The 288,358-nt window shown below is 38.7% G+C and overlaps 1 protein-coding gene across 1 annotated transcript; it reads left to right on the plus strand.

Annotated features, from left to right (window-relative positions):
• The first annotated feature begins 196,182 nt into the window (after positions 1 to 196,182).
• Positions 196,183 to 203,159, plus strand: C15H11orf87 (chromosome 15 C11orf87 homolog). The gene is made up of 2 exons (NM_001302937.2): positions 196,183 to 196,327; positions 197,418 to 203,159. Exon 2 carries the CDS (start codon positions 197,677 to 197,679, stop codon positions 198,271 to 198,273), a length of 597 nt encoding a protein of 198 aa, NP_001289866.1. The 5' UTR covers positions 196,183 to 196,327; positions 197,418 to 197,676; the 3' UTR covers positions 198,274 to 203,159.
• Positions 203,160 to 288,358: the final 85,199 nt, after the last annotated feature.

The raw sequence follows: 288,358 nt of genomic DNA on the forward strand, positions 1-288,358 counted from the left end.
TACTTATGTGGTTTAGTATTTTGTGTTGTAGGTTAAAGGATCATTGAATATAGATAATGTTTTTATTAATCTGTCTTGAAATATATCCTTACTATGGATAACCTTAACTGAGGGTTATCTATCTATTCTCAATTGTACACATTTGATGTGGATCCACAAAAATGGTAATAGACCTTTTTGGTAATTAATTTTTTAAATTTAAATACAACTTATTTACAATATTATTTTAGCTTCAGGTATACTATATGATAATTTAACACACAAGTGTTATATATGAAATGATCACTGCAATAATTCTAGTAAATGTACCCATACAGTCTCACAATGTTATTAATGTATATCCCCATGACCTAGTTATTATATGACCAGAGGTTTGTACCTCTTAACCATTTCACCATATTCCCACTCCCCTACTCTTCTACCTTCTGACAATCACCTGCTTATTTCTCTATCTGAGTCAGTTTTCATTTTTTGTTGTTGCTTTGTCTTTTAGATTTCACATATAAACATCTTTGAGAAAATGTTTAGGTCCTTTGCCCACTTTTTAATTAGGTTTTCTTTTTTTTTTTTTTGATATTGATTTGTATGAATTATTTGTTTATTTTTGGTAGTAAACCCTTGTCAGCTGTATTATTTGCAGTATCTTCTGTTCAGGAGGTTGACTTTTTATTTTGTTGATAGTTTCCTTTGATATGCAAAAGCTTTTCAGTATGATTAGATCCCATTTTCTTCTTTTATTTTTACTTTGGTTTCCCTGGCATGAAAGTTAAAGTTAGTTGCTCAATTGTGTCTGACTCTTTAGACCCCATGGACTGTGGCATGCCAGGCTCCTCTGTCCATAGAATTCACCAGGCAAGAGTACTGGAGTGGGTTGCCATTTCCTTCTCTAGGGGATCTTCTTAACCTAGGGGTTGAATCTTGGTCTACTGCATTGCAGGCAGATTCTTTACCATTTGAGTCACCAGGGAAGCCTGAAGAGACAGCCAAAAAAGTTTTGCTGAACTGAAGTTAAAGAGCCTGTTTTCTTCTGAAGTTTTATGGTTTCAGGTTTTTCCTTAAATCTTAATCCATTTTGAATTTATTGTTATGTATGGTGTGAGAAAGTAGTCCAGTTTGATTCTTTTTCATTTAGCTCTCCAGTTTCCCAGAATTATTTATTGAAGGGCTTACTTTCTTAATTGTATATTCTTTCTTCCTTTGTTGTAGATTAATTGACCATAAGTGCATGGATTTATTTCTGGCCACTCTATTCTGTTCCATTTATCTATGTGTCTGTTTTTGTGCCAGCACCATATTGTTTTGATTAGTATAGCTTTACAGTATAGTTTGAAATCAGGGAACATAAAACCTTCAGATTTGTTTCTCTTTACCAAGACTTTTCATTTTGTGGGTTCTTTTGTATTTCAATACAAATTTCAGAAACATTTTTTGTAGTTTTTGGACAAATGTCTTTGAAATTTTGATACGAATTGAATCTGTAGAGTGCTTTGTGTAGTGGGGTCACTTTAACAATGTTTCTTCCAATCCATGAATGCAGAATATTTTTTTTTTGTTTGTTTATGTCATCCTCAATCTATTTTAACAATATCTTACAGTTTTCCAAGTACAGGTCTTTTGCTTAATTGATTAGATTTGTTTATAGTTATTTTATTCTTTTTGACACAATTGTAAATGGGAATATTTAATTTCTAATTGCAATGGTTTGTTAGTGTAAAAAATTGCAATAGATTCTGTATATTAATTTTGTATTCTGCAACTTTACTGCATTCATTTTTTAGTTCTAATAGTTTTTTGGTGTGTTTTTAGGATTTTCTATATATAATATTATGTCATCTATAAATAGTGACATTAAGCCAGATATTCTGGGGGATAGCACTTCTGGTGCAGGATCTTCAGATCAGGGAGTCCAATATGGGTCTCAGGCTTCTTAATCCTTGGGGAGAACCTCTGCAATTGCAATTATCCTCTCATCTATGTGTCTCCTACCCAGGGGTGTCAGTCTTTACTATACTGCATCTCTTCTCCTCTTATTTATCTCTTTGTGGATCCTTTTTTATATCTTTAGTTACAGGAAGTATTTTCTGATAGTCTTCAGATTGTTGTCAAGTAGTTGCTTGGAAAATATTGATAGTATTAATTTTTGTGTGCCCATGGGGGAAGTGAGCTCAGGGTCTTCATTTTGTGCCATCTTGGCCATTCCTCTTGGCAATTAATTTTTAAAAAGATAATAATCACACATATATATCCATATAACTATAGTTCTATTCAATTTTTTTAATTGCTATCATCTGTTGGATTATAGAAAAAGCAAGGGAACTCTAAAAAATATCTACTTCTGCTTCATTACCTATGCTAAAGTCTTTGAGTGGATCATAACAAACTGGAAAATTCTAAATGAGATGGTATTACCAAATCACATTAACTGTCTCCTGAGAAACCTGTATGCAGATCAAGAAGCAACAGTTAGAATGGGACATGGAGCAACTGACTGGTTCAAACTTGGGAAAGGAGTACATCAAGATTGCATACTGTCATCCTGCTTATTTAACCTATATGCAGAGTATATCATGCACAATGATGGACTAGATGACTCACAAGCTGGAATCAAGATTGCCAGAAGAAATATCAACAACCTCAGATATGCAGATAACATCACTCTAATGGCAGAAAGAAAAGGGGGATTAAAGAGCCTTTTGATGAATGTGAAAGAAGAGAGTAAAAAAGTTGACTTACAGCTCAATATCCAAGAAACTAAGATTATGGCATGCTGGCCCCATCACTTCATGGTAAATAGATGAGGAAAATGTTGAAACAGTGACAGAGTTTATTTTCTTGGTTTCTAAAATCACTGTGAGTGGTGACTGAAGCCACAAAATTAAAAGACACTTGCTCCTTAGGAAAAAAAAAGCTATGAGAAACAGCAAATTAAAAATCAGAGATATCACTTCGCTGACAATGGTCCTTATAGTCAAAGTACGTTTTTTCCAGTAGTCATGTATGGATATGAGAGCTGGACCATAAAGAGGCTGAGTGCTGAAGAATTGATGCTTTTGAACTGTTTTTTTTTCTGGAGAAATAAGACTTTTCAGAGTCCCTTGGACAACAAGGAGATAAAACCAATCATGCCTGAAGGAAATCAACCCTGAATATTCACTGGTAAGTTTGATGCTGAAGCTGAAGCTCCATTACTTTGGCCACTTGATATAGAGAGCTGAGTCATTGGAAAAGACCCTGATTATAGGAAAGATTGAGAGATGAAGGAGAAAGGGCAACATAGGATGAGATGGTTTTATGGCATCATTGACTCAATGGACATAAATTTGAGCAAACTCTGGGATATAGTGAAGGACAGAAAACCCTAGTGGGCTGCAGCCCATGGAGTTGCAAAAAGTTGGGCATGACTTAGCAACTGAACAACAATAGAAAAACAGATGGAATTTATGAAGAATTGTTTGAGAGTATGAGGTATAGGTTATGAAGTTAATGAGAGATAAGTTTGAAAAATTGTATTGGTTCCAGTTTATAGTTCTTTTTGCAGAATATTATTTTCATTTTCTTTTTAGTGAAATACTTTTTTATTTTGAATGTTATACTATTTTCAGGTGTATAGCAATGTAATTCAGTATTTTTAAAGATTATGCTCCCTTTATAGTTATTCCAAAATAATGGCTGTATTTTCCTCTGCTGTAAAATATAACCTTATTCCTCATTTATCTTATATGTAGTAGTTTGTATCTCTAGGTTCATACCTTTATCTTGTTCCTGCCTCTTCCCTCTCCCCACAGGTAATCACTAGTTTGTTCTCTGTAAGTTTTCTGTTTTGTTATATGTATTTGTGTGTGTGTGTGTGTGTGTTTAGATTCCATAAATAAGTGATAGCATAGAGTATTTGTCTCCCTTTGCCTGACTTATTTCACTAGGCACAATACCCTTTAGGTCGATCCACATTATTATTAATGACAGAATTTTATTCTTTTTTATGGCTGAGTAATATTCCATTGGGAGTGTGTGTGTGTGTGTGTGTGTGTGTGTGTGTGTGTGTGTGTGTGTAGTGTGTTAGTAGCTCAGTCATGTTTGACTCTGCCAAGCTCCTCTGTCCATGGAATTTTCCAGGCAAGAAGACTGGAGTGGTTAGCAATTCCCTCTCCAGGGGATTTTCCTGACCCAGGGATCAAACACAAGTCTCCAGCATTGCAGGCAGATTCTTTACTGTCTGTACATATATACATATGTGGGATACTTCTTATCCATTCATCTGTTCATGGACAGCACTTGGAATTTCTGGATCAAATGGCAATTTTATTTTTAGTTTTATGGGGAACCTACATGCTGTTTACTACAGTGGCTGTGCCAATTTACATTGACATCAACAATGTGCAAAGGTTTCCTTTTCTCCATGTCCTTGCCAACATTTATTATTTGTAGGCTTTTGATGCTAACCATCTTGAAAGGTATGAGGTGATACCTCATTATGATTTTGATTTTCATTTCTTTAATAATTAGTGACATTGAACATTAATTCATATGTCTGTTAGCCATCTGTATGTCTTCCTTGGAAAAATATCTACCCAGATCTTCTGCCCATTTTTAAATTATTATTTCTTTTTTATAAAATTAAAAAAAATATTTTTAATTGGGGGAAAATTGTTCTAAAATATTGTGTTGGTTTCTGCTGTACAATGCAAATCAACCATAATTATACATATATCACCTCCCTCTTGATCCTCCTTCCCCTCTCCTAATTCCACCCCTCTAGGTCATCACAGAGCACCAGGATGGGCTTCCTATGTTATTGGAATTTCTTACACTTCCAATTTCTTACACTTTATTCATGGTAGTGTATATATGTCAATGCTAGCTTCTCCATTTGTCCCAATCTCTCCTTCCCCTACTGTGTGCACATGCCCATTCTCCAGTCCTTCCCTGCAAACAAGTTCATCAGTATGAATCTTCTAGATTCCATATCTATGCATAATATTTATTTATTTTTTCTCTCTATAAAACAGACTCTAGGTTCATCTACCTCGCTAGAACTGACTCAGATTTGTTCCTCTTATGGCTGAGTAATATTCCATTGTATATATGTACCAAAACTTCATCCATTCACTTGTTGATGGGCATCTATGTAGCTTTCATGTCCTGTGCTTTGTCACTAAGCCGTGTCCGACTCTTTGTGACCCCATGGACTCTACCTGTCAGGGCGATTCTCTAAGCAAGAATACTGGAGTGGGTTTCTATGTCCTCCTCTGGGGGATTTTCCCAACCCAGGGATCGAACCCAGGTCTCCCAAATTGCAGGCAGATTCTTTACTGTCTGAGCCACCAGGGAAGCCCAAGAATACTGGACTGGGGATAGGGGACACCCTATCCCCTCTCCAGGGGAACTTCTCAACCCAGGAATAGAACCAGGGTCTCCTGCTTTGCAGGAGAGCTAAAAGAGCAGCTGAGCTAAAAGAGAAGGCCCATTGTAAATAGTGCAGCTTTGAATATTGAGGTATGTGTCTCTTTACCAACTATGGTTTTCTCAGGGTGTATGCCCAGTAGTGAGATGGCTGGGTCATATTGCAATTTTATTCCTAGGTTTTTAAGGAATCTCTATACTGTACTCCATAATGGTTGTATTAATTTACATTCCCATCAACAATGCAAGAATGTTGCCTTTTCTCCACACCCTCTCTCCAGGATTTATTTTTGTAGACATTTTGATGGTGGCCTTTCTGACTGAAGGCTTCCTTGATAGCTCAGTTGGTAAAGAATATCCCTACAATGCAGGAGACCCCAGGTGGATTCCTGGGTTGGGAAGATCTGCTGGAGAAGGGATAGGCTACCCGCTCCAGTATTCTTGGGCTTTCCTGTGGCTCAGCTGGTAAAAAATTCACCTGCAATGAGGGAGACCTGGGTTTGATCCCTGAGTTGGGAAGATGCCCTGGAGATGGGAAAGGCTACCCACTCCAGTATTCAGGACTACAAAATTCCATGGACTGTATAGTCAGTGGGGTTGTAGAGTCTAACTCGACTGGGCGACTTTCACTTTCTTCTGACTGATGTGAAATGATACCTCATTGTAGTTTTGATTTACATTTCTTGAGATGGCTGGATGGCATCACTGACTCGATGGACGTGAGTCTGAGTGAACTCCGGGAGTTGGTGAGGGACAGGGAGGCCTGGCGTGCTGCGGTTCATGGGGTCACAAAGAGTTGGACACGACTGAGCGACTGAACTGAACTGAATAACCAGCAATGTTGAGTAACTTTTCATGTGTTTCTTGGGCATCAGTATCTCTTCTTTGGAGAAATGTGTGTTTAGGTCTTCTGCCTTTTTTTGATCAGGGTTTTTTTGTTTGTTTACATTGAGCTGTATGATCTGCTTATATATTTTGGAGATTAATCCTTTGTCTGTTGTTTCATTTACAATTATTTTCTCCCATTCTGAGGGTTGTCCTTCAATATTCTTTTTTCTTAATTTTGCTGTGCAAAAGCCTTTAAGTTTAATTAGTCCCATTTGTTTATTTTTGTTTTTATTTCCATTACTCTGGGACCTGGTCAAGGAGGATCTTCCTGACATTTATTTCAGATAGTGTACTGTCTATGCTTTCATCTAAGACCTTTATAATTCCTGGCCTTACACCCCAATCTTTAATCCATTTTGAGTTGATTTTTGTGTATGATATTAGGAAGTTTTCTGGTTTCATTCTTTTACATGTAGTTGCCCAATTTCCCCAGCACCACTTCTGAAGGAGATCAGCCCTGGGATTTCTTTGGAGGAAAGGATGCTGAAGCTGAAACTCCAGTACTTTGGCCACCTCATGCGAAGAGTTGACTCATTGGAAAAGACTCTGATGCTGGGAGGGATTAGGGGCAGGAGGAGAAGGGAACGACAGAGGATGAGATGGCTGGATGGCATCACCGACTCAATGGATGTGAGTCTGAGTGAACTCTGGGAGTTGGTGATGGACAGGGAGGCCTGGCGTGCTGCCATTCATGGGGTCGCAAAGAGTCGGACATGATGGAGTGACTGAACTGAACTGAACTGAACTGAACTTATTGAAGATGCTGTCTTTTCCACATGTATATTCTTGCCACCATTTCAAAGGTAAGATGCCCATAGATGCATGAGTTTATCTCTGGACTTTCTATCTTGTTCCATTGGTGTATATTTCTGTTTTTGTGCCAGTGCAATGTTGTCTTGATGACTGTAGCTTTGTAATATAATCTAAAGTCAGGAAGGTTGATTTGTCCAGCTCTGATTTTCTTTCTCAAGATTGCTGTGGCTATTTGGGGTCTTTTGTGTTTCCATACAAATTGTGAAACATTTTTTTCTAGTTCTCTGAAAAGTACCATTGGCAGTTTGATATGGATTGAAATGAATCTGTAGATTGCTTTTGGAAGCATAGTCGTTTTCACAATATTGATTGTTCAAATCCAAGAACATGGTACATCTTTCCATCTGTTGGCATTGTATTTGATTTCTTTCATCAGTGTCTTAGTTTTCTGTTTATAGGTCTTTTGCCTCTTTAGGTAGGTTTATTCTTAGATATTTCATTCTTTTTGTTGCAAATGTGAATTGGATTGTTTCTTTAATTCCTCTTTCTGATTTTTCTTTGCTATTTTATAGGACTGAAAGGGTTTTCTGTGTATTAACTTTATCTATTGTAACTTTAGTATATTTATTGATTAGCTCTAGTAGTTTTCTAGTGGCATTTTTTGGGTTTTCTGTGTATAGTATCATGTCATCTGCAAACAGAGTTTTACTTCTTTTCCAATCTAGATTCTTCCCCCTGCCCTCCACCCCCCGGCCCTTCTCTGATTGTTGTGGCTAGGACTTTCAAAACTATGTTCAATAATAGTTTATTAGAGGAAATGCTTTCCGTTTTTCACCATTGAGAATAATTTGTTCTGTGGGATTATTATACATGACTTTATTATGTAGAGATATGTTACTTCTATGCCTACTTTCTGGAGAGCTTTTATTATCAATGGGTGTTGAATTTTGTCAAAAGCTTTCTCTGTATCTATTGAGATGATCATATGGATTTTATCTTTCAGTTTATTAATTTTTATTTGCATATATTGAAGAAATCCTGTCACCTATGGGATAAACCCACTTAATCATGATGTATGATCCTTTTAATGTGTTGTTGGAATCTATTTGAAAGAATTTTGTTGAGGATTTTGGATCTTTTCATCAGTGATACTGGCCTGTAAATTTTCTTTTTTTAATGGTGTCTGTCTGGTTTTGGTATCAGGGTGATTACAGCCTCATAGGTTGAGTTTGGGAGTTTTTCTTCCTCTGAAATTTTCTGGAAGACTTTGAGCAGGATATTAGCTCTAATCTTTTGGTAGAATTTGCCCATGAAGGCATGTGGCCCTGGGCTTCTGTTTGTTGGAAGTTTTTTAGTTAGTTTTGATTTCCTTGTTTGTTTATTATCGTTCTTCCTGGTTCATTTTTGGAAGGTTAGAACTGGACATGGAACAACAAACTGGTTCCAAATAGGAAAAGGAGTACATTAAGGCTGTATATTGTCACCTTGCTTATTTAACTTATATGCAGAGTACATCATGAGAAACGCTGGGTTGGAAGAAGCACAAGCTGGAATCAAGATTGCCGGGAGAAATATCAATAACGTCAGATATGCAGATGACACCACCATTATGGCAGAAAGTGAAGAGGAACTAAAAAGCCTCTTGATGAAAATGAAAGAGAAGAATGAAAATAAAGGCTTAAAACTCAACATTCAGAAAACGATGATCATGGCATCTGGTCCCATCACTTTATGGGAAATAGATGGGGAAACAGTGGAAACAGTGGCTGACTTTATTTTTGGGGACTCCAAAATCACTGCAGATGGTGATTGCAGCTGTGAAATGAAAAGACGCTTACTCCTTGGAAGGAAAGTTATGACCAACCTCGATAGCATATCCAAAAGCAGAGACATTACTTTGCCAATGAAGGTCCGTCTAGTCAAGGCTATGGTTTTTCCAGTGGTCATGAATGGATGTGAGAGTTGGACTGTGAAGAAAGCTGAGCACCGAAGAATTGATGCTTTTGAAGTGTGATGTTGGAGAAGACTCTTGAGAGTCTCTTGGACTGCAAGGATATACAACCAGTCCATTCTGAAGGAGATCGGTCCTGGGTGTTTTTTGGAAGGAACGATGCTAAAGCTGAAACTCCAGTACTTTGGCTACCTCATGCAAAGAGTTGACTCATTTGAAAAGACTCTGATGCTGGGAGGGATTGGGGGCAAGAGGAGAAGGGGGCGACAGAGGATGAGATGGCTGGATGGCATCACCGACTTGATGGACATGAGTTTGAGTGAATTCCAGGAGTTGGTGATGGACAGGAAGGCCTGGCGTGCTGTGATTCATGGGGTCGCAAAGAGTCGGACACGACTGAGTGACTGAACTGAACTGAACTTTTCTAAGAATTTGTCCATTTCTTCCAAGTTGTGAATTTTATTGGCATAAGATTGCCCACAGTAGTATCTAATTAAGCTTTTTATTTCTGCATTGTCTGTTCTAATGTCTCCTTTTTCATTTCTAATTTTATTGATTTGAGTCTTCTCCCTTTTTTCTAGATTAGTCTGGCTAATGGTTTGTCAATTTTGTTTATCTTCTCAAAGAACCAGCTTTTAGTTTTAGTGACCTTGTTACTGTCTCCGTTTCTTTTTCATTTATTTCTGCTCTGGTCTTTATGATTTCCTTCCTTCTACTAACTCTGGGTTTTTGTTTTTTGTTTTTCTGGTTGCTTTATGTGTAAAGTTAGGCTATTTAGTTGCTGCTTATCTCATTTCTTGAGGTAAGCTAGTGTTGCTATAAACTTCCCTCTTAGCACTCCTTTTATTTCATGCCATAGGTTTTCAGTTGTTTTGTTTCATTGTCATTTGTTTCTAGATTTTTGTATTTTCTCTTTGATTTCTTCAGTGATCTCTTGGTTATTCAGAAATGTACTGGTTAGCCTCCAAGTGTTTGTGCTATTTACAGTTTCTTCCTATAGCTGCTATCTAATCATATAGTGTGGTCAGGAAAGATGCTTCAAATGATTTCAATTTTTAAAAATTTGTCAGCGCTTGATTTGTGACCCAAGATGTGTTCTATCCTAGAGAATATTCCATATGCACTTGAGAAAAAAGTGAAACATACTGTTTTTGGGAGAAATCCCCTGTAGATATCCATCAGGTCTAATTAGTTTCATGTATTGTTTAAAGATGTGTTTCTTTATTAATTTTCTGTCTGGATTATTTTCCTTATTAATTTTCTTCATTGGTGTGAGTAGGGTGTTAAAGTCCCCCAATATTATAGTGTTACTCTCACTAGAAAACTTCATTGCAGAATTGCTTTCTGCCAGTCCTTTGATATTGGCTGTTTGATAGTTGAAGACCCTGAGCATGACATTCATCTAGAAGCATTTACACAGGCCACAGCAATGCTCTTGGAATTTGTACAACAGAGGTTGAAGAAAACGCATGGTAATATTAAATTCACTTCAAAATGAAGGTGCTTAAAAGATTGTAAGAAAATATTTTTTTTTAAAGTGGGTTTGTCTATAGGTCACACTCTAGATCAGGCCTATATGTTTCCCTAGATCTAAAGTGGAGCTCCGCTTTGGCTTTGGGCTCACCTCTGCTTGTAGGTCACCCTCTAGTGTCTGTTCCCTGCCCAGATCAGAGGGGGAAAAGAGTAATGGCTTATTAGGGGTCACTTTCTCAGTTGGACAGGAGAAACAGAAGGGTATGGAAGCTACAGTTTGTGTGTTTGGGGAGTACTTGCTATGCCCAACGCCTGCTGAAATTTGCTACACACTGACATAGGTCATGAACTCTCCCAGGGAGATTGGCCCAGGTCGTGGGTCCCTAACAGAAGCTGCATAGGCTCTCAGGAAGGTGTGGGTTATAACCTGTGCCTGCTCATGTCTTGGTGGCAGCTGCTACCTCTGGGGTCAGGACTATAGCAGTGGAATTTTGTCCTCTGCCTCAGGCACTTGCCCTAGCTTTGGTAGTGGCCAGTCTACTTGCATTCTTCCCTCTGAAATCATAAACTGCAATTGCTTCTAGTTCCACCTCTGGCACTTGTGCTGGCTTTGGTGGTGGCTTTGCCTGGATATATCTACCTCTGGGGTTGGGAAGTTTGCAACCATTGCTCCTCCCACCTATGGCATTCACAAAGGGGAGTTCCTATGATGTGGAAGCACAGGGAGTTAAAGGGTTCCTGATGCAGTCAACTCTTTCCTCTTTGAGAGGTCCAGACTTTTCCTTGGACTCCCTCAGCTGTGTCATACTAGCCCCCTCAGAGTATCTTCATGGCAGTCAACATTGGTCCTCTCCCTGGGATCTAATCCCCAGAGCTTCAGCAACCAACCCCCACTCACTCTTGCAGGCACACAAGCCACTTCTCACCTGGGAGGTGCTGTTCAGCAATGGTCTCTGTGGTGAATTCTCTCCATTTTGCCTTCCAAGCACCTGCTGCTCACCCCATGAGGGGGTTTCTGAGTGTGCAGAAACTCTCCCTCTTTCATGACTCCTTTCCAGGGGTGGGAGTGGGGTGAGTGTGGGTGAGGTCCCCATCTGGAAATTCTTTGTTTCTTTTTGAATTTTATCTTTTGCCTTACCTCATTCTGATGAGATAGGCTTGCCTTTTCGGATGTCTGGTGTCTTCTGCCAGCATCCAGAAGGTGTTGTGTAGGAGCTGTTCCATATGTGGATATATTTTTGATGTGTTTGTGGGGAGAAAGGTGATCTCTCAATTTACTCCTCCATCATCTTGTGTACCTCCTCCATCTTTTTTTTTTTTAATTTTGTATTAGAGTAAGCTGATCTAAAATGTGATTGGTTCAGGTGATCAGCGAAGGGACTCAGTCATAGATGTATATGTATCTATTCTCTCCCAAACCCCTTCCCCATCCAGGCTGTTGCTTACATATTTTGTATATATTTTCCTTATTGGTCAGGGCATTTTCAAACATTTTCTCCCATCCAATTGTCTTACTTTTTTGGATGGTTTCTTGCAAGTTGAATTCAGTTCAGTTCAGTTCAGTTCAGTCGCTCAGTCGTGTCCGACTCTTTGTGACCCCATGAATCGCAGCACCCCAGGCCTCCCTGTCCATCACCAACTCCCGGAGTTCACTCAAACTCACATCCATCAAGTCGGTGATGCCATCCAGCCATCTCATCCTCTGTCGTCCCCTTTTCTTCCTGCCCCAATCCCTCCCAGCATTAGAGTTTTTTCCAACGAGTCAACTCTTCGCGTGAGGTGGCCAAAGTACTGGAGTTTCAGCTTCAGCATCATTCCTTCCAAAGAACACCCAAGGCTGATCTCCTTTAGAATGGACTTGTTGGATCTCCCCACAGTCCAAGGGAATCTCAGGAGTCTTCTCCAACACCACAGTTCAAAAGCATCAATTCTTTGGCACTCAGCTTTCTTCACAGTCCAACTCTTACATCCATACATGACCACTGGAAAAACCATAGCCTTGACTAGACGGACCTTTGTTGGGCTCAATAAAGGACAGAAATGTTATGGACCTAACAGAAGCAGAAGATATTAAGAAGAGGTGGCAAGAATACACAGAAGAACTGTACAAAAAAGATCTTCATGACCAAGATAATCATGATGGTATGATCATTCACCTAGAGCCAGACATCCTGGAATGTGAAATCAAGTGGGCCCAAAGCACCACCATGAACAAAGCTAGTGGAGGTGATGGAATTCCAGTTGAACTATTTCAAATCCTGAAAGATGATGCTGTGAAAGTGCTGCACTCAATATGCCAGCAAGTTGAATTAGTTTGGTCTTATTTATTATTTATGCTTTTATTTATTTTATTAGGTGACAGATCCAAAAACTATTACTATGACTAATGGCAAAGTGTTTTGTGCCTATATCCTTATTTTCTTCTAGGAATTTTATGGTTTTAGGTCTTATGTTTAGGTTTTAAATTCATTTTGAGTTTACTTTTGTATATGGTGTGAGAAAATGCAGTAATCTCATTATTATACAGGTCATTGTTCAATCTGTTGAAGAGACTGTCTTTTCTCCATTGCATATTCTTGCATCCTTTGCTGTAGCTTAATAAACTATAGGTGCATGGGATTATTTCTGAGCTCTCTATTCTCTTTCAATAATTTATGTTTCTGGTTTTGTGCCAAAATCATGCTGTTTTGACTACTATAGCTTTGTAGTATATCTGCAGTCAGGTAGCCTGATATCTCCATCTTTATTATTTTTTCTCAATATTGCTTAGGCAATTCAGGGCATTTTGGGTTTATATCAATTTTAGGATTTTTCTCAGTCCAGTTCAGTCCAGTCATTCAGTCATGTCCAACTCTTTACGATCCCATGCTTGACTGCAGCATGCCAGGCTTCCCTGTCCATTACCAACTCCTGGAGCTTATTAAAAATCATGTCCATCAAGTCCGTGATGCCATCCAACCACCTCATCCTCTGTCAACCCCTTCTCCTCCCGCCTTCAATCTTTCTCATCATCAGGGTCATTTCCAATGAGTCAGTTCTTCACATCAGGTGGCCAAAGTATTGGAGTTTCAGCTTCAACATCGGTCCTTCCAGTGAATATTCAGGACTGATTTCTTTTAGGATTGATTGGTTGGATCTCCTTGGAGTCCAAGTGACTCTCAAGAGTCTTTTCCAAAACCACAGTTCAAAGGCATCAATTCTCTTTATTCTATCACTCCTAGGATTATTCTAGTTTTGTGTAAATTGTCATAAGTATTTTTGATAAGGATTGTATTAAATATGTAGATGTCTTTAGGTAGTATGACTAGTATGACCATTTTAACAATATTAATTATTCCAAAACATGAACATAAGGTATCTTTCAATTTCTTTGTGTTGTCTTTAATTCTTTTCCTTAATATTTTTCAGTTTTCAGAGTAAATTCTTCCATCTCCTTGGCTGAGTTTTTTTCCAAGTATTTTATCTATGGGTCTGCTGCTGCTGCTGCTGCTAAGTTGCTTCAGTCGTGTCTGACTCTGTGCGACCCCATAGACAGCAGCCCACCAGGCTCTCCTGTCCCTGGGATTCTCCAGGCAAGAACACTGGAGTGGGTTGCTATTTCCTTCTCCAATGCATGAAAGTGAAAAGTGAAAGTGAAGTCATTCAGTCATGTCCAACTCCTAACGACCCCATGGACTGCAGCCCACCAGGCTCCTCCATCCATGGGATTTTCCAGGCAAGAGTACTGGAGTGGAGTGCCATTGTCTATCTATAAATAACATGATTTTTCATGCTTTTTGACTTTCACTTCTGAAGGTTTATTATTATTGTATAGAAAAGTTACAGATTTGTTTATATTAATCTTGTATCCTGCAACTTTAATGAATTCATTTCTTAGTTCTGTATCTTTTCAGTGGAGAATTTGGATTTTCTAAAGAGTCAGACATGACTGAACGACTGAACTGAACTGAACTGAATATATAATGTAAGGTCATCTACAGTGACAGCTTTACTTCTCTTCTAGTTGAGTTCCTTTTCTTTCTTTTTATAGTCTGATTGTTGTGCCTAGGACTTCCAATATTAAGTAAAATAGGAGTGGTGACAGTGGACATTCTTGTCTTGTTCCTGACTTTATAGGAAAGACTTTCAGCATTTCACTAGTAAGTATGATGTCAGTTATGGGTTTCATAAATGGCATTTGTTATGCTGAAGTTTTTCCCTCTATACAAATTTTGATGAGACTTTTTTTTTTTAATCTTGAATGGATATTGAATTTTGTCAAAAGCTTTTTTTTTTTTTTTTTGCATCTTTTGAGATGATTCAGTTCAGTTCAGTTCAGTTCAGTTGCTCAGTTGTGTCTGACTCTTTGCAACCCCATGAATCGCAGCATGCCAGGCCTCCCTGTCCATCACCAACTCCCAGAGTTCACTCAAACTCATGTCCATTGAGTCAGTGATGCCATCCCGCCATCTCATCTTCTGTCATCCCCTTCTCCTCCTGCCCCCAATCCCTCCCAGCATCAGAGTCTTTTCCAATGAGTCAACTCTTTGCATGAGGTGGCCAAAGTATTGGAGTTTCAATTTTAGCATAAGTCCTTCCAATGAATACCCAGGACTGATCTCCTTCAGAATGGACTGGTTGGATCTCCTTGCAGTCCAAGGGACTCTCAAGAGTCTTAGGTAACTTTTATCCCTCTATTTGTTTATGTGGTATATAACATTGATAGATTTGCAAGTGTTGAGCCATCCTTACATCCCTAGAATAAATTCCACTGAGTCAGTAGTGTATGATTGTTTTTATACTGTCACATTTGATTTTCTAATATTTTCTTGTAGGTTTTTGCATCCATATTTATCAAAGATATTGGCCTGTATTTTTTGTAGTATGTTTGTCTGGTTTTGGTATCAGGGTAATAATAGACTTTATAGAATAATAGACTTTATAGAATGAATTTGGAAGTATTCTGTCCTCTTCAACTTATTTTAATAGTTTAAGAAGGAGCGGTATTAGATCCTTTTAGTATATGTGGTAATATTCTCCTGCAAGGCTGTCCAGATGTGGACTTTTATTTATGTGAGGTTTTCTAAGTTACAAATTCAATTTTACTACTAGTAATCAACCTTTTCATATTGTTTCTTCCTGATTAAGTCTTGGCAGACTGTCTGTTTCTAGAAATTTATTCACTTCTAGGTTTCCAATTTGTTGGTATATAACTATTAATAGCATTTTCTTGTGATTTTTCTGTATCCCTGTGGTGTCATATATCATTTCTCCTCCTTCATTTCTTATTTTATTTAGGTCCTCTATCTTTTATTCCTGATGATCCTGGGTAAAACTTATCAATTTTATTTATCATTTCAAAAAAAAAAAAAAAAAAAACAGCTCTTGGTTTCAATGGTTTTCTATTTTACCTATGTTTTCTCTTATCTTTATTATTTCCTTCCTTCCACTGATTTTCAGCTTGTTTTTTCTTCTTTTTGTAATTCATTTAGCCTATAGGTTATGCTAATAACTTCCCTGATGGCTCAGGCAGTAAAGCATCTGCCTACAATGCCTACAATACAGGAGACCTGGGTTCGATCCTTGGGTCAGAAAGATCTCCTGGAGAAGGAAATGGCAACCCACTCCAGTATTCTTGCCTGGACAACCCCATGGATGGTGGAACCTGGTAGGCTTCAGTCCATAGGGTCACAAAGAGTCGGACATGACCGAGCAACTTCACTCACTCACTCACTCACTCATAGGTTATGTTGCTTATTTGATAATCTTTGTTTATTTTTTATTAACAAAGGCCTGTATCACTATGGACTTCCTTATTAGTGCTGCCTTTGTTGCAACCCATAGAGTTTGGAAGGTTGTGTTTCCATTTCCATGTGTCTCAAGATATTTTCTTATTTCCTCTTTGAGTTCTTCACTGAAGCATTGGTTTTTTTAGTACAATGTTTTGTCTCCCTGTGTTTGCACTTTTTATTTTTATTTCTCTAATTGATTTCTAGTGTTATACTGTTGTGGATGGAAAATATGCTTGATTTAATTCTATCAGTTTAAATTTGTTGTGACGTCTTTTGTGGTCTACCATATTGTCTATTCTGGAGAATATTACACATGCACTTAAAAAGAATTTTGATGGGAGCCCTGTAGATAGATGTTAAGTCCAGCTTGTTTATTATGCCATTTAAGATCACTGTTGCCTTGTTAATTTTCTATCTGGATGATATGCCTATTGATATAAGTGGTGTGTTAAAGTTCTCTACTGTTATTGTATTATTGTTAAGTTCTTTTATGTCTGTTTAATGCTCACTTTATTTATTTAGGTGCTACTGTATTGGGTACACTTAGTCAGTGAATGTAGTAATCTTCAGTCTGCTCCCTCTGCCCTGCCTCAAGGGCAAGTTAGCCCTTCACACTCCTCCTGAATAGATACCGGTCTTCCCACAACTCTTGTGTTAATCCCAGAAGCACCCCAACCAGCCAAGGAGCCTTATCTTCCATGCATTGAACTCTAGGACTCTAGTGCCCAATATGTGACTTGAATCACTCACTCCTCAGGGCAATGCTCTGCCCAGGTAATCTCTCTTTTCCTCTGGGAGAACAGGTTCTGACCTTGTCATTTTTCTTCCCTCCCTACTTGATTATGTGTGAATATTTCTTACAGCCTTGGTTGTACAGGAGACTTTCTCCCAGTTTATAGTTGATTTTCAGTAAGGACTGTTCCACATGTAGATATACTTTTTATCTGTTCATGTTGAGAGGTGCCTTCCACATTTTCCTACTCCATCAGCTTGATCCAAAGCTGAGGGGTCTTGAGTTTTATGTAAATGGATTTAGGCATCATTGAATAGTCATAGGGAAAATGCTCAAGGCCTTTGAAGAAAGAGTTGACATAACTGGAGTTGTACTTTGAGAGACTCAACCATACATCCAAATGCAGGCTGTACTGGAGAAAGGCTAGGTGTAGGGATCTTATTACTCTTGACATATTCTGAATTGTTAAACTGAGCACACATGGCTAACAGTCATACTGTTTCAGATCTTTCCAGCTATGCATCCTTGTTATTGCTCTAGGACTGAGCAATAACTCAGTTTGTAGTTGACTGAGTTGTTTCAGTCAAACTGAAACAAAAATCAGTGTTCACAGTTTCAGTTTACTCGTGGAAAATCAGGTAGCTAAAGATGGTGAATTGAGAATAAGGTGCTGATAAGCCAGAGAACATTATAAAGAATTATACTGAACGGTGATTAGGTTTCTATGCTATACACTTGCATGCCTTATTTCTCTCTCTACCTACACTGCCATGTGGCTTAAATATACATTTAACAACTAGGGCTTCACATAACCAAAGATTCACAGATGGGAGAATTCAAAATGGAGAAAGCACTAAAGAATTAACTTTTAATGACATTTGAAAAAATGAAAAAAGGCCCTCCCATCTTTTGAGGGGGAGGTTCTCATTTTTAGAGGCTTGTGAGATTATCTTCAGCTGCTGCAATAGACTGAATAAATAGGACTGGGTAATTGAATATGACAGTGTTGACTTTTACTTTCACCTTGTGCAACATTCAGAAAACAAAGATCATGGCATCTGGTCCCATCACTTCATGGGAAATAGATGGGAAAACAGTGGAAACAGTGTCAGACTTTATTTTTTGGGGCTCCAAAATCACTGCAGATGGTGACTGCAGCCATGAAATTAAAAGATGCTTACTCCTTGGAAGGAAAGTTATGACCAACCTAGATAGCATATTCAAAAGCAGAGACATTACTTTGCCAACAAAGGTTCATCTAATCAAGGCTATGGTTTTTCCAGTGGTCATGTACGGATGTGAGAGTTGGACTGTGAAGAAGGCTGAACACCGAAGAATTGATGCTTTTGGATTGTGGTGTTGGAGAAGACTCTTGAGAGTCCCTTGGACTGCAAGGAGATCCAACCAGTCCATTCTGAAGGAGATCAGCCCTGGGATTTCTTTGGAAGGAAAGATGCTAAAGCTGAAACTGCAGTACTTTGGGCACCTCATGTGAAGAGTTGAGTCATTGGAAAAGACTCTGATGCTGGGAGGGATTGGGAGCAGGAGGAGAAGGGGACGACAGAGGATGAGACGGCTGGATGGCATCACCGACTCAATGGACATGAGTTTGAGTGAACTCCAGGAGTTGGTGATGGATAGGGAGGCCTGGCGTGCTGCGATTCATGGGGTCGCAAAGAGTTAGACACGACTGAGCGACTGAACTGAACTGTGCTTCTATAAAACAGCTATGCATACGAGATTTTTTCCAAGGCAGACCCAAGATGAAGGAGGAATAGGACAGGGAGATCACTTTCTCCCCGCCCCCCCCCCCCCACCCCGGCCAAATGCATCAAAAGTTCATCTGGATGTAGAGCAACTTCCAGAAAATAACTGAACACTAGCAGAGGACCCCTGATGCCCAGAAAGGCAAACCAATCTTTTCAAAATGAGGTAGGACAAAAGATAAAGATAAAAATAATGACAAAGGATTTAAGGTAAGGATGGAGAGCTGTCCTGGGGAGGGAGTTGTGAAAGAGAAGAAGTTTCCATGCAGTAGAAAACCTTCTCACAGTTGGCATCAGTGGGGGCTTTGGAATCACAGAGGCAGCAAAATTGCAAAAAAGAAAAAAAAAAAAATCAGCATAGAATTCATGCTGAATGGCAAGCAGGAGTGAAGTGGTTCACACACTCTCTTGGGCCTGCAGTGATTGCGGGCTGGGTGAGGAGGTACAGACTGCATCATCAGTCCTTAGAATAAGGACCAGGGTTGAATGCCCTGAGGACATTCTGAGGGGACTAATGTGACATAGCAGCTCAAACCATGGGAACGCCAGAGAGACAAAGAAAAACCAAAGGACCTTTCCCTTGGGAAGGCTCTAACACCACACTGTGATCCCTAACACGCTCACAGAACAAAGGATTATGCCCTAGTGGATACCAAAGGTGAGCAAGCCGGCTGCCCTTTCCACCCCTTTCCAGAGGCAGAGAGGCAGGTGTATGACAGCCAGAGGTGGAAGGCAAGGGGCCACTGCAATCTCAGTCCCAGAGACCACATCTCCCATCAAGTTGCGAGCAGGTTGCCAGTCACTAACCACATCATCCTGTGATCCTGGATGGTTCATATCAGCCAGGAGTGTCACAGCCTGAGACCAACCCCCCACTGAGAAGATGCATGGCCCACCTGGGACTGTGCCCTCTCAGTGTACCCACAGTCTGAGCTGCTTGAACCTGGGAAGTACATGAAATGCATGGACTGCCTAGGACTGCCCTCATGGTACACATGATAACCTAAGTGGCTTGGACCTGGAAAGTGCACAAGATGCACAGTCCACCAGGGACTGTACCCTCGCAGAGCACCCGGGAGCCTGAGTAGCTTTGGCCTGGGAAGTGCATGCCACCTCGGGCTGCAGCAACCCCCATGTGGTCCATTCACTGCAAGTGTACCCCACACACGCCAGTGTGTTTGTTTGCAGTGTCTTTCTCTCTCTCCACAGCACAACTGAGCAAGTGAAGCCAAGTAAGTGACCACTTTGGCCCCCTCATTTCAGGGCAGAGATTAGACACTGAAGAGACTTGTAAGCAGAGAAGGCCAGCCTAAGCAAAGGAAAGAAGGGGGAATCACCATGGAAGTGGCAGGTGCAACAGATTAAAATCCTGCAGTTAAATTGAGACTATGCATTTGAGGGGCAACTGTAGACATTGAGAACAAGTGCCAGCCAGAACAAGGATTATCTGACACTGAACTGACCCACAATATATACATATTTTTTTAGTTTTTGTGTTCAATTTTTGGTTTTTATATATTGTATTTTTGAAAGTCTAATCTCTATTCTAGGTTTTTAATTTCTGTGATTTGACATTTGTTTTTAAATTTGCATCTTTAAAAGTCTAATTTTGAGTATCTATTTTCACTTAGGGATTTGATTACTGGCTTGATTGCTCTCTTTCCTTTTGATTCTCCCTTTCCTCCTCTTAGTTACATCTATTTCCTCCTCCCTCTTGTCTTCTCTGTATAACTGTGAAACTCTTTAGGTGTTACTGGCTGTGGAGAGTTATCTTATCATTAACCTAGGGCTTTTATCTTCTGTGTTGGGTGGACAGAAAAGTCTTGAAGCTACTATAAGAGGGAGACTGAAACCAATAGAGAGGAGGCTCAAATCGAGAACTTTGGACCATCATAAAACTCCTGACCCCAGGGAAAATTAATACATGACAGCCCACCCCAAACCCTCCATATTCCACTGAGACCGAGTTCCACCCAAGAGCTAGCAAGGTCCAGTGCAAGACTGCATGCTAATCTTCCAACAAAACAAACATAACACTGAACGTTAAAAGATAGGCTGTCCAAAGCAATACAAAAACCATATACACCCCAAAACTCCCTACTGGACACTGCATTGCCTTCCAGAGAGAAGAGATCCAGTTCCATCCAACAGAACACAGACGTCAATTCACCCAACCAGGAAACCTTCACAAGCCACTGGTCTAAACTGACCCACAGGGAGCAGTCTCCATAACTAAGAGGAACTACAACCACCCAGCCTGCAGAAAGGAGACCCCAAACACAGTACACTAAACAAAATGAAAAGGAAAAGAAAGATTCAGCAGATGAAAGAACATGACAAAAACCCACCAAATCAAAGAGGAGATAGGGAGTCTACTGTAAAAAAATAAAAATTCAGAATAATGATAATAAAGATGATCCCCAAACTGGAAAACAAAATGGAATTACAAATAAATAGACCAGAGACATGGGTTGGAAAGATCCAAGAATCGTTTAACAAGAATCTAGAAGAAATAAAGAATTGTCAATCAGAAATAAGTGAATACCACACAATTGCACTCATCTCACATGCTAGTAAAGTGATGCTTAATATTCTCCAAGCCAGGCTTCAGCAATACGTGAACCATGAACTTAACAGATGTTCATGCTGGTTTTAGAAAAGGCAGAGGAACCAGAGATCAAAATGCCAACATCCTCTGGATTATGGAAAAAGCATGAGAGTTCCAGAAAAACATCTATTTATGCTTTATTGACTATGCCAAAGCCTTTGATTGTGTGAATCACAAGAAACTGTGGAAAATTCTGAAAGAGATGGGAATACCAGACCACCTGACCTGCCTCTTGAGAAACCTGTATGCATGTCAGGAAGCAACAGTTAGAACTGGACATGGAACAACAGACTGTTTCCAAGTAGTAAAAGGAGTATGTATATTGTCACCCTACTTATTTAACTTATATGCTGAGTATATCATGAGAAACCCTGGGCTGGACGAAACACAAGCTGGAATAAAGATTGCCAGGAGAAATATCAATAACCTCAGATATGCAGATGACACCACCCTTATGGCAGAAAGTGAAGAGGAACTAAAGAGCCTCTTGATGACAGTGAAAGAGGAGAGTGAAAAAGTTGGCTTAAAGCTCAACATTCAGAAAACGAAGATCATGGCATCCAGTCCCATCACTTTGTGGGAAATAGATGGGGAAACAATGGAAACAGTGGCTGACTTTATTTTTCTGGGCTTCAAAATCACTGCAGATGGTGACTGTAGCCATGAAATTAAAAGACACTTACTCCTTGGAAGGAAAGTTATGACCAACCTAGATAGCATATTCAAAAGCAGAGACATTACTTTGCCAAAAAACGTCAGTCTAGTCAAGGCTATGGTTTTTCCAGTGGTCATGTATGGATGTGAAAGTTGGACTATAAAGAAAGCTGAGTGCTGAAGAATTGATGCTTTTGAACTGTGGTGTTGGAGAAGACTCTTGAGAGTCCCTTGGACTGCAAGGAGATCCAACAAGTTCATCCTAAAGGAGATCAATTCTGGGTGTTCATTGGTAGGTTTGATGTTGAAGCTGAAACTCCAATACTTTGGCCACCTGATTGGAAGAGTTGACTCATTGGAAAAGATCCTGATGCTGGGAAAGATTGAGGGCAGGAGGAGAATGGGACAACAGAGGATGAGATGGTTGGATGGCATCACTGACTCGATGGACATTGGTTTGGTTGGACTCCGGGAGTTGGTGATGGACAAGGAGGCCTGGCATGTTGTGGTTCATAGGGTGGTGAAGAGTCGGACACGACTGAGCAACTGAACTGAACTGAACTGAACTGAATAAGTGATGTAGTAACTGAGATTAAAAACACTCTGGAGGAAATCAACAGTAGAGGCAGAATAAAGGATAAGTGAGCTGGAAGATAGAATGGTGGAAATAAATAAAGCAGAGCAGAAAAAAGAATAAAAAGAAATGAGGACAGCCTCAGAGAACTCTGGCACAATGTTAAACACACCAACATTAGAATCATAGGTGTCCCAGAAGAAGATGGCAAAAGGAAAGAGCATGAAAAAATATTTGAGGAGATAATGGTCCAAAACTTCCCTAAAATGGGAAAGGAAATGGCCACCCAAGACCAAGAAGCCCATAGAGTCCCAAACAGGATAAACCCAAAGTGAAACACACCAAGACACATATTAATCAAACTAACAAAAATTAAACACAATAAGCAAATATTAAAAGCAGCAAGGGAAAAGCAACAAATAACATACAAGGTGATCCCCATAAAGATAACAACTGATCTCTCAGCCGAAACTCTGTGGACCAGAAGGGAATGTATTTAAAGAGATGAAAGGGAAAGACCTACAACTAAGATTACTTTACCCCGGCAGGGATCTCATTCAGATTTGAAAGAGAAATCAAAAGCTTTACAGACAAGCAAAAGCTGAGAGAATTCAGGACCACCAAACCAGCTCTTCAACAAATGCCAAAGGATATTCTCTAGACAGAAAACACATAAAAGAGTATAAGACTGAACCAAAAACAATAAAGTAAATGGTAATGAAATCATACTTACCAATAATTGCCTTAAACATAAATGGGTTAAATGCTCCAACCAAAAGCAAAGACTGACCAAGTGGATACAAAAACAAGATTCCTATATATGCTGTCTGCAAGAGACCCACCTAAAACCTAGGGACACATACAGACTGAAAGTGAGAGACTTGGAAAAGATATTTCATGCAAATAGAGACCAAAAGTAAGTGGGAGTAGCGATACTCTTATCAGATAAAATAGACTTTAAAATAAAGGCCATTATAAGAGACAATGAAGGACACTACTTAACAATCAAGGGATCAATAGGAGAAGAAAATATAACAATTATAAATATGTATGCACCAAAAATAGGAGCACCTCAATATATAAGGCAAATGCTAACAACTATTAAAAGGGAAATTGATATTAACACAATAATAGTGGAGGACTTAATACCCTAATCACAGCAATGGAAAGGTTATCCAAACAGAAAATTAACAAGGAAACACAAGCTTTAAATAATACATAGGCCTTAATGATATCTAAAATGCATTTCACCCCAAAACAATGGAACTCACCTTTATCTCAAGTGCACATGAAACATTATCCAGGATAGATCACATTGTGGGTCACAAATCTAGCCTTAGTAAATTAAAAAAAAAAAAATGAAATCACTTCAAGCACCTTTCTGATCACAGTGCTATAAGATTAGATATCAACTATAGGAAAAAATATTTAAAATACAAATATATGGAGGATAAAAAATGTGCTTATGAATAATCAACAGATCACTGAAGAAATAAAAAGGAAATGAAAAAATACATATAGAAACAAATGATAATGAAAACACAACAACCCCAAAACAACCCAACCCAAAATGGGATCCAGTATAAGCAGTGCTCAAAGGTAAGTTCATAGCAATAAGAGCCTACCGTAAAAAAAAAAATAATAATAATAATAATAATAAAAAATAAAAAATAATAAATTAAAAATAACTGCTAAGAAAAAAGAGAGAGAGAAACATGAGAAACACAAAATAAACAACCTAAACTTACACCTAAGCAACTAGAAAAAAGAACAACACCACTAAAAAACAAAACAAACAAACAAAAAATACTGCCCCATTCAGCACAGTGGGTGAGAGAGACCAGAAACTGGGGTGAGCACATAATAAAAAGATCAGATAAGATCAGATCAGATCAGTCTCTCAGTCGTGTCCGACTCTTTTTGACCCCATGAATCTCAGCATGCCAGGCCTCCCTGTCCATCACCAACTCCCTGAGTTCATGAGACTCACGTCCATCGAGTCAGTATTGCCATCCAGCCATCTCATCCTCTGTCGTCCCCTTCTCCTCCTGCCCCCAATCCCTCCCAGCATCAGAGTCTTTTCCAATGACTCAACTCTTTGCATGAGGTGCCCAAAGTACTGCAGTTTCAGCTTTAGCATCATTCCTTCCAAAGAAATCCCAGGGCTGATCTCCTTCAGAATGGACTGGTTGGATCTCCTTGCAGTCCAAGGGACTCTCAAGAGTCTTCTCCAACACCACAGTTCAAAAGCGTCAATTCTTCAGTGCTCAGCCTTCTTCACAGTCCAACTCTCACATCCATACATGACCACAGGAAAAACCATAGCCTTGACTAGATGAACCTTTGTTGGCAAAGTAATGTCTCTGCTTTTGAATATGCTATCTAGGTTGGTCATAACTTTCCTTCCAAGGAGTAAGCACTTTTAATTTCATGGCTGCAGTCACCATCTGCAGTGATTTTGGAGCCCCCCAAAATAAAGTCTGACACTGTTTCCAATTTTCCCCCTCTATTTCCCATGAAGTGGTGAGACCGGATGCCATGATCTTCGTTTTCTGAATGTTGAACTTTAAGCCAACTTTTTCACTCTCCACTTTCACTTTCATCAAGAGGCTTTTGAGTTCCTCTTCACTTTCTGCCACAAGGGTGGTGTCATCTGCATATCTGAGGTTATTGATATTTCTCCTGGCAATCTTGATGCCAGCTTGTGTTTCTTCCAGTCCAGCGTTTCTCATGATGTACTCTGCATAGAAGTTAAATAAACAGGGTGACAATATACAGCCTTGACGGACTCCTTTTCCTATTTGGAACCAGTCTGTTGTTCTATGTCCCGTTCTAACTGTTGCTTCCTGACCTGCATACAGATTTCTCAAGAGGCAGATCAGGTGGTCTGGTATTCCCATCTCTTTCAGAATTTTCCACAGTTGATTGTGATCCATACAGTCAAAGGCTTTGGCATAGTCAATAAAGCAGAAATAGATGTGTTTCTGGAACTCTCTTGCTTTTTCTATGATCCAATGGATGTTGGCAATTTGATCTCTGGTTCCTCTGCCTTTTCTAAAACCAGCTTGAACATCAGGAAGTTCATGGTTCACATATTGCTGAAGCCTGGCTTGGAGAATTTTGAGCATTACTTTACTAGCATTTGAGATGAGTGCAATTGTGCGGTAGTTTGAACATTCTTTGGCATTGCCTTTCTTTGGGATTGGAATGAAAACTGATCTTTTCCAGTCCTGTGGCCACTCCTGAGTTTTCCAAATTTGCTGGCATATTGAGTGCAGCACTTTCACAGCATCATCTTTCAGGATTTGAAATAGCTCAACTGGAATTCCCTCACCTCCACTAACTTTGTTTGTAGTGATGCTTTCTAAGGCCCACTTGACTTCACATTCCAGGGTGTTTGGCTCTAGGTGAGTGATCACACCATCGTGATTATCTGGGTCATGAAGATCTTTTTTGTACAGTTCTTCTGTGTATTCTTGCCATCTCTTCTTAATATATTCTGCTTCTGTTAGGTCCATACCATTTCTGTCCTTTATCAAGCTCATCTTTCCATGAAATGTTCCTTTGGTATCTCTGATTTTCTTGAAGAGATCCCTAGTCTTTCCCATTCTGTTGTTTTCCTCTATTTCTTTGCATTGATTCCTGAAGAAGGCTTTCTTATCTCTTCTTGCTATTCTTTGGAACTCTGCATTCAGATGTTTATATCTTTCCTTTTCTCCTTTGCTTTTTGCTTCTCTTCTTTTCACTTCTCTTCTTTTCACAGCTATTTGTAAGGCCTCCCCAGACAGCCATTTTGCTTTTTTGCATTTCTTTTCTATGGGAATGGTCTTGATCCCTGTCTCCTTTACAATGTCACGAACCTCATTCCATAGTTCATCAGGCACTCTATCTATCAGATCTAGGCCCTTAAATCTATTTCTCACCTCCACTGTATAATCATAAAGGATTTGATTTAGGTCATACCTGAATGGTCTAGTGGTTTTCCCTACTTTCTTCAATTTAAGTCTGAATTTGGCAATAAGGAGTTCATGGTCTGAGCACATATAATTTGGCAAGAGGGGGCCAGAGGGCCTTCCTGCTCTCCGTGGCAGGAAGACAAAATGGCTCCTTTCAGCCCACACTTTTATTGGCAAAATTCACATGAGATCATTAGAGAATAGTTATTTTGAGAGTTTGATTAGCGTACAGTAAAGAGGAGAAAATTTAAGGCTCTGCTGTTTATCGAGAACATCTTGTTTTGTTTCCATGGGGATGGATGCAGAGGTAGGCAGTGAAGAAGAGCAGAGTGCACGTTCAGCCCCAAGAATATCCATTTGGCATGCTTACTAGGACAATCATGAGGGTGCGGTTTGCCACACCCTTGAGTCATGGGGTAGGTTCTGATCTCTGCTCCACCAGGCTGCAAAAAAAAAAAAAAAAAAATAGTAGAAGGAAAGAAATAATAAAAATCAGAGCAGAAATAAATGAAAAACAATGAAGGAGACCATAGCAAAGATCAATAAAACTAAAAGCTGGTTCTTTGAGAAGATAAACAAAATAAATCGTTAGCCAGACTCATCAAGGGAAAAAAAAAAAAAAAAAAGCGGGGGGAAGAAAGCTCAGATCAATAAAATTAGAAATGAAAATAGAGAAGTTACAACAGTCAGCACAGAAATAAAAATGATATTGAGATATTATGAGCAATTATATGCCAATAAAATGGACAACTTGGAAGAAATGGACAAATACTTAGGAAACTATAACCTTCCAAAACTGAAGAACAAGAAATAGAAGCACAGAAACCTAAACTGCAATCAAAAATCTTACAAAAACAAAAGGCCAGGACCAAATGGCTTCGCAGGTGAATTCTACCAAAAATTTAGAGAAGAGCTAAAACCTCTCTTACTCAAAATCTTCCAGAAAATTGCAGCATAAAGAAACCTGCCAAACTCATTCTATGAGGTCACCATCACCCTGACACTGAAACCAGATAAAAGAAAGTGAAAGTGAAGTCACTCAGTCATGTCTGACTCTTTGAGACCCCATGTAGTATAGTATACCAGGCTCCTCCATCCATGGGATTTTCCAGGCAAGAATACTGGAGTGGGTTGCCATTTCTGTCTCCAAGAGATCTTCCCAACCCAGGGATTGAACCCTGGTCTCCCGCATTGTAGGCAGATGCTATACCATCAGAGCCACCAAAACCACAGGCCAATTTCAGTGATGAATATAACTGCAAAATTCCGCAACAAAATTCTAACAAACAGAACCCAACAACATATTAAATAGACCATGCATTATTGTCAAGTGGGTTTTATTCCAGGGATGCAAGGATTCTTCAATATTCACAAATCAATCAGTGTGATGCACCATACCAATAAATTGAAAGATAAAAACCATATGACTATGTCAATAGATGCAGAGAAAGCCTTTGAGAAAATTCAAAAATTTATGATAAAAAAAAAACCCTCTCCAGAAAGTAGGCAGAGAAGGAACATATCTCATCATAATAAAAACAATACATTACAAACTCATAGCAAACTTTATCCTTAATTGAAAAATTGAAAGCATTTCCTCTAAAATCAGGAAAAAGACAAGGGTGCCTATTCTCACCATTATTATTAAACTTAATTTTGAAAGTCCTAGCTATAGCAATCAGAGAAGAAAAACAAATAAAAGGAATCCAGATTAAAAAAGAAACAGAACTCTCACTGTTTGCAGATGACATGATTCTCTGCACAGAAAACTCTAAAGATGTCCCCATAAAATTTCTAGAGCTAGTCAACAAATATAGTAAAGTTGCAGGATATAAAATTAATACACAGAAATCCCTGAATTCCTATACACTAACAATGAAAAATCAGAAAAAGAAATCAAGGAAAAAATCCCATTCACCACATCTATATAGAAAAGATGACACAAATAGATATAGAAATATACCTGTTCTTGGATATATCTGTTCTTGGATCAGAAGGATTAATATAGTGAAAATGAGTATACTACCCGAAGCAATGGAGAAGACAATGGCAACCCACTGCAGCACTCTTGCTTGGAAAATCCCATGGACGGAGGAGCCTGGTGGGCTGCAGTCCATGGGGTCGCTAAGAGTAAGACACGACTGAGTGACTTCACTTTCACCCAAAGCAATGTATAGATTTAATGCAATCTCTATCAAACTACCAATGGTATTTTTCACAGAACTATACCAAATAATTTCACAGTTGTATGGAAACACAAAAGACCCTGAATAGCCAAAGCAATCTTGAAATAAAATAATGGAACTGGAGGAATCAATCTTCCTGATTTGAGACTATACTACAAAGCTACAGTCAAAAAGACAGTGTGGTACTGGCATAAAGACAGAAATATAGATGAATGAATTAAATAGAAAGTCCAAAGATAAATCCATGCACCTATAGACACCTTATCTTTGACAAAGGAGGCAAAAATATACAATGGAGAAAAGACAGTCTCTTTGACAAGTGTTGCTGGTAAAACTGGTCAACTACATGTGAAAGAATGAAACTAGAATGTGTTCTAATGCCATACACACAAATAAACTCAAAATGGATTAAAGATCTAAATGTAAGACCAGAAACTATAAAATTCTTACAGGAAAACATAGGCAAAACACTCTCTGACATAAATCACAGCAGGATCCTCTATTATCCATCTTCCAGAGTAATGGAAATAAAAGCAAAAATAAACAAATGGGACCTAATTAAACTTAAAAGCTTTTGCACAATGGAGGAAACTATAAGCAAGGTGAAAAGACAGCCTTCAGAATGGGAGAAAATAATAGCAAATGAAGCAACTGACAGAATTAATCTCAAAAATATATAAGCAGCTCCAGCAGCTCAATTCCAGAAAAATAAATGGCCCAATCAAAAAATGGGCCAAAGAATTAAACAGACATTTCTCCAAAGAAGACATATACAGTTGGCTAACAAACACATGAAAAGATGCTCAACATCACTCCTTATCAGAGAAATGCAAATCAAAACCACAATGAGGTATCATCTCAAGCTGGTCAGAATGGCTGCCATCAAAAAGTCTACAAACAAAAAATGCTGGGGAGTGTGTGGAGAAAAGGGAACCCTCTTACACTGTTGGTGAGAATGCAAACTAGTGCAGTTACTATGGAGAACAGTGTGGAGATTCCTTAAAAAACTGGAAATAGAACTGCCATATGACCCAGCAATCCCACTGCTGGGCATACACCAAGGAAACCAGAATTGAAAGAGACACATGTATCCCAGTGTTCATCACAGCACTGTTTACAATAGCCAGGATATGGAAGCAACCTAGATGTTCATCAGCAGACAAATGGATAAGAAAACTGTGGTACATATACACAATGGAATATTACTCAGTGCCGGGGTCCAGCCCCAGTGGATCCAGGGAAATTTGAAAGGGAGATGGCATTGGCGAACACACTGGCTTTAATTAGATATTAATTAGAGATATAAAGAGTAATAGAATGAGGATAGCTCAGTAGGAAAATTCAGTGGAGAAAAGAGGCTGAGTAGCTTGGTTTACATGGGAAACCAATACAACTTCAAGAAAAGAAGCTTGCACCACTTACTTAGGCCGCAGGCGTCCTTCCATTCTCCCGAAGGAGACGAGACACTGAGGCCTCCCCGGTCGGATCTTAGAAGCCCAGGCAAAATTAGTAAGCATGGCGGGCTCCACACTCCAGATGGAAACCCAACCAGAGTTTGAGAGAGAGAACGACACGGGAAGACCAGTATTTCGAGGAACTGATCCCATTTCTTTATTTTCCAGAGTCTGTTTTTATACACTGAGGTGTTATGCAAAAAGTCATGTCAGGTCAGCAGTCCTGACTTGTATTAAAGGCAGGTGCTTCATACAGATGTATACAGAGGTCTTAGGGGTGTTATATCATCTTCTGGCCAGGGGGCCTGCTGACAATTTATGACCCTCTCCTTGTGACAGTGGTCAGTCAACACTTATTTCTCCAGGGGTGATTATTCTTAAAACAGATGCCACCCAAATAAAGTTACATTCCTATAGGGTGAGGGTATAGTGGGTTTTAATTAAGGAAAGAATTTACTTAGCCTAAGGTCTAATGTGATTAATATCAAAGGTTAATACTTATTTCTTCTATATATTCATTAATGTGTATAAGGGCAGGGAATGTGGAGACTTAGCAGCAAACATTGGCTCAACAAATGAAAAACCCTTCACCAATACAATTCCTAATCAGCCTACTATACTATACTAATAGTTTTCTAACTTCTCTAAAGAACCTGTTTGTAGAAGGTTTAAAGCATCTTGTGCCTCTCACGGTTGGGAGGCTGTGAGCAATCACATGTGGCTGGACAAGCCTGTCAGGCAGGCTAGAGAACCTTCAGAGGAGTTTGTAGGTTAAAACACTCCTGTTACGCCCAGGAATTATTAACTGGAGCTCTAAGTTAACTCCTTCTCCAAAAAAGGTGGTGGGGGACAGCCCTGCGTAAAGTCAGAGGTGTAGGTGAGAGCAAAAAGTAGTAAAGTAGGCAGACTCTGGTTTTGGGGGTAGATGCTCGAGAATTTCCAGGGGGACTCCTGAGGCTCGATCCCACCTTTGCGTATGTTGAGCCTCCTTCCTTATGACCTTTGCCACGGGTGGAGGTCCTCACGCCGGCTCCCCGCAACTCAGTTATTAAAAATGAATTTGAATCAGTTCAAATGAGGTGGATGAAACTGGAACCTATTATACAGAGTGAAGTAAGTCAGAAATAAAAACACCAATATAGTATATTAATGCATATAAATCAAATCTAGAAAGATGGTAATGATGACCCTACGATGCAAGACAGCAAAAGAGACACAGATGTAAAGAACGGATTTTTGGACTCTGTGGGAGAAGGCGAGGGTGGGATGATTTGAGAGAATAGCATTGAAAAATGTATATTATCATATGTGAAATAGATCGCCAGTCCAGGTTTGATGCATGAGACAGGGTGCTCAGGGCTGGTCCACTGGGATGACCCTGAGGGATGGGATGGTGAGAGAGGTGGGAGAGGGGTTCAGGATGGGGAACACATGTACACCCATGGCTGATTCATGTCAATGTATGGCAAAAACCACTGCACTATTGTAGAGTAATTAGCCTCCAATTAAAATAAATAAATAAAAATAAAGGTCCTCTATGACCCACCTCCCTATGTAATGGAAATAAAAACATAAATAAACAAATGGAACGTAATTAAACTTAAAATCTTTTGCACAATGAAGGAAACTGGAAGCAAGGTAAAAAGACAGTCCTTAGAATGGGAGAAAATAATAGCAAATGAAACAACTGACAAAGCAGTAATCTCCAAAATATACAAGCAGCTCAAGTAGTTCAATACCAGAAAAATGGGCAACCCAATTAAAAATGGAAAAAAGACCTAAACAGATATTCTCCAAAAAAGACATACAAATGGCTAATAAACACACACAAAAAAATGCTTAACTTCATTCATGATTAGAGAAATGCAAATCAAATGAGTTATAATGTCACAGTGGACAGAACGGCCATCATCAAAAAGTCTACAAACAATAAATGCTGGAGTGGGTATGGAGAAAAGGGAACCCTCTTACACTGTTGGTGGGAACACAAACTGGTACAACCACTATGAAGAACAGCATGGAGATTCCTTAAAAAATTGGGAATAGAACTGCCATATGACCCAACAATCCCACTGCTGGGCATACACCCCAAGGAAATCAGAATTTAAAGATACACATGCCCCAGTGTTCATTGCAGCACTGTTTACAATAGCTAGGACATGGAAGCAACCTAGATACACATTGGGAGAGGAATGGATAAGGAAGTTGTGGTACCTATACACAATGGAATATTCATTTCAGTGTAGTCCCTCAGTCGTGTCTGACTCTTTGCGACCTCATGGACAGCAACATGACAGGCTTCCCTGGCCCTGTCACCAACTCTTGGAGTTTACTCAAACTCATGCCCATTGAATCAATGATGCCATCCAACCATCTCATCCTCTTTTTTCCCCTTCTCCTCCCATCTTCAATCTTTCCCAGCATCAGGGTCTTTTCCAATGAGTCGATTCTTCACATCGGGTGGCCAGAGTATTGGAGTTTCAGCTTCAGCATCAATCCTTCCAATGAATATTCAGGACTGATTTCCTTTACAATTGACAGGTTGGAATGGAATATTATTCAAATAAAAAGCAATGCATTTTTCAGTTCTAGTGAGGTGGATTAATGTGGGGCCTATTATACAGAGTGAAGTAAGTCAGAAAAAGAAATACATATGATATAAATACATATATCAATGATCCTACATGCAGGGCAGCAAAAGAGACACAGATATAAAGAACAGACTTTTGGACTTAGTGGGAGAAGGCAAGGGTGTGATGATTTGAGAGAATAGCATCGAAACATGTACATTACCATATACATATTTAATGCATGAAGCAGGGCAGCCAAAGCCAGTGCTCTGGGACAACCCAGAGGGATTGGGTGAGGAGAGAGGTGGGAGGTGTGTTCAGGATAGAGATGCACATATACATCTGTGGCCGATTCATGTTGATGTGTGGCAAAAACCATCACAATATTGTGAAGTAATTATCCTCCAATTAAAATTAAAAAAATAAGAGATTCTTCCATCATTTTATGCCAATGGAAATAATTTTTCTGTAAAGAATTTCTCTTTGACATACAGCTTAGGTAAGACAGTGACTGAATGTATACACAGATAAGACACATGGAAGTCTCTCCTGATTACTTATTGTCAGATCAGATGTGGACCTTCCAAATTACCATTCTTTGACTCAGAAATGATTATCTGAACTGTTTGTACCCACTGGCCAAACTAATGATAAAAGCATTTTTGGGGCTAGATATATCTGGATCCAAGTGTTAATAAATGTTGATCTTGGGAAAATAAGATATCCCCTTTAGTTATCAAGTTTATTCAGCTATAAAATGAGCATAATAGTAACTACCTCACTACTTTTGGAAGATTGGGGAGAATAAAATATATGTACCACAGTGCCTGCAAGATGATAGGTGCTCAATAAATGGTGGCTACTGTTACCTGAAGCAAAGAGCTGACTCATTGGAAATACTCTGATGCTGGGCAAGATTGACTTGGCATGCCAAAGTCCATGGGATCGCAAAGAGTTGGACACAACTTAGCGATGAAGAAACAACAAATCATTACTAATAATGAAGAACCAGTATTATTCAAAGCTCTGATGGATTTGTAGAAGTAATTTCCATTATTCCAGGATTTGCTAAAACAAACAAACAAAAAGCAATCTTCTGTCTTGACTGAACTTTAGTTAAGATTCTTTTCTTCCCTCACACCCTTGAACTTTGACCTATCATCAGACTGAGCCAAGACAGAAGCCCATCTTTAATGTCATGAGCATTAACTGACCACAAAGAAAGCATTTACTGATCCCTTTAGTTCACTCCTTTATCTCACTTTTCCATATCCAGTTCTTTCTAGCCCTATTTACTCTTCCTTATAAAATAAAGCCTTTTTTTTTGGCATGGATTTTGAAACATGTACATATCTCATAGAGACTTCTTCCTACTGAAAAAGTCCTCTGCAATAGTCTCCCGATTGTAATAGCCTTTAAACTTATTTTTCTGATACTTCTTTCAAGTAAAGTCTCTCTTTACCAAAGTCCAGGCTTACTTTTTTATTTGGCAAGCAGGATATGAAAGAAATTACTGACAGGAGTCTGGAAAGAGGATACTGTCAGCCTTGTTCCACTCTTTCTGGAAATTCCAATCAAATAAGAGTAGAAGTTAGCACAATGACAACTCAGTTGTACAATGTGGGTTTGATCCCTGTGTCTTTTGCATTGGTGAGTGGATCCTTTACCCCTGAGCCACCTCAGAAGCACTTGCTATACAATAAAACACTCAAAAATTGTTAACAAAAGACAACAAACATTTATTTAGTTCAATATTTTGCTGGTTGACAAGTTAGGCTGGCTCTATGTTTTCAGCCCTTTGAGACTGGCCTGGGATCACTTTTGGGTCTGTGGTCAGCTTCCAGGTCAACTAGTGACTGGCTGGTTTAGGTGGGTCTCAGCCTCAATAGCTCAGCTCTGCTCCATATGGTTTCTCATCCCCAACAGGAAATCCTGGACTTGCTCACATGGTGGCTGTGCAGAGTTCTAAGAAACTGAGTGGAAATGTATAAAGCCTCTTGAACCCTAGATTCAGAACTTGCATCATATTACATCCAATGACCAACTGACCAAATGACTATTGACCAAATTAAGTCACAAGGCTCAGCCCATATTCTGAAGATGGAGAACTAGATTTTGTGGCTTGATGGGAGGCACTGCATGAAATTATGGCAATTTTTAAAATCTATAAAATTCCATGAGGTGAAATAATTTACCCAAATTTGGTTTACCTTGTCAGTGCTAAAACTGAAGCTTAAAGAAAGGATAGGTGTTTTAGTTCAATATATTTTGCTGGTCACAGCTTTGTAGTCTCAGGATGACACTATTCTGTTAGGGACTCTTGAGTTAGAAGAAAGAGGACTATTCCTTTTCAAAAGATTTACCATGGAAAGCCCATGGGAGGGATAGGACAGACAGGGCATGATGGCTCAGGTTGTGCCCTGAACAAAGGTGATAAGCTGTAAAGGGGAGTAGAAGCTGAATTTCCATTTGTGCTCTGTCCACAGGGTTTTATTTGCTTGGAGAAAATATTTCTTTTTACTAATTTGTAAAAATTTACTGTTTCTCAACACACCATGCACCTGTCTGAGGGGATGCCTATTTCTAATCCTCTCCAAGCTTCCTGTGAACTAGCTTTGTCTAGACCACACAGCTCCCAACACTGCTAAGAAGCTGAATATGCAGGCAACAGTATGAAGCTCTTCTCCCAAATCTGCCATTCTGATGGACAGCCCAGAGATGTCAGCATTTGGAAAACAGTTGATGGAAACTAATGTAGATAATGCGATACAACTAATGATAATAGGCAAATCCAATTTTGAAAACATTGAAAGGAATTTCAGGAACAGGAAAGGTCCTCCTTAGTGTTTTTGCTTCATCCTACACTTGGCTTCCTGTTCCTCTTACCACTTTCCTCCATCTCTTATACTTTTCTAGAAATAGCAGTTCTGTAGGTGTTGTCGACCACATTGATGGTGTGCTTTGTCTCAGTCTCCTCCCTAGCGACTCATTCCTTATGTTCACTGATTTCTGTGGGATGTTTTACTCGAATTTGCTCTCTGCACATGGTTTATTACTGTATAAAATCTGATCTCTTTACCTTCAAGACGCTAAAGAAAAATGATATTTTTGCAAGAAAGTTATAAGAATAAAGTATATAATGTCCCCTCAGATGGAAAGATCTTTTCTAAAACAATTCCATAAGTATTTTCAGACAATTGGTTCTATGTTACCAAATTGTGTTCTATGCAACAACTCACCACATGAGGTGGTCCCTGACAACAGCAGCCTGCAGTCAAGTGGATTTGGGAGACATTCCTTATTTATATTCCCCTCTCAGAGAATCACATGTACATTCATATGTTAGAAGAAGGTGCTTTAGGAATGAACTCTATTTAACATTTCAAAAAGTGTTCCTAATTGTCTTAGCTTATGAAGACCTTTTATACAGTTCATGAGGTTTTCATGGCAAGTATACTGGGGTACTTTGCCATTCCCTCCTCCAGTGGATCACGTTTTGTCAGAACTGCTATGACCCATCCATCTTGGGTGACTCTGCATGGCATGGCTCATAGCTTCACTGAGTTACACAAGCTCCTTCACCATGACAAAGCAGTGATCCTTGGAGGGGATCACGACAAAGGTCTGTATATGCAAGGCTATGATCTTCCCAGGGTCATGTACAGTTCTGAGAGCTGGACTATAAAGAAGGCAGAATGCCAAAGAATTGATGTCTTCGAACTGTGGTGCTGGAGAAGACTCCTGAAAGTTTCTTGGACAGCAAAGAGAACAAATCAGTCTATCTGAAGGGAAATCAACCCTGACTATTCACTGGAAGGACTGACGCTGAAGCTGTGGCTCCAGTATTTTGGTCATCTGATGTAAACAAACAACTCATTGAAAAAGCCCTGATGCTGGGAAAGTTTGAGGGCAGAAGGAGAAGAGGGCATCAGAGGATGAGATGGCTGGATGGTATCACTGATGCAATGAACATGAACTTCGGCAAACTCTGGGAGATGGTGAGGGACAGGGAAGCCTGGTGTGCTGCAGTCCATGGGGTCGCAAAGAGTCAGACATGACTGGGTGACTGAACAACAATAAAAATGAAGACTTTTACTCTCTTAAAACTACAAATATCTTGTTGATTTTGTAGTACAACTTAGATCAAATTAAGAACTATGTAGCTGGAGTTCTGACCCCATTTTACTGCTAACCGTCTCTGTGGCTTAGAGGGGCCCAGTTCCTCAACCCCTTCAACTCAGTCTCATCTTTTTCATGAAGGTTTCCCTGATCACCCTAGGCTTTTGTGCCTTCTCACATTCCTGAAATTCTCTTGAATTCACTGTGCTACTAATCTTGCCTTTAGCCTTCTCTTTGAGGTTTGTTGTACACTGGCTTTAATCCTGGCCCCTCTCTCTCCTAAAGACATTTGCAAAATTCTCAAAATGGCACCCTATCTCTGATGTGAAATTTTGACCCCCACTCCACTTTTTGTCCCATCTTTACTATGGCACTGATTTTTTTTTTTTAAACTGGATCTTTGTTGCCTAAAAATAAAACTCAATTGTCTTATTTGGCCTATACAGCATACACCAAATTTTCACAGTTCAACTTACTTGCCTCATTCCTAATTACTTGTGCCCAAATATCTGATAATCTATCTACACTGGAATCCTTGTTGTTTCCTAAACATAAGCACTTTGCACATGTACTCATATTCCTTCTACTTTTCTGCTTGGAATCTCCTTAAAGGTCCCTCAAAGTTAATTTGAATATGAGAACTTTGAATAGCATGCTCTCTTTTTTAACATCCATGTAGCCTTTTGTATATACCTTTATAATAGAACTCAATCACATTGCATTACTTTGGATTGCCCAAAAAGATTCATTCACTTTCCTCCATAAAATACTCTAGTAGCACTTAGTTGTCTTTAACTCCATTTGAAACAATTTTGTTAGATTGTATTTTGACAGCTGTCATATCAGTATGCATTAAAAGTACTCATTAAAGTTGGTGAATTTTTGTGTAGCCATTTTAATACTGAAGATGGAGGAAGAACCATTTTCAGCATATTACTTTATTATTTCAGGAAAGTTAAAAATTCAATGTAAAAAAAATGCTTTGTGCAGTGTATGGAGAAGGTGCTGTGACTGGTTGAACATGTCAAAGGTGGTTTATGAAGTTTCATGATGGAGATTTCTTGCTGGACCATGATTATCAAGTGATGACTGAGCAAGATCAGTGATGACTGAGCTTGCTGCATGATTGAGTAGACCAGTTGAAATTAATAGCAATCAAACTGAGACATCAGTTGAGAACAATCAATGTTATTATACCTTGGGGGAGAAAGATGACATTCTCAAAATATCCAAATTAGGCATTGAAAATTATCTGCACCAGTTTGGTTATGATAATCACTTTGATGCTTGGATTTCAAATAAGTAAAGCAAAAGAAAACAAAAAAGCACTTCTTGACCATATTCTGCATGTGATTCTCCACTTAAACATAAATGAAAATGCTCTGTTTAAAAAAAGCACTGTCTTGTATGTAAGCAGCTGCTGTAGGAAAAAGAAAATCTATCATTGATTTGAAACACATACACACAAGATTATAAAGATTTTTTGGTCTGTTTAAAAGTGTGTTCACAAGTCCCATATGGGGAAAGGAAGAATGGGTGTGCTTGATGTACAGCATGATTTACAAATCTGTTTTATTTTCTACCCCTGCTGTGACGATGAAGGTGTTACAACAGCCTGCCTACTTTGGGGTGGGGGTCTTGGAAAGTCATGGTCTTGGAAAGTGGATACTATACAACAACATGGAATGGAAATGCTCATGGGGCCAATGAAATGAACCACCATCAACCACATCAAAATCCAGTCTTCATTCAAAGAAGGTGATGCTGTGTATATGGTAGGATCAGAAGGGAGTCTTCTTTTATGAGATCCTTCCAGAAAACCAAATGATTAATTTCAAGAAGTACTGCTCCCAATTAGACCAACTGAAAGCAACACTGATGTCCAAAATTAGTCAACAGAAAACATATAATATTCCATCAGGATAATGCAAGACTGCATGTTTCTTTGATAACCAGGCAAAAACTGTTACAGCGTGGCTGGGAAATTCTGATTCATTTGTCATACTTATCAGGAATTGCACCTTCAGAAATCCCTTTATTGCAGTCTTTCAGAATTATCTTAATGGAAAAAAATATTCAATTCCCTGGAAGACTATAAAAAGTACCTGGAACAGGTTTTTTTTTTTTTTTTTTTTTTTGCTCAAAAAGGTAAAAGTTTCGGGAAGATAGAAGTATGATGTTGCTTGAAAAATGTCAGAAGGTAGTGGAATAAATGGTGAATATGCTGTTCAACAAAGTTCTTGGTAAAAATAAAAATGTGTCTTTTATTATATTTAAAAAACAAAGGAGTTTTGGCCAACATAATAGATGATCATAGGTCTGTATTTATAGTATATTATGAGCTCTCTGATTGCAAAGTTTGCATCACGGGTTCATGGTATCTCAATGCATAGCACAGCATCAACCATACAGAAGACATTCTATAAATAAATATGTGTTAGTAGATTGAATATGATCCAACCCTTCCCAACTTTAGCTGGAAGATATCTCTGCAATGATCTATTTAAGAGTATGGCATATTTATGGCTCTCTCCCTCCAAAACTCCCTTTTTAAACTCATGATGATCATTGCTAATCAAAAATAGCACCTTTCCCACTGAGCCCATGTATATTTTAGAATCAATATCATTATATTGCTCCACGAAGTCAATATTGATTAGTGAGAGTTAGCACTTAATTTGAAATTTATTTTCCATCCTTGATACATTTGAACTCTCTTATAGATGTGAGAGACTTAATGAGTTGTCTAAGAGTTCACATAGCAAATGAATATCAGACCCAGGTTCTGATATTCAAGAATCCAGGCTTCTTGATTACTCCTCTAGTGCTCTTCCCACTCTACTGAGATACCCACCTTTGTAAATTTGTATTTTGTTCCCGTATTTTCTGGGCTCCTAAGTAAGTTTGAAATTCTCAGAACTAAGGTTTATGCATTTTAGTGCCTCTTGTTGTCTTGTACATTGTAGGAACTCTACATATACTTGCATGGATTCAGAATGGAGAGATGATCTTTTACTGTGCCTCTCAGTTCTGCCACTCTACTTTGCAGCATTAGCTTCAGCATCACACGACTCTTCACTTATGAAAATGCCAGATTTTTGTGAACACTGCATTTGCAGTCACGGTTTCTCCAAGTACCCCCACCCCAAAATAGGCAGGCTGTTGTAACACCTTCATCACCACAGCAGGGGTAGAAAATAAAACAGATTTGTAAATCATGCAGCACATCAAGCACACCCATTCTTCCCTTCCCCATATGGGGCTTGTGAACACACTTTTAAACAGACCAAAAAATCTTTATAATCTTGTGTGTGTGTGTTTCAGATCAATGATAGATTTTTTTACCTACAGCAGCTGCTTACATATAACTGTGAATCAGGAGAGTACTGGAAAGTATGAATCTCTGAGGGGCACCAATGTGGCTCTCTGTTTCAAATTACCCATTTCCCCCCCTCTGCCCTGAATTTGACATACCAACATGCTGGAAACGCCCACCATTGGAGTGATTCCTTTAGGCCAATGAATATTTTCAGAAGGTAACTGCTAAACTATCCAAATTCCTATGAGTATTTCATTGGAAATGGTCAACATTTTATAGAAGGGTAAGAGTATAATTGCATAGGTAGACAAGTTGTTCAAAGTTTTAAAGAATTTTTGTTCAAGAATTAAAGAGCAGGGAAGTCTGGGTGTTCCCTGGGTATGGAGGCTCCAAATACCCAAAAAAGAGCTCATGGGCACAGGGTATCTTGAATGGGGTGTTGAATGAGGGACCCCTAACAAAAATGCAGAGATGCAGAAAACCATAACCCATTGATAATTAAATGGCTAATAATCTGAAGTTATAGCCATTCTTTGGGTGATATGATTCATTTTCCATTTTTGTTTGGATTTATATGGCATCTTCTACTGCTGACCTAACTTAGCCCCTTTATCTCTCACCTAAATAATTACAGGTGCTATGAACCAGTCTAGTTTCTTCCAGAATCCCCCAGTTCAGTTCACTCTTCACTCAAAGGTTCAGTTCAGATCAGTTCAGTCGCTAGGTCATATCTGATTCTTTGTGACCCCATGAACCACAGCACATCAGGCTTCCCTGTCCATCACCAACTTCCGGAGTCCAACCAAACCCATGTGCATCGAGTCGGTGATGCCATCCAACCATCTCATCCTCTGTCATCCCCTACTCTTCCCGCCCTTAATCTTTCCCAGCATCAGGGTCTTTTTAAATGTGTCAGTTCTTCACATCAGGTAGCCAAAGTGCTGGAGTTTCAGCTTCAACATCAGTCCTTCCAATGAACATCCAGGACTGATCTCTTTAGGATGGACTAGATGGATCTTCTGGCAGTCGAAGGGACTCTCAAGAGTCTTCTCCAACACCACAGTTCAAAAGCATCAATTCTTCGGCACTCAGCTTTCTTCACAGTCCAACACTCACATCCATACATGACTATGGACCTTTGTTGGCAAAGTAGTCTCTGCTTTTGAATATGCTATCTAGGTTGGTCATAACTTTTCTTCCAAAGAGTAAGCATCTTTTAATTTCATGGCTGCAGTCACCATCTGCAGTAATTTTGGAGCCCCCCAAAATAAAGTCAGACACTGTTTACACTGTTTCCCCATCTATTTGCCATGAAGTGATGGGACCAGATGCCATGATCTTCGTTTTCTGAATGTTGAGCTTTAAGCCAACTTTTTCATTCTCCACTTTCACTTTCCTCAAGAGGCTATTTAGTTCTTTTTCACTTTCTGCCATAAGGGTGGTGTCATCTGCATATCTGAGGTTATTGATATTTCTCCGGGCAATCTTGATTCCAGCTTGTGCTTTTTTCAGCCCAGCATTTCTCATGATGTACTCTGCATACAAGTTAAATAAGCAAGGTGACAATATACAGCCTTGACGTACTCCTTTTCCTATTTGGAACTAGTCTGTTGTTCGATGCCCAGTTCTAACTGTTGCTTCCTGACCTTCATACAGGTTCCTCAAGAGGCAGGTCAGGTGGTCTGGTATTCCCATCTCTTTCAGAATTTTCCACAGTTTACTGTGATCCACACAGTCAAAGGCTTTAGCACAGTCAATAAAGCAGAAATAGACATTTTTCTAGAACTCTTTTGCTTTTTTGATGATCCATTGGATGTTGGCAATTTGGTCTCTGGTTCCTCTGCCTTTTCTTGAACAGCTTGAACATCTGGAGTTCATTGTTCATGTATTGCTTAAAGCCTGGCTTGGAGAATTTTGAGCTTTACTAGCGTGTGAGATGAGTGCAATTGTGCGGTAGTTTGAGCATTCTTTGGCATTGTCTTTCCTTGGGATTAGAATGAAAACTGACCTTTTCCAGTCCTGTGGCCACTACTGAGTTTTCCAAATATGTTGGCATATTGAGTGCAACACTTTCACAGCATCATCTTTCAGGATTTGAAATAGCTCAACTGGAATGCCATCACCTCCACTAACTTTGTAGTGATGCTTCCTAAGGCCCACTTGACTTCACATTCCAGGATGTCTGGCTCTAGGTCAGTGATCACACCATCACGATTATCTGGGTTGTGAAGATCTCTTTTTTTGTAGTTCTTCTGTGTATTCTTGCCACCTCTTCTTCATATCTTCTGCTTCTGTTAGGTCCATACCATTTCTGTCCTTTATTGAGCCCATCTTTGCAGGAAATGTTCCCTCGGTATCTCTAATTTTCCTGAAGATCTCTAGTCTTTCCCATTCTATTGTTTTCCTCTATTTCTTTGCATTGATCACTGAGGAAAGCTTTCTTATTTCTCCTTGCTATTCTTTGTAACTCTGCATTCAAGTGGGTATATCTTTCCTTTTTTCCTTTGCTTTTCACTTCCCCTCTTTTTACAGCTATTTGTTAGGCCTCCTCAGACAGCCATTTTGCTTTTTTGCATTTATTTTTCTTGGGGATGGTCTTGATCCCTGTCTCCTGTACAATGTCATGAACCTCCATCCATAGTTGATCAGGCACTGTATCAGATCTAGTCCCTTAAATCTATTTCTCACTTTCACTGTATAGTCATAAGGGATTTGATTTAGGTCATACCTGAATGGTCCAGTAGTTTTCTCCACTTTCTTCAATTTCAGTCTGTATTTGGCAATAAGGAATTCATTATTTGGGCCACAGTCAGCTCCCGGTCTTGTTTTTACTGACTGTATAGAGCTTCTTTGTCTTTGGCTGCAAAGACTGTAATCAATCTGAGTTTGGTGTTGACCATCTGGTGATGTCCATGTGTAGAGTCTTTTCTTATGTTATTTTTCTCAAATACATATCTGATCAGCATCCACATTGTTGCCTTGATCATTCTTTTCTTTCTGCATGGTGGACTTCCCTCTCTTTTCTGTGTTGCCTGATGCTGCTGCTGCTGTTGTTAAGTCTCTTCAGTTGTGTCCGACTCTGTGTGACCCCATAGATGGTAGGTCACCAGGCTCCCCTGTCCCTCGGATTCTCCGGGCAAGAACACTGGAATGGGTTGCCATTTCCTTCTCCAATGCATGAAAGTGAAAAGTGAAAGTGAAGTCATGTCCGACTCTTAGCGACCCCATGGACTGCAGCCTACCAGGCTCCTCTGTCCATGGGATTTTCCAGGCAAGAGTACTGGAGTGGGTTGCCATTGCCTTCTCCATGTCGGATGCTAGTCAGTCAGCATTCCAAGCCCAATGCAAACACTACACTTTCAGTGAAAAGTCCTGTCTTTACCAGACAGTTAAATGCTATCTTACTTGTGTATATCATATTTCCTAGTAGTGACTTTGTGGCAACAACACTTGGCAGTCTTTCCAGTGGCCTATCAATCTCTTTTTCCTTGTCCAAATCACAGACTCCTTTGCCTGTATTTACTTTTGGATGCCTAGAACTTAGTACAGAAACTAACCCTTAGTGTGACCTCCTTAGTGTTTCTAGAATTCCCAGGACACTTGATAATCAGTAAAATAGAGCATACTTGACATAACAAATGAAAACTCTACATCTGAGGTCATACTCAAGAGGTAGAAACATTATCTTTCAAAGTATAATGCATTCAGTGGTCTCATTTGGATATCTAAAAAAAAAAAGTTGTATTACCTAGAATAAAATAAAATTTAAAAGGAGCCTCTATTTGCACTGAATTCTATCTTGCCCTTTCTCTTTATGTGATTTTGAATTTTTAAAAAGTTAATAGCAATTTCTACTTCCCCTTTTTCTAAAATGTCAGATTTTGTGGTTATATTTTCCTTTCCCTCTCTTTTCACCTTCTCTCCCTTTTCCCTTTCATCAATGTTGTTGTTGTCATAAGTTATTACTATTATTTCCCCCCACTGCCCTTACTTTAGGACTTCCCTGTAGCTCAAATGGTAAAGAATCTGGCTGCAATACAGGAAACCCAGGTTAAATCCCTGGGTTGGAAAGATCCCTGGAGAAGGGAATGGCAGTCCACTCCAGTATTCTTGACTTCAGAATCCCATGGACAAAGAAGCCTGGCGGGCTACAATCTGTGAGGTTGCAAAGAGTCAGACATGACTGAGCGTTATATGCCAGATGCTTTATAAATATCATCTCACACTTAATGCTCACAATGTTTTTCAGCAAAGGTCTTATTTTACTTGTTAAAGATGAAAAAGCTAGGATTCAAGGAGGTTGAGGGACTTATTCAGTGTCATAGAGCTGGGATTTAATGCTAAGAAAGTCTGTCTCTCCTCTCCCTCTCTTTTCCCTCTCTCTTCTCTTCTCTTTTTTCTTCCTTTCATTCCCCTTTTTTCCTCTCTCTCTTCCTCTATTAGTATAAAATAAGAAAGCCAAGCTTATAATTCTGCTCTTTTTTTCTGGAAGTGAATTTCTTTGATTTGTTAACATATGTGCATATTTTGGGCACTTTTTCTACCTACTTAAATGAGCCCCCTTCAAACTCAAATGGAAGTGGAGATGCTGGATTAATTTGAGATTAACCATTGCAGAGAGATGCTTGTGAAGGTGTGTATAACTGCACATTTCTGCTACTTATTAGCTTAGATCCACATCCAAGGCCTATTCAGTGTTCACTGTGTGGGTGGCTCTTTCAGAGACAGATTTTTCTCTTCCCTTCACCAGTTTGTTCTTCCTGATCCCTTAATTTAGATCCAAATATTTTCTTCTGGAAAATATTACATTCCACTGTGGTCTAGTTTCCCCAGTACAATAGCAAATCAAATGTTTGTGTATTTATGGACAATTAGATTTTTCACAAAACTTTTGTATCCTTAAGGAAGTTAATTCTTAAACTTGAATAGATCACTAGAGACCTTTATTGATGATTTGTATACACAAAGTGTAGGAAGATTACAGACGATTCTCTAATAGAAAAGAGTTGGGGTGGGGTGGGGGAGGACATTCCAAATCAAGCTAGGCAATTTTCCTTCTAATTTGTTCAATTCTTTCTTTTTTTTTTTTTTTTTATTTTTAACTTTACAATATTGTATCGGTTTTGCCATATATCAATATGAATCCACCACACTGTTGGTGGGAATGCAAACTAGTACAGCCACTATGGAGAACAGTGTGGAGATTCTTTAAAAAACTGGAAATAGAACTGCCTTATTACCCAGCAATCCCATTGCTGGGCATATACACTGAGGAAACCAGAATTGAAAGAGACACGTGTACCCCAATGTTCAATTCTTAGGTATCACTGACCCAGATAAATGGCAACAGATGGGCTGAGAGCTAACTTGAGCTGGGATATGGCCATCTTTGCAACTTTAAGTTTGTAGAGACTCTTGAACACAGGTGCTAATACTGAGAAATAAGCTGTTGTCTCCATGAGGATCTTGTATAAATGGTGTGATGATTGAAACATCTTCTCTGCTTAATGTCCTTCATGGCCTCGTTGCTCCTAGACTTCAAATGTTCCACCAATGGAACTACAAGTCAGTTTTACTGCAGTATTTTTTCTGGAGTGAGTGCTGCCTGTTTCAAGAGACCTCTCTGGTACCAGCATTCTTTTCTTCAGACCTGGTGTCTCCTCTTGTAAATAGTTCAACCAACCACCTTCTCTGTGCTTTGCTTCATTATGTCTCAACGTTTCTTACACAGTTCGTGATACTTATGGAGTTGGCATTTCTTGGGGAGGAAAGCAGAAAGGAAGAAGGGGGGTTCATAAAAATGAGACTGAGCTATGCTTAAAACTGTTCCAAATTACTGACTTATAAATTGACTGTTTGGAGAAGCAGCTTTCAAAATTGGCTGTGTAGCTAAAAGGAAGAGAAGTAAAAATAATTCAAGCTCAGCAGATATATATTTAGATAACAAATTCAAAGAGAAGCAGATGAAGAAACCTGGATAAACAACCAAACCAGCAAATGAGAATAACAGATTGCAATTGGGCCACACAGCTGACACATGAATAGTGAATTCTGATGAGGAAAATTGCAGATCAGGCAGCCTAGGAAAGCAGAGATTATCTGGGAAACTTGGGTCTATCTGACCCAAAGTTCCAGGGGCCCTGCTTGAGAAAGGCTCTGGAGCCTAGACAGTGTGAAATGTCCTCTTTGCCCAGCATCAGAGAAAGACAAATACACCATTCTGTGTTTCAACATCATTGTTCTCAACATGGCCCTAACCTTCCGAGAGGTCATACACCTCCCCCAAGGCCTGTTTCTGGGACAACTGTCATTTGCCCCAAGAACAGACACTTGGAGGCCACATAAAAAGCTTGTGTGCACCAGGACCCAGGAGAAAGGAGCAGTGACCCCGCAAAAGACTGACCCAGACTTGCCCGTGAGTGTCCAGGAGTCTCTGGCAGAGGAGTGGGTCCATGGTGGCCTGTTGTAGGGTCGGGGGTTACTGAGCGCAGCAGTACATGCATAGGACCTTTTGAAGGAGGTCACCATTATCTTCATTATGGCCACCATAGTTTGGCCTCAGGCCAAACAACAGGGAGGGAACACAGCCTGCCCATCAACAGAAAATTGGATTAAAGATTGACTGAGCATGGCCCTGCCCATCAGAACAAGACCCAGTTTTCCCATCTGTCAGTCTCTCCCATCAGGAAGCTTCCATAAACCTCTTATACTTATCCATCAGAGAGCAGACTGAATGAAAATCACAACCACAGAAAACTAACCAAACTGATCACATGGACCATAGCTATGTCTAACTCAATGAAACTATGAGCCATGCAATATAGGGCCACCCAAGACAGACTGGTCATGGTGGACAATCCTGACAAAATATGGTCCACTGGAGAAGGGAATGGTAAACCACTTCAGTATTCTTGCCTTGAAAACCCCATGAACATTATAAAAAGGCAAAAAGATAGGACGCTGAAAGATGAACTTCTGAGGTCAGTAGGTGCCCAGTATGTTACTGGAGATTGGTAGAGAAATAACACCAGAAAGAATGAAGAGAGAGAGACAAAGCAAAAACAACATCCAGTTGTGGATCTGAATGGCGGTGGAAGCAAAGTTTGATGCTATAAAGAGCAATATCGCATAGGAGCCTGGAATGTTAGGTCCATGAATCAAGGTAAATTGGAAATGGACAAACAAGAGATGGCAAGAGTGAATGTTGAAATTTTAGGAATTAGTGAACTAAAATGGACTGGAATCGGTGGATTTGATTCAGATGACCATTGTATCTACTACTGTGGGCAAAAATCCTTTAGAAGAAATGGAGTAGCATTCATAGTCAATAAAAAAGTCTGAAATGTAGTACTTGGTTGCAATCTCAAAAACAGAATGATCTCTGTTCATTTTCAAGGCAAACCATTCAATATCACAGTAATCCAAGTCTATGCCCGACCAGTTATGCCAAAGAAGCTGAAGTTGAATGGTTCTATGAAGACCTACAGGATCTTCTAGAACTAACACCCACAAAAGATGTCCTTTTAATTTTAGGAGACTGGAATGCAAAATAGGTAGTCAAGAGATACCTGAAGTAACAAGCAACTTTGGCCTTTGAGCACAAAATGAAACAGAGAAAAGGTTAACAGAGTTTTGCCAAGAGAACACACTGGTTATACAAAACACCCTCTTTCAACAACACAAGAGAAGACTCTACACATGGACATCACCAGATGGCAAACATAGAAATCAGATTGATTATATTCTTTGTAGCCAAAGATGGAGAAGCTCTATACAGCCAGCAAGAACAAGACTGGGAGCGACTGTGGCTCAGATCATGAACCCCTATTGCAAAGCTCAGACATAAATTGAATAAAGTGGGGAAAACGAGTAGACCATTCAGGTATGACCAAAACCAAATCCCTTACGATTATACAGTGGAAGTGACAAACAGACTCAAGGGATTAGATCTGATAGAATGAGTGCCTGAAGAATTATGGAAGGAGGTTCATAACTCTCTATAGGAGGCAGTAATCAAGACCATCTCCAAGAAAAATAAATGCAAACAGGCAAAATGGTTGTCTGAAGAGGCCTTACAAATAGCTGAGAAAAGAAGAGAAGCTAAAGGCAAAGGAGGAAAGGAACGATATACCCATCTGAATGTGGAGTTCCAGAGAATAGAAGGAGAGATAAGAAAGCCTTCCTCAGCGATCAGTGCAAAGAAATAGAGGAAAACAACAGAATGGGAAATAGTAGAGATCTCTTCAAGAAAATTAGAGATATCAAGGGAATATTTCATGCAAAGATGGGTACAATAAAGGATAGAAATGGTATGGCTCTAACAGAAGCAGAAGATACTACAAAGAGGTGGCAAGAATACACAGAAGAACTGTACAAAAAAGAACTTCATGACCCAGATAACCATGAAGGTGTGATCACTCACATCCAGAGCCAGACATCCGGGAATGCAAAGTCAAGTGGGCCTTAGGAAGCATTACTATGAACAAAGCTAGTGGAGGTGATGGAATTCCAATTGAGCTATTTCAAATCCTAAAAGATGATGCTGTGAAAGTGCTGTACTCAGTATACAAGCAAATTTGGAAAACTCAGCAGTGGTCACAGGACTGGAAAAGGTCAGTTTTCATTCCAATCCCAAAGAAGCCACTGTCAAAGAATGTTCAAAAAGCCACAAAATTCATTGAAACTGGACTGGTGACTTGTTTCTATGGCAGATTTATGTTTATATATGGCAAAAACAATACAATATTGTAAAGTTAAAAAGTAAAATAAAATAAAATAATAAAACCCACAAAATTGGACTCAACTCACACAGTAGCAAAGTAATGCTCAAAATTCTCCAAGACAGGCTTCAGCAGTACATGAACCACGAAATTCCAGATGTTCAAGCTGGATTTAGAAAAAGCAGAACTGGAGATCAAATTGCCAACATCCAGTCAGTTCATTTCAGTTCAGTCGCTCAGTCTTGTCTGACTCTTTGCGACCCCGTGAATCGCAGCATGCCAGGCCTCCCTATCCATCACCATCTCCTGGAGTTCAAACTCACGTCCATTGAGTCAGTGATGCCATCCAGCCATCTCATTCTTTGTCATCCCCTTTTCCTCCTGCGTCCAATCCCTCCCAGCATCAGAGTCTTTTCCAATGAGTCAACTCCTCGCATGGGGTGGCCAAAGTATTGGAGTTTCAGCTTTAGCATCATTCCTTCCAAAGAACACCCAGGGCTGATCTCCTTTAGAATGGACTAGTTGGATCCCCTTGCAGTCCAAGGGACTCTGAAGAGTCTTCTCCAACACCACAGTTCAAAAGCATCAATTCTTCGGTACTCAGCTTTCTTCACAGTCCAACTCTCACATTCATACATGTCCACTGGAAAAACCGTAGCCTTGCCTAGACGGACTTTTGTTGGCAAAGTAATATCTCTGCTTTTTACTATGCTATCTAGGTTGGTCAAAACTTTTCTTCCAAGGAGTAAGCGTCTTTTAATTTCAAGGCTGCAATCACCATCTGCAGTGATTTTGGAACCCAAAAAGATAAAGTCTGACACTGTTTCCACTGTTTCCCCATCATTTGCCATGAAGTGATGGGACCAGATGCCATGATCTTCGTTTTCTGAATGTTGAGCTTTAAGCCAACTTTTTCACTCTCCACTTTCACTTTCATCAAGAGGCTTTTGAGTTCCTCTTCACTTTCTGCCATAAGGGTGGTGTCATCTACATATCTGAGGTTACTGATATTTCTCCTGGCAATCTTGATTCCAGCTTGTGCTTCTTCCAACCCAGCGTTTCTCATGATGTACTCTGCATATAAGTTAAATAAGCAGGGTGACAATATACAGCCTTGATGTACTCCTTTTCCTATTTGGAACCAGTCTGCTGTTCCATGTCCAGTTCTAACTGTGCTTCCTGACCTGCATATACGTTTCTCAAGAGGCAGGTCAGGTGATCCGGTATTCCCATCTCTTGAAGAATTTTCCACAGTTTATTGTGATCCACACAGTCAAAGGCTTTTGCGTAGTCAATAAAGCAGAAATACATAATTTTCTGGAACTCTCTTGCTTTTATGATGATCCAGTGGATGTTGGCAATTTGATTTCTGGTTCCTCTGCCTTTCCTAAAACCAGCTTGAACATCTGGAAGTTCATGGTTCACGTATTGCTGAAGCCTGGCTTGGAGAATTTTGAGCATTACTTTACTAGAGTGTGAGATGAGTGCAATTCTCCCATAGTTTGAGCATTCTTTGGCATTGCCTTTCTTTGGGATTGGAATGAAAACTCACTTTTTCCAGTCCTGTGGCCACTGCTGAGTTTTCCCAATTTGCTGCCATATTGAGTGCAGCACTTTCACAGTATCATCTTTCAGGATTTGAAATAGCTCCACTGGAATTCCATCACCTCCACTAGCTTTGTTCATAGTGATATTTTCTAAGGCCCACTTGACTTCACATTCCAGGGTGTCTGGCTCTAGGTGAGTGATCACACCATGGTGATTATATGGGTCATGAAGATCTCTTTTGTACAGTTCTTCTGTGTATTCTTGCCACCTCTTAATATCTTCTGCTTCTGTTAGGTCCATACCATTTCTGTCCTTTATTGAGCCCATCTTTGCATGAAATGTTCACTTGGTATCTCTAATTTTCTTGAAGAGATCTCTAGTCTTTCCCATTCTGTTGTTTTCCTCTATTTCTTTGCATTGATTGCTGAAGAAGGCTTTCTTATCTCTTCTTGTTATTCTTTGGAACTCTGCATTCAGATGCTTATATCTTTCCTTTTCTCCTTTGTTTTTCACTTCTCTTCTTTTCACAGCAATTTGTAAGGCCTCCTCAGACAGCCATTTTGCTTTTTTGCATTTCTTTTCCATGGGGATGGTCTTGATCCCTGTCTCCTGTACAATGTCATGAACCTCTGTCCATAGTTCATCAGACATTCTATCAGATCTAGTCCCTTAAATCTATTTCTCACTTCCACTGTATAATCATAAGGGGTTTGATTTAGGTCATACCTGAATGGTCTAGTGGTTTTCCCCACTTTCTTCAATTTCAGTCTGAATTTGGCAATAAGGAGTTCATGATCTGAGCCACAGTCAGCTCCTGGTCTTGTTTTTGTTGACTTTATAGAGCTTCTCCATCTTTGGCTGCAAAGAATATAATCAATCTGATTTCAGTGTTGACCATCTGGTGATGTCCATGTGTAGAGTCTTCTCTTGTGTTGTTGGAAGCGGGTGTTTGGTATGACCAGTGCGTTCTTTGGCAAAACTCTATTAACCTTTGCCATGCTTCTTTCTGTATTCCAAGGCTAAGTTTCCCTGTCACCCCAGGTATCTCTTGACTTCCTACTACTGCATTCCAGTCCCCTATTATGAAAAGGACATCTTTTTTGGGTGTTAGTTCTGGAAGATCTTGTACGTCTTCATAGAACCATTCAACTTCAGCTTCTTCAGCGTTACTGGTTGGAGCATAGACTTGGATTACTGTGCTATTGAATGGTTTGCCTCAGAAATGAACAGAAATTATTCTGTCCTTTTTGAGATTGCATCCAAGTGCTGCATTTCAGACTCTTTTGTTGACCATGATGGCCACTCCATTTCTTCTAAGGAATTCCTGCCCACAGTAGTAGATATAATTGTCATCTGAGTTAAATTCACCCATTCCAGTCCATTGTAGTCCGCTGATTCCTAGAATGTCGATGTTCACTCTTGCCATCTCCTGTTTGACCACTTCCAATTTGCCTTGACTCATGGACCTAACATTCCAGGTTCCTATACAATATAGCTCTTTACAGCATTGGACCTTGCTTCTATCACCAGTCACATCCACAACTGGGTATTATTTTTGCTTTGTCTCTATTCCTCATTCTTTCTGGAGTTATTTCTCCACTGATCTCCAGTAGCATATTGGGCACCTACCAACCTCATGAGTTCCTCTTTCAGTATCCTATCATTTTACCTTTTCATACTGTTCATGGGGTTCTCAAGGCAAGAATACTGTAGTGGTTTGCCATTCCCTTCTCCAGTGGACAACATTCTGTCAGACCTCTCCACCATGACCCTCCCATCTTGGGTGGCCCCACAGGGCATGGCTTAGTTTCACTGGATTAGACTGACTAGTTTTCTGTGATTATGGTTTCAATGTGTCTGCCCTCTGATCCCCTATCGCAACACCTACCATCTTACTTGGGTTTCTCTTACCTTGGGCGTGGGGTATCTCTGCACAGCTGCTCTAGCAAAGTGCAGCTGATACTCCTTACCTTGGACGAGGGGTATCTCCTCACCCCTGCCCCTCCTGACCTTGAACGTGTAGGTGAAAAGGAGCGCTCAGTCAGTGCATAGTCCTGCACTATTGCCTCTTCTGGGGTCCCGGGTCCTTGGCAAATCTTGCAGCAACAGGCATTGATGTTGATAATTATACAAAAATTTAAAGTCTTTAAAGAGGATCTTGTCAAGCCTTTGGATTATATTGAAACACAATTAAGATGGCCAAATATGGAGAACATGAGGCCAGAGCTGATGATGGACAGAGTGAGTTCAGTGACTTCATTAAGTCCAGATCTGAGTAGTGCTCAGTTTTCTGTCAACCTCAACCCAGCTACACATGGTTAAGAATAAGAGATAAGAAAAAAAAAAAAAAAAAAGCCAAAAATAAATGATTCAGAGAATACTTATGGAGACCTGCTGTTTACTGAGTCCTGTTGTAATTGCTGAGTGCTTTTGTTTGCCCAGAAGAACTATGTTAGTTGAATGCAAATATTGGTTTATATTTGCACAGTGACTTACAGGTTAGCAGGGACGTTCTTTTACAAGTTTATTAACAACTTGGGAAGTAGATTATAATAATTTCATTTCATAGATAGGTGAGAGACAGAGAAACTCAAGAGACTAAATGACTTTGTCTAAGATTTTACAGCTGTGGAATAGAAAATTTGGCATGAACACCTGCTGTGCATTATATGGGGCACAGTATAGCAGTTGTGACCCCAAAATGAGTAAGACATGATCTCTATCCTGGAGATTAGAAACCAAAAGGGAGAGCAGAGAAGAACAAATACTGCCATATGGATAATGCATGAAAGTAACTAGATGTGATAAGAAAGGTGATGATAAGAGAGGCATAATTGAGTGAGACTGATAACGATCTGAGGATCTTTCCTTCCAAGGATATTTGAATTTTAGTTAAGAACAGCTGAAACCAGAAATGGTCTCTAAGATCTGATGGATGCATTGTAAATGAGGGCTTTTCAGGTAGTAAATAGCAGGTGGGAAAAATGTGTTTGGGCAGGGAATCCTGCTGGCTGATTCCTAATTTGTACAATGTAGGCAGTTTTGTATTCTTAAATCTGACCTGTTAGCCTATTTTGGCAAGTGGCTAAGGACAGACTCCTCAGTGAGTGGAATCGAACTCTTTTCATTAGAGCTCAGACTGTGAAAGTGGTTTCTTCCTTATACTCTACTCTGAAATTGTGTTGGTCCTAGCCTGTACTTGACTGTGTATGTTAGAAAACTCAGTCAATTGTTTACAAATCCATACCTATGTAGTACCTTCTACAACTGTACTCTAAACCCCACTGTTTCTGCCCCAACAAGGCCTCAGTTTTCACCCATACTAAGCTATTATAATAACTTTCTACAGCTTCTTTTTAGCCTGTGACCTACAGTGCTACACAGTGAGAAATCTAACTTACAGCCATGATCCACACTACTGGGTTCAAAAATATTGGATGTCTTGCTTGGTTAACAGAAAAATATCCATGCTATGTTACTAAAGGCTAGGATAGCCATTAATCTCAGTTTGCTCAGAAAGAAAGATGATTTACACCTGTGGTTTCAGCATCATCCTTCTTCCCTCAAATGTGCCCTGGTTTAGATATCACCCTATCCTAGGTCCTTGACTATCTGGTCTTTACTTATCCTTCCAGATCCATAATCCACTAACCACTCTCTGTCCTAGTACCCAATACTGCAGGTATCAGTTCAGTCACTCAGTCATGTCCAACTCTTTGTGATCCCATGGACTGCAGCATGCCAGGCTTCCCTGTCCATCAACAACTCCTGGAGCTTGCTTAAACTCATGTCCATCAAGTTGGTAATGGCATCCAACCATGTCATCCTCTGTCATCCCCTTTTGTTCCAGCCTTCAATCTTTCCCAGCATCAGAGTCTTTTTCAATGAGTCAGTTCTTTGCATCAGGTGGCCAAACTATTGGAGCTTCAGCTTCAGCATCAGTCCTTCCAATGAATATTCAGAACTGATTTTCTTTAGGATTGACTGGTTGGATCTCCTTGCAGTCCAAGGGACTTTCAAGAGTCTTCTCCAATGCCACAATTCAAAAGCATCAATTCTTCAGTGCTCAGCTTTCTTTATAGTCCAACTCCCACATCCATACATGACTATTGGAAAAACCATAGCTATGACTAAATGGACTTTTGTTGGCAAAGTAAAAAGTAAAAGTCTCTGTTTTTTAATATGCTCTCTTGGTTAGTCATAGCTTTTCTTCCAAGGAGCAAGTGTCTTTTAATTTTATGGCTACCGTCACCATCTGCAGTGATTTTGGAGTCCCCCAAAATAAAGTCTCTCACTGTTTAAATTGTTTCCAGATCTATTTGCCATGAAATGATTGTACTGGATGCCATGATCTTAGTTTTCTGAATGTTGAGTTTTAAGGCAACTTCTTCACCCTCCTCTTTCATTTTCATCAAAAGGCTCTTTACTTCCTCTTCACTTTCTGCCATAAGGGTGATGTTATCTGCATATCTGAGGTGAGTCCAGCTTGTGTTTCATCCAGCCCAGGATTTCGCATGATGTACTCTTCATATAAGTTAAATAAGCAGGTTGACAATATACTGCCTTGATGTACCCCTTTCCCAATTTGGAACCAGGTATAGCCCTGTTAGTCACTCCCAGTCAGAACCTACACTTGTACAATTTGGCCTTTTGGCACTGAAGTGTCTTTTTTTTTTTTTGTCTTTGCCTATCACACTCTTTCTCATCTTTTAAAGCTCAGATGACACCTTTTCCTTCTAACCAATTCAATCCACTCCAGAATTCATTGCTTTCTCCTTCTGAACCTAGAATACTTCACTGATGTCTATTATAGATACTGCATCCTTTTGTCATGTATTATAATTGTTGTCTAAACATCAAACTCCCTCACTTGAGTGTGAGTTCCTTAAGGGCAAGAACTGTGTCAGTTGCCTGTCTTTCCATTAGTGGTTTCCTGGCCCAGTATTGTGTACACAGGAGAGGCTCAACAATGTTAACCTGACTTAGTTGTTCAATGGTTCAGTAAATTGAGAGTTAGCTCATGGCTGTCCCCTTCCGATAGGATTATTTTCTTCTAACAATAGCACCTCCTCGGGCCCTTGCAACCCACTACACTTTGCCAGAGGAATCTCATTTGACTTCTTGTGTAACTGAGCCATAGGTTTCAACCACAGATACATTATCCTTCATCAGATATTCCTTGCATCATTAATGGCCACTATCCCTTTTCGTTTCTTAGGTTTACTGAATACTTGTGTCTTGTTTCAACTGAAGGACTAGTACTTTCACTTCTGTCCTATTTTGAGTAAACCAGTATAAGTCAACCAGGGTTTATGAAATACATACGGAATAACTGTATGGATTTATGTTTTATGTAAGGATTCTCCATAGGATAGGTTTTGGTAGTCAATTCTGTTTTTTTTTTTTTTTTTTTATAATTTCATCTTTAAATTAGTTTTTAAGACCCCCGTGTTTTAAAGACCATGACTGTTTTTGTGTCTTGATGTTGATTATCCCTTCTTGGTTTCTTCATTCTTCTGAGATAAGTCCACTTACCTTTGACCATTCTGAGTTTCTGTCCCTGTCAATCCTTTGCTTTTATGAAGATGAATGAAGACTTCAGCCCTAATTATTCCTGTATCACCTCACCAGGCAAACAATTGTCATTGTTTTTGGCCATCCAGCACCTTTGAACAGTCTTCTACATTTGAAGAATTTACTATAATGGAAGCCATTGCCCACCAGTATAGAAGACCAAAAAAAAAAAAGTTTTCTCCTTCCTTTCTAGCCAGGATTTATGTAGGTGACTTTGCTGTTTGCCAGCAGGAATATTCTCACCAAACTTCAAATTAGAAGCTAGTGCTGCAAAACAAAAGGTACATTGGAAAAAAACACTGTAGCAAGCATGATGGCAGTTATGTTTGATTTACTGAAGCAACAGGGCCTATATCCAGCCTTGGCCATGTGGGAGTTCAGTTGTGGGGTCTAACACTAGTCATAGGAGCAGTGATATTTCCAATAAAGCAGTATTATGGTTTGATTTTGCCGTGATTCATGGCTACAGAGCCTTTTGTCCTGCTTCCCTGACCCTCCAGGAGATTGTCTGGGTGACCCAATATTCTAAATTATTTTCTGTTTCTCATATGGTTTCAAGACTTCAGTGCCATAGCTCTGTTTACATTTCACACCCAACACTTCGATTCTCCTTGTTCCTCCTGCTTCATATTCCAAATATATTGAGATCTTTACCAGTTTCTTGCATGTCATCCTAACCCCTCATTCACTCTGTTCTTTCTGCTTAGAACACTGTTCTTCTCTCTGCATTCAGCCTCTTTTGTCTGACTCTCTCTTTGCAATATGCAAGGTATTGCTAGGTGCTATAAATGGAAAATCCAGAATAATGAGACTTCACACAATGAGAATATATTTCTCATTTGCTTCAGAGTCCAGTGATAGCATTTCTCATTGGAAGGCCTTCTTCATATCCATCCTGGAACCCAGGCTCTTTCTGTTTTGATGTACTTTGTGATTATCTAGAGAGGTGAGAAGTGGGGAAAGGAGGGAAGCTAAAGAGGGAGCTGTAAAAAGAGTTATTTCTTTCTCTTGTACTATTGGTCTTTGGAGAATCCCCACTTTTGTGAAGCAGTGGGGAAGAGATAATGAGGGATCTCTGAACCAGGCCTGAACAAGAACTGTCCCTCTCACATATGCACACCTCAATCACATAGTAACACTTAATTATGAGGGAGAAAGGAGGTGGTAGTCTATTCTTGTACCCTATAGGAAGCATAGTGGAAGTCTCCATCACAGAACTCATTAATTTTCAAGGCTTTAACTATGACAACCTTTTAGATCATGTCTTTGATTCTCTGGTCCCAAGTCTATTCAGTACCCTTTTTGGTGCTCTTAAAGGAGTATGTTTTCTAAGAGAGACAGTGGGGAATAGAAGCTAAAAGTGCAGGTTATAGACCCAGACTAATAGGTTTGCATCTCACTTCACTATTTACTAGCTACTGGATTTCAACAAGTTACTTAATTATGTTTTAGACCTAATTACCTTGTCTGTAAAACATAAGCACTAGCAAAGTGCTTACTTTGAAATTGATGAAGATTAAATGAGATGATGCATGTAGAACAATTAGAACCCTGCTATTTATATAGTGTTGATAGGTTGAAATAAGACTTTGTATGAGTATTTATACCATCAAAACAGTCAAATGCTACAAAACATCAGTATTACTTTTTTTTTTTTTGGCTGCATACTACTGTTTCAGCTTCTCTATGTGTTCTTCACCTTGCTGTGTGGGTGAGGTTTTGTGATATAAAAGCCCAGCATAATACCATATATATAGTAAGTGTTCATTGACTATATTTTGAAATACTGTTTGGAAGTATTAGAGGAACATACACTGGAGAACTGTAGAAAGGGTGAGCAAATGGTATATGTCTCAAAGGTCTGAATGACAGAAGACTGAAGTTGCCTAGTCTCCAAATCTTACCTTCAGTATGACTTGACTGAGCTGGTTAGGAAACCATGAGTAGGCGCAGTGAGGTCAGAACAGATGAATGATTCATGTTTGTGTTCTCTGGTGTCACTGAGAAGTGGAGCGTGGTAAAAAGGTGAAGCTTCTTAAGCAAAAAAATGAGCTGGTAATTCCCAGAGAAAGATGATACAAGTAATGCAATGGAGAAAAAAGACCATAAGTGACCTCATGCAGAGTTTCATCCTCCATACTTTTGAGCCGGATTCACTAGTTTTATCTTTCAGGAATTATTTTCTATGTTTGCACTTGGTGCCAAGGTCAGCGTGGGTCATGCCTATTATTTTATATATTACTTATTAATTTTGAATAGAAGTTCATTCAATCTTGTATTAATTCAGTCCTTTTTGGGAAGTATCACAGTGTTCCAAGGCAGGAGGAAATGTTATCTATTTGGGTTCTCCGCCAATTGTCAGGTTTACCCCTATTTTCCAAACAACATCTGGCTTATTTTCAATAAATACTTAGAAGAACAGCATTGACTAATTATATTAGAATTCTCTCATCTAAGAAGACAATTTAATCTATTTTCAAAGATGTTCAGAGAGGTTTTCCTATATTCACCTAGTTATATGAGGGGTTTTCATTTTTTTCCCCAACCCTCTCTTCCTTCCACCCTGTCTTTCTTTCATTTTAAAATTCTCAAAATTTTAAATTGAAAATTTTTAAATTTTAAATTTCACATCTGTCACTTCACAGTTATGACTGTGAAGTGAATATAGTAAGTGGTGGTTAGAATTTACCCTTTATTTATCACCTTGGATGGAATACTTTATGCACACAAAGACTATCTATCAGCAGTTCAACTTCAAAACTATCTTCTCTGAACTTTAAAAATTCAGTTCCCCACCCATAGATTTTACATTACAAATTCTGCAACACTCCAAATCTCTATTATGTAAGAGGAGATTCCCCATATGCATTGTTTCTTTGTGTTGAAATTTCTTCTGGACCTACCTCAGTCTAGGTTTTGTGAATTACTTTAGAACAGGGTCTTTGTTTTATTCCTCAAGTTTTTTTTGTTTTTGTTTTTTTTTTTAATACAGAACATAGTATCTGACACATAGGAGAAGTTCTAGAACTATCTCTTGAATTCTGTTATATTTTTAAATGATTGAAAATGTCAAGGCTTATAGTATTTCTATTTGCCTTATAGTACAGAGGATATAGCATCCTTTAACACTGAAGGGAATTTAGAATTCTTTCCATATTCTCCAAGTTTTGTTTCATGGACAAAATACCTGACGTGCAGATAATTGAAAGTAAAATCAATATCAAAGTGATTTTCCTGACGTCACACACATAGTAAGTGGCAGGGCTGAGACTTGAACCCAAGTCTCCCAGCCTGAAACCAAACCCTTTAGATAACATTAAAACTGCACTTCTGCTGGTAGGGTTGTCCTGAGCAGACTATAGTGATGAATAGGAACTAAGCAAGTCCTTCTGGGGGGCAAGTGCATTTTTTAAAGGTTCATTTAGCAGAAGAATGGCCATAAATTGCTACTCAGGAGTTATAAAGTTGTACCCATTTCTGCAGGAAAGACAGTACACATCCAAATAAAGACTAATTTATGCTAGTCCCTGCTCCTTCTGATCTATTACTTTAATTAAGGAGACTAAGGAGTAGTTATTATTTAGAAAAGTTAATCCAATCTGAAGCTGTGAAAAAGCCAGTCTCATTCTTACTGAGGGGGAAAATATCCATTTACTAAGAGATTAAAGTAGTGGCAATTTCCATTTTTTTGAAATAGACTTTAAAAATCTATGATGGAATAATACTCAACCACATGAAAGAAATGCCTGTCCAATCACAAGTAGCTAACAAAAAGAAGCCAGGAACTAGAACATGATGAGAGGAGAATTATCTAACCCTTTGACTGATGTGTTTGGGATCTCCTTTATTGAACTGAACGACCACTGTGCTCTTTTGACTTTTCTGATACAGGGCTTGCTGACTACACGGTTACTATTGTTGTTGTTTTAGCACAGCAATTTCCCAGGAGACAGGGGCTCTACCTGATACCTACTGCCTGATCAGCAACAAAAAGGATGATTCTGAAATACACCATTGTTTTTAAGAGTCTTCTATAATTGAAATGAAGGGAAGGGAAAGCACACAACATTTTTGCTGATGCATTTCATTTCCCCAAATCCAGTGTCTGTAGCTGCTGCTTGCTGGCAATATGTACATGGCAAGGTCATCCCTGGAAACGGAAGTTGTTAACATAGCTCTCTCCTCTAGCTGTCCCTTCATCTTTTGACAATGTCTACATATCCACTGTAGGTGCCAAAATCATTTCAGACCCACCAATATACATGGATGATGGGGCATGCTGTACATATATTTTTTTATTCTTCCACCAAGTATAACACACAGCTCAGTAATTAATAAATGCTCAGTAAATATTTACTAAATGAATCTGCTCTTATTTTGTCTTTAAAGTGCTTTGATTAGCATTAGTCTATTTGATCTTCAACCTTGAGGTGTGCGATCTATTAATGACAAGTTGCAACTGAAGAAGCTGAGCTTTTACTTGTCTAAAAAGATATGAAGTAACAATTCACAAAAGAAGCATAACATTATCAACATATTTATATAATTTCAATTTCATTGTAACAAAAACACACTCAATAGAACATACCATTTTTATTCAACATATTAACAAAAAGTAGAAAGAGAATTAATTATTGATTGTTGACAAAACTGGAACTCATATCCTTTTTGCTTTATTTTGTTATTTTTTTAATTGGAGGAAAATTGCTTTGCTATGTTGTATTGGCCCCTGCAGTATAACAACGTGAATCAGCCACAATTACACATATAACCCCTATCTCTTTAGCTTCCCTCCTTTCCCCACTTCTCACCTCTCTAGGTCATCACAGAGTACCAGGTTGAGCTTCCTGTATTATACCAACTTCTCATCAGCTATCTATTTTACACAAGACAGTGTATATATATCAAAGATAATTTCTTCAATCATGCCACTCTCTCCTTCAGTCAGAAAGATAAAAACAAATATTGTATATTAATGCATGTATATGGAATCTAGAAAAATGTTATTGATGAAACCATATAATTTTAATAACAGTATATAAAATACAGCCATTTTGGAGGCCAATTTTTGATATATAAAAATTCTTGAGAATTTATAAAACTTTTGATCTAGCAATTCTGTTTAAGACATTTATTTTATTAATTTATTCTTAATATATTTAATTAATTAATTTAATGAATTTATTGCATCCAAGTATTGCATTTAATCACAGCTGGATATTGTGATATTGAATGGTTTGCCTTGGAAACGAACAGAGATCATTCTGTCATTTTTGATATTGCATCTCAAAAAAAAAAACAAAAAAACAAAAAAACTGGAGCTCAGTGGAGAAATAACTCCAGGAAGAATGAAGGGATACAGCCAAGGAAAAAACAATACCCAGCTGTGGATGTGACTGGTGATAGAAGCAAGGTCCGATGCTATAAAGAGCAATATTGCATTGGAACCTGGAATGTCAGGTCCATGAATCAAGGCAAAATGGCAGTGGTCAAACAGGAGATGGCAAGAATGAACGTCAACATTCAAGGAATCAGCGAACTATAATGGAGTGGAATGGGTGAATTTAACTCAGATGACCATTATATCTACTACTGTGGGCAGGAATCCCTTAGAAGAAATGGAGTAGCCATAATGGTCAACAAAAGAGTCTGAAATGCAGTATTTGGATGCAATCTCAAAAACGACAGAGTGATCTCTGTTTGTTTCCAAGGCAAACCATTCAGTATCACAGTAATTCAAGTCTATGCCCCACCAATAATGCTGAAGTTGTAGTTGAAGTTGAACGGTTCTATGAAGACCTACAAGACCTTCTAGAACTAACACCCAAAAAAGATGTCCTTTTCATTATAGGGGACTGGAATGCAAAAGTAGGAAGTCAAGAAACACCTGGAGTAACAGGCAAATTTGGCCTTGGAATATGGAATGAAGCAGGGCAAAGACTAACAGAATTTTGCCAAGAAATTGTACTGGTCATAGCAAACACTCTCTTCCAACCACACAAGAGAAGACTCTACACATGGACATCACCAGATGGTCAACACCGAAATCAGATTGATTATATTCTTTGCAGCCAAAGATGGAGAAGCTCTATACAGTCAACAAAAACAAGATCAGGAGCTGACTGTGGCTCAGACCATGAACTCCTTATTGCCAAATTCAGACTGAAATTGAAGAAAGTAGGGAAAACCACTAGACCATTCAGATATGACCTAAATCAAATCCCTTATGATTATACAGTGAAAGTGAGAAATTGATTTAAGGGACTAGATCTGATAGACAGAGTACCTGATGAACTATTGGCGGAGGTTCACGACATTGTACGGGAGACAGGGATCAAGAACATATCCATGGAAAAGAAAGGCAAAAAAGCAAAATGGCTGTCTGAGGAGGCCTTACAAATAGCTGTGAAAAGAAGAGGAGCAAAAAGCAAAGGAGAAAGGGAAAGATATAAGCATCTGAATGCAGAGTTCCAAAGACTAGCAAGAAGAGATAAGAAAGCTTTCCTCAGCGACCAATGCAAAGAAATAGAGGAAAACAACAGAAATAGAGATCTCTTCAAGAAAATTAGAGATACCAAGGGAACATTTCCTGCAAAGATGGGCTCGATAAAGGACAGAAATGGTATGGACCTAACAGAACCAGAAAATATTAAGAAGAGATGGCAAGAATACACAGAAGAACTGTGCAAAAAAGATCTTCATGACCAAGATGAATCACGATGGTGTGATCACTGACCTAGAGCCAGACATCCTGGAATGTGAAGTCAAGTGGGCCTTAGAAAGCATCACTATGAAAAAAGCTAGTGGAGGTGATGGAATTCCAGTGGAGCTATTCCAAATCCTGAAAGATGATGCTGTGAAAGTGTTGCACTCAATATGCCAGCAAATTTGGAAAACTCAGCAGCGGCCACAGGACTGGAAAAGGTCAGTTTTCATTCTAATCCCAAAGAAAGGCAGTGTCAAAGAATGCTCAAACTACCACACAATTGCACTCATCTCACATGCCAGTAAAGAAATGCTCAAAATTCTCCAAGGCAGGCTTCAGCAATACGTGAACCGTGAACTTCCAGATGTTCAAGCTTGTTTTAGAAAAGGCAGAGGAACCAGAGATCAAATTGCCAACATCCACTAGATCATCATAAAAGCAAGAGAGTTCCAGAAAAACATCTATTTCTGCTTTATTGACTATGCCAAACCCTTTGACTGTGTGGATCACAATAAACTGGAAAATTCTGAAAGAGATGGGAATACCAGACCACCTGACCTGCCTCTTGAGAAACCTGTATGCAGATCAGGAAGCAACAGTTAGAACTGGACATACATAGAACAACAGACTGGTTTCAAATAGGAAAAGGAGTACGTTAACGCTGTATATTGTCACCCTGCTTATTTAACTTATATGCAGAGTACATCATGAGAAAGGCTGGGCTGCAAGAAGCACAAGCTGGAATCAAGATTGCCAGGAGAAATATCAATAACCTCAGATATGCAGATGACACCATCTTTATGGCAGAAAGTGAAGAGGAACTAAAAAGCTTCTTGATGAAAGTGAAAGAGGAGAGTGAAAAAGTTGGCTTAAAGCTCAACATTCAGAAAACGAAGATCATGGCATCCAGTCCCATCACTTCATGGGAAATAGATGGGCAAACAGTGGAAACCGTGTCAGACTTTATTTTGGGGGGCCCCAAAATCCTGCAGATGGTGACTGTAGCCATGAAATTAAAAGATACTTACCCCTTGGAAGGAAAGTTATGACCAACCTAGATAGCATATTGAAAAGCAGAGGCATTACTTTGCCAACAAAGAGTCCGTCTAGTCAAGGCTATGGTTTTTCCAGTGGTCATGCATGGATGTGAGAGTTGGATTGTGAAGAAAGCTGAGCGCCAAAGAATTGATGCTTTTGAACTGTGGTGTTGCAGAAGACTCTTGAGAGTCCCTTGGACTGCAAGGATATCCAACCAGTCCATTCTGAAGGAGATCAGCCCTGGGATTTCTTTGGAAGGAATGATGCTAAAGCTGAAACTCCAATACTTTGGCTACCTCATGCGAGGAGTTGACTCACTGGAAAAGACTCATGCTGGGAGGGATTGGGGGCAGGAGGAGAAGGGGATGACAGAGGATGAGATGGCTGGATGGCATCACTGACTCGATGGATGTGAGTCTGAGTGAACTCTGGGAGTTGGTGATGGACAGGGAGGCCTGGCATGCTGCGATTCATTGGGTCGCAAAGAGTCAGACACGACTGAGCGACTGAACTGAACTGAACTGAGCTGAACTGAACTGAATAAATTTATTTATCTTTGGTTAAGCTGGGTCTATTTCTATTTCTGGTGGAATACCAGACCACCTGACCTGCCTTTTGAGAAATTTGTATGCAGATCAGGAAAGAACAGTTAGAACTGGACATGGAACAACAGACTGGTTCCAAATAGGAAAAGGAGTACACTAACGCTGTATATTGTCACCCTGCTTATTTAATTTATATGCAGAGTACATCATGAGAAACGCTGGACTGGAAGAAACACAAGCTGGAATCAAGATTGCCGGGAGAAATATCAATAACCTCAGATATGCAGATGACACCACCCTTATGACAGAAAGTGAAGAGGAACTCAAAAGCCTCTTGATGAAAGTGAAAGAAGAGAGTGAAAAAGTTGGCTTAAAGCTCAACATTCAGAAAACGAAGATCGTGGCATCCAGTCCCATCACTTCATGGCAAATAGATGGGGAAACAGTGGAAACAGTGTCAGATTTTATTTTGGGGGGCTCCAAAATCACTGCAGATGGTGACTGCAGCCATGAAATTAAAAGACGCTTACTCCTCGGAAGGAAAGTTATGACCAACCTAGATAGCATATTCAAAAGCAGAGACATTACTTCACCAACAAAGGTTTGTCTAGTCAAGGCTATGGTTTTTCCACTGGTCATGTATGGATGTGAGAGTTGGACTGTGAAGAAGGCTGAGCACCGAGGAATTGATGCCTTTGAACTGTGGTGTTGGATTAGACTCTTGAGAGTCCCTTGAACTGCAAGGAGATCCAACCAGTCCATTCTGAAGGAGATCAGCCCTGGGATTTCTTTGGAAAGAATGATGCTAAAGCTGAAACTCCAGTACTTTGGCCACCTCATGTGAAGAGTTGACTCACTGGAAAAGACTCTGATGCTGGGAGGGATTTGGGGCAGGAGGAGAAGGGGATGACAGAGGATGAGATGGCTGGATGGCATCACTGACACGATGGACCTGAGTCTGAGTGGGAGTTGGTGTTGGACAGGGAGGCCTGGCGTGCTGCGATTCATTTGGGTTGCAAAGAGTCGGACACGACTGAGCGACTGATCTGATCTGATCTGATCTGATGCTGGGTCTTCATCGCTTTGCATAGGATTTCATCGATTTGCACAGGTGAGTGAGGAGTTACATTTTGTCGCAGTGCATGGGCCTCTCATTGCAGTGGCTTCTCTTGTTGTGGAACAGGGGCTCTAGGTGCCCAGGCTTCAGTAGTTGCAGTATGTGGGCTTAGTAGTTGCAGCAGACAGGCTCTAAGGCACAGGTTCAGTAGTTGTGGCTCATGGGCTTAGTTTTTCCATGACATGTGGAATCTTCCCAGACCAGGGATCGAACCTGTGTACCGTGATTTGCTAGGCAGATTCTTATCCACTGCACCACCAGGGAAGTCCTAAATACATTTGTTTTAAGAAAATGATTACACAAGAAAGTTATATGGCTGTTCATAGAGGCATTATTTATACTAAAGAAAATAAAAGTAAACTAGAAATCCACCAATAAAGGACAGCTTAACTGATAAATGTATTGGTTAATGTAAGAATATCCATGTATTAGACTACTATTTGGAAATTAAATTGGAATAGTTTGATAACATTTATTTGGATGGAAGAGGTTCCATGACTTATTGAGTCAAGAAAGTAGTTTATGAAGTTGTTTGGATAGTGTGAATACATTTTGTTTAAAAAATATTTATGTCTGTGTTCTTGTGGGCATGTATAGATCCTCATATGCTTCTGTGAATGTGTTCACATATTTGGAAGGATACACTACCTTTAAGAAAAGTCTTTTGGTGTATTAAACATGTTTTTTATTTTCTGTGTCTTATGATATTTTGACTTCTTAAAGGGACTTACAGACCTGGGGAGAGATACTCCTCCCAAAGCTATTTGACTAAAGACAATAAACAATTTAGGAGCACACATCTCATTTGCAAGCCAACTATCCCCTTTATCTTATTCTCAGGCACCACAATCCAGGCTGGCAGAGAGATTCTTGGAGCAGGCAGGCCTCTGGTACATCCCTGATCACATCGTGACAGTTAGCTATGTTGACAGATGGCCTAGAGGGACCCTGAATAGACAGCTCAAGCTGAGTTTCTTTTTAGGAGAGCTATCTGACCAGCATTGACAATAACTACTTTTTTTTTTTTTTTTAGGAGGGATAGCTTTGTGTCCAGGTAGGGAAAGCTTTCTTCCATGAAATACTATTTGTGTTGTAACATATACCCTTGAAATGGTCTTGGAACAGGATCACATTTCAGTATCAAGTGTAGAATCAGTTTTGTTGTGACCTTTTAAAATGGCTTGAGATGTCTCACTCTTTTAGTTCTGAGTTTATCAAAGTTATAGGCCTCAGTAAATTTGTCCTACTGAGGAATCTGCTCAAGGGAAATAAATCAGGGGTTGGTAGAGAGTGTGAGGGTGGTAGAAAGAGGGCGACTAATCCTAGAATAGGTTAAAAAAGCAAAGCTCCAAAAGTAGAAATATTAAAAATAGAGAAGCCTCCGGGACCAGATGGTCTGAATTGTGAATAAGCCTGGGGAGAAAATTAAATAAGCCCTCAGGGAAATATTTTGTCATCTTTTGGAAGCCTTGATGGGCACTTAGAACTGCTAAAAAGCTCCCTGTGCCCCTTTCTCCCATGGAGTGAGAGCTGAAATCTGACCTACTTTCCATGAAACATTTTTGGTTAGAAAGAAAAGAGAAATACACACACACACACACACACACACACATGAAATGATATGGAGGCAGTGGGGAGCACAGATCAGTGTTAGATTTACTATCAAGAAATTTGAACAACAGTGCTAACTCTGTTGATAATAAGGTAACAACATTTATTGAGTGTCAAGGGCACTACATATGTTACCTCATCTAATGTTTACGAAGTCCAGTTACACTGGGCTACTGTCCTCATCTTACCAGTGTAGAAACAATGAAAGAGAGAAACAATTCCTTCTACTCTTCTAGGTTCTGTAGGTGGTGTAAGAATTGAACCGTAATCAGGCAGTTCAGCAGGAAAAAAAAAAAATACAAATTTACTTAATGTTTACATGTGTATGCAGGAATCTTCAGAGGGAAAACAAAGAACTGAAAGCCTATATACCTTTTTACATAAAGGATGATAAATTGTGGGGCTATAGTAAGACAAAGGGGTTGGCTTAGGGTCAGTAAATTATGAGACAGAAACAAGAGAATAAGTGAAGAAATTTAATGGAAGAAAAGTTACTTTAGTAGGTTTGCTTGTACAGATTCATTCATGCACTGACTTTTAGTCTCTGGTGATAAGAATGTCCTTCTCTTCCTTGTACAGGGAGAGTCTTTCTCTCGGGGAATTTCATGACCTGCTTTTAGGCAGAAAGGGGTAAGTCAAAGAGCCGTTGCACCTGCTAATTCTGAAGTGCCTCCAGCTCAAAATAATCAGCATGTCAAAGTGGCACATTTTGTGGTGGCATGTTCTGAACCCCTTCAGGGGTTAAGTACCATGCCTGACATTCTGAAGCTATTAAGGAGCAAAGCAAAGACTTCAACTTGGGTCACATTTTACTCCAAAGGATATGCTTATAAGCATATGCTGTACTGATGCATCCACCTGGCTCACCTTGGGAAAGTCACTTTCTTTCTCAGCCTCATTTTTCTTTTTTTCTTTTTTTTTTTCACTTTTACGTGATCCAGCTAGACTTGTCCTACCTGTTGATAAGTAAGTGCATAATCATTGGTTTAATGTTCATGTCTTTCTCAAATTGTCATAAGGACAGCTGCTTTGTTGGAACTGCCACATTTCTAGCATCAGGCATAGAGTCTGACATATGGTGGATGCCCAGGAAATATTCCCTGAATGGAGAGATGAACCGTGCTGGTCTCTTTCACCTGTCAATCCCAAGATCCTACTGCCACAAAATCAGATGAGCCTTTTCATCACTGTCCCTTGCTTCCTGAGGACCTTGCCCAGAGGACAAGGACTTGCTTGTTTAGTTTCTCTGTGATTTTCCTCTTGGAGAAATGAGAGTTGTCTCATTTCTTCAGCGTGTCCAAGACATAGCAACCAACACTGTCATATATTAAAATCTCTTTATGCAGTTTAAGAAACAATGTCATAGTCATCTATGAGAACTTAACAGAGCACACTTAATAAGTGGTGGAACCAACATTTAAACCTGAAAATCTGCACCGCAAGGTATGTTCACAGGTGAAGGGAGTTCCACATGGATTTGTGGTGAGGAATTTCTCAGCTTCCAGAATGGCCCTGTTCCAGGAGAGGATGCTCCTCCCACAGCCTGGCCTCTGTGCCTTCTCATGCTCTTCTGATCTTAAGGCCCTTATGTGTAGGAAATACAGGGAAGATAAAAATCATACACCAGATGGACTCTTAGTATGCAAATCAGAATTGTAGAAACCCTCAAACCTCAACTAGAATGGCTAAATTGAAGTGCAGTTTAGACGTGCCTAACCTCATCAAGATAAATTTGGAAGCAGTGAAGATAAGAAGAATTGATGAACTACATGTTTGCAGCAGTGCAGAAGCCAGTCCCTAATGTTAACCAGAAAGGAGATTCATTTTGCCACCACTGTTTCATCCCCATAGACGGAGGTGTGTTTCTTGTAGGATCTAGAAACCTAGAAAAGGCTGTGTAGAGAGACCTGTGCTTCTGGTGAAGGTCAGCATCATCTGGGATAGGTTATCATTTCTTCCCAGAGAAGGTGCTGAACACATGATTTATAATGGTCTCCAGAGTGAAGAGAAAGTGATCTGACTGTTCATGAAGCTGAGGAAAGGGATGAAATGTCTCTGTCTACATCCCAGCTTTGTGTCTTCCTTGGAGGGCTGGAGCATGGCTAAGTGACCTTGCTAATAATGGATTTCCTGTAACTGTATTGTGAAGTCATCACAGTTTATGGCTTCTGTTTTTCATATTGACTGTGAATCAGTCATTGAGATAACAGAAATATTTTCACATGTGAAAATATGTGTGTCCTTAATTTTGTATGTTTCTGAATAGTAGATCCTGTAACTTTTATATTCATTGTAGTTAGTGTTAATGATTTTCAGAGTCTCTTAGAGTGCTAAGATTCTAAGATTCATTTGCTTATATTAAAAATTTTAAAGGGCCATCAGGCTGGTGTGAGAGTAGGGAAAGCTAGGGAAACCATGCTGACTTAGCAGCAAGTCAGGTATATATTGATATAGCAGGATCTCTTTCATTAATTATTAATAATATAGATGGATGATGAGAAATTTATTTTTTACTCTCCAGAGGATTGAAACTTGTCTCTCTCTCTCTTTTTTTCTAAAATTTTATGTTGAGCTTGCTGTCTAGCAAGTCTCAGGACAGTTTGAAATAGATTTTCAGGGACATTTTATAGAATTTTCTTTGTGAGTTTTTCTTCAGTGTGGAAAGCTCAATTTAGAAACAGCTAATAGAGAAAACATATTCCTTTTTGACATGTGAATTAAAAGCTCTGTTGTTTAAAAGTTTTCAGATACAATAAATATTTACAGTCACTTTCTTCATGATTGAAGAAAATATTTCACCAATATCCTATTAAGGAAGGAGCTTGCTCACTGAGGTAGGGCAGAGGCTCAAAGAGTTGCAAGAAGTGCGGGAGGGGAGCAGACTTCATAATGACAAGCATCACAAGGATAACATTTATATTGAATACTTAGGTGCCCTGCCCTTGGTTTTGGTTTGACCTGTCCCCACTGCTATTTGTAAGGCCTTCCCAGACAGCCATTTTGATTTTTTGCATTTCTTTTCCATGGGGATGGTCTTGATCCCTGTCTCCTGTACAATGTCATGAACCTCATTCCATAGTTCATCAGGCACTCTATCAGATCTAGGCCCTTAAATCTATTTCTCACTACCACTGTATAATCATAAGGGATTTGATTTAGGTCATACCTGAATGGTCTAGTGGTTTTTCCTACTTTCTTCAATTTCAATCTGAATTTGGCAATAAGGAGTTCATGGTCTGGGCCACAGTCAGCTCCTGGTCTTGTTTTTGCTGACTGTATAGAGCTTCTCCATCTTTGGCTGCAAAGAATATAATCAATCTGATTTCACTGTTGACCATCTGGTGATGTCCACGTGTAGAGTCTTCTCTTGTGTTGTTGGAAGAGGGTGTTTGCTATGACCAGTGCATTTTCTTGGCAAAATTCTGTTAGTCTTTGCCCTGCTTCATTCCATATTCCAAGGCCAAATTTGCCTGTTACTCCAGGTGTTTCTTGACTTCCTACTTTTGCATTCCAGTCCCCTATAATGAAAAGGACATCTTTTTTGGGTATTAGTTCTAGAAGGTCTTGTAGGTCTTCATAGAACCATTCAACTTCAGATTCTGTGAAGAGGAACTAAAAAGCCTCTTGATGAAAGTGAAAGTGGAGAGTGAAAAAGTTGGCTTAAAGCTCAATATTCAGAAAATGAAGATCATGGCATCTGGTCCCATCACTTCATGGGAAATAGATGGGGAAACAATGGAAACAGTGTCAGACTTTATTTTTTGGGGCTCCAAAATCACTGCAGATGGTGACTGCAGCCATGAAATTAAAAGACACTTACTCCTTGGAAGAAAAGTTATGACCAACCTAGATAGCATATTGAAAAGCAGAGATATTACTTTGCCAACAAAGGTCCGTCTAGTCAAAGCTATGGTTTTTCCAGTGGTCATGTATGGATGTGAGTGTTGGACTGTGAAGAAGGCTGAGTACTGAAGAATTGATGCTTTTGAACTGTGGTGTTGGAGAAGACTCTTGAGAGTCCCTTGGACTGCAAGGAGATCCAACCAGTCCATTCTGAAGGAGATCAGCCCTGGGATTTCTTTGGAAGGAAGGATGCTAAAGCTGAAACTGCAGTACTTTGGGCACCTCATGTGGAGAGTTGAGTCATTGGAAAAGACTCTGATGCTGGGAGGGATTGGGGGCAGGAGGAGAAGGGGACGACAGAGGATGAGATGGCTGGATGGCATCACCGACTCGATGGACATGAGTCTGGGTGAACTCCGGGGGTTGGTGATGGACAGGGAGACCTGGCGTGCTGCCATTCATGGGGTCGCAAAGAGTCGGACACAACTGAGCAACTGAACTGAACTGAACTGTCCCCACTGCTGACAAAATTATAATAAAAGATGGTGCACTGATTCTTCAGACTTCATATTCATGCTGTTTGCTTTTTTATCTTTCATATCTGTCATTTCTAGAATGCTTTCCCCATAGCTAACTTGATCCATCTAATAAAAGGATATTTTTATCTGAGAAACATCATGATTTTTCTTGCTTTTTTAAAAAACTGGCTTGGCTTTTAAAATTTTTACTGAAGTATAGCTGATTTACAATGTTGTGTTTATTTCAGATATACAGCAAAGTGAATCAGTTATACATATACATATATCCACTTACTTTTTTTAAAAAAGGATTCGAACCTAATGTATAGCACAGGGAACTCTACTCAATACTCTGTAATGGTCTGTATGGGAAAAGAGTGTTTTTAAAAAGTAAGTGGATATATGTATATGTATAACTGATTCTCTTTGCTGTACATCTGAAATAAACACAACATTGTAAATCAGCTATACTTCAATAAAAATTTTAAAAGACAAGCCAGTTTTTTAAAAAAGCAAGAAAAACCATGAAGTTTCTCAGATATATAGTAGTGTGTATATGTCAGTCCCAATCTTCCAATTTATTCCCCCTCTTAGCCCTTGGTAACCATAATTTTGTTTTCTATATCCATGACTCTGTTTTGTAAATAAATTCATTTGCACCCCTCCCTTTTTTTAAAATTCCACATATAAGCAATATCAGATGGCATTTATCTGTCTCTCTCTGACTTCACTCTGTATGACAATTTCTAGGTATATATTGCTAGACACTAGAAAAAAATGGCATTATTTTGTTCTTTTAATTCTGAAAAATATTCCAGGTATATATGTACCATGTTGTTTTATCTTTCCTTTGCTGATAGACATTTAGGTTTATTATAGATAGTGCTACAATGGGGTGTATGTGTCTTTTTGAATTATGGTTTTCTTCAGACATATTCTCAGGAGTAGGATTGCTGGGTCATGTGGTATTTTTATTAAAAAGGCTCCATTCTGGGCAATATGGTAGATTTTAAAGGATGCTCCATGCTGTTCTCCATGGTGGATGTACCAATTTATGTTCGTACCAACACAGTAGAAGTCTTCCTTTTCTCTACACTCTCTGCAGTGTTTATTCTTGTAGATTTCTTTTGATAATGGCCATTCTGACCAGTATGAGGTGATACTTCATTGTATTTTGATTTGTATTTCTTTATTAACTAGTGATGTTGAGCATTTTTCTGTGTGCTTGTTGGCCATGTGTGGGTCTTTTTTGGAGAAATGTCTATTTAGATCTGCCCAGTTTTTGATTGGGTTATTTGTATTTTTGATGTTGAACTGCAAGAGCTGTTTGTGCATTTTGGAGATTAATCCTGTGTCATTTGCATAGTTTGCAAATATTTTCTCCTATTCTGAGGGTGGTCTTTTTGTTTCATTTGTGGTTTCTTTTGGTGTGCAAAAGCTTCCAAGTTTAATTAGCTCCCATTTGTTTATTTTAATTTTTATTTTCTTTACATTAGGAGGTGGATCAAGAAAGATCTTATTGTGATTTACATCAAAGAGTGTTCTATGTTTTTCTCTGAGAGTTTTATAGTGCCCAAATTTACATTTAGGTCTTTAACCCATTTTAATTTTATTTTGTATATAGAGTTAGGGAGTATTCTAATTTCTTTCATTTATATGTAGCTGTCTAGTTTTCTCAGCACCACTTATTGAAGAGACTGTCTTTTCTCCATCATATAATATTGCCTCCTTTGTCATAGATTAAGGTGCCCATAGATGCTTGGGTTTATCTCTGGGCTTTCTATTTTGTTCCTTTGATCTGTATTTCTATTTTTGTGCCAGTACCATACTGTTTTGATGACAGTAGCTTTGTAGTGTAAGCAGAAGTCAAGAAAGATGATTCCTCCTTCCCCATTTTTCTTTCTCATGATTACTTTGGCTCTTTGAGGTCTTTTGTGCTTCCATACTATTTGTAAAGCTTTCTGTTCTAAATCTATGAGAAATGCCATTGGAAATTTTATAGGGACTGCACTGAATCATTAGATTGCTTTGGGTAGTATAGTCATTTTCACAATATTGAGTCTTCCAATCCAGGAGCATGGTATATCTCTCAATCTATTTATGTCATGTTTGATTTCTTTCATCAGAATTTTATAGTTTTCTGAATACAGGTCTTTTGTCTCCTTAGGTAGGTTTATTCTTAAGTATTTCATTCTTTTTGATGCAATGGTAAATGAGATACTTCTCTTAATTTCTGTTTCTGATCTTTCATTGTTAGTAAGTAGGACTGCGAGGGATTTCTGTGTCTTAATTTTGTATCCTGCAACTTTACCAAATTCATTGATTAACTCTAGTAGTTTTCTGGTTGGATTTTTAGGGTTTTCTATGAATAACATCATGTCATCTGCAAACAGTGACAGTTTTACTTCTTCTTTTGCAATCTGAATTCCTTTTATTTCTTTTTCTTTTGTTAAGGCCTTGGCTAGGACTTCCAAACTATGTTGATTAATAGTGGTAAGAGTGGACATCCTTGTCTTGTTCCTAATCTTAAAGGAAATGCTTTCAGATTTTCACCTTTGAGAATGATGTTTGTGTGGGTTTGTTGTATATGCTGAGGTATATGCCCAGTTTTTCAAGGGTTTTTATCATAAATATTTGTTGAATTTTATCAAAAGCCTTTTCTGCATCTATTGTGATGATCATTATCTTTATTTTTCAATTTGTGTTAGTATCACTTTGATTTGTGTGTCGTGAAGAATCTTTGCATTCTTCGGATAAATCCCACTTGATCATGGTGTGTAATCCTCATAATATGTTGGATTCTGTCTACTAGTAGTTTTATGAGAATTCTTACATCTATGTTTATAAGTGATATAGGCCTGTAATTTTCATTTGTGTGTGTGTGTGTGTGTGTGTGTAATATCTTTTTCTGGTTTTGGTATTCAGGTGATGGTGAGCATAGGAGTATTCCTTTCCCTGTAGTTTTTTGAAAGAGTTTCAGAAAAGTTGGTGTTAATTCTTTTCTAAGTGTTTGATAGAGCTCACCTGTGAAGCCATCTGGTCCTGGACTTTTGTTTGTTGGAGGATTTTTAATCACAGTTTCAATTTCAGTTCTGGTGATTGCTCACTTCATATTTTCTATTTCTTCCTGGTTCAGTCTTAGAAGGCTGTATCTTTCTAAGGATTTTTCCAATTTTTTCCAGGTTGTCCATTTTATTGGCATAGTGGCTTTTAGTAGTCTTGTGTGATCCTTTGTATTTCTGCAATATCAATTATAACTTCTTTTTCATTTATAATTTTATTTATTTACATCCTTTCCCTATTTTTCTTGATGAGTCTGGGTAAAAATTTATCAATATTGTTTTATGCTCAAAGAATCAGCTTTTAGTTTTAATGATATTTGCTATTGTTTCCTTTGTTTGCTTTTCATTTATTTCTGCTCCTATCTTTATAATTTCTTTCATTCTACTAAATTTGAGTTTCGCTTGCTCTACTCTCATTAGTTGCTGGTGTTTTAAGTTTGTTTATTTGAGATTTTTCTTCTCTCTTGAGGTAAGATTGTAGAGTAAGTCCCCTATACATGAATATGTTCCATTTTAAAAGTACATTCATAAATATAATTTGTTCATAAATCCAACAAAGTTAACCTATGTACCTAATTAACACAATCAACTACATAGTACTATGCTGTAATAGGTTTAAAATACTTTTTACATAAATAATACATTAAAAAGAGATGAGCACACAAAAAGTAAACCATTGTCATCTTACAGTACAGTACCTTGAAAAGTACAGTACAACAGCTGGCGTACAGGGGTTGTTGACACTGAGTGAAGAGGCTGGAACAGTTACTGACTAGAGGAAGGAGAGCAGGTTGGAGACAGTAGAGCTAAAGAATCTTCAGTGATAGGAGACATAAAACAAACAGCAATTTTTCTCATGCCTGAAGCTGGTAAAACGCACATTCTCATCTTTGAATGTAGGCAACTTGAAGGTTCATATGTAGGAGAATTGCTTCTCTCTTATAACTACTTTTAGTGCATCCCATAGATTTTAGGTCATTGGGCTTTTCCTTGTCATATTTTTCTAGGTATTTTTTAAAAATTTTCTCTTTGATTTCTTCAGTTATCCACTGGTTATTTAGCAGCATATTGTTTAGCCTGCATGTGTTTGTGTTTTTAGTTTCTTTTCTGTAATTGATTTCTAATTGCAAAGCACTGTGGTTGGGAAAGGTGATTTCAATTAATTTTATTAAATTTATCAAGGTTTGTTTTGTGACCCAAGATGTGATCTGTCCTGGAGAATGTTCCATGTGGACTTGAGAAGAATGTGTATTCTGCTGCATTTGGATGGAATGTCCTATAAATGTCAGTTAATTATATCTGGTCTAATATGTCATTTAAAACTTGTGATTCCTTGTTAAATTTCTGTCTGGATGTTCTGTTCATTGGTGTTAAAGGGGTGTTATATTCCCGACTATTTTTGTGTTACTGTTGATTTCCTCTTTTATGGCTCTTAGCATTTGTCTTATATACTGAGGTGCTGCTATGTTGGGAGCATAAATACTCACAAATATTATATTTTCTTTTTGGATTGATCTCTTGATCGTTATGTAATATCCTTCCTCGTCTCTGGTAGCAGACTTTATTTTAAAGTGTATTTTGTCTGATATGAGTATTGCTATTGCAGTGCTCTTTTGATTTCCAATTACATGGAAAATATTTTTCCATTCCCTCATTTTCAATCTGTATGTGTCCCTAGGTCTAAAGTGGATCTCTTGATACAGGCCTTGTGCTTGTATCCATTCAGCCAGTCTGTGTCTTTTGATTGGAGCAGTTAATCCATTTATATTCAAGATAATCATCAATATACCTGGTGGCTCAGATGGTAAAGGATCTGACTGCAATATGGGAGAGCTGGGTTAGGTCTCTGAGTCAGGAAGATCCCCCAGAAAAGGGAATGACTACCCACTCTAGATCTCTTGTCTGGAGAATTTGTGGAAAGAGCAGTCTGATGAGCTACACAGTCCATGGGTGACAAAAAGTCAGCCCCTACTGTGTGACTTAAGGGTAGAGTTGCTGGGTTTTATGGTAATTACATGTTTAGTGTTACAACAGATTTCCAAGCTGTTTTCCAAAGTAGCTGTGCTATTTTACATTTCAAGCAACAATGTATGAGTTTTTAAACATGCTTGCCATCATTTGGTGTCATTATTATTTTTAAATTTTTGCCATTTTGTTGGTGTGTAGGAGTGATGCAGAGTACATCATGAGAAACGCTGGACTGGGAAAAACACAAGTTGGAATCAAGATTGCCAGGAGAAATATCAATAACCTCAGATATGCAGATGACACCACCCTTTATGGCAGAAAGTGAAGAGGAACTCAAAAGCCTCTTGATGAAAGTGAAAGTGGAGAGTGAAAAAGTTGGCTTAAAGCTCAACATTCAGAAAACGAAGATCATGGCATCCGGTCCCACCACTTCATGGGAAAAGATGGGGAAACAGTGGAAACAGTGTCAGACTTTATTTTTTTGGCTCCAAAATCACTGCAGATAGTGACTGCAGCCATGAAATTCAAAGACGCTTACTCCTTGGAAGGAAAGTTATGACCAACCTAGATAGCATATTCAAAAGCAGAGACATTACTTTGCCAACAAAGGTTCGTCTAGTCAAGGCTATGGTTTTTCCTGTGGTCGTGTATGGATGTGAGAGTTGGACTGTGAAGAAGGCTGAGTGCCGAAGAATTGATGCTTTTGAACTGTGGTGTTGGAGAAGACTCTTGAGAGTCCCTTGGACTGCAAGGAGATCCAACCAGTCCATTCTGAAGGAGATCAGCCCTGGGATTTCTTTGGAAGGAATGATGCTAAAGCTGAAACTCCAGTATTTTGGCCACCTCATGCAAAGAGTTGATTCATTGGAAAAGACTCTGATGCTGGGAGGGATTGGGGGCAAGAGGAGAAGGGGACGACAGAGGATAAGATGGCTGTATGGCATCACTGACTCGATGGACGTGAGTCTGAGTGAACTCTGGGAGTTGGTGATGGGCAGGGAGGCCTGGCATTCTGCAATTCATGGAGTCGCAGAGTCGGACCCTACTGAGCGACTAATCTGATCTGAGGAGTGATTTCTTATTTTAGTTTTAACTTGCATTTCCTAAATGGCTAGTGATGCTGAATATCTTTTCATATACTTATTTGCCACATATATACATATATTTTATTAGGTTAATTGTTATTTATTTCCCTTTTTATTTTATATTGGAGTATAGTTGATTAACAATATTCTGTTTCATGTGTACAGCAAAGTGATTCACTTATACATATTAACGTACTTGTTATACATATACATGTTTCTATGTTTCTTTTGTAAATTGACCTTTTGAATATATTCTTTGTTAATTATCTGTTTAATTTGTTCCCTATTTTTCTATGAGATTTTCAATATTATTTTTATTTTTGATTTACAGGAGCTTTTCATGTATTCTGAATTTGAGTCCTTTTTTGATATATGTATTGCAGACTTTAATTTTGTCTTATATAGGAAATCTTAACTTTTATGAAGTCTGATTTATCTAATTTTTCTTCTATAATTAGCATTTTGTGATCCTGCTTAAGAAATCTCTGACTACCTCAAGATTATAAAAATTATTTTCTATGATTTTCAAAAAATTTATGTTGTCATTTTTTAGTTTTCTTGAAGATTATTTCTATAACTGATGCTATTGCTTCTTAAAATTGTTGGAGAATTCACCAGAGAAGCCATTTGAGAAACCTATGGTTTTCTTTGTGTATAGGCTTTAAATCAAGGGCCAAATTTCTTAAATAGTATAAAATTATTAATAATTTTATTTTTTCTCTTAAGTTTGGCAATTTCTATGTTTTAGGGAGTTACTATTTTATTTAAATTTTGCCTAATTTTTAGTGTAACACTGTTCATAACATTTCCTTTTATTTTTGATGTCTAATAGGTCTGAAGTGATGTTCCTTTCTCATATCCATTAATAGAAACTTTCACTTCATGGGTAATAGATGGGGAAACAGTCAGACTTTATTTTTCTTGGCTCCAAAATCACTACAGATGGTGACTGCAGCCATGAAATTAAAAGACACTTACTCCTTGGAAGGAAAGTTATGACCAACTTAGACAGCATGTTCAAAAGCAGAGACATTACTTCACCAACAAAGGTCCGTCTAGTCAAGGCTATGGTTTTTCCTGTGGTCATGTATGGATGTGAGAGTTGGACTGTGAAGAAGGCTGAGCACCGAAGAATTGATGCTTTTGAACTGTGGTGTTGGAGAAGACTCTTGAGAGTCCCTTGGACTGCAAGGAGATCCAACCAGTCCATTCTGAAGGAGATCAGCCCTGGGATTTCTTTGGAAGGAATGATTTAAAGCTGAAACTCCAATACTTTGGCCACCTCATGCGAAGAGTTGACTCATTGGAAAAGACTCTGATGCTGGGAGGGATTGGGGGCAGGAGGAGAAGGGGACGACAGAGGATAAGATGGCTGGATGGCATCACTGACTCGATGGACGTGAGTCTGAGTGAACTCCGGGGGTTGGTGATGGACAGGGAGGCCTGGTGTGCTGCGATTCATAGGGTTGCAAAGAGTCAGACACAACTGAGTGACTGAACTGAACTGAATAGAATTTATATTTCTCTCTTTTTCAGAATGGATATTTTATCAATTTTGTTTATCCTATAAGGAAACATTTGAGTCTATTGTTTTCTGTTGTGTTCAAATTCATTAATTTATCTAATATTTATTTATTTATCTTATCTTTATTATTTGCTTCCTTTTACTTTGCGTAGATTGATGTGCTGTTCTTTTTCAGATTAGTGTGGTGGTTAATCACTAAGTCGTGTCCAACTCTTGTGACCCCATGAACCGCAGCCTGCCAGGCTCCTCTCCCCATGGGATTTTCCAGGCAAGAATACTGGGGTGGGTTGCCATTTCCTTCTCCAGAAGATCTTCCCAACCCAGGGATCAAACCTGGATCTCCTGCATCAAAGGCAGATTCTTTACTGATAGTGTGTATAGAGCTTAAGACACTGACTTTCTTCCTGTTCAAAAAACTATAAGCACACAAAGCTAATAATTTCCCTCAAAGCACTGCTCTCAGTGTATTTGACATGTATTTAAATATTATATATTTTATATATAGCTTCATAATTCAGTTCAAAATATTTAATTTTTTTCAATTTTAAGGTTATTTCAATTGGAAGTTAATTACTTTATAATATTGTTGTGGCTTTTGCCATAAATCAACATGATTTTTAAAAATATTCCTTGAGGGAGAGGGTGGGAAGATTTGGGAGAATGGCATTTAAACATGTATAATATCATGTATGAAACGAGTTGCCAGTCCAGGTTCGATGCACGATACTGGATGCTTGGGGCTGGTGCACTGGGATGACCCAGAGGGATTGTATGGGGAGGGAAGAGGGAGGAGGGCTCAGGATGGGGAACACATGTATACCTGTGGCAGATTCATTTCAATATTTGGCAAAACTAATACAATTTTGTAAAGTTTAAAAATAAAATTAAAAAAAATTAAAAAAATATTCCTTGAATTGTAATTTATTTCTAAGTATATTGTTTAATTTTCACATAACTGGATTTGGGGAGGGCAAATTTTTTTTTTTTTAATTTAGTATAGTTTAATTCCATGTGGCTAGAAAATATATTCTAAATAATATCAATATTTTGAAATATGTTGAGATTTTCATAATGGCTAAGTAATGCCTATGGTATATAAATAAAACATCTAAAATTTAAAAATATATTTCTTTTATAATACATAGAAATGTGATAAAGCTGTATAATAAGGGACATAAAAAAATGGAAAACACGGGATTCTTTTATGGGAGGAGGAAGTGTCTGTAAGGAATGGATCATATTTTTGTGATTATATTCTGATCATATAGTTAGATGCAGATTGATGTAATACTCTTATATTCCAGTTTGAATTATGGATTGTCAGTGATTATTATGTATTTATTATAACCAATCATTAAGTTTACAAAAATCTATGTTTTTGCTATTCAGAACTGTTTCAAACATACACAAAAGGGCTGAAAATCATATAACAGCCCTAAGTACACAGGTTTAGATTATATTAGCACTCTGCTTTGTTCTTCAGATAAAAGTTTTCTTTATACATTTTTGAAAGAAATAATTTTTTACAGGTACTGCTAAAGACTTTTAACACATTCTTTTCTCTTTACTGCCCTAGATAGATTCACCAACCCAAAATGAAGGTTGTATACTTTCAATACATTTGCAGCAATCTTCTATTGTTTTATGTCCTTAGATTTTGGGGGGAAAAAGCGTTATATTTTAAAATATATTGAAGAAGACATATTTTAAATTTCTGTGTACCAATCCATTACATTTAAAAATCATAGTTTGTTTATCAATTCAGCAAATTTTTCATTACTGTTAATAGTAAATATTTCTTTCATATGTCCTTTCGGGTACATATTTATATCTCTGAAGATGTATCTAGTAGTGGAATTTTACTAGAACATTGTAAGAGTGACCTTTAAGGAAATTTTAACAAGTTGCATGGTTAACAGCAATGAATGATTAGTATAATTTCTTACATCCCTACCAACACTTGATGTTCATTGCTTTTTAAAAAACACTTACATTTCCCAGAAATCCAAATAAAAGTTTTTACAATGTTGTTTTTTCCTGTAAATAGATTGCCTATATTTTTTGCATTTTTTCTATGAGTTTATTTGTATTTTATTATTTATTTGTGGTGGTGTGTAAATACACATACATTTGAACAACCTGTTCACAAATGCTTTGTAGGTTTTATGTATTATAAATATATTCTTCTAGGCTGAATCTTATCTTATACTTTGATGAAGCCTTGTGTCATTCAAAAGTTTTTAGATGTAATGTAGGTGGTTTTATCACTTTATATTTTGTCTTTTAATGTCTTATTTAAGAAATCTTTTCATAACTACATGTCATAGATATCTTTTTATGTATCTTCAAAATTCAAAAAAATTCAAGTTTGTTCTCATATATGATTTTAAAATCTACTTGGGATTTATTTCCGTATGTCATTTTAGGCAGGTTTTTTTTTCCCCTTCTTATTGATAAACTGGTTTTTTTGGTCACGATTTCTATGAATAGTCTATTATTTCTCTGCTGTTTTGTAGTTCTGGCTCTGCAATATACCATAGTTTCATATACATATATTTCTGTTTCTGAGTTTGTTTCGGTGTAATTATATTTATATACAAATAATACTATAAAAATTCACATAGTTTTACAGTAATTTATATAGGCACACAAAATCCCATATTTCTCTGCTTCTCTAAATTTATCTTTACTTTTTACTTGTCTGAATTAATTTGGTATCAACTTGTCAAAAATTTTTCTTGGAAATGAAATAAATTAGAGGAGGAATTATCTTAATAATAGAATTTTCTCATCAATGAACACAGTGTGCATTTCCAATTATTTAGGTTATCTTTAATGTAGTTTAATAATGTTTTATAATTTTGTCCATAAAAATATAAAATAACTTTTGCTAGGATTACTTCTAATTATAATGTTGCTTTTGTTTCTGTTGTAAAAAAGACATTAAGAGATAAAACTGTTATTGGTTTGAAGAAATGCTACTGATATTTTTCCTTGCTCTGTTATCCATCAGCTCTCTATTCTTTTCTACTGATATCTTTGTCTTATCTCTTACCAATATGACACTCTTGATTACAATTGATTTATAGTAAGTCTTGTAGTCAAGTAGTATCAATCCTCCAAATTTGTTCTTCAGTGTTGACTTGGTTTTTCTGGGGCTTTTGTTTCTCTGCATAAATTTAGAATCAGTTTGTCGATTGTACAAAATAAGTTGCAAGATTTTGATTGGAATGGTGTTCAACCTATAGATCATGTTTGGTTTTCTTGATGATATCAAGTACTGGTTTCCATGAAAAATGTCTCCATTTATTGAATTCTTCTATGATTTCTCTCATCAGAGTTTTGTAGTTTTCTTCAAATAGACCTTCTACATATTTTATTAGCTTTCTAACTAAATGTTTCCCTTTTAAGGGTGCTAAGGTAAATGATGGGCTTCCCTGATAGCTCAGTTGTTAAAGAATCTGCCTGCAATACAGGAGACCCCAGTTTGATTCCTGGGTTGGGAAGATTCCCTGGAGAAAGGATAGGCTACCCACTCCAGTATTCTGGCCTGGAGAATTTCATGGACCGTATAGTTCATGGGGTTGCAAAGAGCTGGACACAACTGAGTGACTTTCACTTTCTTTCAAAGTAAATGGTAATGCATTTTAAATTTCAAATTCCACTAGTTCATTACTAGTATCCAGGAAAACGTTAACTTATGTATATTAACCTTTTAAACCCTGCAACCATACTATCATTGCTTACTAGTTCTAGCAGTTTCTAAAAGTCTCTTCAGATTTTCTATGCAAGGGATTAAGTCCCCTGAAAACCAAGACAGTTTCCTTTTTACTTCTCAATATACTTATCTTTTACTTACTTTTCTGGCCTTATTGCATTAGCTAGGTCTTCCAGTGCAATATTAAAGAGAAGTAATGAGGGGAAGCAAGATGGTGGAGGAGTGGGTGGGTGTGAAGTGCATCTCTCTCCATGACTACATCAGAAATACATCTACGGACACAATAATCTTCACAGAACGCAGGCTGATTACTAGCAGGAATCCTTGACCTCTGGAAAGGAATATGTGGATCCATGCATGACTGAATAGGATGAAAGAAAGGAGATGGAGGAGGAGAGTAAGTAGGACTGGAGGGTAAGGGAGCTGAAGCAAGAGTGAGACTCACACACCCAGGGAAATCAGTTTGGACAGAAGGGAAGCATTTAAGGCTGTCAAAGGAGAGTGAGGCAGCTGAGCTGTCAGTCTGAATAGAGTGAGAACCACACAATCAGTGCTGTGACCCTACATACCTCAGACTGAGATGAGTGTCCACAGTTGCCCACTGGAGCTGGGATCTGGAGTGTGGGGATTGGAGAGCAATCCCAGGGAAAAGACTGCTGTTGACTTCAGAGAGACAGCTGAGGGAATGAGAGGGAGGAAATATACAATAAGGAATGCCTTTGGAAAAAAAAAAAAAACAAGTGGCCATGGAAGCAGGACACTACTTCTAAGTCACATGCAGGGGTGAAGTGACCACTGTAGCCCCTCTCACACCACTTGCCACTGCTGGCAGCTGTGCGATAGTGAAGGACCAGCCAGGGAGGCCATTTGAGTGACTGCTGCTAGAGTCTAGAAAAGCCTCCTAATAGAGCCGTATCTTTCTCACATGTGGCCACTGGCTTCTCTGTGCACCAGGCACTGTTGGAATTCCTGTGATCCAAACAACTGCACCACTTCCACACTCTTCCTCACTGAAGCAGACCAATATTATTCAGGGAAGCCTTGGAAACAGACTCCTGTGATGGCCCACATACAGAGGTGGGGATAAGAACAACAATTCAGTTCAAGGGGTAGAATGACTAAGGAAGAGGATCAAAAATCTTTCTATCAGTTACACAAGTTTCAGAATAAATTGACATTATCAGTTAGGTAAACTCTGTCTATGGGATATATAAAAGGACATGAGTGTTCACACATACGGAAACACTAGCTCTGGCAACTGTTGACATTGAAAGCAAGCACACAGGGGAGTCTACACTGTCCCCACACAGGTACAGAGACCAGACATGTTCAGCATCAGAGGGCCTCTTAGGGAGGCAGAGATGGGCTGTGGCTCATAACAGGGTAAAGGACACTGACAACTAAGATCCTAGGAAAACATTTATCATTATTTCTATGCTTTGATTTGTTCTCTTGTTGGTTCTGTTTTCTGCTCTGTTCTTGTGGATGTTTAATATTGTTATTTCTGTATTTTTTTAAAATTTTATTTTATTTTTAAACTTTACATAATTGTTTTAGTTTTGCCAAATATCAAAATGAATCCACCACAGGTATACATGTGTTCCCCATCCTGAACCCTCCTCCCTCCTCCCTCCCCATACCATCCCTCTGGGTCGTCCCAGTGCACTAGCCCCAAGCATCCAGTATCGCGCATCGAACCTGGACTGGCAACTCATTTCTTACATGACATTTTACATGTTTCAATGCCATTCTCCAAAATCTTCCCACCCTCTCCCTCTCCCACAGAGTCCATAAGACTGTTCTATTCTATTTAGGATTTTGGGGTCTTTAAAACTACACTTTTAATTTTGTTTGTATATCCATACTGCAGCAATCCAAGTCTGTGCCCCGAGCAGTAACACTGAAGAAGCTTAAGTTAAATGGTTCTATGAAGACCTATAAGACCTTTTAGAAATAACACCCCAAAAGATGTCCTTTTCATTATAGGGGACTGGAATGCAAAAGCAAGAAGTCAAGAAACACCTGGATTAACAGACAAATTTGGCCTTGGAGTACAGAATGAAGCAGGACAAAGGCTAATAGAGTTTTCCCAAGAGAATGGATGGATCATAGCAAACACCCTCTTCCAATACTACAAGGGAAGGCTCTACACATGGACATCACCAGATAGTCAACATGGAAATTGGATTGATTATATTCTTTGCAGCCAAACGTAGAAAAGCTCTATACAGTCAGCAAAAACAAGACTGGGAGCTGACTGTGGCTCAGATCATGAATTCCTAATTGCCAAGTTCAGACATAAATTGAAGAAAGTACAGAAAAACAGTAGACCATTCAGGTATGACCTAAATCAAATCCCTTATGATTATACAGTGGAAGTGAGAAATAGATTTAAGGGACTAGATCTGATAGACAGAGTGCATGATGAAGTACGGACAGAGGTTCATTACACTGTACAGGAGACAGGAATCAAGACCATCCCCAAGAAAAAGAAATGCAGAAAAGCAAAATGGCTGTCTGAATAGCTGTGAAAAGAAGAGAAGCGAAAAGCAAAGGAGAAAAGGAAAGATATAAGCATCTGAATGCAGAGTTCCAAAGAATAGCAAGGAGAGATAAGAAAGCCTTTCTCAGTGATCAGCGCAAAGAAATAGAGGAGACTAAAGAATGGGAAAGACTAAAGATCTCTTCAAGAAAATCAGAGACACCAAAGGAATATTTCATGCAAAGATGGGCTCAATACAGGACAGAAATGGTAGGGACCTAACAGAAGCAGAAGATATGAAAAAGAGGTGGCAAGAATACACAGAAGAACTGTACAAAAAAGATCTTCATGACCCAGATAATTACCATGGTGTGATCACTCACTTAGGGCTAGAAATCCTGGAATGTGAAGTCAAGTGGGCCTTAGGAAGCATCACTTTGTTCATAGCAGAGGTGAACAAACCTAGCAGAGGTGATGGAATTAGAGTTGAGCTATTTTAAATCCTGAAAGATTATGCTGTGAAAGTGCTGCACTCAGTATGCCAGCAAACTTGGAAAACTCAGCAATGGCTACAGGACTGGAAAAGGGCAGTTTTCATTCCAATCCCAAAGAAAGGCAATGCCAAAGAATGCTCAAACTACCACACAATTGTACTCATCTCATATCTTAGTAAAGTAATGCTCAAGTCAGGCTTCAACAATATATGAACCATGAACTTCAAGCTGGTTTTAGAAAAGGCAGAGGAACCAGAGATCAAATTGCCAACATTCACTGGATCATCAAAAAACTAAGAGAGTTCCAGAAAAACATCTACTTCTGCTTTACTGACTAAGCCAAAGTCAGACTGTGTGGATCACCACAAACTGTGGGAAAATCTGAAAGATATGGGAATACTAGACCACCTGACCTGCCTCTTGAGAAACCTGTATGCAGGTCAGAAAGCAACAGTTAGAACTGGTTGTGGAAAAACAAACTGGTTCCAAATAGAGAAAGGAGCATGTCAAGGCTGTATATTGTCACCCTGCTTATTTAACTTATATGCAGAGCACATCAAGAGAAATTCTGGGCTGAAGGAAGCACAAGCTGGAATCAAGATTGCCAGGAGAAATATCAATAATCTCAGATGACACCACCTTTATGGCAGAAAGTGAAGAAGAACTAAAGAGCCTCTTGATTAAAATGAAAGAGAAGAGTGAAAAAGTTGGCTGAAAGCTCAACATTCAGAAAACTAAGATCATGGCATCTGGTCCCATCACTTCAAGGTGAAATAGATGGAGAAACAGTGGAAACAATGAGAAACTTTATTTTTGGAGAGCACCCAAATCACTGCAGATGGTGAATGAAGCCATGGAATTAAAAGACGTTTGCTCCTTGGAAGAAAAGGTATGACCAATCTAAACAACATGTCCATCTATTCAAGGCTATGGTTTTTCCAGTGGTCATGCATGGATGTGAGTTGGACTATAAAGAAGAATTGATGCTTTTGAACTGTGGTATTGGAGAAGACTCTTGAGTCCCTTGGACTGCATGGAGATCCAAGTAGTCCATCCTAAAGGAAATCAGTCCTGAATATTCATTGGAAGGACTGATGCTGAAGCTGAAATTTTTTGCCACCTGATGTGAAATACTGACTCATTTGAGAAGACCCTGATGCTGGGAAAGATTGAAGGCAGGAGGAGAAGGGGATTAAAGAGGATGAGGTGAATGGCATCACCGACTCAATGGACATGAGTTTGAGTAAACTCCGGGAGTTGGTGATGGACACAGAGGCCTGGCATACTGCAGTCCATGGGCTTTCAAAGAGTTGGATATGACTGAGCGACTGAATTGACTGACTGACTGACTACTTTGGCTTTCTGATAATATGTGTTTTTTTGTTCTTTTGTTGTTGTTGTGTTAACAAATGGTGTTATTATTGTTTTTCAGTTGCTAAGTTGTGTCTAACTCTTTGGAACCCCATGGATTGCCGCACATCAGGCTTCCCTGTCCTTTACCATCTCCCAGAGTTTTCTCAAACTCATGTCCATTGAGTAGGTGACGCCATCCAAACATCTCATCCTTTGTCATCCCCTTTTCTTGCCCTCAATCTTTCCCTGGATCAGGGTCTTTTCTAGTGAGTTGGCTCTTTGCATCAAGTGGCCAAAGTATTGGTGCTTCAGCTTCAGCATCAGTCTTGCTAATGAATATTCAGAGTTGATTTCCTTTAGGATGGACTGGTTTGATCTTGTTGTCCAAAGGACTCTCAAGAGTCTTCTCAAACATCACAGTTCAAAAGCATCAATTTTTCGGTGCTCTGCCTTCTTTATGGTCCAAATCTTACATCTGAACATGATTACTGGAAAAACCATAGCTTTGACTATATAAGTCTTTGTTGGAAAAATGATGTATCTACTTTTTATTTTGTTTTTTAACTTAACAATAATGTATTGGTTTGCCATATTTCAAGATGAATCCACCATAGGTACACTTGTGTTCCCTGCCCTGAACCCTCCTCCCTCCTACCTCCCCATACCATCCCTCTGGGTCGTCCCAGTACACTGAACCTGGACTGGTGACTCCTTTCATATATGATATTATACACGTTTCAATGCCATTCTCCCAAAACATCCCACCCTCTCCCTCTCCCACAGAGTCCAAAAGACTGTCAATATATCAGTGTCTCTTTTGCTGTCTTGTATACAGGGTTATTGTTAACATCTTTCTAAATTCCATATATATGCATTAGTATACTGTATTGGTGTTTTTCTTTCTGGTTTACTTCACTCTGTATAATAGGATCCAGTTTCATCCACCTCATTAGAACTGATTCAAATGTATTCTTTTTAATGGCTGAGTAATACTCCATTGTGTATATACACCACAGCTTTCTTATCCATTCATCTGCTGATGGACATCTAGGTTGCTTCCATGTCCTGGCTATTATAAACAGTGCTGCGATAAACATTGGGGTACACATGTCTCTTTGAATTCTGGTTTCCTCAGTGTGTATGCCCAGCAGTGGGATTGCTGGATCATAAGGCAGTCCTATTTCCAGTTTTTTAAGGAATCTCCACACTGTTCTCCATAGTGGTTGTACTAGTTTGCAACCCACCAAAAGTGTAAGAGGGTTCCCTTTTCTCCACACCTTCTCCAGCATTTATTGCTTGTAGACTTTTGGGTGGCAGCCATTCTGACTGGCGTGAAATGGTACCTCATAGTGGTTTTGATTTGCATTTCTCTGATAATGAGTGATGTATCTACTTTTTAGTAGTTTTGTCACAGCTTTTCTTCCAAGGAGCAACTGTCTTTTAATTTCATGGCTGCAGTCACCATCTGTAGTGTTTTGGGGCACTAGAAAAGAATATCTGCACTGTGTCCATTTTCCCCCCCATCTTTTCCCCCATCTTTTTGTCATTAGGGTGGTTTTAGCTGTATATCTGAGGTTGTTGATATTTCTCCAAGCAATCTTAATTCCAGCTTGTGATTTATCCAGTCAGGCATTTTGCATGCTGTATTCTGCATGTAAATTAAATAAGCAAGATGATAATATACAGCACAAGCTGGAATCAAAATTGCTGGGAGAAGCATCCATAACCTCAGATATGCAGATGACACCACCCTTACGGCAGCAAGTGAAGAAGAACTGAAGAGCCTCTTGATGAAAGTGAAAGAGGAGAGTGAAAAAGTTGGCTTAAAGCTCAACATTCAGAAAACGAAGATCATGGCATCCGGTTCCATCACTTCATGGCAAATAGATGGGGAAACAGTGGAAACATGAAAGACTCTATGGTTTTGGGGCTCAAAAATCACTGCAGATGATGATTGCAGCCATGAGATTAAAAGATGCTTACTCCTTGGAAGGAAAGTTATGACCAACCTAGAGAGCATATTAAAAAGCAAAGACATTACTTTGCCAACAAAAGTATGTCTAGTCAAGGCTATGGTTTTCCAGTAGTCATGTATGGATGTGAGTTCAGTTCAGTTCAGTCACTCAGTCATGTCTGACTTTTTGCGACCCCATGAACTGCAGCACACTAGGAATCCCTGTCCATAACCAACTCCTGGGGTCCACCCAAACCCATGTCAATCGAGTCAGTGATGCCATCCAACCATCTCATCCTCTGTCGTCCCCTTCTCCTGCCCTCAATCTTTCCCAGCATCAGGGTCTTTTCAAATGAGTCAGCTTCTCCCATCAGGTGGACAAAGTACTGGAGTTTCAGCTTCAATATCAGTCCTTCCAATGAACATCCAAGACTGATCTCCTTTAGGATGGATTGGATGGATCTCCTTGCAGTCCAAGGGACTCTCAAGAGTTTTCTCCAATACCACAGTTCAAAAGCATCAGTTCTTCAGTGCTCAGCTTTCTTTATAGTCCAACTCTCACATTCATACATGACTACTGGAAAAACCATAGCCTTGACTAGACGGACCTTTGTTGGCAAAGTAATGTCTCTGCTTTTTAATATGCTGTCTAGGTTGGTCATAACTTTCCTTCCAAGGAGTAAGTGTCTTTTAATTTCATGGTTGCAATCACCAGCTGCAGTGATTTTGGAGCCCAGAAAAATAAAGTCAGCCACTGTTTCCACTGTTTTCCCATCTATTTGCCATGAAGTGATGGGACCAGATGCCATGATCTTAGTTTTATGGATGCTGAGCTTTGGGCCAACTTTTTTTTTTTTTTTTTTCAGGTTCTAAGAATTTGTTTTTTTTTTAAATTTAATTTTATTTTTTTAAGATTATATTTATTTTTTTTCTAGATTCTCAAGTTTTATTTATGTATTATCTTAGTGCTTTTGAGTTTTCCCCCTTTATTTATTTATTTATTTTTAAATTTTATTTTATTTTTAAACTTTACAATATTGTATTAGTTTTGCCAAATATCGAAATGAATCTGCCACAGGTATACCTGCGTTCCCCATCCTGAACCCTCCTCCCTCCTCCCTCCCCATACCATCCCTCTGGGTCGTCCCAGTGCACCAGCCCCAAGCATCCAGTATCGAGCATCGAACCTGGACTGGCATCTCGTTTCATACATGCTATTTTACATGTTTCAATGCCATTCTCCCAAATCTTCCCACCCTCTCCCTCTCCCACAGAGTCCATAAGACTGATCTATAAATCAGTGTCTCTTTTGCTGTCTCGTACACAGGGTTATTGTTACCATCTTTTTAAATTCCATATATATGCGTTAATATACTGTATTGGTGTTTTTCCTTCTGGCTTACTTCACGCTGTATAATAGGCTCCGGTTTCATCCACCTCATTAGAACTGATTCAAATGTATTCTTTTTAATGGCTGAGTAATACTCCATTGTGTATATATAGCACAGCTTTCTTATCCATTTATCTGCTGATGGACATCTAGGTTGCTTCAATGTCCTGGCTATTATAAACAGTGCTGTGATGAAAATTGGGGTACACGTGTCTCTTTCCCTTCTGGTTTCCTCAGTGTGTATGCCCAGCAGTAGGATTGCTGGATCATAAGGCAGTTCTATTTCCAGTTTTTTAAGGAATCTCCACACTGTTCTCCATAGTGGCTGTACTAGTTTGCATTCCCACCAACAGTGTAATAGGGTTCCCTTTTCTCCACACCCTCTCCAGCATTTATTATTTGTAGACGTTTGGATCGCAGCCATTTTGACTGGTGTGAAATGGTACCTGACTTCAGGCTCTACTACAAAGCCACAGTCATCAAGACAGTATGGTACTGACACAAAGACAGAAATATAGATCAGTGGAACAAAATAGAAAGCCCAGAGATAAATCCATGCACATATGGACACCTTATCTTTGACAAAGGAAGCAAGAATATACAATGGATTAAAGACAATCTCTTTAACAAGTGGTGCTGGGAAATCTGGTCAACCACTTGTAAAAGCATGAAACTAGAACACTTTCCAACACCATACACAAAAATAAACTCAAAATGGATTAAAGATCTAAATGTAAGCCCAGAAACTATACAACTCCTAGAGGAGAACATAGGCAAAACACTCTCTGACATACATCACAGCAGGATCCTCTATGACCCACCTCCCAGAATATTGGAAATAAAAGCAAAAATAAACAAATGGGACCTAATTAACCTTAAAAGCTTCTGCACATCAAAGGAAACTATCAGCAAGGTGAAAAGACAGCCTTCAGAATGGGAGAAAATAATAGCAAATGAAGCAACTGACAAACAACTAATCTCAAAAATATACAAGCAACTCCTACAGCTCAACTCCAGAAAAATAAATGACCCAATCAAAAAATGGGCCAAAGAACTAGATAGACATTTCTCCAAAGCCAACTTTTTCACTCTTCTCTTTCACTTTCATCAAGAGGCTCTTCAGTTCTTCTTCACTTTCTGCCATAAGGGTGGTGTCATCTGCATATCTGAGGTTATTTATATTTCTCCCAGCAATCTTGAATCTAGCTTGTGCTTCATCAAGCCCACCGTTTCTCATGATGTACTCTGCATATAAGTTAAATAAGCAGGGTGACAATATACAGCCTTAACGTACTCCTTTTCCTACTTGGAACCAGTCTGTTGTTCCATGTCCAGTTCTAACTGTTGCTTCCTTACCTGCATACAGGTTTCTCAAAAGGCAGGTTAGGTGGTGTGGTATTCCCATCTCTTTCAGAATTTTCTACAGTTTATTGTGATCCACATAGTCAAAGGCTTTGGCATAGTCAATAAAGCAGAAATAGGTGTTTTTCTGGAACTCTCATGCTTTTTTTGATGATCCAGCAGATGTTAGCATTTGATCTCTGGTTCCCCTGCCTTTTCTAAAACCAGCTTGAACATCTGGGATGTGAGAGTTGGACTGTAAAGAAAGTTGAGTGTCAAAGAATTGATGCTTTTGAACTGTGGTGTTGGAGAAGACTCCTGAGAGTCCCTTGGGCTGCAAAGAGTGCCAACCAATCCATCCTAAAGGAGATAAGTCCTGAATGTTAATTGGAAGGACTGATGTTGAAGCTGAAACTCCAATACTTTGGCCATCTGATGCAAAGAACTGACTCATTTGAAAAGGCTCTGATGCTGGGAAAGATTGAGTACAGGAGGAGAAGGCGATGACAAAGGATGAGGTGGTTGGATGGAATCACCGACTCAATGGAAATGAGTTTAGGTAGGCTCCAGGAGTTGATGACGGACATGGAGGCCTGGTGTGCTGCAGTTCATGGTTTTGCAAAGAGTTGGACATGACTGAGTGACTGAACTGAACTGAATTGAACTGATAGCTGATTTACATTGTTGTACACAAAACTGTAGAGCATTGTAAAGCAATTATCCTCCTATTAAAAATAATTTTAAAAAGCAGTGATGAGAGGGGACATCTTTACCTAATCCTAATATCAGTGAGGAAGTTTCTAGTTCACTATTACATATGATGTTAGATGTAGGTTTTTTGTTTGTTTGTTTGTTTTGTAGATGTAGGTTTTCTTGTGGATGTTTTTATCAAACTGAGGAATCCTCCCTCCATTATTAGTTTGCTGAGAGTTTTATCATCTGTTGGTGTTGGATTTTGTAAAAGTGCCTTTTTCTGCATCTGTTAATATGATCATAAGACTTTTCTTCTTTATCCTGTTGATGTGAAAGAATATATTAATTTTTTTTTTAATGCTGAACCATACTTGCATCAGTTCAGTTCAGTTCAGTCGTTCAGTCATGTCCGACTCTTTGTGACCCCATGAATCGCAGCACGCCAGGCCTCCTTGTCCATCACCAACTCCCAGAGTTCACCCAGACTCACGTCCATCGAGTCAGTGATGCCATCCAGACATCTCATCCTCTCTTGTCCCCTTCTCCTCCCACCCCCAATCCCTCCCAGCATCAGAGTCTTTTCCAATGAGTCACCAAGGATAAATTGTACTTGGTCGTGGTATGTAATTCTTTTTCCTCATTGTTGGATTTGACTTACTAGTATTTTATTGAACAATTTTGCATTTATAGTGTTGGTCTGTGGTTTTCTTTTCTTATAATGTCTTTGTCTGCTTGTGGTTAGGGTGATGTTTTCCTCATAGAATAAGTTAGAAAGTATTATTTTTGCTTCTTTCTTCTTGAAGAGATTGTAGAAACTTGCTATATGATTCTTAAATGTTTGCTAGAACTCACCGTGAACACTTATGACTACTTCTTCTCTTGGTATTTAAATCTGTTTTCTCTTCCTGAAATGCATGTCTTCATCTATTATGTCTAGAAAACCATGACTTCACCTTAAAAGTTTTCTCTGGGAGAAATTTACCATATTTTTGTTTCTCTCCTCAAAGTCCTTGGGTCTGTTTTACATTTTTTACCACCTTTCACTTTGCCCTCCCTTTCTTTTTATGAGCCTGTGTGCTCTATGGGGCACAATATCCAACTCCTCCTTTTCTCTGCCACTTCACCAGAAGGAAGTCCAGATAATATGAGTAGCCCCATTTTATAGATGAGATGAATAAATCATCAAAGATTTAGAAACTTTCCCCAAATTCCCATAGTTGGTATGTCAAAGAGTTAGGATTCTACTTTGAGCAATCTGACTCAACTACAAAAATAGTACAGCTTCTGTTTTTCAGTTTATTAACCATGTTATTCAATATGCCAGTTTCATTTTATCTTATTTTAATTCCATTGTCTAGATTAGTATGTGAGGTATATATTTGAATGACCATCCTGAGTCAGTGACAAACTTCGCTATTTTTTTCTCCTTACTCTCATTTGAGAGTATTATGTTTTTTTATATTATATTATATTATATATATAATATATTATATTATGTTTTTGTCTAGTTTTAGGTGTTTTTGAACCATTTGATAGTCTTGTTGTTGTTGTTTCATTGCTAAGTTGTGTCCAACTCTTTTGCAACCCCATGGACTGTAGCCCACCAGGCTACTCTCTCCATGGGATTTCCCAGGCAAGAATACTGGAATGGGTTGCCATTTCCTTCTCCATGGGATCTTCCCAACTCGGGGCTCAAACCCAGGTCTACTGGTTGGCAGACAGATTCTTTACTGCTGAGCCACCAGGGAAAGTCTTAGCTACATTGAACTAATGGTGCAGATAAAATGTATGGGCCATGACATTGCCTTTCCACTAATAGCCTAAAGCATGTATCTGTTTTATATCCCATTTATCAGTCATGGTCCAGTCAGAAAAAGAATCCCTTTAGGCATTTCATACAGAGGGAATTTATTAAAAGAAGTGGTTAGATGTGAAAGAGGAAAAGAATCAAATAGGGAATAGTGAGGCAATCCAGAGACTAGAAACAGCACTAAGATATTTCTGTCCCTTGGTCTGGAAAGACAGTAGGATGAAGTTTATTCCCAGAATCCAGAGGGCATTTAATAAGAATCCATTTAGTAACAGTTAGACTATGATGGGGAGCTGGTAGAGGAACTGGGACCACAGAAGGAAGAGATTCTAGTGGTGTCTTGAGTCAAAGGGAAAGTGCTATTGATGACAAGAGAGGGAAAAAAAAGTCCTGGCTTGCTCCCATCTCCTCTTGGATATTATACCAGTTCCTCACTTGGTCAAAAATTTCCAGGTGCCAGTTGCCAAAGCAGCCTAAAAAATGGAGTACCTTCTAATCCAGAGGAGACTGGGGAAGGACAGGTAATGTATTTGAGAACAAATGAATAAATAATTGGCACACTGACCATATTTGTAATTCCCTATGAAAGAAAGGGATTAATTTAGTATCTCTCAGTCACCACCATCTAAAAATTATCTCTTAAATTTGTCTCTTAGGTATGTCATGTGATACAATCAGTTTGAAAGAATTTTTCACTTTTAAAATGAAATGTTCAAAATCATATGGACACAGTCCAGTGACTGTTCTGACATAATACGAACATAGTCATACTCATTAAGTTTTACTAATTATTTAGGGGTTATAATTTCACATGGCAGGCAAAATTTAATCATTTATGGCCTAAAATATATGTTTATATCGTCCTTTTTAGACCTCTTCTCATTCAAGTTGCCTGAAATTGCAATATTACAGGTTTACTTACTGTGTTCTCCAGTGAAGTTTCCAATTGACATGTGGGCTTATGATCCCTGTGGGGAAAGCAAAGATCTACAACTATGTCTACATAACATAAATTTATCTTGTTGATGAGGAAAAACAAAATCTACTAAACTGTCTATGGTGAGTCATATAGAAGAGCACTGTGTTTTGGATACAAACCATGCAAGATATAGAGCTCTATGGAAGATAAACTATAGTAAAATAAATTTGAGATTTTACATTTTATCCCCCTCCAGTAAAGTCACAGTGATTAATAAGGAGTTGATGACAAAAAATTGCTTAACCTAGCATTCTAAAACTAGTGTTTTAAAAGAATCAGGCTGCTACCATCATCCAGTTAGAAATAGCAGATGCATGAATTAGGGCTCTGATCACAGCACAGATATGATACATGAAAGGGACAATGTGGACATTAATCGATAAGTATGGTGTTAAAATTGGACTAAGAGTGGTATTCAGTTTTAAGAAGTCATAAGAAGCCAGTATTTTCCAATATTCAAAAGAATAGTTGTGTCAATAAACATGGATGTATAAGGATATTTGTTGAATCACCATTTATAGTAGTGAAATTCTGAAAACAAAGATGCTTATCTCTGATAATTGCTAGATAATATATATTTAATATTATATTGCATGCATTAACATAGAATATATGAATGTATATTTAAATACAGATATATGTATGTCTACACATACATGCATTTAAGATTACATCCCTATTAACAAAAATGAGTATAGACTTGGAATGAGTATAGACTGGTGGTAGATGGGGAAAGATGACAAAGATCACCTGTGGAAACATGATGTGCTTCTTTTTATGAATCAGGCCTGGCAGGATGCACATTACTTTCACAAAAAATTCTTTGGTCACATCCAACTGTAAGGGGGCTGGAAAAGGAAATCCAAGTACAGGCCCAGGAGGGAGAGGGGAACACATATGTTGGTAAGCATTGGCAGGCTCTTCTTCAAAGAATTATCATTAATGACTGCCTTCCACTGGGGTGGATTGAAAGACAAGGAGAATAAATAATTATAAAAGACACTGAAGTCAAGCTGACATATTGAGTAAGGAGATGGAAAATTATAATGTGTTTAACTTGTAGAATAATCAGGGGTGCTAGAAAGATACCTTAAAGAGATACCAAGTAAGCAGTGGGGAATGCAAATAGGTCCTGGAAGAGAAGTAGGAACTAGAGTAAAGTTCCTATCAATTCATTTACCTGAAATAAAACACATGCAAATCAAACAATCTGCTATGGGCCAAAAACAATATATTCATTGTGTTATATAAAAGGAAGTGGGAGATGAAAGTCAAGGAAAATGGGCAAACTAGGCAACGAAGTCACTCAGTTGTGTCCAACTCTTTGTGATCTCATGGACGGGGGCCTGCCAGTATCGTCTGTCCATGGAATTCTCCAGGCAAGAATACTGGAGTGGGTTGTCATTTCCTTCTCCAAGAGATTTTCCCCATCCAGGGATCGAACCCAGGACCTCTGCATTGCAGGCAGATTCTTTATCATCTGAGTCACCAGAGAAGTAGGAAGAGAACCAGAGTATCACAGTGCCATGGTTGCTGAACTTGGTAAACTCAGGTTCTGAGAAACAGTGGTTGAAAAAGGTGATGTGTTATTATAAAAATTTGGGAATGAGAGCTAATTGAAGAACTCATCTTGCAGGTAAGAAAAAAAATCTTAAGAAGACTTAGAATAGTTTCTTGATGATGCAGTTAATTTTCTATTGACTCAGCACTTCTCTCTTCAAGCTTCTTTTCCCCTGCTTTAACTCCACTGATTGACTGACTCTCTTTCTATGTGTAGCTCACATTTATACCTCCCAAGATGTCATGGTCTTCATAGACTGGGACCTGGGGACTGGAGTCGATGAGAAGAAGGATGCAGGGGACCCAAGTTGCTAGTGAAACAAGGGTAATTTATTTGCAGAAATACATGCTTATATATCTTCAATAAAATGATTACTCAGCTATTAAAAAGAATTAAATTCCACCAGTTGCAACAAAATGGATAGTCCTAAAAGGTCACTGAAAGGAGTCATTGAAGGGAATCCAAGCAGGTGCTCTTTCCCATGATCTCAGTCCTGAGAACTGCATGCAGCTCTGTTTGTTCCTGTTTTCCAGGAACTGATAAGGAACAGAGAGTCCTTGAGAAACAGCACACAAAGGAAGAAAACAACATACTGGATCCCTTAAAGTTGAACATCCCCTGACACCAAAATAGGAATTGATTGATGGGGGTAGCTGTTATTTGATACAGAGGCTCTTGTGACAAAGGTCTAGGAATGGGTTTCCTCAAGAGCTGTTGGCAGAACTTCTGGTATGAACATGGTAGGTTAGCTCAGAATCTACTCTTCTTCCTCAGGGAATAGAATAGAACAAGGAGATACACATGCACACAATCAATCTTCATTTTCAGTGACACCAGGAGGCACACAAAATATGGGAACTCCAAGCGTTGTGTAATGCTGGCCAGACGTGTCTGAGAAGCAGAGCTATCTGGGAAGTGATGTTGGTAGGGCTGGGTTGAAAGAGCTCGAGTACTCAGGATGCTGAGTGGCAGCAGACTTCAGGAAGAACTCACAATACAGTCACTAAACCTGAAAGCATAAGTGTTGAAACTTAAGCTAATGCTGCTATGAGAAGATCTAATCTCAAACAGGGCTAATGTCAGGTCATAGTAAACCTGCAAAGGGCAGGTGAAGAACAACAGGGCAGAAAGTATCACAGAAGAGACTATTAGATTTCAGATTATAGTGATGCCATGTAAATAGTGTTGGAAGAACTCAAGAGATAGAACAGAAGATACTGTTTCTTCCTAAATAGTTTTGGAAGAACTCACGAGACTCAGTTGATCCTCGAACAACATGGGTTTCAATTACAGGGATACATTTATATGCTGATTTCTTTTGATAACTATGTACTGCAGTACTGAATGGTCTGTAGTTGGATAAATCTATGGATGTAGAACCTCAGGTTTGGAGGGCTAGCTGTAAAGTTCAGTTCAGTCAGTCAGTAGTGTCCAACTCTTTGTGACCCCATGGACTGCAGCATACCAGGCTTCCCAGTCCATCACCACCTCCCAGAATTTGCTCAAACTCATGTCCACTGAGTCAGTGATGCCATCCAAACATCTCATCCTCTCTTGTCCCTTTCTCCCCCTGCCTTCAATCTTTCCCAGCATCAGGGTCTTTTTCAGTGAGTCAGTTCTTCAATCAGGTGGCCAAAATATTGGAGATTCAGCCTCAGCATCAGTCCTTCCAATGAATATTCAGGACTGATTTCCTTTAGGACTGACTGGTTGGATCTCCTTGCAGTCCAAGGGACTCTCAAGAGTCTTCTCCAACACGACAGTTCAAAAGCATCAATTCCTTGGTGCTCAGCTTTCTTTAAAGTCCAACTCTTACATTCATACATGACTACTAGCAAAACCATAGCTTTGTCGGCAAAGTAATGTTTCTGCTTTTTAATATGCTGTCTAGGTTGTTCATAGCTTTTCTTCCAAGAAGCAAGCGTCTTTTAATTTCTTGGCTGCAGTCACCATCTGCAGTGATCTTGGAGCCAAAGAAAATTAAGTCTCTCACTGTTTCTATTGTTTCCCCATCTATTTGCTATGAAGTGATGGGACTGGATGCCATGATCTTAGTTTTTTGAATGTTGAGTTTTAAGACAGCTTTTTCACTCTCCTCTTTCACTTTCATCAAGAGGCTCTTAGTTCCTCTTCACTTTCTGCCATAAGGGTGGTATTATCTGCATATCTGAGGTAATTGATATTGCTTCTGGCAATCTTGACTCCAGCTTGTGCTTCATCCAGCCTGGCATTTTGCATGATGTACTCTGCCTAAAAGTTAAATAAGCAAGATGACAATATACAGCCTTGAAATGGTGGTATGGACCTAACAGAAGATATTAAGAAGATCTTAAGATTAAGAAGATATTAAGAAGAGGTGGCAAGAATACACAGAAGAACTGTACATAAAAGATTTTCATGACCCAGATAACCATGATGATGTGATCAATCGCCTAGAGCCAAACATCCTGGAATGTGAAGTCAAGTTGGCCTTAGGAAGCATCACTACAAATAAAGCTACTGGAGGTGATCAAATTCCAGTTGAGCTATTTCAAATCCTAAAAGATGATGGTGAAAATGCTGCACTCAATATGCCAGCAAGTTTGGAAAACTTAGCAGTGGCCACAGAACAGGAAAAGGTCAGTTTTCATTCCAATTCCAAAGAAGGGCAATGCCAAAAATGTTGCAACTACCACACAATTGCACTCATCTCACACACTAGCAAAGTAATGCTCAAAATTCTCCAAGCCAGGCTTTAACAGTACATGGATGATGAACTTCCAGATGTTCAAGCTGGACTTAGAAAAGGCAGAAGAAGCAGAGATCAAGTTGCCAACATCTGATGGATCATCAAAAAAGCAAGAGAGTTTCTGAAAAACATCTATTTCTGCTTTATTGACTATGCCAAAGCCATTGACTGTGTGGATCACAATAAACTGTGGAAAATTCTGAAAGAGATGGGAATACCAGACCACCTGATGTGTCTCCTGAGAAATCTGTATGCAGGTTAAGAGGCAACAGTTAGAACCAGACATGGAACAAAGGACTGGTTCCAAATTGAGAAAAGAGCACATTAAGGCCATATATTGACTGTAAAATTACATGCATATTTTCCACTACATGGAGGTCAGTGCCTTTAACCTTCCCCCAACTCAGTCCATATAGTTCAAGGGTCAACTGTAATTGTTTTGTGAGTTCTTCTTAAGAAACCTACTTAATCACCCAAAAACATGAGATGATTGGAAAAGAAAATGGTAAAAGATTGGTGGTAACCTTGAATATACATAAAGTTAGAATTATGGGGAAAAAAGAAAAATCAATTTTGGAATAAGGAAATGAGAGGTATAATACACTTGTTGATTGCTTTATTTTTATTCCAAGTACAATAAAGCTGCACATGTATTGGTTATAATTATTATTCCAGGAAGACAAAATAACTTAATGTGGAAAATAAATGGGCATTCTGAAGCAAGGTGATTCACAAGAGTCTCTCTCAGACTAATATTCTTGAGATGTATATTTTGCAGGCAAAGTGGCTTCCTCACCTTAATTGGACTTGTGGTAACTTGTGCTTGTCCTTTAAGAGATGACTGAGGGTAAATGGAACTGATCCTAGGAACCCATGGTCCTAGGAAGATGTGCCCCAAAGACTGGCCTCACAAGGGTTGCTTGGGCATGCACTCTACTCGAGACTGAAATCTTGGGCATTTACAACCCTGCAGACTTGCTTTCCTTGTTCACACTCAGGTGAGATTTGGTTGACTTTAGTACAATTATTTGTGAGGCTGATAAATATTTGTCCCTTTTCTTTCTCCCCCATCCCTGCTGAGACAATTCTCCTCAATCATCCCCTGGGTCTCTTGCCTTTTGGAACCCTTGCTGAGCACAGCTTCATGGAGATTTGAGGATGGGATTGGTGAGGGCTGCTTGAAACACCTGTCCCTCTATACCCTGAGAAAACCTTTGCCCTGTTATATTATTTGCTGATGATTTTTTATGAGCTAATTTTAATTAAACCTTATAGTGAGTGCTGAATAGGCTGTACAGAAGTCACTGTGGAAAATAAAAGGAAGAAGAAAAATGGTGAGTCCATTTCTTTTCCAAAAGCCCCCAAATAAACTAAGGAATGTAGTCAAATCAGTCTGACTTTATTTCCATGAAGTGAATTCCTCCATTGGCATGCTTGACTCAGTTGACTGCCTAGTAATGATCACATGAAGGAGGATGGAAGAATTAGCTGACCTATTTCCTCTGCATGAATGATAGGAAGAGGGGAGGTCTGGCTCACTGTTCAGACTGGCTGGAGTTTGTGTTCAGTCATGAGTGATGGGAACTTTCTCATCAGTGTGATTTACATAATGAAGAAAATTTACCTTGCCCACAAACGTCCCTTCTGTGTGTCATGAAATCCCAACACTGTCTCTACATTCTTGGATCCTGAAGATTTATGTAAAAATATGTGATATATAAATGCAAAATACAAATTCCCTATGGCAGAAATAACACATAATAATCACTATGATACAGTCATACCATAGGTCAAATTCGTGTGTAAAAATAGTCTTCTTATAACTTACCAGGGGCCTAGTACACAGGGTGGAAGGAGGAAGATTTTCCTGGGCAAAAGGGAGGCGGGAGAGTGCAGAGTGCATGAAGGCCACCTGAATAAGCACTAACATAGTATGCATGGGAACCTTGGAACAGGCTAGAAAAGAGTCCTTAATGGGGAGCTTGGGTCCAGGAATTAGGTTATTTTCTAATTCTACATAGGGAGGACCTGCTGCTGCTAGAAGTGGAAATTTCACATACACTGCACTGGCCTCCTTTCCTAATGTTTGCTGAAAAGCCTCTTTTATTTGGGCTAAGAGGTGAAAATAAGGAGGACAAAAGGGCAAAGAAGGGCCAGTTATTTAGGGCAGTCAGAGGGAGAACATAGGAGGCATTTTGGTTAAAATTAGACAGAAAGAAGCAGCAGTTAAAAGTCAGTCTGTAGGAAATTAGACCACAGGGATGACTTCAAAGCTCCAGTTTTGCCTCTGTGAGTGACATCTTTTTGATCCTTCTCAAGCAAAAAGGAGAACAGTAAGTTTTCTCCCAGGGATGGCCAGGAATCAGGAGTGGATTTGTAGCATGTGATACAATTTCATATTCAAGATAAAGCCCTGTGCCTTGGCCAAGCCAAGTGATGGATAGGGATAGGAAAGAACTGCCTTCAGATATGTAGAAATGTGCTTCCAATTGTTTTTTGTGTTTTTTGTTTTGTTTTGTTTTTCCCATTGGGAATTAACTGGGATTCAATTCTTTGCTTGGAAGAATCACTGTGTGCTGAGTATTTTGGTTAGGGGACTTAGCTGCTGAGTCAGTGTTTTGGAACTCCAGGTCGAGGGTGTTGATGAGGGATAGGGCTGAGTGGAAGAGTCCCACAAGTGCAGCCCTTGAGGATGAAAATACCACCAAACATGTGACAATGAGCACCTGAGAACAGGAACTGTGCCTTGTGAGTTGTAGTGGGGTACCCTGGGAAGTAGGCTCTGAGATGGAGATCAGCATGCAGGGTGTTTCTCAATGGGTGCTTTTGAGATCAACATCTGTGGAAGGGAAGGGAAAGACAGGAAGGGGCAGAGGGAGAAATTGAGTGAGCCCCACAGGGAATTCTGGAGCTGGCATGGCCCTTTGATTGACATGAGCTGGAGGAAATTAAGAAATTTTGGGGTTTAGTCTGTCTGAGTAAAAAGGTGTGATCTTGGATAAGGCAGGTTTCTCTTGCCAATGAAGCCTTCAGAGAGGGACAATAGCTCAAAGTTGTCTCCCAGGAATACTTTCAGGAGCTGGGGAAATGAGTCCTTAAAATCTGACATCCTCAGCCCAACATAATAGATTATAGACAGTCAATGCTAAGACATATTTTTTGACCAGATGGTCAACTGATTTTCTAAGAAGTAATAGAAACATCACTTCTGCAAGAATCCCATCTCTGTTAGTGCTGTGACATCCCTCTGCACTTATCCTGGACAGAATGGAACAGGTTAAGGAGGATTTAGAGAAAACCCCTGCCCAGACATTGTTCAAATTAATGTACACAGAACCGGTTACATTCTCCCAAGATGAGAGTCGACACTTTTGATAATCATAAATGAAGAGGGCAGTGCTACTGGCATCGGTGGGTTGATGTCAAGGATGCTGTTAAACATCCTACAGTACACAAGGCAATGCCCATAGCAAAGAACCATCCAGCCAAAATGACAGCAGAGCTGAACTTGAGAAACCATGTCTTGAGCCATAGAGTTAACCATGAGAGTGCCTGATGCTCTCTCTCTCTCCCCTTGATGTTCACCCCTTCAATCCCAAAGCATGTATTTTGTGGGTACCTCTCCTATTGCACTTAGCTTATGTCTCAATTAAAATATTGTTAAAAACTTGTCTCATTCCCTTAGGAGACTATGAATGCCTGGAAGGTATGAATAGTCTTATTTACTCTAAATCTCTTGTAACACCTAGCACATGGTAGGAATTAAGTTGTACTGAAAATACATTGGAAGAGCACTGATTTTTCAGGACGATATCTCTGTGCCAGACCATACTGGTGCTCCTCTCATCATCACAAGTACTCACTACGAGGTTGGGTCCTGTGTAAAGTCATCAGGTGAGTCATCAGGACAGAAGACAGTTTATATTTCAGGGTAACTCAGGACACAGAAATCCCAATCTGAAGATGATGTGTAGTTGTTCCTTATTTCCTCAGGGTCTCAGAGGTGGAGACTGGCCAAAAATGGCCTCTGAAGCTGAGGACAGGAAGAAGCATCCAAGGAAGAGAGGGTGGTCTCTCATTTATGCCTTGTTCCTTTCATCCTCCAGTGCTCTGGGCTCACTCATATTCCTTTCTTCTCCTCCTGCACATAATTGCAGAGGAGTAGATGGTCCTGTCTCTTATTTCTCTGGGTCTCTTGGAATCAAGATCATCTTGATTGCATCCATGTAAGAATGTGGATGGAGCCATATTCAAGGCTCTGATCTTGACTGAGGAAAGAGGAGGTGTAAGACCTTCCTCTTTTCTCTACCTTTCCTTGTCTGAGAATATATGGCAGAATTACTCATCAACTTTCAAATATTAATTTATAGATAGGCTGAATCTCAGTCCCCACTGACAATAAGTCTATGCCCACCCACTCAATACCTATTTTAATGTCATTTTAATCTGCAAGTTTATTAGACCATGCAATACAATCACATGAATGTATCAAAAGTCCCCAGGATTGAAACTGCTTTATTGTACAGTATGCATTTCTGTTCATGAAGCAATTTATTTTTCTAATTTTTCTGGAAGGAAACTCTAAATATTTCTTGCTTGTGGTGGAGCATTAGTGACTAAAATTTTTGGTCATAAGTTTCTCAGTATTTATCCTAAGTGGAATTGTAGAGTTCCTTCCTCTGTAGTCCCTGAAGATCTCTTTTCTGGCATTCAGCCCTGAAGAAGTCATTAGAGGTGAGGTTTTTCCAACAGCAATAGAATTCATATCCCCCCGTCCTGCAGAAGACTATGTCATTTACATAACACATTCAACCCAGTTGGCACTGTTGTCACCTGTCATTCAATTAGGTATTTAGGCTATGTCCTACTCTAGTCATAATGAAATCACTATGAAAATTAATAGAGAAATGCATTCTACTTGGGCAGACATTGTCTTTTAAGTTATAACATCTCCATTGTTATTATTAATTGTTTTTGTGTGAAAATATCATGTGATTGGACCAAATTATGAATCAGTCCTCTGTCAAATTAAATTCTTAAAATCACCATCACTATTGGGTTATGCTAATGTGAAACAGAAGCAATCAAACCTAGCAAACATTAGAACATGCCTAACCAGTAGAGAAACAGAATGATTTTTTTTAATTTAAATTTATTTATTTTAATTAGAGGCTAATTACTTTACAATATTGTATTGGTTTTGCCATACATCAACATGAATCCGCCACGAGTGTACACGTGTTCCCAATCCTGAACCCACCTCCCACCTCCCTCCCCATACCATCCCTCTGGGTCATCCCAGTTCACCAGCCCCAAGCATCCTGTATCCTGCATCAAACCACCACTCCTTTATCATCCCCTCGATAAGTGCTTTGGTATGTGCATGCATACATATATATGTGCACACACACATAAGAAAATCCCTAAGACAACCTTGCAGTAGGTCAAAGTAATTAAAGCCCTAAATCCATAAGTCTAGTCACATTTTGAAAAAGGATTTGATAATCTTACTTGTGATTAATGATTCCAATTGGTTCACCATGCTGTGAATATCTATTCTGAAATTTGATATTTGGTCTCATACTTGGGGAAATACACAGAGTTTTAAAGTAATTTTCCTAAGAAAAATAAATGTTTTTTATTTGTATTAATAATAAATGTATTAATAACAAGAAAAGCTACAGGATATTATTTATTATTTATTTATGACAGGAAATTCAGCATGTTTAATATAAAATTTAAGCAAATTTGTATTTCTGCAACCTCCTGAAAACTTATTTTATTGAGATATAATTGACATAAAGCATTCTGTAAATGTTAAGATATACAATGTAATGAGTTGATACATGTATATATTGTGAAATGTTCACACATTCATTACTCATATAATTACAGTTATTTTTTGTGTGTGGTGAGAACTTATCTACTTTCTTAGAAACTTTCAAATATACATTACTGTTAACCGTAGACTCAATGCTATACATTACTTGTCAAATATATTATCTTACAACTGGAAATTTGTCCCCTTTGATCACCTTCATCCACCTCCCCATTCCCTTGCCCACTTCCTCTGGGAAACAACAATCTACTCATTTTGCCTATGAGCTAGTTTTTATTTTTTGTCATTTTACAATAAGATGAGATCATACAGTATGTCTATGTCAGTATGCCTTTGAATTTATTAAATTAATTCATTGAATTAGATTTGCCAATTTATTAAACTTATTGTTTAGAAAGTGAGGCAAAAGTCAACTCTTAAGTTCATAATTTGTCAGTTATGTGCAAAATAAAAGAAGAAAATGATTAAACACCAACTGGAATAACCAGAAAATATACACTTAGGTGATAAGAGTTTCCAAGAAAGTGTAGCAAAAAGAGGATGAAGTTTGGAGTAAAAGGTTAGGGATTTAATGTTTTTGAGTCTCAATTGTAAAGTCAAATATACCTCCTAGGATCAAGTAGAAATCAAGGAGATGCTATATATGAAGGGATTTTAGAAACTCAGTACCATAATAAACATTATTTTTCATCAACATCATTTCATTTTTGAGTACTTGTACAGTTGACCCTTAAACGATTCAGGAATTAGGGATGCTAACCTCCTTGCTGTTGAAAATGCAGTGTAACTTTTGATTCCCCCCAAACTTAACTAGGAATAGACTACTGTTGACTGGAAGGAAGCCTTAGTGAGTTAGCACATATTTTGTATGTTCATTTATTATATTTTATATTCTTAACAATAAAGTAAGCTAGATAAAAGAGAATATTATTAAGAAAACCATAAAATAGTGAAAATACAAATTATTGCACTGCATTTATTGCTACTCTAAGATTAGTCTTCTGTTTACAAGATGAATTGTCTGTTAGTACCTGCATCAATATTTCACCTACATCAATATTGTCTTAAAAGATACAAAACATTATATATATATTATATGTATTACATGCTCAGTTGCTTCAGTAGTGTCTGCCTTTTTGCGACCCCATGGATAGTAGCCCACCAGGCTCCTCTGTCCATGAGATTTTCCTGGCAAGAATACTGAGTGGGTTGCCATGCCCTCCTCCAGGGGATGTTCCTGGTGCATAGATGGAACCCACATCTCCTGCAATGCAGGCCAATTCTTTACTGCTGAGCCACCAGGGAAGCCCAATATATATTACACTAGCCCTCAAAACAAAAAATATAACAAAATAAATTTATGTTTATTTACAAACATAATGATTCATGCATTGATAATGGAGAAGCATAATATGATTGCTCTGTGCCTAATCAATGCAAATGCTTCATGGTAGCTTATCCTATACACTAATGAATGTTTATAAAATTTTTATGGCATACAGTATTACAGTCATATTCCTAATATAGTATTGGAAACTGTTACATTTCTTGAAAAGCCATTTACCTGTGATGATAATCTGATATGCAGTTTTCTACTATTGCTGTTCAGTCGCTAAGTCATGTGCAACTATTTGTGACTTACTGTACCACAATGTAATTTTTTGAAAGCAAAGTTATAAAACAGTAAGCAAACTAACACACTGTTAGTTTTTCATTAAATATAATTCACCTTGCGTTTATGTAAGGACAAGCTATCCATTTCAATACAAGCCTTGCACACAATGTTCTATGTCTTCTTCCTTATAATCTAGTAGTTCCGAAGCACGTATCTCCAACAGATGGTCTTCTGTTAATTCTTCTGGTGCAGTGTCTATTAGCCCTTGAATATCTCCAAGATTTGTGTCTTGCAACCCTTCAATCCCTACCTTTGCCATATCCACAATCCCATTTCATGATTTCCTTGATCGCCCCTGTAATAAATCCTGCGAAGTCACAGACAACGTCCAGACATGATTTGCTCAAGCAGGAATTTATTGTTTCAGGCTTGATGGCTTTTATGACTTTTTCTGTAACAACAATAGTATCTTCAATGGTGCAATCCTTTCGGGTTTGTATGATGTTGTCTCTAGCGGGGTTCTCTGCTAGAGTGTTGACAATCCTTTCTATTCTGTACCATGTGTAATGAGCCTTAAAGGCCTTATTGGCACCTGAATCTAAAGTCTGAATTAGAGACATTGTGTTTTGGGGTCAAGCAGACCACTTTGAAGTGGTTTTGGGTGACCAGGGGCATTGTCCAATATCAGAATAACTTGAAAGGCAGTCCCTTACTGGCAAGTTACTTCCTGACTTCAGGGACAAAGCACTGATGGAACCAATCCAGAAAAGCAGTTCTCATTATCTCGGCCTTCTTGTTGCACAACCGAAGACTGGCACCTGGTATTTACATTTTCCCTTAAAGGCTCAGGGGTTAACAGCTCGATAGAAAAGGGCATTTCTGATCATAAACCAAACTGCATTTGCACAAAACAGTAGAGTTAGCCTATCTCTTCCTGTCTGAAAAACTGGTACTCACTTCTCTTTCTTACTAATACGTGTCTTTTGTGGCACCGTTTTTTTTTTTTAAACTAGAATAGGGCACGTCCATCTGTGTTAAAAACCAGTTCAGGCTTTTATTCCTTCTTCTCAATGATTTTCCTAATAATGCCTGGGAACCCATCCACTGCCTCTTAGTTGGCAGAAGCTGCTACTCTAAGATTAGTCTGTTATCTTGCCATTTATTTTAAGCCAAATCTCTTTCTAAAATTATCGTACTATCCTTTCCTGGAATTACATTCCAATGAGAAAGGTGAGCTTTAGATCCTCACCTTCCTCTTGATTTAAGTTATCATATAATGACTTCATTTTTTTCTCAAATCATATTAGAGTGTGTAGGTATGACTTTCCTATCTATACCAATCTTGCACACACATAAAAACTGCATTTTCAATATAAGATAAAAAGATATTTCACAAAAAGTGCAAGGGTTTCATGCCTCCTAGTATAGCTGTGGCGATGGCTTCAGAGATTTCCTTTTCTTTTTTCTTTTTTGGTTTTACAATGTTTTTATTTTATTTTTTTTATTTATTTTAATTGGAGGTTAATTACTTTATAATATTACAGTGATTCTTTGGCTGGATTCATTTATCTTAAAAGAGTGGACAACTGCAGCTGCAGATCTCAATCTATGGTACATATAAAGTCATTCAACTGTTTCTTATACTGTCATGACTTCTCTTTGCTTCTTGGAAGCAAATGCAGTATCACTAGTGGCACTTAGTATGGGTTCCATGATGTGACTCAGGGTTTACAGTATCACACTAAACATGATGAAAAATATGCAAGAACCACCAGTGTTCACTTTTCACTGTGATACGCAATTTCCTGGGAAGACAAGCTGATCACATGGAGATGATTAGTGTCACACAACATTTTAAGTGAATACTCACTGGGATAATGAGTGAGCTCACTGGGATAACAACAGGAGGTGGCTGTGAAATTATTACAGTGGTACCAACTAACTTTATGCTTATATGTTTAATATTGCCACTTTACATTTTTATTGATTATGAATGGCACTGTATACGGTATAAGTGTGTGGGCATGTTTTGATAAATTTTAACTTTTTATAATAAATTTATGGTAGTATTGAAGATAAACTACCTATATTTTATGCATTCATATGTGTTTTATTGTATATATAACTTTTCCTTAGTATTTTCGGTATTTTTGGGCTACATAGTTCATCTGCAAGTCTTTTGCAAATTGTTGCAAATATCCAAAAAGTTGCCAGTATGTTTATTGAAAACCATCTGCATGTAAATGGACCCACACATTTCAAACCCATGTTATTCAAGGGTCAGCTGTAATTAATCTGATTTTTCTTAGAAAAGAGTACCATATTTTAGTTTCTAGAGAATAGCAATCACAGTTTTTTCAAAGACAGACATAATTCTCAAATCTAACTCATTAGGAATATCATTTTCAACAATCTATGATTTTCTTTTCTGAGGTGTTTCCCACAACTTAAATAAAAGGGGCACTTATGGAGTAATTTGTCTAGGGCTAGGTGGTTTACCTAATTTCTCAATCATCACACATTTCCCTGAAGAAGGGTCCTGTCTCAAGAGTGGGACACAGGGGCAGTCCATTTGATAAGGGAAATGTGGCAGTGGTGGCATGAACCTGCTGGGTCTCAAGGCATTTGGCTGCAGGCATCTGAAGTGGCACAGAGATAGGGAGAGCGGGGGCCCTGCCAACTAAGGTGCAGGACAATGTACAGGAAGAAAAGAGCCCCAAGCCTGCTTCATAATGTCAGAGGCCAGCTCTGCTCATGAAAGATTCATCATTACAAATCTTCAGTATTTCCCACCAAGAAACACCTAGGTGAATACTGATTTTATATGTTTGGCTCTCTCTAGTGTCTTATATGGGCTTCCCTGGTGGCTTAGATGGTAAAGCGTCTGCCTGCAATGTGGGAGACCCGCGTTTGATCTCTAGGTTGGGAAGATCTCCTGGAGAAGGAAATGGCAACCCACTCCAGTACTTTTGCCTGGAAAAGTCCATGGACTGAGGAGCCTGGTAGGCTACAGTCCATGAGGTTGCAGAGTCAGACATGATTTTGCAACTTCACTTTCTTTCTTTTAGTGCCTTATATGTAGTTATTCCTTTTATTTTCTTCTTTGGCAAAAAAAAAAAAGAAAAAAAGTGGTTGTAAAATACCAACACTGACCAGACTACAGATGGTGTTCTGATTCCTGGTTGCCCTAGGCTTCTGGTCCTGGAGGAGATAGGCTGAGTATTAGACAGACAACAGATAAGCACTAAGTATGGAGAAGTTTTGCCCTGCCTATCGGGTTGACAGATGTAGGCTAGAATGGAAGGGAATAATTCTTTGGTGCAGTCATCAAAAATGCACAGGTACTAGCCTGGGGAGATCTGATGGAAATGAGTAGCTGTGACTGCATCACCTGTTCAAAAGCATGACCCAAGTCAAGTCAGGGCCAGTGGAAGATGCAGGCTACTGATATGTGGTTAGACTCAGAGAGGATTGACTAGATCACAGCAGGAAGATGGCAGTAGGGGATGTTAGGATATTAGGATAGGTCCTCATTTGGCAACAGCCTAGGCAGTGGCTTGATAAGCAGCCTCTAAATTGGATAGGATAACCTCAGGGCCCAGGTCTCCTTTGAATGCTGGTAGCTCCATCCCTGTATGGGTTCTGCTTGCCTCAGGCAGCTGTTCTTTCTTGATTAGTTTCTGCTTGGCTACTTGACCTCTGACACATTGCTTTTCCCTGCTCCTCAGTTTGAGAGCGTGCCTAGATTTCTGTCATGGGTGTATGAATTATTCATCTAGTCCTTTCCTGTCTTCACAGACACTCTCCATGCCTTTTGTTGCTGCTTGTAATCTCAGGACTCCTGGGGCCCTAGTAGGAGAAGGAATATTCTAGAACATAAATGTATACAACAGGTAAACCAATTTTATTTCTGAAAGATGCTACTGAATTCAGCTAAGTAACTACTTAATTTGGCTGGAGGTGAGGGAGAACATGAGTGGAAGTAAATCAATCAAACCAGTTGGATTAAACTGACTGGTCGTTTCCGCCCAAATGCTTGATCACTTTGCATTAGATAGACACAGTCTTTGAGAGCTTCTGGAATACCGTTCCCATAGCAACTATACAAAGAGGAAGTGGCAATAAGAAACAGTGCATGTGAAATTTATTTTATCTTCTTTTGGCTGACTTCCTTTAGACCTATCTTATATTCCCTTATGTGCTGGTCATCTTTTTTTCCAGGCGGTTTCCCCCAGGAAAGAACTCTGCTTAAAATGCCCTTTCTTACCTTCCTCTGACTGACAGATTGAGATTCTTTTGCAATTGCAAACTTTAGTCCTTTGTGTCTCTACTGAAATCCTGCCTCAAACTGTCCCTGAACTTCACTGATTTTTTCGCTGTAAGATTAGGGAGTTTATTGCAAAAGGAATTAAGATTTTAATACCAGGACCTGTTGGAGATTATTTCTTTCAGTTAGGCAGCACATTGTTTTGTACACAGTGGTTCTTATAGCTCTGATAGCATCAGAGGAAAATCCAGCCTCAAGGTATCTCACTCTACTACCACTCCTGGCCCCTCTTTTTATCACTAACAAGTGAGTGATTCAGAACATTTCTTGTTTTGGCCTTTTACAGACTGATGTTTAATTCAGCCTCCATTATAGATCTATGTCTTTCAGTGTTCATCTTCTTAACCTTGAAAGTGTCTTCATTAGAATTACACTGTGTCTCCCTCTTTAAATAAATACAACACAGCAGGTCAGGCTGTCTTACCCAAACTTATTTCATTATGTATAAAAGACTTTATTTCCTCTCCTTTTGGAAATCACTCTCGATAAGAGTTTCTTGCAACTCCTGTTTCTAATACCTGGATGTGGGGAGAGAGCAAATTAGCCAAGATGGACTGTTCAGACTTTATCACCCCACGTTTTATAAATAATGACTATGTAAGAGCTGAGATCATTTATAGCACTGTGCACGCACCTCACAAGGTGCTCGCTTGGTCACGAGCTACTTTGTGCTGTGGGGATATATGAGCACTACCTAGAAATCGAGGGCATTTACTGCCACATCATGGCTGTAATCCATTGGATCAGCCATGAGAGGAAATAATACAGTATGTCTACTCCTATGGTTGCTGTGTCAGCCAGGAAATAATAAACCTGTCTACAGTTCCTATGCGTCCTGGTGTCTTCTTCCAGCCTCTTAGCTCATGCCTTGCCTACCATTGGTTCAGTGTGAACAGCAATACAATTGGCGCAGTGAGCAGGATCAGCAGGACAATAGGTAAAGATCTGCTTGAAGTTGCCTGCTCAATCTCACATCACAAAAACAGCTTCAGTCTTTCTTAATAATCTTTCCTACGATGTCAAATTTCCTCAGGTTGACATTCAAAGTCTTCCACAAGTTTATCCCAAAATACCCTTGCTGTTTATGTCAAAATGAGGAAAACATGAAAATCTGCTGCTGCAGCCAAAATGGTGTATTTATTGGACCCACAAAACACCTTGCCATTTCTAGTCACATGCCTTTGCTCATGTGATTCCTTTCATCCACAATGACCTTTGTCTTCCTATATGCAAAATCTTTCCACTTCACTTCAATTTCTATCTTTCTTTAAAGCTAACTACAATCATGTAAATATATATATGTATATACCTATATAAAACTATATATATGTACTTATAATTAGGTGCTGCTTTTTTGATGTTTGTGTTAGTGTGTGATTTTTGTGTAATAAACCACTGCAAAAAAAAAAAAAATCAGTGGCTTAAAACTTTAAGCTCGTATGCTTATGCTCAAGGGTATGCTTGAGCATAATGGTTCAACTGACGTAGGGTGGACTTAGCTGGGCAGGCCTACTTCATGTTGAGGGTTAATGAGGACTGGCTACAGATGACAAATTGGGCTCAAGTCTACACCATGCACCAAACTGAAAGAACAGCGGTGACCTGGGGCGTGGTCTCATGGCAGATCACTGGATGCAAAAGAAACCCGACACACAGACGCTTTTAAGGTCTTTGTTCAAATCACATCCACATCATATTTCATAGCCTAATCAAGTTAGGTAATCAAGCCCCTGATCAATTGGTTAGGGAAGTCCACTCTACCCATAGTGGGAAGGGGAGGAGAGTGAATATTTGCTGAACAAAAACTATCACAGTATTTTTTACATGTTTCAATACCTCTCTCTTATGTAAACATTGCTGCCTCTACCCAAATGAGTGATGGGCATCTTCTTAAAAGGCAGAACTATATTTTGTTCATCATGTGACCTCATAACATCTATCCCAATGACTGAAATATAACTGGACCCAAATTAATATTTGTTTATGTGTTCTCATTGTATTCAATAGACTTTATTTTTTAGAGAAGTTTTAGATTCACAGCAAAATTGAACATAAGATTCAGATATTTCCCATAGAGCACCACTCTGTCTCCTAGCCACATGCATAGCCTCTTCTATTATTGACATCCTTCACCAGAGTGGTACATTTGTTACAATTGATGAACTTGCATTGGTGATGAACCCAAGGTCCATAGTTTACATAAGGTGGTGTACATTCCATAGGTTTGGACTAATTTATAATTTCAAAATTATAATTTTATAATTATAAATTTATAATTTAAATTTATAAATGATCATTATAGTATTATATAGAGTATTTGCACTACCCTAAAAATCTGTGCTCTTATTAGTCATCCCTCTTTCTCTCTTAATCTCTGGAAATCATTGATTTTTTTTTTAACTGTCTCCATCACTTTGCATTTTCTGGAAAATGTCATATAGTTGGGATCATACAACCTCTTCAGATGGGTTTCTTTCATTTATTAATATGTATTTAACCTTCCTCCATGTCTTTCCATGACTTAATAGCTCATTTCTTTTTATTAGCTGAATACTATTCCATGTCCAGATGTACCGCACATTTTTTAATTAATTTATTTAGTTTTATTGGAGGATAATTACTTAACATATTGTGATGAATTTTGCCATACATCAACATGAATCAGTCACAGCTATACATGTGTTCTCCCCCATCATGAAACCCCTCCCTCCTTCCTTCCCACCCTGTCCCTCTGGGTTGTCCCAGAGCACCAGCTTTGGGTCCCTGGTTCATGCATCAAACTTATACTGGTAATCTATTTTACCTAAGGTAATGTACATGCTTCAGTGTTGTTCTCTCAAATCACCCAACCCTCGCCTTCTACCATATTCCAAAAGTCTATTCTTTGTCTGTGTCTCTTTTGCTACCCTGCATGTAGGACTGTCAGTACTGTCTGTCTAAATTCTATATATATGCATTAATATAGAGTATTTTTCCTCCTTTTTCTGACTTACTTCACTCTATATAATAGATTCCGGGTTCATCCATTTCATTAGAACTGACTCAAATAGATTCCTTTTTATAGCCGAATAATATTCATTGTGTATATGTACCACAACTTCTTTACCCATTCATATGCTGATGGACTTCTAGGTTGCTTTCATGCCCTAGCTATTGTAAATAGTGCTGCATTGAGCATCAGGGTACATGTGTCTCTTGCAATTATGGTTTCCTTGAAGTTTATGCCCTGCAGCAGGATTGCTGTTTTATGGCAACTCTATTCCCGGCTTCTTAAGGAATCTCCACACTGATCACCATAGTGATTGTACCAGTTTGCACTCCCACTGACAGTGTAAGATGGTTTCCTTTCCTCCACACCCTCTCCAACATTTATTGTTTGCAGACTTTTTGATGATGGCCATTCTGACTGGTATGAGATGATACCTCATTGTGGTTTTGATTTGCATTTCTCTAATAATGAGAGAAGTTGAGCCTTATTTTTATATTGTTATTATCCATCTGTATGTCTTCTTTGGAGAAATAGTTTAGGTCTTTTGTCCACTTTTATTTTCTGTTACTGAACTGCATGAGTTGCTTCTATATTTTGGAGATTAATTCTTTGTCAGTTGTTTTGTTTGCTATATTTTCTCCCATTCTGAGGGCTATCTTTTCACCTTGCTTATACTTTCCTTCATTGTGCAAAAGCATTTCAGTCTAATTAGGTCCCATTTGTTTATCTTTGTTTTATTTTCATTACTCAGGGAAGTGGGTCATGGAGGATCTTGCTGTGATTTATGTCAGAGAGTGTTCTGTCTATATTTTCTTCTAGGAGTTTTATAGTTTCTAGTCTCACATTTAAATATTTAATCCATTTTTAGTTGATTTTTGTGTATTGTGTTAGAAAGTATTCTAGCTTCATTCTTTTACATGAAGTTGACCAGTTTTCCCAGCACCACTTGTTGAAGAGACTGTCTTTTCTCCATTGTATATTTTTGCCTCCTTTGTCAAAGGTAAGATGTCCATAGGTGTGTGGATTTATCTCTGGACTTTCTATTTTTCTATTTTGTTCCATCAATCTATATTTCTGTCTCTCTGCCAGTACCATATTATCTTTATGACTGTAGCTTTGTAGTATAGTCTAAAGTCAGAAAGGATGATCCCTCCAGTTTCATTCATCTATCTCAAGATTGCTTTGGCTATTTGAGGTCTTTTGTGATTCCATGCAAATTGTGAAATTATTTGTTCCAGTTCTGTGAAAAATACCATTGGCAGTTTGATAGGGATTGCATTGAATCTATAGATTGCTTTGTGTACTATACTCATTTTCACTATATTGATTCTTCCAATCCAAGAACATGGTATATTTCTCCATATATTTGTGCCATCTCTGATTTATTCCATTAAAGATTTATAGTTTTCTGTATACAAGTCTGGATTCTTTTTATTTCTTTTTCTTCTCTATAATTACTATGGCTAGGACTTCCAAAACTATGTTGAATAATAGTGGTGAGAGTGAGCAACCTTGTCTTAGAAGAAATGCTTTCAAATTTTCACCAATTATGACAATATTTGCTGTGGGTTTTTCATATATGACTTTTATTATGTTGAAATATGTCCCAACTATGCCTACTTTGGGGATAGTTTTTATCATAAATGGGTGTTGAATTGTGTCAGAGGCTTTCTCTGCATGTATTGAGATAACCATACGGTTTTCATCTTTTAGTTTGCTAATATGGTGTATCACACTCATTAATTTGCAAATATTAAAGAATCCTTGTGTCTCTAGAATAAAGCCCACTTGATCATACTGTATGATATTTTTAATATGTTGTTGGATTCTGTTTGCGAAAGTTTTGTGGAGGATTTTTGCATCTATGTTCTTCAATGATATTGGCCTGTATTTTCTTTTTTCTGGCATCTTTGTCTGGTTTTGGTTAACTGGGTGATGGGTGGCCTTGTAGACTGAGTTTGGGAGTTTTCCTTTCTCTGAAATTTTCTGGAAGAGTTTGAGTAGGATAGATGTTGCTGCTGCTGCTGCTAAGTCACTTCAGTCATGTCCGACTCCGTGCAACCCCATAGACGGCATCCCACAAGCTCTTCTCTAAATTTTTGGTAGAATTCACTTGTGAAGCCACATGCGTTGGGCTTTTGTTTGTTAAAGATTTTTTATTGCAATTTTTATTTCCATGCTTGTGATTGGTCTATTCAAAGTTTCTATTTCTTCCTGGTTCAGTTTTGGCAAGTTATACTTTTCTAAGAATTTGTCCATTTCTTACAAGTTGTCCATCTTATTAACATATAGTTGCTCATAGTAATCTCTTATGGTCTGCATTGTCTGTTGTAATTTCTCTATTTTAATTTCTAATTTTATTGATTTGCATCTTCTCCTCCCCCCACCTTTTTTTCTCTTGATGAGTTTGGTTAATGGTTTGTCTATTTTGTTTATCTTCTCAAAGAACAAGCTTTTAATTTTATTGAGCTTTGCTATAGTCTCCTTCATTTCTTTTTCAGTTATTTCTGATCTGATTTTTATGATTTATTTCCTTCTACTTTTTTTTTTCTTTTTGTTCTTCTTTTTCTAGTTGTTTAGGTGTAAGGTTAGATTGTTTATTTTGATGTTTCTCTTGTTTCTTGAGGTAGGCTAGATTTGTGGCCCAGGATGTGATCTATCCTGAAGAATGTTCCATGTGCAGTTCAGGAAAAGGTGAAATTCATTGTTCTGGGATGAAATGCCCCATAAATATAAATTAAGTCTACTAGTCCAATGTATCATTTAAACTTTGTATTTCCTTGTTAATTTTCTGTCTGCATAATTTCTTGTTTGGTGTGAGTGGGGTATAAAGTCCCCCAGTCTTATTGTGTTATTGTCAGTTTTCCCTTTAAGAGTTGTTAGCATTTGCCTTATGTATTGAGATGCTCCTATGTTGGGTGCATATATGCTTATAATTGTTATGTCTTCTTCTTGGATTGATTCTTTGATCATTATGTAGTGTCATTCTTTGTCTCTTGTAACTGCTTTTATTTTAAAGTTGATTTTATCTGATATGAGTATTGCTACTCCCACTTTCTTTTGATCTCCATTTGCATGAAATATCTTTTTTCCAGCCCCTCACTTTCAGTCTGTTTGTGTCCCTAGGTTTGAAGTGGGTCTCTTGTAGACAGCATATATAGGAATCTTGTTTTTGTATCCATTCAGCCAATCTATGTCTTTTGGTTGAAACATTTAACCCATTTATGTTTAAGGTAATTATTGATAAGTATTGATAATTATTGATATGAACCTGTTACCATTTACTTTATTATTTTGGGTTCATTTTTATAAACCTTTATGTTTCCTGTCTAGAGAAGATCTTTAGCATATTTTGAAGAGCTGGTTTGATGCTGAATTATCTCAGCTTTTGGTTATCTGTAAAGCTTTTGATTTCTCCTTCTAATCTGAATTAGATCCATGCTAGATAGAGTAATATTGGTTGTAAGTTTTTCCCCTTTCATCATTTGAAGTATATCCTACAATTCCCTTCTGGCCTGTAGAGTTTCTGCTGAAAGATTAACTGTTAGCCTTATGGGGATCCTCTTGTATGTTATTTGTTGCTTTTCTAATGTGCTTTTAAAATTTGTTCTTTGTGTTTAATTTTTTTAGTTTGATTAATTTTTGTGTTGGCACATTTATCCTTGGGTTTATCCTGTATGGAACTCTCTGGGCTTCCTGGATTTGGGTGGCTATTTCCTTCCTTATTTTAGGAAGTTTTTGAATACTATCTCCTCAGATATTTTCTCATGCTCTTTCCTTTTGTCTTCTTCTTCTGGGACACCTATGATTTGAATGTTGGGGTGCTTAGCATTGTCCCAGAAGCCTCTGAGACTGGAGGGTCATCGTTTCTCTTAATTGTGGAGTCTGCTCCCTCTGGGTGAGATTTGAGCAGTGGCTGTGATACTTTCCTGGTTGGTAGAATTTCTGTGTTCTCATGGATCGAGCTGAATTTTGTCTCTTTTGAGGGCAGTGCGGTGTCCAATAGTGAGTTTGGGGGTGCCAATGGCTTTGGTATGGTTTGGGCAGCCTGTCTTTTAATGTTCACAGTTGTGTTCCTGTTTGCTGGAAGATTAGAGTGGGGTGTCTTGCACTGGAGCTTGATGCTCTTGGGTGGCCATCAGTGTAGGTATGTTGTTTTTTGGGTAGGCTCTCATCTATTAATGTCCCTTAGGGTCAGGATTTCTATGGTGATTCAAAGTTCTGGAATTGAGCCTTCTATCTCTAAGTTTTGGTCTCAAACTCTTGTAGTAGCATCAAGGCCTAAGGAAATCCTACTGGAAATTGGACTGTGCTTTCTGATATTCTAGAAAGTACTTTGCACCTCAGTAAAAAATGTTTAATTATATTCTGGTCTCACGTTCTCTTTCTTAACACCTTTACTAGAATCCCATTCTTTGGCTCCAGTGACAGGCACTGCCACCCACAGCTCCTGGATGTGCTACAATTTATATATTCACCTACTAATGGACATCTTGGTTGCTTCCACGTTTTGGCATACGAATAAAGCTAATATGAACATGTATGTGCACATTTTTGTTTGAATAAGTTTTCAACTTTGGATAAATACCAAGGAGTGCAGCTGTGGTATCACTTGGTAAGAGTATGTTTAATTTTGTAAGAAACTGAAAAACTGTCTCCCAGACTAGCTGTACCATTTTGCCTTCCCACCAGCAATGAATGAGAGTTTCTGTGGCTTCACATCCTTGCCAGCATTTGGTGTTGTCAGTGTTCTGAATTTTGGTCATTCTAGTAGATGTGAGACAGGAATATAATTAAACATTTTTAATTTGCATTTCCCTATTAACATATGATGAAGAGTGCTTTTTGATGTTTATGTATCTCTCGCTGTATATTTTCATCTTAACAAGAAATCACCTGGTAATAAGTCTGAAAGCTGTGAAAATAGTTCCAAGCATAGTCTAGATGAGAGTAGTTCCAAGAAGAGCTGTAAGTTTGGAGTAGGAGTCGGTGACAATTTCCAAATTCCCCGGCATTTTAAGTAAGGACCATGTAGCTGTACTGTAGTTAATAAAAATGATGATTGTACTTTATTTGGGTACATTACTGGGTCCATTTGGAAAACAAAAGCACTGAAAGATCAGACCCTGATCAAAAATTTCCTTGGGAGTCCTTTGAATCTATTCAAGGGAAAAAACTTGTTCTTTATTTTCATCTTTATAGAAATAAGTGTGGTATATTTGGTCATAGCCTCCGTTTACTCTTGGCAGCAATAATTCTTTTCTTTTTTCTTTCTGTCTTCTCTATGACATAAGCTCCAAGTATCTCCTTGAGAGAAATCTTGAGTGGCACAGTGCAAGTTTTCAGTGTCTTTAATGAGCCTTGATTCACTTAGGGCTTCCTTGTGTAGTTTCATTGTTGGTTAACATGTAAAATCCTTCCCAAGATGACTTTTGTTCACACTGAGAAGGTAATGGGGACTACAAAGGACTTCACAACTAGAGCATATTGTAGAAAGTGTATGGGTTCAAGGTAACACAAACCTGAGTAAAGAATCACAGCTCTGCCATTTCCTGTCTCTCTAAACTTGGAAAGATTACTTGACCATTATGAGCCTCAATTCCTTTATATGAAAAATGGGAATGTTATCTCCAGTCATTGATATTACTGTGATTGATAAAATATATTGATTATTTACAAAGTACTTGGAAAAGTGGCTATAAGGATCAAGTGAAACCATGCATACTTCTATGTAAAATGTAATGAATGGTGAATAAGTATTTATAATGCACATCAGGTCTTATTTCTGACTCCTTATGAGTGTCTATTATTACTTCCTACACTGCACTACCCTTCCTCTAATGATCATTCATGGACATATTTACGTTCTTTAAAATTATTAAAAACTTTAAACAAATAATTAATCAACCAATTAATAAATCAATCTACAGGTATTTATGTGTTCTGAGTATATGTATTAGCCTGGGGTCCATAATAAGTACTTATTTTTGTTATAGGCTAGGAAACTTCACATCTTTGGAATTTCTTTTTTATGGAAAAAATAAAGTTGGGCCTCTCTTCTTTAAGTGGTTTTCAGGTGGGAACAATTTGCTCCCCCAGCAGATACTTGGGAATGTCTGGGTATATTTTTATTGCCACAACTGGAGGGATGGGATACTACTGGAAAGTCTGGGATGCTGCTATATATACTATACTACATAGAAAATGTCCCTCCCTACAACAAAGCATTATCTGGCCCCAAATGTCAGCAGTGTCATGCCAGGAGCCAGCGTGAGGAACTCTGCCCATGGCAAATGTCATGAGGAAGGAGGCTCAACATACACAAAGGCGGGATCAAGCCTCAGGAGTCCCCCTGGAAATTTTTGAGCATCTACCCCCCAAACCAGAGTCTGCCTACTTTACTGCTTTGTGCTCTCACCTACACCTCTGACTTTATGGGGGGCTGTCTCCCACCACCCTCTCTCTCTCTGAAAAAGAGTTAACTTACAGCTCCAGTTAATAAAGTTCCTGGGCGTGACAAGAGTGTTTTAGTTCACAAACCCCTCAGATGACTCTCTAACTTGCCTGACAGGTTTACCTGGACTCCTACAGCTATGCATAGGATTGTTTACAGTCTTCCAACCGCGAGAGGCATGGGGAACTTAAAATATTCAAATAGTATAGAGCCTCTCGGAGAGTTAGAAACTGTCAAAATAGAACTAATAGAAGATTTCATTGTTGGGGCCAATGTTTGCTGCCAAGTTTCCACAACCCCTGTACTGTATCCTTGGAAGTGTATTAATTAATATAGTTAGTATGTAAAAAAAATAAGTAGTGGCCTTGGTGTTAACAACTTTAGACCCTTAAGGTAATAAATTCTTTCCTTTGTTGTAAACCCACTGCACCTTTGCCCTATAAGAATGCAACTTTATCTAACACCTTCGGAGGATGGCGCCAAACTTTAAAATAATTACTCTTAGAAAAAAATAAGTCTTATGGTTAACAAACCTTTATCAGAGGCTGGATGGCATCACTGACTCGATGGACATGAATCTGAGTGAACTTCGGGAGTTGGTGATGGACAGGGAAGCCTGGCATGCTGCGATTCATGGGGTCGCAAAGAGTCGGACACGACTGAGCGACTGATCTGATCTGATAAAATGTTAACAGGCCTTCTGGCCAAGAGATGATGTAAATCACCTAAACCATTTGTATACGATAAGTTTGCAGGGAAAAAAAAAAAAAACCCTGGTTTCGACAAGGATCAAAGACTGCTGACTTTGCATGATTTCACACCCCCTATTATCCTCTATGTGCAACTTAGGGTATAAAAGCCCCTGTTGAAAATAAAGCTATGGGCCTTGCTCACTGAAGCTTGGTCTGCCTGTGTTGTTCTTTCTTGTTTCCTTTTCCTCCTTTTCTGTTTTGTTCTTCCTTCACGCCAAAATAATTGGAGCGCGGGGGTCCTCTGGGACCACTTATTTGTCTGGGCTTTTAAGACCCACTCGAGAAAATGCCTAAGGTGGGGCAACTTCTGCTATTCGAGAGGGCGCCTGTGGCCTCCGTGGTCAGAGCAAGTTTGGTGTCATGAACTTCATTGATTTCCCGCATAAACCAATTATTGAACATCTAATACATCTCTGTTTTGCTATTCTAATCGCCAATGCCGTCCTCCTGAGGGAATCCCTAGATCCAACCGGGGCTAGACCCCGGAAGTGTCACTACTGACAAATCCTACAGTCCAACGGGGAGAACAGGAACTTCAAGTTCTGGGAGAACTTAAAGTTAAGTGAAGAATGGATTTTGGAAAATCTCACTCTTAAGAAGGATGCTGAATTTGGACATAGGCCAAGAGGTATCTGGAGAAGGTAATGGCAACTCACTCCAGTATTCTTACCAGGGAAATCCCACAGACAAAGGAGCCTGGTGGGCTAGAGTCAATGGGGATCACAGAGTCAGACATGACTTAGAGACTAAACAACAAGAGGTATCTAACAGTGCCAAACTGGGTAATTCACATTAAGAATATCTCTGCCAAAATCCATGTGGCCCTGGTTGATTTAATAAGTGGAAAGAACAGAGTTTCCAGCCTCTTATTGCTGACAGATCAAGGTAAATTCCTTGGCAGAAATTACTGACAATGATCTTGTTTCAAACTGCTCCAGAAGCTACGATTTGGAAGCACAAACACAGGGTGACAACCCAAACACAGACTCTGAGTTATCCTGTTGCTCACACTTTACTTTAGCTTTCTTTATGTTTGAGACCTTGGATGCTCAGGAAATGATGCACCCATTTCTCTGGAGCTGTACTCTGAAGAGTTGAAGTATTTGCGTAGTTCTCTTAGACAGGTTGTCATGTGAGGATCCCAGGATAAATCTCTCCACCACACACTCTGCTTCCTCTTTTCCTCTTACCTCTTGCCATGTGGAATCTAGGACGTTCCACTGTTTACACTGCATGTGACAGTTGACAAAGATGAGTCCAGGAATTGAATTGAGAATTTAGGATTGGGCTTAATATGTCAAAAGTTGTTTCAAATAACAAGATTTTGCTGAATTACACCAAGAAGGGGTGAGAAATTAAAAATCAAAGGATAAGCTAAAATCTAGAGGGAGTAGGGTGGCAGAGTATGACTAATTATTTATCAAATCCTTTTCCTTTTTTTCTCCCAAGTTCACAGTTGGATTTTCCCAGATTCCTTACTAGTAAGTTACAGCCATGTGACTGACGTCTGGAACATGTGAATGTAGTGTCTGCCGCTAGGCCCATAGAAACATTCCACTTAACTTTCCACTCCTCCCATAAGTAATACAATAGTCAAGGTATGAGAAGCAAGAGCTTATCCAGAGCTTTGAACGAAAGACTTCTGAGGAACAGAAAAGTCAGCTGACAACTAGCAGGAAGAAGTAGAGGCAATAATGCAGTGATGATTACAAAAGAAGGGGTCCATTTGATTTTTTCCCAACCAAACATTACTTATTGGAGAACTTTCACTCTGGCTACATTTTGCTGGTACAATTCAGCTCTGGCCAATGATTTTGGACAGTGAAAGAGGAATCTGATCAACTTATGAGATTAAAGAATAATTATGTTTCAATTATTGTGATGAAAAGCACAACCTTCACTCTGACAGTCTTCACTCTAGAGACGCAGAAGTAAGAGATTGACAGGTTCACTCTAGAAAACATTGTTAACGTCCCTTTTTTTTTTTTTTTAATCAACAACTTAGATGTATCTTGGCCAAATATTTTTCCTTTACTATACTCTTTAGGGTAAAAACAAGTTTTCTTTTTCTTTTTTTTTTAACAAATAAAAGGTATATAAATGAAGAAAACAATTCTTTCCTGAATGTCCTATTAAAGCAACTTCAGGTTTTAGTGTAAAAAGTCCTTATCCCCACCTCAAGCCTGGCCTTCCTGAGCAGCACAGGTGCCCACAGAAATCTCTTGGAAATGGCATAGGAGCTTGTATAATGTCAGCTGTCTAATCACTTTGCTAAATGTCACTGCTTCAGAGCATGCATTTTTATCTTAAGTTTCTCCTCTGCTCGTCTTCCTTCTCAGGTAGGGACCCTCAATGCACCTACAAGGAAGAACAAAACTTTCTCCTGCTTGATTTAATTCCCCCCTCTTTCTTTTGAGGACTTTGGAAGAGATTCTAGGTATTCATTGGAAGGACTGATGCTGAAGCTGAAGCTTGAACATTTTGTCCACCTGATGAGAAGTCTCAAGTCATTGGAAAAGACCCTGATGATGGGAAACATTGAGGGCAGGAAGAGAAGGGGGCAACAGGAGATGAGATAGATGGCATCGACTCAATGGACACGAATCTGCCTCAGAGATAGTGATGAACAGGGAAGTCTGATGTGCTGCAGTCCATGGGGTCACAAGAGTAGGACATGACTGAGCAACTGAGCAACAACAACTAGGTAGGGGATATTATACAAATGACCAAATAGTGTTTATGTTTCAATAAACAATTTTATAATTTATGATAAGTGAGATTCCCTTTGCCATGGGGGTGGTCTTGATCCCTGTCTCCTGTACAACGTCACAAACCTCCATCCATAGTTCATCAGACACTCTATCAGATCTAGTCCCTTAAAACTATTTCTCACTTTCAATGTATAATCATAAGGGATTTGACTTTGGTCATACCTGAATGGTCTAGTGGTTTCCCTACTCTCTTCAATGTAATTCTGAATTTGGCAATAAGGAGTTCATGGTCTGAGCCACAGTCAGATCCCGGTCTTGTTTTTGATGATTGTATAGAGTTTCTCCATCTTTGGCTGCAATGAATATAATCATTCTGATTTCGGTGTTGACCATCTGCTAATGTCCATGTGTAGAGCCCTCTCTTGTGTGGCTGGAAGAGGGTGTTTTCTATGACCAGTGCGTTCTCTTGGCAAAACTCTGTTAACCTCTGCCCTACTTCATTCCATATTCCAAGGCCAAATTTGCCTGTTACTCCAGGTGTTTCCTGACTTCCTACTTTTGCATTCCAGTCCCCTAAAATGAAAAGGACATCTTTTTTGGGTATTAGTTCTAAAAGGTCTTGTAGGTCTTCATAGAACTCTTCAACTTAAGTTTCTTCAGAGTTACTGGTTAGGGCATAGGCTTGGATTACTGTGATATTGAATGGTTTGCCTTGGAAACGAACAGAGATCATTCTGTCATTCTTGAGATTGCATCCAAGTACTGCATTTCAGACTCTTTTGTTGACCATGATGGCTACTGCATTTCTTCTTAGGGACTCCTGCCCACAGTAGTAGATATAATGGTCACCTGAGTTAAGTTCACCCATTCCAGTCCATTTTAGTTCACTGATTCCTAGAACGTCGATGTTCAGTCTTGCCATCTCCTGTTTGACCACTTCCAATTTGCCTTGATTCGTGGACCTAACATTCCAGGTTCCTATGCAATATTGCTCTTTACAGCATCAGGCCTTGCTTCTATCACCAGTCACATCCACAACTGGGTATTGTTTTTGCTTTGGCTCCATCCCTTCATTCTTTCTGGAGTATTTCTGTACTGATCTCCAGTAGCATATTGGGCACTTACCGACCTGGGGAGTTTCTCTTTCAGTATCCTATCATTTTGCCTTTTCATATTGTTCATGGGGTTCTCAAGGCAAGAATACTGAAGTGGTTTGCCATTCCCTTCTTCAGTGGACCACATTCTGTCAGACCTCTTCGCCATGACCTGCCCAATTTGAGTGGCCCCACATGGCATGGCTTAGTTTCACTGAGTTAGACAAGGCTGTGAAAAGAAGAGAAGTGAAAAGCATAGGAGAAAAGGAGAGATATAAGCATCTGAATGCAGAGTTCCAGAGAATAGCAAGAAGAGATAAGAAAGCCTTCCTCAGCGATCAATGCAAAGAAATAGAGGAAAATAACAGAATGGGAAAGACTAGAGATCTCTTCAAGAAAATTAGAGATACCGAGGGAACATTTCATGCAAAAATGGGCTCTATAAAGGGGAGAAATGGTATGGACCTAACAGAAGCAGAAGATATTAAGAAGAGGTGGCAAGAATACACAGAAGAACTGTACAAAAAATGATCTTCACAACCCAGATAATAACGATGGTGTGACCCCTCACCTAGAGCCAGACATCCTGGAATGTAAAGTCAAGTTGGACTTAGAAAGCATCACTATTAACAAAGCTAGTGGAGGTGATGGAATTCCAGTTGAGCTATTTCATACCCTGGAAGATGATGCTGTGAAAGTGCTGCACTCAATATGCCAGCAAATTTGGAAAACTCAGCAGTGGCCACATGACTGGAAAAAGTCAGTTTTCATTCCGATCCCAAAGAAAGGCAATGCCAAAGAATGCTCAAACTACCGCACAATTGCACTCATCTCACATGCTAGTAAAGTAATGCTCAAAATTCTCCAACCAGGCTTCACCAATACATGAACCGTGAACTTCCAGTTATTCAAGCTGGTTTTAGAAAAAGCAGAGGACCCAGAGATCAAATTACCAACATCTGCTGGATCATGGAAAAAGCAAGAGGATTCCAGAAAAACATCTATTTCTGCTTTATTGACTATGCTAAAGCCTTTGACTGTGTGGATCACAATAAACTGTGGAAAATTCTTAAAGAGATGGGAATACCAGACCACCTGACTTGCCTCTTGAGAAACCTATATGCAGGTCAGGAAGCAACAGTTAGAACTGGACATGGAACAACAGACTGGTTCCAAATAGGAAAAGGAGTACGTCAAGGCTGCATATTGTCACCTTGCTTATTTAACTTATATGCAGAGTACATCATGAGAAACTCTGGGCTGGAGGAAGCACAAGCTGGAATCAAGATTTCCAGGAGAAATATCAATAACCTCAGATATGCAGATGACACCACACATGGCAGAAAGTGAAGAGGAACTCAAAAGCCTCTTGATGAAAGTGAAAGTGGAGAGTGAAAAAGTTGGCTTAAAGCTCAACATTCAGAAAATGAGGATCATGGAATCTGGTCCCATCATTTCATGGGAAAAAGATGGGGAAACAGTGGAAACAGTGGCAGACTTTATTTTGGGGGGCTCCAAATCACTGCAGATGGTGACTGCAGCCATGAAATTAAAAGACACTTACTCCTTGGAAGAAAAGTTATGACCAACCTAGATAGCATATTCAAAAGCAGAGACATTACTTTGCCAACAAAGGTCTGTCTAGTCTAGGCTATGTTTTTTCCAGTGGTCATGTATGAATGTGAGAGTTGGACTGTGAAGAAAGCTGAGTGCCAAAGAATTGATGCTTTTGAACTGTGGTGTTGGAGAAGACTCTTGAGAGTCCCTTGGACTGCAAGGAGATCCAACCAGTCCATTCTAAAGGAGGTCAGCCCTGGGTGTTCTTTGGACGGAATGATGCTAAAGCTGAAACTCCCATACTTTGGCCACTTCATGCAAAGAATTGACTCATTGGAAAAGACTCTACAGACATAGCTTAAATATTTTGTTTTAACCTAAACATAAATGTACACTCCTGCAATCGTTTCATAAAGGGCCAAGATTAAAGTTAAAAAAAAAAAAAGAAAGAAAAGACTCTGATGCTGGGAGGGACTGGGGGCAAGAGGAGAAAGGGACGACAGAGGAGGAGATGGCTGGATGGCATCACTGACTTATGGACATGAGTTTGAGTGAATTCCGGGAGTTGGTGTTGGATAGGGAGGGCTGGTGTGCTGTGATTCATGGAGTCTCAAAGAGTTGGACATGACTGAGCGACTGAACTGAACCGAAATTCCCTTTAATGCATAGAATTAGGGTTTTACGTATCTTTATTATTCTTCCAAGCTCCTGAAATTTTGGCAATTTCTTCTACTACACTGACCCCCTACCTCAGACCTCTAAAGATACACAAGGGGTCAAGCAGTGTCTCTCAGTTTTCTCTAAATATTTTATTGTCATACACAATTCCTTTGTTTTTCCAACATCAGTCCTTGCCCCAGACTTTTACACCATTCTCATTTAAAACATATTTTAAATAAACCATAAGAGAAAAACACAACATAGGTCATTTTGGTGGCCTAACATGATGGAATAGTGCAGATGAAGGTGATGGATGGAGATGTATGTGGAGCAAAGTATATTGGAGACTTGGTCTGGCTTCTTCATATTAGAATCTCAGAACTTCACCAGGTTAAATATTTTTCCTCTTTTTCTTCATTTTCCTCTCCTTTAGAAACTATTAGTTAATATGGTCCAACTTCCTCTCTTTTTCTTTTTATTAAAGTGAGTTTTTTAATTTAATAGTTGACTAGTAATAGCAAATCTCATGAAGAATAGGGAAATGAGGGTTGCCTTAAATGGTGGGAAACACCACTGGTTACTTAGCAAACAGCAATTGCTTCCACTTCAGAGATGGAAATAAGAAGTTCCTTTTCCCAAGAGTTCCTGGTTCAGTGGTAAGAAAGGAGGTATTAGAACATTATTACAACAAGTATAAATGCCTTTAGGAAGGTGAGCAGACACCATAGGAGTCAAAGAAGGAAATCCTTTAACCCAAGAAAAACTAAGGAAAATTTTTGAGAAGAGGAAGTACTTATTTGACTTGATTTGTAAATGATGAACAGTGATATTAACCTGCTTATTTAAATTATATGCAGAGTATATCATAAGAAACGCTGGGCTGGATGAAGTACAAACTGGAATCAAGATTGCCAGGAGATATATCAATAACCTCAGATATGCAGATGACACCACTCTTATGGCAGAAAGTAAAGAACTAAAGAGCCTCTTGATGAAAGTGAAAGAGGAGAGTGAAAAAGTTGGCTTAAAGCTCAACATTCAGAAAACTAAGATCATGGCATCTGGTCCCATTGCTTCATGGAAAATAGATGGGGAAACAGTGGAAAGACTATGAGAGAGTGAGCAACAGTGAGAGACTTTATTTTGGGGGGGGTTCCAAAATCACTTAAGATTGTGACTGCAGCCATGAAATTAAAAGACTCTTACTCCTCAGAAGGAAAGTTATGACCAACCTAGACAGCATATTAAAATGCAGAAACATTACTTTTCCAACAAAGGTCCAGCTAGTCAAAGCTATGGTTTTTCCAGTGGTCATGTATGGATGTGAGAGTTGGACTATATAGAAAGCTGAGAGCCAAAGAATTGATGCTTTCAAACTGTAATGCTAGATAAGACTCTTGAGAGTCCCTTGGACTGCAAGGAGATCCAAGCTGTCCATCAAGGAAATCAGTCCTGAATATTCATTGGAAAGACTGATGCTGAAGCTGAAACTCCAATATTTTGGCCACCTGATGTGAAGAACCGACTCATTTCAAAAGACCCTGATCCTGGAAAAGATTGAAGGCAAGAGGAGAAGGGGATGACGGAGGATGAGATGGTTGGATGACATCACCGACTCAATGGGCATGAGTTTGAGTAAACTCCAGGAGTTGGTGATGGACATGGATGCCTGGCATGCTGCAGTCCATGGGGTCACAAAGAGTCAGACACGACTGAGTGACTGAACTGAACAGAACTAATACAAACCCAATAAAGGAGAATGTGAAAGAGGCAGTTTTAGGTGAAGATGATTTTAAACCGACTTTAGAATATCACCATGGAGATATTATTCTTGTATCCAACATGTATAATAGCAAATCTGGAAAAGACAAGGTTACAGTAGATCTGGGTATCTATGGCAGATACTAGTTGTGGTAAGAGAAATGAATTTTCCCAGGAAGAGTGTATAAAATTCTAGAGAATGAGTATAAAGGCAAGGTGCATAGTGGAAGAAGGAATACGGTACACAAGTGGTCCTCAGGAAATATCTGTTGAGTGAGTGAATAAGTGAGTAAAAGACTAAACCTAGGAAGGCTTTGAGAAAACTAGCCTAAAAGATAGGCAGAATGCCAACAGAGAATAATATGAAATATACATTTCAAGAAGGATGACAGTGCAAAATACTGAACAGGGGATAAGTAAGTTTGACATATTCATTGGGCTAGACTAAAAGCTATGTGTTTAATTCATCTATCAGTAGATTATCCACAAAATCTATGTTTTATATTATGGGAAATGTTAGGTGCATTTCCTGTTCAATAAAATCCTGGAGGTTCTAACAATGCAATAAAATAAGCATAATCATTGCAAAGGCAGAGTCAAAATTATTATTGTTTCATATTATTTCAATAAAAATCTAGGAAAGTCAGCAAACTATGATACTAATAAGAGATTTCAGCAAAGTTTCTGTATTAAAGAGTAGCAGAAGCATTTTCTACATCAATTAACAATAGCCAATTAGAAAATGTTATAGCAAATACATATCCAACGTAGGGAAATCAAGATGTCAGAGTAGGAGAACGTGGAGCTTACCTTCCCCAACAAACATACAAATTGTATTTATGTGTGGAATCCTCATTGAAAACTAACTAAAAACAGCCAAGGTTTTAGGAAAGATACACACATCCTTGGGTAGGACAGGGAGAAAAGCATCAGGCCAGGACTTGTGTTCCTGGGAAGAGACTAAGAGGAAACGAGAGATTCCATGGGCAGACATATGTGAGGAAAGGGAATGGACTGAGCCACAGACTGGGCATCCCATTCTTGAGATTCTGTGTGTAGGAAACAAGCTACTTAAAAAACCACTGGGTAGGGGGTAGGGGGATTCCCTGGTGGCTTAGTGGTAAAGCAGCCATCTACCAATGCAGGAGAGATAAATTCAATTCTTGATCTGGGAAGATCCCACATGCTGCAGAGCAACTAAGCCTGGGGAACACAACTATTGAACCTATGCTCTAGAGTCTAGGAGCTGAAACTACTGAGCCCGAGTACCACAACTATGGAATCCCCAGCACCCTAGAGACTATGCTCCACAACAAAAGAAACCACCACAATGATAAACTTGCGTAGCCCAACTAGAGAGTAGTCCCCATTTGTTACAACTAGAGAAAATCTTGTGCTACAACTGAGACCCAGCACACACAAAAATAAATTAAAAATAATATTGTAAAGTAATTAGCCTCCAATTAAAATAAATAAATTTAGATTAAAAAAAGACTCAGCACAGCCAAAAATAATCAAATAAATATCTTTTTAAAATAAATAAATAAAAATAAAACCACTGGGACAGATAGAAAGGCCAGAGAAACCTGGACTTCACTTGTGAGGACTGTGACTATGCTAACTTGTCCCAAGATAGAGTGCAGAGATGCCTGCCCTTGTGGTTGCTGCTTTGTCATATTCCCCAGTTCAACCCAAATGAACACCCTGGCCTGCTCACTCCAAGACAAAGCTTGGCATTAGGTCTAGCATGGCCAAATCCTTGATAAAGACTCCACCTAGGACTGGAGAAGTGACCAAGGACCCCAGAATGTAGTCCAGCTGGGGTAGTGGTGGCCATTGTCAGTGATTACTCAAACAGCACCCCAGAGGCAGTCCAGACTTCTGATAGCAACATAGCTGCCTGGGCTCCTGCAACCACCTGGACTGAGCTCACCAGTCTTAGCTAAATTAGTGCTCTGTTTCCACCACTCTGCACCACAGCCAAGCACTAGATCTGGGACAACAACAAAAGGGAAAAGATGCAACCATGGCTTATATCTGAGTGGAGCTGCAGATGCCTAAACAGGCAGTGCCTCAGACTTCTGTAAGTGCACAAACCCCACTTGCTTCAGTACTCCCCTCCTTTGTAGCAAAGGCTTCAGTATAGGGAGAAGAAAAAAACACACACTTAAAGAGAACAGAGCCAGCTGAGTCTGACTCTCAGGGCTTCCACTCAAGCAACTTGGGAGCAAATTCAGCCCCTGACAAGGTGGTGATAGCCACTGAGTGGAGAATCCCTCTGCATACCCTGCACAGACCCTAGCTCCTCCATTACCAGTCACAATCTCTACCAATGTGATGGTGGCCAACTCATCCTAAGGAAAGATGTGACTGGCATCCACATAAAATTCTGCCCCCCTCCCCCACGAAAGACACTGTGCACTAACAATCTACACAGGGATGCTCCCTCATAAGAACACCACTTTAATACCACAATATCTGTTTCAGCTAAATTTAAAAAGACAGTAAAAGTTAAGTAAAATGAAAAGGCAGAAGAACAGCTCTCAATTGGAAAAGTAAGAGAAAATCCCTGAAAAAAGAAATAATGAAAGAGATAAAATGCCTATCAGACAATGAATTAAAAACATTAATAATAAAAATGCTAATTGAATTAGAAAATAAAATTAATATAAGCACAGATCATTTTAACAGAGAACTAGGAAATATAAAGAAGACCCAGTCAAAAATACATCATTCAATATCTGAGTTAAAAAACACTCTGAAGGCAGTAAATAACAGATTAAATGACACAGATTAACACATAAGTGATCTGGAAGATAGAAAAATGGGAATCACCCAATCAAAAAACAAACAGAAAGAAAAAAAAAGAAAGAAACACCTGAGATCAATAGAATAACACTAACGTTTGCATTATTGGAATTCCAGAAAGAGAAGAGAGAACATTATATCCAAAAAATGCAAATACACATTCTTTTCAAGTACAGACATGATGTTCTACAGGACAGATTAAAAAAAAATAAGTCTCAACAAATTTAAGAGCATAGAAGTTATATCAAGCACTTTGTCTGAACACAACAGTGTGAGACTAGAAATCAACTACAGGAAAAAAAAATGGTAAAAAGACAAACACTTGGAGATTAAATAGCATGCCACTAGAAGACTAGTGTATCAATATAGAATTGATACTTCTTTGATTTTGCAAAAAAGAAACCAAGAAATACCTCAAAACAAGTGAAAGTGGAAAAACAAATTTCCAAAATCTATGGAATGAAGCAAAGACATTTCTGAGAGAGAAGTTCATAGCAATAAGCCATCTCAAGAAATAAGAAAACATCTCAAATAAGCAGCCTAAACTATCAGCTAGAGATCATAAATAAAAGAAGAAACAAAGCCCAAGGTCAGCAAAAGGAAGGAAGTAATAAAGATAAGAGAGGAAATAAATAATATAGAGATCAAAAATAACAGAGAAGATCAATGAAACTAAGAACTCATATTTTGAAAAGATAAACAAAATTGATAGATCTTTAACCATGATCACCAAGAAGAAAAGAGAGAGGAAATGATAGAGGAGAAATAGTAACTAATATCTCAGAGACAAACACACACAAGAAAATCATGAGAACACTATTAACAGTTATAAGCCAAAAATTTGGACAATTTAATACAATATTGTAAAGTTAAAAAATAAAATAAAATTTTAAAAAATAGAAGAAATAGACAAATTTCTAGAAGCATATGACCTCCCAAGACTGAATCAAAAGGAAAGTACAATTTGAACAGATTGATCACTAGAAGTGAAATTATATTTGTTCTTTTAAAAACCTCCCAGCAAACAGAAGTCCAGGGCTGGACATCTTCAAAGTGGAGTTCTATCAGACATATAATGAAGAATACCTAGAATTTTCAAAGCATTTAAAAAATTGAGGCTGATGGACCACTTTCAAACTCATTCTATGAGGCCAACATTACTCTGATACCTAAACAAGAAAAATATATTATAAGAATAGAAAGTTACAGGCCAGTATCTTAAAAAAATATAGATGCCAAAATCTTCATCAAAATGTTAGCAAATGGAATACAACAATACATAGAATCATAAGCCACACTCACACTGGATTTATTCTAGGTCACAAGGATGGTTCAAAATACACAAATCAAGCAAAGTGATATAAAACATTAACAAAAGGAAAGGTAAAATTTTACAATCATCCAAACAGACAAAACATTTAACAAAAATCTATTCATGATAAACAGTATCTTCAATATGTGCCTAGAAGGTACATATCTAAATATGATAAATGTCATTTATGACAAACCAACACTAAACAGAGTACTCTATTATGAAAAGTTGAAAGCCTTCCCATTAACATCAGGAACAAGCCAAGGATGCCCACTCTTGCCACTTCTATTGAACAGAGTATCAGAAATCCTAGTCATAGAAGTAAGACAAGAAAGAGAAATAAAATGTGTCCAAATAAGGAGGGATATGCAGATGACACCACCCTTATGGCATAAAGCATAGAGGAGCTAAGAGCCTCTTGAAAGTGAAAGAGGAGAGTGAAAAATCTGGCTTAAAACTCAACATTCAGAAAACAAAGATCAGGGCATCTGGTCTCATCACTTCTTGGCAAATAGATGGGGAAACAGTGAGAGACTTTATTTTCTTAGGCTCCAAAATCATTGTAGATAGTGACTGAAGCCATGAAATTAAAAGATGCTTGCTCCTTGGAAGAAAAGCTATGGCCAACCTAGACAACATATTAAAAAGCAGAGACATTACTTTGCAGACAAAGGTCCGTCTAGTCAAAGCTATGGTTTTTCCAGTAGTCATGTATGGATGTGAGAGTTGGACCATAAAGAAACTTGAATGCTGAAGAACTGATGCTTTCAAACTGTAATGCTGAAGAAGACTCTTGAGAGTCTCTTGGGCCACAAGGAGATCAAACCAGTCAATCCTAAAGGAAATCAGTCCTGAATAGTAATTGGAAGGACTAATGCTGAAGATGAAGCTCCAATACTTTGGCCACCAGATGCAAAGACCCAACTCATTGGAAAAAACACTGATGCTAGGAAAGACTGAAGGCAGGAAGAGAAGGAGACCACAGAGGATGGGATTGTTGGATGGCATCACCGACTCAATAGACATGAGTTTGAGCAAACTCTGGGAGTTGGTGATGGATAGGGAAGCCTGGCATGTTGCAATCCATGGGGTCACAAAGATTCGGACATGACTGAGTTAGTAAACAACAACAATGACCTATGTTCAACTAACTGTGACAAAGGAAACAAGAATGCTATGCTATGCTAAGTCACTTCAATCGTGTCCAACTCTATGTGACCCCATAGACGGCAGCCCACCAGGCTTCCCCGTCCCTGGGATTCTCCAGACAAGAACACTGGAGTGGGTTGCCATTTCCTTCTCCAGTGCATGAAAGTGAAAAGAGAAAGTGAAGTCGCTTAGTTGTGTCCGATTCTTAGCGACCCCATGGACTGCAGCCTAACAGGCTCCTCCATCCATGGGATTTTCCAGGCAAGAGTACTGGAGTGGGGTGCCATTGCCTTCTCCAGGAAACAAGAATATGCAATGGTAAAAAAGACAGTCTTTTCAATAAGTGGTCCTGGAAAATGGGAAAACCACATTAATCAATCACATCATAAACAAAAATAAACTCAAAATGGTTTAAAGACATAAATATAATACCTGAAACCATAAAACTAGAAGAGAACATAGGCAGAACAATATTTGACATAAATTGTAAAAAATATTTTCTTGCATCAGTCTTCAAAGAGAAATGAAATACAAACAAAAATAAACACAGGGGACCTAATTAAACTTAAAAGCATTTTTAAGGAAATGCAAAGGAAACCATTGTCAAAAGAAAAATAACCTACAAATGAGGTTTGCAACCAACCAAAGGAAAAATGTCTGCAATGATATAATCCACAAAGGATTAATATCCAAAACACAAGTAGCTCATACAACTCATTATTAAAAAAAAAAAAAAAAAACAACACCCCAATCAAAAATAGTTAAAAGACTTGAATATACATTTCTTCAAAGAATGCATACATACAGATGGCCAAGTGCACATGAAAACGTGCTCAACATTTCTAATTAATAGAGAAATGAATATTAAAACCACAATGCAGTGTCACCTTACACTAGTCAGAATGGCTATTATCAAAAAGTCTATAAATAATAGATGTTGGAGAGGATGTGCAGAAAAGGGAATCCTTGTACAGTGTTGGTGGGAATGTAAATTGATGCAGCCAAATAGAACCACCACTTGACCCAGGAATTCCACTCCTGGGTATACATCCAGGAAAAATAAAATACTAATATGAAAAGATTCATACACTGCAATATTTATAGCAGCACTTTTACAATAGCCAAGGCATTGAAGCAACCCATGTACTCATTAACACATGACTGAAATAAGAATATATAAATAGGTAGGTAGATAGATATACACACAATGGAATATGATCATCCATAAAAAGAATAAAATGCTGCCATTTATCACAACATGGATGGACATAGAGTTTATGCTTAGTGAAATGTCAGATAGAGAAAAGCAAGTACTGCATGATATTTATACACATGAATCCAAAAAATAATACAAATGAATGTATATGCAAAACAGAAATAGATTTATATGGCCAAAGGGGAAAGAGTGTAGGGAAGAAACAAAATAGTGGTATGGGACTAACAGATATAAATGATGAGATATGAAATTGATAAGTAAGAATATAATCTATAGTTGAGGGAATAATACTCATTACATTGTAAGAAACTATAATGGAATATAATGTGCAAAAGTACTGGATCAATATACTCTACATTTGAAATAGACACAATAATTTAAATCATTATGCTTCAATGAAAATACAAAAATAGACAATCATACTATTTAAAATAGACAAGAATATATTAAAATATTTAGAAATTAACAAATTATTCACAAAATTTGATAATTAAAAAGGAAAAAAATATTCTTTTTAAATAGAATATGAGAAGCTGATTCACAAATTTGAGTGATCAGACCATCGTGATTATCTGGGTCGTGAAGATGTTTTGTGTATTCTTGCCACCTCTTCTTAATATCATCTGCTTCTGTTAGGCCTATACCATTTCTGTCCTTTATTGAGCCCATCTTTGCAGGAAATATTCCCTTGGTATCTCTAATTTTCTTGAAGAGATCTCTAGTCTTTCCCATTCTACTGTTTTCCTCTATTTCTTTGCATTGATCACTGAGGAAGGATTTCTTATCTCTCCTTTATTCTTGTCTTTATTCTTATTTTTATTTTAATCTCCTTTATTCTTATCTCTGCTATTCTTTGGAACTCTGCATTCAAATGGGTATATCTTTAGTCTTCTCCTTTGCTTTTCTCTTCTCTTCTTTTCACAGCAATTTGTAAGGCCTCCTCAAAAAGCCATTTTGCTTTTTTGCATTTCTTTTTCTTGGGGATGTTCTTGATCCCTGTCTCCTTTACAATGTCACGAACCTCCATCCAGAGTTCTTCAGGCCCTCTGTCTATCAGATCTAGTCCCTTAAATCTATTTCTCAATTCCACTGCATAATTATGAAGGATTTTAGTTAGGTCATACCTGAGTGGTCTAATGGTTTCCCCCACTTTCTTCAATTTAAGTCTGAATTTGGCAATAAGGAGTTTACAATCTGAGCCACAGTCAGCTCCTGGTCTTATTTTTGCTGACTATATACAGCTTCTCTATCTTTGGCTGCAAAGAATATAATCAATCTGATTTCAGTGTTGACCATCTAGTGATGGCCACGTGTAGAGTCTTCTCTTGTGTTATTGGAAGAAGGTGTTTGCTATGACCAGTGTGTTTTTTTGGTAAAACTCAATTAGCCTTTCCCCTACTTCATTCTGTACTCTGAGGCCAAATTTGCCTGTTATTTCAGGTGTTTCTTGACTTCTTACTTTTGCACCCCAGTCCCCTGTAATGAAAAGGACATATTTTTTGGGTGTTAGTTCTAAAAGGTCTTGTAGGTCTTCATAGAACCATTCAACTTCAGCTTCTTCAGCGTTACTGGTCGGGGCATAAACTTGAATTGAATGGTTTGCCTTGGAAACGAACAGAGATCATTCTGTCCTTTTTGAGATTGCATCCAAGTACTGCATTTCAGACTTTTTTGTTGACTATGATGGCTACTCCATCATAGTCATCATTTTTTCTAGGGATTCCTGCCCACAGTAGTAGATATAATGGTCATATGAGTTAAATTCACCCTTTCCAGTCCATCTTAGATTGCTGATTCCTAGAATGTTGACATTCACTCTTGCCATCTCCTGTTTGATCACTTCCAATTTGCCTTGATTCATGGACCTAACATTCCAGGTTCCTATGTAATATTGTTCTCTATGGGGAAACAGTGGAAACAGTGGCTGATATTAAGAAAACTCAACTATGTGCTATCTACAAAAACTCACTTCAGATGTAAGGATATGTATATCCTGAAATTAAAGGCATGATAAAAGATGTTGTATATAAATGATAAACAGACAAGAACATGAGAAAATAGACTTCAAGTCAAAAACCCGTTAGAGAAAAAGATGGAAATTATATGATGATTAAAGGATTAATTATTCTGGAAGATACATGTGTGTGTGTGTTTGTGTGTACCCAATGTTAGAGCACTTAAAAATATAAAGCAAAAATTGACAGAACTAAAGCATGAAACATACAGTGCAACAATAATAGTAAGAGAATTCAATATCCCTCTTTCAACAATGAAATTATAATATATAGATTAAAACAACAAGATGCACTACTAATAAAGTAGTAGTGGAGTGGATAGCACTGTAAACAAATGAAGCCAGTAGACATATACAGAAGATTCCACCCAATAGTAATAGAATCCATATTCTTCTCAAGTGTGCATTGAAGATTCTCTAGGAATCTTGAGCTAGAGCTTATTAGGCTACTAAAAAAGTCTTTAAAAATTTTAAGATAATTGAAATAATATCTTCTGAGAAAAATAGAATGAAACAAAATATCATTAATAGAAGAAACTTAGAAAACTCGCAAATTTGTGGAAATTTAACAATACAGTCCTGAACAACCAGTCAAAGAAGAAATCAAAAGGGAAAACAGAAAATACCTTGAGACAATTACAATAGAAACACAACATATCATAACTTATACAGCAAAAACAGTGCTAAGCGGAAAGTTTAGAGTGAAAGATGCAAGCATTTAAAAAGAGGAAAGACCCCAAATATACAACCACATTTACATCTCAACTAAAAAAAAAAGAAAGAATAGAGCAGAAATAAATGAAATAGACTAGAAAAACAATTTAAAAAATCAAAACTAGATTTTTTTTAATTGAAGAGCATCTAGCTAGACCAAGAAAAATGAGAGAATATGCAATAAATTCTGAAAAAGGAGACATTAAAATTGATGCCACCGAAATAAAAAATGGTCATAAGAGACTACTTTGAATAGAAAGTTGGATAACTTCTAAGAAACATACAACATCCAAAGAATGAATCATGAAGTAATAGAAAACCTGATCAGATCAATAATGATTAAGAACATTGAGTCAATACTCAAAACCACCCAACAAAGAAATGCCTGAACCAGATAACTTCATAGGCGAATTCTTCCAAATATTTAAAGAAGGATTAATGCCAATCATTCTCAAATTTTGAAAAAAAAAAAAAATAAATAGGAAAAAAAACACCTCCAAACTAATTTTATGAGAATAGCATTATCATGATATGAAAGCCAGGCCAAAAAAAAAAAAACTACAAAAAAAGGGAAACCACAAGCCAATATTCATGATAAAAAGTGATGTAAAAATCCTCAACAAAATATTAGCAAACTGAAATTAGCAGTACATCAAGAAAATCACATATTATGACCAAATAAACTTTGTCCCTGAGATACAAGGTTGGTTTAACATAACATAAATCAATAAATATGGTACCTCAATTTAACAGAATGAAGGGTAAAAATTGTATGATCAACTCAATAGATGCAGGAGCATTTTTGACTAAATTCAACACACTTTCATAATAGAAAATCTCAACACACTAGGCATAAAGGAATTTACCTCAACATAATAAAGGCCATATATGCAAGCCCACATCTAAAATCATACTTAACAATGAAAAACTGAAGTTTTCCTTTAAGATCAAGAATGAGATAAAGATGTGCACTTTCACCACTCCTGTTCAAAATTTTACTAGAAATTCTAGTAAGGGCAATTAAGCAAGAATAGAAAAACATCCAAAGTAGATAGGAAAATATAAAGTTTTTGTTTGAATATGACATACTGTTATATGTAGAAAAGCCTAAAGAATACCAAAATTTTAAAAACAAATAAATTACTCAGTATAGCTGGAGGATACACAATCAATATACAAAAAAAAAAAAAAAAAATCAGTAGCATTTTTATTCACTAACAACAAGTAATATAAAAATGAAATTAAGAAAATAATCACATTTAGAATATCATCAAAAGGAATAAAGTAATTTTTAATAAATTTAACCCAAGATTAAAAACTTGTACACTGGAAACTACAAAAATTGAAGAAAGAAATAAAGAAGATACAAATGAATGGAAAGATATTCAGTTTTCATGGATTAGAAAACTTGATATTATTAAAATGCTATGCCACTCAAAGTGATCCGTATATTCAATTAAATCCCTATCAAAATACCAATGACATTTTTAACACAAACAGAAAAAAATATTCTAAAGTTCATATGAAATTACAAAAGTCTTTGAATAGAACCAAGGTCAGAGACAAGATGGTGGAGTAGAAGGATGTGACTTCATCACTTCTTACAAAAAACACTGAATAACCACTGACAATAAAACACCAGAACTTAGCAAAAGGCCCTATATTCAAAGAATAATCCACAAAGAAATGATGGGAAGGGCAAAATCATGTCAGGAAGGGCGAATTCCATATCTGACATATTTATGAACCACAAATTTGAAAATAATTGTAGCACAGAATTTCCCCCACAGAAGTGAAAGTTCTGAGCCCCACATGAGTCTCCCCGGCCTGGGGGTCTGACAATGGGAGTAGGAACTTGAAGAGAATCTGGCTTTGAAAGCCAACAGGGTTTGATTGCTGTAATTCCATAGGACTGGGGAACACAGAAACTCTACACTTTGAGGGCGCACAAGGTCTCACGTTCACTAGGGCCCAGATAAAAGAGCAGTAAACTTATAAGGAACTGGGCCAGACTTACTTGCTAGTATTGAAAAGTCTCTTACAGAAGTAAGAGGTTGCTCTGCCTCACTGTGGGGACAAAGACACTGGCAGCAGCAATTCAAGAAAGTAGTCATTGGTGTGAGCCCTCTAGGAGGCCACCATTTTCTTACCAAAACTTGGCCCAACCAGTAGCCTGCAGGCTACAGTTCTAATGCCTCAGGCCAAACAACCAACAGGCAGGAACACAGTCTCCACCCATCAGCATACAAGCTACTTAAAGTCTTCCTGAGCCAATAGTCCTCTAGACAAGTTCCCTGGACTAGCCCTTCCCACAAAAGGGACAAGATCTATCTTCACCCACCAGTGGTCAGGAACCAGTCCCTCCCACCAGAAAGGCTGTATGAGCCTCTTAGACAGCACCATCCAACAGAAGTCAGATAGCAGAAGCAAGAAACACTATACCCCTACAGCCTGAAGAACAAAAACTGCAATCACAGAAAATTACACAAAATGAGTTGGTAGAGGAATATGTCCCAGATGAAGGAACAAGATAAAAACCCATAAGGACAACTAGGTGATCAACAATCTACCAGGAAGAGAATTCAGAGTAATGATAGTAAAGATAATCTAAGGTCTCAGAAAAAGAATGGAGACACATTTTGAGAAGACACAAGAAATGTTTAACAAAGACCTAGAAGAACTAATGAACAAACATATATATGAACAACACAATAACTGAAATGAAAAATATGCTAGAAGGAATCAGTAGCAGGATAAGTGAGGCAGAAGAATGGATAAATGATCTGGAAGATGGAATGGTGGAAATCACTACCGTGGATAAAAATAACAATAAAAAGAATGAAAAAAAAAATGAAGACAATATAGGGGCTCTTTGGGACAATTTTAAATGTACCAACATTCACATTATAGGGGGTCCAAGAAAGAGAACAGAGAAAGAAAATTCCCCCAAAATATTTGAAGAAATTAGTAGCAGAAAACTTCCTTAGTATGGGAAAGAAAGCAATCACCCAAGTCCAAGAAGTGAAGATATTCCTGGGAAGAATACACCCAAAGACAAACATACCAAGACACATAGAAATCAAATTGACAAATATTAAAGATGAAGGAAAAATATTAAAAACAACAAGGGAAAAATGACAAATACCTGATAAGGAAATTCCCATAAGGATATCAGCTGACTACTCAGCAGAAACTCTGCAGGCCAGAAGGGAGTGACATGATATATTTAAAGTGATTAAGGGAAAGACCTTCAACCAAGAATACTTTATTCAGCAAAGCCCTCATCCAGATTTGATACAGAAGTAAAAGTCTTCACAGACAAGACAAACACTAACAGAGTTCAGCACTAACAGATGAGCTTTGCAACAGGTGCTAAAGAAACTTTTCTAGGCAAAGGAGACCAGCAACTCAAAACAACCTTGTACATATATAGACTACTATATCAAAACCTCATGGAGTGACTTATCTGGTTGTCTAGTGTTTAGACTTTGCCTTCCTTCAGGGTGTGCAGGTTCAGTCCCTGATTGGGGAGCTAAGTTCCCACCTGCCTAATGGCAAAGAAATCAAAACATAAAACAGAAGCAATATTATAACAAATTCAATAGATATTTTAAAAAGTTGAACACATTAAAAAACAAATTAATCACGTTAAAAAAAAAAATCCTCATGGGAACTGTAAGCCCCCAAACTACAATAGATATAAACACAAACACAAAAAGTAACACAAACAAATACTAAAGATTGTCATAAAATTGCAAGAGGACAAAAGAGGAAGGGGAAAACAACAACAAAAACAAACCCAAACAATTTAGAAAATGGCCAGGTCGCTCAATGGATAAAGAATCTGCCTGCAATAGGGACACACACATCAATAAATACCTTAAACATAAATGGGTTAAATGTTCCAACCAAGACATAGACTGGTTGAATTGATACAAAAATAAGAAATATATTTATGCCATCAACAAGAAATCAAGTTCAGATTGAGGACACAGATGATAAGTGAAAGGATTAAAAAATAAAGTATTCCATGCAAAAGGAAATCAAAAGAAAGCTGGAGTAGTAATACTATAACATACAAAATATACTTTAAAATAAATAATTTTATAGGAAACAAAGAAAGATTATAGATTGATTCAAAGTATCAGGGATTGATCCAAGAAGAAGATTAGCAATTATTAATATACATGCACCCAACATAGGAGCACCTCAGTACATAAGGCAAATATTAACTGTCAAGAAAGGAGAAATTGAGAGTAACACAATAATGGTGGAGGACTTTAGCAACCCACTTCTATCAATGGCTAGATAATCCAGATAGAAAAGCCATAAGAAAACACAGGTCTTAAATGACACATTACACCCAGATGGACTTAAGTGATATATTCAAATAGATGTGGAAAAAATGGAAACTGTGACAGACTTTATTTTCTGGGGTTCCAAATCACTGTGGATGATGACCGTAGTCATGAAATTTAAAGAACTTGCTCTTTGGAAGAAAGGATATGTCGAACCTGGACAGCATATTAAAAAGCAGAATATAGTCAAAGCTCTAGTCAAAACTAGGGCTAGTCATATATGGATGAGATAAAATCAAGAAATACCTAGAGAAATATGCAAATGAAATCATGATGATTGAAAACCTATGGGATTCAGCAAAAGAGGTTCTAGGGTAGTGATACCAAGATGGTGGAGAAATAGGATGAGGGGACCTCTTTTTCCCCAACAAATACATCAAATGATAATCTGTGTGCAGAGCAACTCCCACAGAACAACTTCTGAATGCTGGTGGAGGACCCAGATGCCCAGAAAGGCAAACCAGTCTCCTCAGAATGAGGTGTGGTGTGTGTTAGTCACTCAGTCATGTCTGACTCTGCATCCCCATGGACTGTAGCCCACTGGGTTCCTCTGTCCATGGGATTTCCCAGGCAAGAATACTGGGTGGGTAGCCATTTCCTTCTCCAGGGAATCTTCCTGACCCAGAGATTGAATCCAGGTCTCCCACATTGCAGGAAGATTCTTTATCATCTGAGCCACTTAGGAAGCCTTAGAATGAGGTAGGGCAAATGATAAAGATGTAAAGAGAGACAAAGGATTTGGGGCTGGGAAACTGTCTTAAGGAGGGAGTCATGATGGAGTAGAATTTTTCACACAATAGGAAACCCTCTCACAGGGTGGGTCAGTGGGGAGCTTAGGAACCTCAGAGGGAAGTGTAACTAAGAAAATTCACAGTTTTTGTGTAAGAAATTCACCACAGAAATTATGCCAATGGCAACTACCAGCCGAGAAGTGGCTCACAGGCTTACATCTGCCCACAGTGAGTGGGGGCTGGATGTGGAGGCACAGGCTGCATTGTCAGTCCTCAGAGAAAAGACCAGGATTGAATGCCATGAGGACACGCTGAGAGGGCTAATGTGACATAGCACAGACAGAACGGGGAAACCTTGGGAACACCAGAGAAACAAAGGACCATTTCCACAGGAAGGACCTAATGCTTCACTATGACCCCTGATGTGCTCACAAAATAAAGGATTGTGCCATAGGCAATAACAAAGGGGGACAAGCTGGCTGCCATTTATAGCCCTTCAGGCAGAGAGGCAGGTGCATGACAGCCAGAGGTGGAAGGCAAGGGGTTGCTTCAATCCTGGCCCTAGAGACGGCATCTGTAGCCAAGCTGTGAGCAGACTTCCAGTTGCTACCCATGTCTTCCTGGGATTCTGGGTAGCTCAGATCTGCCAGGAGTATCATAGCCTGAGACCAATTCCTCTGAATAGATGCATGGCCCACCTGGGACTGTGCCCCAGTGGCACAGATGACAGCCTGAGTGCTTTGGTCCTGGGAGGTGCACGCCCATCTTGCATGATCACATTATGAACCCCCCCCCCCATGTAGTCCAGCGACTGGGAGCACTCCTCACACATGCCAGCAGCATTTTCAGTGTTCCTCCCTCTCCACAAAATAACTGAGCAAGTGAGCAATAACTGAGCAACTGAATAATGAGCCACTTTAACCTCCTCATATCAGGGTGCAGATAAGACACTGAAGAGAGACTTGCAAGCAGAGACGGCCAATATGAGCAGAGTAAAGGAACACAACACTGAACATTAATAGACAGGCTGTACAAAGCCATACCAAAATCATAGATAACCAAAAACTCACTATTGGACAATGCACTGCCTTCCAGAGAGATGAGATCCAGATCCATCAATGAGAACACAGACTCGAGTTCCATCAATCAGGAAAACTACACAAGCCATTAGTCCAAACCCACTCACAGGGAACAGAGACCACAATTAAGAATAACTATGACCCTCCAGCCTGCAGAAAGGAGACCCCAAATGCAGCAAACTAAACAAAATATAAAGGCAAAGACATATCTAGGAGGTGAAGGAACAAGATAAAAAGACCACCAAGACAAACAAAAGAGAAGGAGATAGGGAATGTACCTGGAAAAGAATTCAAAATAATGATAGTAAAGATGACCCCAAATCTTTAAAACAAAATGGAAGTACAGATAAATAAACTAGAGACACGAATTGATAAAATGCATAAAATGGTCAACAAGGACCTAGAAGAGATAAAGAACAGTCAATCAGTAATGAACAGTGGAATAACTGAGATTAAAAACACTCTGAAGAGAACCAATAGTAGAGAAACTGAGGCAGAAAAAAAGGATAAGTGAGTTGGAAGATAGAATGATGAAAATATTATGCAGAGCAGAATAAAGAAAATAAATGATAAAAGAAAATAAAGAAAAAAGAAGATGAAAATATTCTGCAGAGCAGAATAAAGAAAAGGGAAGAAAAATAAATGAGTGAAGCATCAGTGACCTCTCAGACAATTTGAGGTATCGAAACTGGTTAAGCACCCCAACATTTGTGTCATAAACATCCCAGAAGAAGAAGACAAAAGGAAAGGGTGTGAGAAAATATTTGAGGGGATAATATTCAAAAACTTCCTAATATGGGAAAAGAAATAGTCTCCTAAGTTCAAGAAACCCAGAGAGTCCCATACAGGAAGAAACATACAAAGACACATATTAATCAAACTAACAAAAATTAAACACAAAGAGCAAATATTAAAAGCAGCAAGGGAAAAGCAACAAATAACACACAAGAGAATCCCAATAAGGCTAACAGTTGATCTTTCAACAGAAACCCCATAGGCCATAAGGGAAAAGTAGGATATACTTAAAGTGATGAAAGAGAAAAATATACAACTAAGATTACTCTACTGAGCAAGGATTTCATTCAGACTCAAAGGAGAAATTGAACGTTTTACAGAAAAGCAAAAGCTGAGAGAACTTAGCACCACCAAACCAACATTTCAACAAATGCTAAAGGATCTTTTCTAGGCAGGAAACACAGACAAGCCTATACAAATTAATCATAAAACAATTAAGTAAATGGTCATGGGGTTATCAGTTCAGTTCAGTCGTGTCCTACTCTTTGTGACCCCATGCACTGTAGCACACCAGGCCTCCCTGTCCATCACTAACTCCCGGAGTTTACTCAAACTCATGTCCATCGAGTCGGTGATGCCATCCAGCCATCTCATCCACTGTCGTCCCCTTCTCCTCCTGCCCCCAATCCCTCCCAGCATCAGAGTCTTTTCCAATGAGTCAACTCTTCGCATAAGGTGGCCAAAGTATTGGAGTTTCAGCTTTAGCATCAGTCCTTCCAATGAACATTCATGACTGATCTTCTTTAGAAAGGACTGGTTGGATCTCCTTGCAGTCCAAGGGACTCTCAAGAGTCTTCTCCAACACCACAGTTCAAAAGCATCAATTCTTCAGCGCTCAGCTTTCTTCACAGTCCAACTTTCACATCCATACATGACCACTGGAAAAACCATAGCCTTGACTAGACGGGCCTTTGTTGGCAAACTAATGTCTCTGCTTTTGAATATGCTATCTAGGTTGCTCATAACTTTCCTTCCAAGGAGTAAGTGTCTTTTAATTTCATGGCTGCAATCATCATCTGCAGTGATTTTGGAGCCCCCAAAAATAAAGTTTTACACTGTTTCCACTGTTTCCCCATCTATTTCCCATGAAGTAATTGGACCAGATGCCATGGTCTTATACTCATTAATAATTAGCTTAAACATAAGTGGGTTAAGTGCTCCAATCAAAAGACTTTGGCTGAACGGATACAAAAATAAGACCCCTGTATATGCTGCCTACAAGGGACCCACTTCAAACCTAAGAACACAAATAAACTAAAAATGAGAGTCTGGAAAAAGATATTTTATGCAAATGGAGACCAAAAGAAAGCAGGGGAAGCAATATTCATATCAGATAAAATAGAATTTAAAATAAAGACCATTGTAAGAGACAAAGAAGGACACTACATAAGGCTCAATCCAAGAAGAAGACATAATAATTATTGGTATACCTGGACCTAGCATAGGAGCACCTCAATACATAAGGCAAATGTTAACAACTATTAAACGGGAAATTGATGATAACACAATAATAATGAGGGAGCTTAATACTGCACTCAAAACCAGTGGACAGAACATATAGACAGAAAATTAATATGGAAACACAAGCTTTAAATGATATGTTGGACCAGTTAGACCTAACTGATATCAACAGGCATTTCACCCGAAAAAAATGGAGTTTGCCTTTTTCTCAAGTGCATGTAATATACTCTCCAGGATAGACCACATCCTGGGCCACAAATCAAGCATTGGTAAATTTAAAAAAAGATTAAAATGTTTCCAAGCTGCATTTTTTATCACATTGCTATAAGATTAGATGTCAACTACAGGGGGAAAAAACTATAAAAACACAAACAAAAGTGGCATCCCACTCCAGTACTCTTGCCTGGAAAATCCCATAGACTAAGGAGCCTGATAGGCTACAGTCCATGGGGTCGCAAAGAGTTGGACATGACTGAGCGACTTCACTTCTTCACTTCACTTCATGGAGGCTAAACAACATGCTTCTAAATAACCAAGAGATGAGTGAATAAATAAAAAATGAAGTGAAAATATTCATAGAAACAAATGATAATGAAAGCACTACAATCCAAAATTTATGGGATTCAGTAAAAGCAGTGCTAAGAGAGAAGTTCATAGCAATATAAGCCTACCTCAGAAAACAAGAGAAACATCAAATAAAGAACCTAAGATTACATCTAAAGCAACTAGAAAAAAGAAGAAAGCACCCCAAAGTTAGTAGAAGTAAATAAAGCATAAAGATCAGAGCAGAAATAAATTGAAAAGAAATGAAAGATAAATGAAACTAAGAGCTGGTTATTTGAAAAAATAAAATAGATGAACCATTGGCCACACTCATCAAGAAAAATAAAGTGGGAACATGCAAATCAATAAAATTAGAAATAAAAAAGAAGCTACAACAGATGACAGAGAAATACAAAGGATCATAAAAGACTACTATGAGCAACTAAATGCCAATAGAATGGACAGGTTCTAAGAAATGGAAAAATTCTTAGAAAAGTATGAACTTCCAAACCAGCAATAAATAGAAAATATGAACAGACCACTCACAAGCATGGAAATTTAAACTGTATTAAAAATCTTCAAATAAACAAAAGTACTTGACCTGATGACTCCACAGGTGAATTCTACCAAAAATTTAGAGAAGAACTAGCACCTATTCTGCTCCAATTCTTTCAGAAACTTGCAGACGAAGGAAAACTCCCAAACTCATTCTCTGAGGGTGCCATTATCCTGACACCAAAACCAGACAAAAATGCCACAAAAAAGAAAATTACAGGCCAATATCACTGATGAACATAGATGCAGAAATTCTCAACAAAATTCTATCAAACAAAATTCAACAACATATTGCAAATATCATACACCATTATCAAGTGGACTTTATCCCAGAGATGAAGGATTATTCAATGTACTCAAATCAATCAGTGTGATACACCTTATTAACAAACTGAAAGATAAAATCAATATGTTATCTCAATAGATGCATGGAAAGCCTTTGACAAAATTCAACACCCATTTATGATAAAACTCTCCAGAAAGCAGGCATAGAAGGCGCATTGTTGTCGCTGTTGTTCAGTCACCCAGTCATGTCCGACTCTTTGTGACCCCATGGACTGCAGCATTCCAGGCCTCCCTGTCTCTTACCATCTCCTGGTGTTTGCCCAAGTTCATGTTCATTGCATCAGTGATGCCATCCAGCCATCTCATCCTCTGATGCTCTCTTCTCCTTCTGCCCTTAATCTTTCCCAGCTACAGGGACTTTTCCAAAGAGTCATCTGTTCACATCAGATGACCAAAATACTGAAGCTTCATCTTCAGCATCAGTTCTTCCAGTAAATATTCAGGGTTGATCTCCCTTAAGATTGACTGATTTGATCTCCTTGCCATCCAAGGGCCTTTCAGGAGTCTTCTCTAGCACCACAGTTCAAAGGCATTGATTCTCTGGTGTTCTGCCTTCTTTATGGTCCAGTTCTCACAGCTGTGCATGACGACTGGGAAGACCTTAATCTTGACTATATGGATTTTTTTTTTTTTTTGGCAGGGTAATGTCTCTGCTTTTCAACACACTGTCCAGGTTTTTCATCACTTTCCTGCCAAGAAGCAATCATCTTCTGATTTCATGGCTTCAGTCACAGTCCACATTGATTATGCAGTCCAAGAAGAGGAAATCTGTCACTAATTACTTTTTGCCTTCTATTTTCCATGTAGTAATTGAGCTGGATGCCATGACCTTAGTTTTTAAATATTTAGTCTTAAGCCAACTCTTTCACTCTCCTCCTACATCATCATCAAGAGGCTTTTAGTTCCTCTTCACTTTCTGCCACTAGAGTAGTATCATCTGCATATCTGCAGTTGTCGTTATTTCTTCCACCTTTCTGGATTCCTGGTTGTAACTCATTCATCCTGGCATTCCTCATGATGTGCTCAACATATGGTTTAAACAAACAGGGTGACAGCAGACAGCCTTAACTTATTCATTCCTTGATCTTGAACCAATCAGTTGTTCCATACAGGGTTCTAATTCTTGCTTGTGACCTGCATACAGGTTTCTCAGAAGACAGGGAATATGGTCTGGTATTCCCTTATCTTTAAGAGTTTTCCACAGTTAGTCATGGTACACTTAGTCAAAGGCTGTAGAGTAGTTGATGAAACAGAGATAGATATTTTTTCTGAAACTTCCTTGCTTTCTCTATAATCCAGCAAACGTTGGCAATTTGATCTCTAGTTACTCTTCCTTTTTTAAACCCAGATTTGACATCTGGAAGTTCTTGGCTCACATAAGACTGAAGCCCAGCATGTAAGAATTAAAAAAAAAAAAAAGTTTTAAAATTTATTTACTTTTTAATTGAAAGGTAATTGCTTTACAGAATTTTGTTGCTTTCTGTCAAACTTCAACATGAATCAGCCATAGATATACATATATCCCCTCCATCTTAAACCTCCCTCCTATCTTCCTCTCCATCCCAACCTTCTAGATTGATGCAGAGCCCCTGTTTGAGTTTTCTGAGAATACAACAAATTCCCACTGGCTATTTGTTTTACATGTGGTAATGTAAGTTTCCATGTTACTTTCTCCATACATATCATCCTCTCCTCCTCTCTTTGCATGTCCATAAGTCTGTTCTCTGTGTCCATTTCTCCACTGTTGCCCTGCAAATAAGTTCTTCAGTACCATTTTTCTAGATTCCGTATATATCCGTTAGAATACAATATTTACCTCCTCTTTCTGACTTACTTCACTCTGTATATAGTTTCTAGGTTCATCCACCTCATCCGAACTGACTCAAATGGATTCCTTTTTATGACTGAGTAACATTCCATTGTGTATATGTACCACTGTGTATATGTAACTTCTTTATTTATTCATCTGTTGATGGACATCTAGATTGCTTCCATGTTTTAGCTATTGTAAATAGTGCTGCAATGAACAATGGGATACATATATCTTTTTCAATTTTGGTTTCCTCAGGGTATATGGCTCAGAGTGGGATAGCTGGCTCATATGGTGCTTTTATTCTTAGTTGTTTTTTTGTTTTTTTTTTTTTGTTTTTTTTTTTAAAGGAATCTCCATACCATCTTCCATAGTGGCTGTATCAATTTATATTCCCACCAACAGTGCAAGAGCATTCCCTTTTCTCCACACCCTCTCCAGCATGTACTGTTTGTAGACTTTTTAATGATGGCCATTCTGACTGGTGTGAAGTGATATTTCATTGTAGTTTTGATTTGCATTTCTCTAATAATGAATGATGATGAGCATTTTTTCACATGTTTGTTAGCCATCTGTATGTCTTCTTTGGAGAAAAATCTGTTCAAGTCTTTTCCCGACTTTTTAATTGGGTTCTTTGTTTATCTGGTATTGAGTTGTATGAGCTGCTTGTATATTTTGCAAATTAATCTTTTGTCAGTTGTTTCATTTGCTATTATTTTCTCATATTCTGAGGGTTGTCTTTTCACATTACTTATAATTTCATTTACTGTGCAAAAGCTTTTAAGTTTAGTTAGGTCCCACCTGCTTACTTTTGTTTTTATTTCTGTTACTCTAGGAGGTGGGTCATATAGGATCTTGCTTTGATTTATGTCATCAAGTGCTCTGCCTATGTTTTCGGAAAACATATAGGTCTTTAATCAACATTTAGGTTTCTGGTCTTACATTTAGGTCATTAATCAACATTGAGCTTATCTTTGTGTATGGTGTTAGGAAGTGTTCTAATTTTATTATTTTACATGTCATTGTCCAGTTTTCCCAGCAACACTTATTTAAGAGGCTCTCTTTGCCCCATTGGATATTCTTGCCTCCTTTTTCAAAAATAAGGTGCCCATAGGTGCATGGGTTTGTTTCTGGGCTTTCTATCTTGTTCTATTCATCTATATTTCTGTTTTTGTGCCAGTACCATACTGTCTTGATGACTATAGCTTTGCAGCATTATCTGAAGTCAGGAAAGTTGATTCCTCCAGCCCCATTCTTGTTTCTCAAGACTGCTTTGGCTGCTTGGGGCCTTTTGGGTTTCCATGTGAATTGTGAATTTTTTTGTTCTAGCTCTGTGAAAAATGCCATTGGCAATTTGATAGGGATCATATTGAATCTGTAGATTACATTTGGTGTATAGTCATTTTCACAATATTGATTCTTCCTACCCAGGAACATGGACTATCTCTCCATCTGTTTAGGTCATCTTTGATGCTGATGAAATAAGATGCCATGTTATCAGCATCTTATAATTTTCTGTATACAGTTATTTTGTCTCCTTAGGTAAGTTTATTCCTAGATGTTTTATTCTGTTTGTTGTCATGGTTAATGGGATGGATTCTTTAATTCCTCTTTCCTTTTTTTAATTGTTAGTATCTAAGAATACAAGTGATTTCTGTGTATTGATTTTGTAACCTGTGACATTGTTAAATTCACTGATCAGTTCTAGTAATTTTCTGACAGTATCTTTAGGGTTTTCTATGTATAGTATCATGTCATCTGCAAACAGTGAGAGCTTTACTTCTTCTTTTCCAATTTTGGTTCCTTTTATTTTTTTGTTCTCTGATTTCTTTAGCTAGGACTTCCATGAGTATGATGAATAACAGTGATGAGATCTTAGAGGGAATGCTCTCATTTTTTCACTATTGAGAATAATGTTTGCTGTAGGTTTATCATATATGACCCTTACTATGTTGAGGTAGGTTCCTCCTATGCCCATTTTTTGAGAAGTTTTAATAAAAAATGGGAGCTGAATTTTGTCAAAGGCTTTTTATGCATCTATTGAGATTATCATATGGTTTTTATACTTCAATGTGTTAATATGGTGTATCACATTGATTGATTTCCATATATCAAAGAATTCATGCATCCCTGGAAGAAACCCAACCTAAAAAAGCAAAGTGGCTATCTTAGGAGGCCTTACAAATAGCTGTGGAAAGAAGAGAAGCCAAAAGCAAAGGAGAAAAGTAAAGATATAAGTATCTGAATGCAGAGTTCCAAAGAAGAGCAAGGAGAGATAAGAAAGCCTCCTCAGAAATCAATGAAAATAAAGAGGAAAACAACAAAATTGGGAAAGACCAGAGATCTCTAAAGGAAATTAGAGATACTGAGGGAACATTTCAAGCAAAGATGGGCTTGATAAAGGACAGAAATGCTATGGTCCTAACAGAAGCAGAATATATTAAGAAGAAGTGGCAAAATACACAGAACTGTACAAAAAATATCTTCATGACCCAGATAATCACGATGGTGTGATCACTGACCTAGAGCCAGACATCCTGTAATGTGAAGTCAAGTGGGCCTTAGAAAGCATCACTACGAACAAAGCTAGTGGAGGTGATGGAATCCCAGTTGAACTATTTCCAATCCTGAATGATGATGCTGTGAAAGTGCTGCACTCAATATGCCAGCAAATTTGGAAAACCCAGCAGTGGCCACAGGACTGGAAAAGGTCAGTTTTCATTCATTCTCATTTCAAAATGAGATCATAAGGGCGGTGTCATCTGCATATCTGAGGTTATTTATATTTCTCCCAGCAATCTTGATTCCAGCTTCTGTTTCTTCCAGCCTAGTGTTTTTCATGATGTACTCTGCATATAAGTTAAATAAGCAGGGTGACAATATACGTCCTTGACGTACTCCTTTTCCTATTCGGAACAAGTCTGCGGTTCCATGTCCAGTTCTAAGTGTTGCTTCCTGACTTGCATATAGGTTTCTCAAGAGGCAGGTCAGGTGGTGTGGTATCCCATCTCTTTCAGAATTTTCCACAGTTTATTGTGATCCACACAGTCAAAGGCTTTGGTATAGTCAATAAAGCAAAAATAGATGTTTTTCTGGAACTCTCCTGCTTTTTCCATGATCCAGCAGATGTTGGCAATTTGATCTCTGGTACCTCTGCTTTTTCTAAAACCAGCTTGAATAACTGGAAGTTCACGGTTCACGTACTGGTGAAGCCTGGCTTGGAAAATTTTAAGCATCACTTTACCAGCGTGTGAGATGAGTGCAACTGTGCAGTAGTTTGAGCATTCTTGGTCATTGCCTTTCTTTGGGATTGGAATGAAAACTGACCTTTTCCAGTCCTGTGGCCACTGCTGAATTTTCCAAATTTGCTGGCATATTGAGTGCAGCACTTTCACAGCATCATCATTCAGGATTTGAAATAGTTCAACTGGAATTCCATCACCTCCACTAGCTTTGGTCATAGTGATGCTTCCTAAGGCCCACTTGACTTCACATTCCAGGATGTCTGGCTCTAGGTGAGGGATCACACCATCATGATTATCTGGGTCAGGAAGATATTTTTTGTACAATTCTGTGTATTCTTGCCACCTCTTCTTAATATCTTCTGCTTCTTTTAGGACCATAACATTTCTGTCCTTTATAGAGCCCCTCTTTGCATGATATGTTCCCTCAGTATCTCTAAAATCCTAAGAGATGATGCTGTGAAAGTGTTGCACTCAATATGCCAGCAAATTGGGAAAACTCAGCAGTGGCCACAGGACTGGAAATGGTCAGTTTTCATTCCAATCCCAAAGAAAGGCAATGCCAAAGAATGCTCAAACTACTGCACAGTTGCACTCATCTCACATGCTAGTAAAGTAATGCTCAAAATTCTCCAAGCCAGGCTTCAGCAATATGTGAACCATAAAATTCCAGATATTCAAGCTGATTTTAGAAAAAGCAGAGGTACCAGAGATCAAATTGCCAACATCCGCTGGATGATAGAAAAAGCAAGAGAGTTCCAGATAAACATCTATTTCTGCTTTATGGACTATGCCAAAGCCTTTGACTGTGTGGATCACAGTAAACTGGGAAAATTATTCAAGAAATGGGAATACCAGACCACTTGACCTGCCTCTTGAGAAACCTATATGCAAGTCAGGAAGCAACAGTTAGAACTGGACATGGAACAGCAGACTGGTTCCAAATAGGAAAAGGAGTACATCAAGGCTGTATATTGTCACCCTGCTTATTTAACTTTTGTGCAGAGTACATCATGAGACACGCTGGGCTGGAAGAAGCACAAGCTGGAATCAAGATTGCAGGGAGAAATATAAATAACCTCAGATATGCAGATGACATCATCCTTATGGCAGAAAGTGAAGAGGAACTAAAAAGCCCCTTGATGAAGGTGAAAGAGGAGAGTGAAAAAGTTGGCTTAAAGCTCAACATTCAGAAGACTAAGATCATGGCATCTGGTCCCATTACTTCATGGGAAATAGATGGGGAAACAGTGGAAATAGTGTGAGACTTTATTTTTCTGGGCTTCAAAATCATTGCAGATGGTGATTACAGTCATGAAATTAAAAGACACTCCTTGGAAAGTTATGACCAACCTAGATAGCATATTGGAAAGAAGAGACATTACTTTGCCAACAAACGTCCGTCTAGTCGAGGCTATGGTTTTTTCAGTGGTCATGTATGAATGTGAGAGTTGGACTGTGAAGAAAGCTGAGCGCCAAAGAATTGATGCCTTTGAACTGTGGTATTGGAGAAGACTCTTGAGAGTCCCTTGGACTGCAAGGAGATCCAACCTGTCCATTCTAAAGGAGATCAGTCCTGGGTGTTCATTGGAAGGACTGATGCTGAAGCTGGAACTCCAATACTTTGGCCACCTCATGTGAAGAGTTGACTCACTGGAAAAGACTCTGATGCTGGGAGGGATTGGGGGCAGGAGGAGAAGGAGACGACAGAGGATGAGATGGCTGGATGGCATCACTGACTGAATGGACATGAGTTTGAGTGAACTCCAGGAGTTGGTGATGGACAGGGAGGCCTGGCGTGCTGCGATTCATGGGGTTGCAAAAGTTGGACATACTGAGCGACTGAACTGTACTGAACTGAATCATGGTATATGAGTTTTTTAATGTGTTGTTGAATTCTGTTTGCTAAAGTTTTGTTGAGAAATTTTCCTCTATGTTAAACATTGATACAGGCCAATAGTTTTCATTTTTGTACTGTCTTTGTCTGGTTTTGGTATCAAGGTGATGGTGGCCTCATAGAATGAGTTCGGTAGTGTTCCTTCCTCTAAAATTTATTCAAAGAGTTTTAGAAGGATAGGCATTAGCTCTTCTCTAAATATTGGATAGAATTCACCTGTGAAACCATATGGTCCCAGGCTTTTGTTTTTGGGGAGATTTTTGACCGCAGCTTCAATTTCAGTGCTTTTAATTGGGTTGTCCATAATTTCTATCTCTTCCTGATTCAGTCTTGGAAGATTGACATTTTCTAAGAATATGTCCATTTCTTCCAGACTATCCATTTTGTTTCCATATAACTGTTCATAGTAATCTTTTATAGTCCTTTGTATTTCTGAGTTTTCTGTTGTAACCTCTCCGTTTTCATTTCTAATTTTGTTGATTTAATTCTTTTCTCTTTTTTTCTTGATGATTCTGTCTAAAGGTTTGTCAATTTTGTTTATCTTATCTATGAACCAGCTACTAGTTTTATTCATCTTCACTGTTGTTTCTTTCACTTCTTTTTCATTTATTTCTGCTCTTATCTTTATGATTTCTTTCCTTTTACTAATTTTGGGGTTTATTTGTTCTTCTTTTTCCGGGTATTTTAGGTGTAAAGTTAGGTGGTCTGTTCCATGTTTTCCTTGGTCTTTGAGGTAGGATTGTATTGCTATAAACTTCCTTCTTAGAACTGCTTTTGTTGCATCCTGTAGGTTTTGAGTTGTCGTGTTTTCATTGTCATTTGTTTCTAGGAATTTCTTTTATTTCCTTTTTGATTTCTTCAGTAACCTGTTTGTTATTTGGAAACATTGTTTAATCTCCAAGTGTTTGTGTTTTTTACAGTTTTTTTCTTGTAAATATCTAGTCTCATAGCGTTGTGGTTAGAAAAGTTGCTTGATATGATTTCAATTTTCTTCAATTTGCTGAAGTTTGATTTGTGACCCTAGATGTGGTCTATCCTGGAGAACGTTCCATGCGTATTTGAGAATAAGGTGTATTCTTCTGCATTAGATGGAATGTCCTGAAGATATCAATGAAATCCATTTTGTCTAATGTATCATTTAAGACCTGTGTCCTTATTAATTTTCTGTTTTGATGATCTACTGGTGTAAGTGGAATGTTAAAGTCTCCTACTATTATTGTGTTACTGTCAATTTCTCCTTTTATGTCTGTTAGTGTTTGTCTTATGTATTGATGTGCTCCTGTGTTGGGTGCATATATGTTTACAATTATTATGTCTTCCTCTTGGATTGATCCCTAGATAATTATGTAGTGTCCTTCCTTGACTCTTGTAATATCCTTTATACTAAGATATACTTTTTCTGATATGAGGATTGCTACTCCAGCTTTCTTTTGCTTCCTATTTGTATGGAATATATTTTTCCATCCTCTCACTTTCAGTCTATATGTCTTTATGTCTGAAGTGGGTTTCTTGCAGACAGCATATATATGGGTCTTGTTTTTGTATCCATTCAGCTTGTCTATGTCTTATGATTAGAGCATTTAATCCATTTACATTCAAATTAATTATTGATATATATGTTCCTATTGCCATTTTATTAATTGTTTGGAGCTTGTTTTTGTAAATATTTTTCTTCTCATATTTTCTGACTATATAAGTCCCTTTAACACTTGTTATAAAGCTGTTTTTGTGGTACTGAGTTCTCTTAACTTTTGCTTGTCTGAAAAGCTTTTTATTTCTCCACCAATTTTTAATGAGATCCTTTCTGGGTAGAGGAATCTTGGTTGTAGATTTTTCCCTTTCAGTACTTTAAATATACCTGCCATTCCCTCCTGCCTGCAGTTTCTGCTGAAAGATCATCTGTTAAGCATATGGGGTTTCCCTTGTATGTTACTTGGTGCTTTTCCCTTGCTGCTTTTAATATTCTTTCTTTGTGTTTAGTCTTTATTAGTTTGATTAGTATGTGTCTTGTGTTTCTCTTTGGGTTCATCCTATATGGTACTCTTTGCACCTCTTGAACTTGATTGACTATTTCCTTTTCCATGTTGGGGAAATTTTCAACCATAATCTCTTCAAAAATTTTCTCTTTACCCTTTCTTTTCCTCTTCTTCTTCTGGTACCCCTATAATTCAAACTTTGGTGCATTTAATATTTTCCCAGTGGTCACTGAGACTATCCTCAGTTCTTTTCATTCTTTTTACTTTATTCTGCTCTTCAGAATAGTTTTTTTCTTCCAGCTCACTGATTCATTCTTCTGCTTTAGATATTCTGCTATGGATTCGTTCTAGAGTATTTTTAACTTCAGTAATTGTGTTGTTTGTTTCTGTATGTTTATTCTTTAATTCGTCTAGGTCTTTGTTAATTGATTCTTGCCTTTTATCCATTTTGTTTTCAAGGTTTTGGTTCATCTTTACTATCATTATTCTGAATTATTTTTCAGGTAGTTTGCCTAGTTCCTCTTAATTTATTTGGACTTCTGTGTTTCTAGTTTATCCTTCATTTATACAGTATTTCTCTGCCTTTTCATTTTTTTTTAACTTATTATGTTTGAGATCTCCTTTTCCCAGACTTTAAGGTTGAATTCTTTCTTCCTTTTGGTTTCTGCCCTCCTAAGATTGGTCCAGTTTGTGTAAGCTTCATATAGAGTGAGATTTCTACTGAGTTCTTTTTTTTTCCCCTCTAATGGGCAAGGCTGAGTGAGGTGGTAATCCTGTTCACTGATTACTGGGTTTGCATTTTTGTCTTGTTTGTTGTTTGGATGAGGCGTCCTGCACAGGGTGCTACTGGTGGTTATGTGATCCTGGGTCTTGTATTCAAGTGGTTTTCTTTGTGGGAGTTCTCACAACTCCCAGGGTTTAATACTTCCTAGGTTAAGAGTTCTCTGGTAGTCCAGGGTCTTAGAGTCAGTGTTCCCATTCCAAAGGCTCAGAACTTGATCTCTGTGCATTTATGGGAAGATAGGGAAGGCTGACAGAGAAGGCAATGGCACCCCACTTCAGCTCTTGCCTGGAAAATCCCATGGATGGAGGAGCCTGGTAGGCTGCAGTCCATGGGGTCGCTAAGAGTCAGGCACGACTGAGCGACTTCACTTTCACTTTTCACTTTCATGCATTGGAGAAGGAAATGGCAACTTACTCCAGTGTTCTTGCCTGGAGAATCCCAGGGACAGCACAGCCTGGTGGGCTGCCATCTATGGGGTCACAAAAAGTCGGACATGACTGAAGTGACTTAGCAGGGAAGGCTGAATCACAAAAGAAGCTATTCATCTGATGGAAGATGAGGAAAACCTGAAGTGACTTAGACACTCTTGGAAGCCATCTGTGTGGCAGCCATTTGGTACCAGGACTAGAAGGAAAACAGAAGCAGCCACTTTGCAACCTCTAGTCGACAGTGGCATGCAAGAATTTAAGCATGACCTTACTACCATGGGAGATGAATGTGATTGTCTGACGGTTAGCACATTCTTTGGTACTACCCTTCTTGGGAATTGGTGTGAGGATTCACCTTTTCCAGTGCTGTGGCTGGCTTCCCTGATAGCTCAACTGGTAAAGAACCGGCTTTCTATGCTGGAGACCCCAGTTCAGTTCCTGTGTCAGGGAGATCCACTGGAGAAGGGATATGCTACCTACTTCAGTATTCTTGGGCTTCCCTTGTGGCTCAGCTGGTAAAGAATCATCCTGCAATGTAGAAGACCTGGGTTCAATCTCTGGATTGGGAAGATCCCCTGGAGAAGGGAAAGGCTACCACTTCAGTATTATGGCCTGGAGAATTTCATGCACTGTATAGTCCATAGGCTCGCAAAGAGTAGGACATGACTGAACGACTTTCACTTTCAGTCCTCTGGCCACTGCTGGATCTTCCAAACTTGTTGACATAATGAATGCAAAACCTTGATGGCATCATTTTTTAGGGATCTGAATACTTCTGCTGGAATTTTATTGCATTCACTAGCTTTATTAACAGCAGTGACTCTTAAGGTGCACTTGACTTCACACTCCAGAATGTCTGGCTCTTGATGACTAAACACATTGTAGTAATCTGGTCCATTAAGATTTTTTTTAATACCATTCTTCCCTGTATTCTTTCCATCTCTTCTTGATCTCTGCAGCATGTACTAGGTCTCTTGTTTTTATCATTTATAGTGCCCATCTTTGAATGGGATACTACATTGATGTTTCCATTTTTCCTGAATAAATCCCTAGTCTTTCCCCTTTTGCTGTTTTCTTCTATTATTAAGCACTGTTCATATTATTAAGAGACAAGAGACTTCTTGTCTCTCCTAGCTATTCTTTGGAACTCTGCATTTAATTGGATGTATCTTTCCCTCTCTCCCTTGCTTTTCACTTTTCTTCATTCTTCCACTATTTGTAAAGCCTCAGATAAGCACTTTGTTTTCTTGCTTTTCTTTTTTCCTTGGGATGGTTTTGTTTGCCACCTGCTGTACAATATTATGGACCTCTGTTCATAGTTCTTCAAGCATACTGAAGGAACATACCTTAATATAATAAAATCTACATGTGACAAACCCACAGCAAGGATTATCTTCAATGGTGAAAAATTGAAAGCATTTCCTGAAAAATCAGTAACAAGAGAAGGGTTACCACTCTCACCACTAATATTTAACATAGTTTTGGAAGTCCTAGCCACAGCAATGAGAGGAAAAAGAAATAAAAAGAATACAAATTGGAAAAGAAGTAAAAGTCTCAGTTTGCAGATGACATGCTGCTCTACATAGAAAATCCTAAAGATGCCACCAGAAAATTACTAGAGCTAATTAATGAATATAGTAAAGTCAAAGGATATAAAATTAAAACGCAGAAATGCCTTTAATTCTTATATACTAACAACATAAATCAGAAAGAAAAATTAAGGAAACAATTTCATTCACCATTGCAACAAAAAGAATAAAATACTTGGCAATAAATTTGCCTAGAGTCAAAAGACCTGTATATAGAAAACTATAAAACACTAAATACCATGCTCTTGGATTGGAAGAATCACTATAGTGAAAATGACTATATTACCCCCCAAAATCTATAGATTCAATGCAATCCCTATCAAACAACCAATGGCACTTCTCACAGAACTAGAACAAAAAATTTCATAATCTCTATGGAAATAGCAAAGACCCTGATTTGCCAAAGCAATATGGATAAATTAGCATGGAACTGGGGGAATCAAGCTTCCAGACTTTAGACTATACCACAAAGCTATAGTCAACAAGACAGTATGGTCCTGGCACAAAAACAGAAATATAAGCCTATGGAACAAAATAGAAAGCCCAGAAATAAGTCGACACACCTATGGACACGTTATCATTGACAAAGGAGGCAAAGATATACAATAGAGAAAAGACAGTCTCTTCAACAAGTAGTGCTCAGAAAACTGGTCTACTATGTGAAAAAGAAGGAAACTAGAACAGTTTCTAACACCCTACACAAAAATAAACTCAAAGTGGATTAAAAATCTAAAGGTAAGAACAGAAACTATAAAAATCTTATAGGAAAATGTAGGCAGAACAGCTTCTGACATAAATCAGCAAGATCCTCTATGACCCACCTCCCAGAGCAAAGGTGACAAAACCAAAAATAAAAAAGTGAGACCTAATTAAGCTTGTTCAGGATGGAGAACACATGTATACCCCTGGCCAATTCATGTCAATGTACGGTGAAACACACAACAATATTGTAAAGTAATTAACCTCCAAGAAAAATAAATAAATTAAAAAATCTTTTGGACTCTGTGGGAGAGGGAGAGGGTGGGATGATTTAGGAGAATGACATTGAAATATGTATAATATGTTATATGAAACTAGTTGCCAGTCCAGATTCGATGCACGATACTGGATGCTTGGGGCTGGTGCACTGGGATGACCCAGAGGGATGGTGTGGGGAGGGAGGAGGGAGGAGGGTTCAGGATGGGGAACACATATATGCCTGTGGCGGATTCATTTCGATATATGGCAGAACCAATACAATATTGTAAAGTTTAAAAATAAAATAAAATTTAAAAAAATAAAATAAAATGATGAAATGGAATAACAACGAAAAAAAAAAAAAAAAAAGCTTTGCACAACAAAGGAGACTATAAGCCAGGTAAAAAACCAGCCATAAAAATGGGGGAAAATAATAGCAAATGAAACTACTGACAAAGAATATACACAAGCAGCATATACAGCTCAATACCAGAAAAATGAACAACCCAATCATAAAGTGAGCAGAAGACCTAAACAGAAATTTCAAAGAATATATGCAAATATCTAATAAACACATGTAAATATACTCAACATCACTCATTATTCAGTTCACTTCAGTGGCTCAGTCGTGTATGACTCTTCGCGACCCCATGAACCGCAGCACGCCAGGCCTCCCTGTCCATCACCAATTCCCTAAGTCCACCCAAATCCATATCCATCAAGTCGGTAATGCCATCCAGCCATCTCATCCTCTGCCATCCCCTTTTCCTCCTGCCCTCAATCTTTTCCAGCATCCGGGTCTTTTCAAATGAGTCAGCTCTTCGCATCATGTAGCCAAAGTACTGGAGTTTCAACTTCAACATCAGTCTTTCCAATGAACACCCAGGACCGATCTCCTTTAGGATGGAATGGTTGGATCTCCTTGCAGTCCAAGGGACTCTCAAGAGTCTTCTCCAACACCACAGTCCAAAAGCATCAATTCTTTGGCACTCAGCTTTTTTTATACTCCAACACTCACATCCATACATGACCACTGGAAAACCATAGACTTGACTAGATGGACCTTTGTTGGCAAAGTAATGTCTCTACTTTTTATTTTTATTTATTTATTTATTTTTTGTCTCTACTTTTTAATATGCTGTCTAGGTGGGTCATAACTTTCCTTCCAAGAAGCAAGAGTCATTTAATTTCATGGCTGCAATCACCATCTGCAGTGATTCTGGAGCTCCCCAAAATAAAGTCAGCCACTGTTTCCACTGTTTCCCCATCTATTTGCCATGAAGTGATGGGACCAGATGCCATGATCTTCGTTTTCTGAATGTTGAGCTTTAAGCCAAATTTTTCACTCTTCACTTTCACTTTCATCAAGAGGCTTTTGAGTTCCTCTTCACTTTCTGCCATAAGGGTGGTGTCATCTGCATATCTGAGGTTATTGATATTTCTCCTGGAAATCTTGATTCCAGCTTGTGTTTCTTCCAGTCCAGCATTTCTCATGATGTTCTCTGCTTAGAGGTTAAATAAGCAGGGTGACAATATACAGCCTTGACATACTCCTTTTCCTATTTGGAACCAGTCTGTTGTTCCATGTCCAGTTCTAACTGTTGCTTCCTGACCTGCATACAAATTTCTCAAGAGGCAGGCCAGGTGGTCTGGTATTCCCATCTCGTTCAGAATTTTCCACAGTTTACTGTGATCCACACAGTCAAAGGCTTTGGCACAGTCAATAAAGCAGAAATAGATGTTTTTCTGAAACTCTTTTTCTTTTTCCATGATCCAGCAGATGTTGGCAATTTGATCTCTGGTTCCTCTGCCTTTCCTAAAACCAGCTTGAACATCTGGAAGTTCACGGTTCACATATTGCTGAAGCCTGGCTTGGAGAATTTAATCATCACTTTACTAGCGTATGAGATGAGTGCAATTGTGTGATAGTTTGAGCATTCTTTGGTATTGCCTTTTTTGGGGATTGGAATGAAAATTGACCTTTTCTGGTCCTGTGGCCACTGCTGAGTTTTCCCAATTTGCTGGCATATTGAGTGCAGCACTTTCACAGCATCATCTTTCAGGATTTGAAATAGCTCAACTGGGATTCCATCACCTCCGCTAGCTTTGTTCATAGTGATACTTTCTAAGGCCCACTTGACTTCACATTCCAGGATGTCTGGCTCTAGGTGAGTGATCATACCATCGTGATTATCTGGGTTATTAAGATCTTTTTTGTACAGTTCTTCTGTGTATTCTTGCCACGTCTTCTTAATATCTTCTGCCTCTGTTAGGACCATACCATTTCTGTCTTTTATTGAGCCCATCTTTGCATGAAATGTTCCCTCAGTATCTCTAATTTTCTTGAAGAGATCTCTAGTCTTTCCCATTCTGTTGTTTTCCTCTATTTCTTTTCATTGATTACTGAGGAAGGCTTTCTTATCTCTCCTTGTTCTTCTTTGGAACTCTGCATTCAGATGCTTATATCTTTCCTTTCCTGCTTTGTTTTTCAATTCCCTTGTTTACACAGCTATTTGTAAGGCCTCCTCAGATAGCCACTTTGCTTTTTTAGGTTGGGTTTCTTCCAGGGATGCATGAATTCTTTGATATATGGAAATCAATCAATGTAATACACCATATTAACACATTGAAGGATAAAAACCATATGATAATCCCAATAGATGCATAAAAAGCCTTTGACAAAATTCAGCTCCCATTTTTTATTAAAACTCCTCAAAAAATGGGCATAGGAGGAATCTACCTCAACACAGTAATGGCCGTATGTGATAAACCTACAGCAAACATTATTCACAATAGTGAAAAAATGAGAGCATTCCCCCTAAGATCTTTTTGCCTTTTTACATTTCTATTTTGTGGAGATGGTCTTGATTCCTGTCTCCTGTACAATGTCATCTACTTCAATCCATAGTTCACCAGGCACTCTGTCTATCAGATCTAGTCCCTTAAATATATTTCTCCCTTCCACTGTGTAGTCATAAGGTATTTGATTTAGGCCATACCTGAATGGTCTAGTGGTTCTCCCCACTTTCTTCAATTTCAGTCTGAATTTGGCAATAAGGAGTTCATGATCCGAGCCACAGTCAGCTCCCAGGCTTGTTTTTGCTGACTGTATAGAGCTTCTCCATCTTTGGCTGCAAAGAATATAATCAATCTGATTTCAGTGTTGACTATCTGGTGATGTCCACGTGTAGAGTCTTCTCTTGCATTGTTGGAAGAGAGTGTTTGCTATGATCAGTGCGTTCTCTTGGCAGAACTTTATTACCATTTGCCCCGCTTCATTCTGTACTCCAAGGCCAAATTTACCTATTACTCCAGGTGTTTCTTGACTTCCTACTTTTGCATTCCAGTCCCCTATAATGAAAAGGACATCTTTTTTGGGTGTTAGTTCTAGAAGGTCTTGTAGGTCTTCATAGAACTGTTCAACTTCAGCTTCTTCAGTGTTATTGGTCGGGGCATAGACTTGGATTACCATAATATTGAATGGTTTGCCTTGGAAAGGAACAGAGATCATTCTGTCATTTTTGAGATTGCATCCAAGTACTGCATTTCAGACTCTTGTTGACAATGATGGCTACTCCATTTCTTCTAAGGGATTCCTGCCCACAGTAGTAGATATAATGGTCAACTGAGTTAAATTCACCCATTCTAGTCCATCTTACTTCACTGATTCCTAGAATGTCGACGTTCACTCTTGACATCTGTTTGGCCACGTCCAATTTGCCTTGATTCATGGACCTAACATTCCAGGTTCCTATGTAATATTGCTCTTTACAGCATCGAACCCTGCTTCCATCACTGGTCCCATTCACAAGTGGGTGTTGTTTTTGTTTTGGCTCTATCCCTTTATTCTTTCTGGAGTTATTTCTCTACTGATCTCCAGTAGCATATTGGGCACTTACCAACCTGGGGAGTTCATCTTTCAGTGTCCTATCTTTTTGCCTTTTCATACTGTTCACGGGGTTCTCAAGGCAAGAATACTGAAGTGGTTTGCCATTCCCTTCTCCCGTGGGCCACATTCTGTAGGACCTCTTCACCATGTCCTGGCCATCTTGGGTGGCCCCACACAGCATGGCTTAGTTTCATTGAGTTAGACAAGGCTGTGGTCCATGTGATCAGATTGGCTATTTGTCTGTGATTGTATTTTCAGTCTGTCTGCCCTCTGATCCCCTCTCTCAGTGCCTACTGTCTTACTTTGGTTTCTTTTTCCTTGGACGTGGGGGTCTCTCTTCACAGCTGATCCAGGAAAGCACAGCCGCTCCTCCTTACCTCTGATGCAGGATAGCTCCTCTCAGCCACTGCCCCTGCTCTCGGGAGTGGGGTAGCTCCTCTCAGCTGTGCTCGTGCACCATCGCAGCTTCTGTGAATTATTAGAGAAACAAATCAAAACCACAATGAGGCATCATCTGCCAGCAGTAAGAATGGCCATCATCAAAAAGTCTACTAGCAATAAATGCTGGAGAGGGTGTGGAGGAAAGGGACTCCTCTTACATTGTTGGTGAGAATGCAAACTGTTACAACCACTATGGAGAAAACTATGGAGATTTCTTAGAAAACTAGGACTAAAGCTACCATACAACTCAGCAATCTCACTACTGGGCATAAATCTTGAGTAAACCAGAATTTAAAAAGAAACGCATTCACCAATGTTCATTGAAGAACTATTTATAATAGTTAGGACATGAAACCTAGAAGTCCATCAGCAGATGAAATGAAAAAGATAAGGGAGTTGTAATACATATACACAATGGAATACTACTCAGCTATAAAAAGGGATGCATTTGAGTCCGTTCTAATGAGGTGGGTAAACCTGGAGCCTATTATACATAGCGAAGTAAGTCAGAAAGAGAAAAATAAACACCATATATTAATGCATATATGTGGAATCTAAAAAGATGGTACTGATGATCCTATGTGCTTGGCAGCAAAAGAGATGTAGACATAAAGAGCAGACTTTTGAAACGTATACATTACCATATGTAAACTAGATAACCAGAGCAAGTTAGATGTATGAGCAGGGCACCAAAAACCAGTGCTCTGTGACAACTTGGAAGGATATGATGGGAGAGAGGTGGAAGGGTTGTTCAGGTTGGAGGGGACACGTATATATGTATGGCCTATTCACACTGATGTATGGCAAAAACCATCACAGTATTCTGAAGTAATTATCCTTCAACTGAAATAAATAAATAAAAATTTAAAAAGAGGTTCTAAGGGAACAGTCTATAGCAATAAAATCTCACCTTATAAAATAAGAAAAATCTCAAATACACAATTTAAACTTATACCTAATGCAACTCGAGAAACTGAAAAAGAAATAAGGCTATCACTGTTTGAAGATGATGTACTGTACATAGAAAATCCTAAAGATGCTACCATAAACCTCCTAGAGCTCATCAATGAATTCAGCAATGTTGTAGGATCCAAAATTAATACATAGAAATCTTTTGCATTTCTTTATACTAACAATGAACGATCAGGAAAAAGAAATTAAATAAATAATCTTATTTACCATCACCTTAATAAGAATAAACTGTCTAGGAATAAACCTACCTAAGGAGGTAAAAGTTGTATTCAGAATACTGCAATAGATATTGATGAAAGAAATCAAAGATGATATTAACAGAGTGAAGTAAGCCAGAAAGAAAAACACCAATACAGTATATTAATGCATATATATTGAATTTAGAAAGATGGTAATGATAACCCTGTATGAAAGTGAAGTTGCTCAGTCGTGTCCAACTCTTTGTGACCCCGTGGACTGTAGCCCACCAGGCTCCTCCGTCCATGGGATTCTCTAGGCAAGAATACTGGAGTGGGTTGCCATTTCCTTCTCCAGGGGATCTTCCCGACCCAGGGATTGAACCCAGGTCTCCTGCATTTCAGGCAGATGCTTTAACCTCCGAGCCACCAGGGAAGCCCTGTATTGGAGACAGCAAAAGAGACACAGATGTATAGAACAGTCTTTTGGACTGTGCGGGGGGGCAGGGGACGACTTGGGAGAATGGCATTGAAACATGTATAGTATCATATAAGAAACGAATTGCCAGTCCAAGTTTGATGCAGGATACAGGAAGCTTGGGGCTGGTGCACTGGGATGACCCAGAGGGATGGTATGGGGAGGGAGGTGGGAGGGGGATTCAGGATTGGAAACACGTGTACACCCATGGAGGATTCATGTTGATGTATGGCAAAACCAATACAATATTGTAAAGTAATTAGCCTCTAATTAAAATAAATAAATTTAATTAAAAAAAGAAAGATATATTATGTTCTTACTTGGAAGAATCACTATTATCAAAATTACTATTCTGACCTAGGCAATCTTCAGATTCAAAGCAACTCATATCAAACTGCAAGACATTGCTGAAATAAATCAAAGATGACACAAACAGATGGAGATATATACCATGTTCTTGGATTAGAAGACTCAACATGGTGAAAAGGATTATATTATCTGAACGAATCCACAGTTTTAATGCAATCCCTATCAAATTACCAATGGTATTTTTCATAGAATTAAAAAAAAAAATTATGATTTGTATGGAAACACAAGATATCATGAATAGCCAAAGGAATCTTGAAAAGAAAGATGGAGCAGCTGGAATCAGGCTCCCTGACTTCAGACTATACTACAAAGATACTTTAATCAAAACAGTATGTACTGGCATGAAAACAGAAATATATATCAGTGGAACAGAATAGAAATCCTGGAAACAAACCCATGTATTTATGGTCAGTTAATCTATGACAAAGGAGAGAAGACTATACAGTGCAGAAAAGACATAAACAAAGGTGCTGGGAAAACTGGAAAGCAATATGTAAAAGATAAAATTAGAACATTCTTTAACATCATACAAAAACAAACAAACTCAAAATAAAGACCTTAACTAAGAAGAGATACTATAAAACTCTTAGAGGGAAATATGAGCAAAACACTCTTTGACATAAATTGCAGCAAGATCTGTTCTGATCTGTCTCTTATTGCAATGCAAATAAAAATAAACAGGACCCAATAAACTCATGAGCTTTCACATGACAAAGGAAATTAGAGGCAAAACAAAATCACAACAGAATGGGAGAAATTATTTACTAATGGTGCAACCAACATGGATTAATCTCTAAAAGTACAAACAGCTCATGCAATTCAATATCAAAAGCAGACAAACAACACAAGATAAAAATGGGCAAAAGAGCTAGACATTTTTCCTAAGAAGATATACAGATGGCCAAGAGTCACATGAAAAGAGCTCAATATCACTAATTCTTAGAGAAATGCAAACCAATGAGAGACTTAGTGGGAAGTCTCGTAATCTCTTGAGTTCCTACCCAGAGGTTGCAATTAGGGGGAGTCAATCCCAAACTCCCAATCTATCTCTTCCCCTAACCTTAACCTCATGGTAAAAATAACTTTGTTCTCTAAGTCTGTGAGTCTGTTTCTGTTTTGCAAATAACTTCATTTATATCATCTTTAAAAGTAAGGTTCTATATATGAGTGATATCATATGACATTTCTGTTTCTCTATCTGACTTATTTCACTTAATATGATTATCTCTAGGTCCACCCATGTTGCAGCAAATGGCATTATTTCATGCTTTATAATGGCTGAAGAATAGCATTGTACATATGTAACACGTCTTCTTTATCTATTCCTCTGTCAATTGACAGTTTGGTTGATTTCATGTCTTGGCATCCATGTATACATTTCTATATTTAAAATAGATAGCCAATAAATATTTTTAGTAATCATACTCAGACAAAGACTGAATAGCCAAAACAATCTTTAAAAAGAAGAAACAAAGCCAGAGGCATCACACTTCTTGATTTCAAAATATATTACAAAGTTATAGTAATTAAAACCATATGGTAGAAACATTGTTGTTTAGTCACTAAGTCGTGTCCAATTCTTTTGCACCCCCATGGACTGTAGTATGCCAGGCTCCTCTGTCCATGGTATTTCCAAGCCAAGAATACTGGAGTAGGTTGTCATTTCCTTCTGCAGTGGATCTTCCTGATCCAGAAATTGAAACTGCATCCCCTGCATTGGCAGGCATATTATTTACTACTGAGCCACCTGGGAAGCCCAGAGAGACACATAGACTACTGTAACTGAATAGAGTCCAGAAATAAACTTACACATATATGGTCAATTGATCTTTGACAAGGATGCCAAGAATATCCAGTGTGGAAGGATAATTTTTTCAACAAATTTTGTTGAGAAAACTAGACATCAAGGAAAAAAAAAAAAACCTGAATGAAACTGGACTTCTATTTTGCATGATACAAAAAAATCAACTCAGAATGGGTTAAAGATTTAAATGTTAGTGCTGAAGCTGTAAACATCATAGCTGAAAATATAGGGGAATTACTTCTTGGCAATAATCTTTTGCTATGATTTTTTGTATATGACAGCAAAAGCGTAGGCAACAAAAGGAAAAATAGAAAAGTGGAACTACATTAAACTAAAAAGCTTCTGCACAGAAAAAGAAACAAAATTAAAATACAACCTGTTGAATGGGAGAAAATATTTATAAATCATTTATTTGATAAAGCTTGATATCTAATACCTGATGTGTAGAACCGACTCATTAGAAAAGAGCCTGATGCTGGGAAAGACTGAAGGCAAGAGGAGAAGGGAATGGCAGAGGATAAGATGGTTGAACAGCATCACCAACTCAATGGACATGAGTTTGAGCAAACTCCAGGAATTGGTGGTGGACAGGAAAGCCTTGTGTGCTGTAGTCCAAGGGGTTGCAAAGAGGCAGACACAACTGAGTGACTAAACTGGACTTCCAAAATATATAAGGAACTTCTACAAGTCATTGGGAAAAAAAGCAACAAATATCCAGGTTTAAATATGGGCAAAGGACTTGATTAGGCATTTCTTCAAACAAGATGCACAAATGGTCAACAGCTATATAAAAATATGCTCCACTTCACTACTCCCCAAGGAAATGCAAATCAAAATCCCCGTGAGATGCCACTTCATACCTAGTAGTTTTGTCTATTATAAAAATAATAATAACAAATGTTGGTGAAGATATGAAGAAAAGGAAACACTTGTCTCCTGGTGGTGGGGTTGTAAATTGGTGCAGCCACAGAGTTTCTTTTAAAACTTGAAAATAGAAGTACCATAATTTCCATCAATTCCACTTCTGTGTATCTAAAAGAATTTAAAATATTTATAAATAGAGATAATCAAAAGGCACATCATTAGTCTATGAATAAGTAAGTTGTGATCTATGTATAGAATAGAATACAGTTACAAAGTCAAGAGAAATTACATACATATATAAAATATATATAATACATTGAGCAAAGGAGAAAAAAAATTATTCTTATACCACAGCAACATTTGTGTAAATTATGCATAGAAACAATGGTTCTATGCATTTTAGGTGACATAAGTTCAGCTCAGTTCAGTCACTCAGTCATGCTTGACTCTGCGACAACATGGACTGCAGCATGCCAGGCCTCCCTGTCCATCACCAACTCCTGGAGTTTACTTAAACTCATGTCCACTGAGTCGGTGATGCCATCCAACCATCTCATCCTCTGTCATCCCCTTCTCCCACTTTCAATATTTCCCAGCATCAGGGTCTTTTCAAATGAGCTTAGGTAACATGTATGCATATAAAAATACATATAAAGTTAATTGGGTACCTGAACAAGTAAGAAGAGTAGAAGTGGGATATCACAAAGATGGAATTCCGCACCCTCCCAGAAAAAAAGAGTCATTTCATAGAGCATTGGTTATAGCTTGCTATGAATATAGAGGGTCATAAAGTCAATTCTGTGCACCAGGTCAAAAACAAGAAAAAACAGTTCTTAGTGATAGACTTTATAAGAACATTTTTTCTGTGACTTTGTTGTGTGGAAATCAGAATGCATTAGATTAAAGAGACTAATGTGAAGTGAGACTTCTTTCCTACATAGTTATCAATATAAAGAAAGTGAGCTATCAAAGAAGTTCAAGAGATAAGGGGTAAGGAGAAAAGTCTAGAGAGGGTATATTAAGTGAGATTCTTGAAGTAGTTGATACATGAAGATAATTGGTTGAAGAGATGCAATTGAGCTGAAAGAACTAAGAGACTGATGTGGAAAACTCAACCTCTGTACAATGGTGTTGGGTTGAATCTTGGCAATAGAGTTGCAAAGAATAGTTTTTAGCTTTGCCAGGCAAAGGAGGCTCATGGCTCAAAAAACTGTGAGTCTCAACCTAGGGGAATTTGATGAGGAGTTTTACAGCAATGGTTCAGGGCAAGGTTGCTGGTAAGGATCAAGGTGTGTCCAGGGCCTGAACTCTTTTAATTTGGTCTCATGTAGTCTCCTCCCTTGTCTACATCTTCTCCCTTGCCTGATTAGCAACTCTTTGAAACTGCCCTTTGGAACTCTGGGAAGGTCATGGATTCTGGAATCTATTCCCTACAAGCAAGAATCAAGGGACACAGAAAGGCTTTCATGCTCAGGAGCTTCATGGGGTCCTGCTCAGTTACATGAGCAGCTGGTCCTTAAAAAGAGGCTCCCAAAGAGACAGGAAGGTATGGGAATCCAGATGCTGTTGGGAATTCAGAAAAATGGTTCCCAAATGCTATTGGGAATCCCCCAAAAAATGGTCCCCAAAAGAGCTTGGTTGGTTTCATTGGATCTCCTGGAATATACATTGCTTATATGGCCTCTCTCCACCTTTTAAATGTATATGTGAAGCATTTTATCTCAAAGAAATGGATTATCAAGGAGCTTGTTAAATTTCATATTCTTGACTCTTAACCCTTGGGAGTTTAGATTCAGCTGAGTGCATCTTGGGAATCTATATTTTTATCAAGGTCTCTGAGTGATTCCTATGCTTCTCTAATTTAGCAACACTCATTTAGGACACAAGTGAAGAGACTATTCTTGGGCAGAAGAAAGAACACTTATTTTGAGACACAAAAAGATACAAGGGTGGATGTAGATTCAGAGACATTTAATGGCTAAGCAAGGTTAGTCTCTGGACATGTCATCTAAGAGAAGTGGGGAAAACATGTGCAGTATTTAGAAGCATGGCTTCAGAGCCTAGAAAGAATGTTCTAATGTAACAGTGATTGACACCATTTTAAAAAGGCCTCTCTCCCCAGATCAAGGAAGTTCTTAAACTCAAAGAGTAAGGTGGCTACAACTTTGATATGAATTGACCCATAATGCTATAGAAGCTGAATCTCCAAGATCCATCCAGAGCAGCAGAGTGGAAACAATTAGGATTAAGCAGTTGTCATAGAGCTGGTCACAACAGGAAAGCAATAAGAAATACGGCAGGAAATACAGCAAAGAGAGGAGAATGAGTCAGGACTTCTCACTGGGTGAAACTCTATGAGGAGAACTATGAGGGTGAAGTGAAGAGATTTCACCAAGGGGGAGACTGATAGACAATCTACCAGCTAGAAATAAACCTTCATTCTGTGTTTCCTTTCTGTGACTTTCTGTGCTTTATTTCTGTTTAATCCTGTTCTCTACACTGTCATCCATACAATTCCACTTTACACATGAGCTCATTCTTCAAGAATTATTTGAAGCATTATCTTCTGTGAGGCTTCCTGACTCCCAGAGGTAGGTGCTTTCTTTCTCTGCATTCCAAAGGATCATGTTTACTCTTACTATTGTAGTGTATGCCACATTGCCTCATTTCCTGCCAATAGTGCAAAAGACACATTATCATTTTGCAATAAGTAACCACCAATTAGTTAATAAAGTAATAAGTAATGGTGGGAATCAATATTTCTACACCAAGAATTAAGACAGGTCTACAGATGTTCACAGCCAATTAGCCAGGAAACATGAAAGTCAACAAATATAATTTTACCCCAGGTAATTTAAAAGTACTTAAAATGTTCCTAAAATCTAGTGGGATAGGCTTGCTTGTCCTGGGTGAAATTATTTAAGGAAACTGAATTTCAAGATAATTCTACTGCTTGTTTTTTAGATGTCAATAAACTGCAAAATCCTGAGTGGGAAATGGGCTAATTTTAAAGATAGAAAGCAGATGATTTGAGTCTAGCTAAGCATCATCTTCCTGGAATGTCCCATCATGTCATCTAGCCTTATTCTCCCAGAATATTTAGCACATGTGCATATTTCTATACAATTATAATTGACTTACATATGATATATACTTTCCAGTACAATCACCATGATTATATGTTGTACTTATGGGTAACCTCCCCAAGGGTATCTAGGTCATGTTTTTACACAAGAGATGTAAAATCACAGAATGTTAAGAAACATGTAACACAAAAGTCTTATTTTGCAAAAGAGAAAACTGAGCCTCGGAGACATAAACTTGCTTCATATTACATATTTGTTTAAACAATGAGTCATTAAATAATCATTTATCATCAAGTATTACTGTGACTTAATGTTCAAAAGCATAGAGATGTAGGATATAAAGATGAATAACACAATCCCTGACATCAAGAATTTCACAATTTTCTTGGGAACAGACACACACATAGCAGTATACTTCCAGTGAAGTGTTGGTTTAAACCTTTGGAGAAAAGTTTTACAATATATAAGCTTTTTAAAAATGACTTTGATTCTTCAATTCTACTCCTAAGAATTAATCTTGTGAAAAATAAGCTTGGATGTAAGCAAACGATTAGCTGTAAAGTGTTCTTTTTTTTTTTTCTTTTTTTAAATAATAGCATTGCTATGAGAATGTCACTAGTTTTCAGAATAAGCTATGGTTTATGATGTGTGGAATTCCTTGCTATCATTAAAATATATGTTGAGGAAGAATATTAACATAGTTCACAAAATATTGTTGAGAAGGCAAAGGATTAGATACCACTGCAGTTTATATTTCATGAACCTATTTTTAAAAAGTTCTGCCTGAGTTAATTTATGCTTTGGAAAAAAAAAAAAAAACTCTCAGAATACTAGTACCGGGTATCTCCAAATGGTAAATTAAGGATACTGCTCTTTTTTTCTTTTTTTCCTTTTGGTTCCTCTTGGATGTATTTTCTAAACATTTTACATTTTAAATTCTCTTTAAAAGACTAAAGAAGAAGTTACTTCTAAAGAAATAAGCTATCTGGATATCAAGGCAGTATACTTTAGTTCCTGAATATCTGGATCTCTTTACATGGAACCAAGGATGGGAAGGTGTGGCCTGTACTGAACAATTAATCAAAGTGTTACACCTTGTGGGAGAAACCTAGCTTCTTAAAGGACATAGTATAGTCTACAGTGGCACTGTAGAAAGAGGGAAGAGTCAGAGAATGAACACTTCCTGAATCACTGAACCACTGGACATAAGCAGTTTTTTTCACTGAACTGTCAAATTGAGCGTTTTGTGTAAATACTTTTTAAATCTTATGGAGGGAAGTCTAGAACAAATATCTTTTCTAAGTTTTAATAAGGAAGAAACAAGAAACAAGGAAATATAGAATCAAAGGTGCTGTCAAAGCATTTCCAGAACATGTGAGTACACAACTTGACTCATTCTCTTCTGCGAGCCTGAGCTGTTGCTCCTCCTCCCCATGGTCTCCCTGTTCTGTAGCCTCTAAGGAGGTCCCAAATGGCCAAGTCTGGTAAGACTGGTTGTGTGTTGTTATAGGTCCTATCTTTAAAATTGGCAGTTCAGAATTAGGTGCCTACTCTTTATTCTGCAGAACAGCAACTTCTACAGAACATTCCAATCTCCAGTCATCCAGGGTAGACAGGTATTTACTGGTTATTAGATCTTGCTAATCTCTCTTCTCAACACAGAGCTTTCAATCTATTATGGAGGCATCAGCATGACATCAAAGGGCCAACTGAGACACATTAAATGGGAATGCTACACCAAGGTCAAAGTGAAAACAATATTTACCTCACAAAGACCTTCAGGCACTCAGGCAGATTAAATTAGAACAGGAATAAGTACATGTCTCTTCTCTATTTATTTAGTTGGCAGAACATGCTTTATTTTATATGGATCACATAGCCATCATTGAAAATGTGATCTATTGTCAAAGTGTCACAACTTGTGGGAGAAATCTGGCTTCTTAAAGGACATAGTGTAGTCTACAGGGGCACAGAAAGAGGGGAGAGGCAGAGAATGAACATTTCCTGAGCATCTCCATGATCCCATACAACTCTTCACTTGGAATTCTCCGTTATCTCAATTCTGAACCCTTTTTGGAAGTTATTATCATTCCCATTTTGTAGATGAACAAATTTAAGGTTGAGTTTCTGAGGGTTTAAAAAAATAAATCCGTGTTTGCACAGTTGGTTAAGTGACAGTGACATATTTCAGACCCAAGTTTATCAGACACCAAAGCCTATGCCTTTTCTAAAGCCTTCTGTTATTTCTGAAGGTCAGAAAGAATGAATGTCACAGTGTCATGTTAAATCAAAAATGAGGCAGAGAGATCAAGTGACAAAGATAGTAGACTTGACATTTAGACATTGAAAAACCTACAAAGTTGTCACATACCTTCCTATCTTGATATCAGCAGATATCTCTGGAAGATGCTAACTTCAAAACAGGAGGAGATTATAATCAAGTTACAGCACCTTTGTAGGCAGCTACTCAGTGGGACTGAAACTCAGCAAAGTCAAGGTGCAGGTGGTCATTGCCTCGGGTATTGAGTGGGCCTGTTACTTCAAGATGGGCAGAGCACTGTTGGTTGTACTGGAAATCCAGTGCCCAGGAGATTCAGCCTAGACCAGGCTTGCTCCATACCTTCTCCATGTGACTGGCCCACTCCTAACTTCCCCTAACTTTTTTCTACAAGCTTCTGATTTTGAGTCTGCCTCAGCTCTGGCTTTAGTGATTTATAGCCCCTGAGTCTACCAACAAAGATTTGTTTCTTTTGCAGGGAGTGGTGATGGGATGGGTTTGTCTCTTTCTAATTTAGAGACTGAAGTTCTTTAGTGAACTTTAGTGAACTTCACTAAACCAGTTCTTTAGTGACCTCCAACATGTAGCTCCTTCTTTCATAAGTTGTTCTCCTTGAAGCCCATTTGGGTTCTGACCCTCTGCAAATCTTTTTTTTTTTTTTTTTCCAGGCACTCAGGATCGCACTGTACTTTACAGGACTCTGTATCAGAGAACCACTAAGAGAACCACAGGAGAACCACTAAGTCGCAGCCCTTTAGGATTGAACATCTCACTGAGACTTCCCTTTTCTAGGTCCCCTTCCTTTAGGCCCTACAATACTACTGGTTATAGTTAAAAATTGTAAATCATGGAATTTAAACTTTGACCTTAGAAATTAATATAGATCAATCTCAAACCCTCTGCCAATTCAACTATTTCCCCATTCAACAATAATTATTTGAAAGCTAGGTCTTCTGTTGAATCAAAATTGGCCTCTCAGTGGTCCCAATTCTGCCTTCTGAGATTCTGCAGCCCACAGAAAGGTAATGTTAAGGAATACTTAAAAGAACTGGTGCCCTTAATGAGATTGTTAAGAGTGGTTTCTTGTAGGAGGAAGTATAGCATAAGAGCAAGATCCAGGCAAGCCTCAGCCAGGAGTCACCTTTGAATTCCCTGGGATCCCTTTTCCTCTGTTGGGTGATATTTGGAGTCTCTGTTCTTCACATGAAATGAGCCAGGAATAGGCAGGTCTCCAGCTCCAGGCTGCAAATCCTCCGAGGACAGCTTCCATTGCCAAATCTTTAGAGAGGATGGACTGCATAAGAAGAAAATCTCACACTTCAGAATGGTCCCACTCAAGCTGTCAGAGGTAAAGCCCTGGCTGGAAGAAAGAAGTAGAAGTAAATTCTTTATGAGTTTTGTTTTTAACAACTGGATTTCAAATAAACAGATGTAAATTATATAAGGCTTTGTAGAACATTTAATACATTTTATCAATGCAGAAACAAATAATAGGGGCACTGTGCATTAAATAAAACTGACTACAGCTCCGCATCTGTTGGGTGCTGGATCATTGAAAATACAGTGCCCATAGGCTCAGCAAGGGCTTCCCTGGTGACTCAGACAGTAAAGAATCTACCTGCAATGCAGGAGACCTGAGTTCAATCCCCAGGTTGGGAAGATCCCCCGGAGGAGGACATGGCAACCCACTCCAGTATTCTTTCCTAGAGATTCCCCATGGATAGAGCAGCATGGTCAGACAGGACTGAGTGATGAACCATAACATAGGTTCAACAAAGAGCAGGTTAACCCTTTGGGTCCTAGTGACTAAATGCTACAGGTATATCAGATCTACATTTTCTGATACCTAAATCTCCTGGCTCTTGGGACTTAAGCCTGCTTTTTCTATTAACTCAAGTGGATACATCCTCTACTGGCCAGGAACCAAATGTAGCCACTCCTGGGATCAGGAGCCTGGCCAGTAGAGGATGTATTCACTTGCGGTAATACAGCAGGCTTTGTAGACAGGCAGACTTGAGTTTGAATCCTGATTTTATCACGTATTAGTTGTGTGCCCTTGGTAAAATTACTTAACCTCTTATTTTCTCCCATCTGGAAGAGATAATTGCAAAAATGGAGATAATTCTTGAACCCATGGAAGTGTTGCCAAGGATAAAATGGGATCATGTTTGCAAATACTGTATATTATAGTAGTTATTCAGTGACTTTTTGTCCCCTTTCCCTTTATTGCTTATATTTTTCTTGCTTTCAGCTGTTTCTCTAGAGCTCTTCCTCTAGGGTGTAGAATAAGGACATATCAGAAAGTGCTTTTGTAAAGCACTTTTTCCACCCCCTGCTTTTTGGGAACTCTGTTTCTGCTTCATGCTATTGCTTTCTCTTTCGATGATTTTGATCTTCATCATCAAAATGAACCAGGGGACATGGAAGAAGCAAAACTCAAATCCATCTGCTCAGTTCTTTGTATGCATAACTTTTGGAAGGAAGCTAAAAGATATTAATGGAAATGAGTATGTTTGTGGCTTTTATTTATGATGCATCTATTCCAGACAGCACAGAAGAGGAATCAAACATGATGCTTTCCTTCCAGGGCCCTGCTGTCCAAAGAAGGAGTTGTACATATTGGTGAGTAATTTTAGGAACGTGATAAATGTTATAAACGAGGAGTGCCAGGTCATCAGGTCATTAGAATCCAAAGACTCTGCTTCTCTCTCTTTCTCTCTCCCTGTCTCTCTTTATTGTAGATTCAGAGGGTTCCTGTTTAAATAATACTGTCACTGTTTAAATAATAACTTACTATGAGTCTGAGAAGGACATCATAACTTACTATGAGTCTGGGAAGGACATCAGCCTTAAGTTCTCTTTAAATTTTGCTACTAGTGAATTACAGTGTGGTTGAGAACTTAATGGCAATTTGCTATTGTTAGAAAGAATGACAGATGTGGAGATAATTTTGAATTATGTTAATGTTCTGAGGAACAAATGAGCTCCTGTTGACATAATATCTGGTTTAAATAATGGATTACAATGTATTAAGCTTCAGTGCTCTGGTGGAAAACTCAAATCTTAAGAGCAAGAGCTGTTCTTGTGAGATCTGAGACCATTATAATCCCAAGAGTTCTCTTTTTTTTTTTCATTAAAGAAGGAGAAACATAAGTTTCTTTGGATTATCTAATCAAATTCCTAATAAAAGTATTGCACTTGAAAGATCTTTATAAATCAACATAACAATGACAAAATGTATCCTGTGATGCAAAAATTGTATAAATTATGACTTCTTTTTAGAATATCTGCCTTTTTTTGATATTTGGCTTCTTGATGTTAATAATGATCATGAATTTATCTGAAAGAAAATATGCCTATGTTTCGAATAATATGAATCAAATAGCCCCCATTTTCTTTAACCTATCAAACCTGAGTGTGCAGTGGCCATCTCTCTTTTTCCTGTGGCAATCCTCTGATCTTTTAACACTGATGTCAGGTGAAGATTGATTTTACATCACCTATCTTGACATCTTGCCTTCATAATATCAAATAATCCATGAGGTCTGTGTATATTCTTTAAGTGCTTCGGATGTTCAAATCATCTACTTCCCTTTTCTGTGATATAAAATCATTAAAAATACAGAGGGAAGTTTGGAGAAAGGAAAGGTAGGCTGGATTAGAATCCCACTCTACATTGGAGATGTATGAGAATTTCCATTTGACAAGTGCCTTCTGTGTGCTGGGAAGTTTCCAGATATGTTTAAAAAAGACCATATACTATAAAGCAGGAGTTTGTTCTCAAGTTATGAGGGCAGAAACTGAGGCTTACAGAGATTAAAAGATTCATAAAAGTTTTCAGTATTAGTGGTGGCTAGATGGGGATATGGGCTTCACAGGTGGTTCAGTGGTTAAAGAATCTGCATGTGGTGCAGGAGACCTGGCTTTGATTCCTGGGTCAAGAACATCCCCTGCAGGAGGGCATGGCAACCCACTCTAGTATTCTTGCTGGGGAATCTCATAGACAGAGAAGCCTGGTGGGCTACAGTCCAAAGGGTCACAAAGAGTCAAATCTGCTACTGAAGTTGGACATGAGTTTGAGCAAATTATGGGAGATACTGAAGGACAGGTAAGCCTGGCATGCTGCAGTTCATGGGGTCTCAAAAAGTTGGACATGACTTAGCGACTGAACAACAAAAGCTGAAGTTGGTCTGAATCAGCAAAGAGGGATTCATTATCAAGCTGGTTTTAGGAAAGGCAGAGGAACCAGAGATCAAATTATCAATATCCGCTAGATCATCGAAAAAGCAAGAGTTTCAGAAAAAAATATCTATTTCTGCTTTATTGACTATGCCAAAGCCTTTGACTATGTGGGTCACAATAAACTGTGGAAAATTCTGAAGGAGATGGGAATAGCAGACCACCTGAACTGCCTCTTGAGAAACCTATATGCAGGTCAGGAAGCAACAGTTAGAACTGGCCATGGAACAACAGACTGATTCCAAATAGAAAAAGGAGTACATCAAGGCTGTATATTGTCACCCTGCTTATTTAGCTTCTATGCAGAGTACATCATGAGAAATGCTGGGCTGGAGGAAGCACAAGCTGGAATCAAGATTGCCGGGAGAAACATCAATAACCTCAGATATGCAGATGATACCACCCTTATGGCAGAAAGTGAAGAGGAACTAAAAAGCCTCTTGATGAAAGTGAAAGTGGAGAGTGATAAAGTTGGCTTAAAGCTCAACGTTCAGAAAACTAAGATCATGGCATCTGGTCCCATAACTTCATGGCAAATAGATGGGGAAACAGTGGAAACAGTGGCTGATTTTATTTTTGGGGGCTCCAAAATCAATGCAGATGCTGACTGCAGCCATGAAATTAAAAGGCACTTACTCCTTGGAAGGAAAGTTATGACCCACCTAGAGAGCATATTAAAAAGCAGAGACATTACTTTGCCAAAAAAGGTCCGTCTGGTCAAAGCTATTTTTTTTCCAGTAGTCATATATGGATGTGAGAGTTGGACTATAAAGAAAGCAGAGTGCCAAAGAATTGATGCTTTTGAACTGTGGTATTGGAGAAGATTCTTGAGAGTCCCTTGGACTTCAAGGAGATCCAACCAGTCCATCCTAAGGGAGATCGGTCCTGGGTGTTCATTGGAAGAACTGATGTTGAAGCTGAAACTCCAATACTTTGGCCACCTGATGCGAAGAGCTGACTCATTTGAAGAGACCCTGATGCTGGGAAAGATTGAGGGCAGGAGGAGAAGGGGATGACAGAGGATGAGATGGTTGGATGGAATCACCGACTTGATGAACATGGGTTTGGGTGGACTCTGGGAGTTGGTGATGGACAGGGAGGCCTGGCGTGCTGTGGTTCATGGGTCTGTAAACAGTCAGACATGACTGAGCGACTGAACTGGACTGAACTGAGGGGCTCGTCTGTATGATCCAGCTGGTGATGTTTGTTTTGTTTTGTCTGGTCATCACGTGGATATGCTTTCTCTGGTTAACCCTTCTAACTCTCTTTTGAACTGTGGTGTTGGAGAAGACTCTTGAGAGTCCCTTGGACTGAAAAGGAGATCCAACCAGTCCATTCTAAAGGAGATCAGCCCTGGGTGTTCTTTGGAAGGAATGATACTAAAGCTGAAACTCCAGTACTTTGGCCGCCTCATGTGGAGAGTTGACTCATCGGAAAAGACTCTGATGCTGGGAGGGATTGGGGGCAGGAGGAAAAGGGGGCAACAGAGGATGAGATGGCTGGATGGCATCACTGACTTGATGGACGTGAGTTTGAGTGTGCTCTGGGAGTTGGTGATGGACAGGGAGGCCTGGCGTGCTGTGATTCATGGGGTCAAAAAGAGTCGGACACGACTGAGAGACTGAACTGAACTGAACTGAACTCTCTTATATCCTGATGCACACACACACATACACACTCTGTATATATAAATAAAGATTTATATATAACTCATATTTATTTTCTATCCTTGGTTTCTAGAAACATTTAGAGTTTGTGATCTCTCTCCCTGGTATAATGAATGATTGTGGGTTTTGGAGCAAGACAAGTGGAGCATTTTAGTCTATGCCTAAGCAATTACTAACAATATATGTGCTTTGGGCAAGACTTTAGCCCAATTCCACCACACAAGTGGAAATAGCCAACCCTAGGTTGCAGAGCTGTTGTAAAGATGAAAACACATGTACAGTGCCTGGTATTTGGTAAATATTAGTGCCCTCCATGATCCCTTCCCACCCTCATCAGCATCTTTTGTGAAATCACTTTGAAAATTCTCCACTGTTAGCTCTAATACTGACTATTCTGAGAAACGTGTTGGTTCAGGCTATAATATCAATTGCTAGAGTAAGGAAATATTAGACTAGAATTCTTCCTGCCTCCATGTCTACTGAGTCATAGAGTTAGAAGATACTAAGTACAAAAGAGAATGTGAGAATAACCTTGATATTAATGTGCCATAATTTATAATAGAAATATTCAGTATTTCATTCATGATCCTTGGTCCCTTACCATACCAAAGATGTAAAAATGGGTCATAATAAGGAGAGGTGGGAAGATAGGTGAAAAGATTTCTTAGGAGTTGGCTATCGCTTTGTTTAATGTCTTTACTTCTTTCCCTTACTTCAACCCAATGGGGATGGTGGTCTGTGTGGCCCTTTGGAGAGCTAGATGTATATGTTACTGCAGAAGTTGGTGGGAAGGGCAGCCCTGTTTCCTTGGGTCTGATTTTCAGGCAGGATATCTAGAAGACAAGTCTGACAGACTGCTTTGGTGATAGAAGTAGAAGATGGTTACTCAAATCTCATTAATCTGTGTTCCTTGATCTCATCTGGAGAAGGTACGTGAATGATTCTGATGGAGTAGACTGGGCCACATAGAGGAACTTATAGCAGATGCTGCCAGTGCTTCACATATGTCACTCAGGCCCTTCCATCTCAGTGTCCTCCTAGTAACTCCAGTCCTAAAGACTTTTCTAGAACTGGAGGGGGCCACTCTGCCTGGGATAGACCAGAAGTGTCAGGGAATTAATTCCTCCTTGGAGCAGTCCTAGAACAAGTTGAAGTGTGAGCACAAAGTGTATTTGTATACATACTAATACCACAGTTCTCTTGCTTCTAAGCTGGGATATTCCTGAGGCACGTGTTTGACACTCTCTGCCTTGTTCCCTGTGGACATAAATGTAATTCTAATGGCAGCTGGTTTTGTGTTGTGCTCTTCACTGATGGTTTACTCCTCCCTCATTACCCTGCTGCTATTTCTCTGAAAGTCCCCAAAACTATTTGCATTCAAATCCTCACCTAAGGGTCTACTTTTGGAGGAATTCAAACTAAGACAATGAGCACTAAAGAAGATCAAAGGAAGAACACCCTTATGAAAGGATTCTGGAACTCGCCAACCAAGTCACAAAAAGGGACCTATTACTGGTGGTGATAAGAGAGGTGATGATGATCCTTGGCAGGTTGAGCATCACAATTATAAGTATTCTTATCTATGGTGAATTGGAATGTAGTTTAAGCTTATACAGTATCTCAGCATTTTTTTGATATAGTGGCAATGGTAATTATGAGGACTGTGGAATTGGTTATTGTTAATTTTTAAGGGGAAAAAAAAGACAGGCTCAATTCATCAACCACCAAATTATTCTCAGTATGAATCTCAGAAGACTTCAGATACGGCATTTGAACAGACCATATTTCCTATAGCCAGAGGCAGATCTAGCTAAAAATTGGATGCAGACCTGAGTGGAAAAGGTAGAATTGTAAAGACAATTCTCAGCCATGCCAAATCTCTTATGCTAAAATTGGGGCCTTGATAGCAAAGAACTGTGGCTCTGACATCTGAGGTGGGGATATTTGTGGCAGATAAACTTGAAAACATTGAATTTGTAGATTCTCTTGAACACCTAGGCCTATAGAAATGGTTCACTTCTTGTTGTTATAGGCTTATAGATTTTCTCATTGCAGACAAATCATGAGATGTCATAAGACATCTCTTCATGAGATGATGCTTATCTTCTTCAAAGTTTACCTCTATCCCACTTATAGATTCTAGGATAATAACTAGGATAGAAACTCAGCTTGCACTCTTGGAAAAATAATTTCCATGCTCCAGGAAAAAAGGAATTATCTCAAAAGAGTTATAAGACTTGGAAAATATGTCCTGGTAGAATCAGGAAAACATACTTGAAAGTGGACTTTGAGGGTTCCACCCAGCAGGGAGGACTGTAAGACTGAAAACAAAGAATTTCAATATGCAGGGATTACCTACTCTTCCCCATGACATCGGTTTTAATATACTGGGAAGGACTCCTGTAGTCCATGCTAATATGCTGCTGGCATAGTTATCTGAAGCTTGGAAACTGATGGCCTGCATCAAATGAAATGCAATTGCTATATAAATACTCAGCTCTTTTGCTCTTCAGATGGGAGATTTCTTGGATCAGTGTTGAACACTCTTTCCTAAGTTTTCTTTTAGAATTAAGCAGCAAAACCCTGAATAGATTCCTGGGGTGGGGAGGGGTGAAGAAATGTCACTGATGACAACTGAGCTAAGGGCTGAATGTCAGCATGTCAGGGAGGAGGTTCTCCATCTTGAGTCAACCTGGAGACCTATCAGGACTCAAGAGTGTAAAGGTATCTTGGGACAGAATCAATCAGGGTAAAATTTTCCTATCCTGTTACCATTTTTCCTCCCCTTTGCTTTGATTCCAGAGATAAAAGAAACTATTTAACAATCTAGGGATGAGGAGGGAGGAAAAAAGAGGAGAAATACAAGCCAAATATACAGAAATCAAGTCAAATACTAATTTTTATGACTCTAGGCTTTCATTTTAAAATAAGTACCTGAACTGAGAACTTCCACATGTACGAACTGGGTTTAGAAAAGACAGAGGAACCAAGATCAAATTGCCAACATTTCTTGGATCATACAGAAAGCAAGGGAATTCCAGAAAAACATCTACTTCTGCTTCATTGACTACACTAAAGCCTTTGACTGTGTGTATCACGACAAACTGTGGACAATTTTTGAAGACATGGGAATACTAGATCACCTTATCTTTTTCCTAAAAAACCTGATTCAGGTAAAGAAACACCAGCTAGAACCAGACATGGAACAACTGACTGGTTCCAAATTGAGAAAGGAATATGTCAAGGTTGTATATTGTAATCCTACTTATTTAACTTTTTTTTTTTTTTTTTATGCAGAGTACATCATGCAAAATGCCAAGCTGCATGAGTCATAAACTGGAATCAAGATTTCTAGGAGAAATATCAACAACTTCAGACAGGCAAATGATATCATTTCACTCTAATGGCAGAAAGTGAAGAGGAGCTAAAGAGCTTCTTAATGAGAGTAAAAGAGAAGAAAAAAATGCTGGCTTAAATCTCAGCTTGAAAACAAACAAACAAACCAAAAGCTAAGATCATGGCATTCGGTCCCATCACTTCAGGCAAGTTGATGGGGAAAAAGTGGAAACATGACAAGTTTTATTTTCTTGGACTCCAAAATCACTGTGGAAATTGACAGCATCCATGAAATTAAAAGACACTTGCTCCTTGGAAGAAAAGCTATGACAAACCTAGACAGCATATTAAAAAGCAGACACCTTACTTTGCCAACAAAGGTCCTTATAGTCAAAGCTATGGTTTTTCCAGTAGTCATGTATGGATGTGAGAGTTGGACCATCAAGAAGGTTGAGCACTGAAGAACTGATGCTTTTGAATTGTGGTGCTGAAGCAGACTTTTGAGAGTCCCTTGAACAGAAAGGTGATCCAACCAGTCAATCCTAAAGGAAATCAACCCTAGATATTCTTTGGAAGGGCTGATGCTGAAGCTGAAGCTCCAATACTTTGGCCATCTGATACAAAGAGCTGACCCATTGGAAAAGACCCTGACGCTGGGAAAGTTTGAAGGCAAGAGGAGAAAGGGTGACAGAGGATAAGATGGCTAGATAGCACCACCGACTCAATGAGCATGAATTTGAGCAAACTCTGGGAGATAATGAAGGGCAGGGAAACCTGGTGTGCTGTTGTCCATGGGGTCACAGAGCTGGACACGACTTAGTGACTGAACAACAACAGCAACAAGGTTTTCATTTTAAAATAAATCCAAGCTGTGAGGAAAGAGAAAATATACAATTAATCAGTTTTTAAATTTTTATATCGTAGACTATATAGTCTAATTACTGAATTGACATTATGTTCTGATTTAAAGGGATGTAGGAGTGTCTTTTAACTAAAAGTGATTCAAAACATCATGATTTTTCATTCAGTGGCATAAAAGATATTTCTGGAGAATATCTAAGTTCCAATGAAACAAATAAACATACAAACATATTCATTTGCTTATATCGTGTGCCTCTTCAACATACTCCTTCTGCTACTTCATTATTGCTTTTGTCTGCTCCCAATATCTTCTGTTATAGTAATAAAAACATAGCTGATAGCAACTGATGTAGAGGAAAATTAACTTAGAGTACAGGAAGAAATCTAAGCTGTCTCATATATTCTTTTCTAGTCAGTCATACTTCAGGGTTGGTAACTCCCAGGCTCCTTTAAAGCCATATTCACATTGCTTCCTTTGTTTTCTTTTCAAGCATAAAATGATATATAAACAATGAAAAAAAGAAAGTATAAAAGATGAGTTTGAAAACCATGAAGCCATTTGGCTTTCTTTCTTGATTCGCAAAACAAATACAAAAATCTTTGCTTCATAACGAAGAAAGAAACAGGAGTTGAGATGGACACCCACAATGTGGAATAAGTCATTTACTATTACGTGTTCCACTGGAATCTTCCAGAGCATTGAACATCATGTGCCCACCAACAGATATGTGACCCAAGCCAAGTGTTTCTCTCTTGCTGTGAGCTTTTTGTGTTACAGAAAACAAAATACAAAGCTATACTCAAATCCTGCAAGATTACTTCCCCTTTCTTTGCATGAACCTTCATTTACCATGAAAGGTAACAATTTTGTTGGCACTACTTATTCTCTTCCAAACACTCTTGATTGATCCTTGGGTCCTAATGTTTTTAAAATTTGTTGCAGATTGATTAACTAGAGAATTCCTCACTCTACATCAGATTCTCTCTTGGCCAAATTCAATAATTCAGAGAAAACAGTAATTGGAATGGTCATAAAATATGCGTAGGGCTCAAGATGCCCACCTCTTTCTTTGAATTATTGTCTCTGTAACTGTACAGAGAGAGGTTATATGTATAGGCCAGAGGTTCTCAACCAAAGTAATTTCACACCCTCACCTCCATGACATTGAGTAATGTATAGAGATAAATTTGATTGTCACATTGGGGAGGGGTACTGAGAGTATCTAGTGGAACGAGACCTGGAATGCTGCTAAACATATGTGTTAGCCTCCTATTGTTGTGTAACACAGCAGCTCTAAGCAGCACTCAGGTATTGTCTCAGAGCTCCATAGGTCAGAAATCTGGGAGAATTGGGAGGGGTGAGCAAGCAGGTTCTCTATTTAGAGTCTCACAGGGCTGAAATCAAGGTGTTGGCCAAGCCGGGCTCTTATATGGAATCTCTGTGCAAGAATCCTTTTTCTAAGATCATTCAGGTTGTTGGCAGAATTCAGCTCCTTGCTGTTGTAAGACTGATGTCCTCATTTCCCTGCTGGATGTCAGACATTGTTAGAGCCTAATGGGCATCCGTATTAGTTAGCTTCTGTCCCCTGCCATCCATAATAAATGCCATAATAGCATGTTTTTGTGAATTTGTGCTTTGAATTTCTGTTTTCCTCTTCTGTTACCAGCTAGAGAAAACTCTTTTTTAAAAGTGTTTACTTAACCAGATCAGGCCTATGTAAATAATCTTTATATTTTAAGGTCAACTTTATGGGAATTAATTAATCTCCAAAAAATCACTTCATAGTATTTAGATTAGTTTTTGATTGAACAATGAGAGGGGCGTAGCCAAGGGGGACCATCCTTAGAATTCTGCTTACCTCATGCTTAAGACAACTAAGAATTATCTGGCTCCAAATGCTAATATTGCCAAGATCAAAAAACTCTGGTTTAGGCATATCTTTTTGTGCATGGTGGAAATATTTTGTTTATCTTTCTTGTGAAAGACAGATTCACAGCCTACAGCACTTGAAAGAAGCATATGCCAGTGGGTTTCTGATCATGATCCAAAACTCTCATTTTGTCAGAGCTGTTGATCACAAAGATCTTAAGGGTTGCTTGATATCTGCTGGCCTTAACCCATCAACCTCTTAGCTTCACATCCATCCATCTACTTAGTTTACATTCCATTTTTTGACATGCATGGTATTTCATTTAAAGCTGTTAGAAAAAAGAAGAGGATCAAACATTCTTTATATTTGGCTAAATGACAAAAATGTGGACATATGTGTAATTAGAATACAGGTTCCTAATTACAGGGGCTTTTTTTTTTTTTTTTTTTTGGTCACTGATGTACTAAGCACCTAGCACAATTTGAGGCACATGTTAGGCACACAGTGAATATTCACTGGATGAATGAATTTCCCAGTCAAGGATAATGTAGCAAAGGGAATCTTGGCTTTCTGTACAAATAACTCAGATTTAAATGGGTCTGAGACTTGAATGGAGAATGCTCTATTATGACATATAAAAGGATGAAGCATATACTTACACAGCTTGAGATCAGAAATGCCCTGATGGGTACATAAAGATATGTGGACTTGCAACCTTTCTTAAAGTCAGAGAAGCCACCTGATTTAAATTCCTACTCTAGGAAGAAATCTCCTATATGAAGAAATCTGATTTAAATTCCTACTCTAGGAAGAAATCTCCTATATGAAGAGATCTCCTATATCAGAAATCTCCCTGATGCGTCTAGTTTCTGTTTGAGTCCTAGACTGTGTCATGGGTCTTTCGGGATGGCTCAGTGAGTAGACAATCCACCTGCAATTCAGGAGACACAGGAGATGCAGGTTCAATCCCTGGGTGGGGAAGATCCCCTGGAGGAGGAAATGGCAACCCATTCCAATATTCTTGCCTAAAAAATTCCTTGAACAGAGGAGCCTCACAAGCTATTCATTCCATGGAGTCACAAAGAGTCAGACAGGACTGGGCACGCATGAACAGATGGTGTCATGGGAACTGGACACTTTGGAATAGAAATGTTCAAAGAGCTTTTTTCTGCTGAATACTCCCTAAAATAATTTTGGTGAATCATAGACCCCTTTGCACATTTTAATTTGACATTGAAAACTTTTAAATTATAAGTTAACAGTTATAAAGAATGTAATTTCTGGTATATACCATATCATGCAAGTATTTTAAATATATTTTGTTAAAACGTTTATCCAGATTGATAGATTTAGTCCATTCAATTTGTAAATATGTCTTCCATAATATCTATCATAAAAATGCAGTTCAAATTGTCTATTCAAATAGACGAATCAGGCTTACTTTCTGTGAGAAAAATAATCCAAATTCATTTTTCAATTTAAATAAACCAGACTATTTGTATCCCTGTGACAACCATTTCATTTCTAAATTCTAATTCTAAGATGAATCAATATATTGATAGATATAGAGCCTTAAAATGAGTCTGTTACCTGGATGAAATAAGGCACTATCCAATCAATATTTCTTACAGATGAACTTTCTGCTTTGCTGTCACTTCCTCAGGAGTTATACATCCTCAAAGTATTCCTTTGTTGGTTCCTCAAAGGACTGTACACCCTGAGCAATGCATGACAGTAAGGCTGAGGAAGAGGTTTGAATGTAGATTTTTCCTTAAGACAATAAAGTAAGAGAAATACAAAGAGAGGTGACATAGGATAAGTTTTAATCTCAGATAGACACATTTTGGGAAAAATTACACATAGAGGTTGAGGATATGGGAAATGATTCTTCCAATACTATACATCCCCATCAGATCAGATCAGATCAGATCAGTCGCTCAGTCGTGTCTGACTCTGTGCGACCCCATGAATCGCAGCATGCCAGGCCTCCCTGTCCATCACCATCTCCCAGAGTTCACTGAGACTCACGTCCATCAAGTCAGTGATGCCATCCAGCCATCTCATCCTCTGTCGTCCCCTTCTCCTTCTGCCCCAATCCCTCCGAGCATCAGAGTCTTTTCCAATGACTCAACTCTTCGCATGAGGAGGCCAAAGTACTGGAGTTTCAGCTTTAGCATCCTTCGTTCCAAAGAAATCCCAGGGCTGATCTCCTTCAGAACAGACTGGTTGGATCTCCCTGCAGTCCAAGGGACTCTCAAGAGTCTTCTCCAACACCACAGTTCAAAAGCATCAATTCAGCTTTCTTCACAGTCCAACTCTCACATCCATACATGACCACAGGAAAAACCATAGCCTTGACTAGATGAACCTTTGTTGGCAAAGCAGTGTCTCTGCTTTTGAACATGCTTTCTAGGTTGGTCATAACTTTCCTTCCAAGGAGTAAACGTCTTTTAATTTCATGTCTGCAGTCACCATCTGCAGTGATTTTGGAGCCCCCAAAAATAAAGTCTGACACTGTTTCCACTGTTTCCCCATCTATTTCCCATGAAGTGGTGGGACCGGATGCCATGATCTTCGTTTTCTGAATGTTGAGCTTTAAGCCAACTTTTTCACTCTCCACTTTCACTTTCATCAAGAGGCTTTTGAGTTCCTCTTCACTTTCTGCCATAAGGGTGGTGTCATCTGCATATCTGAGGCTACTGATATTTCCCCTGGCAATCTTGATTCCAGTTTGTGTTTCTTCCAGTCCAGCATTTCTCATGATGTACTCTGCATATAAGTTAAATAAACAGGGTGACAATATACAGCCTTGACGAACTCCTTTTTCTATTTGGAACCAGTCTGTTGTTCCATGTCCAGTTCTAACTGTTGCTTCCTGACCTGCATACAAATTTCTCAAGAGGCAGGTCAGGTAGTCTGGTATTCCCATCTCTTTCAGAATTTTCCACAGTTTATTGTGAGCCACACAGTCAAAGGCTTTGGCATAGTCAATAAAGCAGAAATAGATGTTTTTCTGGAACTCTCCTGCTTTTTCCATGATCCAGCAGATGTTGGCAATTTGATCTCTGGTTCCTCTGCCTTTTCTAAAACCAGCTTGAACATCAGGAAGTTCACGGTTCACATATTGCTGAAGCCTGGCTTGGAGAATTCTGAGCATTACTTTACTAGCGTGTGAGATGAGTGCAATTGTGTGGTAGTTTGAGCATTCTTTGGCATTGCCTTTCTTTGGGATTGGATTGAAAACTGACCTTTTCCAGTCCTGTGGCCACTGCTGAGTTTTCCAAATTTGTTGGCATATTGAGTGCAACACTTTCACAGCATCATCTTTCAGGTTTTGGAATAGCTCAACTGGAATGCCATCACCTCCACTAGCTTTGTTCCTAGTGATGCTTTCTAAGGCCCACTTGACTTCACATTCCAGGATGTCTGGCTCTAGGTGAGTGATCACACCATTGTGATTATCTGGGTCATGAAGATCTTTTTTGTACAGTTCTTCTGTGTATTCTTGCTATCTCTTCTTAATATCTTCTGCTTCTGTTAGGTCCGTACCATTTCTGTCCTTTATCAAGCTCATCTTTGCATGAAATGTTCCTTTGGTACCTTTGATTTCCTTGAAGAGATCCCTAGTCTTTCCCATTCTATTGTTTTCCTCTCTTTCTTTGCATTGATCGCTGAAGAAGGCTATCTCTTCTTGCTATTCTTTGGAACTCTGCATTCAGATGTTTCTGTCTTTCCTTTTCTCCTTTGCTTTTTGCTTCTCTTCTTTTCCCAGCTGTTTGTAAGGCCTCCCCAGACAGCCATTTTGCTTTTCTTTTCTATGGGAATGGTCTTGATCCCTGTCTCCTGTACAATGTCATGAACCTCATTCCATAGTTCATCAGGCACTCTATCTATCAGATCTAGGCCCTTAAATCTATTTCTCACTACCACTGTATAATCATAAGGGATTTGATTTAGGTCATACCTGAATGGTCTAGTGGTCTTCCCTACTTTCTTCAATTTAAGTCTGAATTTGGCAATAAGGAGTTTTGGTCTGAGCCATAGTCAGCTCCTGGTCTTGTTTTTGCTGTCTGTATAGAGCTTCTCCATCTTTGGCTACAAAGAATATAATCAACCTGATTTCAGTGTTGACCATCTGGTGATGTCCATGTATAGAGTCTTCTCTTATGTTGTTGGAAGAGGGTGTTTTTTATGACCAGTGCATTTTCTTGGCAAAACTCTGTCTTTGCCCTGCTTCATTCCATATTCCAAGGCCAAATTTGCCTGTTACTCCAGGTGTTTCTTGACTTCCTACTTTTGCATTCCAGTCCCCTATAATGAAAAGGACATCTTTTTTGGGTGTTAGTTCTAAAACTAAAACTAAAACTTTTCTGGGTGTTAATTAGGTCTACATCCCCATAGACCCCTAGAAAAATCTCAATGTACTTCCAGGGACATAAGCCCCTCAGTTTGAAGACTGGTTTACATGATAATCTATTACATAGTTAGAAAAAACTCTTTTAAATTATGAAATAGTGAACTGAAATATACTTCCTACCATATATCTTGGACTTCCCTGGTGGCTCAGATGGTAAAGCCTCTGCTTACAATGAGGGAGACCCAGGTTCGATTCCTGGGTCGGGAAGATCTCCTGGAGAAGGAAATGGCAACCCACTCCAGTATTCTCGCCTGGAAAATTTCATGGATGGAGGAACCTGGTAGGCTACAGTCCATGATGTCGCAAAGAGTCAGACACAACTGAGCAACTTCACTTTCACCGTTTATCTATTCTATGTTTCAGTTCTCTTTGAGTACCTAGAGCAGGACAAATTCATCTTCCATTGATGAAGCTCTAAACATTTGAAGATTCTATGATGTATTCTTGATGTCTCACCATCTCTAGGATTCATAGCCCCAGTTTCTTGAGTTACTCATTGTCTATCCTTACTTTCATTCCCTTCACCCTTATATTTATCATCCCATAAAAATACTCAAGCTTATAAAAATTTTCCTGAATTTTTATGTCCAAAACAGTATAATGCTTCTACTATAAGGGTTAAAATATTAATCTTTGTGATAAATTTACAATGTGAAGAGCTACCATTTATTGAATGCTTAGTATATGCTTAGTGCTCAAAAGAAACACTGCAATGAAGATGCTATTCTCATTTTACACATGAGAAGAATGAATCAGGGGGGAAAAAAACTAGATAATTTGAATAAAGTCAAAAGGTTCATTCAGAACCTTGTTTATTAATCAGTTGCTTACTGGGCCAGTAGTTGATTTAATAGCAATATGGCAACACGTGGAACATATTTTTGTATATATGCAGGGACCCCGAGTAGTTGAGATACATGATTAAGCAAAATGTTAGGATCACCTAAACAAACTCTGAAAAAGTCCTTCTAAATCTAAGATGACCTGGAATGTACTGTGGTCTTGAATAACCTGCTTAGGTGACCTAGTGAAGTACTAGGGTTTCCAAACGACTCTGCTCAGTACAAGGGATTGCTTGGAGCATCTTGTGAACTGGTGCTGGGGAAAAGGGGAGGCCCCAGTGAAGGGACTTCCCAGCTCCCTTCCACTGCTTCAACAAAACAGCTCTGCTCTTCTCCAGTTTTATTTGCTTACCCTCCTCCAATAAGAAGTAGATAGAGATAAAATTGTGATAGGGTTAAAATAGATATATGTGTATGCCAATGTGAGTGTAAGAGGGAAAGAGAGAGAAACCACTAGTCATGAAAAGAATGCTAATTTTGCAGCCAGCTTGTTTGGGTTTGATCCTAGTATTATACATACTATTAGGCAACTTGGGCATGGTTTTTAGCTACTTTGAGCTTTTATTTCCTCACCTGACATATGGCAGGTACTCAAAGATCTTTATTGAGCAAATAAGTGAATAAATAAATAAATAAATTTGTATTTTGGCAAAAATAAACTTGCAGGGTTATGTTGAGGCTTTATTATAGAGTCTTTAGCATGCTTGGTATATAGCAGGCATTTTGCAAATAATAATAATAGCCACGTATTATTGTTGGTGGTAGTGTAATTATTATGGATTCATTGCTTTTGGGGGATTGATGTGCCAGGTGCTCATGTAGCACTGTTCTCTAAGCTAGAGATTCCTCTTAAAACTTGAGAACAAATATCATATGTTGCTGAATGTTGGGAATGCACCTGAGTCCAAAGGGGCTTTCCCATCTTAACAGGAGATCATGGGAGTCTCCGAGGCTTCTTGGTCTTCCACTCTTGCAAGTGTTACCTGAAAAGTTTGGTCGTAAAAACACTGGCAACATATTGTCTGGAAGAAGTCTTGCCATTGTGCCAGGTGTGCCAAAATCATACAGCGACTCAACGGGATCAGTTCTTGCAGCCCAAGAGGTATGCGTGTTTTCTGTCACTGGTATTCTTGGGGCTTGAATCATACTACCCAGTGACACCCACTTCTATCTATTGAGCGCTTTCATTTTCTGGGTTAGAACAAATTATAAACCTGCAGACTCTTCTTCTTGAGAGAGGAAGGAGAAAAAAAGTGACCTGAAAATTGATGTCTTTAATCTACCTAAATCATTTCCAGTTAAATACCATTGTCTTGTGGATCACATTCATCTGCTGCAGATTGTAAATTCTCCAAGGCAAGACCTTGTCTTTTCATAGATTGTGGAAAATGGTGCAGACACTTTTAGCACTTGTGTTATAACAGATGGTTATCATTTATAACAAAAGAATAAGAACAATGGCAGCCTAATCACATGCCCTAGAAGCTTGGTATGGAAAAGAAATCCCATTATATATATATTGCAATCCCAGTACTGTGTATTATAAAAAGTATGCACGTTTTGCACTAGGAAAATCTGACAACTTATTTTTTTTTCAATTTTAGAAAACAGACCAGTGGGAGTTAATTCTTACTATGTAAAAATTCTTTGCTTTACAAGACACTTTTTCTAAAGAGTCTCTTTAAATAGCCAGATCTCTTTTTGGAGTATTTAAAATTGAATTTGCTTTACAAAATGCTGATTAGATTCAACTTTTCAGGAGCAAGAAAAGTGTACCCAAATGGGGCATTGCATGTTAAGAGTTAATGGTGAAGTCTCAGGGATCATAGTGAAAACAAGGCCCACCCTTCTAGAACTTGAGCCCATCAAAGTCAGCATAGCTAAATGTGGCAGGTGGCTTTTACAAGGCATTAGGTGTCCCCACTCCAGGAAAGAAACCTAAACCAGCACTGGGGTCATTGACCATCATTAACTCTGTGACTCTGGAGGCCAAAGGCATCAATCCATGCTCTCAAGAAACCATGCATTATTCAACATGTACTGCCCTATTAGCTTCAGTAGAGATATGTTTTGTTTTTTTTTCTAATGGAAACTATTATGGAAAAATGTTGATGACTTTTATTCAAATGAATGAAAGAATCTAGGGGAGAAAATATGTATTTTTCTCATATATGTGTCATGGGTAAGAAGAGAGAAAGGAAAAGTTAGAGTAGGACTAGATAGGAACACAGGTTCAGAAGAAGGGACCCCCAGATTACAGACAACTGTTTACCACAAACATGAAACCATCTTTCTTACAAAGCCTTCTGCTTGCAAATACAAGGTGCTTACCATTTATTGCTTTTCTTCCTCAATTCTAAGGCACAGCAGGAAAAAGCAGCAGTGAATACTGCAGCACTCAATTTAGCAACAGAGAATTGTACAGGCACTGTATTGGACTCAAAGATGGGAAGGCAACAAAACTGTAAGGGAAGAAGGAAATGTACACTTAATAAGACACCTGAATGCCTTCAAAGACCAATACATTATATTTGAAATTGCTGTTTTCTATAGTAAAAATATGAGAATACTTTGTTTTGAAGTTGGCTACTGTAGTCAAATGTGCTATTCATATTTTCCCAAGGGTTCCAAACCAATAGTTCATTAGTCTTTGCCCAGATTTAGGCAGAATCTTTCAGGAAGTCCTATCCATTGTGCTGAAAGACTACTGTTAATACTACCGAAAGGCAAGGGACACCTTTGCAAGTGTTAGGGCCAATAAATGGGGTACTCTGTAAGAAGCACAATGCTTGCAATTTTCATAGGGTTTCATTTCTGCACTTTTCTGAATGATTTTCATCTCTCTGCCTTATAAGCTTTTTGCGTGCTGTGTGTGCTCATGAGCGTCTAGATTGTCAGCATACAAGGAGTATTTAATACACTGAGTGTTATTTTGGGCCTGGAGTTGAGTGCGTGAGGGAAGAGAGGAGGATCCTGAGTTGGGTAGAGGGAAAGATAAGTGGGAGATTCTGACCTTATAGGAGAGGAAAATGGTTCATTTGCATTGTTTGATATTAAATAAATGTTCACGTTTGTATTTCAGGTTCTGCCACATCTGTGTTCAGAAATGCGCCTCTCACGGACGCAGTTTCTGTTCAGAGCCAGGCCAGCACAGACAGGATTGGAGAAAGGGACGATCCTCGTCAGCAGAGAGAGGAAATCTATTGTGTGCCCTGAGGGGAGAGGGATCTCTAGAGTGTAAAAATGTGTGCTTGGGACCACGTGGGCAAGAGGTGAGGGTGAAGAATCGGGCAGCCAGAGAACGAAGCTTCAACCCTTCCCAAGCAGAGCGCTGCGGAAGGTGGGTTGCTTACAGGGTGGAGCTGGGGATTACTCCCCAGCGCCTGGGCAGGGAAACAGCAGGGAACTGAGAACCTGTGTGGCAGAGCCTGGCTTTGCCAGGACGAGGTGTTGGGGTATGAGGGTGGGGTGGGGGCCTGAAGGGTGGCTTGGAGCCCTGGCGGTGGCTGCCTGACGTCACCGGCCTCTCTGGCAATAGGCTGCGAGCTGAGCTCCCCAAAGCGGCAGCGGCGGCGGCAGCGCGGCTCGGTTTCTGGCCCCTTCACTCCGCGCCTTCTGCAGCCGACACTGCAGCCGCGCGGCGGGGCTCCCTCCTTGCAGCCAGCTGGCGGCCCCAGGTAAGGGACGCAGGGCGACTGAAACTCGGGGCGGCCGGGTGGCCAGGCGCGAGCGGGTAGGACAGCCCTGGCGGCCTGAGCAGGCACCTCTGGCCGTGGCTTCGGCCCCCGCCCCTGCCCCGGCCCGGGCTTGCGCGCCGCCTCGCTGCTCCGCAGTGCAACAGTTTGCAGCGGCCTCTCGAGAGCGGCAAGGGGGCTCTGCTGCACGCTAAGGGTCTTCCTGGCTCTGGTCCCCGGGAAGAGCCTCAGGGCCCTCAGGCTGAGTCTGGAAAGGCCCGAGAGAAGGTCCGTTCCCCAAACTTTGCAGGCGGGAACCCTCCCCCTTTCATTTCCAGCACCATTAGAAGCAGGATACTGTCAAGTGGGGGTGGAGACACAGAGAGATGGGGAAAAGAGGGCGTTTGTAGGGATGTGCTTTAGCTAAGAAAGGTGCTTCAGCCTGTGCTTTTTTTTTTTTTTGATTGGGGGGTGGGGAGGTACCAAGGAAGAAAGCTGGAGCAAGGGTGGAGCGCAGTCCTGCGTGTCAGCCGTGGCCGCGGACAGGGGTGGAGTGGGATGTGGCTCCAGGGTTACCCCCATGGGAATGATACCTAAGGGATCTGACATCGTTCAGGGAGGGTCTGGAGGGCGGGGGACCCAAGGGAGGATTGCGTTCCCGGAGCCGGCTCGGCGGCCCAGGGTGGGTGCTGGGAAGGGTAAGATTCAGGAGAAGACATCCATTGAGAGGGCGCAGAAAAGAGGCGAACCGGCGCTCTGAGAAGCGAGGACCGCGTTCCGAAGTGGCTGCGTGTCTGTTGCAATTAGAAAGTTGTGGAGGGCGCAGGGAGGCTGCTTTATCTGCTGAGTAATCGGCATCTCCGCGGTGTCGGCGCAGACCCTCTTCTCCGCAAAGTGGCGAGAGAGCGGAACTGAAGGCTTTGGTGCGCGGCCAGGGGCGGGCGGGCGGACTGGGGTCTGTGGGCTGTGAAGACTGGCAGCGCCCAGCTGAAGCAGTGCGCTCAGAGGGCCGCTTTGCAGTGGCGCTGATCATTCCGGTTCTCTGCTCCCCGGGCAGCGGCCGGGATCCTAACCAAGCCTGTTCTCTTTGCAGCCTGGTGCTTTGGCAAAGGAAAAGGGCGCGCGGACACGCGTTCGAGGCGGGGCCGGAGAGGATCTCCTGGGCACCGCTCGCTCCCTGGCCAGTTTGCTTGCCCACAGTTGCTCCCTTAGTCCTTCGCTCGCGTGCGCATCCCCTCCCACGCCAGGGAGTAGTTTTGGGTGCTGCGGGCTCCGTCCTTTTCTTGGCTGGTGAGAACCGTGTGCTCAAAAGAGGAAGTCTTGAGGGCCCAGCCCCTCCCAGCCCAGCGCCGATGAGTGCCAGGGCGCCCAAGGAGCTGAGGCTGGCGCTGCCGCCGTGTCTCCTCAACCGGACCTTCGCTTCCCCCAACGCCAGCGGCAGCGGCAACGCGAGCGCCCGTGGCCAAGGCGCAGGAGGCGGTAGCAGTGGCACCTGCATCACGCAGGTGGGACAGCAGCTTTTCCAGTCCTTCTCCTCCACGCTGGTGCTGATTGTCCTGGTCACCCTCATCTTCTGCCTCATCGTGCTGTCCCTCTCCACTTTCCATATCCACAAGCGTAGGATGAAGAAGAGGAAGATGCAGAGGGCTCAGGAGGAATACGAGCGGGATCACTGCGGCGGCAACCGCGGCGGGAGGGGGCTGCCCCAACCCGAGGGAGGCCAGGCTTCCACCCAAGGAAAAGAAGCCCGGCTGGAGAGGCAGGCCCGGGACTCTGCCTTCTGCGCCCCATCCAGCGCTTCTTCTTCGTCTTCTCCTCCTGGCCTCCCATGCCAGGCTCCCTGTGCTCCGCCTCCACCGCCGGCCCCCAGTCCGCAAGGAGCACACACAGCCTCCTCCTGTTTGGACCCAGTTGGCGAGGGCCTTTTGCAAGCGGTGGTACTATCCTGATTGTCTAGCCCCTCTCCTCTTCCCTTCCTCCTTTCCAGCATTTTTGCCGTCCTTGCTTTTTTTTTTTTTTTTTCTCCCTTCCGGTCTTTCTCTTCCACTTTCCTGTGGCCTCCCTTTCCTCTTCCCTTTTTCCTTATCTGTCCTCCCTCTCCTCTCTGTTTCTCCTCCGCCGAGGCACTGTGCGGTATTTGTAAATATTGGGCGAGGGAAGTCTCGGAAGAAGAAATAACGCTGATAATACTTTATTATTAATATTTATAGTAATTATTATAATATTAATTACACGATCCAAGCGCATGACAAATCACATAATTTCTCATTGTCAATGAAAGACGCGTCTTCCCTTCGCACCCTGCGCCCCCCACAATACGGAGGAGAAACCGCACAAGCTACCAAATATGTAAAAGGCATTGACCCCTGGAGCAAAGGGAGTGGAGGGGCCTGGTGTGTTGTACATAGCTGTCAAGTTAAGGTTCATTACCTTTCTTCTCCTTAACCCCCAAAGCTTTTCACTTTTCCTTCAGCTTCCCTCCTTTCCCCATTCCTATCTTCAGCTGGGCTCAGGCAATAGTACACTATAAAGAAAACGTAAACTTAAGCACCAGGACTACAAGAGGCCACAGAGACATGTCCTGAAAAACGTTTATGACAGGTACCGCTCTCCAGCCAGCCCTCTTCTTACCTTCAGTTTCTCTTTTCTAGGACCAGGGATTTTAATTTACTTTTAGAAATGCCCCTTGCTGGTCGAGCATAAGTTTATTGAAAATCTTTTAAATGAGTTTAAATGACAGAATCTAGTCCTTTATCTTTGCCCCACCCCCACCTGTACACCTTTGACTTGTGGCATTTCAGGATTCATGGAGGATCCGGGAGCTGTCCAGCTAGATCTGGTGCTGAAATTGTCTCAGAACTGGTTACATTTTTGGTTGTGCAGGTGCAAAAGGGGCTATTTTGGGAAGTGAATATGCTAGTTTTTTGTTGGTTTATTTCCTCTTTTTCTATAGTCGGGTTTATATGTACTATTGGTTTTCTTCTTATTAAACATTGCATACATTACCTTTTTTTTTTTTTTTTTTTGTAAAAAATAAATTAGGCAATGTGCAGTACTGAAAGTGCAGTGTTTAACCAATCAGAATGTTTCTGTTTAATTTTTAGAACACGTGCGCCTTTGTTATATATTTATTATATTGGTACCAAATACAAAAGCAAACTATAATTCTGTACTATGTTCTCCAAACTGTATATTCGTGTTCTTCTTTAGCTGTTGATATAATGGTTACCACTGGATGAGGATTTCAGTGGTCAGGCCTGGCTTCTGCTGTTTCCAGAAGTGTTCTTTTGTACCTTACCCTGTAGTAGACTGTTATAAAAAGATGATACTTATGTTTTCTTATTTCTTTTGCAAATGACAGAGACAACCACAACAGAAAACAAACAAATAATGGATGTGCAGGAATGCCATCTATTAAAACATGGTTGATATTTAAACAGTGGCTGTAGTCCTCCCTGCATGCAGTTACCACCTGGAGGCAGTGGTGTGTGTGTGTGCTTGCTTGTACTGTATGTGTTGGGGGTGAGACTGGTGGGGATGTTGGGCAATTTGGATGACAGGACATGCAAATTTTAAAAGAAGTTAATCCAGTAACTGCTTGTAGAATAAAAATTCTGCAACTTGTTAGTTAGAAATCTGTTCCTGTATCTGGGGTGCAGTTAAAGAGTGTCTCTCTTTCTCAGTCTGGCTTACCTAACTTCATTGGATGTATGAAAAAAGACTATGAAAAAGGAAAGTGAGAGACAAAATTAAATATTTTTGTTCTCTCTCCTAATTCCAGACAAGGCCATCTGTGTTACAAATGGAATCCACCTATGGTTATTTACCACTTTGTTTCCCTTGGGCTGATGATAGAAGGGTCCAGAAGCATATTATAACTTAACTGTATGCAGAGGCATCCTTTCTTGGGAACAAATTTGGAAAATGTATGAATGAGAATGTTCCACAAAAAGCTCAACTAAAAGGGACCTTACTAACCTGCAGGATGTAAGGCAACAGTGCCCCTAAGTGCATCCCTCTCCCAAGTAACAAGTAGTTCTAGAATCTCTGTCTTGGTTCCAGGTGTATGTGCTCTTAGAGGAAACATTACCTCTGAGATTTTAGGCCATCTATTAAATTGCCCAAACTCAATTTACATCTTTTCTAAATTGAGGTAATAAGCTAAATTTTAATCACCGATTAGATACCACTCAAGACCTTTTCTGAAGCACAGAGGATCATCATTTAAGCATGTAGTGTTGTAATACTAGGAAGACTAGGTGTAATCTTTGGATACAATATATTAAACAATGAACCAGATTCTCTCCAGTGCCTTAGTCACTTCCTAGTAATAGATAAAAGAGAGCATTAACTCCCTCAGTCCACTTGGGAATCCTTTAGTATATCAGAGCTCTACATTGTACATTAGAATGACTAAGGCACTGTGAAGAAGAAAGTCCATTAATTTTTGTAGCTCACCCTCATCTAGCTATAGCTATTTAATACCCTATTACAGAATGACTTTGGGGCTTGAAATTTGAATAGAATTAGGGATTCAGAAGGGAGCTTCCTCATTTCCAGTGAGCTCCACTAAGTGCATGGATATTACTTTCTCCCCTTCATTTGGTGCACTTTTTACAGCGAATAATTTCCCATTTTATTAAAGCAATAAGATGTTCTGTTGTGAGCAGTGCTGGATGATGATTCCATTTCCTTGGTGCTGAAGCTACTCATACGTTTTTGCCTTATGAATCATAGTGCATTCAAGGCATGCAATAATAATCCAGTTTCAAGAAGCAACCTGTACACTCTAGGGGGTAATTATGAAATTGTCTTGTATAATATTTCCCCAAAGGAGTAGAGGGAACAGGAGAAATAAAAACATTATGTATATTGTCTTAAAAAGATCTTGATACCTCTAAACATAGCCACACATCCATAATATGCTATAATTGTGCACCTTTTAATATGTACACCTTTCTCCATTAATTGACTATGGTTTAATATTTTTAATAGTGCTCTGTGTAAAGAGGATGTGGTTTGTGAGTCAAATTTCATGCTGAGTTAATATTCTCAGAACTCCATAAGCTTCTGGTGGTGTCACTTGAGGTTTTTTTCTGAGATAGAGAATCACATGAAATTTTAGTAATGCCAGTTCCCACACCAAATTATTGCAATAAGCACATATCCAAGCAATTTGCACAGACCCTGTTTAAAGCATTGCTTCTTATAGAGCTCAGTTGACAGTCTCAGGAGTTTGGGATGCTACCAACAGGGCATTTTGGATTTCATTTTATATGAAACAAAAGGGAATCTGGAAATAGACAAATTTTCTACTTTATTCACTGATGTCCCGTCAAACTAATTGCTTCAAATCCCTATAGCTACAGCTCAACTTATGCACTTGCTATTCAGTATTCATAAGGTGGCATGCTTGATTCTCATTGTTTTTAAAGATAAGAAAATTGGAGAGAGAATACCATTATGTCAACTGTATAGGACTCTGAATCTTAAAGATGTAGATGGATATAATCTTCTTTAGAATTTATATACACCCATAGATATGTATTTATATATGCATACATTTTGTACAAATTTACAATGGACTTTTTGTATTCTCTTTTCTGTCATTACAAGAATGAGATGGAAACCAAATAGTTGTTCCATCCTCTTATCCAGAGAGGATACTGAGAAGTTGGGTATATGCATGCACTTATTTCTCTGGAGTTAAATCTGAATGACTTTCTCTTTATTTAATGAAAGGGGAGAGTTCTGTTTGACTCGGGGGAATTGGTAATTAGATAAGCTTCCTTTCCTTGTTAGTGACTCAAATGTAGCAATGATACTGAATTTATGACCATATCTATGTGGTCTGAATATCTAGATGGAAAACAAAAATACCTAGAAGAGATTTAGGGCCATCTAGACCACAAACCTGGATTGTGGCTCAATTTTTAATTTTCAGCCTATATGTGGTGTGGAGATACAATTTATATCTGCATAGCTAAAGGTAAAGTGAAAATATGACCATTATCTGTTTAGTTTGATAAGTAGTATTTGGAAAATATGGATAAAGTAGCTTTAAAAAACTTTGGCATCTGACTTTTTCCACTGTTTCTATCTATATCAATTTAATTAATTAGATAATGGTTAAAATTCCATTTTCCATTGTGCAGGCATGCTTTAAATGCTTTTCTGTGGGTGACAGTTGAGCAATTGCTAGCTGATATTATGTGGATGTTGTAGGTTAAATTAGAACCAGAAGCTTAATCTGGTCAGGCTCCTCAGGTCCATTCCCATGTGAATCTGGACTTTGAGTCTAAATCTGAAAAGCCACTCATCTGGGCTATTCTTTTTTGGAACTAGTGTTTGTGGCTCATAGATGTTTTAGTTTACATTAGGATAAATTGACCTATCTACTGAAGGATACTTAATCATTGAATTGAACGTAAATCTTATTCTGATTTGTTTTTTATTTATTTGATAACATTTGAGAAACAGTTTCAATGGCTTGAAATCAATACTTATTAATGTCACCAACCTAATAATACAATTGGTGCCATGTAGGAATGCTTAGCTTAGGATAGAATTTAATTAGCTTTAATTAGGGACATGTCTTATTAAGATGGTCCTATCTGTGTGAGGGAGGGGCATGTGATTTCACTGGATTTTTTTTTTTTTTCTATTGAGAGGTTAACAACAACAATAATGATGACAACAAGACCAGCAACAGAAAAAAAAAAAAAAACAACTGATTTTGGAACTTGAGTATATCCAACAGACAGAATAAAACAGATACCAGAATTCATGAAAATTTTGTTCTGTTTTTCTATCAATAAAAGAGTTTTCTTGTTAATTGGCTTTTTGGACACTATTTCCTTATTAACTTAATCTGTGAAATAGCAGGATTACAAAATTATTCATTCTATTACCCCCAGATGCTCCAAGAAAAAAATTTTAAAATCCCATTACCCATCTGATTTTCCTTACAAACCAACTGCATGTGAGAAGTGGGAAGTGTATACATTTTGAAAGTGAAAAGTGAAAGTGTTAGTCACTCAGTCATGTCCGATTCTTTGTGACCCCATAGACTATAGCCTGCCCAGTTCTTCTGTCCATGGAATTCTCCAGGCAATAATACTGGAGTGGGTTGTCATTTCCTACTCCAGAGGATCTTCCTGACCCAAGGATAGAACATGCGTCTCTTAACATCTCCTGCAATGGCAGGTGGGTTCTTTACCACTAGCACCACCTAGGAAGTCCAATTTAGAATAACCCAACAAACTGAGTCCAGTACAATAATTCACAATCGTTTTAAGAAGATGCTCAGTCTCTTTAGATCACATGCTCAGTCTCTCAGATTTCCTCTCTCCCAGCCTATATTTCTCTAACATAACCAGATGTATGGGGAAAGGATACAGTTGACATGATTTTGTGGCAGTAGGGGAAACTGGAGCCTCAGATTCATTTAAATTTCTATGGATTCTACTTGAACCCTGTTGAAAAGCAGCTGATTGGAACTGCTCTCTAGTCTGAGGTGCTATTTCCCTATCCAGCCTTTGTGCTGACATTCACCACTGTAGTCTTAGACCCCAGACCTTTGTCCCCAGGCTCAAAGTCATCTCTGCAGGGATCTATACATCCTGTCCCCTGCCATCCCTAGGTCCAGCAGTGCTCTACAGTTTGTCCCCTTTTTTAAATATAGGGACTTCTGGGTGTCCTGCATGCCATGGACCTTCTATTGAAGAGCACGGGTGCTAAGACTTAGTCTCCAACCATGGTCCTCTTTACTCCTGGGAAGTAAATATTCTTCAGCCTCAGCTGTTTGACTCAAAAGGTGGACAGGTATTCATTTAGCTAGGCCTCATGAGACTTTGATCACTTGATGTGATGGACTGATTCATTGGAAAAGACTCTGATGCTGGGAAAGATTGAGGGCAAAAGGAGAAGGAGGCAACAGAGGATGAGATGGTTAGATAGCATCACTGAGTCAATGGATATGAATCTGAGCAAACTCCGGAAGATAATGGAGGACAGAAGAACCTGGTGTACTCAGTCCATGGTATCACAAAGAGTCAGACATGACTTAGCGACTACACAACAACAGAAGACTGACAATGAATGTATTTGCTGACTCCTTGGATATCCCTATGAGGACTTAATTAATTAAATGGTAGCTGGATATTCTTTCTCTGATTAGTTATTGAAATCTAATCTCTTTTTCTAAAAGTACTTCTCCAAATATGTCCCAGTCTTGCTGATATCACTGGGCTTCCCTTTCTGAAAAGTTGACTCTATTTTTCAAAACTTTACAGAACTTTTACTAATGCCTCTTTTCTACCTTATACTGACCATCCTCTGTCCGCATCTGCAAATCCTCTCTCCTTGGGTCATGGCCCCAAAATAGGATTTTTAATTTTAGCCTGGAAGATTATATATCACTGAATGATACAAAAATTTGCTCTGCAGATTTTCAAAAATCTTGGGGAAACCCCTCAAATACACGGAGATGACAAAAAAAATACTTTTCACATACAGATGTGGCTACTCTATTTTCCTATAATTAATCTAATCTATGTCATAGGAACTAAGCTCTTTTAAGAAAATTCTCAAACTCTCAAATTTTTTCTTTCTGCCTTGTTTCTTTCCAAGTTAGTGTCTGGGAATGAATTACATGATCTTATGGTTACAGATGATGAAGATGCCTCTGAACTGTGCAGTGTTAAATATATTTGGGGCTGTAGAGTGTCCATTCAGTCTACCCTCTGGGAAGCAAGTTCCAGCTAGTACCTACCACTGTATCCTGTGGTCCTGGACATTTTATATATCTCAAAATCTGAGTCTACAGAAGCTTTTTTATTCTAAATGCAAGATTTTGCTGTTTTACTTTGTGATAAGCATCTCTAAATCTCCTCAACTGGGACAAATGAAAATCTCTGGGTACCTTAGTACATCCCATTCAGGCAATGGGTAATAAGAAGATCTCTAATTGCCTATTGTTACCACCATTGACCCACTGCCACTACCTTCCTATAGAAGAAAGAATAATAGTCACTTTCCCTAGTAATGGTTCCTCCTAGTATAGCCAGGGAGATACTCTAAACTCTCTGGTCTAAAATCCTCAGACTCTTTGATCCTTTTAGAATGCTCATCATTTGACCCCTCTCTATTGTCTGTTCCTAAATTAAGGGGCTTAGGCAGCAAGAACAGAACCTACCTCATCTCAATAAATATTTTACTCCCTTCTTCCCTCCAAATTAACTGAAAGGGATAGACTTTTTCTATATAGCCTCCTTAAGGACTTCCTCTGGTACAGTCAAACATAAAGGGGTAGATTGGGGCTTTTTGCTTTCTAAATGCCATGTCTCCAACCTCACAGGTAAGTCTTAAAATGGAAGAGAGAGTGTGGAAGAGTGATTGGTTTATTGGTAAACAGGCCTACATTGGGAGTTGCTTCGGAAATACTTTATTAGTTACACTTGTTTATACAGACATGGCTATTTTTAGTTGAACAGCAAAAATTCAGGGATACCAGAAAGACATTCTCTCTCCCCTTTACTTGCCAGTGTGTGAAGTCCCTAAGTTAACAGCTGGTTCCAGTGGTTTAAAACACCCTTGAGAGAGATCATATGTGCCACCAGGCACATATTTTGTGCCTCAATATGTATCACCCTTTCCTAGAGATCCTGCAAAAGAAAGGAGAAGAAGAAGTGTAGGTCCCTAAGTTCCAAAAGGGGCAGATATCATCAGAGAAAAACAAAGAAGGAAAAGCCGGAAGATACACTTCTCTAGCTTTGCCCTTGTGGGGTGGACACCATTCACCTGTCACAGTGAGGAGATGCATAAAGGATCATAATTATGCCCTGCATATGAGAACGTGGCCATGCTATGTCAGGTTTATTTGCAGGATTCACCCAGGTTAGCAGTCCTATTCTTAGACTCATGGGTAGCTTCATTCCTTTGCTACACTTCTACTTCCCTGTTTCTGACAGCTGTCAATCTACCTGCAGTCCCCACAATCCTGTGGCTTGGTCACTGATTAGGTCATTGACAATTTTTGTTTTGAATCTTATTGATGAGATGATCCTTTTGAATCTTTCACCTCTGGCATTTGGGAGTTCATTCAATCAACTGATATTCACTGAGAACAAACTACATGCCAGGCATCATTTTTGGTGCCAGAAATACAGCAGTGAACAAAATAGGCAAAATGTCCCATCTTCACAGAGATTTCATTCTAGTGGAGGAAGACAATAAACAAAAGTCATAAGTAAATTATGAAGTATCTATTGGGATAGAAGTGCCATAGAGATAATAAACTACAGAAGGGGGATATGGAGTGTTCTGGGAGAGAGTGGATTAGGATGGTCAGAGAAGGTTTCACTGAGAAAATATCTGAGCAAAGACTTGAAGAAGTTTCACAAATATATGAATGAGTTAACTGATTAAAGATTGTTTGGCTAGAAGGACTTGTAAAACCCAGTTCAACAAAGGTCCTAGTTTTGTTGTTATTCAGTCACTCAGTTGTGTCTGACTCTTTGCAACGGCATAGAGTGCCACATGCCAGGCTTCCCTGTCCTTCACCTAGTTTTGTAAATGATCAAATAAAAATTTTGGTTTAGAAAGAAGGCAAGAAATGGATGTGTACTGAACAATCTATCGAACTGTCACTCCCCAAGTAGGGAAGAGGGGTAAAATCTATTCCTAACCTTGAGGAGCTCATAGTCTAATTAGCCAATAAATTTCAACTCAGGTCAATCCTGGTAACAAATACATGTTTTTAGAAAAAGTACCTCAGAAACACAAAGCAAGTGTAGCAGAAAAGTCTGTAGGGAAGGGTTAGAAAAGTTTCCCAGAGGAGGTAATACTTTAGTTAGCTTTCAAAGGATAAGTAGGTATTCACCAAGAGAAGGAAATACATTCTAGGCAAAAATAAAAACAAAAAACATGTCTGAAAGCACAGAGGTAAGAGTGCTATGCATATTTTGGGGAATGTTACAAAGTTCATACTGGAAGTGACATACAAGAAGTCTGAAAAATGAAGTAAGCCAGACCATTAAGGCTCCTTCAAGAGTCTCTTCTCAGAATACGCTTTTCTGTTGTCAGTGGGGAGTCAGTGAGGAATTTTGAATATAGAGCAGCATCAGTGTATAGAATAGAATCAAATGTGTTCATAGAACTAGATGTAGAGGCACCAGATAGAAAGCAACTGTCACAATCCTGCAACAAATGAAGAGGGTTTGAACCAATGGGGATGAAGTTGAAGGAAAAGGGTATATTCAAGAAAATGTTAGGCTACTGAATTGGTGGAGTTGGTGATTAATAGATGCATGGGGTGAGGGAGTGGAAGCAAAATGAAGAGAAAAAGGCAGAGAGTAAATTTATCCTTTCTATTTTGTAGATTAGAACAAATGGTCTGGGTGCTGCTTAAGCATGAGTTGGGAAGAATGAATTGGGAACAAAGTTAATCATGAACCACTGGGGGCTCAAATGGAGTTATGGTATTTGCTTGGAATAGCATAAATGAGTTTGCTTCTAGGTCACACTCAGACTGATAAAATCTTGCTCTGTGAAATATCCTAAAATCTGGCATTTGAACTTCAACACATAGCATTGTCACTGTCATGTAGTTTCTGGATGACTGCTCATTGTCATCAACTTGCAGGAGTTCTCCATATGTCTGGAAGTGTGTGTGTTCTGATATTAGCTTCTAGGCCATTTGTTGCAATTCTGAGACATGCCTGCAGAGAACTGTGAAGTTATACAGGATCTACCATAAACCTCTTGGTTCTCTTGGAATAGAGAAATGATCAGATACGACACCATTGACTGTGATAAGAACTGATACTGCTGCGAAGGAATTGCAGGGTGTTGTTGAATTTGTTGAAGATCCAATATAACCAGGATTATGGGGAAAAGGCCTGAGTTCAAATATTGGCTCTGCCATTTGGTACCCCTGAGACCTTGGGTAAGTTCTTTAACTTTTCATGCTTCAGTTTTATGAAAGTTTGTTGTATGAATCCAGTGAGAATGTATATGCAAAGGTCTACCAACAGTGGACAATGATTGCATGGTAGTTCTTATTTCTGCTTCCTTTTTGGGGATTGCATAACAAAGGGAGGGTGTAGTTTTCTGTTAGATGATTAGTAGAAAGCTTATTTCTTTATGCTCTAAAATCACATTCTAATCTCTAGCAAAGTGCCTGGCATATGGTACTTATTCAATAAAAAATGTTGTTAATAAATAAGTGACTGAATGAGTTGAAATTTTGCAAACACATTCCTGATAATGTCCTTTGATTCTACTACAGGGTTGTAGCCAAAAACACCAACAGAAGAAAAGTAAAAGTCAACAGGATATTTGTAATGATCATCAATTTCACTTGACTTCTGGATGGCAATAAGAATGTCATCAATGGAATCTTTGGTATTATCTTCGAAGAAATGTTTTGCAGATATAATGTTCCACCACCATATTCTAGCCCTACTCTATGGTTGTCTAAATAGCCCAGCAAAACTTGCTTGTAGGATCTGAATCTTAATGCTTCTCATGACTGGTACAAAAGTAGTAAGTCAATCATATTAACTGAGGCCAAATGAACACTTGTGGAAGAGGATCAGGTAAATAATTGGTTACCTGGTATTGTCTCACTGTCCATGAAATCTTCCACACTTGGAAGAGATGCTAAAGAAGAAAGTAGGACCCAATCTTCTCAAAGAGATTATGACTCAAAGAGTTAGGGAGAGAAGACTTCCAGAATGTAATAATGAAAGAGAAAACAAATTGAAGTGGCAGTTATGAATAAATAATAAGCCAACTTGAATGAATACAAACTGATTATGGATTATAAAATCTTCTTTCACTCTCACATCCACTAAGGAAGCCATAAGATTCCACTGATTACTGTAGACAGAGAAATTTGAGTCTAACAGCAAGATATGGAGTTGAGGAAATGAGAGACCTAGGCTCTGTCTACACTAGAAAGTGTGCTGCTGTCCCTAGTGGTTATGAAAACTATAGACCTTTGGCAGACTTTCCACAACCCATAATTTCTCTTTTTTCACCTACCTTAGAAGCGACTCACCAGCAGCAGCAGCAGAATGTCCTTATGTTCTCTGAACAGCCCAATGTTTCCCAATGTTTCACTCTGTGTCCAAATACTACTTGAAGGTCAGTCTTCCTCTTTTATGACTGCTATACCCAATTTCAACATGTGGAGATTGTGTTTCTCACACCACCAACAGGCAATTCTTAGACACCGGTTGGGTATCTTACAATTTAACTAAAATTTGACACCATCTATCAAGAGACAGCATCAGAACCCACAGATAAGGGGCTCAATCTCACTACACTGCCCCTACTCTTACTTCAAACATTGGTCACAATTCCAGGTTGTTACTTTTGGTCCATTGGCTACAAATCGGAGGTTCCCACAACTTCCTCCACAGCTTCAACTAACTTCCTAGAGTGGCTCACAGAACTCATAGACACATTTTACTTACTAGGTCTCCAGTTTATTAGACAAAAGAATGTAACTCACAAGCAGCCAGATGCAAGAGATGCACAGGGCAAGCTATTTGTAAAGAACACAGAGCTTCCATGCCTACTCAAGTGCACCACTCTCCCCAATTCTCCATGTGTTCACCAACCCAGAAGCAATATGAATTCCATTTTAATTTTTTTTTTTAAGGGAGGCTTCATTACACAGGTGTGATTGATTAAATCACTGACCATTGATGATTGAACTCCATCTCCAGGCTCTTTCCCCTTCCTGGAGGTCTGAGAGTGGTCTAAGTTCAATCACATGGTTGGTTCTGCAGACAGTCGGCCCCCATCCTTAGGTGATTTCTTGGTTGCTTTCAATTTTTAGGAAATTCTAAGAGTTTGGGGAGCTGCGAAGTAGGAAACTTGGAGGAAGATCAAATATATATGACAAATATGTTTTTGTCATCTGAATGACAACATATACATTTTTCTTACCAGTCACAATTTTATACCTTTAAAAGTCACACTTTGTCTTGGGACCATTGTCTCTCTTTGAAAATTCAAAATGAAAGTATGTCCCTCTCTTAATTTCATCTGTGGCTTACTCCTTTCCTTATCAGATCGCTACTGTTTGCAACGTTGAGCATGGGTATTTGGTATTTTGATGGTTTAAGATACCATTCTCATTTAATGGAAGCCTACAATGCCTTGGGTAGGGATAGGTATTTCAGAGAGAGCTCTGGGTGCCCAAGTGTTGATCTTGCTACCTTTCTGATCATATCAAGAGAATAACCATCTACTTTGTCTTCAACAGGTAAGACCCAGAACAGATTAACAACCATAGAGGCCTCAGGCCTTGAAAAAAATATGACCTCCCAATCTATCCCCGTCATGTGATTTAATACAAAAATAAAACTCATATATAAATCAGGAAGTCAATTAGTAAAGTTCTGCTTTTTCCCATGACAGCTATTTTAATGTTTTGTTAAAATAACACTTTTTATTTTTTCAGGTTCAGTTTGCCCAGTGGAAAATCTAGTCAGCATTAAGTATACTTAATGAAATAACAATGTGAACTGTGCAAGGGCCAACATCTTGGATCTACAGAAAGTTCATCACCCAACCCTCTAAACCTGCTGGGCTTCATCATCAAGGAAGGGGCACCTTAGACCTCACAGACATATAAGGAGGGGGTACACTGGGGCCATGGGTATTGTCAGGCCTGGCTAATACTGATTTCTATACTCACCTTACAGTTTGAGGAGGTCAGTTGGTGAAGTGGAATATGAGAGAAAGCATGCTCACTTTTGCACCTTCTAATTGGAAGGCTCTTTGCCTCTTCAGATGCCAAAATGTCCTTAGGGGCTAGTCCAGGACTATCAATCATCATGACTTATGCTCCCTCTGGCTTATTCCACCTATAGTTTTCAGCAGAGTTGCCCAGGTGTCATTCACTTTCCTGAACTGCAAAAGGAAAAAAAAAAATTATCAGGGATAAAATCTTCAAAAAGATCTTGTTTCAACCCAGTAAAACATCATTGCCCTCTGTTCTTTTTCTTTGTAGAAATGCTCATCAAAATTATTTAAAGAAGATAACGATAACCCTGTATGAGAGACAGCAAAAGAGACACAGATGTATTGAACAGTCTTCTGGTGGGAGAGGGCGAGGGCGGGATGATATGGGAGAATGACATTGAAACATGTATATTATCATATGTGAAACAAATCGCCAGTCCAGGTTTGATGCATGATACAGGATGCTCAGGGCTGGTGCACTAGGATGATCTGAAGGGATAGGATGGGGAGGCAGATGGGAGGGGGTTCAGGATAGGGAACACATGGACACTCATGGCAGATTCAAGTCAATGTATGCAAAACCAATACAATATTGTAAAGTAAAATAAATAAATTAATTAAACTAAATTAAATTAAAATAAAAAAAAGACACTAAAAAAAATCATTTAAAGAAAGAGAAACTTTAGCACCACATAGAAAGTATCCTATCCAAACTCAAAGTAGGTGCCTTTGTTTACACCTGTTTTATATTTAACCAAGGTATCTCAGTTAACTTTCAGGATAAAATTTCCAAAGTAATTATTTCTATTTTGTAGACTAAAAACTGAGGCTCTGGATGATTAAGCAATTTCCCTCAAGATCACTCATTTAGTAACTGAGTCTGGTTTTGAATTAAAATTTGCTCCTAACTATCAATACACAGAGCATATGCTCATTAACTGTTTACTGTGCTGGTGGACAAGAGATGCTATTTCTCTGTGCACTAGCACATAGGACTGGAATCAAATGGAATGACCCACCTTTTTGAGCTCTGTTCTGTTCTCTCACGAGAACCTCATGGCCTTCAGACCTTGCTGTAAGAGTCAGTGGATATGGCAGTTCTCCCCTTCCAAAGACAAGTAAATAGAATTATGCAAATCAAATTGGTAAAGTCACTGCCTCTGAAACACACCCAAAAGCCACAACCACCCACCAAATTGCATAAAACAGAGCTGTGGCTCTGAGAATACACAGTAGCTCCAAATGCACTGAAATAGAATGCACCAGTATAGCTGTTAGGATGTCCTACTGGGGAGGAAACAAGCAGTTACTCCCTCAAGGCTGAAGAAGGTCATGTGCTATAGTAGAAGTATTATCATAGCTTTCCACAGAGCCAGACAAAAAGTGAAAGAATTCAAATTGGGCCTAGGTAGAAGGGAAGAATGAGGAAAGGGGCTTCTAAAAGGAAAGTGGGACTGTAGCTCTTAAGGGTTTGAAATACAGATTTGATTTTGTTTCTTTATAAATATTGTAAATGGGGTGATTGGAAATGTTTCACTATAGCTTACTCAATAACAGTAAGCTGCATAAGTGAAGCTAAGAATTTTACTTTTATCTTACTCATTCTTGACAAAACTCTGTGAAGCAGAGGTTGTCCTCACTCATAACTTACTGATAAGGAAACTGGGGCTTAGCTCGTGACTTGCTTATGGCCACAGGGTGAGTTGCAGAGCCAATGTGGCCCTGGAGCTCTGTGTCCCTCTAATCTGGCAGAGTCACTCTATTCCTATATTTTCTCTGTGTTCCCATCCAGATTCTTTGCTAGACAACTGGCTACGCTTGATCCAACATGACAATTTTTTTTTACTTTTCCATGAATGTTAACTCTAACCAACCTCTGTTGCTACTATTTTGGCCTGTAGCAAAAGGTTCAAAATCTCTCCCAGCTTATTTCCCCCACTTATCCGTACTTTCTGATTGAGAAACATCAGGCAAAGTACAGACAGCTGACTATAGGCCATGGATTAGGCTTTGAGAAATTTGGGTCTCAGGTTTCAAGACCTTACTCTGACTGTGTAAAAATCCCCCTTCACAACATGGACAATGAGAGAGAACAGCAGTGTACACAGCCACCCACTGATGGGCACCAAGCAATGCCCCTGGCAACCACACAGAAAACATCCTTTTGCAATGTTTAAACCTAGTTAAATGCCCAGAGTATGTGGGTGAGCTCCTTTGCAGGACACAGGAAGAAGCAACTCATGGAGGAAAGAGCATAGACTCTGGCCTGAATTCCTGCTATTACCTCACCTGTCATGGGACCTGGAAAAGTTTGCTCAGATCCCCTGAGCCTTTATTTTCTTCAACCTTAAAACGAAGATAGAGATACCTACTTATAAAATAACTGAGATTTTTAGTATAAGAATTCATATCATGTATCTAAAATAGCAATGAAACCCAGATTGTTGTTCCCTTTCAACAGTGGTGATCATGCATCGTGCACTTGCTAAGTACACAGGCACTTAGTGTTCACTGTATCTCCACATAGTTCTATGAGATACATTCTATTAACTCTTTTTTTTTTTTTTGCATAGGTAAGAAAACTTAGAGTTAGTAAGGTTATAGAACTTGCCCAGAGTCACATGGCCAGGATTGTGGGAGACTTGATTTGATCCCAGTTTTGTCTGAGTCTAAACTTGTGCATTTTATACTACCTTTCATGCTATCTTCTTTTCTCCATCTCCTCTACTTCACCACAATTCTTTTATTTCACACTTCATTCAAAGGTGACAACTCAATATTAGAGCAAATAGATGGAATACAATATTAGTTATCCATAAACTTAGCCCAGGGTACTTGTTTATGGCCAGGACTTTGGTAAAGGGGAAGGCAGCTGCAGGGGAGCAGAGCAGAACCAAGCAGCAGAGTTGATTGATCCTGTTGAATACAATTTATCTTCAGAAGGAAAATGCATTTGGGTACCTGATCTTCAGCTCTTCCTATCTTGTAATTCTGAAATAACCTGATCCAGAAGGTTTACTGTTCCACAACTGGTTTGGAGGTATCACTCTGGCTTAACCTGAGGCCTCTGATTAAAACTCTAGCACATGATCATCAATGATATTTTCACTCATTTTTCCTTGAATGAGGCTTGTAAATACCTTCCAAGAGCACCTCTTTGACTTGTATATAGCTACTTCTGTTAGTAAATCCAAGGAAGGCTAATGGGCTTCCAACTTTGGAAATTATTGTACCTAGACATTCAGCGCAGTGTTGATTTTACAGTTTTATAAGAACAGCTTATTCAAGAAGGGAATCTTCCTAAGTTATGGATTTCACTTACCCTAGCTTAGGAATGAGATAAACAAATTAAATAGCAACAGTCCCACAGCACAGACAGTGTTCTTTGGTGAACATCAGGATCCAAGACATTCTTCTTAAACTTGAAACCAGAATGAAATTGACATGCACAACTTATCCACTGGTACATATTAGACGTATCTACCCTTGGACATTGTGGTTTTTGTTTTTGATTTTCTGATTATGGATACCCTTGTGCAAAGATGAGACAACTTTCTTCCAAAAGGATTGGAAATATTTTTTCTCCTACTCTGGAGGGAGGGAAGTATTATGTATTATCCCTTTTACAGAGATAGTCTGAGGAATGGCCAGTATACTACTAAATATGAATCACAACTCAGTATACCAATCTGTCTCCATGAAATGGATTCAACACAGAAATACAAGCTGGGTAAGTATCTCTTAGCAGCCACCAGAAATCCTCTTCAAAATTGCTTCCGGCCACCCCCATTTACTTGCTCTGCTACTTCTATCTTTGCTCTCTCTCTCTCTTGTATTTTTTTTTTTTTTTATATAACATGCTCTATGTTGGCTACATACTTTGGTTCCTGTTCTCCCTTCTAACCATTGGATGCATGACCCAGTTTCAGTCTTTTTGTGTACGGCAGAAACTGTCAGTGCTTCTCCCGCATTCCTTTGACATTAGTGAACATCATAAGGATTCCCTTACATGTGAATAGCTTCTTAGTGCAAATATCACATCTCAGTTTAGTTCAGTCACTCAGTCATGTCCAACTCTTTGTGACCCCATGGACTGCAGCATGCCAAGCTTCCCTGTCCATCACCAACTCCTGGAGCTTGCTCAAATTCATGTCCATTAAGTTGATGATGCCATCCAACAATCCCATCCTTTGTTATCCCCTTCTCCTCCTGCCTTCAATATTTCCCACCATCAAGGTCTTTTCCAGTAAGTCAATTCTATGCATCAGGTGGCCAAAGTATTGGAGTTTCAGCTTCAGCATCAGTCCTTCCAATGAATATTCAGGACTGATTTCCTTTAGGATGGACTGGTTGGATCTCCTTGCAGTCCAAGGGACTCTCAAGAGTCTTCTCCAACACCACAATTCAAAAACATCTATTCTGTGCTCAGCTTTCTTTATAGTCCAACTCTCATATCCATACTTGACTACTGGAGAAACCATAGCTTTTACTAGACAAACCTTTGTTGGCATAGTAATGTGTTTGCTTTCTAATATGCTGTCTAGGTTGGTCATAGCTTTTCTTCCAAGGAGCAGGCATCTTTTAATTTCATGGCTGCAGCCACCATCTTCAGTGATTTTGGAGCCCAAGAATATGAAGTCTGTCACTGTTTCCATTGTTTCCCCATCTATTTGCCATGAAGTGATGGAATCAGATCCTTTTGTGATCAGATCTGTGATCACAAAGATCTGTGATCTGTGATCTGATCTGTTATCAGAGCTTAGCTTTGTGAATGCTGAGTTTTATGCCAGCTTTTTCTAACTCTCTCCCTCTCCACAACTTTTTACCTGAATGTTTTTTCAGGCTGTAGGAACACACCACACCTCCTCCCATGTAAGACAGAAGTCCTACGAAGTAAAATTCCCCACAGGAGACTGCTATCATTTTCCCTAGTGAGATATGTGCTGTATAGTCGCCTAAAGACTCCTTGACTAATTTCCCCCTCCCCTATGGTGCTCTTTCAATTCACCTCCCAAATAAATGAAAAGTTAAAGTCGCTCAGTTGTGTCCAACTCTTTGCAACCCCATGGGCTATAGAGTCCATGGAATTATCCAAGCCAGAATTCTGGAGCTGGTAGCCTTTCCCTTCTCCAGGGCATCTTCCCAACCTAGGGATTGAACCCAGGTCTCCCACATTGCAGGCGGATTCTTTATCACCTGAGCCACAAGAGAAACCCTTGTGGAGTGGGTAGCCTATCCCTTCTCCAAGGGATCTTCCTGACCCAGGAATCAAACTGGAGTCTCCTGTATTGCAGGAGGATTCTTTACCAACCTGAACTATCAGGGAAGCCCCCAAATAAATGAATCCTATTTAAATCTTTGTCTCAAGCTCTGCCTCTTGGAGTAGCCAACCCACAGTACTACCCCAGTTTTAGGCATGAGCATTCTCTGGTACATAAACCTATATGTCTTCTGAGACCTAAAGGAAAAGATCCATAGGCTTAAGTCCTGCCATAGACTCCTGATAAATGCTGCAGTCAAACTTGTTCTTCACCTAGGTTGTTCTAGGTAGGAGAAGTTTGAGACATTACCAGTAACTAAACTGATGCAAAATTTCATGATTTATGCAAGTGAATAGACCAAATAAGATACTTTCTGAAAAACTGTCCCCAAATTACTTCAAAAATAATTTTGTATGAACTTGACTTGACCTGAGGCAATATAATATGGTGGTAGAAGCTTGGGCTCTGGAGTCAACCTTCTTGTACCTCTCTTAGCCAATGCCTGTGTGCTATACATTCAAGTGGAAGGCACAACCTCCTAGGTATTTCCAGAGCAGGTGACTTTCATTTGATGAGGACAATTCTTAGCAGAAGTGTGTAGTTGTGAACTGTTAGCTGAGGGTTAGGTACACTGCTTAATAAAAAGGATCTTAGTGGGACTTCAACAGCCATTATTAATATCCTCTACTTCCTAAAATGCGTATTATGTTGTTAATAATAGAATTCTATAGTTATTTCTGCTATAGTGATTAGAAAAAAAAATCCACCAATGCTTATTCTGTTTCTTAATCAATTGGTAACACAAAGTATTCAAATAGTTTGCTTCCTTTCTCCCCAGACACCAAGCATGCCATCTGTTGTTGGGCATAGTGAAGGTAAAAATGTTAGTTGCTCAGTTGCATCTGACTGTTTGTGACCCCATGAACATAGCCCTCCAGGCTCTTCTGTCCATGGGGTTTTCCAGGCAAGAATACTGGAATGTGTTGTCATTTCCTTCTCCAGGGCATCTTCCTAACCCAGGGATTGAATCTGGGTCTTGTGCATTGCAGGCATATTCTTTACCATTTGAGTCACCAGGGACATAGTGGTCATAGGCTATCATCAAGGAAGAATTGTAGAAGCATCTCTTCCTCTGGTACCTCATAAATTTCTTGCTAATTGTAGGGATTCTGAATTTGCTTTTAGATCTCACTTGTCAGCATACTTGCCCTCTATACAAATCTTGGGATGGGAAGGCAATTACACTATCTTGTGGGTTTATGAGAAACTACCAACCTGTATTTGGACGGACTGTCTACATTGCCACAACATGCTTTGGGCCCAGGGACTAAATCTTCGACCAATCCCATCTGCTTTCTGAAAAGTTATTTTCCATTAATCCTTTCCTTCACATTCATAGTTACTCTATTTCAGTTCAGTTGAGTTCAGTTCAGTCGCTCAGTCGTGTCCGACTCTTTGCGACCCCATGAATCTCAGCACGCCAGGCCTCCCTGTCCATCACCAACTCCCGGAGTTCACTCAGACTCACATCCATCGAGTACTGATGCCATCCAGCCATCTCATCCTCTGTCGTCCCCTTCTCCTCCTGCCTCCAATCCCTCCTAGCATCAGAGTCTTTTCCAATGAGTCAACTCTTCGCATGAGGTGGCCAAAGTACTGGAGTTTCAGCTTTAGCATCATTCCTTCCAAAGAAATCCCAGGGCTGATCTCCTTCACAATGGACTGGTTGGATCTCCTTGCAGTCCAAGGGACTCTCAAGAGTCTTCTCCAACACCACAGTTCAAACGCATCAATTCTTTGGTGCTCAGCTTTCTTCACAGTCCAACTCTCACATTCATACATGACCACTGGAAAAACTATAGCCTTGACTAAACGGACCTTTGTTGGCAATTTGTCTCTGCTTTTGAATACGCTATCTAGGTTGGTCATAACTTTCCTTCCAAGGAGAAAGCGTCTTTTAATTTCATGGCTGCAGTCACCATCTGCAGTGATTTGGAACCCAAAAAAATAAAGTCTGACACTGTTTCCACTGTGTCTCCATCTATTTCCATGAAGTGATGAGACCAGATGCCATGATCTTTGTTTTCTGAATGCTGAGCTTTAAGCCAACTTTTTCACTCTCCACTTTCACTTTCATCAAGAGGCTTTTTAGTTCCTCTTCACTTTCTGCCATAAGAGTAGTGTCATCTGCATATCTGAGGTTATTGATATTTCTCCCAGCAATCTTGATTCCAGCTTGTGCTTCTTCCAGCCCAGCGTTTCTCATGATGTGCTCTGCATAGAAGTTAAATAAGCAAGGTGACAATATACAGCCTTGACACACTCCTTTTCCTCTTTGGAACCAGTCTGTTGTTCCATGTCCAGTTTTAACTGTTGCTTCCTGACCTGCATACAAATTTCTCAATAGGCAGGTCAGGTGGTCTGGTATTCCCATCTCTTTCAGAATTTCCCACAGTTTATTGTGATCCACACAGTCAAAGGCTTTGGCATAGTCAATAACGCAGAAATAGATGTTTTTCTGGAACTCTCCTGCTTTTTCCATGATCCAGCAGATGTTGGCAATTTGATTTCTGGTTCCTCTGCCTTTTCTAAAACCAGCTTGAACATCTGGAAGTTCACGGTTCACATATTGCTGAAGCCTGGCTTGCAGAATTTTGAGCATTACTTTACTAGCATGTGAGATGAGTGCAATTGTGCAGTAGTTTGAGCATTCTTTGGCATTGCCTTTCTTTGGGATTGGAACGAAAACTGACCTTTTCCAGTCCTGTGGCCACTGGTGAGTTTTTCAAATTTGCTGGCATATTGAGTGCAGCACTTTCACAGCATCATCTTTTAGGATTTGAAAGAGCTCAACTGGAATTCCATCACCTCCACTAGCTTTGTTGTAGTAATGTTTTCTAAGGCCCACTTGACTTCACATTCCAGGATGTCTGGCTCTAGGTGAGGGATCACACCATTGTGATTATCTGGGTCGTGAAGATCTTTTTTGTACAGTTCTTCTGTGTATTCTGTGTATTTACTAACAGCTAATAGAGCTTTTCAGCAAAATAGAGTGGTGGGAAAACAATGAATTAAGAATCCAGAGGCCTGAATGTGAATCCCGGTTTTACCAGCTCCCCATTGTGGAAACCTCAGCAAGTCACTCTTCTGCCAAGCATCCTTTTCCTTCTTTATAAAACTGATTCTAAAGATCTGCCCTAAGTCCTTCACAGGATCATTGTGTGATCAAGTGAGAAAACACACAATTGATATATAAAATGCTGTCCCAAGGCAAATTATTAATGTTATTGACATTGCAATGCTTAGTATATTTACCTTTGAATGTCTGTAGCCTTATTACTTTGGCTAATGAGTGGTATAGATCCAAATAGAACCCCTGTAAAAGCCTCACCAATGGCTCCACTTTACCCTGAGCATCCTCCCTTAGCTCTTCAGTGATCTAAGCCTTCCTTTTGTGGTAAGTTATTCAACTTTTATCCAAGATTAACTTTCCAGAGAAATAGAATTATATTGTTATACCAAGGAAAATAATTTCAAAATCCATTAAAATGACTAATTTAACATTAATACATTTGTCTATTATATCACTTTTAATACAAAAACAAGCTTCTCTTTCATAGTTGTACCAACATACTGGTGATACATGGAGCATAGAGTTTGGATTAAATCTTGGTTCTGATTTATGCTGTCTGCGTGGCCTGAAGCAGAGCATCTAACCTCTCCCAGTCACTGTTCCTTTAATATGTAAAATGGAAATATTAATAACATAAACTATCTTCAAGAGTTGTTGTGAGTTTTAAATACCATAACACTAAAGCCCTTTTCATTGATCCTGAAACATTATACCAAATAAGTATTGTCTATTGTTAACATGGGCTTCCCTGATGGCTCAGACAATGACTCTGCCTGCAATGCAGAGACCCAGGTTCAATCCCTGGGTTATGAAGATCCCCTGGAGAAGGGAATGAAAACCCACTACAGCATTTTCCCCTGGAGAATTCCATGAACAGAGGAGCCTGGTGTGCTATAGTTCATGGAGTCTCAAAGAACTGGATAAAGTTGAATGAATAACACTTTCACTTTCACATCATTAACATGCCATGATATGGCCCAAGGCCTAAAATAACTTTATGCTCTATTTTAAGGAAGAGAGAAGTATACCTGGATAAACACAGAAATCTGTAGATTCCATCTTTCTGTTACATATCTCCTGGTCTTAGGACTTGTTCCTTATCAGGCAGATTCTGATATGGACATTCTTATACAAGTGATTTATTGTGGAAGAACTTTCAGGTAAGACCTGTGAAGAAGAGAAGAAAGCAGGATAGGGTCGATAAATGCTAGAAAGTAGCTATGCATGCATGTGTGCTAAGTCACTTCAACTCTTTTCAGTCATGTTCAACTCTTTTCGACCCCATGGACTGTGTAACCTCCCAAGCTCCTCTGTCCATGGATTCCCCAAGCAAAAATACTGGAGTGGGCTGCCATTTCCTTTTCCAGAGGATCTTCCCAACCCAAGAATCCAACCCATGTCTCTTATGTCTCCTGCATTCTTTACCACAGTCAGCTGAGTCTAAAATCATTTACTCCTTAATCCCAGGGAGCTTTGGGGTTTGAATAACTCTATAGTTAGTCACCACGGAGGCAAGAAGGGCAACATTTTCCAATATTATTGTTAACCTCTTTGTTTTTCTTTAGGTCTGTTAGGATAAATAGGTTTGCAAAGAAAAAAATGTAGATATCCCTAAGTATATTCAGTTTCAAACAAGCTTCTATAGCTAAGTGTTTCTCTAATCCCTAAAGATCCTTGTTAATAGCATTAAAATTCTAATGGAATATATTAATCTAAAAGCATGCAAAATCTTTTCCAAATGTGATTTATTTAACAATATAAAATCAGTTTCCCAATGATAATATCCAGGTCTTCATATTTTTTTAATCTTGCAAATAATTCTACATGGAAAATTGGTATCCAGGCTGCCTAACATTGCCATCTAGCCTATATAAATGCATAAAAGTTAAGATCCTATTATGAAGTTTAAGGTTTTGCCCCCAAGTACTTAGCATTTAAATTTCTGGAATAAGTGGTTTGCTCTTATTACCTTTTCACAAAAGGCTTCCTATGGAAGTGGATTCTGTTATATGTTTGATCAAACATTCATTATTTTTATCTGTTTCTTGAGGGGCATTAACTTACCATGAAGAGGACACATTAAAATGATGTATAAATCAATGGCATGTTTATTAATGGTATAGTAACGGGATGTCAGGCTCTAGCAGTCTGACAACCACCTAATATGGAAGTTAACAGCAGGAGAGCCATGAAATCTGATGTCTGCTGCTTATTTTGAGGGGGGGGGGGGGAAGAAAAGAAAAACAGCATGTATGGCTACAGCTTCAAAGGGTTAAAATTACATCATTTTCACTTTGAGGTGAAACATTTCTTTTTTGAAATCATCTTTAAAGTAGCAGGACATTATATCATAGACTTTGGTTATTGATGGTGAAATACGTGCTTTTTAGTGCAGTGAGAAACTTGCTTAATTCCAGGTTGTTTATTTTAACAATGTTTATTTAGTGACTTCCTTTTTTTGAACACTAGGGAAATAAAGCAAAAGGAAAGACATTTATCTTCTTTTTCAGCTAATAGTCAAGGGCAGTAGAGAAATGAGTGAATATTTCCAATTACAAGTAGAGGTAATCATTTGCAGAGGTACCCAATCTTTTCTTTAGAATTGGGCAAGGATTCCAGGGAAGAAAGCACTGTTCTAAGTTTCCAAATAGATGGGAGTATTGATGAAAGGTATTGCAAGAACCCTAAAGCTCCACAGTGTTAGAATCTATGCCTGTACAACTTCTATCACATCTCTTAACACAGCACCAGTACACTGCAGATTATCAATAAATACATGTTGAAGGAAGGAAGTGAAAGATAGTGAAGTGATAGTCACTCACTCATGTCCAACTCTTTTCAACCCTATGGACTGTAGCCCACCAGGCTCCTCTGTCCATGGAATTCTCCAGGAAAGAATACTGATGTCCATCGACAGATGAATGGATAAAGAAGTTGTGGTATGTATACACAATGGAATATTACTCAGCCATAAAAAGGAACACATTTGAGTCAGTTCTAATGAGGTGGATGAACCTAGAACCTATTATACAGAGTGAAGTGAGTCAGAAAGAGAAAGATAATGTATTCTAACACATATATATGGAATCTAGAAAAATGGCACTGAAGAATTTCTTTCCAGAGCAACAGTGGAGAAACAGACATAGAGAATAGACTTATGGACATGGGGAGAGGGGAGGAGAGGTCGAGATGTATGGAAAGAGTAACATGGAAACTTACATTACCATATGTAAAATAGATAGCCAATGGGAATTTTCTGTATGGCTCAGGAAACTTAAAAAAAAAAAAAAAAAAGAGGGGTTATATGTATACTTATGGCTGATTCATGTTGAGGTTTGACAGAAAACAGCAAAATTCTGTAAAGCAATTATGTTTCAATAAAAAATAAATTAATAAAAAAAAGAAGAATACTGGAGTGGGTTGCTATTTCCTGCTCTAAGGGATCTTGCCAACACAGGGATTGAACCCAGGTCTCCTGCATTGCAGGCAGAGTCTTTACCAGCTAAGCCACCAGGGAAGCTCCAAAGGAAGGAAGAGTATGTGACAAAATAGATGTTCAACATAATTACAAATGAATTTATGTGTGTCTGAAGCTACTGATGCCAATTGACATCACCCACGTCAGCCGTAGAGTTGTTTTCTCAATGGCAGAGCTGATTAATGCTTTTTACACAGTTGTTTGCTAAGCAATGGCTTTTAGAGTAATTGCTTTATCCATTCCTCTATTGATAGACATTTAGTTTGCTTTCATGTCTTGGCTATTGCAAATAGTTCTGCCAAGAACATTGGGATGCATGCATCCTTTCGAATTATGGCTTTCTCTGGGGTATATGTCCAAGAGTGAGATTTCTGGTTAATACGGTAGTTCTATATTTAGGTTTTTAAAGAACCTCTGTACTGTTTCCCATGGTGTCTGTACCAAGTTACATTCCCACAAATGGTGTAGGAATGAAGTAAGTCAAATGTAGAAAGACAAATATCATATGATACCACTTAAATGAGGACTCTAAGAAAAAAGGTGGTACAAATGAACTTATTTACAAAACAAGAGTCATGGATGTAGAAAACAAAATTTTGCTTACCAGGGGATAAGGTGGGGAGGGATAAATTGGGAGATTGGGATTGACATATACATACTAATATATATATATAATAGACAACTAATAAGAACCTACTCTATAGCACAGGGAACTTTAATCAATACTCTGTTATGGCCTAAATGGAAAAGAACCTAAAAAAAGAATGGAGATATATATATATATATATATATATATATATATATATATATACACACACACACACACACAACTGATTCACTTTTCTGTACATCAGAAACCAACATGACATTGTAGTCAACTGTACTCCAATAAAATTTTGGAAAAAAAAAAGTGATTGCTAATTCTTCAGTTGGATAAGATAGAAGATTGGTTTTATTTTTAAGATCACTAAATATGGCTTTTGATCCCTCTGTTGTACATTATTCATACAGCAGAGTAATGTTTTTAAAGAATAGGTTAAGATTCAGCTAAAATGTAGAAACTTATTAAATTACTCATTCATCAAATACCCATTGAAATTCTATTATGTGACAGGGTATGTAAAAAGTCTCAGACATAGGAAAATGAAAAAATGCAGTCTCTATACTCAAGCTGTTTGCAGTCTTTGATGGAGAAAAATGCTGAATCAGACATTTACAATATGCTATATGCATTGTCATTAAGGTGTATATAAGATGCTATGAGACTGCAGGTGAGGGGAAATGATTAGAATGCATGGTTTGAGGTAGAATTTGTTATCAGGGAAGATTTATTAGAAAAAGTGATATCTTGCCTGAACATTAGAAGTACAGATTAGGTTCAGTTCAGTTCAGTTGCTCAGTCGTGACCCCATGAATCGCAGCACGCCAGGCCTCCCTGTCCATCACCAACTCCTGGAGTTCACCCAAACTCATGTCCATCGAGTCGGTGATGCCATCCAGCTATCTTATCCTCTGTCATCCCCTTCTCCTCCTGCCCCCAATCCCTCCCAGTATCAGAGTCTTTTCCAATGAGTCAACTCTTCGCATGAGGTGGCCAAAGTATTGGAGTTTCAGCTTTAGCATCATTCCTTCCAAAGAACACCCAGGACTGATCTCCTTTAGAATGGACTGGCTGGATCTCCTTGCAGTCCAAGGGTCTCTCAAGAATCTTCTCCAACACCACAGTTCAAAAGCATCAATGGCTATGTAGGTGTTAATGGAGAGGAAAGACTTTTTTTTTTTTTTTTTTTACAAACATTGGAATACAATGAATTATGATGTATATGTGTAATGAAAAGTTGGCTAAGCATGCAAGAAAGGGTAAGGGGAGGAGATAAAAAAGTAGTGGGAAATGTTTATTGCAGCACTATATGTGTCCCATCAGCAAATAAACAGTTAAGGAAATATGGTATATACATAGAGTATTATTCAGCCTTAGAAAAGAAGGGAATCACACTATCTGCAAAAACATGACGAACCTGGAGGACATTAGGCTGAGTAGAGTAAACTGGTCACAGAAGAACAAATATTGCATGATTTCACCTGTATGAAGGATCTAAAATAGTCACATTCATAGAAATGGAGACTATGACAGTGGTTGCAAGAGACAGAGGAAGTGGGGAAAATGGGATGCTATTATTCAATGGGCATTAAGCCTTAGCTATGCAAGATGAATAAGTTCTAAAGATCCACTGTATAACATAGGTCCTACAATATGGTACTGGGGACATTAAAATTTTTATAAGAATAAAATTCATGTCAAGTATAGGTAGAACTCATGTTAAGTGTTCCTATCACACAAACAATAGAAGGATACAGGGAAACTCTGGACGGTGTTAGATATGTATACTTCCTTGATAGTGGTGTTGGCATCATGGATGTTTGCCTATGTCCAAATTCATCAAATTATACACATTAAATGCATATCTCATGTATTTATATCCCAATAAAGTTGCTTCAAAAAGATGGTGAGGCATAGGACTAGAAAATAAATGGAGTCAAATAATAAAAAACCATGTATGCTACACAAAACATTTTAGACAATTTGATAGAGAATTTGAATGTTTTGAATAGGGGAGTAATGTGATCAGACTTATATTTTAGAAGTATGGCATTGGCTGTATAGGAAATCATGCCTGATTTGGAAGGTGACTTGGAACGTGTTACAGGTTTCCATGTGATTAGTGATGACAGCCTGGAAAATAAGTGTGGGCAGAGTATAGGGATATTTTTGAATCACATGGCAGATTTTTAGAAATATCAAGAAAACCCTTTCTCCACCTCTGCCTGTACTCCCCACTCCATCTCCAAGAAGCCTCCTAATTTTTTTCAAACTTTAACATAGAATTTTGCTATTAATATTAAATATTAAATGTGAGAGTTGGACCATAAAGAGTGCTAAAGAATTTATGTTTTTGATCTGTGGTGCTGGAGAGGACTGTTGAGGGTCCTTGGACAACAAGGCAATGAAACCAGTCAATCCTAAAGGAAATCAACCCTGAATATGCATTTGAAGGACTGATGCTGAAGTTGAAGCTGAAGCTCCAGTTCTTTGGCCACATGATTCAAAGAGCTGACTCACTGGAAAAGACCCTGATGCTGGGAAAGATTGAGGGAAGGAGAAGAAGGGGGAAACAAAGGAAGAGATGGTTGGGTGGCATTATCAACTCAATGCACATGAATTTGAGCAAACTCTGGAAGATAGTGAAGGACGGGGAAGCCTGGTCTGCTGCAATCCATGGGGTCACAAAGAGTCAGACATGACTTAGTGACTGAACAATAACAACAATATTAGAGATATTAATATTAAGGATAGGCCAATGGGCAAGGCACAACAGGGCTTCAGATCTATAAACTCATGAGGCTGACACGTCATACACAAATATGGTTATATGAACCAGAATTATTTTTTTAGCTGTCTTTAAAGAAGTGGCCAAAGTACCCTACTTCATTAAAGGTACCCCTCAAAAACTGTTAAATAAAATCATGTTGTTAATGATTTGCACTGGTTGTCTTCCCTGCTGGATCAGGAGGTAAAATATCCAACTACAATGTAGGAGACTTGGGTTCCATTCCTGGACAAGGAAGATCCTCTGGAGAAGGGAATGGCAACCCACTTCAATATTTTTGCCTGGAGAATTCCATGGACAGAGGAGCCTGGCAGGCTACAGTCCACGGGGTTGCAGAGTCAGACATGACTGAGCAACTAACACACACACTAATGATTTGAAGCTAAGAAAGACCAGGAAACACAGTTAATACAAGAATTATATTCACAAATGGATGAAATGTTGGTGTACAAAATACCTGTGGAGGTGTGTTTGTCCTATATTCTGCCAGAGAGAATGAAAGTCAAAAAAGCACAGTGTTCTGAATAGTGGAGTGGAACTTCCAAAACAATGGGAAAAGATTGTAACTATGTGAGCCTGTAGATATGTTAACAAACCTAATATGGTCATCATGTTGCCATATTTCATAAAACAAATCATCCCATTGTACAGCTTCACCTTATACAATGTTATATGTCCATGCTAACTCAATGAAGCTGGAAAAAAGTTTTAAAAATATTATGGGGAGGACGTGTACATCCATGGAGGATTCATGTTGATGTATGGCAAAATCAATATAATATTGTAAAGTAATTAGCCTCTAATTAAAATAAATAAATTTAAATTTAAAAAATAAAAAATAAATATTCCAGATTTTAATGTTTTTATCTTTAGATAAAATGACTCCAAATGACCCAGAAATAGCTAAATATATCAGTTATGGATATTTTAGTGAGATAGAAACTATTGGATATTTACAGGAAGGTTCCTGTGAATGAGACCTTACTTTGAAATAGGGTCTCTTTAGACATGATGAAGTGAAGGATCTGAGATGGGATCCTTCTGGTTGTTGCTACTGCTGCTGCTAAGTCACTTCAGTCGTGTCCAACTCTGTGTGACCCCATAGAGAGCAGCCCACCAGGCTCCCCTGTCCCTGGGATTCTCCAGGCAAGAACACTGGAGTGGGTTGCCATTTGAGGGTGGCCTTAAATCCAATGACAGGGTCTTTATTAGAGACAGAAGAGGAGAAGCCACAGAGATGGGAGGGATGTGGCCACGAGTTCAGTGAGGCCTGAAGCCCTGAAAAGCTGGAAGAGACAAGAAAGACCCTCCACAGGAGCCTCTGAAGGAAACAAAGACCAGCTTACACCTTGATATGAGACATTTGCTCTCCAGAACAGTGGGCGGAGGATAAATTCCTAAGTCACCAGCTGGTGTTATTTGTTACAGCTGACCCAGGAAGCAAAGATAAGTAATTTTAAAAAGTCTATATGACAAAGGACAACTATTGTAAAAGCAAAAATGGCATGTTCAAAGAAGGAGAGATTATCTTCAATAATTTCTATAAAAAATAGAAAAGGAACAAAGTACAACAGAAAAATAACAGTCAACAGGCAGTTCATAGAAGATACACAAAAGATCAATAGCATGTAAATATATGTTTAACTTTCTCAGAAACCAAAAAATAAGTCAACTTTAATAATCATAAGGTAGTATGTCTCAGTATCAAATCAAAAATATCTTAATTTGATAGTACAAAGTTTTCACAAGCATTCAAAGAAAGTTACCTTTCTGTAAGTTGTCAATTAATACTTTTAAAATTTATTTTTAATTGAAGGATAACTGCTTTACAGAATTTTGCTGTTTTCTGTCAAAACTCAACATGAATCAGCCATAGGTATACATATATACCTTCCCTTTTAAACTTTCCTCCCATCTCCCTCCCCATCCCACCCCTCTAGGTTGATTCAGAGCCCCTGTTTGAGTTTCCTGAGCCATACAGCAAATTCGGTTTGCTATCTATTTTACATGTTACCCTTTCCATACATCTCACCCGCTCCTCCCCTCTCCCCAGGTCCATAAGCCTATTCTCTATGTCTGTTTCTCCACTGCTGCACAGTAAAAATTCTTCAGTACCATTTTTCTAGATTTCGTATATACATATATGCGTTAGAATACTATATTTATCTTTCTCTTTCTGACTTACTTCACTCTGTATAATAAGTTCTAGGTTCATCCAGATCATTAGAACTGACTCACATGTGATTCTTTTTATGGCTGAATAATATTCCATTGTGTATATGTACCACAACTTCTTTATCCATTCCTCTGTCAATAGACATCTAGGTTGCTTCCGTGTTCTAGCTATTGTAAATGGTGCTGCAATGAGCAGTGAGATACATGTGTCTTTTTCAATTTTGGTTTCCTCAGGGTATATGCCTAGGAGTGGGATTGCTAGGTCATATGGTGGTTTTATTTCTAGTTTTTAAAGGAATCTCCATACAGTCTTCCATAGTGGCTGTATCAATTTACATTACCACTAACATTGCAAAAGTGTTCCCTTTTCTCCACACCCTCTCCAGCATTTATTGTTTGTAGACTTTTTGATGATGGCCATTCTGACCAGTGTGATGTGATATCTCACTGTAGTTTTGATTTGTATTACTCTAACAATGAGCGATGTTGTGCACCTTTTCATGTGTTTGTTATCCTTCTGTATGTCTTCTTTGAAGAAATGTCTGTTTATGTATTTTTCCCACTTTTTGATTGGGTTGTGTGTTTTTTTCTGGTATTGAGTTGTATGAGCTGCTTGTATATTTTGGAAATTAATCTTTTGTCAGTTGTTTCATTTGAGATTATTTTCTCCCATTCTGAGGGTTGTCTTTTCACTTTGCTTGTAGTCTCCTTTGCTGTGCAAAAGCTTTTAAGTTTAATCAGGTGCAAGTTAATATAGGTTGATAAGAAGTCTGGAGTCCTTGAGGAGGAGAAAGGATTCTGGGGCTATTGAGGAGGAGAAAAGTACAAACATTTTTTTTTTCCCTACATTCCTCCATCGTCATCACATAAAATTTGTTTTCTTTAAGCCAAGAGCTAATGGCTCAAGGGTATGTTTTTCCTTAGTGAAAGTGAAGTCGCTCAGTTGTGTCCGACTCCTTGCAGCCCCATGGACTGTAGCCTACCAAGCTCTTCCATCCATAGAATTTTCCAGCCAAGAGTACTGGAGTGGGTTGCCATTTCCTTCTCCAGGGGATCTTCCCAACCTGGGGGTCAAACCTGGGTCTCCCACATTGCAGGCAGACACTTTACCATCTGAGCCAATTGTACAAATGATTATATAACAATAATGTATCTTGTTTGAGAACATGTTTCTCCTTTTTAACAGAAACCTTCTGACCAATCTTGTTATCTTAAGAACCATGTTATGGAAGTGGGTCTGGTAAGATCTCTCTATTGTTAATTCTAATCCTGCTGATTTAAGATGTATATTGTAGGTGTGGGTCTGGTAAAAGTGTATAAGGCCTTGATAAGACTGGAAAAGGTCAGTTTTCATTCCAATCCCAAAGAAAAGCAATGCTAAAGAATGTTCAAACTACCATACAATTGCACACATCTCACACACTAGCAAAGTAATTCTCAAAATTCTCCAAGGCTTCAACAGTATGTGAATCATGAACTTCCAGATGTTCAAGTTGGATTTAGACAAGGCGGAGGAACCAGAGATCAAATTGCCAACATCCATTGGATCATCAAAAAAGCAAGAGAGTTCCAGAAAAACATCTACTTCTGCTTTATTGACTACACCAAAGACTTTGACTATGTGGATCACAGCAAACTGTGGAAAATTCTTCAAAAGACAGGAATACCAGACCACCTGACCTGCCTATTGAGAAATCTGCATGCAGGTCAAGAAGAAACAGTTAGAACTAGACTTAGAATAACAGACTTATTCCAAATTGGGGAAGGGGTATGTCAAGGCTGTATATTGTCACCCTGCTTATTTAACATATATGCAGAGGACATCATGTGAAATGCCAGGCTGGATGAAGCACAAGCTTGAATCAAGATTGCTGGGAGAAATATAAAAAACCTCAGATATGCAGATGACACCACCCTTATGGCAGAAAGTGAAAAAATCTCTTGATGAAAGTAAAAGAGGAGAGTGAAAAAGTTGGCCTAAAGCTCAACATTCAGGAAGCTAAATCATGACACGTGGTCCCATCACTTCAAGGCAAATAGATGGGGAAACAATGGAAACAGTGAGAGACTTTATTTTCCTGGGCTCCAAAATCCCTGAAGATGATGACTGCAGCCATGAAATTAAAAGATGCTTGCTCCTTGGAAGAAAAGCTATGACAAACATAGACAGTATATTAAAAAGTAGAGACATTGCTTTGCCAACAAAGGTCCACTTAGTCAAAGCTATGGTGTTTCCAGTAGTCATGTATAGATATAATTTGGACTATAAAGAAAGCTGAGCACCAAAGAATTTATGCTTTTGAACTGTGGTGTTGGAGAAGACTCTTGAGAGTCCCTTGGACTGCAAGGAGATCAGACCATTCAATCTCAAGGAAATCAGTCCTGAATATTCATGGAAGGACTGATGCTGAAGCTGAAACTTCAATACTCTGACCACCTGATGCGAAGAACTGACTCGTTGAAAAAGACCCTAATCTTGGGAAATATTGAAGGCAGAAGGAGAAGGCACAACAGATATTGAGATGTTTGGATGGCATCACTGATTTGATGGACATGAGTTTGAGCAAGCTCTGGGAGTTGGTGAAGGACAGAGAAGCCTGGTGTGCTACAGTCCATGGGGTCACAAAGAATTGGACACGACTGAACAACTGAACTGAACTGAATTTATAAGACTAGTGAGTGGGGGCATTCTCTGACCCCCTTATGATGTCTATTTCAAAACATTTCTCTGTCCTTTTTCACTGTAACAAAAACTCTGAGTAATCAAGCCTGGTCCCTGATCCTAAAGCTAAATTTTCTTCTTTGGAGATCACAAATCTGATACCGTTCATTGTAAGCTATCAATACCAAAGTAGTGAAGAACTCTTGACCCCACTTTCCATTTTAGCCTCCTCTTCCTTTTTTGGCTGTGCACTCAAAACCAAAGCTTGGAGGAGGCATCAGTTGATGCAGATAAAGCAGAGGAGAGTCCCTGGTGATCTGTAAGGTAGCTCAAGAACTCGCCTGCAGTGTGGGATACCTGGATTTGACCCCTGGGTTGGGAAGATTCCCTGGAGGAGGGCATGGCAACCCACTCCAGTATTCTTGCTTGGATGATCCTAATGGACAAAAGAGCCTGGAGGGCTATAGTCAACAGGGCCGCAAAGAGTCACACACCACAGAACAACTAAACACACACAAGACTTCATTATGTGTATGTGATGTGTATTAAGAAGAGGCACGTCTGGAGAGTCAGGTAATGTCCTAGACCATCGTTTCTCTACCTCAGCATTGCTGACATCTGGAGCTGGATGACTCTGTGATGTGGAGTGTTCTGTGCCCTGAGGGATATTGAGAAGCACCTCTGGTCTCCACTCAGCACATGCCAGGAGTGCCCTTCCACCCGCAATGGTGACAGCCATAAATGTTCTCATTTATTATTATCCTCTTAGATAATATTGAATGCTGTTTATGGATGATGTAAGATTATGACTTTCTCATTCAAAGAGTTATTGATTCAGAATAGAAGCTCTGTGAGTCTATTCTTTTTTTTCTAATTTAAACACATTTATAATGAAGAGTGAGATGGCAGTTTCCTCATTGCTTTATTTTACTAATTCCCTGCCAGAAGGAATTTAACAAATTGGATAATGGCTTTATCATACGATTCCCCAATTTTACAAGAGATTTCTAAAGAGAGCCACATAATGTCCAAAGGTCCTTAAAATTGCCTGATATCCTTTCAGGACTTCCCTAGTGGTCTAGTGGTTAAGATTCCATGCTTCTAATGCAGGGGGCACAGGTTCAATTCCTGGCTGGGGAACTAAGATCCCACATACTAAGTGGTGCAGCTAAAAAATTAAAAATTAGAAAGAAAAGAGTGAGAGAGGGGATAACTGCTGAGGTAAGGTCCTGAGAAATCAGAAGATAAATTAATCAAATCTTCAGCAGGAATTAGATTTTCACAAGAGAAAAGTCCTTCTTCCCATGGAAACTTGAGTCAAATTTGTCAGTTTTCCATGAATACAGATAATGAGACCAGAAGCTCATTATCAAACAGTCCTTGCTGCAAAGGAACTGGAAAGTATGTCTCTCACATCCATTCTAACTAAATTATAGTATTTCTATGGGCAGAACCTATGCCTTATTCTCTTTTAATATATACTCATACCAGGGACAAGAAATGATGCAAAGTAGGTAATCCATAAATGTGCTTTCTTATTGCAAATCAATATGGGATCAATATCTCATACAAATTCAATATGTGAGTAAATGTGTGCTTAAAACTCTGTAAATTATTTAGGATTTAACAGTGCTTGGATTAACCATACTCATAGCTTTTTTTGAGACACACTGTATATAAGTTCTACAAATAAAGGAAATATCCTTTCATATTCTTTTATGAAGGTTTATTACTTACATAATAGACCTTGGAAGAAAGGGTCAGTAGGAGAAAATTTTCATTGTTGTTTTGAAGTTGATCTCAAGAAAGTCAGAGATATGTTTGGTGTGAATGGTGAAAATTTTTTTCCTATGAGTATGTGTGAATTATGTCTCCAGCCCTTGCTGACATAACTATAGGGTGCAAGATCTGAGAGCATCGGAATACAATAGAGGTGCTCACGTTCATGGAAAAAGCTTTTTAGAAAATCAAGCTAAGGGACTCCTGACAGAATTTTTTGGTCTCCAAGAACACTAACAAAGAGATAGAGCCATAATTTTAAAGTTTCCATGGACAAAATTAAACTTGAAAATGTATATTAGGAACCTACTATGCAATGGACTGTACACAGATTTACTGGGCTTTTCTGGAGTTAAAAAAAAAAAGGCACCACCTCAGGAGAAGTTTAGCAGAGGAATAGTAACTCATACTTTTCTTCAAGCCTTGGAACAGTTCACAAAGTTTGATTAGTAGTCCTAGCAATCATTTCAACATTGACTTGCCATGTTGATGAAGCACATTTGCATAGTGAACAAGCTATATGGCCTGTTTGGGGAATCCTGAATACAAAGTTGAAGTAGATCAGTCCCCGACTTTAAACAATCTCATCTTGGTAGGGGGAGAAATATATATCCAAACATCAAATTGACTCTAATGCAAGGCAGAGAAGCTTTAGTGTTCTAATTGAGGCACATACACACTGGTGGCTCAGAGGTTAAAGCATCTGCCTGCAACGCGGGAGACCAGGGTTCGATCCCTGGATCGGGAAGATTCCCATGGAGAAGGAAATGGCTATCCAATCCAGTATTCCTGCCTGGAGAATCCCATGGACAGAGGAACCGGGTGGGCTACAGTCCACGGGGTCGCAAAGAGTTGGACACGACTAAGCGATTTCATTCACTCACACATCAGTCAGTCAGTCAGTTCAGTTACTAGGTCGTGTCCGACTCTTTGCAACCCCATGAATCACAGCACGCCAGGCCTCCCTGTCCATCACCAACTCCCGGAGTTCACTCAAACCCACCTCCATCGAGTCGGTGATGCCATCCAGCCATCTCATCCTCTGTCGTCCCCTTCTCCTCCTGCCCCCAATCCCTCCCAGAATCAGAGTCTTTTCCAATGAGTCAACTCTTTGCATGAGGTGGCCAAAGTACTGGAGTTTCAGCTTTAGCATCATTCCTTCCAAAGAACACCCAGGGCTGATCTCCTTCAGAATGGACTGGTTGGATCTCCTTGCAGTCCAAGGGACTCTCAAGAGTCTTCTCCAACACCACAGTTCAAAAGCATCAATTTTTCAGTGCTCAGCTTTCTTCACAGTCCAACTCATGTATTCCCAATACATGACTACTGGGAAAACCATAGCCTTGACTAGACAGACCTTTGTTGGCAAAATAATGTCTCTGTTTTTGAATATGTTATCTAGGTTGGTCATAACTTTCCTTCCAAGGAGTAAGCGTCTTTTAATTTCATGGCTGCAATCACCATCTGCAGTGATTTTGGAGCCCCCCAAAATAAAGTCTGACACTGTTTCCACTGTTTCCCCATCTATTTCCCATGAAGTGATGGGACCGGATGCCATGATCTTTGTTTTCTGAATGTTGAGCTTTAAGCCAACTTTTGCACTCTCCTCCTTCACTTTCATCAAGAGGCTTTTGTGTTCCTCTTCACTTTCTGCCATAAGAGTGGTGTTATCTGCATATCTAAGGTTATTGATATTTCTCCTGGCAATCTTGATTCCAGCTTGTGCTTCTTCCAGCCCAGCGTTTCTCATGACATACTCTGCATAGAAGTTAAATAAGCAGGGTACCAATATACAGCCTTGACATACTCCTTTTCCTTTTTGGAACCAGTGTGTTGTTCCATGTCCAGTTCTAACTGTTGCTTCCTGACCTGCATATAGGTTTCTCAAAAGGCAGGTCAGGTGGTCTGGTATTCCCGTCTCTTTCAGAAATTTAGATATCTCTAAAACAGTAGGAAGTCAAACAGACATAGGTATTCCAATGGCAACATTACATTGTGAGGAGACTGCCGCAAGGCTGCAAATAGAGACAATGGAGAAAAAAATATTTGTAAAATAAGAGTGGTTCCATTACATATAAACACTCAGACAATATTTTAATTTCCCATTCATGGATCACAGTCTTGTTGTAGTAAAGAAGCTTGCATAACTCAATGAAGCTATGGGGCCACCCAAGACAGATGGGTCATAGTGAAGAATTTTGACAAAACATGGTCCACTGGAAGAAAAAATGGCAACCCACTCCAGTTTTCTTGCTGCAAGAGCCCAAGGAACAGTATGAAGAGGCAAAAAGATGATACCAGAAGATGAGCCACCAAGGTTACAAGGTGTCTAATATGCTACTGTGAAAGACTGGAGGGTAATTACTAACAGCTCAATAAAGAATTGAGCAACTGGGCAAATGTGAAAAGGACACTCAGTTATGGATGTGTCTGGTGGTGAAAGTAAAGTCTGTTGCTGTAAAGAACAACATTGCATCTGAATTTGGAAGGTTATGTCCATGAATTAAGGTAAACTGGATGTTGTCAAACAGGAGATGGCAACATTGAACATCAACATCCTAGGAATCAGTGAACTAAAATGGACAGGAATGGATGAATTTAATTCAGATGACCCTTATGTACACTACTGTGGGAAGAATCCCTTAGAAGAAATGGACTAGCCTCATAGTCAATAAAAGAGTCTAAAATGCAGTACCTGGGTGCAATCTCAAAAATGATAGGATGGCCTTGGTTTGTTTCTAAGGCAAACCATTCAACATCAGAGTAATCTAAGTCTATGTCCCAACCATTGATGCTGAAGAAGCTGAAGCTGAATAAGTTCTATGAGGACATACAGCACCTTCTACAACTAACATCAAAAATGATGTCCTTTTCATCAGAGGACTGGAATGCAAAAGTAGAAAGTCAAGAGATACCTGGAGTAACAGGCAAGCTTGGCCTTGGATGCTCTATATAGTCAGAAAAAAATAAGACCTAGAGCTGACTGTGGCTCAGATCTTGAGCTCCATATTGCAAAATTCAGACTTAAGTTGAAAAAAGTAGGGAAAATCACTAGGCCATTCAGGTATGACCTAAATCAAATTCCTTATGATTATATAAGGTGATGAATAGATTCAAGTGGTTAAATCTGGTAGACAGAGTCCTTGAAGACCTATGGCTGGAGGTTCGTAACATTGTATAGGACACAGAGACCAAAACCACTTTCAAGAAAAAGAAATGCAAGAAGGTAAAGGGTTGTCTGAGAAGGCTTTAAAAATAGCCAAGGAAAGAAGTGAAAGGCAAGGGAAAAATGAAAAGGTACACTCAACTGAATGCAGAGTTCCAGAGAACGGCAAGGAGAGATAAAGATTTTTAAATGAACAGTGCAGAGAAATAGAGGAAAACAACAGACTAAAGATCTATTCAAGACTAGAGATATCAAGAAAATATTTCATGAGAGGATGAGCATGATACAGAATGGAAACTATAAGGATCTAACAGAAGCAGAGATATTAAGAAGAGGTGGCAAGAATACACAGAAAAACTATATAAGAAAGGTCATAATGACCGAGACAACCACGATGGTGTGTTTACTCACCTAAAGCCAGACATTCTGGAGTGTGAAGTTAAGGGGGCCTTAGGAAGTATTACTGCAAACAAACGTAGTGGAGGTGGCAGAATTGTACCTGAGCTATACAAATACTAAAAGATGATGCTGTTAAAGTTCTGCACTCAATATATAATCAAATTTGGAAAACTAAGCAGTGGCCACAGAACTGGAAAAAGTCCGTTTTCATTCCAATCTCAAGGAAAGGTAATGTCAAAGAAGATTCAAACTCCCACACAATTGTACCCATTTCACATGCTAGCAGGATAGTGCTCAAACGCATTCAAGCTGGGCTTCAAAACTATGTGAAATGAGAACTGCCAGACATACAAGTTGGGTTTGAAGAGGCATAGGAAACAGGGACCAAATTACAAACATCCATTGGATCATGGGAAAGCAAGGGAATTCCACAAATACATCTACTTCTGCTTCATTGACTAAGCTAGGGTTGTGTGATCACAACAAACTGAAAAATTCCTAAAGAGATGGGAACACCAGACCATCTTACCTGCCTGCTGAGAAATCCGTATGCAGGTCAAGAAACGACAGCTAGAATCTGACATGGAACAACCGACTGGTTTAAATTGGGAAGGAAGTATGACAAAGCTGTATATTGTCACCCTGTTTATTTAACTTATATGCAGAGTACATCATGAGAAACGCCTGGCTGGATGAAGCACAAGCTGGAATCAAGACTGCCAGGAGAAATACCAAAAACACTAGACATGAAGATGGTATCACCCTAATGGCAGAAAGCAAAGAGGAATTAAAGAGCTTCCTGATAAGGTTGAAAGAGGAGAGTGAAACAGCTAGCTTAAAGCTCAACATTCAAAAAGTTAAGATCATGACATCTGGTCCCATGATTTATGGCAAATAGAAGGGGAAAAGGTAGAAGCAATAACAGATTTTATTTTCTTGGGCTCCAAAATCACTGTGGACTATGAATTTCAGCCATGAAATTAAAAGACACTTGCTCCCTGGAAGGAAAGCAATGACAAACCTAGACAGCATATAAAAAGCAGAGCTATTGCTTCGCCAACAAAGTCCATATAGTTAAGCTGTTTTTTCCAGTCATCATGTATGGATAGGAGAGTTGGACCATAAAGAAGACCGAGCACTGAATAACTTATGCTTTCAAGTTTTGATTCTGGAGAAGACTCTTGAGGTCCCTTGGACTGCAAGTATATCAACAAGTCAATCCTAAAGGAAACCAACCCTGAATATTCACTGGAAGGACTGATGATGAATCTCCAATATTTTGGCCACTTGATGTGAAAACCCGACTCACTGGAAAAAACTCTGATGGTGAGAAATATTGAAGGCAAATGGAGAAAATGTCTGCAGAGGATGAGAGGGTTATACAGCATCAGAAACTCAATGAACATAATTTTGAGCAAACTCTGAGATAGTGGAGGACAGAGGAGCCTGGCCTGCTACAGGCCATGGGGTCACAGAGTCAGACACTACTTAGTGACTGAACAACAAGAATTTTAATTAGTTAGAGTTTCATGGTTCTGAAAGTACAAATCTAAAATTATATCTCTATAGTAAGTTTTGACTAGAGATGTGAACAACAAATCCAAACAAATTCTAAACTAATTATGAGGGTTAGGAATTATTTGTTGAAAGGAAGTGACATTTCACACACTGCATACTGTATGTATAGTATACATTAATCCTTACAGAAAACTTAGATAAAATGTCAAGAAAATAAATGTATAATAAAATTTTACAATATGTATTTAATGAAAAATGAGATTTCATAGTAGTTGTGGAGAATATTAAAAGTAATCCCCATTTATTCCTATAACATGGCATGGGGTACTTCAATGTGAGACAAAATGCTAGCATGAGTGGGTTATGAATCTCTCCGTGCAGGCATATTTTTGGTCCCAAGATTAACATGGTAGGTGGAAATTCAGGGGACTACTGATCTTATTTGAATGATCAAAATAATCTGGATGATCTACAAAATGTTATGAACCTCCATCCATAGGTCTTCAGGCACTCTATTAGATATAAGCCCTTGAATCTATTTGTCACTTCACCTGTATAATCATAAGGGATTTGATTTATGTCATAACTGAATGGCCAGTTTTCCTAACTTCGTTCAATTCAAGATTGAATTTTGCAATAAGGAGTTCATGATCTGAGCCACAGTCAGCTCTGAGTCTTGTTTTTGCTGACTGTATAGCGCTTCTCCATCTTTGGCTGCAAAGAATATAATCAATCTGATTTCGGTATTGATCATCTGATGATGTCCATATGTAAAGTTTTCTCTTGTGTTGTTGGAAAAGGGTGTTTGTTATGACCATTAAGTTCTCATGGCAAAACTGTTAGGCTTTGCCCTGCTTCATTTTGTACTCCAAGACCAAACTTGCCTGTTACTCCAGGTATCTCTTGACCTTCTACTTTTGCATTTCAGTCCCCTATGATGAAAAAAAGGTCACGTTTTGCTGTTAGTTCTAGAAGGTCTTGTAGGTCTTTATAGAACAGTTCAACTTCAGCTTCTTTAGCTTTAGTGGTTGGGACATTGACTTAAATTACTCTGATATTGAATAATTTGCCTTGGAAATGAACTGAGATCATTCTGTCATTTGTGAGATTGCACCCAAGCACTGCGTTTCAGACTCTCTTGTTGACTATGAGGGCTACTCCGTCTCTTCTAAGGGATTCTTGCCCACAGTAGTAGATATAATGGTCACCTGAATTAAATTTCTGTCCATTATAGTTCACTGATTCCTAAAATGTCGATGTTTACCCTTGCCATCTCCTGTGTGACCACTTCCGATTTGCCTTGATTCATGGACCTAACATTCCAGGTTCCTATGCAATATTGTTCTTCACAGCATCAGACTTTACTTTCACCACCAGGCACATTGACAGCAGGGTGTTGTTTCCACTGTGGCTCAGCCTTTTCATTCCTTCTGGAACTATATCTCCACTCTTCTGAAGCAGCATATTGGATACCTACCTACCTGGGGGTGGGGTGGGGGGCTCATCTTTCAGTGTTATCTTTTTGACTTTTCATACTGTCCATGGAGTTATCAAGGCAAGAATTCTGAAGTGGTTTGCCATTCCCTTCTCCAGTGGACTACGTTTTGTCAGAACTCTCCACATTGACACATTTGTCTTGGGTAGTGCTACATGGCATGGTTCATAGTTTCACTAAGTTACACAAAGCTGTGATCCATGTGATAATTTTGTTTAGTTTTCTGTGGTTATCATTTTCATTCTGTCTTTCCTCTGATGGATGAGGATAAGAAGCTTGTGCAAGCTTCCTGATGGGAAGCACTGGCTGTGGGGGAAACAGAGTCTTGCTCTGATGGGTAAGGCCATGCTCAGTAAATCTTTAACCCAATTTTCTGCTGATGGTGGGGCTATGTTCCCTCCCTGTAGTTTGACCTGAGGTAAAGCTATGGTAGGGGTAATAGTGACCTTGTCTAAAAGGACTCATGCCAGCACACATCACCTCCCATGACTGCTGCTCTTAGTGCCTTTAACCCTGTGGCAGGCCACTGTCAACCCACACCTCTGCTAGAGACTCCCAAACACTCACAGACCAGTCCGGCCCAGTCTTTTGTGGGGTCACTGCTCCTTTATCCTGGGTCCTCATGACCCAGGTTTTATTTGTACCCTCCAAGAGTCTCTGTTTCCGCAGCTCTGTGGGCATTCTGTAATCAAATCCCACTGATCTTCAAAGTCGGATACCCTGGGGATTCTCAGTCCCTTTGCTGGATCCCCAGGTTGGGAAGTTTGTTGTAGGGACTAGAACTTTCACAACACTGTGAGAACTTCTTTGGTATAGTCATTCTCCAGTTTCTGGATTCCTCACCCTGAGCTCTAGGTGGGGAGAGGGGGGCTAATGGCAACCTCCTGCAAGGGGAGGAGGTTGCCATATACCACACCTCCTAGGGTTACTGCTGCCAGAGCCCCTATTCCCCCAGCAGGTCACTGCTGATACATGCCTCTGCAGGAGAACCTCAAACATTCAAAGGCAGGTCTGGCTCAGTCTCTTATAGAGGTCACTGCTCCTTTCCCTGGGTTCTGTTGCACACAATGTTTTGTTTGTGCCCTTCAAGAGTCTCTGGTGGATATGAAGTTTGATTTTAAACTCCATTTGCTCCTCCTACTGTCCTGTTGTGGTTTGTCCTTTGCCCTTAGATGTGGGGTATTTTTTTTTTTTTTTGATGAGTTCCAACATTCTCCCATCAATGGTTTTTTAGCAACTAGTTGTGATTTTGGTGGTTTCATAGGAGAAGATGAGCACACATCCTTCTACCCTGCCATCTCACTTACAGATGGTGATCAAAACCATCCCCAAGAAAAAGAAGGCAAAATGATTGTCTGAGGAGACCTTACAAATAGCTGAGGAAAGAAGAGAAGTGAAAGGTAAAGGAGAAAAAGACATACCCATCTGAATGCAGAGTTCCAAAGAACAGCAAGGAGAGATAAAGGCCTTCTTTAAGTGAACAATGCAAAGAAACAGAAGAGAAAAAAATAGAATGGGAAAGACTAGAGATCACTTCAAGAAAATTAGAGATACCAAGGGAACATTTTATGCAAAGATGGGTACAGAAAAGGACAGAAAGAGCAAGGACCTAATAGAAGCAGAAGATATTAAGAAGAGATGGCAAGAATACACAGAAGAACTGTACAAATTTTTCTTAATGACCAGGATAGGTCATTTAGTTCCCCAAGAGGGAATTAAGAGTTTTCAAGAAGATGAAAGAGAGTGAAAACTAAGATAGCATCTTGTCCCATCTCTTCATGGTAAATAGATGGGGAAATGGAACCAGTGACAGACTTTGTTTTCTTGGGCTCCAAAATCACTGCGGACTGTGACCGTAGCCATGAATTAAAAGACGTTTGCTCCTTGAAAGAAAAGCTATGACAATCCTAGGTGTATATTAATAAAGCAGAGACATCACTTTGCCAACAAAGGTCAATCTAGTAAAAGCTATGGTTTTTCCAGTAGTCATGTACAGATGTGGGAGTTGGACCATGAAAGCTGAGGACCAAAGAATTGATGCTTTTGAACTTTGGAAGGACTGATGCTGAAGCTGAAGCTCCAATACTTCAGGCACCTGATCTAAGAACAGGAGAACAGAGAGAGAGAAAGAGAGATCTTCTGAAAGACAAGGCATTTACTCCCAATGAAAGTCAGTTATACTTCATATAAGAGAAAAAAGGCGTGAGAAAATCCACCTGAGGCCCTTTTGGAATTGATCTGTCAAAGATATGGAAAAATGGCAAAAGAATTGAGAGAAACCCCTTTGAGGCATTGAAGATCTTCATCAATTTCAGGGTATTTCTACTTCAAAAAAAGGGGGCCAGAGAAACAGGGATGAGATAAATTCCCAAGATACAGAAAGTTGACTCTGGTACCAGAGCAATAAAAATTCCCCAATTACTTAATAAGATGGCAGCCAGCTGTAATGCAGAAAAGACTTTTTTTTTATAGTTAAGAAAGCTGGTGGCTCAACTTTAAATCATAATGAGAACTGTGGAAACTTACCAGTGCTCAGATTTTAAGTCATGCAGAAAAGAAATCCCTGGAGAATGAGTAAATGAAGCCAAAAGGGAACTGAGTAAAACTAAGCAGCCATTCTAGAAGCATGACATGACAAAGAATGTGTCCTGTTTCTTTGAGTGACTATTATTTACTTCAGTGTCTATTTTTTAATATATAAAAGATCTGGCATAATGTAAATAATTACAGTACATATGGATGCCCAAAGAAAATATGACCCATGGACAATAAGAGAAATATCAATTCAAGTAGAATCAAAGCTGATGCTGAAGTTGGCATTATCAGACAAAAAACCTAAAATATCTGTGATTCTTTCTGAATTAGTGAGGTCATTTTTAGATATATATTCAAGAGTCAAATTGCTGGATCATATAGTAGTTCTATTTTTAATTATTTTTCAGAAACTGCCATGCTGTTTTCCACAGTGGAAATACCAATTTACTTTCCCAAGAGCAGTGTACTAGGGTTCCCCTTTCTCCATATCCTCATCAACATTTGTTATTTGTGTTCTTTTTGATGATAACCATTTTGAAAGGTATGAGGTGATATCTCATTGTGGTTTTGATTTGCATTTGCCTGGTGATTAGCAATGTTGAACTTCTTTTCATGTGCCTGTTAGCCATATGCATGCCCTCTTTGGAAAAATGTCCATTCTGTCCTTCAGTTCAATTTTCAATCAAGTTGTGTGTGTGTGTGTGTGTGTGTGTGTGTGTGTTTATCGTGAGTTATTTGAGCTGTTTATATATGTTTGGTATTGATTTCTTATCAGTCATATCATTTCCAAATATTCTCTCTTACTCAGTAGATTGTCTTTTTGTTTTGTTGATGGTTTCCTTGCTGTGAAAAAACTTCTAAGTTTAATTAGGCCCTGCTTATTTATTTTTGCTTTTATTTCCTTTACTTTAGGAGACATATTAAAAAATATTGCTACAATTATGCAAATAAGCAACAGGCACATGAAAAGATATTCAACATTGCTAATATGTATACACAAATATATACACAATGGGTTACCCCCCAGTCATAAAAAAGAATAAAATTTTGCCACTTGTAACAATGTGAATTGACATAGAGAACACTATGCTAAGTGAAATATTTCAGAAAGAGAATGAAAATACTGTATAATATTAGTTATATGTGTAATATAAAGAATATTAAAAAAGAAGTGGACTCACAGATATAGAGGCAAAAATAATGGTTGCAAGTGGAAGTGGGGAAGAGGGGCATACAGGAATGAGAGAGAATGAGAGATAAAAATTATTCTGTGTAATATAGGTTAAGGATGTATAGTACAATTGGGGAATACAGACAATATTTTGTAATAATTTTAAATGGTATGTAATCTTTAAAAGATTACAGATACATCTAAAAGATAGATAGTGAAAAGGCAGAAACAGTGACAGATTTTATTTTCATGCACTCCAAAATTATTGTGGATGGTGACTGCAGCCACAAAATTAAAAGACACTTGCTCCTTAGAAGAAAAGTTATGACAAACGTAGACAGTTCATTAAAAAGCAGAGGTATCATTTTGTCAGCAAAGGTTAGTACAGTCAAAGCTATGTTTTTTTTTTTTTTTTCCAGTAGTCATGTATGGTTGTAAGAGTTGGACCATAAAGAAGGCTGAGAGCACTGAAGAATTTATGCTTCTGAATTGTGGTGCTGAAGAAGGCTCTTGAGAGTCTCTTGGACAGCAAAAAGATCAAACCAGTCAATCCTAAAGGAAATCAACCTTGAATATTCACTGGAAGGACTGATGCTGAAGCTGAAGCTCCAATACTTTGACCACTTGATGCAAAGAGCCAACTCATTGGAAAAGACACTGATGCTAGAAAAGATTGAAGGCAAGAGGAGAAGGGGATGACAGAGGATGAGATGATTGGATGGAATCACTGACTCAATGGACATGAGTTTGAGTAAACTCCAGGAGATAGTGAAGGATAGGGAAGCCTGGAGTTATGCAGTTCATGGGGCTGTAAAGAGTTAAACATGACAGTAACAGAACAAAAAGAACAACCTTAAAAATTGTAAAAAATTTTTTCAAATTAAAAAATAAAATACCCATGATGTTTTTTAAAAAATGCCGAAGGATTGTGGAATAGGTGGACAAAATATATAAAGCAATTGGTATCTTCAGTAGAGACACGGAAATTATGAAAAAAGAATCAAATAGAAATACTAGAATTGAAAATTAAACAAAAGAAATAAAGAATTCTTTAAGTGGGCAGGGTAGAAACAACAAAGAAAAGAATGAGTGAAAATAAAACAGGTCAAAAATATAAACAGAAATGCAAATAGAAAAAAAAATGAGTAAAATAACAGAACAAAGTGACCAAGGTTTGTGGAATAATATCAAAAAGTCTCACATGCATGTAATTGGAACACTGAAAGTGAAAGCAGACAATTATTTCAAAAAGTAATGGCCAAAACTTTTCATTTTGGATACCAAATCAAAAAATTCAAGACCAGTAATCCCCAAAAATATGAACTGAAAGAAAATCACAGGTAGGCACATCACAAATTACTGTTTCTTTTTTAAGTGCAATTAGTCAAAAAACCAGAGAAATTAAAATATACTGGATACACAGAGACAATAAATTACAGATGACTTTTCAGCATAAGTAATGGAAACCAAAAAGCAATGGTATTACGTCTTCAAGAAGCTGAAAATAAAAATACTATCAAGCTAAAATTCCATTTCTAGAAAAAAATTTTAAATGAAAGTGATTAAAATTACAGACCATTAAGACAGACTTTTAAATAAATAATTCTGGGACAACTGGGTAGCTATTTGCAAAAAGTTAAAATTAGATCCACGTCTAACACCATATACATGACTAAATCACAAGTACTGTAAGAAAGTAGAGACATATTCTTCCTTCAGTTCATTCACTCAGTCGTGTCCAACTATTTGTGACCCCATGAATCTCAGCACGCCAGGCCTCCCTGTCCATCACCAACTCCCGGAGTTCACTCAAACTCACATCCATCGAGTCAGTGATGCCATCCAGCCATCTCATCCTCTGTTGTCCCCTTTTCCTCCTGCCCCCAAGCCCTCCCAGCATCAGAGTCTTTTCCAATGAGTCAACTCTTGGCATAGGTGGCCAAAGTACTGGAGTTTCAGCTTTAGCATCATTCCTTCCAAAGAACACCCAGGGCTGATCTCCTTTAGAATGGACTGGTTGGCTCTTCTTGCAGTCTAAGGGACTCTGAAGAGTCTTCTCCAACACCACAGTTCAAAAGCACCAATTCTTTGGTGCTCAGCCTTCTTCACAGTCCAACTCTCACATCCATACATGACCACTGGAAAAACCATAGCCTTGACTAGACAGACCTTTGTTGGCCAAGTAATGTCTCTGCTTTTGAATATGCTATCTAGGTTGGTCATAACTTTCCTTCCAAGAAGTAAGCATCTTTTAATTTCATGGCTGCAATCACCATCTGCAGTGATTTTGGAGCCCAAAAAAATAAAGTCTGACACTGTTTCCACTCTTTCCCCATCTATTTCCCTTAGGTGTAGGGAAATTCTATCTAATATAGCTCAAAATCCTGAACCAATAAAAGAAAAGTTTTATATGTTTCATTACATAAAAATTTGAAGGAGAAAAGATTAACAACTTAGTAGAAAACTAATATGAAAACTAATATGAAGATATCATTTGCAGAAATATACAAAATAGCTCACAAACTCACTCATAATGAGGAAATGCCAATAAAAGAATACTAAGAAACCATTAATGACATATTAGACTGACAAAACTAAAATTATCTTGGCAATGCTGTGGAGAAATAGACACTCATACAATGCAGATGGAAATGCAAGTTGACTGAACCCTTAAAAAAGAAAATTTGAAAATATCTACTAATGCTATTTATGCACTTAACTCTGACCCATATGTTCCCCTGAATTAAATTTAGTGTTCTAATTGAGGCACATACACACTGGTGGCTCAGAGGTTAAAGCGTCTGCCTGCAACGCGGGAGACCAGGGTTCGATCCCTGGGTCGGGAAGATTCCCATGGAGAAGGAAATGGCAATCCAATCCAGTATTCTTGCCTGGAGAATCCCATGGACAGAGGAACCGGGTGGGCTACAGTCCACGGGGTCGCAAAGAGTTGGACACGACTAAGCGATTTCATTCACTCACACATCAGTTGGTGAAGACTTGAGAGTCCTTTGGACGGCAAGGAGATCCAACCAGTCCATCCTAAAGGAGATCTGTCCTGGGTGTTCATTGGTAGGACTGATGTTGAAGCTTAAACTCCAATACTTTGGCCACCTGATGTGAAGAGCTGCCTCATTTGAAAAGACCCTGATGCTAGGAAAGATTGAGGGCAGGAGGAGAAGGGGACGACAGAGGATGAGATGGTTGGATGGCATCACCGACTCAACGGACATGGGTTTGGATGGACTCTGGGAGTTGGTGATGGACAGGGAGGCCTGGCGTGCTGCGGTTCATGGTGTCGCAGAGTCAGACACTACTGAGCAACTGAACTGAACTGAATGAATAGCATGACCTCATTGAAGAGTATTGGGAAGAGAATAACTAGTAATTAATTTTGGAAAGCAGTATTTTGCTAAAGGCAAAAAAGAATTACATTGAAATACTACAATCTAGTTAGTAATTTTTTTTATATATAAGAATATGTTATGAAGTCTGTAATTACTTCATGTGTATTCTGAAATTAAACAAACAGTGAGTTTAGTATAGATAAGGAGAGCAAGATTTCTGATTGTTGGGGGAAATTTTTACAAATATGAAAGGAACAAGAAAGACTAAAATAAACTTATATTAAATTACAATCAGTGGTGTCTGTATGTACCACTCATTTTTTTTTAGAATAAGTATACATGCACAAACACATACTCATGTGTGTGTGTGCAGCATAGAATACTTACAAATATTTAATAGTCTGTCTTCTAAGAGGATGTGGGAGAAATCAGAGTATCCAGAAGCCTAGATATTGATAAATATCCTTAAAAAAAAAAAAAGCAGAGCACTTGGAAAAGAAGTTAATTCTAGGCTGCTGCTGCTGCTAAGTCGCTTCAGTCGTGTACGACTCTGTGCGACCCCATAGATGGCAGCCCACCAGGATCCCCCGTCCCTGGGATTCTCCAGGCAAGAACACTGGAGTGGATTCCCATTTCCTTCTCCAATGCATGAAAGTGAAAAGTGAAAGTGAATTCGCTCAGTCGTGTCCGACTCTAAGCAACCCCATGGACTGCAGCCTACCAGGCTCTTCCATCCATGGGACTGGGGTGCCATTGCCTTCTCTGAGTACTCTAATTCTAGGACTGAGGCACAAAAAATGCAAGATAAACTTGAAACATCTTGTGATATCAGAACAAAGAAGTGCTTAAATGTATGGGGAGAAGATGAATCATTCATATTGCTGGTAGAAGTGCAAAATTGTACAGCCACTATGGGAAGAAATTTAATAGTTTCTTAAATAACAAATTATCATAAAACTCAGAAATTGCACTCTGAACATTTACTCAAGAGAAATAAAAATTTACGTTCATGCAAAAATCTGTACATGAATGTCCATGGTAACTTAATTATAATAGCCAAAAACTAGAATCAACTTGAATGTCCTGCAGTGGGTGAATAGTCAAAAACCTATTGTGCTGAATAAATCCATACCATGGCATAGCACTCAGCAACAAAAAGAGTGAATTATTCAGGAATTCCTTGGTGGTCCAGTGACCAAGCTGCTGCACTCACAATGAAGAGCACCCGGGTTCAATCCCTGGTTAGGAAACTAGATTCCGCATGCCATAACTAAAGATTCTGCATGTCACAACTTAAAAAAAAAAAAGAATTATTAGTACACACCACAACTTAGGTTAATCTTCAGTGAATAATGCTGAGTGAAAAAGTCATTCCCAAAAGACTATGCTCTCTGAATCCATTTATATAATATTTTTAAATGACAAAGATTTAGAAATGAAAAATAGATCATTGCTTGCCAAAGGTTAGATAGTGGTGAGGGGTACAAGGGGATTTATAAAAGGAAACAGTTGAAACTGTTCTGTATCTTGACTGTGGTGGTAAATACATAAACATGTAATAAAACTGCATAGAACTAAATAAGTACAAGTTAAATTTTGTAAATAATAATACTGGTGAATTGTACTGTCAGTATCTTCTTTTTTTTTTTTAATTTTCATTTTAACACTTTTGAAAGTCTGTACAAAATTATAACAGAAACACTTACACAACACTTACTTTGTACCAGACACTATCCCAAGTATTTTGCATAGATTAAATTAGTTCACTCTAAAAAAAAATTCCTGAAGAAAGCATAATTATTACACTAATTTTCAACAGAAGATGTAACTAACTGAGTCACAGAGAGGTTAACTGATCAGATTCACACAATTAGTAAATGGCAGTATGAGGCTTCAAATTGTGTTCATACTCATTGTTTAAGAAACTCAAAATATTCTACAAGACATTATGAAAAACAGCCACCTTCTGCATTCCCTTTCCAGCCTTTCCCATACTGTATATTCAACTTATATGCTTACAAAAGAAGAGGACTTAAGTCTCTTTTACCACTGTTAGAAACCACCACATACCTCTGACACTCCACATTTTCCCACTTGAATCCTTTTTATATCATTTATATATATATATATATATATATATATATATATATATAGAGAGAGAGAGAGAGAGAGAGAGAGAGAGAGAGAGAGAGAGAGCGAGCCTGGGCAGATGAGAACATATGCATACATGCACTTTCTTTTTTCTAATAATTAATCTATTTTTTATTGAAGGATAACTGCTTTATAGAATTTTTCTATTTTCTGTCAAACCTCAACATGAATCAGCCATAGGTATACATACATCACCTCCCTCTTGAACCTCTCTCCCACCTCCCTCCCCATCCCACCCCTCTAGGTTGATACAGAGTGCCTATCGAGTCTTCTGAGCCATACAGCAAATTCCCATTGGCTATCTATTTTACATGTGGTAATGTAAGTTCCCATGTTACTCTTTCCACACATCTCACCCTCTCCTCCCCTCTCCTCATGTCCATAAGTCTATATTCTCTATGTCTGTTTCTCCATGTCTGTTGCCCTGTAAATAAATTCTTCAGTATCATTTTTCTAGATTCCTTGTGTATGCATTAGAATATGATATTTATCTTTCTCTTTCTGACTTACTTCACTCTGTATAATAGGCTCAGCTTCATCCACCTCATTAGAACTGACTCAAATGTCATCCTTTTTACGGTTGAGTAATATTCCATTGGTAACAAAGGAAACTATAAGCGAGGTGAAAAGACAGCCTTAAGAATGGGAGAAAATAATAGCAAATGAAGCAACTGACAAAGAATTAATCTCAAAAAAATACAACCAACTGCTGTAGTTCAACTCCAGAAAAATAAACGATTCAATCAAAAAATGAGCCAAAGAACTAAACAGACATTTCTCCAAAGAAGACATACAGATGGCTAACAAACACATGAAAAGATGCTCAACATCACTCATTATCAGAGAAATGCAAATCAAAACCACAGTGAGGTACCATCTCACGCAGGTCAAAATGGCTGCCATCCGAAAGTCTACAAGCAATAAATGCTGGAGAGGGTGTGGAGAAAAGGGAACCCTCTTACACTGTTGGTGGGAGTGCAAACTAGTACAGCCACTTTGGAGAACAGTGTGGAGATTCCGTAAAAAACTGGAAATAGAACTGCCATATGACCCAGCAATCCTACTTCTGGGCATATACAATGAGGAAACCAGAATTGAAAGAGACACATGTACCCCAGTGTTCATCACAGCAGTGTTTATAGTAGCCAGGACATGGAAGCAACCTAGATGTCCATCTGCAGACAAATGGACAAAAAAGCTGTGGTGCATATACATAATGGAGTATTACTCAGCCATTAAAAAGAATACGCATACACACTGAGGAAACCAGAAGGGAAAGAGACACGTGTACCCCAATGTTCATCGCAGCACTGTTTATAATAGCCAGGACATGGAAGCAACCTAGATGTCCATCAGCAGATGAATGGACAAGAAAGCTGTGGTACATATACATAATGGAGTATTACTCAGCCATTAAAAAGAATACATTTGAATCATTTCTAATGAGGTGGATGAAACTGGAGCCTATTATACAGAGTGAAGTAAGCCAGAAGGAAAAACACCAATACAGTATACTAACGCATATATATGGAATTTAGAAAGATGTTAACAATAACCCTGTGTACGAGACAGCAAAAGAGACACTGATATATAGAACAGTCTTATGGACTCTGTGGGAGAGGGAGAGGGTGGGAAGATTTGGGAGAATGGCATTGAAACATGTAAAATATCATGTAGGAAACGAGTTGCCAGTCCAGGTTCGATGCATGATGCTGGATGCTTGGGGCTAGAGCACTGGGACGACCCAGAGGGATGGTATGGGGAGGGAGGAGGGAGGAGGGTTCAGGATGGGGAACACATGTATACCTGTGGCGGATTCATTTTGATATTTGGCAAAACTAATACAATTATGTAAAGTTTAAAAATAAAATTAAAATAAATAAATAAATAAAGTATCAACCAGTCAAATAAGAAAAGTATAGCATCTCAATAATGAGGAAAATACATGGATACTGTGCAAAATTCTTTCCTCAATTTTTTTAAAAAAAGTCTTCTTTAAAAAAAAAAAAGAATACATTTGAATCAGTTCTAAGGACATGGATGAAACTGGAGCCTATTACACAAAGTGAAGTAAGTCAGAAAGAAAAACATCAATACAGTATACTAATACATATATATGGAATTTAGAAAGATGGTAACGATGACCCTATATACAAGACAGCAAAAGAGACACAGATGTATAGAACAGTCTTTTGGACTCTGGGAGAAGGCACAGGTGGGATGATTTGAGAGAATAGCATTGAAATATGTATATTATCATATGTGAAACAGATCACCAGTCCAGGTTCAATGCATGAGACAGGATGCTTGGGGCTGGTGCACTGGGATGACCCTGAGGGATGGGATGGGGAGGGAGGTGGGAGGGGGGTTTAGGATGGGGAACACATGTACACCCATGGCTGATTCATGTCAATGTATGGCAAAAAACACTACAATATTGTAAAGTAATTAGCCTCTAATTAAAATTAAAAAAAAATATTCCATTGGGTATATGTACCACAAATTCTTTATCCATGCATCTGTCGATGGACATCTAGGTTGCTTCCATATTCTAGCTATTATAAATAGTGCTGCCATGAACAATGGGATACATGTGTCTTTTTCAATTTTGGTCTCCTCAGGGTATGTGCCTAGGAGTGGGATTGCTGGGTCATATGGTGCTTTTATTCCTAGTTTTTTAAAGAATCTCCATACCGTCTTTCATAGTGGCTGTATCAATTTACATTCCCACCAAGAGTGCAAAAGTGTTCCCTTTTCTACATACCTTTTCCAGCATTTATGGTTTGCAGACTTTTGGATGATGGCTATTCTGACTGGTGTGAGGTGACATCTCATTGTAGTTTTGACTTGCTTTTCTCTAATAATGAGTGATGTTGAACATCTTTTCATATCTTTGTTAGCCACCTATATGTCTTCTTTGGAGAAATGCCTTTTTAGGTCTTTTTCCCACTTTTTGATTGGGTTGTTTTTCTGGTATTGAGTTGTATGAGCTGCTTGTATATTTTGGAAATTAATCCTTTGTCAGTTGTTTCATTTGCGATTATTTTCTCCCATTCTGAGGGTTGTCTTTTCACCTTACTTATAGTTTCCTTTGCTGTGCAAAAGCTTTTGAGTTTAATCAGGTGCCACTTGTTTATTTTCTTTTTATTTCCATTACTCTAGGAGGAGGGTCATAGAGGATCTTGCTTTAATTTATGCCACTGAATGTTCTGCCTAGGTTTTCCTCTAAGAGTTTTATAGATTTTGGTCTTACATTTAGGTCTTTAAGCCATTTTGAGTTTAATTTTGTGTATGGCATTAGGAAGTGTTCTAATTTCATTCTTTCACATGTAGCTTTCCAGTTTTCCCAGACCAGGTATTGAAGAGGCTGTCTTTGCCCCATTGTATATTTGTGCCTCCTTTGTTAAAAATAATGTACCCATAAGTGCATGGGTTTACTTCTGGGCTTTCTATCTTGTTCCATTGGTCTATATTTCTGTATTTGTGTCAGTACCATACTGTCTTGGTGACTATACCTTTGTAGTATAATCTGATGTCAGGAAGGTTGATTCCTCCAGCTCCATTCTTCTTTCTCAAGACTGTTTTGGCTATTTGGGGTCTTTTGTGTTTCCATATGAATTGCAAAATTTTTTGATCTATTTCTGTGAAAAAATGCCATTGGCAATTTGATAGGAATCACATTGAATCTGTAGATTGTGTTTGGTAGTATAGTCATTTTCACAATATTGATTCTTCCTACCCAGGAACATGGAATATCTCTCCATCTGTTTATGTCATCTTTGATTTCTTTCATTAGTGTCACAATTTTCTGTGTATACTTCTTTTGTCTCCTTAGCTTAGTTTATTCCTAGATATTTAATTATTTTTGTTGCAATGGTGAATGGGATTGATTCCTTAATTGCTGTTTCTGATTTTTCATTGTTAGTATATGAAATTTCAAGTGATTTCTGTGTGTTGATTTTGTACCCTGCAACTTTGCTAAATTCACTGATTGCTCTAGTAATTTCCTGATCCTATCTTTAGGGTTTTCTATGTGCAGTATCATATCATCTTCAAACACTGAGAGCTTTACTTCCTTTTCAATCTGGATTCCTTTTATTTCTTTTTCTTCTCTGACTGCTGTAGCTAGGACTTCCAGAACTATGTTGAATAATAGTGATGAAGGTGGACATCCTTGTCTTGTTCCTGATCTTAGGGGGAATGCTTTAATTTTTGTACCATTGAGAATAATGTTTGCTGTAGACTTATCATATATGGCCTTTACTATGTTTAGGTAGATTCCTTCTGTATCCATTTTTTGAAGAGTTTTAATAACAAATGGGTGCTGAATTTTGTCAAAGGCTTTTACTGCATCTATTGAGATTATCATATGGTTTTTATCTTTCAATTTGTTATTATGGTGTATCACATTGATTGATTTTCATATATTGAAGAATCCTTGCATCCCTGGAATAAATCCAACTTGATCATGGTGTATGAGCTTTTTGATGTTTTGTTTAATTCCGTTTGCTAAAATTTTGTTGAGTATTTTTGCATCTATGTTCATCAGTGATATTGGCCTGAAGTTTTCTTTTTTGTGTTGTCTTTGTCTGGTTTTGGTATCAGGGTGATGGTGGTCTCGTAGAATGAGTTTGGTAGTGCTGCTTCCTATTCAATTTTTTGAAAGAGTTTTAGAAGGATAGGCATTAGCTCTTCTCTAAATGTTTGATAGAATTCTCCTGTGAAGCAATCTGGCCCTAGGCTTTTGTTTTTTGGGGGAGATTTTTTATCACAGCTTCGATTTCAGTGCTTGTAATTGGGTTGTTCTTAGTTTTTATTTCTTCCTGGTTCAGTCTTGGAAGATTGAACTTTTCTAAGAATACGTCCATTTCTTCCAGGTTATCAATTTTATTGCCATATAGTTGTTCATAATCGTCTCTTATGATCTGTTGTATTTCTGCATTGTCTGTTGTAACTTCTCCTTTTACATTTCTAATTTTGTTGATTTAATTCTTCTCTCCTTTTTTCTTGATGAGTCTGACTAAATGTTTATCAATTTTGTTTATCTTCTCAAAGCACCGGCTTTTAGTTTTATTAATCTTAACTATTGTTTCTTTCATTTCTTTTTCACTTATTTCTGTTTGGATCTTTATGATTTCTTTCCTTCTACTAATTTTTTTTTTTTTTTTTGGTTGGTGGTGGTGGTGGTGTTTTTTTTCCCCAGTTGTTTTAGGTGTAAAATTAGATTGTCTATTTGATATTTTTCTTGTTTCTTGAGATAAGATTCTGTTGCTATAAATTTCCCTCTCAGAACTGCTTTTGCTGCATCCCATAGGTTTTGAGTTGTGGTGTTTTCATTTTCATTTGTTTCTAGAATTTTTTTTTTATTTTCCTTTTGATTTCTTCAGTAACCTGTTGGTTACTTAGAAATGTGTTGTTTAACCTTCATGTGTTTGTGTTTCTTGCAGTCTTTTTTTTTTTTTTTCTTCTTGTAATTGATAACTAATTTCATAGCATTGTGGTTGGAGAATATGCTTGATACAATTACAATTTTCTTAAATTTACTGAGGTTTGATTTGTGACTTAAGATGTGGTCTATCCTGGAAAATGTTCCATGTGCACATGAGAAGAAGGTATACTCTTCTGCATTTGGATGGAATGTTCTGAAGATATGACATGAGATCCATCTCATCTAATGTGATATGTATTTCCTTATTAACTTTCTGTTTCGATGATCTGTCCATTGGTGTGAGTGTGGTGTTAAATTCTACTATTATTGTGTTACTGTCAATTTCTCCTTTTATGTCTGTTAGTGTTTGTCTTATGTTGGTGCTCTTATGTTGTGTGCATAGATATTTACAATTGTTATTTCTTCTTGGATTGATCCCTTGATCATTATGTAGTCTTGTAATGTTCTTTATTTTAAGGTCTATTTTGTTTGATATGAGGATTGCCAGCTTTCTTTTGATTCCCATTTGCATGGAATATATTTCTGTCTTCTCACTTTCAGTCTATATGTGTTTTTAGGTCTGAAGTGGATTTCTTGTAGACAGCATATATATGGGTCTTGTTTTTGTATCCCTTCATCCAGTCTGTGTCTTTGGGTTGGATATTTAATCCATTTACATTTAAACAATTATTGATATATATGTTCCTATTGCATTTTCTTAATTGTTTGGGGTTTATTTTGTAGGTCTATTTTCTTCTCTTGTATGTCTTGACTATATAAGCCCATTTAACATTTGTAGTAAAGCTAGTTTCGTGGTATTGAATTCTCTTAACTTTTGCTCGTCTGAGAAGCTTTTTATTTCTCCATCAATTTTGAATGAGATCCTTGCTGGGTACAGTAATCTTGGTTGTAGATTTTTTCCTTTCAGTACTTTAAATATATCCTGCCATTCCATTCTGGCCTGCAGTGTTTCTGCTGAAAGGTCAACTGTTAAGCATATGGGGTTTCCCTTGTATGTTACTTGTTGCTTCTCCCTTGCTGCTTTTTAATATTCTTTCTTTGTGTTTAGTCTTTTTTTAGTTTGGTTAGTATGTGTCTTGGCATGTTTCTCCTTGGATTTATCCTATATGGGGCTCTTTGCACCTCTTGGACTTGATTGACTATTTCCTTTTCCATATTATGGAAATTTTCAACATAATCTCTTCAAAAATTTTCTCACATCCTTTCTTTTTCTCTTCTTCTTCATCTGGGACCCCTATAATTCAAATGTTGGTGAGTTTGATATTGTCCCAGAATTCTCTGAGACTATCTTCAGTTCTTTTCATTCTTTTTACTTTATTCTGCCCTTCAGAAGTTATTTCCACCATTTTATCTTCCAACTGACTGATCCATTCTTCTGCTTCAGATATTCTGCTATTGTTCCTTCTAAAGTATTTTTTAGTTTCAGTAACTGTGCTGTTTGTTTCTGTTTGTTTATTATTTAATTCTTCTAGGTTTTTGTTAATTGACCCTTGCATTTTCTCCATTTTGCTTTCAAGGTTTTTGATCATCTTTACTACCATTATTCTGAATTATTTTTCAGGTAGTTTGCCTGTTTCCTCTTCATTTCTTTGGACTTCTGTGTTTCAAGTTTCTTCCTTCATTTGTGTAGTATTTCTCTGCCTTTTCATTATTATTATTTTTTTAACTTATAGTGCCTGAGGTCTCCTTTTCCCAGGCTTCAAGATTGAATTCTTTCTTCCTTTTGGTTTCTGCCCTCCTAAGTTCCAGTGGTTTATGTAAGTTTTGTGAGATTTGTGCTGAGTTTTTGTTTGTTTTTCCTCTGATGGACAAGGCTGAGTGAGGTGGTAATCCTGCCTGTTGGTGATTGAGTTTGCATTTTTGGTTTTTTGTTTGTTTGTTTAGATGAAGCGTCCTGCACAGGGTGCTATTGGTGGTTGTGTGATGCCAGGTCTTGTATTCAAGTGGTTTCCTTTGTGTGAGTTCTCACTATTTAATACTCTAGGATTAGTTCTCTGGTAGTCTAGGGTCTTGGAGTCAGTGTTCCCACTCCAGAAGCTTAGGGCTTGATCCCTTTGGGGTTTGGTATTACAGGTTCCTTTTTTTCTTTCCACTCTTTTTTCCACGTTATGAACTTCTTTCTTCCCTGGGCTTCACCTTCACAGGCCTCAGAAACACTCAGGCCCCAAATATTCAGGACTGGAGAGGAGGGTTGTCAGTATCTTGATTGTGACATTTTACTAGTTTTATTCTCTCCACTGGGGAAGAGCTGGGTAAAGGCACGTGAGATTTTTCTCTCTATTATTTTTTAAAACTGCATCTAAATTTACAATTATCTCCAGATTAAAAGTATAATTAAAGAGATAAATGGTGGAATGACAAAGTAACACAAGTGCAAAATAAAAGCAGCTCGCTATGATCAATATAATTTGAAGAACAAAATAAGTGAGTATTAGATACACACCATATAATAAAATAAATATCCATAAGACTAAACATACAAATTAATGAAAAATATCAAATGGAAGAGAATGGATAATTCTTCTCTACAGAGGAGATCCATGTAAAAGAAACTGAGAAATATAAAATAACCATTAGGCAAACACTTATTAGGATGAAATCAGTGGGCAAAATTTGAGGAGAAACTGTATATTAACATAATCTTGAAGTATATCTCCCCAGGTATTTATTAATTAAAAATAAAATGTTATTATGAATAAAGTTTCTGTGAACTCAACATTCATGTACAAATTTTTGTGTAAATATTAGCTATCCTTTCTCTGGGACAAAGTCTATCAGACACCACCTAGCTTGATGATAAAAGTTAATAAAATCAGTAGTAAGACAAATTAGTATAATCTGCTCCATACTAATACAGTTTGACTGTGAGTAAACACAGCAGGTCCATTTCCCTCAGTTCGTCCTCATGTCTGTAGCCATAATGATTATCCATTTTCAAATTCTGAAAACTACTGAAATAATTTTAAAATTACTTGGCAGTGATATTTTTCTATATGCCTAAAGCAGTGGGTGAAGATAAATCAAGTTATTGGAATGAACTAGTACCAGGTTTAAGGTTTTTTCATATAGAAGAGATGCATCTATGTAACCAGCTTCAAGAACTGTGGATCTAAAATGCAAGCTAGCTGTTTTGGAATCAGGCATCTCACACATAACCCTGCAATTCATAACTAGGAAGAAAGCCATGTCTGTAAATATTTGCCCTGAAAATGGATGACAGAATCTGTATTTGACTTTCCTAGTGTATGCTTATATATATCATTTTCCTGTTGAGTATTCTATGCCATAATGTATTAGCTGTGAGTATAACTTATATAGAGCTCTGTGAGTCCTTCCAGTGAATCATCAAATAGTTAATCCTTGACAGGGATCCTTGAAATAGGGACACAGTATCATATCTACTTTATTCTTGACAAAAAAAAAAAAAAGTGTAATTCCAATCTGTATCTAAGAAAACACCAAACAAACCTAAATTATAAAATGTTCTCCTAAGTAACTGAATAGCACTCATAAAAACTTCAAAGTCATGAAAGTCAAAGAAAGAAACACAAGCTATCAATTATTGGATGAGACTAAAGACCACCAAAAATCGAATGCAATGTAAAATCTGGGTTGAATCTTGGACAGCAGAAAAGACATTACTGAGGAAACATGAAATTTCAAAAATATAAGGTCTAGTTTTTGGTATAGTATAGTTAATGATATTTTATGAAAGGTAACTTCTTGATTTTCTTGTGTTTGTATCAGGGGATCTGGGTGAAATGTATGTGAACTCAGCCCTGTTTTTGAAAATCTTATGTACATCTGCAGTTATTTCAAAATTAAAAAATGAAAATCAACATGAAAAATAAAGAATTTTCAGACCGACAAAAACTGGGAAAATTTATTTCAGCAAACTTGCATTACAAGAAACGCTGTAAAGCAGTATGTTCTTAAGTTTGAAGGGAAATAATAGCAGATGAAAGTGAGGATCTGTCAGACAATATTAATAACACCAGAAAGTGTAAATATAAAATTGTGTAGTGATTGCTTAAAATACAAGTAATATATTATGGGTTTATAGCATAATGTAGAAGAAAGTAAGAACATAAAAGGAATCCAGAATAAATAAAATTATAGAGAAGTTTCTTATACTTTTCTTGACTACTCTAATATTATTTGAAGGTAGACTGTGATCGTTGAAAACTTCATGTTGAAATATCTATGTGCATGCATATGATACTTAGCTGCTTCATTTGTGTCTGACTCTGTGTGACACTATGAACCATAGCCTTCCAGGATCCTCTGTCCATGGGGTTCTACAGAAAAGAATAGTGGAGTGGATTTCCATGCCCTCCTCCAAAGGAATCTTCCTGATCTAGGGATTGAGCCCATGTCTTCTCTATTGGGAGGTGGACAATTAAAAACTAAAATGTAAAAATATACGATACAATAAAAAAAAATTTCAGTGAATGAAAAAGAAGTTGCTTGCTCCTTGGAAGAAAAGCTATGACAAATCAAGACAGTGTTTTAAAAAAACAGAGACATCACTTTGCCAACAAAGGTCCATAGAATCAAACTGTGGCTTTTCCAGTAGTTATGTATGGATGTGAGAGTTTGACTATAAAGAAGGCTGAGTGCCAAAGAAGTGATGTTTTTGAACTGTGGTTTTGGAGAAGACTCTTGAGAGTCCCCTGGAGAGCGAGGAGATCAAACCACTCCAGTCGATCCTAAAGGAAATCAATCCTGAATATTCATTGGAAGGACTGATGCTAAAGCTGAAGCTCCAATACTTCGGCCACCTGATGCAAAGAGCTGACTCATTGGAAAAGACCCTGATGCTGGGAAAGATAGAAGGCAGGAGGAGAAGGGGATGACAGAGGATTAGATGTTTGGATGGCATCACTGACTCAATGGACATGAATTTGAGCAAGTTCTGGGAGATGGTGAAGGACAGGGAAACCTAGTGTGCCCCAATAAGCCACTTTATTTGCTCTCTCAGGGCCCAGGAAAGGAACAGATGCCTGAAGGGAGCAAACATTCAGAGGTGGGGCCAAAACCAAAGCTGAAATCCAGGAGCAGTTTGATTAAGGAAGAGGAATTGAAACCTCTCTGTGTAAATGCACAAGCCATGGATTTAATCTCTATGAAGCCTGCTTGGTAAATGATGCATCTGTGCATTCTCCAGGATAGATCACATCTTAGGTCATAAGTCAAGCCTCAGTAAATTTAAGAAAATTGAAATTTAATCAAGCATCTTTTCCAACCAAAACACTATGAGATTAAAAATTAATTAGAGGAAAAAAGCTATAAAAACACAAACATATGGAGGTTAAACACTAGGCTATTAAATAACCAAGAGGTTACTGAAGAAATCAAAGAGAAAATGAAAAGAGACTTAGAAACAAATGACAATGAAAATTAAACATGGTTCTCTTAGAAGATAAACAAAATTGACAAACCATTGGCCAGACTCATCAGGAAAAATAGAGAATATTCAAATCAATAAAATTACAAATGAAAAAGGAGAAATAACAACAGACAATGCAGAAAAACAAAGGATCATAAGCGACTACTATAAGCAACTGGATGCCAATTAATGGATAACTTGGAAGAAATAGACAAATACTTAGAAAAGTAAAACCTCTCAAGAATGAACCAACCAGGAGGAAATGGAAAATGTGAATAGACCAATGACAAGCAATGAAATTGAAACTATGATTAAAAATCTCCCAAAAAACAAAATTCCAAGACCAGATGTCTTCACAGGTGAAATATATCAAACATTTAGAAATGAGCTAACACCTATCCTTCTGAAACTCTTCCAAAAATTTTCAGAGGAAAGAACACTCCTGACTCATTCTATGAGGTTTCTATCACCCTGATACCAAAATCGGGCTAAGATACCACACAAAGAAAATTACAGAACAATATCACTGGAGAACAAAGATACCAAATTCCTCAACAAAATGCTAGCAAACAATCCAACAACAAATTAAAAGGATCAGATATCATGATCAAGGGAATTTACCCCAAAATGCAAGAAAAAATCAATCTATTCAAATCAGTGAATGTGGTGTATTTGATATACCATTTTAATAAAGTGAAGAATAAAAACCATAGCATTACCTCAATAGGTATAGAAAAAGATTCTGACAAAATTCAAGTACCCATTTCTAATAAAACTCTCCAGATAATGAGGATAGTGGGAAACTACCTCAACATAATAAAGGCCATATATAACAAGCCTACAGCAACAATCATTCTTAATGGAGAAAACTGAAAGCATTTTCTCTAAGATCAGGAACAGGATCCATTCTTGACACTAATATTCAACATTGTCTTGAAGTCCTAGCCACAGCAATCAGAGAGGAAAAAGAAATAAAAGGAATTCTAAATTGGGGGAAAAAAGTAAAACCATTACTGTTTGCAGATGACATGATACTATACATAGAAAATCCTAAAGATGTCACCATAAAACTACTGGAACTACTCAATAATTCTAGAAAAGTTTCAGGTTACTAAATTAATACTCAGAAATCTCCTGTACTCCTATACAGTAGCCACAAATTATCAGAAAGAGAAATTAAGAAAACAATCCCATTCACTATTGCAACTGAAAGAATAAAATACCTAAGAATGAATCTACCTAGGAGACGAAATACCTATGTGAAAACAAACAAACAAACAAAAAAAAAAAAGTATGAGACACTGATGAAAGAAATCAACGACAACACAAACATATGGTAACTATAGCATGTTCTTGGATTGGAAGAATCAATATTGTGAAAATGACTATACTACCTAAAATAATCTACAGATTGAATGCAATTTTTATTAAATTACCAATGGCATTTTTTACAGAATTAAAACCAAAATATTTTTGCAATTTGTATGGAAACACAAAGTACTTTAAACAACAAATTAATCTTGAGAAAGTACAATAGAGCTGGAAGAAACAGGCTCCCTGACTTCAAACTATACTACAAAGTTACAATCATCAAGACAGTATGGTCCTGGTACAGAAACAGAAATACAGATCAATGGTACAGGATAGAGAATCCAGAGATAAACTCATACACCTATGGTCACCTAAGTCTATGACAAAGTAGGCAAGAATATACAATAGGGAAAAACCATCTCTTCAATAAATGATTCTGGGAAAGCTAGATGGTTATATGTAAAACAATAAAATATGAGCAATCCCTAAAACCATACACAAAAATAAAATGAAAATGAATAAAAAACCTAAACATAAGGCCACAGACTAGGAAACTTAAAGGAAAATAGGAAAGTTAGGAAACAGTCAGGAGACTCTTTCACATAAATTGCAGTAATATATTTTGCCCACCTCCTAAACTAATGAAAATAAAAACAAAAAAATATTGGACATGATGATACTTAGAAGTTTCTGCACAGAAAATATCACCATAAACAAATGACAGCCCTTAGAATGAAACAATTTGCAAGCAAAGCTACTTACAATGGATTAATCTCCAAAATATACAAATAGACTATGCAGCCCCAAAGAAGACATACAGATTGCCAATAGGCACATGAAAAGATGCTCAGCATCAATAATTATCAGAGAAATGCAAATCAAAAACTGAAAATCTTTCAGTGGTCAGAATGGCTATCATCAAAAATGCTACAAATAACAAGTGCTTGGGAGGGTGTGGAGAAAAGAGAACCCTATTACTGTTGTGGAAATGTAAACTTATAAAGCCACTATGGGAACAGTATGGAGGTTCCCTAAAAAAACTAAAAATAGAACTATCATATGACACAGCAATCCAACTCCTGGGTGTATACCTAGATAAATCCACAATTCAAAAAGATATATGCACACCAATGTTCATTGTAACACCATCAGAGATCAGATCAGTCGCTCAGTCGTATCCAACTCTTTGCGACCCCATAAATCGCAGCACACCAGGCCTCCCTCTCCATCACCACTCCCGGAGTTCACCCAGACTCACGTCCATTGAGTCAGTGATGCCATCCAGCCATCTCATCCTCTGTCGTCCCCTTCTCCTCCTGCCCCCAATCCCTCCCAGCATCAGGGTCTTTTCCAATGAATCAACTCTTCGCATGAGGTGGCCAAAGTACTGGAGTTTCAGCTTTAGCATCATTCCTTCCAAAGAAATCCCAGGGCTGATCTCCTTCACAATGGACTGGTTGGATCTCCTTGCAGTCCAAGGGACTCTCAAGAGTCTTCTCCAACACCACAGTTCAAAAGCATCAATTCTTTGGCACTCAGCCTTCTTCACAGTCCAACTCTCACATCCATACATGACCACAGGAAAAACCATAGCCTTGACTAGATGAACCTTTGTTGGCAAAGTAATGTCTCTGCTTTTGAATATGCTATCTAGGTTGGTCATAACTTTCCTTCCAAGGAGTAAGCGTCTTTTAATTTCATGGCTGCACTCACCATCTGTAGTGATTTTGGAGCCCAGAAAAATAAAGTCTGACACTGTTTCCACTATTTCCCCATCTATTCCCCATGAAGTGGTGGGACCGGATGCCATAATCTTCGTTTTCTGAATGTTGACCTTTAAGCCAACTTTTTCACTCTCCACTTTCACTTTCATCAAGAGGTTTTTGAGTTCCTCTTCACTTTCTGCCATAAGGGTGGTGTCATCTGCATATCTGAGGTTATTGATATTTCTCCCAGCAATCTTGATTCCAGCTTGTGCTTCTTCCAGCCCAGCATTTCTCATGATGTACTCTGCATATAAGTTAAATAAACAGGGTGACAATATACAGCCTTGACGAACTCCTTTTCCTATTTGGAACCAGTCTGTTGTTCCATGTCCAGTTCTAACTGTTGCTTCCTGATCTACATACAGATTTCTCAAGAGGCAGATTAGGTGGTCTGATATTCCCATCTCTTGAAGAATTTTCCACAGTCTATTGTGACCCACATAGTCAAAGGTTTTGGCATAATCAATAAAGCAGAAATAGATGTTTTTCTGGAACTCTCTTGCTTTTTCTATGATCCAACTGATGTTGGCAATTTGATCTCTGGTTCCTCTGCCTTTTCTAAAACCAGCTTGAACATCTGGAAGTTCACGGTTCACATATTGCTGAAGCCTCGCTTGGAGAATTTTGAGCATTACTTTACTAGAGTGTGAGATGAGTGCAATTGTGTGGTAGTTTGAGCATTCTTTGGCATTGCCTTTCTTTGGGATTGGAATGAAAACTGAGCTTTTTCAGTCCTGTGGCCACTGCTGAGTTTTCCAAATTTGCTGGCATATTGAGTGCAGCACTTTCACAGCATCATCTTTCAGAATTTGGAATAGCTCAACTGGAATTCCATCACTTCTACTAGCTTTGTTCATAGTGATGCTTTCTAAGGCCCCATATATAATACAATAATGAGGACTTTGAAGAAACGTAAATGTCCAACAGAGGAATGGATAAAGAATATATGTACACATACAGAGTGGAATATTGCTCAGTCTTAAAATGAAATAAAAGCTTGCCATTTGCAGACATGTGGATGGATCTAGAGACTGTCATACATAGTGAAATATGGCAGAAAAACAAATATTGCATATATATATATATGTATATAATCTAGAAAAATATTATAGATGATCTTGTTTGCAAAGCAGAAATAGAAGCACAAAGGATACCAAAGGGGGAAATGAGGATGGGATATATTGGGAAATTGAGTTGGACATATATACACTGCAATATATAAAATATATAACTAATAAGAACCTACTTTATAGCACAGCAAACTTTATTCACTCCACTGTGGGGCCTAATCTAGAAGGAAATCCAGAAAAGTGGGGCTATAAATATAAACATGGCTGATTCATTTTTCTGTACAACAGAAAGTGACATAGCAGTGTAAACAGCTATACTCCAGTTTTAAATAAATATATAAATGTTTACAGCTGCAAACTAGAAGAGAATTGACATATTTATCCTGACATGACTTTTTAAAGTATATATCGTGGCATGTGATAATAAAAGCACTCATATTCTTATTAAAACTATATAAAACAAAGGTGTGTTTCATTTCCATACATTTGGAGATTGCCTATTGTTCATTTCTTATTTACCCCTTTGTGGTCTAAGAATATACTTTGATTTCTATTCTTTTAAATTTAAGTTATTTTTTATGGCCAGGAGCTTGTTCTCACACAATTAATGTCCCATGTAAGCATGAGATAAAACTGTATTCTGTTTTGGATAAGAATGAACTATAAATTGCAGCCCGCTCCAGTACTCTTGCCTGGAAGATCCCATGGATGGAGGAGCCTGGTAGCCTGCAGTCCATGGGGTCGCTAAGAGTTGAACACGACTGAGCAACTTCACTTTGACTTATCACTTTCATGCATTGGAGAAGGAAATGGCAACCCACTCCAGTGTTCTTGCCTGGAGAATCCCAGGGACGGGGGAGCCTGTTGGGTTGCCGTCTACGGGGTTGCACGGAGTTGGACACGACTGAAGCGACTTAGCAGCAGCAGTACTATAAATATTAATTAGATCAAGTTGATTGATAATGTTGAGCGGGTGAGCTATGCTATTAATGATTTTCTGTCTGCTTGATCTATCAATTACTGAAAGCGAAGTGTTGATATCTACAACTGTGACATAAATTTGACTGTTTCTCCCTTCAATTCTATCAGTTTATGCCTTGTGAACTTTGACATAATATTGTTAGGTACATATGCTAAAAATAGGGTTTGTTTAAGGTTGTTCATGCTTCTTGGAGGACTAACCATTTACCATTATATGAGGGCCTCCTGACTCTTGATTGCTTTGTTGTTGTTCTGAAATCTGCTTCATTCAAATTAGTAGAGCTAAGCCAGCTTTCTTTTGAGTAGTGTCAGCATGGTACATCTTTTCAAAGGTCTTTTTTCTTTTAACTTAAGTTTTTATAATTAAACTGGATTTCTCATTTTAAAAAAGCCCCACAATTTCATCTTATTTTATCAGCTTCAAAAATCTGTCTTTTAATTGTGACTCAAAGTAACACAGTTTAGTTGGAATGATTATCTGCTGTATTTTAAATTTTTATTTATTTTTAATTGAAAGATAACTGCCTTACAGTATTGTGTTTGTTTCTACCATACAGCAACATGAATCAGCCATAGGCATACATATGCCCCCCCTCCTCTTAAATCTCCCTCCCACCTCCCACCCTTCTAGGTTGTCACAGAGCCCCAATTTGAGTTCTGTGTGTTATGCAGCAAATTCCAACTAGCTATCTATTTTAATATGGTAGTGTATATGTTGCCATGCTACTCTCTACATTCGTAGAAACCTCTTTCCCTTTCCCTGTTCCACAGGTCCGTTCTCTATGTCTGCATCTCTCCATTGCTGCCTTGCAAATAAAGTCATCAGTATCATCTTTCTATATTCCACATATATGCATTAGTATATTTGTTTTTCTCTTTTTGACTTACTTCATCCTGTAGAATAGACTCTAGGGTCATCCACCCAATTAGAACTGACTCAAATGCATTCCTTTCCATGGTTGAGTAACATCCCCTTTTATATATGTACCACAGCTTCTTTATCCATTCATCTCTCTATGGACATCTAGGTTGCTTTCATGTCCTAGCTATGGTAAATGGTACTGCGATGATTACTGGGTTGCATGGTAGTTTTCTGAATATTTTAAACATGTATTAATTTTTAATTGAAAGATAACTGCCTTACAATATTGTGTTGTTTTATACCATACAGCAACATGAATCAACCATAGGTATATATATGTCCATTCCCTCTTGAATCTCAGAACCTGAAAACATTCAGAAAACTAAGATCATGTCATCTAGTCCCATCACTTCAAGGCAAATAGATGGGGAAACAATGGAAACAGTGATGGACTTTATTTGGGGGGCTCCAAAATCACTGAAGATGGTGACAGCAGCCATGAAATTAAAAGACGCTTGCTCCCTGGAAGAAAAGCTATGACCAACATAGACAGCATGCTAAAAAGCAAAGACATTACTTTACCAATGAAAGTCCATCTTGTCAAATCTATGGTGTTTCCAGTAGTCATGTATGGATGTAAGAGTTGGACTACAAAGAAAGCTGAGAACCGAAGAATTGATGCTTGGAACTGTGGTGTTGTGGTGTTAGAGAAGGTTCTTGAGAGTCCCTTGGACTGCAAGGAGATCCAACCAGTCAATCCTAAAGGGAATCAGTCCTTAATATTCATTGGAAGGACTTATGCTGAAGCTGAAACTCCAGTACATTGGCCACCTGATGAGAAGAACAGATTCCTTGGTAAAGACCCTGATCCTGGGAAAGATTGAAAGAGGAGGAGAATGGGACAGCAGAGGATGAGATGGTTGGATGGCATCATTGACTCAATGGACATGAGTTTGAGCAATCTCCAGGAGTTGGTGATGGACAGGGAAGCCTGGTGTGCTACAGTCCATGGGGTCGCAAAGAGTCGGACATGAATGAGTGACTGAACTGAACTGATGATAGTTTTGTTGTTAGTTTTATGAGGAATCAGCGTAGTGTTCTCCATAGTGACTGTATATATGCTTCTACTAACAGTGAAATTGGGTTCCCATTTTTTCCACACCTTCTACAGCATTTATTGTTTGTAGATTTTTTTATGATAGCCATTCTGACCAGTGTAAGGTGATGCCTTATTGCATTTTTAATTTCTCTAACAATAAGTGTCCTATCTTTTTGCCTTTTCATACTGTTCATGGGGTTCTCAAGGCAAGAATACTGAAATGGTTTGCCATTCCCTTCTCCAATGGACCACTTACTGTCAGACCTCTCCACCCTGACTGGTCCATCTTGGGTGGCCCCAAACAGCATAGCTTAGTTTCATTGAGTTACACTAGGTTGTGCTTCTAAACTGCTGCTTCCTGACCTGCATATAGGTATCTCAGGAGGCAGGTCAGGTGGTCTGGTATTCCCATCTCCTTCAGAATTTTCCACAGTTTATTGTGATCCACAAAGTCAAAGGCTTTGGCATAATCAATAAAGTAGAAGTAGATATTTCTCTGGAACTCTCTTGCTTTTTCGATGATCCAGCATGTTGGTAATTTGATCTCTGGTTCCTCTGCCTTTTCTAAAACCAGCTTGAACATCTGGAAGTTCATGGTTCACGTATTGCTGAAGCCTGGCTTGGAAAATTCTAAGCATCACTTTACTAGCGTGTGAGATGAGTGCAATTGTGCAGTAGTTTGAGCTTTAATTGGCATTGCCTTTCTTTGAGATTAGAATGCAAACTGACTTTTTCCAGTCCTGTGGCCACTGGTGAGTTTTCCAAATTTCCTGGCATATTGAGTGCAGCACTTTCACAGCATCATTTTTCAGGATTTGAAAGACCTCAACTGGAATTCCATCACCTCCACTAGCTTTGTTCATAGTGATGCTTCCTAAGGCCCAGTTGAAATCACATTCCAGGATGTCTGTCTCTAGGTGTGTGATCATACCTTCGTGATTATCAGGATTGTGAAGATCATTTTTGTACAGTTCTTCTGTGTATGCTTGCCACCTCTTCTTAATATCTTCTGCTTCTGTTAGGTCGCTACCATTTCTGTCTTTTATTGAGCCCATCTTTGCATGAAATGTTCCCTTTGTATCTCTAATTTTCTTGAAGAGATCTCTAGTCTTCCCAATTCTATTGCTTTCCTCTATTTCTTTGCATTGATTTCTTTCAAAGGACGGCTTTCTTATCTCTCCTTGCTATTCTTTGGAACTCTGCATTCAGATGCTTATATCTTTCCTTTTCTCCTTTGCCCTTCACTTCCCTTCTTTTCACAGCTATTTGTAAAGCCTCTTCAGACAGCCATTTTCCTTTTTTGCATTTCTTTTTGTTGGGGATGGTCTTGATTCCTGTCTCGTGTAGAATGTCATGAATCTCTGTCCATAGTTGATCAGGCACTCTGTCCATCAGATCTAGTCCCTTAAATCTATTTCTCACTTCCACTCTATAGTCATAAGGGATTTGATTTAGGTCATATGTGAATGGTCTAGTGGTTTCCTCCACTTTCTTCAATTTCAGTCTGAATTTGGCAATAACAAGTTCATGATCTGGGCCACAGTCAGCTCCCGGTCTTGTTTTTTCTGACTCTATAGCGCTTCTCCATCTTTGGCTGGGAAGAATATAAACAATCTGATTTCGGTGTTGACTATCTGGTGATGTCCATGTGTAGTCTTCTCTTGTGTTGTTGGGAGAGGGTGTTTGCTCTGACCAGTGAGTTCTCTTGCAGAATTCTATTAGCCTTTGCCCTGCTTCATTCTATACTCCAAGGCCAAATTTGTCTGTCACTCCACGTGTTTCTTGACTTCCTACTTTTGCACTCCTGTCCCCGATAATGAAAAGGACATCTTTTTTGGGTGTTAGTTCTAGAATGTCTTGTAGGTATTCATAGAACTCTTCAACATCAGCTTCTTTAGAGTTACTGATCGGAGCATAAACTTGGATTATTGTGATATTGAATGGTTTGCCTTGGAAACGAACAGAGATCATTCTGTCATTTTTGAGATTACATCCAAGTACTGCATTTCAGACTCTTTTGTTGACTATGATGGCTACTCCATTTCTTCTAAGGGATTCCTGCCCACAGTAGTAGATATAATGGTCATCTGAGTTAAATTCACCCACTCCAGTCCATTTTAGTTTGCTGATTCCTAGAGTGTCGATGTTCTCTCTTGCTGTCTCCTGTTTGACCACTTCCAATTTGCCTTGATTCATGGACCTGACATTCCAGGTTCCTATGCAATATTGCTCTTTACAGCATCGGACCTTGCTTCTATCACCAGTCCCATCCACAACTGGATGTTGTTTTTGCTTTGGCTCCATCCCTTCATTCTTTCTGGAGTTATTTCTCCACTGATCTCCAGTAGCATGTTGGGCATCTATCGATCTGGGGAGTTCATCTTTCAGTGTCCTATCTTTTTGCCTTTTCGTACTGTTCATGGGGTTCTCAAGGCAAGAATACTGAAGTGATTTGCCATTTCCTTCTCCAGTGGACCACATTCTGTCAGACCTCTCCACCATGACCCGTCCGTCTTGGGCGGTCCCACACGGCATAGCTTAGTTTCATTGAGTTAGACAAGGCTGTGGTCCATGTGGTCAGATTATTAGTATTATTAGTATTAATACTTTAAATAAACTGCTGCCTTTATATCAGCTATGAATAATAAAAATAAAAGATTTATCCTTTTACACTACTATGTCCATTATGATACGAGGTATGTCACACATTTCTGATCTCTTTAATTTCCCATGTTCCTGAAAAATTATTTTAACATCTTTTTCAGGGCTGGTTTGGTGATGATGAATTCAACCAGTGTTTGTCTGAGAAAGTATTTCTCCCTTATTTTGAAGGACAATTTTGCTAGATATTAAATTCTAAGGTAGCTGTGTTTTTTATTTTAATACTTTAAATTTTCCACTATACTGTCTTGCCTGCACAGCTTCTGATGGAAATACTACTCTAACTCTTTTGCTCTTTTGTCAGTAATGTCCATCCCTCCTCCACATTTGGCTTTTTCAATGTTTTCTATCTTTGCTTTTACATAGTTTAAACCTATATGCAGGTCAGGAAGCAACAGTTAGAACTGGACATGGAACAACAGACTGGTTCCAAATTGGACAAGGAGTATGTCAAGGCTCTATATTGTCACCATGCTTATTTAACTTACATGCAGAGTACATCATGAGATACATTGGGCTGGAGGAAGCGCAGGCTGGAATCAAGATTGCAAGGAAAAATATCAATAACCTCAGATATGCAGATGACACCACCCTTATAGCATAAAGCGAAGAAGAACTAAAGAGCCTCTTGATGAAGGTGAAAGAGGAGAGTGAAAAAGTTGGCTTAAAGCTCAAAATTCAGAAAACGAAGATCATGGCATCTGGTCCCATCACTTCATGGGAAATAGATGGGGAAACAGTGGAAACAGTGGCTGACTTTATTTTTTGGGGATCCAGAATCACTGCAGATGGTGATTTCAGCCAGGAAATTAAAAGATGCTTACTTCTTAGAAGGAAAGTTATGACAAACCTAGACAACATATTCAAAAGCAGAGACATTACTTTGTCAACAAAGGTCTGTCTTGTCAAGGCTATGGTTTTTCCAGTGGTCATGTATGGATGTGAGAGTTGGACTATAAGGAAAGCTGAGCGCTGAAGAATTGATGCTTTTGACCTGTGGTATTGGAGAAGACTCTTGAGAGTCCTTTGGACTGTGAGGAGATCCAACCAGTCCTTCCTAAAGGAAATCAGTCCTGAATACTCATTCGAAGGACTGATGCTGAAGTTGAAACTCCAATACTTTGGCTGCCTGATGTGAGCTGACTCATTGGAAAAGACCCTGATGCTGGGAAATATTGAGGGAAGGAAGAGAGGGGGATGACAGAGGATGAGATGGTTGGATGGCATCACCAACTCAATGAACATGGGTTTGGGTGAAATCCGGAATTTGGTGATGGACAGGGAGGCCTGGTACACTGGGGTTCATGCAGTCACAAAGAATCGGACATGACTGAGTGACTGAACTGAACTGAACTGACTAGACATACACTTGTCAACAAAGTAATATATCTGCTTTTTAATATACTGTCTAAGTTTTCTTCCAAGGATCAAGCATCATTTATTTTCATGGCTTCAGTAATCATCCACAGTCTTTTTAGAGCCCAAGAAAATAAAGTCTGTCACTGTTTCCATTGTTTCCCCATATATTTGCCATGAAAATTATGGGACTTCAGTTTTTTTGAATGTTGAGTTTTAAGCCAGATTTTTTACTCTCCCTTTCAGTTTTTTCATGAGGCTCTTTAGTACTTCTTTGCTTTCTGCCATAAGGGTGGTGTCATCTGCATATCTGAAGTTATTGACACTTCTCCTGGAAATCTTGATTCCAGTTTGTTTTTTATCCAGTCTAGCATTTTGCGTGATGTACCATACATGTAAGTTAAATAATCACGGTGACAATATACAGCCTTGATGTACTCCTTTCCCTATTTGGAACTTGTCTTTTGTTCCATATCCAGTTCTAACTGTTCCTCTTGACTTGCATACAGATTTCTCAGGAAGCAGGTAAGGTGGCCTGGTATTCCCATCTCTTTAAGAATTTTCCACAGTTTGTTGTGATCTGTGCTGTCAAAAACTTTGGCATAATCAATAAAGTAGAAGTAGATATTTTTCTGGAACTCTCTTGCTTTTTCGATGATCCAGCATGTTGGTAATTTGATCTCTGGTTCCTCTGCCTTTTCTAAATTCATCTTGAACATCTGGAATTTCTTGGTTCAAGAACTGTTGAAGCCTAGCTTGATAATTTTGAGCATTACTTTGCTAGTGTGTTTTAGATAAGTGCAATTGTGCAGAAGTTTGAACATTCTTTGGCATTGATTTCTTTGGGATTGGAATGAAAACTGACCTTTCCCAGTCCTGTGGCCACTGCTGAGTTTTCCAAGTTTGCTGGCATATTGAGTGCAGCACTTTCACAACATCATCTTTTAGGATTTGGAATAGCTCAGCTGGGATTCCAGCACCTCTACCAGCTTTGTACATACTGATGCTCCCTAAGGTCCACTTGACTTTGCACTCCAGGAGTCTGGCTCTAGATGAGTGATCACACCATCGTGGTTATCTGGGTCATGAAGATCTTTTTTGTATAGTTCTGTGTATCTTTGCCACCTCCTCTTAATATCTTCTGTTTCTGTTAGGTCCGTAACATTTCTGTCCTTAATTGTGTGGGCAGGAGGAGAAGGGGACGACAGAGGATAAGATGGTTGGATGGCATCACTGACTCAATGGACATGGGTTTGGGTGGACTCTGGGTGTTGGTAATAGACAGGGAGGCCTGGTGTTCTGCAGTTCTTGGGGTTGCAAAGAGTTGGACATGACTGAGTGACTGAACTGAAGTGAACTGAACTGAACTGAATTGTGTCCATCTTTGCCTGAAATGGTCTTTGATATCTCTAATTTTCTTGAAGAGATTTCTAGTCTTCCCCATTCTGTTGTTTTCCTTTATTTCTTTGCAATGATCCCTGAGGAAGACTTTCTTATCTCTCCTTGCCATTCTTTTGAACTCTGAATTCAGATGGATATATCTTTCCTTCTCTTCTTTGGCTTTCGCTACTCTTTTTTTCTTAGCTATTATGTAAGCCCTTCATTTTGCCTTTTTTTTAATTTGCTTTTCATGGGTATGGTTTTGATCACTGTCTGCCATACAGTGTTTTGAACCTCCATCCATAATTCTTCAGGCACTCTGTATATCAGATCTAATCCCTTGAATCTATTTGTCACTTCCACTGTATAATCATAAGTGATTTGTTTCAGTCATACCTGAATGGCCTAGTGGTTTTCCCTACTTTCTTCAGTTTATGTCTAAATTTTGCATAAGGAGTTCATGATCAGAGCCATGGTTAGCTCCCAGTTTTGTTTTGGAGGACTGGATAGATGTTCTCCATCTTTGACTGTGAACAGTATAAAAAATCTGATTTTTATATTGGCCATCTGGTGATGTCCATGTGTAGAGTCATGTCTTGTGTTGTTGGAAGAGCATGTTTGCTATTTTGCTGTGACCAGTGCATTCTCTTGGCAAAATTGTTAGCCTTTGCCCTGTTTTATTTTGTACTCCAAGGCCAAACTTGCTGGATACTCCACGTTCTCTTGACTTCCTACTTTTGCATTCCAATTCTTATATCATGAAAAGAACTTCTTTCTTTTTCTTTGATGTTAGCTTTAGAAGGGTTTGTAGGTCATCAAGCTGCTGCTGCTGCTAAGTTGCTTCAGTCGTGTCCGACTCTGTGTGACCCCAGAGACGGCAGCCTGCCAGGCTTCTCCATCCCTGGGATTCTCCAGGCAAGAACACTGGAGTGGGTTGCCATTTCCTTCTCCAATGCTTGAAAGTGAAAAGTGAAAGTGTAGTCGCTCAGTCATGTCTGACTTGTAGCTACCCTATGAACTGCAGCCTACCAGGCTCCTCCATCCATGAGATTTTCCAGGCAAGAGTACTGGAGTAGGTTGCCATTGCCTTCTCTGGTAGATCACCATCAGTTCAGTTCAGTCGCTCAGTCGTGTCCGACTCTTTGCAACCCCATGAATTGCAGCATGCCAGGCCTCCCTCTCCATCACCAACTCCTGGAGTTCACTGAGACTCACGTCCATCGAGTCAGTGATGTCATCCAGCCATCTCATCCTCTGTAGTCCCCTTCTCCTCTTGCCCCCAATCCCTCCCAGCATCAGAGTCTTTTCCAATGAGTCAACTCTTCGCATGAGGTGGTCAAAGTACTGGAGTTTCAGCTTTAGCATCACTCCTTCCAAAGAAATCCCAGGGCTGATCTCCTTCAGAATGGACTGGTTGGATCTCCTTGCAGTCCAAGGGACTCTCAGGAGTCTTCTCCAACATCACATTTCAAAAGCATAAATTCTTCAGCGCTCAGCCTTCTTCACAGTCCAACTCTCACATCCATACATGACCACAGGAAAAATCATAGCCTTGACTAGAAAAACCTTTGTTGGCAAAGTCACGTCTCTGCTTTTGAATATGCTATCTAGGTTGGTCATAACTTTTCTTCCAAGGAGTAAGCGTCTTTTAATTTCATGCTGCTGCTGCTGCTAAGTCACTTCAGTCGAGTCCGACTCTATGCGGCCCAATGGATGGCAGCCCACCAGGCTCCCCCGTCCCTGGGATTCTCCAGGCAAGAATACTGGAGTGGGTTGCCATTTCCTTTTCCAATGCATGAAAGTGAAAAGTGCAAGTGAAGTCGTTAAGTCGTGCCCAACTCTTAGCAACCCCATGGACTGCAGCCTACCAGGCTCCTCCATCCATGGGATTTTCCAGGCAAGAGTACTGGAATGGGATGCCATTGCCTTCTCCGTTTAATTTCATAGAACCACTCAATTTCAGCTTCTTCGGCATTATTGGCTGGGTTATAGATTTGAATTACTGTGATATTGAATGATTTGCCTTGGAAACGAATAGAGATCATTCTGTTGTTTTTGAGATTGTACCCAAGTACTGCATTTTGGGCTCTTTTGTTGACTATGAGGGCTACTCCATTGCTTCTAAGGGATTCTTGCCTGCAGATGTAGATATAACAGTCATCTGAATTAAATTCACCCATTCCAGTCTGTTTTAGTTCACTTATTCCTAAAATGTTGATGTTCACTCTTGCCATCTCCTTTTGTCCACTTCTAATTTACCTTGATTCATGGATCTAATATTCCAAGTTATTATGTGATATTGTTCTTTACAGCATCAGACTTTACATCTGTCACCAGTCGCATCCATAACTGGATGTTGTTTTCGCTTTGGCTCAGCCTCTTCATTCTTTCTGGAGCTATTTCTGCACTCTTCTCCAGTAGCATATTGGGCACCTACCAAACTAGGGAGTTCATCTTTCAGTGTCATGTCTTTTTGCCTTTTCGTACTCTTCATGGGGTTCTCATGGCAAGAATACTGAAATGGTTTGCCATTACCTTCTCCAGTGGACCACATTTTGTCAGAACTCTCCACCATGACCATCATAACTTGGGTGACCCTACATGGCATGGGTGATAGTTTCATTGAGTTAGACAAGGCTGTGATCCATGTGATCAGTTTGGCTAGTTTTCTGTTATTGTTGTTTTCATTCTATCTGTCCTCTGGTGGATGAATATAAGAGGTCTGTGGAAGCTTCCTGATGGGAAGGACTGGCTGTTGGGGCATCGGTCTTGCTCTGATGGGCAGGGTCATGCTCAGTAAATCTTTAATCCAATTTTCTGTTGATGAGTGGGGCTGTATTTCCTCTGTATAGTTTGGAGGCCAAGCCATGGTATGGGTATAGGCTGTAATGGCTACCTCCTTCAAAAGGACTTATACCACCACACTGAAGCTCCTAGTACTGTTGCATTTAGGGCTCCTGACTGACCCAACAGCAGGCTATTCTTGACCAATGCCTTCACTGAAGACTCCCGGACAGTCACAGGCAAGTCTGGCTCAGTCTCTTTTGAGATAACTGTTCCTTTCTTCTGGGTCCTGGTGCACACAAGTTTTTGTTTGTGTCCTCCTAAAGTCTGTTTCCCTAGTTCTGTGGAAATTCAGTAATCAAATCCCACTGGCCTCCAAAGTCAAATTCCCTGGGGATTCTAAGTCCCTTTGCCAGATCTTCAGGTTGGGAAGTTGTTGTGGTCCCTAGAACTTTTGCAACAGTATGAGAACTTCTTTGGTATAATTGTTCTTCAGTTTGTGAGTCATCTGCTCAGTTGCTCTATGGTGGGACTAATGGCAACTTCCCCCAAGAAGACTTATTCCACACACTGTGCCTCCCAGGTCTGCTGCAGCCAGAGCTCCTATACCCGTGGCAGGCCATTGCTGACCCATGCCTCCACAGGAGACATTGAAACACTCAAAGTCAAGTTGGACGCAGTCTCTTGTGGAGTCATTGGGGTGGTCCTTGTCCACACAAGGTTTTGTTTGAGCCCTCAAATGTCTCTGGTGGGTGTAATACATGGTTATTATACTGGAACTCTGTTAGCATAGTGATGGTTGGCATAGAGAGTGTAATTTAATCTCAATTTTGTGGGCCTGTGTCTTTGAGTTCTGATCTTCACAAATGTTTCTCCAATATATAGTTCTACCTTTCCACGAAGGTGAACCAGGAAAACTATTCAAACTTGGAGTCAAATTCATCTTCTTACACCAGATAGGATAACAGTCTGATAAAGTTTTCCTTCTCAAGGGTCAGCCTTTGTTTTGGAGAAATACTCAGAATTTTTTCACAGTGAACACTCTACTCTTCTTCCTATCAGTGTCACGGTGAAATCTTTCTCGGACCCTAACTATGAGAATCCAATGATATTGCTGAATGTAACATTACCAAAATTCAGCATATGGACTTCTCCTCTTGGTGCCCGAAATGTCCCTTTGTTATTATGTCTGACTTATCCCAGAGCACACAGTTAAATAACCAAAGTTTTAATCTCTATAGCAACCAAACTCTCCCACGAGTATCTTGGAATCATGACTCTTTATATCATGATGGTCTTATTGTTTAGAAGCAGGGTATTAATTTCCAAATATTTGGAGATTTCAAAGATACCATATTGTCACTAATTTTTTAATTTAATTCCACAGTGTCATAGAACATGCAACTCTATAATTCAATCTTTTCACATTTATTGAAATATATTTTAAAGCTCAGCATGTGATTCACACTTGAAAACAATAAATGTGTATTCTGAAGTTGTTGGGTGTAGTATACTATAAATGTTAAGTTGATCAAGTAGTTCACCTCTTCTTTAGTTTTACCGAATTTTTGTCCTAGTCTTATACCAATTAAAGAAAAACGTTAATACATTTTCTAAAAATGAAGGCAGATTTATCTTTTTTCCCTAAAGTTCTGATTTTCTACATGAATTTTTCAGCTCTATTACTAGCTGTATAACATTTAGGATTAGTTTGTCTTGTTAATAATTTGATTCTTGTATTATCATGAAATAACTAACTTTATATCTAATAATATATTTTATCTCAGTCTATTTGTTTCACATTTGAGGATTTGCCAATATGGCAGAGTAGGAAGACCCTGAGCTCACCTCCTCCCATGGGTATATTGAAATTGAAACTATTTACAATGTGAGTACCTGTAAGAACAGCCTGAATTCTAGAAGCAAAGATTTTCTACAGCTAAAGTTACAGAAAAAGGAACCACAATGAGACAGGCAGGAAGCATGGAATAGTTAATATTCAACACCTAGAGGTAAGCAAACTACAAACAGAAGGATAATTACAACTTTGGAAGTTCTCCACAAGGGATCTGAGCTCCACATCAGTCTATGGGCCCTGTATCAGGATGATGAGCAACCCTCCACCCCTCCCGAATGTTTGATTTTGAAGGCCAGTGGTACTTACTTTAGGGAAAGAGACTCCACTCTTAAAGGGTACACACAAAATCTCACATGTTTTGTTGATCCAGGGTAGAAGCAGTGATATGAAAGGAACCTGAGTGAAACCCACTTATCGATCTTGGAGACCCTCCAGGAGAGGCAGGAGGCAATTGAACATTCACCCTGGGGACACAGATGTTGGCAACAACCACTTTTTGGAGCTGATCCCACCATGAGAATATTGGTAGTAGTGTCATTTTGGATTCCTCCCACTAGTTTATTAGTGCAAGGACAAGGCCTTATCCACCTTCTTTCTAGCTGATCCTCCAGTCACACCAAGACCCAGCCCCAGACACCATAAGGCCCAGGACCTGACCCCACCAACCAGTGGGCCAGGACTAGCCCTGAGATGAAACTCACATAATAATGGGCAGACAAGTGACCTATGACTATGGAGGCCCTGCAGCCACCTGTGTCAAGACCTAGCACACTTATCAGCAGTCTAGAACAAGCATCAGGTCCCTTGCAGGTCAAAATGAACACTGAGACAACCAGGGCCCTGTAGCAAGAGGCCCTAGGAGCCTATTCTGCTAACCAATGGGCCAGTACCAGCCCTGGGTACCTGTATGCCATAACACCACCCATGCAGGCTAGCACCAGCTCCAGGTCCTCTGATCTCACAGCCAAAATTCTAGAACCCAGCTCCTCACATCAGTGGGCTGACACTAGCACCAGAAGTCAATCTCACCCACTATTGAGTAAGCACCAATACTGGAACCCCTTGGACCCTGGTTCTGCCTACCAGTGGACCAACCAGCTACTGGACCATCATAGGCTGTAGTGAGCTGTGACAAGGCCCAGCCTTACACTAGCTGGCTGAAACCACACCTGAATGTCCTGGTCTCAGTTTCCATGACACAAGCTCTAGGACGTCTCAAACCTTAGAGTCAGCCATGAGAAGAGTCAGTTCCAATCATTAGCAGGCAAGTACCAGTTTGAGGATCCCCAGTCATGGCCCTGATTACAGCAGGTCAGTATGAGCTCTGAGAACCTAAGCCAGCAGCCAGCCACTTTGGAACCTAGTTCTATCCACCAGTGGTCCAGTACTAGACCTGGAATCCCAAAGGGCTTCATAGCTAGTCTCCTCATGACCCAGTTCTGCCCACTTGCTGACTGGCACAAGGATCATCCAAGTTAAACAGCCAGCTGAACAGTACTAGGCCCTGCCACACAGCAATTGGTGGCCACCACACAAGGCCGAGCCAGCAATGAACCACCTACTGGCATGCCCACAGTAGTCATACTGCCACAAAAGAAGGACCCACACAATCCACATAAAGGGTACCCTTAAAGTATATAACACTGGTGGCCCCATAGAGCGTTTCCTATAAAAGCTACTTCTCCAAGTTTGGAAAATGTAACCAACCTACCAAATATATAAAACTCAAAACAAAAATTAGGCAAAATAAGGCAATAAGGACATGTTCCAAATGAAAGAACAAGAGAAAACCTCTGAAGAAGAACTAACTGAAATGGGGAAAAAAAAAAAAAGAAATCTACCCAATAAAAAGTTTAAGGTAATGATTGTAAAGATGCTCAAATTACTTGGATAAGAGAAAATAAACAGAATGATAAGTTAGAAGCTTTTAACAAAATGCTAGAAAACATAAATAAACTAAGAGCTGAAGGATAAAATCACTGAAATAAAAAATACAGCAGATGAAATCAACAATAGATTAGAAATAGAAAGGAAGAGATCCAGTGAGCTGGGAGACAGAGTAGTGAAAAATCACTGATGCTAAATAGAAAAAAAAAAAAAAAAAAACAGAATTAAAAAATCAGGACTGTTTAAGAGACCTTTGTGACAACACCACAAGATTACTTATATTCATATCATAGGGGTCCCAAAAAAGAAAAGAAAACAAAAAGGGGACAGAGACCATATTTCAAGGCATAATAGCTTAAAAACTTTTCTAACTTTGGAAAAGAAGCAACCTCCCTAGTCAAGAAAGCAGTCTCAAACACGACCAACCCAAAGAGAACCACACCAATACACATTATAGTCAAAATAGCAAAAAGTATAGATAAAAACAGTATTTTTTTCTTATTTTTGAGGGTTTTTTTTGTTTGTTTGTTTCTTGAGACAGGATTTTATTGTTATAAACTTCCCTCTTATAACTGCTTTTCCTGAATCCCATAGATTTTGAGTGGTCATGTTTTCATTGCCATCTGTTTAAGTGTTTTTTGTTTCCTCTTTAATTTCTTCAGTGATATCTGGTTCTTAATAGCATATTGTTTTGCCTCTCTCTGTGTGTGTGTGTGTGTGTGTTTTACAATTCTTTTTTTCTGTAATTGGTTACTAATCTCATAGCGTTTTGTTAAGAAAAAAAGCTTGATTAGAATCAATTTTTCTTAAGTTTACAGAGACTTGGTTCGTGACCCAAGACGTGATCTATTCTGGAGAATATTCTGTGTGTGCTTGAGAAGAAACGTATTCTGCTGCTTTCAGGTGGAATGTACTATAAATATTAATTAAGTCTAGCTGGTCTAATGTGCCATTTAAGATTTGTGTTTTCTTATTGATTTTTCTGAAATCTGTCCATAGTGTAAATGGAGATTTAGCCCCCAATTATTGTATTACTGTCTATTTTCCCTTTTACGGCTGTTGTGAAGTGTAAAAGTGTTAGTCGCTCAATTGTGACCAACTCTCTGCAACCCCGTGGACTGTAGACTACCAGTCTCCTCTGCCCTTGGGATTTCCCAGGCAAGAATACTGGAGTGGGTTGCCGTTTCCTTCTCCAGTGGATATTTCCAACCCAGGGACTGAACCCGGGTCCCCCGCATTGGAGGCAGATTCTTTAAGTCTAACCCACCAGGTAAGGTAGCATTTGCCTTATGTATTGAAGTACACCTAACATTGGATGTATAAATATTTACAATTGTTATATCCTCTTCTTCTTGGATTGATCCCTTGATCATTGTATAGTGTTCTTTCTTCTCTCTTTCATTTTTTATTTTTTGCTTCAAACTCTTCTTTAATTGTTCTTTTTCACTCACTGTTTTTTTAATTCATATTTTAATTTGAGGAAAATTGTTTTACAATATTGTGTTGGTTTCTGCCATATATCAACATGAATCAGCCATAGGTATTCATATGTTTTCTCCCTCTTGAACTTCCCTCCCACTTGCCACCCCATCCTACTCCTCTAGGTTGTCACATACTGCTGGACTTTTGCTTCCTGCATCATACAGAAAATTTCCATTGTCTATCTAGTTTTATATATGGTAGTACATATATGTTTGAATGCTACAATCTCATTTCATCCAATCCACTCCCTTCTACCTTGTGACCGCAAGTCTCTTCTCTATGTACCTCCATTGCTGCCCTGAAGCTAGGTTCATCAATACCAACTTTCTAGATTCCATCTATGTCCATTAATATATGATATTTATCTTTCTCTTTCTGACTTACTTCACTCTTTTTAATAGGCTCCAGATTCATCTACCTCATTAGAACTGAGTCAAATGCATTCCTTTTCATGGCTGGGTAATATTCCATTGTATATATGTACCACAACTTTTTTACCCATTCAACTATTCAGAGACATCTATGTTGTTTCTGTGGCCTAGCTTTTGTAAATAGGTCTGTGATGAACATTGGGGTACATGTATCTTTTTTGATTATAGTTTCCTCAGGGTATATGCCCAATAGTAGATTGCTGGGCCATATGGTACTTTTATTCTTAGTTTTTAAAGAAATCTCCATTCTGTTCTCCATAGTGGTTGCATCAGTTTACATTTCTACCAACAGTGCAATTGGGTTCCCTTTTCTCCATACCCTCTCCAGCATTTATTATTTGTAGATTTTTTTGATGACAGACATTCTGACCAGTATAAGGTGAAACCCCATTACAGTTTTGACTTGCATTTCTCTAATAATGAGCAATGTTGGCATTTTTCATGTGTTTATCATCCATCTGTATGTCTTCTTTGGAAAAATTTTATTTAGATCTTCTGCTCACTTAGATTGGGCTGTTTTACTGGTATTGAGTAGCATAAGTTGCAAGTAAATTTTGGAAATTTATCCTTTGTCAATTGTTTCATTTGCTATTAATTTTCTTTCATTCCAAGGCCTGTCTTTTCACCATGCTTATGGTTTCCTTCACTGTTTAAAACTTTTAAGTTCAATTAGTTCTCATTTGTTTATGCTTGGTTTTATTTCCATTACTCTGGGAGGTGGGTCATTAGAGGATCTTGCTATGATTTATATCACTGAGTGTTCTGCCTATGTTTCCCCCTAAGACTTTTATAGTTTCTGGTGTTACATATAGATCCTTAGAGTCTGTCTTTGTGTATGATGTTAGGAAGTGTTTTGGTTTCATTCTTTTACACAGAGCTGTCCAGTTTTTCCAGCACCACTCATTGAAGAGACCATCTTTTCTCCATTGCATATTCTTGCCTCCTTTGTCAAAGATAAGGTGCTTATCTCTGGGCTTTCTATCTTGATCCATTGGTCTATATTTCTGTTTTTGTGCCAGTACCATGTGTCTTGATGTTAGTAGCTTTGTTGTATGGCCTGAAGTCAAGAACATCCAAGCTCCTCCAGCTCCATTCTCCTTTCTCAACATAGCTTTGCTATTCAGGGACTTTTGTATTTATTTACAAATTGTTAAAATTTTTTGTTCTAGTTCTATGAAAAATACCTTTGGTAGTTTAATAGGGATTATATTGAACCTATAGGTTGATTTGTGTAGAATCATCATTTTCATAATATTGATTTTTTCATCCAAGAACATGGTATATCTCTCCATGTGTTTGTATTTTCTCTGATTTCTTTATTTAGTGTCATATTTTTCTGCATACAGATCTTTTGTCTCTTTAGATAGGTTTATGTGTAGGTATTTCTTTCTTTTTATTGTAATGGTGAATAATATTGTTTCTTTAATTTCTTTTACTGAATTTTCATTGTTAGTATATGGGAATGCAAATGATTTATGTGTATGGATTTTATATCCTATCACATTACTCTATTCACTGATTAGCTCTAGTAATTTTCTGGTGGCATCTTTAGGGTTTTCTATATATAGAATCATGTTATCTGGAAACTGAGAGTTTTGCTTCTTCTTTAACATTCTTGGCTCGTTTTCTTCTCCAATTGCCTTAACTAGGACTTCCAAAACTATATTGAATAATAGTGGTGAGGTTGGGCACTCTTGTCTTGTTCCTTATGTCAGAGAATATGTTTTCAATTTTTCACCATTGCAAATAATGTTTGCTGTGAGTTTGTCATATATGGCCTTTATTATGTTGAGGTATATTCTTTCCATGTCCACTTTCAGAGAGTTTTTATCATAAATTGGTGCTGAATTTCGTCAAAACCTTTCTTTCAATACTTTGGCCGCCTCATGCGAAGAGTTGACTCATTGGAAAAGATCCTGATTCTGGGAGGGATTGGGGGCAGAAGGAGAAGGGGATGACAGAGGATGAAATGGCTGGATGGCATCACTGACTGAACAGACATGAGTTTGGGTAAACTTCAGGAGTTGGTGATGGACAGGGAGGCCTGGCATGCTGCGATTCATGGGGTGGCAAAGAGTCGGACATGACTGAACGACTGAACTAAAAACTACTCTCTGCATCTATTGAGATAATCATATGTTTTTGCCTTTCAATTTGTTAATAGTGCATCACATTGTTTGATTTGCTTATGTTGAAGAGTCCTTACATCCCTAAGATAAAGCCTATTTGGTCATGATGTATGATCTTTTTAATGTGTTGCTGGATTCTGTTAGAATTTTGTTGAGAATTTTTGAATCCATGTTCATCAGTGTTATTGGCTTGTAATTTTCTTTTTTGTGACATTTTTTATGGCTTTGCTATCAGGGTGATGGTGGCCTCATAAAATGAGTTTTTCAATTTTCCTTCCTTTGCAATTTTCTGGAAGAATTTGATCAGAATATCTGATAGTTGTTCACTAAACTTTTGTTAGAATTCAACTGTGAAGCCCTTTGGCCCTGGACTTTTGTTTGTTGGAAGATTTTTTATTATAGTTTCAATTTCCATGATTGTGCTTTGTCTGTTCATATTTTATATTTCGTCCTGGTTCAGTTTTGGAGGGTTATAATTTTCTAAGAATGTATCCATTTCTTCCAAGTTGTTCATTTTATTGGCATATAGTGGCTCATAGCAGTCTCTTGATCCTTTGTATTTCTGTGTTGTCTCTAGCTCTTTCATTTCCAATTTTGTTGATTTGAATCTACTTTTTTTTTTTTCCTTGTTGAGTCTGGCTAATGGTTTTCAATTTAGTTTATCCTCTCAAAGAACTGGCTTTTAGTTTTATTGATTTTTGCTATTGCTGCCTTCATTTCTTTTTTATTTATTTCTGCTTTTTTTTTTTTTTCCTTTTACTAACTGAGGTATTTTTTTAATCTCATTTTTGAAGTCTCTTTAGGTGTAAAGTTAGTTTCTTTATTTGATTTCTCTCTTGTTTCTTGAGGTAGAGTTGAATTGCTATAAATTATCCTCTTAGCACTGCTGTGTCTCATAGGTTTGAGTTACCATATTTACACTGTCATTTGCCTCTGTATTTTGCAGTTTCTCTTTGATTTCTTTAGTGACCTCTTGGTTATTTAGAATCATATTGTTTAGCCTCCATGTGTTTGTGTCTTTTATAGTTTTTTCCTGTAGTTGATATCTAATCTTATTATGTTGTCATCAGAAAAGATTCTAGAAATGATTTTAATTTTTAAAAATTTACCAAGGCTTGATTTGTGACCCTTGATGTGATCTCTCCTGGAGAATGTTCCATGTGTACTTGAGTAAAACGTGAAATCTACTGATTTGGGATGAAATGCCCTATAGATATCAATTATGTTCAACTGGTCCAGTGTATCTTTTAAAGGTTGGTTTCTTTATTAATTTTCTGTCTATATGATTTGTCCATTGGTGTGAGTGCGTTATTAAGGTTTCTCACTATTATTGTGTTACCTCCAACTTTTCCTTTGACCATTGTCAACATTTGTTTATGCACTGAGAAGGTCCTATATTGGGTGAATATATATTGATAGTTGTTTTAACATCTTATTGGGTTGATCCTTTGATCATTATGTAGTGTTCTTCTTTGTCTCTTGTAATGGTCTTTATTTTAAAGTCTTTATTCAATATAAGCACTACTATACCTGCTTTCTTTTATTTCTATTTGCATAGAATACCTTTGTCCAGAATACCTATGTCCTCACTTTCAGTATGTGTGTGTCCCTAGGTCTGAGGTGTGTCTTTTGTATACAGCATATATATGGGTCTGGTTTTGGTATCCATTCAGCCAATCTGTGTCTTTCTGCTGGAGCATTAATCTATTTCTATTTAAGATAATTATATATGTATGATCCTATTACCACCATTTACTTTTATTGTTTTGGGTTTGTTTTTGTAGGCCTATTCTTTCTCTAGTATTTCTAGTCTAGAGAAGTTCCTTTAGCATTTGTTATAGGGCTGATTTGGTGGTGCTGAATTCTCTTAAGTTTAGCTTGTCTCTAAAACTTTTGATTCCTCCTCTGAATCTGAATGAGATCTTTGTTGGATACATTAATATTTGCTGTAGGTTTTTTCCTTTCATCACTTAAAGTATATCCTTCTTCTGTTGAAAAATCTGCTGTTAGGCTAATGGAGGTTCTCTTGTATGTTATTTGTTGCTTTTGCCTTGCTGCTTTTAATATTTGCTCTTTGTGTTTAATTTTGTTGTTGTTGTTAATGTGTCTCTGGTGTATTTCTCCTTGGGTTTATTCTGTATGGGACTCTAGGCTTCCTGAACTCGTGTGGTTATTTTCTTTTCTATTTTAAGGAACTTTTTGACTATAATCTCCTCAAATTTTTTCTCATACCCTTTCTTTTTCTTCTCTTCATCTTGAATGCTATAATTCCACTGTTCGTGCACTCAATGTTGCCCTAGTCGTCTCTGAGACTGTCCTAATTTCTTTTACTTCTTTTCTTTTATTCTACTGTGCTTCAATCATTTCTAACATTCTATCTTCCAGTTCACTTATTTGTTCTTCCTCAGTTATTCTGCTACTGGTTCCCTCTAGTGTACTTTTAATCTCATTTATTGTGTTGTTCATTTCTGAATATCTGTTCTTTAATTCTTCCAGGTCCTTGTTAAACATTTCTTATATCTTCTTGATCTCTACCTCCAGCCTATTTATCTGTGCCTCATTTTATTTCCATTATTTTGGATCATCTTTACTATCATCACTCTGAATTTTTTCAGGTATACTGCTTATTTCCTCTTCATTTATTTGATCTTGTGGGTTTTTACCATGGTTCCTCATCTGCTGTATATTTCCCTGTCTTTTCATTTTGTTAAATTTACTGTGTTCCTGATCTCCTTTCTCCTGGAAGGTCATAGTTCCTCCTAATTGTGGATTCTGCCTGCCGTGGGTTGCATTGGACCAGTACCTTGTGAAGATTTCCTGATCGGGGGGACTTGTGCCTGAATCCTGGTGTATGGAGCTGGATCTTGTCTCTCTGTAGGGCAGTGCTATGTCCAGTAGTGTGTTTGGTGGGCTTTGCATGGCTTTGGGTAGCCTTTCTGCTAATAGCCAGGGTTGTGTTCCTATTTTCTGAAGTTTTGGCATAAGGTGTCTGGTATTGGACCTTGCTGCCCTTGGGTGGTACTTGGTCTTAGTGCTGAGATGGAGGCATTTGGGAGAGTTCTTACTGATTAATGTTCTACTGGGTCTGGAGTTCTCCAGTGGCCTAAATTCCTGGACTCGGGTTTCCCACCTCAGGGCTCAGGCCCAACTCCTTACTGCAGCACTAAGACTTTACACACCACACAACACAGAAGACAAAACTTGAAGACTAATGATGAAACAACACTCAACAGCAAAGAACACCCAAAGGGACTCACAGTCTTACAAAGAAAAAAGAAGTGAGAGAAAAGGAGAAAAAAGGAGAAAAACAGGAGTTGATAAAGAAGAAAGCTATCATACCTGTATACAAAGCCCTAAATGAAAATAAATTCTAAAAGTTAGAGTAGCAAAAATGCAAAATCAAAAACATGGGAAAAATGCAGCATAACTAAACAGTATTGCAAAGATTAAAATAAAATGAATTTATTTAAGAATAAGGTGTTTTTTTAAAAAATGAAAACGTTGGCTATAAATATATAAGTTAAAGGAATAATAAAGAAAAACATTAGAATAACATTTTAAAAAGGAAAATTATATATAGAGTAGTAGCAAGAAGAATGTCCTTGTTCTTCCTCCATATTCTTCTCCACACAGCGTGCTCCTGTCAATCTGCTTACTCAGAAAGTTCTCCAACATATCTAGGAAGGTCTTTGGACCTGTCGCCAGCAGTGTTTGGTCACCTCAGCCTCTAATCTTGCCTTATTTCAGCTTGTACTTCTTTCCAGAGTCCACACTCAGAAACTCCTGAAATATATCTAGGAAGATCTCTGGACCTGTTGTGGGCAGTATTGGGTCACCTCAGACTCTAATCTTGCCTTACTTCAGCTTGTACTTGCTCCCAGAGTCCATAATTGCCCCTCAAGTCCACAGCCTCAGGCTAATTGTGGGATTTAACCTGCTGCACCTGAGTCTGCAGGAACTAATGTCTTTCCTTTTCTTTGGTCACACATCCCCTAGTGTTTTGCTTTGGCTCTGGCCCTGCCTCTAACTGTAGGCCACCCTCCAGTGGTGGCTCCCCACCCAGACAAGAGGGGGTGAAGACAGAGACTTGTTAGGCTCAGTCAGGCAGGGGAGAAAGAGAGGTATGGCCACCACATTTTGGATGTATGGAGTGTCTGTGGTGATAAAGACCTGCTGGATATTGTTACAGTTTGAAGCAGCCTGTGCACTATCCCAGAGGAATTGGCCCCCAGTTGTTTGTTCCTAGGAAGAGCCAAGACGCTTAGGTTCCCAGCAAATTATGGGCAGTAACCAGGGTCTACTCCCAGCTTGGCGGCAGCTACAATCTTTGGAGTTGGGACTGTAGTAGTGGCATTTTTTCCACTGCCTCAGTCACTCTACTTGGCTTTGGCAGTGGCTACTGGCTTTTGTTTCCTGCTGTGTGATCATAAACTATAGTTATGCCTAGTTCTGCCACTGGCACTGGCACTCAAGATGACTTTGGTGATTGACACTAGGCACATAACTCTCGTCTGTGAGTGCACAGAGTTACAGCATTCCCAGTGGCAGCCATCTCTTGCTTCCCTGGGCAGTACAGGCTTTCCTCTGGACTCTCTCAGCTGTGTTGTACTAGCTCCTCAAATATTTTCAAGGCAGTCAATCCCATTTTGCTCCCTGAGGTCTGATCATGAAATCTGAGTCTGAGCACCCAATCCCACTCTCTGTGGGTGAAGAACTGAGAGCTGCTTCTGTGCTGGAACTGCTGTTTGGCAATAATCTCTGTGTTGAATTTTCTGTTTTGCCTCTGGAGTACCTGTTGCTGCATTCCTCTCTGAGGTTCCAAAGTTCCCTACTGTTCCCAATTGTGAGAGGGTTTCTGAGTGTGTGAAAACTTTTCCTCCTTCCTGACTCCCTCCCAGGGTGCAAGTCCTCATCCTGAAATCCATTGTCTCTTTTTTCATCTTTATCTTTGCCCTATCAAAGATGTCCATTTCATTATATGGGACTGGAATGCAAAAGTAGGAGGTCAAGAAAAACATGGAGTAAAAGGAAAATTTGGCCTTGGAGTACAGAATGAAGCATGGCAAAGGCTAATAGAGTTTTCCAAGAGAATACACTGGTCATAGCAAAAACCCCTCTTCCAACAATGCAAGAGAAGACTCTACACTTGGATATCACCAGATGATTGACACCAAAATCAGATTGATCATATTCTTTGCAGCCAAAGATGGAGAAGCTCTATACAGTCAGCAAAAATAAGAACTGGAGCTGACTGTGGCTCAGATCATGAACTCCTTATTGCCAAAATCAGACTGAAATTTAAGAAAGTGGAGAAAACCAGTAGACCATTCAGGTATGACCTAAATCTAATCCCTTATGTCTATACAGTGGAAATGAGAAATAGATTTAAGGGGCTAGATCTGATTGACAGAGTGCCTGATCAACTATGGACAGAGGTTAGTGACATTGTACAGGAGACAGGAATCATGACCATTCCCCCAAAAAAAGAAATGTCAAAAAGCAAAAGAGCTGTCTCAGGAGGCCTTACAAATAGCTGTGAAAAGAAGAGAAGTGAAAACCAAAGGAGTAAAGGAAAGATATACCCATTTGAATGCAGAGTTCCAAAGAATAGCAAGGAGAGATAAGAAAGCCTTCCTCAGCAATTAATGAAAAGAAATAGAGCAAAACAATAGAATGGGAAAGACTAGAGATCTCTTCAAGAAACTTAGAGATACCAAGGG

The sequence above is a fragment of the Bos taurus genome, chromosome 15 (genome assembly GCF_002263795.3).
Source record: "Bos taurus isolate L1 Dominette 01449 registration number 42190680 breed Hereford chromosome 15, ARS-UCD2.0, whole genome shotgun sequence".
NCBI lineage: Eukaryota > Metazoa > Chordata > Mammalia > Artiodactyla > Bovidae > Bos > Bos taurus.

Excerpts from the sequence above, each read along its gene's own strand:
- C15H11orf87 (NM_001302937.2), top strand. The coding sequence starts at position 197,677 with ATGAGTGCCAGGGCGCCCAAGGAGCTGAGGCTGGCGCTGCCGCCGTGT.